The sequence below is a fragment of the Eumetopias jubatus genome, unplaced genomic scaffold, assembly GCF_037043125.1.
Source record: "Eumetopias jubatus isolate StellerSeaLion01/CBP00866 unplaced genomic scaffold, mEumJub1_p1.0 scaffold_10, whole genome shotgun sequence".
Lineage (NCBI taxonomy): Eukaryota > Metazoa > Chordata > Mammalia > Carnivora > Otariidae > Eumetopias > Eumetopias jubatus.
This window is the reverse complement of record NW_028274816.1, coordinates 126,447,372-126,691,164: the sequence shown is the minus strand read 5'-3', so window position 1 is coordinate 126,691,164 and position 243,793 is coordinate 126,447,372. Positions and strand designations below refer to the sequence as shown.

The window sequence follows — 243,793 nt, the reverse complement described above, 5'->3', positions numbered from 1 at the left end:
GGCACCTGGGATGAGATACGGTCAGACGCCCCTCCCGTCCAGCACCTACTATCTGGCATCCTTGAAATGACAAGTCTTTCCCTCAGAGTGTTCTGACTTCTTCCTATAACCCACCCCGTGCATCAAATTCATCTTTAACTGTCCCCTGTTCTCCCGGACCCACTGAGATGCTCCCCCGTAGCCTTGTGGCCAGCACAGACAACCTGGGGTGGGGAAACAAACTGTAACGTCAGACTGCTGGACTCCAGGGCCAGAGAGAGTCCCTAGACTACCGGCAGAGGTTCAGCCCAGGGAAATGGACATGGGAAACCACTTCCTACTTTCAGAATATGCTTGAAGAGGTTCAAGTTTTCCATCAGGTAAAACCCATTCCACCTATGGAAGGAGATGGGTAGGTGGAGAGAGATACCAGAGCAGTGTCTGTAACTGTTCTTTATCTGTGATCCAGGCCAAGGATCCAAGGATGTTCCATAAAAGGCTCCTTCCTTCATGTACCTGGGCCACGTGGAATTTCTTCACGTGCTGACCTGGATCTCACCTGAACTCTAAAGCAGAACCTTCATTTGGGGATTGATGATTGCTCTCTAAGTAGGGTTAATTACTTAGACCATTCCTTGCTTTCCAAGGCCACCTTACCTGGGACTTGTCTGGGAGGAGGGTGCGTCCCAATTTCTCTCAGATACAACTGGGGTTCTTAAGACCTCGGCATAAATCAGAGCCCTGGGTCCCTCATTCGTCCGGAAGGAAAGGGTGGTTGGGAGGGCATGTTGAGTTAGAGGTGCTTATGGGAAATGTCTGGTTCTTGTGTTTATGAGAAAGGCCTAAGCTGGAGATAAAGATTTCAGATCACTACTGCATTAGAGGTGGAGTAGAAGCCACGAGGATGAGCTGCTCAGGTAGAACGAGCTGCGTGAGAAGACAGTAAAAGATGAAGCCCTGAGAGGACCAACAAGAGAAGGCCAGGCAGAGGTGCCTGCAAAGGAGACGGGGCACCTGGAGAGGCTGTAGCAAAAGTAGGAGAGAGACGCTCCACCAAAACTATGAAGAAACTTCAGGCAAGGAGGAAGGAGTCAACAGTGTCAAATGCAGTGGAGAAGTCTAGTAAAACGAGGTCTGAATTAGATTCAGCAACTGGGAAGCCTCGGGGGGACCTTCGGACCAGCTCAGTGTCAGTGGCTTGGTGCAAACCGAAGCAGGGTGAAGCATCCGCCATGCTCGCGGGCACAGAGAACTCTGGGTACCAGTGAAGTATCTCTGCCTACGTTGACTGGCTAGCTCACCACCTGTTTCCATTTATGTTTCTTTTAGCTAAAACACCCAAATACATTGCTAGTCTGGAGCAAGGCATTAGCTTGGGATCTATTTTAGTACCGGAAAAACTGCAAAAGTTTGGGTTCATACGCAGTACTCTACTATCTTACAATGTACTTGTAGGTTCTGAGTCTGCAAGCCGGTGAACACTTTAATTTCACATACTACAAACGTGACTTTCCAGGGCAATGCTAGTCCCCCATCACCAATTCCACTGACAGCAACAACTGGCTGGAGTAGCAGGCCCAGCCTTGCGCTCTCCATCTGGCCAGTCGTCTCCACCTCCTACCACCGTCCCTGATTTTTCTTACACTTGGCTAGCTTCGCTCATTTGTTCACTCATTTGTTGGGTCCCTTCTCTCTCCGCAAAGGTTTAACTGTCAAACAGAACATATACTGCATACATTTATACCACGCTTTCACGTTTATTTACAAAGCACCTTCCACCATTGACCTCCATAAGAAATGCTTAGGCTGGAAGGGCAGTGGCGAGGCGCGTGCGCCCCCTGCCGTGGCCCCGGAGCGCTGCAGCCTCGCGGGCGCGCTGCCGCTCCCCCTCCACCGGCTGTCGGGAGCTCCGGAGGAAGCGGCGGAGGCGAGTGCCCGCGCAAAGCCTCCTGGGAAATGCCTGGCCTACAAATCCCTGTACGCACCGCGCTGCAGCCCCGAGGAAGAGGGCGCTTCCTGGTGACTCTAAATCTTGATGCTGCACGAGCCTGATTCAGTATTCGCAAGAGGCTTTTGGGAGACCCTCTCTCTTTCGCTGGATGCACGAACGGACTTTGCTGTCCCAGTTTACTGGACTTGTTCGTTGTGGCGAATCTGCCGTTGCCGTGACGGTGGCTAGGCGCGCAGGGCCCTGACGTGAAGCTTGCGGAATCTGCTGCGGGAAGAAGAACGCCAGGGTTCCTCGGGCAACTACAGTCATGGCGGCGACTGCCCCCAGTGCGGGGGCCTCCGCGCCCGAGGCGGCGGGTTCCGCCGAAGCCCCGCTGCAGTACAGCCTTCTCCTGCAATACCTGGTGGGCGACAAGCGTCAGCCCCGGCTCCTGGAGCCCGGCAGCCTGGGCGGGATCCCGAGCCCGACCAAGAGTGAGGAACAGAAGATGATCGAGAAGGCGATGGAAAGCTGTGCCTTCAAGGCAGCGCTGGCCTGCGTGGGAGGTGAGGCGCGACTAGGGGGGCCGTTGGGAGGCTGAGGGCTTGGACGGCAGCGGGGTCCTCTGCCAAGAAGACCACGCGCCTGGGAGGCGAGGAGCCTGTGGACCTCGATCTTGACCTCACCCCTGCCTCGATCCGTGAACCCGAGTAACCCTTCTCTAGGCCCTGAGGTTAGTTTTCGCCTCTGGAAATTGGATCAGAGAATCGGCACTATATGGGTCGGGGCCTGGAGGTTGGTTATAAAATGGTTGACTTCATTCATTCGTTGATTCGCTTTTAAATAAGCATTCTTTCAACAAATTGTTACAAGTAGCTATCACGTGCTCGGCAGTGGAGGGGCGGGGTAAGAGACCAGAGCCTGGTTCTCGTGAAACTAACATAGAAGCGACAGTGTTGGGAAGGAGCCTGGCAGGAAAGTGGAACATAGGGGAACGGCAAGTGCGAAGGTCTGCCAGGAACCGGCTTCAGGTTTGGAAAAACAAAGGCCCGTGTGGCCAGTGTGACCAGATGGCAGTGAACAAGGGGGAAAGAAGTCTGGAGCCCCCTCCCCCACCTTTTTAAAACATTTTGAAGGTTTAAATGTATGAATGTATGGTGTCCCTCCTGTAAAGAGATTGGCCGAATTTGCAGATGAGTTGAAATCTCAATGAGAATGAAAGACAGTCAAGAAACAAATATAGTGAGTGCAGATGTGAAGTAGAGTAGGAAGGAAAGAGAGGTATTTTTTTTTTTTTTTGGTTTGGGGAAGGCTACAAGAGGTAAGGCTGCGGCTGTATCTTGAAGGATTGAGAGAACGGGGGTAGACAAAGGAAGGGAAATGCCCTTTCAAGTTGGGGGTGGAGTTGCGGATTTGGGCCTTTTGCCGTTAGGCATTAGGGCGGTGATTGGTGCACGTGATGAACCCGCATGGAGTGTGGTGAAGGAAAGAAAAGTCTGGATAGGGAGACCGTATAGGGATTTTGCTAAACCGAACCTCGGTGAGGCCTGGCCTGGGTCTTTGTTCATCATTGTGCCTGAGCCTAATAAATCACTCACATATTTGATGAAATGATGAATAAGTCTTGTAATGCTTCAGAGTGGAAGTGATAAAGGTCCTAGACTAGGACAATTGTGAACATAGGGTTGGGGGCGGGGGGAGCAAAGCCGCAGTGAAATGCCCTTGAGGTTTGGAGCTGGAGTGACTGGAAAGCAGGAGCCATAAGTAAGACAGTCTGGAGGGGAGATGTCCACGATTTCATTAAACATATATTGACCTTGAGGTGATGAGAGGACATCTATATGGAAATGTCCAGCAGGCTCAGGAAGTTGGGGACAGCAGTGTGTGGTTTGCCATTTGGTAGCTTTGTGACCTTAGGGAAGTTACTTAACCTCCCTGAGCTTCAGCTGCTTCAGCTACAGAATGGAGACGATAATAGTATCAACCTCACAGGACTATTATGAAGAATAAAAGAAGCTGTGCCTATAAAGCGTCAGAGTAATTGGCACATGGTACTCACTAAATGACAATTAATGAACGTCACCATCGTCAAGGGAGTGATTTGCAAAATTGATAGCTGAATATATGAGTATAGACAGAGAGCAGAAGGTTAAAGATTGAATCCTGAGGAATGTTAGAAAATAAAAGGAGGCGAGGCACCTGGGTGGCACCCAGTTGGTGAAGTGTCTGCCTTCTGCTGAGGTCATGACCCCAGGGTCCTGGGATGGAGCCCGCATCGGGCTCCCTGCTCAGTGGGGAGCCTGCGTCTCCCTCTTTTCCCCTGCTCACACTCTCTATCGCTATCTTTGTCTCTCTCTTAAATAAATACATAAAATCTTAAAAAAAGAAAAAAAAAGAAAAAATGAAATCCAAAGGAAGACAGAGAGACTGTCAACAAGGTCTGGCTTGTGGGATGTGGAAACCAGGTAACTGGAGGGTCTGAGTGGCAAGGTGGAGTGGCGGGGGTAGGTAGGGAGTGTCCTCTTTGCTGGTGGCCATCCAAAATGTGTATTCGAGTATGATGACCTCATTAGAAAACATGCCAAAGAAATCTTTATTTCTGTGTTTGTTTTTAGGATTTGTCTTGGGAGGTGCATTTGGGGTGTTCACTGCCGGCATTGATACCAATGTGGGCTTTGACCCTAAGGATCCTTACCGTACGCCGACAGCAAAGGAAGTTCTTAAAGACATGGGACAGAGAGGAATGTCCTACGCCAAAAATTTTGCCATTGTGGGCGCCATGTTTTCTTGCACTGAGTGTTTGGTAGAATCTGTAAGTGTCTCTGCCTTCTGAAAAAGCCTTGCCTGTACCATCTTATGACTTCCTTTTTTTGTGAAGATTTTATTTATTTATTTGACATAGAGAAAGAGAACAAGCAGGGGAATGGCAGAGGGAGAGGAAGAAGAAGAAGGCTCCCTGCTGAGCAGAGAGCCTGACCTGGGGCTTGATGCGAGGATCCCGGTATCAGGACCTGAGCCCAAGGCAGTCGCTTCACTGACTGAGCTACCCAGCCCCCTCCCCCTACATCTTATGACTTCTAAAGAGAAATGTTGATTAGAAAGCAAATCAGAAATGTCTGATACTTGGTAGATTGAATTTTCATTAAGTAGTCCCTAATGTAGGGGCGCCTGGGTGGCTCAGTCATTAAACATCTGCCTTCTGCTCAGGTCATGATCCCGGGGTCCTGGGATCGAGCCCCACATCGGGCTCCCTGCTCGGCGGGAAGCCTGCTTCTCCCTCTCCCACTCCCCCTGCTTGTGTTCCCTCTCTGTCTCTCTCGCTGTCAAATAAATAAATAAAATCTTAAAAAATAAAAATAGTTCCTAATGTAAACTTTTTGGGCATTTATTGCATTTATTTAGGCTTGCATTAATTTTTAGTTCTCCTTGTAGGCTAGAAGTTGGTTAATGATTTTATTTTTTAAATTTTTAAAAAACCTAGTTAGCATACTGTGTTATATTAGTTTCAGGTGTACAATATAGTGATTCCACACTTCCCTACGACACTTGGTTCTCATCACAGGTGCACTCCTTAATCCCCAGCACCTATTTCCCCCATCCCCCTACCCACCTCGCCTCTGGTCACCATCAGTGTGTTCTCTAGAGTTAAGGGTCTGTTTCTTGGTTTTCCCTTCTCTCTCTCTCTCTTTTTTCCCTTTGCCTGTTTGTTTTGTTTCTTAAATTCCACATGAATGAAATAATATGGTATTTGTTTTTCTGTGACTGACTTAACTTTGCTTAGCATAATACTCCCTAGCTCCATCCATGATGTTTCAAGTGGCAATATTTCATTCCTTTTTGTGGCTGAGTAACATTCCATTGTGTGTATATATCTTTATCACATCTTCATCTGTTCGTCAATAGATGGACACGGGCTGTTTTCATAATTTGGCTATTGTAGATAATGCTGCTATAAACATCAGGATGCATGTATCCCTTTGAATTGGTATTTTTGTATTCTTTGGGTAGATACCTAGCAGTGTGATTGCTGAATTGTATGGTAGAGTTCTTTTTTTTTTTTTTTTTAAGATTTTATTTTTAAGTAATCTCTACACCAAACGTGGGGCTTGAACTCATAACCCTGAGCTCAAGAGAGACACACGCTCCAATGACTGAGCCAGCTAGGCACCCCAAGAGTTCTATTTTTAACTTGCTGAGGAACCTCCATACTGTTTTCCAGGGTGATTGCACTAGTTCACATTCCCACCAGCAGTGCAAGGGGGTTCCCCTTTCTCCATGTCCTTGCCAAACACCTGTTGTTTATTGTGTTTTTAGCCATTCTGACGGGTGTGAGGTGATATCTCATTTAGTTTTGATTTGCATTTCCCTGGTGATGAGAGATGTTGAGCCTGTTTTCATGTGTCTGTTAGAAGTTGGTTAATGATTTTAACCGTGAGACTTCTTGGGGAACGAGAGAAGGGATTTTGATTACTCCTCAAATGGCGCACTTGGTTTCAGCGCTCCGGTACCACCTGCAGGAAGCATCCATGAACACATTCAAATTTTAGGAACTATATTTTGGAAAGCGAAAAGGATTAGGTTTCCTTTGGGGAGGGACTAAATTAGCCAGCTAGAAACCCTGTGTTTTTTTCCCTTAAACATCTTGTCTGGCTTGTTTCTTTGGCTCTAAACTGCTTTTCTCCACCCACAGCACCGGGGGAGATCAGATGGCAGGAACAGTGTCATTAGTGGCTGCATCACGGGGGGAGCCATTGGTTTCAGAGGTTAGTAAACAACCCCTGCTTGGTTTGTTTTGTGGCCTTGGACAACGTGCTGTAGTTGACATTCCCAAACATGCGTGTTCCAGGGACAGCCCAAGGCATATGTGGACACTTGATACTCTTCTCTTATGACAAGTAAATCACGTTTACTTTTGCATTAACTTACTTTTGGAAACTTCTAGTATCTAGACCAGGGTTTTTCATCTTTGGCACCGTTGGCATTTTGAACCACATAAATCTTTGCTGGATGGAGAGTGGGGCTGTCCCGTGCATTGTAGGATGTTTAGCAGTATCCCTGGCCTCTCCCCACTAGAAGCTAGTAGCAGCCCTTAGTTGTGACAACTGAAAGTGTCTCTAGACATTGCCAAATTCCCCCAGGGGACGAAATCACCCATGGCATAGAACCACAAAAAGATCTAGATTTTATTTATTTTTTATTTTTTTAAAAGATTTTATTTATTTGACAGAGAGAGACACAGTGAGAGAGGGAACACAAGCAGGGGGAGTGGGAGAGGGAGAAGCAGGCTTCCCGCTGAGCAGGGAGCCCGACGCGGGGCTCGATCCCAGGACCCTGGGATCATGACCCGAGCCGAAGGCAGACCCTCAACTGACTGAGGCACCCAGGTGTTCCCCTTCTTTCCTTTATTAAAAGATTTATCTGTTTTTTTTAAGTTTTTATTTATTTATTGGAGAGGGAGGGAGAGAGAGTGAGAGCGCAAGAATAGGGGAAGGGAGAAGCAGGCTTCCTGCTGAGCAGGGAGCCCGATGCGGGGCTCGATCCCAGGACCCCGGGATCATGACCTGAGCCGAAGGCAGACGCTTAACGATTGAGCCACCCAGGCGCCCCAGATCTAGATTTTAGAAAAAAGAACTGCCCTCACATTGAAAAGATGGGAAGAACTTCGTCCCAGTAAGGAATTCCTGAAGTGTATTGATCCGTAGGGTAGGACAGAAGCACGACTAGGGCTCGTTCAGCCCTGGAGAGCCCATTGATCTAAAGGGCAGGCACTGCTGAACTTTCAGGTCCGTGCATTTCAAGTAGTTCAGACATTTTTCTTAATACCATACAAATTGGCAGTTTTAATATTGTGTGTAAGTTATATGGTAATGTCTTTCTGCATTTGAGGATTCTTAGACTTCTACCCATTGAAAGCCACACAGGGGTATTCTGGAAATGTGGGTTATCAGCAAGAAACCACAAAGAAAACAGTTCTCTGCACTTCTCCTGTCAGTGTGCCCATCAGGAGTGCGGTTTGGGGGGGTCAGTCACCCGACTCCTCCGGGGGGCCATTGCTGGGCCACTCGCCCTCTTCCGTGCCTGATTTACCCAAAACAAAAAGCCTGTTTTCTCCTTCTCGGAGAGGCAGGATGATTTGCTATCATTAAAAGCTGCTTCTGCTCCTCAGACAGCCATTTGTAATTTATAGAGTAACTTTTCCTTTGGTCTTCCCATCGCTCAGCTCTGTCAGGGACGTTGAGAAGCTCAGCTCCCTCCAGGATTGCTTTGATCACCTTCCCAGGAATTTAGTTCATAAACAAATCAGGGTAACAGGCCATATGCTTTCACTTGCTTCCAAGGGCTGGTTCTCTTAACCAGTTTCCTGCCTGTGAGGGGCTATTTCATGAAACTGGAAATCATAATTTTTTGGAATGAGAAAAGTTGAACGTACAGCTAGATAAAGCACACTGGAAGTCGACTGTGGACGCAGCTTCCTGGAAGTCTTACAGATCCGATGGGTCGGTTGAACGACAGAATGTTGACACCGGTTTCTTCGCCGTCATGGCTAGGCAAGACTTCTGAATGCGGCCTGACTCGGTGTCTGTCACCACAGGTAATGTCATTTCTCCTTGCTTTACAGCTGGCTTAAAGGCCGGGGTCATTGGGTGTGGAGGTTTTGCTGCTTTCTCTGCTGCCATTGATTATTACCTACGGTGAGAGTTCCTGCCTCCAGGGAAGGACACTGCCAGCCCAGGATCAGAGCTGCTCTGTGGAGGCCAGTTCTGTCCCACTGCAGGGCCCTTGCTTCAGAGACCGCAGACCTTTGTTTTCCCTCCTACCGGTGGTGTCATGAGGGAGCCACCTGGCTGCCGCCTGCCTCCACCTCTGAGGAGCGACATCGTCCGCTCCCGGGTTCCCGCCACGCTGTGTGGGGGATGTGCCATGCCTGCCTCTCTCGGGCAGATCAGGAGTGTGTTGACTGGTAGGAGTGAAGTTCCCTAAAGGTTCCGTCCCAACCACAGCTGGCCCTCCGGTGCTTCCGTGCGGTGGGACCAGAGGTGACTGGACACGTACCCGGAAGCTCGTGTACTTCGGAACCCCACGGAGTCGTCCGTCCCACATGGCAGGGCAGCGTAAACGTAGACTGGCCAACCCATCGTGTCATTTTGTTTAGTGTTCTGCCATCTTTGTTAAAAAAGTTAGGTTACAGTTTAAAAGGTTGGTTTTTCGGGGGGAGGGAACAGCGACAGCGTGGTCCCATCCGCTCCTCCTCCACTTCCCATTACGGACAATAAAGGCTTTTCATACCGTAAAATAAATGAATAAATAAAAGTTTGGTTTATTTTTATCTTCAAATTCCATGAGTCCCAAAAATGGTGCCAGGTGGCCCAGAGATTGGACATCCAGAGGGGGAGTGAGAAGGTTCCTGAGAAGTGTGGGAATGTTCTATTCTCAGGGTTTGCAGAAGAGCGTTCCTCTGAGATTGTTACTTTAGCCAGGGCCTGCCCTCCAAGACGCCCAGCCCAGCCATATCCTAGGATACGCTGAAGTTCCATGCATTAGCCCTAGCCTCTTCTAAAAACCCTCCTGTGGGCTGGCTGATGGGAATGCCTGCGGTCCGGGCCACATTGGTTTTAGGCTCTGACCGCTGGACCAGGCCCAGCTCAAGGACACGCTGTGTGGAGTCCCGCTGTGGTCCTCCTGATGAGTCCGTGAGCAGTGGCTAGTGAAGATCAGACGGTGTTGAGGGGCCATTCTCCACTACCCTTGTTCTCTGGTACCAGGTTTTTTTTTTTTTTAAGATTTTATTTATTTATTTGACAGAGAGAGACACAGCGAGAGAGGGAACATAAGCAGGGGGAGTGGGAGAGGGAGAAGCAGGCTTCCTGCTGAGCAGGGAGCCCGATGCGGGGCTCGATCCCAGGACCCTGAGATCATGACCTGAGCCGAAGGCAGACGCTTAACAACTGAGACACCCAGGCGTCCCTGTTTGTTTGTTTTGACACATTAGTGTTTTTTATTTGACCTAATGGTCTTTTTCTGACTTTAAAAGAAACTCAGCCTAATTGTGTATCCCGGAGCAAAAAATAGGCTTTTATGGTTGGGATCTGCTGTGAGTGCTTCTTCACTCCGGTCCTTTGGTGAGGACACGAAGGGAATGAGCTCAGGCTTTCCCACGTGGGGACCGGAGGGTAGGCTTGGTGGGGCCGTGTAATTCCAGCCACCTTCAGCCAGCGGTAATGTCTCCTGTTCTGTACACTGACTCCTTCACCTTGTTTTGCTTTCTCCCCTTTTTTATGCTGTCTTCTAGCTTATGCTCCACCCCCCCCAACCAGAATTCAGGCTTGGCTGGGACATCCAGATGTCCAGGTTTATGTGTGTGAGTGAGAATGTCAAACAGCCGGTAACCCCTTCCTCTGGCCGCGCCTGCCGCTTCCTGGGCAATGAATGTGAGCTGACGCACAGGGCTTATGTCCTTCTGTGGTGGAGTCTAAGTAATATCCAGCCCAGTCTCACAGGTATGAGGCTTCACTGCTCCTCAGCTAGCTGGAGTATCCTCAGAGGCCTGGGGACAAAGTCAGGAGTGTTTCCTATACTGTCCCTAAGTAAGTCACCTCTAAGCACTTGGAGGGCAGGAACAGACGCTCCTGGCTGGCAGCTGTCAAAGTGCCTGGATGCCTGGCGTCTTCCACCAGCCGGCCTAGCAGGGAGGGTCCAGTGTGCTGAACGAGGCCCAGAAATGCTGCCTTTCGGACTGCCTTGGAGCAGATGAGCCCTCGGGCTGTCAGTAGCCATCATTTCAATAAGCCAAGCGTCGTCCACATGGACTATTCAATCAAGAAAGGAGATGAATAGTTTCCTGTTTTAGATGGCTAAGGAGTCAGTATGAGCTCATAAACCAAACACCAATTTTCAGAGACATCTGTTCCTGATCTCCAGAATAAACATAGTGTCCAATGGCTTAGGCTGAGAACCTATATTAACCCCACTGGCTCTCCTAAAGGGAGGCCGGGCCCCCTAGGGGATCCAGCCTCTCCAACAATCAGACTAGGCCAAAAGGCTGCCCCAAAGACGCCCACTTCCAAGGAAAATGTAGAGAAAAGTTTGCATAAAATAAGAAGCCTCCACTTGGATCGACAACTTTCTGCCATGTCTTGGGGGGATACTGATGGCCAGGTCTTCGGTGGGGTGTTTGTCCTTCATGAAAGGAATCTCGCTGGTGACTGACTTGGAGGCCTCTGTGAAGCACAAGGAGGGGGCTCAGGCTCACCTCCCCCATCCCCCAAACTGCCACAGTCCCCACAGGCCAAAGGGAAGCTCAGGGGAAGTTAACTAGGTGCATAGATTCCTGGAAACTCACATCTGGAGACAGCTGGAAGAGTTACTTAGATTGGTGGTCTTCCTTGGACTACTGAGTATACAAATGTCCACACCAGAGGGCTGAGTTGTGTGCAAATGTTGGGGCTTTGCATTTTTTTTTTTATTAACATTTTCCTCTCATGTGGTTTACATCAATTTATAATAATCTCTACATAAGTTGAAACAGAACATAGACCAAAAAAAAAAAATATATCCTTACCAACTTATTAAAGTCAGATATTAATGAAGGTTCCCACCCTACCTGTATCAGCAAAAACTGGCAGCCCACAGCCGTTGCCAGCAGGGACAGGTGTCCCTGTGCCCCCATGGCCTGTCTGCTGGGCTCCCATCGGCATAGCCTGCCCTGCTGGGCACAGTGGTCGGGGGTTCTGGGCTGCATGGTCCCTGACTCTCGGGACAACCCATGGGCTCCTTCCTTGGTGCAGCTTAGTCCATGTCTGGTACCTGCCCCTCCCCACCCTGGGGGTGGAATTCATAAATATTCTGAGCCTTTTGCATTCCCTCAGCCCCTTCAGCCTTCCTCCCTAAGTCAGCTTGGGGGCTGTGGTAGCTACCTGATGCCGAGAAGCAAACCTCGTTTCGGGGAGGTGGGAGACACCCATTTGGGGCTGTAATTAGCTCTAGCTGGGCCTCCAGTTCACTACCATCAATGGCTTTGGAAGCGAGAACCTTCCATGCCACACACCAACTCCTGAGTGCTGAGCAGAGACTTCAGGGATGATCACAGGCTGGGATCTTTAGACTCAAGTGGTGGTCTTTCTCCACCTCCTGTCCCAGGCCGCAGGGCTCCTTGCTAAGCTGCTAGCAGACAGCTACGTGGGCAGAATCGTTTCCCTCTTCTTAGGCATTTCTTTCCTCTGGTGTGCACACAACGTGCACCGTTCTGCCCAAGACTGGGCCATGGGTGTAAACACCCTGGGAAAGCGCCCCGCCTCTCACCGAGCCGGTGCTATGGCTTTAGGGCCAGCAAACTTTTCTTTAGAACTTAGCCCTGAGCACAAGCTGAAGGAGGTGTTCTCTCCAACCCGGAGGGCCTAGAATCTGCTCTCTGCCACCGAGGAGAGCCAGAAAGCTGTGTGTTCAAGCCCCCGCCACCCGGAAGCGTTTGCCCTCCCAGGCCAGCGGCTCAGATGGGAGAAAACTGCGCTTGGAGGATATGCCTCATTCCTTTCTGGCATGGAGAGGTGGGCCTCAGAGTTGGGACTAGAACCTGCTGATCCTCTTCTCTGGAGCAGGGTATCGTCAAGGAATGTCCCCAGCAAAACCCAGTCCCAAGAAAGGCAGGTGCTCGTGACTCCCCAATACCTGGGGTTTCCTAGAGTTCACCCTACAGGCCACATCTGGAAGCTGTGGGCAGGGAGGCAGCACCATGGTGGCTGGTTACTGGGGCCCGCGCCAGTCTTGGCCAGGCCCCGGAGCACACGTGGCCGTGGGGGTCGCCCCGTGGCAGTTGCATGGCTGTGGAGGATTGTACAGTCTAAGGCAAAGGCACCGCAGGGTACGCGTGGTGCCTCAAAGGGCTGCCTCCTGGGCGGAGCCTGCCTGTTTCCGGACACCTGCTTCAGCCATATTCGTTGCCCTCCTACAGACCTGGCTCCCCTAGAAAAGCCACTAGAATGCCTTGCTGCCGAGAGCTGCTTTCCCACAACTTCGGGCCCCCAGTGCTCTGCGGCACCCCTCTGAATGTTCCACCTGTCTTGTTCGCTCGGTGGCCCGACTCCCCCGCCTTCCCCCATTCGTGACCCTCTGGCTCTCTTGATATCAGGTCACTTGTGAGTCTTGACACTCAAAGGAAATAGAACACCAGGGGAAAAGGAACTGAAAAGCAGAAGAAACAGTCAAAGATGCCTCACTAGGAGGCAGGAGATAGAACAGATAAACCCCAGAAATGGAGATTGTCAGGTGGAAATTCCAGAGATCGGCTCTGTAGCTCTGTGCTAAGCTGAGGATTAGTGTGAGGCTGTCTCCCTGTCCAACATTTGCACAGGCAGCAAGGCCAAGCAGGTGTGCTTCCGCAGGTGGCGGATGGGGTGAGGGGGACCGGGGGGGGCCGGGGGGGGCAGCAGGCACAGCCTCAGATGGGCCACTGCTGCTGCCGCCCAGGGCCTCCTCGGCTCCCAGAGTGATGGAGCGAAAACCAAGGCTGCACATGCATGTGGCAGGCTGGGAGGAAGGGGAGGGTGGAGGCAAACCGAGGGGACGCTGCCCGGAGACTGCAATCTGGAAGCAGGGCCAAGAGAGGATAAGCTGGCCGCAGTGACAGAGCGCAAAATAAAAGCCCTTGGACTGGACCGGGGGCAGGGGGCGGGGAGGCAAGTGTCGGAGGAACTGAAAGAACAAAGCAGGCTGTCCGTATGCCCATACTGGGCCGGTCACTACCATTTCTGCAGGACAAACAGGCAGGAAACCGTTCCCCAACGGCACGGGGCATGAGACACAACTAGAGGGAGAGAGTGCAGGGCCCAGGGCGCGGCGCTGAGGCTGGGGGCGGCTGCTTTGTACAGGGCGGCATGGAAGATGCACGGATTCCAGTTCGGGGAAATCGGTATCCCTTGGAGGCTGGAGCACTGGGTTTGGGAGTTTTCGATGGGAGTCTTTCAAGTCCGTGTTGGGCCCCCTGGCTGGAGAGGCCGGCCCGGGTCGCCCCCCCCCCCCCGCCCCCAGCGGCTCCCGCCTTGGGCTACACGTCGGTGGAGAAGTACAGTGTGTTCCGCTTCAGTTCTGCGAAGGAAATGGGGGGGTGCTGCAGGTAGTAGAGGAGGACCTGGACCTGTTGGGGGGGGACAGGGGAGACTCAGGCTGGGCTCCTTGGCCTCCTGGCCCTCCTCCCATCTGCCAAGAAGTGGTCGCCCGGGGTCCCCTCTGTGCCACCCCATCCCTGCCCCCAGGCCATCTCAGGCCACTGGCCCCCCCACCCCCCAGCAGTCCGGGGGGGTGTGCCCATTGGCAGCGGTAGAGGGCACCTCGGGGCAGAGGGCTGGGAAGCCTGCGGCCACCTCCCCAACCTCAGTCGGAAGCTTCCGACCTGCTCCAGAGGTTGGCTTTGGCTGGGCAGCCCTGCCTCCAGCCCGGACTCTGACCTGAAATCTTGTAGGGACTCCAAAGACGCTTCCTCATCCTGGAAGCAATCCTAGAGCTTCCACACGGGAGGACAAGGCCCCCAGAGGTCTCCTCGGCCCTGAGCTTGCCGTCCGAGACTGCGGCACTCCCACCCAGGACTGCAGTCAGCACCGGGGGTCCCCCGGTCCGGGCTCACGCTTCTTTTTGTTTTGTTTTGGTCTTGGAGGCGGGACTGTCCAGAGCCTTGCCTCCCCGGTGACATCCTACAGACCATCCACCCAGCAGCTCAGCAGGGACGGGCCGTGGGACTCGGAGCTGCTCTCTCTCTGCCCCCGCGGGGAAGCCCGCTGTGCAGCCCGAGCAGCCCAGGCCGTGCCGGTGGTACCTGGGCCATGACGTCATGGGACCAGATGTCTGCAGCCGACGTGAGGTGTGCTTTGCTCTCCACTTCCGACGGTCTCAGTAACGTGGGGCCAAACACAGTAGCCAGGTTGTGAAGGGACATTTTGTTGATGGGTTCCTTCTCAGCAACCCTGAAAGGGGTGGCGGGGGGAGGGAGAGAAAAAAAAAGACATTTCTCAGCAGCCACTCGGAGCTCCAGACGCTTGGCCTGAGCTACAAGAACTGCTGGGACAAATCCCAGAAGGTGGGTACTAAGCCAGTGGACCCCGTCTCCAGCTCTGTCCCAGGAGCTGCATTCCTAGCTCCTGGGGCCACCCCTTGATGGTGAACTGCCAAAGCCAGAAGGACCTGCTCCACCTCCTTCCCCTCGAAGAGGATGACGTGCCTGACTCAAGAACCTTCCTTGTCCCCGCTCATCACAGCCCCGTACAGACCAAGACCTTGAAGTACAGAGGTGGGACGTGACTTGCCCGAGGTCACACGGCTCACCAGTGGCAGAGCTGGGGTCTGACCCCACGCCATCTGCCTCCAGAGCCCGTGCTCTCCCCAGGGTCAACCGAGCTGCCGCGAGTGGCCTCGGGGGGTGGGGGTTCAGCTGTGGGGCGCGGGGGGGGTGCGTGGCAGGGGCCAGAGGAGGGGGCCGCGGCTCTAGCAGCAGTTGCGAACTAGACCCCGGGCTCTGCTGAGGCTGTGCTGAGGCAAGACAGCCCTGATCCCAGATGGAGCCCGGGGGCTGTTCTCCTGTGCCTTTCCAGAAGGGTCTTCCCCACGGGACCCCAGAGTTCCCTCCCTTTGTATCTTTCTCTGCTTCTCTTGTTCAGTAGATATTTCCCCTGAGTGACAGCAGGGGCTGCCATCTATGGCTGGCGTCCAGGCACACCCAGTACCACCCAACACATCACAGAGGCCCTGGGCCTTCGTGAGGCCCAGGAAATGTTTCTGGGGCTGAGACCACTCCCCCCGAGCAGCACCCCCCCCACTCCCAACTATACTGGCGCGCATGCTTACTGCTTTGGAAACGGACACTTACATGCCAGGAGGTAGCTGTGCAGCTGGCCAGCCCCTCTCCACACACACGCACGCACACCAGCGCACGCACACACCCCCATGCGTGTGCATGCACACCAGCACACACCCACACGTGTGCACGCACACACCCACACCAGCACACACCCACACGCGTGCACACCAGCACACGCATGCCAACACACACACACACACACACACACACACACACACACACACTCACACCAGCCTGGGGCCCAGATGTGGGAACAGACTGTGCCCGGTTCCCAGGGTGAAAAACCTAATGAACTTGCCCTTCCCACTCCTCCTCTGCCTGTCCTCCCCACAGTGCTCGCCAAACTACGGGAACTGGTTGGGGCTCAGTTCCAGCCAAACCAGAGGGAAAATGTCTCATGATGGGTAAAATAGGACCGCGGCCGCAGGCATTTCCAGGTCTCCACTGGCCTTCACGAGCTGGCCTGGCTGAGCCACAGCCCGCAGCATGGGCCTGAGGCCTGGAACTGAGCTCAGGGAGGACCGAACCCACTGTGTGGTCCCAGCTCAGGGGGCTCCCTGGTCCCACGTGGCAAGTGGATTGAAGGGACACCAGGAAGCTTTCCCTCCCCACTTACACCCGGACCAGTGCTGGGCTCAAAAGTGAGTGGCGAGGACACCGTGGGGGCCGGCTTCAGTTCTGGGCTTTGCTGCAGGTAGCAGCTTGAGCAGCTCTCAGTCGGACCCCACAACAGAAGGGGTGGGGGAGAAGGTGGGAGGGGACTTAGCTTAGAACTTGGGACATGTGCCTTCCAAGGACAGAGACGTTGCCAACCCCAAGCAAAGCCCTGCTGGGCTGGGGCTCAGTTTCCCTGTCTGTTAGATGAGGTGCAGGTCAAGACCAGCGGGTTGCAAACTTTGGACTGTGACCCACAGCAAACACACTTTACGTTATAACCCAGGACACGCAAGTGTGTGTAACCGAACCGAACGACACGCACGCTACGGCTTGCAGCGTCCCCTAGGCTGTCCGTTCCCTTCCGTTTAAAACTGTGAAGTGGACCGAAGGACCACGAACTGCAAGATCCATCCACAGTCCGTGGCTCTGGCACTGCCTTCTAAGCAGCATATGACCGATGTGTGAGGCTGCTATTAGGACCCAGATGTTTCTCAAAACAGAAGAATTTGAAGGCAAGAGTTTGAAAAGCAAACTCTTACCCTGTGATGGATGACCCAGCAGAGGCCAGCACCCATGAGGAAGAGCCGAGGGGCTGGGACACCAGGCAGATGTGTCCTCCCCCGCAGGGGCCTGAGCTGGGCTCCCTGGCCCCTCCCCCCGGCCAGGCCCCAGCTCATTACCTTTTCAAGTGTTCCAGCAGGAAGAGGAAGGTGATGAGGTTGGGGTCGGGCAGGGTGCGGAGCAGGTGCATCATGCAGTTTTCCTTGGCAGCAGGGTCTGACAGGGCTGTGGGGAGAGCGGGGCTAGGGTGGGGCTCGGCTCCCAGGCGGGGAGGCCCGAGCCAGCGCCCCCATGGTCAGGAGGCTGTGGGTCACTGAGGGAGAGCCCAGGCTGCAGGGGTGAAGGGAGCAGACCCTGCAGGGAAGGAAGGGCCTGGTATCTTCCCAAGGGTGGGCTATGAACAGCTGGTTCCTGTAGAAGCCCCCACCCGTGGCCTGCAGCTCAGTCAGGAGGCAGGATGGCGGAGAGTGGGCACCCTCCCGCCCCTCCCGCCCCTCCCGCAGCTCTTGCCATGCCCCGCCCTGCCGGGGTCTAGGAGGCAAAGTTTAGGGCAATGAGGACACCGCTTTGAACGTTTCCTCTCTTTCAACTGCCTCTGATGCTAGAGTAGGCAGTGAACAGCCTTCCAAGGGGTTCCTCACTCCCTGTGGTGGCTGAAGCCCTGATCTGCCCCGGGAGGAGGGGGGGGGAGGAGGCAGGGGGGAGGAGGCAGGGGGGCGTGTGAGGAAGCAGAGGGGAGGCAGGAGGGAGGCGGCCAGGCCAGGGGGGTGGCGGCTGGAACCCCGCCTCTCCAGCGGAGGCCCTCAGCTTCGGGCCCCCCCCCTCCCCAGGGCATCCATGAGAGTGGGAGGGTGCTCCTCTGGAAGGCTGGGCGCTGGCCACCTCCAGTGCACTCCGGCCGGGCTCGTCTGGCTCTGGGATGCTGGCCCTGACCACCCACCTCAGGGCACATTTCCCTGGATGCTCAGCTTTCCAAGCAAGGAGGTCAGTATTCGAGGAAGAAGCACAGAGAGGGGCCATAGGGCCAAGGGGGGAGCGAGGCAGGTGACAGAGGGTCCAGCCTCTGGCTCAGGCCCCAGCGGGTCACACCCCACCATCTGGGCCACTCAGCCACACCGCCCCAGAGCACTGGGCAGCTCCACAAGCAAGGGAAGCCGCGGGTCTCCTGCTCTTTGCTGTCAGGGAGGCCCGGCTCGGCCCAGCCCTCAGTCCCCCCAAAGCCTCACCGATGCCCTCCATGAAGGCTGGGTAGAGTCGGTCTGTGAGGAGGGGCTCGGGCAGCTCCCGGAAGTAGAGCTTCAGGGTGCCGGCAATGGCGTTGATGTCCATGTCACTCAGCATCAGCAGGATGTCCTTGTTATCTGCAGGGGCGGTGCACGATCAGGACTGGGCCCGCCTGAGCCCCGCCCCCTTCCATGCAGTCCTCAGCCAGGCGGGTGGGCCCTGCTCCATCCCACACAACACAGCCGGGGAAGCCCCCTCCCACTCCCTCTCCGCTCAGGATGGAGGCAGCGGCTCAGGTGGTCTGTGACTCAGCCCCGTGGGGGAGGGGAGCCCTGTGCGCCAGTCCAGAGTTCTGCAGCCACACTCACACTACACGTCAGACACCCTCTCTGGAATCTCCCCGCCGCTAAGCCTCTCTCTGGAAGGCCCTGCACATTTTTTTCCACGTAAAATCCTGTTCTGACCAAGCCTGGGCTTCCAGGTTGCACAGAGGCGCCGTCCCCAGCCCCTCACCCCAGGCTCCCGGACGCGGGCCCCGCCTCGGCTCCCATGGCATCAGCCCTGCCCGGCCAGTTCAGGCTTCCTGGCTACCGCAGCCTGACCCAGCCAGATGGGGGAGAGAAGCACCAGAAAGGGCAGGCCCCACCACGGAGGGGTCTACAGAGCTAGACAGCAATGCCCCTCCCAAAGGGCGCTCAGGGCTCTGGAGGCAGCAGAGGGGAGCCCGAGCCAGCCCAGGTTCGAAGCCCTTCAGTGTCCTCACCGCCCCCCCAGGCACCAGGGAGCTAGCGAGAAAGCCAGGAACACTGGAGTAAGAAAGATCTGAGTTGAAAGAAGGCGCAAAACCTACAAGCTGGGCAATCCTGAGCAAGTGACGTGGCCTCTCTGGGCTTCAGTTCCTTATCTGGACCAGTGCGTAAGGGACTGGAGGGGCGGGGGTTCCACGAGAGAACAAGGCAGATTCCTTGCATCAGAGACTCAGAGATGGCCCAGCGCATGCCACACTGGACCGCCATTCACAGAACAAGGCCCCTCTGCCATCGGCGACTTGGGGCCTCTCCGGAGAAGGCGTCTGGTGCTCCCGGGCTCCCAGGAGGGGGGCGCCCTCTCCCCACCGCTGCCCCAGTGGGGCCTCCTGCACTCACTGGCATCGAAGACAGCCTTCAGCGCCTGGATGTCCGTGGCTACCCCCGATATCCGGTAGATGCCGACCTCCTCAATGCCTCTCTTCTCCACCTCCTCCACACACTGCCGCACGATATAGGGCACCTTGGAGCGCTCCCGCCTGGGGGGGAGGGGCTGTGAGGGGGGGCGGAGGGCCTCCCCTCCCCGCCATGGCTGGCCACCGGCGGCAGGACAAAGGGGACAAAGGCAGGAGAAGGTTTGGGAGACAAGCCCAAAGACTCTGAGACAAGAATGTTCCTGAGAACACAGAGCTCAGCTTCAAATGCTTATGTGGGACCTACACGTGGTCCCCTGAGGCAGGTGGCCGAGGTCCTGGAGAAAAGGGCAGTGGAGGGGGCGGTGGGGAGCGGAAGGGGGCAGCCCCCCCCGGATTCCCACCTGCTGTGGCCGAGCCTCGACGTGGGCCTACGTCCTCAGAGCTTTGCATTGACTACAAGAAGCTGCCGCTGGTCCGATGCTCATGGGCCATCTCCCGGTGTTTAAGTGCTGGCTTGTTTACTTCTAAAGCATGTGTGAGCCAGAACCCTACCTCTGCGGGCCACTTCTGGCCTCTGACTGGGCCACCCCTGACTACCGAGCTGGGGGGGGTGACTGCCGAGGGGCCCGGCGGGCAGGGAGGGCTGGGTGGCAGGGGGCTGGCCACCACTCCGGCACCGGGGGGGGGGGGGCACCTACTTGGTCACCACGCTGATCTTCACACCAAAGACGCCAGTCTGCTTTTTGGACGGGGTCCTCTTCAGGCTCATATCCCGGCTGGTGAACTTCATGGAGAACTCCACTTTGATCTGGTTGGGAGTGAGGCAGGCACAGGTCCCCCAGGGTCTGAGTGCCTGAGGAGAGCCTCCAAAACACGGGTCCCCTCCCCAGGACGGCCGCCGAGGGCTGCCTCTACCACCCAGGGCTCCCTGAAACACCTATGTGGGGAGGCAGGGGGGAGTGGGAAGGGCATGGGCACAGGGGAGGGGAGAGGAACTGGGCTGAGCGGACAGGGGGCAAGACAGTCGCCCGAGGACAGCAGCCCGGGGCCCACCCACTGTGCGGACGTTTCCTGTCTCTCCCGGCTCACCCCGTTCATCTCAATCACATCCGTGTGCCAGTTCTTGGTTTCTACGGTCTGTGGATCCAACTGCGCAGAAAGGAAGAAAAAGGATGTGAGCACGAGGGATGGAGATGGCAGCTCGGGGTGGGGGCGCCTAGAGCCGACGGCTGCTCATAGCGGGCTCAGTGGTCAGGAGGGCAGAACTGGGGCCCGAGGCTTCTCTGGAAATCAGCCCTTCAGGGTGGCGCCAGCCCCCAACCCCTCCCGTCCTGGCTGGTAAAGGACGCCCCAACTCCGTGAAGGAGCTGAGGCACACCGGTAGGCACTCTGGCCCATCCCCCTCTGAGATGGGTATTGTCGCCCACTTCACAGATGCATACACTGAGGCTCACAAATAGGAGGCCGCCGGCTCAACCGCCAGGATTAGAGTCGCCGGGGGCGCTGTGGCCAGTGCATTTGGAGGTGCTGAATGGGGGCCAGCAGAGGTCAAGGGGCCCATCTCAGGAGTCAGGCTGCCTGGGTCCAAATCCCAGCACTGCCGCTGCCAGGTGTGACCTTGGGAAGTTGTGACCCTGGCTCAGCCTCCTCTGTGTCTTCTGCTCCCTGCAGCCAGTAGCAGAAGCCACCCGGCCGGAAGCCTCCCCGAGATAACTGGGGGTGAGCAGCTGGCCTCCAAGGACGAAAACACTCTGGGGGGGAAAGCCCCTGGATTGGGCGGGAGCCCCAGGAAGTGGGGAGAGCAGGGGAGGCTCAGAGGCATCCCTCACAGGGGACCGGACGGGACTCGGCTCCTCTGACTCAGGGGCCTTCAGACTGTTTTTCCTTGTGCACCCACATAATGATTTTGAAAAATTATGCACTCCCCAGCACATTTGCAACTCGACATCTGAGTATTTCCAAAGCAAGTTTAAAGAGTTGCAAGGAATATAACTTCCAGGATAATGTAAATATTTACATCTTAAAATAAAACTGTGACATCATTCTTTTCAATGTATTCTGTGGGATCCAATTACCACAGCGATCTGCTACCCGCCATCGTTCATGAGGAAAATACAAGCTCTCCTTTCCCTTGTAGACACCCTGCATTGTTTCTTTTTTCTCCCAAAGAATTTTGTCCTAGTTTGTACTTTTGTCTTAAAGTCTTTTATTCATCACCGTATTATATTTTGCTTCAACAAAAATATCTGTAAGGGGCGTCTGGGTGGCTCGGCCGTTAAGCGTCTGCCATCTGCCTTCGGCTCAGGTCACGATCTCAGGGTCCTGGGATCGAGCCCCGCATCGGACTCCCTGCTCGGCGGGAAGCCTGCTTCTCCCTCTCCCACTCCCCCTGCTTGTGTTCCCTCTCTCGCTGTGTCTCTCAACCAAATAAATAAAATCTCTAAAAAAAATAAAATCTTAAAAAAAAAGAAGAATCTGCCTATCCTCCCAAGGAGATTGAAAAAAACGCCTTAAAAAAATACCTGTACAAATGGCAATAAAGTACTTCCTGAGACCACAAGACTCCAAATATCCAAGACATGTTCAAGATTAGTTACTAGAATGATTGGCAGCACACAAAAACACTAACCAGCATGTTACAAATAAGTATTAATAAATATTCAGTAGCAAGGTACCATCTTGGTGGACTTGTGTCTCTTCACAAGGTGGGTAGAACACTTTTTCTGTTTTAATTCTCGTATTTTTTTTTTTTGCTAGGGTGGAACTGGGTGCAGCCTCAATATGCTTGAGTGTTGTTGTTTTTTAAGTTGGTTATTTTTTTAGTAATATCCACACCTGATGTGGGGCTTGAACTCACAACCCCGAGTTGCAGGCTCCACTGACTTGAGCCAGCTGGGCGCCCTTGGTTTTGCTTTTAAACACGTATAAGGTGAAACATCTTGTTCACCTAAGTAACTAGGTGGAGCTGAAAATAGTTTTATTATAGCAATGTTATATGATTCTTTAAACTCCTCGTTTGCCTTAAGCTGCATACATACCTATTAGCAAAACTTATATTATTTTTATTATTTTTAAAAAAGATTTTATTTATTTATTTGACAGAGAGCACAAGCAGGGGGAGTGGCAGGCGGAGGGAGAGGGAGAAGCAGGCCCCCTGCTGAGCAAGGAGCCTGATGCGGGGCTTGATCCCAGGACCCCGGGACCATGACCTGAGCAGAAGGCAGACGCTGAACCGATTGAGCCACCCAGGCGCGCCTATTAAAATTTATTTTAAATGATCTCTCAGCTGACAATGTCCATCAGTTCTGTGGCGAGCAAAGAACTGGAAAGCACCTGACTCGTGAACGGATTTGGAACTCGGCCATTGGTGTCTTCAACTTTCTGCACACCTACACCCGCCTTTCATGAGGCCCCGCTGTTGGCCACCTGGGAAGCCTAGGCGCCCTGGGCCTTGCGCCGCAGCGAGCCCTGGGCTCCCCAGCAGGGGAACGGGGCTGAAGGCGGAAAGCCCTTCTCAGGCACATGGCTTTTTGTCAGCGGCACCTATGGGGCTGAGAGTCCGCAGAGACTGATTCGCTGAAAACTCTCCCTGCCCACGTACCCCCTGGAAAGCCTCTGTGCCCCCTGCCCCCAAGAGCGTGTGCACCCCAGTGTGAAGAGCACTGTTCCAGCAGGCCCACAGTGTGAAGGAAAATGGTCGGGTCAGCCCAGGGTGGCTGGGCCCTGGGGCTTCCTACAGCTTGGGCTAAGTCCTTCTGCACCATCATCCGCACACCAGCTGGGCGCGGGTGGCAGGGGCCCTGGGGTTTGCATGTGGCCCAGCCTCCCGCAGTCGGTTCCCTGCCCAGATGAGGGGAGGAATTGAGAAGGGGACCGAGGGAGGGCAGTGTGGACAGACCCCAGCACCTCCTCCAACACCCAAGGGAAGCACGTGGGACTCACCAGCCTGGCTGTGGCCCAGGCTCAATACTCCAGAAGCCTTGGGGCCAGGCGTCCCACTGGGTCCCAAAGGAAGCCCCTGAAATGTCCCTCTCCTGAAATTTTTCTGTCCCAAGCCCTCACCAGGTCTGTGGCACAGGCTGCCCCTTAGGTGCCCCTGCACCTAACGCCCGTCCCGGGACCTGGCACCTCCTGGCAGCCACCACAGACTGAGCCAGGGGGTCCCTCCCTGGGTCCTGGAGTGGTGTCTGGGCACAGCCAAGTGGGGAAGAGCAAGGACCGACAGTCAGGCCTGTCTAGGTCCAAATGTCCGCTCTTCCACTCAACTGTGTGAATTCGGGCAAGTCACTTAAACTTCCCTCAACCTCAACTTCCTCACCGGGGCATCCATACCACCTCAGAGGATGGTTCTGGAAAATCATCACAGAACTAACATATTCTGAGCATTTCCCAGGAGTCTAGCATGAAGACAAACCTTCACATACAGAATCTCAATTGGCGTAACAAGGTTGTGGGGGGGGGGGCTGTTAGCTTTTTATGCTCCCATTTTATGGACGAGAATACTGAGGCTTAACGAGACTAGGGAACTTGCTCAATGCCACACATCTAGGAAGTGAGAGCTGGAGTCCAAGACCGAGTGTCCCTGACTCGCCCACTCTGCTAACCCAGCAAGAGAAGGTGTAATGCACCTTGCCTGGTGTCTGCGCCTCTCGGTGACAAGGCATCTGCTCTTTCCGGTATTTATTTAGAAAGGAGGCATCAGGGCCTCTTCCAGTATAATTCTGCCACTCTTTCCCTCCCCACTGCTTCCGTCCTAGCTGCCGAGCAGCAACCTTACATTTTCCTGGGGGCACGTGAGATACAGGAAAGGCAAATGCTGCTGCTAAGGCCCGGTTCTTGGCCTGCTTCTCTTCCAGGAAGCCTTCCTTGGAGAACTCCAGGCCTCAGGCCTTCGGTTCTCCTCGGCCTTCCCGCCGCAAGGACGCTGTCCCTCTGCAGCTGGCTGGCATCCTCCCACCTGTCTGGGGCCAGGGCTGAGTCAGGTGGCACTTCTGTGTTTTACTGTGAGTCCCCACCACTGCCATCTCCCGGATCTCCTCGGCAGGTGCGGCCCTGGTGCACTCGAGGGAGGCCGGCCTAGCCCCTCAGTGCCCCGACCATGAAGTTCTGTCTCCCAGCAGACCAGCAGCCTCCAGAAACCAAGGCTATTTTCAGGATGTCACTTAAATACAGAGAAGGGAGGGTGAGGAGTGGAGAGGGACATGGCACATTTTCCAGAGAAATGATGCTGCCTGAGCTGCTGTGGCTATTTATAACCCCTGGGAAATGTGGACTCTGCTATTTCCTGATTAGATTAGTGCCGGCGGCGGAAGAGCCAGCCCCCAGGATGTCCGTGGACAGAACACCTGACCGCTGACCCTCCAGTCCCAGCAGATAGGTGCCACCCCCCGGCCTTGGGCAGCGGGTATCGGGGCGATGCCAGATCGCCCGAGGGAGGGAGGGAGACGGGGCTGCGAAGGGCCAGGCTGGGGGAGACCCCCAGGGGGCCCCTCCTTCACCCCACAGGTAAGACACACACGGTTGGGGCTCCCCCAAGGTGGGGCACAGGCAAGAGACAGAAAGGAGCCATAGGACATCCTAGAGAAAGTTCCGGGTGGGCCACACACCGCCGCGGGGAGCGGCTCAGTTATGTTCTGTTTGCTTGTGTCTTTAGACTCGGTCAGGTCATGGCTGCCAAGGAGACACGGCTGACCTTGGGGACTGATGTCCGCAAGAGAACTGCCAGGTCATTTGCAACAAAATCCTGAGCCCACGTAAGGAGACGGAGACACATGTTCTCAGAGAGAATCTGGCAGGTGGTTGGGGAGCTGCTTCCCCAGCCTTGAACCTAGGACAGGAAAGCCCAGCGGCCTCGAGGGGGCCACTGGGAGGATCTGAGGACAGGAGGGCAGGGGAGGATGCTCTGTGCTCCCCCCGGGCATCCTCTGGTTGGTGGGTGCACCTCGCTCCTGCAGGAACATCCTTACAGGCCTTTAGGCCTAAGCCCTTCCTCCCAGCCCGTTTGTCGCCAGCACATCTCCTTCCCTCTGGCTCAAGGGCTGTTCGTGACCACCTCCCAGTGCCTGGGGTTTCAGAGGCACCAGCCAGTTTGGGGTCCCTGTTCTCACTCCCCTGAGTAGATGACACGGCCCACGGTCAAACCTGGGTCTTTCTGATGGTGGGGCCACAGCCTTCCCACTATACTGCACTCCTGCACGCACACAGCTTGCCCCAAAGTCTTCTGGTGATTTGTGCCACGGCCCCTTCCCACACGCCCTCACATGGGGCCCGTGGTGGCACCGCACCGTCTGGGCTGCGAGGCACAGAGCAGTCCTCAGAGTGTTACTTCGAGCCCTCTGCTTCCCCTCCCTCCCCAGAAGCCTCTTGGCGCTGGGCCCCTGCCCTCAGAACCGCACTCTGTCATTTCCCCAGCGCAGGCCTGAGGCCCCAAGGAGCCCACTGATCCCTGACCTGTCCCCACGGGCCTGGCTTCCCGCTTTCTGTCGCTCCTCCGAGGCCCTTCCTTTGGCTTTCTAAGTCCGGGGCCTGGCGTCCTGGGCCTGACCGGGGAGGTGGCACGGACTTCTCTCGAAGCCAGAGCTGTTTCTAGGGCTAATAAAAACGAAGTGCTTCTTTAACAATAAGGGCAATAAATCCAGTCTGCTGGAGCCGAGGCCCTCAGAGGTGAGCGGGGCACTGAAGGGAAGGCAGAGATGGCTGGCTGTGTTCCTGGGGGTGCCTGCCAGAGGCTGAGTGCCGGGCAGTGGAGAGCAGGCCCCGAGCCAGGCGTTCTGTGGTTCCCAGGCCAGTGGCCACGGTGGCGGTCCTGGGCCAGCCTTTTCCTGCCCTCCCCCGAGTGTGTCCACATACTCTGGGCTGGGTCCCCTTGGGACACCAAAGCCAGTCTGTCATTGGGACAGACCGCAGGCGTGAGAGGCACGGCAGGGCTGGCAACAGGGGGACTGGGGAGCGGCCGAGGCCTGCCTCTCCTCCTTCTTGGGAAGGGTACGGGAGGATTCCGTCGACGTGGCTGCTCTGAAGCTCCCAGAGAGGCAGGGGTGGGGGGGGGTGCCAGGGCCTGCAGCCTGGCTTCCGGCGGCAGCAGCTGGGCCGGGGGAGCGCACGGTCAGGCTCGGTGAACTCCTGCCAGCCCAGAGGCTGGCTCCCCCACCATTAGGCCAAGCAAGCTGGGCTCCCCCAGCCCTCACCCTGCAGGGCCAGGTACCCTCTCCCAGGGCAGCCACACGACAGGCTTGTGCTGACTCTGCAGGCAAAGCACTGGGATCTTGCCTCCCCTCCCCCTGCCCCCCTGGACTTTGAAGTTCTCAGAGGCCCACATATGGAAAGGGTTTAGCAGCTCTGAATGAGGCTTTTATTGAAGCCAGGTTAGCCTCATAGCACCCACTGTGACCTGCCTTCCCCAGCACTCAGCATTCCAGAGTCCCAGTCTGCCCTGTGCCTGCCCCACTTTTAGTCCCTGGGCTGGGCACGGCTGCAGGGAGCACTCAAACCTGGGCTGCTTCGGGAGAAGCCCCCCCCAGTGCTGGGCACATCTCTCCCCGAGCCCAGGGGCCCTGTCCTCCTCGGGGCCGGCCTACGCCCCCACTGCCTTCCTTGTTCCTCAGAGCCTGGACACTTCACCCCAGAACCAGGCCTCAGACAAACAGCCCGGAAGCTGCCTCGCCTCAGCTCAGGGCCACGCTGGGGGCACCAGGGTAACGAAGGGAGGGTCACTCTGGCTGCAGCCCGGGGCAGCCCCATCTCCCAAGTCGGGAGTGACAGGCTGAGGTCCTGAGCAGGAAGCTTCCTGCTAATTGCCACGGGAAGCCTAAGGGCTGGCCTGCGGGACCACAGTGGGCTCAGCGGCCTCCCTCTGGACTTGGGAGTGCTTCGGTGAGCCTTGTGCAAGTCCTCCTCTGAAGCTGACCTCGCCCTCCCTGCCCAGGCCAGGAACGCGGTCCGGGCACAGAGCCTGTTCCTGAGAATGAGCGGCCCCCGCGAGTCCACCGTCCGTGCCCGCTCTGAGGGGCTTCTCGGTGGGCTCCTGCCCGGCCCCACACTCACTAGATAGCACCAGAAGGAACTGCTCATGTCTCTGAACAGCGTGCTGGGCTGGGTACTCCAGACAGGAAGGCACCCCAGGCAGGGCACCCCGCCCCGCCAGCAGGCTCCATGAGCACCCAGACAACCATGAGCATCCAGCTGAGGAGCCGCCCCGGGCCCTCACAGGGCTCTGGCTCCCCACCCCAGCGGGGCGGCCTGCTGGCTGTCACTCTGGTCACTCTCGGAGCCTCAGTTTCTGCATGTGAAAGGGAGTAGATAATAATAGCCCCTCAGAGCTTATTGCACAGCACGGGCTGAATGACGTCTGGTCCTCAGCCAGGGCTCAAAACGCGACAGCATCGCTCAAACTGGGCTTATGCTCCCCGTGGCTTCCTGCTGCACTTAAATTAAAAGCTGAACTCTTTGCTGGGGCCTGCAACGTCCTATCCCAGCTGGCCACAGTCTGCTCCGTCCAGGGTGCACCCCTGTCCTGAGGCCTCTGCTTCTGAAGATGCCACGGCCACCCCACCAGCCGCAGGGTTTTCACCTTGCCAGTTCCTTTGCCTGGAATGCACTGTCTTGGATCTTTCCAGAATCTTTTTTTTTTTTTAATTATTAATTTATTTGAGAGAAAGAGAGCGTGCAGGGGCGGGGAGAGGGGCAGAGGGGTGGAGAAAGAGAGTCTAAAGCAGACTCTGCACCAAGCACGGAGCCCAACACAGGGCTCGATCTCACCACCCTGAGATCCGGACCCAAGGTGAAACCAAGAATCGGACGCCCAACCAACAGGCGCCCCCAGAATCCTTCTTGTCACTTAAATCTTAGTTCAAAATTACCTCTTCCAGCATGGCCTCTCCCTCCCCATTACTCTCTAGTCCATTACCCAATTTTATGTTCCCCCCAGCACTTGTCCAGCCTGAAACGATCTTATTTATTGCCTGACCCCTTCTGTAGACAAAGTTCCATGAGATTAAGGGTTCTCTGCCTCCCGCCTCTGGAGTGCCCGGTACATGGAAGGTGCCCATCAATATTCAGGGACCAAATGAATGAAACGGGATGTGGGGGATGGAGAGAGCAAAGCCTTCCCACCGAGGCTCCTTTGGGACAGGGGTCAAGAAGCCCCACATTCCTGCTCACCTCTCTTCTCGTGTGTCCAGTGACTGGCTGGCCTTGGCCCAGAGGCAGCCCTGTGACCTCTCCCCCCCAGACTTTCCCAGCGTGTTGGGAGTTTAAGGCTTAGGAACAGCAATCTTGAGACATGGCCAACATCATCATATGAGCTGGATCTAGGAGATCATCCTGTTCAGCAACTTCATGATACTGATGCCAGAGAACTAGAAAGGTGAAGAGATTTGCCCAAGGTCACACAGCCAGTAAAGAGAGCAGACTCGGGGTTAGAAAAATAAGGCCTCTTTACTGCTACTAGCCTGGCGGAGTCTCCAGCACCCTGCGCCGCATGAGCCCGAGGGGCAGGGTGCTCCAAGGAGGAGGCCGGGGCACGGAGAAGGCTTCAGACGCGTGAGGCAAAGGTGGGCTGTGGCTGTCACTGCTCGGGCGGGGCCCATCCGAGGCACCAACCTTGGCAGGGATCACTGTCCAGGACAGAGACGGTTCTAGCTCCTGGCTGAGGGATCAGTTCCACAGACTCTCAGCCAAAGCAGAGCTGAGATCACCGCGGGGTTCCGGTGCCCTCCCAGCCTCTCTGCAGAAGAATCCCAAGGGCAGCTCTCATGGTGGCCTCCCATCTCTCTCGGCTCACCCTGGGGACAAAGGACAATGAGGCCTTGATCTAAGGCTTGCTGGGATTCTGGACTGACTCTGGTTCCTCCCGGGGATCGGGCATGCAGGTTCCAGACGTGGGGGCATGTGTGTTCCTCTAGGGGCTCGGGAGCACACAGAACACACATACCCTTCCCGTCCCCAGCATGCCAGGGAAAAGGAAGCCAAAACAGTACCTGCCGACCAGCTCCTGACAGTCTGGGCAGCTAGCAAGGCCACTCGGCAGAGGGCTGGGCATTTCCAGACTGGTGCTCCCTCATCAATGCCTGGGAACTCCCCCAAACCAGCACCTGCAGAAGTTGCTGGGCTCTTTCCAAAATGTCTGCCCTCCTGGGGCCTCACTGCCTCTGGAAACTACTGCAACGCTGGGCTTCCCCAGCGCTAGCCTTTCAGAAACCACCTTGGTTGGCAGGCTTAGCTCCCCCTGGTCTGGGGCCATCTAAAAGCTGGGGCACCAAGCCCAGCATGGCTGCCTGGCCAAGCCGCCTGTGGGCCACAGAGATGTCAGAGAGGGCCAAGGCCTTTTCTAACCTCCCCAGGAGCAAAGAAATAGCACCCTGCCAAGTGCACTCAGAGTACGGGTTCCTACCTTGGGATCTGTGACCCTATCTAAAACGGCACACCATTTGTGCATATGGGTGGCCCTGCATCTGCATGGGGGCTCTGTGACTTCCATCAGGTTCTCAAAGTTGAGGTTTCCTGCTTTGTGGAATCAAACGGGCCTCTTGGGAGTCAGCTTGGTAGAGAAATAGGGGCACTGGCAGTCAGAAGACCACCCATGTGGCACCAGGAGTAAGGTCCTCTCCCTCTAGGGAGTGAGCTAGTGCTGGGAGAAGCTTCGTGGCTGTGGGAATGCAGGGAGGTCGCTCTGCTCCCCCTCCCAACTCTCCAGCCAGCCTGGTCACAGTCCTGGCTCTCACAGAGGCCCAGGGGGAAATGGGCCGGCTGCAGGGGTCTCTGACCCAAGAGAGAGGTGCTACTGTCCCTTTCCTGGAGCTGAGGGATCACTATAGGGGCACAAGTGGGCATGTGGATGGTTAAGACACAGACAAGGGTCCCTTCCCTCCAGCAGATAAAGCAGACAGGGGCGGGGCAGGGGGAAAGGGGCAGGGCAGAGTGCGGGCAGCCAGGGCAGGACAGATGTCTACTTCAAGATCTTTCCTGATGCCCAGAGCCAGATTATGAAATAAAGTTAATGAGCCCAAGACATATCCATGTCTGGTAGGCCAGCACCTTTGTACCCTCAACGCCTAGAACAGCCAGTGAATGGCTGTGTGAGCCTGGCGGGGGGGCGGAGGGGGTACACATGGTTTGTGTACCTGGTCCTACCTGTTAGGAAGAACGGTCAAGTTCAATGACAGACTCTGGGAGGGGCTAGGAGCCGTCCTGCGGTTGCAATCAAGATGGCAAAGAAAGGGACCCTCCCGAGCCCTAAGGTTCCCCAGACAAGTGGCCCCAAAGGGGCTTCCCACCCTCTTCTTCCTCAGGAAACACCTCTGACTGTCCCCAGAGCCAGAGGAAAGCAAACCCCATCACTGCGGTTCAGCAGCGAACACTTGCATTCACCTTGCTGGCCTCTAGCTCCCGGACAGAAGTTCTTTTGAGGCAGGGAATTCTCAGCCCCACGTGGCAACCCCTCAAGCAGAGACAAGGTCATCAAGAGCTGTCCTCCACTGTCCTCCAGTCCTCCGGGCCCTGCCAGTCCAGCCTGAGTCCCCAGCTCCGGGCACCTCCCACCCCAAATGCTGCTGGCTTGGCCTCTGCCTCACGGCAGTCCCTCTAGCCTCTCCATGGCTCCCCAAGTGACCCCATTACAACCTTGGGATACTTCAGGAAGTGGGGGATGGGACTCCTCCTTGAGCCTCTCAAGTGCAACCTCAGGATCTAGAAGCAGGTGGGAAGGCCGGAAGAGCAGGCACCGAGCCTAGCCTCTGTGAGTGTGATCTGAAGCAAACAGTTAAAACATAAAAACTAAAGGAAAAGGAAAGTAGAAATGTGTAGTGCCAAGAGCACTGGCAGAACCCGCAAACCCCAGTGCCACGTGTCTCCTCTGCTAAATGCTTGCACAACAAACCAACTGCCAAGTCGGAGGCCGAAAGGAGGCTTATGCCCCAGAACTCTCCTTGGGGACAAGAACCACCCCAAGCACAGCTCCCTGAGACCCGAAGGAGAGCCTCTTCAAGCAACTGCAGACCACTGGGGCCAGGGACCTCCCAGGTTAATACGAGGACTCTTCCATCGGAACAGCTTCTCCCGCCCCAGCATCGGGTCCCCAGATGAGTCACACACGCCCCCCCCCGGCAGCCTTCAGTGAATCTTTAGTGAAATGGGAGGAGGGCCACAGGTGTCTTGGCATCCACAGCATCAAATCCTCGGGGCAAAGCTGGGGAGGAGCTCATGGGCAACCCCTCCTGCCAGGCTGGGCGGTACCTGGCACCCTTCCCCCATGCCACCTAAGCTGCTGCCTGGTCCTAGCCCCCTGGCTGGCAGGGAGCCTGCAGCACTGACAAAAAATAGGTTACTGCAGTTGGGGAAAGAAGGGAAGTGGGCAGCGGGCCTGGGCCCGCAAGTCCGCCCGCTCACCCGCTAGCAGGGCGCATGAACGTGCCAGCATGCAAACCCTTGTAATCTGTGACGCGGACATACTGTGTCACACAGCAGGAGGTAGGGGACCCCGCTGCCAGAGCCACCCTGCAGCTGCACTGATGCCAGGCGCCCCACCACCCTTGCCCAGAGGGCACCATCAGACCCGGAGAAGCAAGAGACCAGTGGAGGTACGGCTGGCTCAAGAATTCCTGAAGTGGGGCGCCTGGGTGGCTCAGTCGGTTAAGCGTCTGCCTTCGGCTCAGGTCATGATCCCAGGGTCCTGGGATCAAGCCCCGCATCGGGTTCCCTGCTCCTCGGGGAGCCTGCTTCTCCCTCTCCCTCTGCCTGTAGCTCCCCCAGCTTGTGCTCTCTCTCTCTCTCTGTCAAATAAATAAATAAATAATCTTAAAAAAAAAAAAAAAAAAAGAATTCCTGAAGTGGATTCTTGGATGCGCCAGCCACAAATGCACGGGGAAAGAACACAAAGTCTGGGATGTGGGGGTTTAAAAATTGTCACCTACTTGCCAGGCCCCTCCCCAAAGGGACAGGTAAATTGGAAAGCTCTGCTTGTATGGTACCTGGCCGGAAACCCGTGGGGTCAGTTTCTTGGCAGCCTTGAGGTTTGGGAATGGACAATGAGCCTGGGGCTGGCGTCTGCTGGCCTCAGCAGGGGCTGGCGGGGAGGGGGGTGCGGGGAAGGGCCGGCTCCGTGCCACTGGGCACGGACAGCTGCATCAGCACAGAGCAGTTCCAGTAGCAGCTGAGGCCAGCAGGGTCCTGCGAGCCAGGTCCCTGGAGATGCCGAAGGTGACAGGACTGATGTCACCTCTGGGAGGACAAGTATGCCCCACTGGCAGGGGGTGAAATGAGACAAGCAGCCAACGGGCCCGAGATCGCTTCCTCCTGGCAGGTGCTGGCTGGCACCGAGGACTTGCACAGAGGGATCCCCCCTCCTCTGAGCTGCAGGACAGCTTGCAAATCTCCATCAGCCCCACGGAGTAGCCAAAGCCTCCCTTGAGGGATGGACACGGCCCCCTGCCAGTCAGGACAGGCCCCCTGCGACATCTTGCTCGGGTGGCGAATTCAGGCTGCAGTTATCAAGCGCTTACTGTGTTCTAGGTGCCAGGCCTGGTTCTTCCTCAGACACCCGATGCCAGGGCCCGAAGCCAGCCCCAAGGCAGCCTGCCCAGCTGCAGGACAGTCAGCTTCTATCTCAGATTTTCATCCCCATCAAGGTCTGGGGCTGCAGGCAGGACAGGCAGTCTGCCCTGGCACGGCTTGGGGGCTGAGCTGCCTGCTGGGTCAGGAAACCCCTGGCACACTGGTGCCTCACTGGCACGGGGCCAGCCGTCGCCTGGGTGGTCCCCGATGAGGCAGCCCCCTGGAGGTTGCAGCCCCCAGCCTCAGCAGCACCACCATCTCCACACGATCCCTCCCCTTCCTCCCTGGTGGGGCAGGAGGCCCGCAACCCTGCACAAAGAAGTCTTCCATGGCCAGTGGTGTTGGGGTGCTTCTGCCAGTGTCCCCCCCCCACTTCGTACAGGGGCAGCCAGCAATGTCCACTAGGTTCAGGAAGGGGGCTCGGTCGGGGCTGGGCACCCTGGGTGGGGGTGACTGAGACCCAGGAGACCCTTGCTTAAACTACTCGCATTCCTGCCTGTATAGACTCAGAAAGGAGCCGGGCAGTCCTCTCCCACAGGAGACAGTCCCCTTTTTCCTGAGACGGGGACAGATGCAGAGAAAGCCGCTGGGGTCAGGGGTGGGGGTGGCAACAGCATTAATCATCAAATTAAGGCCCCTTAGAGCAGACCCACACACATACCCCAGCCTCCGTCCTAGGACTCCATGATCAGGCAGGATCTGGAATGGATCTCCAAGGGAGGGTGGGGGAAACAGAGCTGCCGGCAGTCCCCAGCCCTCCCACCCACTCGGGTCCCCCCGCCCCCGCCCCCCCCCCCCACCGCTAGCACCTTTTGGCGGAGCAGCTTGCTGCGCACCCGGCCCCAGAGCCGTGCGCCGGTGTTGGGGGGCCGCCTGCTCCCCGGCTCCTCCAGCGGATCCAGGCAGCAGCGCTCCAGGGACTCGCACACCGCCTTCAGGCTGCAGTCGGGCTGAGGCAGAATGTCGGTCATGCCGGCGGTGGCAGAGCCCGGCCCGGACTACCACCCGGCCTGCGGTGCCGGCTCCGGGGACGCGGGAGAGGGTGCGGGCAGCCTGGCCGCTGGGGGCTGGGCGGGAGCGGCGAAGACCCAGGGAGCGTGCGGAGTGCTCGGCGCCCAGGCCGGCCCGACTCTTACTCGAGCGGGGCAGGGAAGCGCATGGTGGGAGGCTCCGTTTTCTCCTCCCCTCCTTGGAGATGGCCTCCCAGAGGAGCGCACCGGTGGCAGCCGCGGGGGCCCCTCTCCTCCGCCTGCTGGTCCCAGCTAGGCTCGCAGGGACTCCCCAGTGCGTGCGCCACGGACTGCCCGAGACGGCGCGGGGACCCGCCCCCACCGAAGGAAGTGACTCAAAGAAGGCACTGGAGGCTGCCCCTCCAAAAAACCCAACCTCCGGGTTTTAACTCTTGGCAGGCTGGGGCTCCCGCTCACCGACCCTCAGCCCAAGTACTAAATAAAGTTTGACAAGCAGCTAAACACAATCCAGTCCCTTCCCCTCTGGATCCCCGGTTAACCCCTTCACCACCAGGCTGCTCCCTGGTGGCCCGGGATGTCTAAGGGAGGCCTGGGAGGAAGCCAGAAGGGGTCTGCAGGGGCAGGAGCTGCGTTTTGGCCCTGGACAACCGCCCTTGTCCCAGGCAAAGGACCCGCGCCGCCATGGAGTTCCCCTCCCCTACTCTCGACTCCTGCCCCAAGGCCCCTCCCTGCATGCCGGTTCGGTGACCGGGCCAGACACGTGTGGAATGGAACTCACAAACCTCCTCTTGGGAATGTAAAGAATAAAGAAGATCCCCAGTTGGGGCAGGCTCCTGGGCTTCAGTGGACCGGAAGGACCTGGCCGCTATGGGCTGTCTCCAGGGACGTGAGCAGAAAGCCAAGAATGACACTGGTTACAAACGCCCAGCAAGAGGTGCCTCTCACCCAGCCACTTTTAACCGTGGCCCCGTGCACCTCACCAGAAAAGCCCAATATAGGTTGTGCCACCAGGGGCAGAGGACATCCAATGGCAAAGGGGCAACCAGCCACCCTGTCTGGGCTGGGTGTGGCTCAGAAGATAGAGAAGAAAGACCTTGCTCTTGATGCTCAAGTTGGTAAACATTCTAATCAGAGTGAGAAGTGAAGCATCCAGTTAGAGTCTGGTGTCTGGGGAAAAGAGAGAGGCCTGAACCCCAGACGGTTAGGGTACACAAACCCCAGAGGTACCCGGGACGTCACGTTACGCATTGCTAGGCTCAGAATAAGGAAGGATACCAACATTTTCACGGTACCATCCATGAACCAGATCCCACACAGAGAGCTTTCAGATATCCGATTGCATTTAAGACTCACAACTTTTGTGAGACTTGGGTTATGTCTCTGGGCTCAGGGAGGTAAAGTTCTTGCCTGAGGTCAGGCCACTGCAGCCGGGGAGTGACAGGTCTCTTCCACAGCTGCTGGTGCTCACGCCTGCTCAAGTGTGGCTGCTTCTTCAGAGTCGGGAAAAGGCGCTGGGTCGGCACATTTCTTGGTTGACCCCAGGGCCGTGGGTCAGGGCACAGAACCAGCCCTTGGCATCTGGAATTCTCCTGCTGGATCCCCACCAATATGTAGGTCTTGTGGCTTAACATCAGAGACCCTCTGTGTTTTGTTGAGCGAAGGGGAGCTTCACTACAAAGATAGCCGAGACCTGATCATAGTAAGAGCTGCCCTTAATGAGCCCATAATACCTTGGAAATACTCCCTGAGGGGGAGGGAAGGAGACCCACAGAGGCAGGGACACACGTGTGTCCCCTGACCAGCCAAGGCCTGAGCCACCCTTCCTGACCTATTCTCCACCTGCCTCTCTCAGGGCACCAGGTGCTACCTCTGAAGGGCGTCTCCCTCCAGTCCCATGAGGGGCCAGGCAGCCTCCTCACCCTGGCTGTCACAAAACCCCTTTTCTCCAGGAAGGCTTTGCTCGCTCCTGCAGCCTTCACTTCTCCAACTCATTCATTTCATTCAAGAGGCACTGAGGGCCTGGCTCTGTGTCTGACCCTGGCTGGGGGCTGAGGAATCACAGACATGTATCAAAAGCCTGACAGCCCAAGAGGAGAGCAAGACGTGGGCTTAAACACATCTTAACAGGAAACAGAAAAGCATTCATGCACTTGGCACAAAGCAAGTGGGCACCTACCATGTGCATACCCAGATGGACAAAGCATCATCTTTGCTCTCAAGAAACCCAGTCTTAAGCCATAAGAACATACAGATAAAGTGCAATGACAGTTGAGAGAAAGGAGAGAAAATTTCTAGCCAAGGGAACCATGGAAGGCTTCCCGGAGGAGGAGGGGTTGGCATGGGCCTTAAGAGCTGTGGAAAAAGGCCATCCACCCTGGCTTTCTTCTGCATTCCTCTGGCTAACGTGCAATTTCTGGTTGTGTAACTGGCTGGTAAGGGGTCATTATAATTGCTGACCATGTCAGTGCGCTTGGCACCACCAGCTGGTTAACTTCAAACCCGGCCCCTTGCTGGCTTTCTAAGGTTCTCTCCCTTCTATCTGGATCATACACCACAGGGTTTAGGTTGGGGGAATGCATTGCAAGGTGTGCCCCGCCCCCACCGGGTGTGTGGGAGAAGGAGGGCAGTACAGATCCTGTTCCCAAAGCCCCGTGCTTCTCTGTCTTAGGAACCCCAGGCTCAATACTTGTCTGGGTAAAGCAAGCTCCGATTGGGTGAAAGCTGGCCAACTGGTCTCCATGGTGACATAAGCGCCTGAGCAGATGGGTAGCTGAGTTGGGAGGCTCTTCCCTTGAGATGTTCATCTTTCCCTGGCTCCCTGTGGGCTGGGGGCTCTCTCTGGGACAGCACAGATTTGCCTTCTCTTCCCTCAGCCTGACTCACTCCTTCCTGGAATCAATGGTCTAGGAGCAGGCCGCAGCCGGCGCGGGGGGGGGGGGGGGGGGGAGGGGGACGCGGGGTTGTGCAAGACAAATGTTCCCAGTCAGTTCCTCAAAAGCAAAGGTCCGAATTCTGGTCCCTCCAGCCCACCGCGGACCCTTCCACATCTTTGCTGGATGGGCTAGGCTCAGGCTGTCCTGACCACCCAGGAAGGGACTGCATCCCCTCCTCCCTCGGTTCATCCCTTCCATCCAGCCACACCTGGCAGAACCCGCCTCTGAGGACAGGCAAGAGCCCCCTGTCTGGATAAACAGAGCCTGGGCGGAAAGGCCCACATGAACAGATGTCGCTGTCTTTGGAATTAAAAACATTCCTAGTGGACTGCCCTGTCCTCCCTCATTCCCGCTCCCCCCACCCCAACCCTGGCTCTCTGCAGGAGGAATGAGAAGGGCCATCCTCGGGGAAATGCAGGGTCCCGGGTTCTACCTAGGGAGGGGTATATCCCCGGGCTGGTTGGGACTGGGCACCCAGCCACAGCTGGGGCTTAGGCAAAATCAGGTTAAAGTGGTCATCAGCAGCACCGAAGGAACAAGGGTCAACAGGGAATATACGTAGCCTGAGATGTGTGGGTGGGAGACGCAGGGACGGCCACCAGGGCTGCCTTGACAACAGCTGGGGGTGGGGATAGCTTCCAGGCAAATCCTCCAGCCTGTGAACACGAGGAAGAAGGTTCTTTCTCAGAACTTTTGAGATGCTGCTACCACTTTCTGGAGTGACCTCCTTTTTCCCACTGGAATGACTTCTGTCTTCTCCCCCAGCCCAGATGGGAACCCTGATTCCCTTTCCCTGTCCTCTAGCCAAATGACCCTAAGTCAGGAAAGGGGGTTTCTGTGCAGCCAGCTAGATCAAGGCCACAGGCACCGCGGTGCACAGCCTGGGAGCGAGGGGCGGAGGGGAGAGCCCCACGAGGCTACCCAGAGAGTCCGGGCACAGGAGCTGGGAGCGTGAGAGAAGCCTAGGATTGCGCTGAGGATGGAGGCCAGGAGGTCTGCCAAGAATGCTCCTTCTCAGCCCCAGAGCACAGCATGGGACAGGCCCCACAGGAGCAGAGCTGGGGGGCAAGGTGGTGGTGGAGAGCAAGGTGGGGTCTGAGGCTGGAGGGCTGCAGAAAGGAAGCTCACAGCAGACCCAGCCCAAAGATGGGCATGAGAGTCCAGGCTGAGAGGACCAGCAGGGCCAGCAGGGCTGGGGAGCCCAGAGAGATCGGGGCCCTCGTGCAGGCTGTGCCAACCGGTGGGGGGGAGGTGGCACGTTGCAGGGCACCTGTGAGAAAGGAGGATGGAAGACTTCCCTTAAGATTCCTGGCTCCGTAGTCCCTGCATCCCTAATGCGTGTTCTCACCTCTTCTGGTACTTCTCCTAACCCAAACCTGTGCATTGGAGGGGCACAGATCTCCAGAGGATGAGAAAGTGAGACCCATTTATGGGTCTCGCTTTTCTATCTATCTATCCATCCTTTCCAAATATCTGCTATGTCCAAGGCCTGCATTAGGCCCAGGGACAGAACACTTTGCTCAAAGTCACTGAACAGCCAACGGCAGAGCTGAGCCTAGATGCTGTATTTTCCCCCACTGACTCATGCATTCATTTATCATTGAATAGATACCACCCCCCCACACACACACAACGCCAGGCGAGGAGGACCGTGAACGGGTCCCAGTCTAACAGCCACCCCTGCAAGGAGGTAACAGCAATCGGGACTCTTTCAGGCAGTCCAGGCCAGAACTCCCTGGGGCCTGGGCCCAACTCACTGACCAGCTGTGCATGGGGCTGCAGGCTTTCAGTTCTGGAACCCCAGCCTCCAGGCCCGCCCCAGGTGTGGCACGGTCCTCCCGTGTCCTGGGGCCCGCGCCGGTGGACAGCACAGGACAAAACATGCACTGCTCCCCTCACAGCCTCGGTCCACTCTGCCTGGCTACCCGGGGCTGGTGTCTTGAGGGCGCTTGGTGGCTCTAGGTAGGCTGGAGAAGCTGAAATAACCACAGAGCTTGTCCACGGCAGAAGAACTATCCTGATGGCACATCCCTGGCAACCCCTAGTGATTCTCACGGCATATTTGGTCATGAAACGGCTGGAAAATCCACTTGAGTCTTTGGGAACATCTTGCTTATCTAAAACAAAACCCACCGAGGGACAGAGTGGGCAGAGCACACCCACCACATGTCCTTCCATTCCTTCCCCATAAAACTCATGGCCAGACCAACATCCAGCCTCCCTTGGCCTCTTGCCTGCTCCTTCTCACAGAAAGGAGGTGTATGGCTAGGGTCCTCCCAGCACAGTGGAAGGACGGTGGCGGGGGGAAGGGGGGGGCCAAGCAGAGCACCGCAGGGGGCCCCCCAGGCCTCGTGCTGAAGACATTAACAGCCTCAGGCAGGAAGGTTTGAAAGTAGGTCAGGGTCCACTGAGCCCCCATGCCTTTCTTCTCCTTCTCTATTACCCAACTCTTTTTCCACCCAACTCTGAGCTCCGAGTGAATAGGAGAAAGCTCCTGGGAGCCCGGGAACCTGGGTGAGAGTCCTGCCTGCTCACTGGAGACTCAGGAGCCACTTTCTCCCTCTGGGCTCAGTTTCCACACCTGTCAAAACAGGAGCCTGGACCAGACAAAAGGTCATCAATGAGTTTTTTTTTTTTTTTAAGCAGAGGACACTGTCTTTCTTTCCAAATGAAATCTTATGCCAGTCTCCCTGCCCCCTAATCAGATAAAAGCAGAAGAAAGCAGAGGCCCCCAGCTGAAGGTCCCTGCCAGCAATCCCCAAGCTCTGCGGGCAGAACCTGGAGCCCCCAAGCCTCCTTCTAGGGGATGGTTCTCATGAGAACTGCTGTTTCTCTTGACCACAGCCACAGGCCCCCGCTCGCCCTCAGGGTGCAGAGATGTGGAGGCCAGGGAGATTAGGGGCTTTTTAAGGAAACTTCTGGGTCAGAGTCCTAGATCTGAAACTTGTGTCTTATCTCTACTTTTCCCTCTGTTTTGGGAAAACCGTGGGCCTCCGCTTTGCTGGTGTGGGTTCCCTTCGGAGGCCTTAGAATGGGATAACGCTTATCGAGTCATTCAGGCTGGTGTTTTCTGGGTCACCCTGGCCCTGACGCCAGCACGGCTCAGTCCTGCCTGTAAGGGTAGGCGCAGGCCGTGCCCCGGGGTGAGACCCTTACCACGGGCCACCACTGCTCACCCCCTCGATGCCATGGCAGAAGCTGGGCTGCAGTGAGGGGCTGCAGTGAGGTCTGCAGCACCCGTGGTGAGGAAGGCTGGCAGAGCCCATGCGAGGTGCCCCCTCACAGCATTCACATCTGCCTCAGCCCCCCCACTTAGGGATGTCCCTGGCAATTCCTCTACTAAGTCCTTTTCTCAGAGATTTCAAAAAAAATCAAAAGTGAGACCACCGTAGGGACCGGTGTTTTGATTTCTGATTTCTAGGAGGATACAGTTGCAGCCTCCCCCTGCAGGGAGCTTAGCGGTTACTGAGAGTGTGCAATATGCCGGGTACGGTCAGCTCTGTAATCTCATTTAATATTCACATGGGTTCGAGAGGGAGCACTCCAAGAGGTCACCTGGGGCCACCTTGCTATCCAGTGGTAGAGCTGGGGTCAAATCCGGCTCTTCCGCCTGAGTCTAGGAGCCCCCCAGAGCTGGGAAGAGCGCACCCCTCTTTTGGTTGGCTGAGAAGCTGGGTATTCTCAGGCACTGAATGAGTCAGCCCCCAAGGTCCTCTCTGGATCCACTTCTCTGCTCGACACCCACCCCTGAGAGGAGGGCTTAGGGAGTGGGCAGCCAGCCTACCCCTCAAGGAGGCATTCTCAAATGGGCTGGGAGAGCAAGAGGGAGACTTGAGCGTGCAGCTGCTTCTTCTTGAATGCTTCCTGTCTCCAGAATCCACTGGGCAGGGTCGGCATCCCCAGCTCAGGAACACCTGGGCGGCAGGCGGCTGAGCAAGGGAGAGGAGAGAGAGGTTGTACAAGTGTGGGGAAGTCCTCGGGCAGCAGGGTGGCCCTCTCGAGGGGTCCTGCCTCTGGCTTCCCCCCATCATGCTGGCCTGCTCTCCAAGTGTCAGCACAGCATCTGGACCTGTCTTGCAGAGGACGAACAGCGACTCCAGCAGTGGGGGGACAGGACAACGGCTCCAGTCCCAAGGCCCCCGGAAGGAAGTAATGTCAGAGGCAGGGAGAGAAGCCATCCTGGCGCTCACCCTCCCCCGGCCCCATGTGCCCCTTGGCTGGCACAGTGGTGATGGCAGTGCTGAGAACAGAAGGCAGCAGGGATAGGAAGCGCAGACTCCAGAAGCAGACGCTTCCCCTGGTCATGCACGTCAGGCCCGGGCTGGGTGGTGGTGGGGGGCTGGAGAGCCACACCCCGCATGGCCACCGCCACGTCCCAGGGTAGGGGGCTGCCTACGGCTGTGAGGTGCCAGACCAGGGGGGTTGGGGCTGGGGTGGTGGAATGAAAGGGAGAAGCCAGCCACCAGGCTTTCTCACAGCTGCCCCCACCCCCCACCCCACCCCACCCCCTAGTCAAAACCAGGCCATTCCCAGGACCCAACGGCCCAGCTGTGGTAATTGTGGCTGAAGGACATTGGGAGAAGGTGTTAAGGACCCACGTGAATGCCCCTCTGTCATCCCACCCAGGGAGGGACCCGGCACCTCCTCGTACCAGCCATGAAGAACCAGAGTGGGCAAGAAATAAAAGTGTTTTTGGGTTGGCCAGAAAAACAGGCTCCCAGAGCAATAAAGCTGGCATGCTCGACCCCCCAGCAGGGTCAAACAGGGACAACAGACCCCTTGAGGGCCAGAGAGAGGGCTGTGGGTGGGGGAGCCCTTGACTCCTGCCCTAGCAGGCTCCTGACCCACGCTTACTCTGAATTTCCTCCTGCTCTGCAGAGTAATTGAAACCAGAAACGACTCCGAGCCAACAATGGCCCCTTGTTCCTGGCTCCTCACTCACTTTGTGCTCGGGCCTGACCACACCATGCCAAGCTGAGAGCTGCACCAAGGGGGAAGAGCCCAGAGCTGCTCAAGCCAGGGTTAAGGCAGGGAAATATTGGCTGGTAGGTGGTGAGGGCCCTAACCTTTGCCACCAGTCTACTTTGAGGTCAGTTCATCAAAGCTGGATCTGACTTCAGCCTAAGAGAACAGATGTGGCCTCAGCCAGCCTGAGGCCCATACACAGGGGGTCTCTTGCAGGTGACGGCTTTTGGGGTGGGGTGGCTGCTTGACAAGCTACACCTGGAGTCCCGCAGGAAGTTGGAGGACAGTATACCTGGACCTGCCAGTTTGAGCAAAGGACTGTCATCGTTAGATGAGTATGGACTCTGTGCCAGCCCTGTGCCAAGGGCTTCATGGACTTCCACATTCCAAGTCTCATGAGGACCCATTCTATGGGTGAGGAAACTGAGGCTCAGAAAGTAAAGGAACTTACTCTGTTCTCTCAACTAATGAATGGAGAAAGGTGGACTGACCCCCAGATCTGTTTGGCCCCAAAGGCCCACTGGCACTGATGAATCAAAATTCTCTTCTGTCCTCTTTACTACATGGTGAGGACCTGTTCATTCTTTGTATCCGCAGCACAGTGCCCAACACTTAAGACGGTGCTCAGCAAGTAGGAATGCATGAATGAGCCGGTGACAGGATGAATGTGCACATCATAGTTCTGACTGGGACATTCTGTTTTTTGAGCCTCACAACAAGCTGGTGATGAAGGTGGAGTGGGGATAATTATCCCCATTTCACAGATAAAGAAACTGAGGCTCCCAGAGATCAAAGGACTCAGATGGTGATCTTCTGACCCCCTTCTGACCTTCTGACTCCCTCCACACTCGATATATATAAACCATAACCAAGGGGAAAGCAGAAGAGATCTGAGGAAATATGGTCAAGGAGACAGGGATGCCTAACTTGGGGAAGAGAAAGCCAGGAGGCAACTGTTTTAACCCAAAGAAGCTAATAGTGACCAGTTGTGTCCTCTGCTCATGAAGCCCTGCTCTGTGGTGATAGCTGGAGACTGATGAGCAACTGGGTGGGGGTGGGGAACCTTGGGTTTGGAGAGAAGGAGGCTATGAAATCTCCATCCTCAAAGACCAGACTTTTTCTCACTTAAAAGGAAGAAAGTCTAGAAAACAACCGAAATGTCCATTGGTTCATGAGTGGATCAACAAAACGCTGATGAGTAACATACAGTGTTACTCAGCCTTAAGCAAGGAAATTCTGACACGTGCTACAGCGTGGATAAACCTCTAAGACATTATGCTAAGTGAAGTTACAGAAGGACAAATATTGTAGGAGTCCACTTCCATGATGTCCCTGGAATGGAATAGTCAAAATTATACACAGAAAGTCTATGGTGGTTGCCTGGGGAATCCGTTTTTTTTTTTTTTTTTTTTTTTTTTAAGTAAACTCTATGCCCAGCGTGGGGTTTGAACTCAATACCCCGAAATCAAGAGTCGTGTGCTCTACCGACTGAGCCAGCCAGAGGCCCCTGGGGAGTTACTGTTTAATGGGTATGGTCAGTTAGGATGATGAGAAAGTTCTGGGGGGGAAAGAAACAAGAAAGGAAAGAAAGAAAGTTCTGGAGATGGATGGTGGCGATGGTTGCACAACAATGTGAATGTACTTAATGCCTCTGGATGGTACACCTATATTAAAGTGATACATTTTATGGTATGTATTTCTTACCACAGTTGAACAAAAAAGTAAGGATCTAGGGACGCCTGGATGGCTCAGTCGGTTAAGTGGCTGCCTTCAGCTCAGGTCATAACACCAGGGAACTGGGATCCAGCCCTGCATTGGGCTCCCTGCTCTGCAGGGAGTCTGCTTCTCTCTCTGCCCCTCCTCCCACTCATTCTTTCTCTCTCTCTCTCTCAAATAAATAAAATCTTTAAAACAGGGGACTGGCCTTCATGACCTCCTCCTGACTGTCATTTATAATAGTTCTGAACCCTAAACAAGCTTCCAAGAGGCCAGGTCAAGACTGTTACAGAAATCCCCCCTTTCCCCTTCAGACATGGGCTCTGAGCTTCAAAAGAGGACGGAGGTGAGGCATCCCATTAGGCCTGAACTTTGCAATTGGGGGTGCAGGGCACCGGGATGGCTGGAGCTTCCTTCCTGGCCTGGGACCCTGCCCCTTCTCACGCCAGAGTCTTGAGCACTCCCAAAGTGAAGCTGCCTCCTACTCTGGGGTATGTGGGGGGGACAGAGCTGAGGGTGGGGGTTGTCCCCAGGCTTGTGGCTGAACTGGGGAATGGCAGGGAGCAGGGGCATGGAGGGGCTCCTCTGGCTTAGGTGGCTTCTAGGTCTCAGACTCCTCTTCAGTCTGGTGTCAGTGGCAGGAACTGAGCTGTGGGGTCCTCAGGGAGAGCTCTCCCCTCTGGCCCAGCCAGTCAACAGGGCTGAGCCCTGGGAATATGCTAATCAGCCAGCGGGTAGGTCCCAGCTGGGGATAGCACATCTGGAGCCGGGAGCAGCATGGTTGGAAATAGACTGGGATAAATATATGGGAGTCCCCTGGGGCCAGGGAGCCAATGCAGACAAAGGGGGGTCTCCTGGCTGAGAGGTTCCCGGGCTGGGCGGGGGGCGGGGCGGCAAGAAGGAGGTGGGCAGTGGGGGTGGCCTGGATGGAGAATGTGGAGATACTGGCCCCTTGGGGGAGGAGGGAGGATGACAAAGGGAGGACTCCTGAGCCCAGAAGAGGAGAAACACATCCAGCTGGGGTGGGGGGAGGGGAAGGAGGGCTCCACTGAATTTGTAATGACAAAAGGCAGACCCCTGAGGGTCACAGACTGACCTTCAAGTCTGCCCCTGCCCCACCTAGGAGCATTTTCTCTCACTCATTTGTCCAACAGCCAACCAAAGATCACCAACCTGGGACTGGGCTCCTGAATTTAGAACCCTTGCTCAACCACTGTGGCAAGTCACTTACCCTTTCTGGTCTCAGTTTCCTTCTTACCCTAAAACAAGACTGGATTAAATGCCCTCTAGGATTTCCTCTGGCCTAATACCCTACTGATTCTCTTCTTTCATTCATTCCATCAACCTAGCTCTTACTTGTGTGACTCACAGTTCCTCCTGCTCAGCGCAGGTGGGCTCCTTAATTTCCTGGGACACTCCCTGCACCTTCCCGCCTCCCTGCATGGCCACGAAGGCCCTTTCCCCCGAATGCCCACCCTGCTCCTTTTTGCTGATCCAGAGCCTGCCCACCTTGCTAGAATAACACAGAGCCTTAAAATGGCAATTAATGTGCTGGTCATTATGTAAAATGATTTTTATGAGGTATAAGAAATACTTTTGATAAAGTAACAAAAAGGGTCATTATAAAGACTACATACAGCCCTAGAAAAAAGGGAGGTTTATGAAACTATTACACGAAAATAGAAAAAATACAAACTACACACTTGTGATTAAAACTATATAAAATTTCTATGCCTGAAGAAGGGAAAAGGCACAAAATTAAATGGCTGTTTCAGAGGAGTGGGAGCAGGGATGGATAGTGATTATGTTTCAAGTCGCCTTACTATAATTGCCATTTTCCTTCTAATGTAAACATTGCATTTGGAATTTAAAAAACCCAGGGCTCTCAAATCCCTCTCCCTCCAACTCCTCCCGGGAGCCTCCCTAACTCCAGCCCATGATGATCTTGCCTTCTTTAATTCCTCCTGCACACTCTTCCATCTTATTCTGTAGAGAACCATGGCCAATGGGAGAGCACCTCAGAGGACAAGGCCTGGGTCTGCTTCCAGTCCTGCTTCCCGCCCTGCTTCCAGCCCTACTTCTGGTCCTGGTTCTGGTCCTAGTTCTAGTCCTGCTTCCAGTCCCGCTTCCGGTCCTGGTTCCGGTCCTAGGTCCAGTCCTGCTTCCAGCCCTGGTTCTGGTCCTGATTCTAGTCTTGCTTCCGGTCCTGGTTCCGGTCTTACTTCCGGTCCTGGTTCCAGCCCTACTTCCGGTCCCGGCTCCCTCCCCGCAGGCTGCCTGGCCTTGGACGGGTTACTCACCCCTTCGGTGCCTCAGCTTTCTCATTTAATTGTGATTGCTTTCCTCCCGGGAGGACGGGAGGACGCCTGAGATAACGGCTGTGAGCATCAGCCCAGTGCTGGGCTCCCAGGAAGCTCTCGGGCATTGTCATCATCGTTACTGGCATCCCTTCTTGTGCTTTCTAGTGGCTTGGCCTGTCTTGATACACTTGTCTCATCCTGAAGCCAGGCCCCTATGGCCCTTGGAGCGGGCCCGTGAGTGCTGGGTACACTGTGGAGGGATGGTAGGTCTCCCTCCCCCGGCGCATTCCCGCGCATGCGCGCTCATTCTGCTGCCCCCCCCCCCAGGTGCACCAGGCCGTAGATATCCCCCCTACCCCAAGGTAAGAGGACCCCAGACTAAAGAAGGCTCAGGCTCACTCACACCCTAAAGTGGGATGCTGGGGTGGAACATCACCCTGCCTCCTTCTCCAGGCCACTAGCCATGCCAGGGCCCTGTACCCAGGCTGAGAGAGTCCCTGACGGAGGCCTGGGGCATAGGGATACAACACAGCAGGGAGGGCCTGGCTTCCCTGCAAACGGTCAGCAGAGGCAGTGGGCCTCAGTGCCCTCATGGGGAGAATGTAATTGTCATGTTCCTTGCAGGGCTGCAGTGAGGATCAGAGATCACGTTTGGGAATGTGCCTCCAAGAGACAAGTGCTACACACACATGTTGCTGATTGATGCTGCCACTTGCCTGCCCCTAAGTGCGCCTCCCACCCCCAGCCTGCGGCTCCAGATTCCCTGCCCCCACTGGGACTGCCACATCAGGCAAACCCAGAGAGAGACTCATTCTGGAGCAAACACCTGCAGCTTAGGAAATGGGGTCCCGTGCTGTTCTCTAAATGGGCTGAGTGACAAGGGGCTTAGATGGGGACAGAGGTGGGCCTTCTTCCCCCTGCCTCTCCTTCAGCCCACCCGAATGTTAGCAAGGATGGCCCCTACTACAAGGCCACCTTTCTCTCCATCCTCGGCGCCTGCTTTAGGGGAGCAGAACCAAGTGCCAGAGGCTCGAGCCAATTCCCTTCTTTGGACACGTGGCAGAAAGGGGTGGGAGCAAGCTGTGGGAACAGACTGTTCCGTGGCTCTGGTGGGCCTGGCCACATGGGAATGGCTCAGTGCAGGCTTCCCACCCAGCCTGGTCATCCTCAGGGGCTCCGAGGCGCGTCGCAGGGCAAGCTGACTTCATGAGCGTTGGCACACCCCTCGCGGGACACCCCCACCCCTCCCTGACCCACAGGAAGGCGGGCAAGACGGCTCCACAGCTGAGGGCCAAGGGTTGCACCGGGGCTGCGCCCTGAGGAGGGGAGGGCTGGGAGACTTCAGAGTCCTCCAGAGAATGTGGGCCCCGAGCTGGCCACTCATGGCCCAGGTCAGCTGGCAGCAGGAAGGTCTGTGTTTCTTTTAATATCAACTCCCAGGCATTTAACATTCCTCGAAGCTTAAACACAGAAACATTTTCCTTACCAGACTGTGCTTTCTGCTCTGCCAAACATAACCTGGCTTCCTCCCCTTCCCCCAAAGCCTCCATCTGCTCCTGTCTCCGAGATGTAATGATTTATGGTGTGTTTCCCCTGGGGCTTGTGCGGCTGACAGAAACAGGGAGGAGGAAAGCAACGGGGCTGGAAGTCCAGGTGGGGGATGGTGCCACGGGGCCCTGGAATCTGCATTCTGGAGGGGTCAGGGCCCATGGTGCTCCCTGAGCGGGCTGCTAACTCATCCATTCCATGGCCACCAGTGGCCCAGGGAGCATGGCAGTCACACATGTTTCTTGGCCGGATATCTCCTGGGGCTGGGCGGGCAGCACCCCTTCCCTGCCTGTCCCACCAGCCACCCAGGCATGTGGAGACAGGGCTCCCAGCCCTCATCCCTGCAGTAAGTAGGGTCCCAGGACTGACTTTACAGACCTCTCTCTCATCTAAATGACAAAGGGCTGGCTTAGGTTGCCTGGCAGCACCATATCCCTGGCGACAGTGCTCAAAAGAGCTGGTCCCACAGCATTAGGAAGGGACGTGCACATGAACAAGGGTGACACGAGGCAGATGGCTGGGCCCCCACCAAACGATGCCATTCTCCTGTTCAAACACTCAGGTGAAACAGGTGGGGAGAGGAGAAGGCCCACATGGGTCCCCGAAGGGCACTACCACCAAGAACACTGAGCCAAAAGCCAGATACCAAACTCCGCATCCTCCACAGGGCATCAGAGAACAAACACTTCCTTCAAAAAAGTGCCATTCAGCTCCCCCGACTCCCCCCACCGGCCCCCGCCAGATCACATCTGGACAATTGTTAAGAAGCTCAGAACACTGAAGGCTCATGGGCTCAGATCCCAGTGCCAGTTTCCCTTGATTTCAGGGTCACAGAATTCACCCCCAATGAGGCCACTTGTGTCCCAAGGACGAGGCCACACCTGGTGCCAGATGGAATGTGGATGGCTCCATGCTGAATGCCAGCCCCCGCAGACCTATGTCCTCTTGACAGGTAAATGAAGAGTAATCATCTTCAAAACTGGCAGAATGTTCCAGAGACACAGGCTACAAACAAGGGCTTCCAAGAAACACAGCCGAGGCATGTATACTCTTAACCTGACTCAGGACCTGGCTCTACCAATACCTTAAGTCACTGAACTCCTGGCATGAGTAAGGCCCAGCAGCCCTAGCAACAAGTCAGAGACCAGCCCCCAGCAAGCCGGCTGGATCCTAAGGCCTTCCAGTCCAGTGGCAAATGCTCAAGGTCTCACTCCTCCAACGCCAGACATTGCTAACCAAACACAGCATTCATGGATATAGCCTCAGAATCCTTCTTAACACAATGTTCCTGGGAAAAGCCCCCAGTAGACCAGAGTTGGGATGTGAAAACAAAGGGAGTTGTCATCCCTTCCATCCATCGTGCAGGAGTGTGCATGATGCACCTGAACCAGCCATGGAAGACCGAGGAAGGAGCGCACATGGGCTTCTGGAGCTAGAATAAGACACCATCTCTGGCAGGAAAGAACCACCACCTTGGGGAACTTTTCTCAAACCAGTTTTGAACCCAAGTCACAAAAGGCCAAGCACCTTAACCAAGAAGGCAGGTGAGAAGGACTCCTTCCCAGTAGCACCACCTCCTGGCAGCTCCCAGAGGCCTGCCTTGGTGCCCCAGCTGCGTCTGGACCCTTACCTGGATCTGCCCTTTGCCCATGATCTTGTCCACAATCTCGTTGTTGTCCTTGTTGACCTTGGTCTTGTCATAGCACTTCTCGTAGCACAGGATCCTCAGGGACTGGGAGCCCTCCAGCTCAATCTCAAACTCCTGGGGAAAGATGGCACAACGATCCTGAACCTCCAAAGCTGAGACACACAGCTTCCTGGCGAGTGCGGGCCCCAAGTTTGCAAGGGTTAGAAGCGGGTGACAAAGGCCCAAGAGAAGCACGTCATAAGGCATGGAGGAACTTCCTCCCTTGCTGGAGCCCCAGAGGCCTCCGAATTGCTGGCGTAGTGGAGTCTAGGCCTGAGCTGAAAACCCCACATCTAGCCGTGAACACAGTACCAGACGCTAAATGAGCAGGGAGTGGAGGGCAGAGGGGTTAGGGAGACAGAATTCACCCAGCCAGCAGGCTCGGCCATCCCCGGTCAACAGCAAGTGAGCACAGGGAATGGGGGGGGTACACCTGGTGATAAGCTCAGAGGTCCCTGCGGGGACGCCAGCCACCTCCACTCACCTCATCCCACTTGGGCTCTGTCGTGTCCCGGAACACCCTGGTTTTGGCTTTGCTGACAAAATAGCCAAAGGAATCCACCTCCAGCGTACAGTACAGGTCTGCAGCGGGGACAGGCAGAGACACACTGAGTGAGGCCCGAGGCTCGGGACCTCGGGAGGGAAAGGGGGATAATGCCTCTGTCCCCCCAACATCCCTGCAGGACACCCTCCGTGTTCTCCTTCCCACAGCCCTGCGTGCTCTGGCTCCTTCCCACTTCTCTGCCCTCTTCTTAGCCGGCTCTGCCCCCTCCGCCTCATTCACTGCCCTCCAGCTGCACTGGCCTCCTCTCTCTGACCTGCCCCGCTGCTCCCACCTGAGGGCCCTGTAAGGCTTTGCAGTCCCTCCATCCCTGGTCCCTGTCTGGCTGCCTCCTCACCACTGAAGCCTCAGGCCAAGTCTTCACTGGCCACGCTGGCTAAAGAAGTTTTGCTCTCCCCCACCCCTTCTCCCACTAATCCCAGGTTCCTCAGCAGGGCGTCTGGCATCTGAGGTGGAAGTCTCTGGAAGGCATCTGGCCTCTGAGTGCTGAAAATCTGGAGTAACCGCCACTCACTGTGACAACCAAAAATGCCCCCCACATTCCAAAAGCTTGGTTTGTTGTTTTCTTCATAGCACTTGACTTTAACTCAAGTTCTCTTTTCTGCCTGGTTTCCCCTCACCACATCAACACCACACAGGCAGAAGCCTTGTGTTCTTAGCTCCTGGTGAGCCCCAGCTGACGCGGCCACAGCACTGGGTGGCCACCCCAGGTGCTCTGCAAATCCATACCCTCCCTCTGGGGCTCAGACCCTGACACGTGTCCCCCTCCACGGGAGTGGCCATGGTTGTATCCCAGTAAAATGGTGCACGGGAGGTGCCTTGAGGGTATCAGAGCCAATCCTCTGTAGTGTGAATCAAGGGGCAGAGGTCAGAGGGTGGACATCCATGCCCCTCCGAGGCCCCATTAGAGGGCTCTCCTCAGTGAGAAGGGAGAGTGGATGGAGCAGCCCCCGAGTTGTCTCGGGCTGGGTAGGACGTAGACCAGACAGAGCTGGGTATCAGGGCACGCTGGGAGGTGGGCACAGATTAACAGGCAAACAACACCAGAGGCCTTAAGCACCCAGGCCTCTGCCAGATCAGAGAGCAGGTCTGGGTGGTGGAGAGATGGAGGGCATGCATGCCATCCCCATTTATTGATTTTCGTGTGAGTGCGCACTGTCGGGTTAGGGGAAATTTCATGAGATAGAAGGAGGGCTTTGATTCTGACTGTCTGGGTTCAAATCCCAGCTCTGCACAAATCACTCAATCTTTCTGCCTTAGTGCTTTCATCTGTAAAGCAGGACTAACAATGGTGCCTACACCCCAGGCCTGACTGTGCAGATGTAATGAACGTATTAGGACAAAGAACCATGGTTGAAGATTCATGGGGCCCTAAGCCCGCTGAGTCAGAGTGAACATGTGAACGGCGCTGGAGGCCGGTGGAGGGAGGAGGTGAGGACGATCTGGAGGTCAGGAGAGATTTTTGTAGTAGCAGTTCACCTCATAGACATGAGGTGACCCCCCTGACCCAGTTTGGGAGGCAGAACATCTGCTCTGGGAGAGGGGGCCACACCACCCCACGGCCCTGCTCCCTGAGGCCCATCCCGGCCAACAGGGAGCAGGGAGAGAGGGTAAGTCATCTGGGCATGGTGGGCCACAGACTCAGGTATGTGGAATAGCCTTCTAGAACTTACCAACCAGGAATATTCCTGGGCAGTGCCCCCTAGAAAGGGGTTCTGTGTCTGGGGAGGGTCCAGGAGGCTGCCCCGTGTGTATGAGCAGCATGGCCTCAGTGGTAAGCGCAGAGCTCCTGGCCATACTGAGAGAAACGCTGCTCTAAAGCGAAAGGGATGGGCTTTGGTAAATGGGAGTGATAACAGGGACCTGTTATGCCAGGAGGGATGCCAGGGGGATCAGAGCAGAAGATGCACTTGAAAAGGCTCTGAAACAGGCCAAGGCATCATCCACACACTGGCCACGTTTGAGTTTTCTGCAGCACCTAGAAGGTACCCAGGCACCCAGCAGTAAGGTACCCCATGAACTTCACAGTCAATGTTTGTCGAATGGCTGTTGGCGAGTTAATGCCACGTTCTATGCATGGTGCAGCGCAGGTAGAGGGGCCCAGGGCAGACCTTGTCCCCCAGAGACAAAGAGGAGGGAGTGGGAAGGGGCAGGCGGAGAGCAGAGGAGTCAGGAACCCTGGGTTTCTGATGCTCTGTGAGGTTCAGTCCTTTTATCTGTGACTCAGTTTTTTTCCTATGGAAGATAAATTCCTATGGGGGAAAATTAGATAAAAAAAGTGTAGTTGTATCTTGTCAGATGCTAAGAACTGCACGGATTTGGGAGACGGTGATGAAGGCAGGAGGGAAATGTGCGGCCGTGTGCTGGCAGAGCACATAACTCAGTCATCTCCAAGCCTGCTCTTAGGTCAGTATTAACAAGTGCGTTCGCTTTTTATGGAGAAAGAATCTGAGGCTCGGAGAGGTTAAGGGATTTGCCCGAGGTCACATAGCTTGTCCCTGGCAGATGTGGGGTTAGAGTCCAGGATTTCAGACACCCAGGAGTTGGGGAGGGCTTGGGGAAGACCTAACCTCAGAGACACAAGGTAGGAATGATCCTCCTGCCAAGAGGAGCTGGTTCCTGACCGTTGGGGGAATGCCCACCCACATGTCAGGGCACCCGGCAGGGCCGCAGCCTGGGCAGACCACAGCAGACTTGGTGGACCGTGGGAGGCCCCATGCAATGGGTTCATGGGGTCTTCCTGTGAAAGGATGAACCATGGCTCCCGCTCTTCCTAGGGTTGGGGGTCCGGGGCACTTACTGGCTGACTGCTTGAACCCCTTGGCAGAGTGGACGATGACATGGAGGAAGCCATAGAGTCCTGGAGACTCGTCGTCTGTAAGAGAGGAAAGCCCCCCGGGGTAGGGGTTGGCGAGAGGCCGGCTTCAGCCCCTTCTCACCCCAGGCTCGCAGGAAGGCCTATAGGGTCGGAGGACACAGTCTGAGCCTTGGTCTCGCAGCACCACCTGGTGGCTGGAGGAAGAAGTTCCCAGAGCCCTCTGCTTCCGGGAATGTGAGCTGGTGCCCCTTCTCCCTCCGCTCAGCCTGGAAGGCCAGTCCACACCTTCCCTACTGGGCCGGGGATCTCATACCATATGGGGAGGAGAGCCTGCCTTCAAAACCCCTTCCCAACACCCATGAGCAACCAGCCCTGATCACAGTTCTCCGCTGCTCACAAACCTCCCATAGGCTCCTTGGCTTGAACAAACTCCTTTGCTTGGCATTCCCAGATCTCGTCCCTGGAAACTTCTGGCCTTACTTCTCATACGCTTCCAGCTACCCTTTCCCCCTCCACCACCACCATGCCCCATGCTTCGGTCTTTCGCTTCCATTATCTGACTACCTCATGAACATATTAACAACATGATTCCAGGGCACGAAGGTGCCAGATTCTTCTCTCAAGCCAGAGGGGGCCGGGGAGGAGTTGGGACTATCTGGGAACTCAGTAGAGAACAACCCCTATTCAAGCTCTCTATGTACCTGGCAATGGAGTTGTTACAGCCATGTGTCTGGCTAGGTCCTTATGGAAGGTTCCAGCAACGCCCTGGGGGCTTGGGCCTGCTGATTAGACAACCTTGGGTTCCAGATCTTACCGTCTTTATTGCTGGTGACGGGAATGTTGTGTACAGTCCTAAGTTTGAAACAGGATCCCGTGAGTACCTGGAGCTCCACACTGCTCAGGACAAAGGCCTGGAGATCTGTAGGAGGAGCCGAGAGAGGAAAATGTCATCACAGATCCACTAAGACCTGCTGCTCTTCTCTGGGGGCTACTGCAGGAAACAAAGCTTAGCTCTAGGGGCAGAGTTGGTCACGGGAAGGGAGGGGAAGATTTGTAGGGACATGGGGACAGTCACAGGTGGCTTCCAACTGTGTGCAACACGGAGAGCAAGAGGGAGACAGACAAGCCTGGGCTCTGGGCCCAGGCCTATCGCTAATTTATTCTGTGCCATAAGCAAATTACTTAAATTCTTTGGGCCTCCAGTTAAAGTAACATCAGTTAAATGCCACCCGCCCTGGCACCTTACAGAGTGACCATAAGGGCCGAAGAGGAGACCGTGGACATCGAAGTGCATGGAAACGCAAAAGGCCACTCTTGCCATGGACACCCTCAGAGCAGTGTGGAGCGGGGTGGGACTTTACCCTTCTTCTGTAGCTTCTGAATGGCTTCTCTCCACTCTGACCTCTCATAGTCCGAGGACAGTAGGAACAGGTAGCTCTGAAGAGAGGAAAAGAGAATTAATTGGGGTGACCACGTGGCCAAGCACATCCCTGGCTCCTTCTTACTGAGGCGCCAGGAGGCTTGGCCAAGGTGGGAGCTGGGGAGAGTCTCCTTTCCGGGAAGCCCAGGCACTGGAGTGGCAGTGTTGGTGATGGCCAGCAGGGGGCACTGGCTCCACACCAGCAGGGAGAGGGAGTCCAGGGTAGGAGCTGGGGCAGCATCCTCAGGAACTGGGCCTGAGTCCCTGATTCCCACAGATCATGGACAGGAGCCCTAGAGAACGAGCAGCCCTGGACTGAGGAAGGGGGCCACCTCTGTCCCATCACCACCCCTTTCTGACCTTTCCATTCCGATTGTGGATCCGAAATGGGATCGTGGGGGAGTTGAGCAGCAGCAAGAACTCATTCTCAAACATCTTCTTTTTCAGGCGCTCGATGGCCCGGCTCTGTCCTTTGTTGGCTTTCTGTGGGGGCCGGAGGGCACAGGTGGTTTCCCTCACACACTCCACTCCTCACTCGGCAGCTCTAAGCACAGCACTTCTTGTGCATTCATCGTGTCTTTTTCTTTTTTTATATTTTATGATGCTTTGACATCTAGGGGGTACCTAGCTGGCCAGGGAGAAAGCTACCCCTTCCCAGGGCAAGCTGACCCCTAAGCTGGTACATACCTTCCTGTGCACATACCTTTCATATACAAACCAACCAGCCCTGAGTTCATACCCCCATTCACTAAGCCAATATTCCTCTGCCCTAAATAACCCAGGGCCAGGTAGCAGACAGCTAGGGACCACCCGATAGCCCAGAGCCTGCTGACATTTTTCAAACTCCCAGTCCTAAGCAGTTGCCTCTGCTCTGCTTTCCTTTCCTGCAGGAAACACAATACAGGCTCTGAGCCATGCTTTCCCCCTGTGCCTTCAGCATCCTGACCAAACCTGGTGCTTCCCCTGTGGCCCTGTGTAGGATGATGCACCCCTTCCTCTTGGAAATGGCATTAGCCTAAGCGTGTCATCACTCAGTCACTTCTATAAATCAGATCCTGGGTATCATCAAAATACCTGCTTAAAAACCTCAGACACCTTTCAGCAAAAAGGCCTAACTGCTTGCCTGGCACACGGGGCCTCCCAAGGGTGGGGCTGGCCTCCGTGCCCAGCCAAGTATCCTACCATGCCCCACCCTGCACCCTCCACCTCAGCTGCACCGTATTACTCCTTGTTCTGAAAAAAACCCTTAGGTCTCAACCTGTGTCCCCCTTCTCCAATTTTTCAAGTTTATATTTTGTGAAGGATCCCCTCCCTTTTAGTAACTGCTATTATGCTTCAAGTTTCAGTTCCAGCGCCAACTTCAAGCTCCTCAATTAGAATTCATCTCTACTGCATTTTTTTTTTACCCACTAGACTAGCAAAATGGTAACAAGTGCTCACAGCCAGTGTTGTGACAGTGTGGGGGAACAGTGACTCTCTCACGCTGCTGGGGTGACAGTGTGGGGGAACAGTGACTCTCTCACGCTGCTGCGGTGACAGTGTGGGGGAACAGTGACTCTCTCACTGCTGGTGGGGGGGGATATAATCGGACACGACCTGTCCAGAAGTAAATCTGGCAATTAGAGCAAGCCCTCTGCCCCAGCCATCCCACTTGTAGGGAAGCTACCAAAGAGAAACAGGAGCACAGTCAGGTTTACTGCAGTCTTGCCTGTTAAGAGTAAAGAACCAGAAACAATCTAATATCTCGTACATCATTGTGCAATGAAGTGACAGGATTGAATAGGACGCAGCTGTTAAAAAGAATCTGATAGATCCAAAGAGCTCTAAAATGCACCATTAAGTGAAAAGCTTAAGTTGCAAAATGGCACATATAGTCTAGTCTCATTAAAACAAAACAAAAAAATACACACCGGTAGAAGCATAGAAGAGTCTAGAAGTATATACCTCAAACTGTTAACAATGGGGGGTGGGTGATAATCTGTTACACTCTGTAGGCTTCAGTATTATATTTCTTGTGATAACAAGCCAGTGTTAGGTTGGTGATGAGAACAAAAATAAGCTTTAAAAAAGTATTATTAAAAAAAATCAATCACTGCTTTTTCTGTGACTCAGTGAACAACAACGTGCCTCCCCGGTGACTCTCCTCACATCGTGTCACATGCTGAGGTCAGTCATGGGCAAGACAAGGGACTCCTTGAGGTGTCTGGCACACCCCTGCAACGAGCAGCCAATGGAGCCCAGGAACTGTGGATTGGACTGAGCAGAAGGCCATGTGTGCACACCTGGGGCAGGAGGGAGGGGACGAAGTCCACCAGCAAGCAGGACCAGGAGAAACAGTCAGGCAGGATGCCCTGGGGTGGGGCTGGTGGAGCTGGGGAGACAGGCTCCACTAAAAGCAGGGTGGGGTGAGGCCAGTCAGGAGGAGGACACCTGTGCCCCTCTGGGCAGATGTGCCCCTAGGGAGACCCTCAGTCCTCGGTCATCCCCCTGCCCCAGACACCCTTGGGGTCATTCCTATGGTCTTCCTCTCCTTCAAAGAGGGATGGCTAAGCTGAAAGGATTCTTAGAAGCCATCTGGTCGTGGATTCCTCAACAACTGCTTACAAAACACCTACTATGTGCCAAGTGCTAGGGACACAGAACTGAGGAAAACAGCACGGTCACTAGAGTTCCAATTCAAGTGGGGAAAAGAGAAAGTGGACTGTGCAATTACAATTCAGAACCAGTAACGCAAAAGAAAGAGCGGACCCCAGGACCGGAAAGCAGGGCGCCCAACCCAGACGCAGTGGGTACACAGCAGGGAAGGCTCCCAGGGAGGTGGAGGCCTAAGCTGAGCCCTGTGTGACATGCGTGGGGAAGCCACCTCCTGGGGGGGCTTTCCTCTAGCCACTGTTTTCAAATACATGAATTTAAGGCTATACATTTTCCTCTAAAGAGTGCTTTGGCCACACCTATGGGTTTTGATATGAGTGCTCTCATTTTCATGCAGTTCTAAATAGTCTGCAGTTTCCATTAGGATTTCCTCTTTACCTTGCCAAGTTTTAATTTTCTAGGCATATACTTAACCATATTCTAGTTGTTGATTTCTGATTTCGTTGCACTGTGGTCTGTGAACATAACCAGTATGCTATCAAATTTTTTTTTAGGGGTGGCTACTCAGTTAGTAGAGCATGTGACTCTTGATCTCAGGGTCATGAGTTCAAACTCCACGTTCGGTAGAGCTTACTTTAAAAAGAAAAATTACCAAAGAAGTGTTTTTTTTAAATTTCCGATTTCCTTTGCAGCTTAATACATGACAAATGTGTGTAAATGTTGCATATGGGCACAAGCTTCTGTGCATTTTTAGATCAAGCAGGAACATGTTAACTGTGGTATTCAAAGCCTCTCTCCCCTTACTTATTTGCCTACTTCATTTGTCAGTTTCTGAGAGGCCCCTCAAGCTCCTTCTCTTGCACTCATCCTGCTTTTCCTTCTTCTCTTGCTTTCCTTTTCTGTGGTGCTTGACATACACTAGGCAGCTCCCCATGACTAACCCTACTAAATTCTGAACACTGAGTTCCTGGCCCTCCTTCCATCTGCTCAGTGCTAATGTGCCACGGCCAGAGTCTTTCCCCGAGCATGTCCTTGAGGCCTCCTACTCCTGCATCCTGTCTCCCTTATCAGACTCTCAAGTCTTACAACTTCCCCTCCTTCTGCCATCCTGCCACACCTGGTTTAAAGGGCCCCAAGGGAAAGGGCCACCCCACCCCCCATCTCAGCTCAGATACCAGGCTCTGCTCACCTCCTTCTGGATTTCACTCTTGAGGGCCGAGATCTTCATTTTCATGTCCTCCAGCTCGTGGTCTGGGAAGGGATGCACCTGGGGGCTGGCCTCAGACTCCTCGGGGGATGGAAACACTAGGTCGGCCAGGGGGATGTACCATTTGCAGTCATATTGCTGGTGCTTCCTGCAAACAAGCCGGAGAAAGACATGAGCGAGAGAGAACTTGGCTCTTCAAGCCTGAACTGCCAGAATCAGAAGAACACCTGAGAGGGATTTGTTAAGAACTTGTCACAGGCAAAAATGATCCGTGTCCTTGAGGAGTCTGATCGGGAAACCCTCATGTGGAGAAATGACAGTCAGGGTCTAGGGTCAGGCAGCAGGGAGGGCTCTGGACCTTGGCCTTGCCAATCTTCAGGCCCAGTAGGACTGATGTTTTTAAACACTCCAAACCTCTAACACTTTCCTATTCCCCATCCCACGCTCTCCCCTCCCCCTAGCCGATCTATACTTAGCTCATAGTCATTGTCCTTTGGGCTGGAGATGGAATACACATGTTATTCTTAACCCTGATCAATAGAGGTCACGTGGGGGTACTGGGTGGAAGATTATAAAGCCACATCCAAGCCCAGTGGGTACTAGTGCCGTGGTTCGTTAGTAATGTCTGTCACGGGCAGAGGACTAAAGGCACAGATGTGTTTGCTCATTATGACTGCCATCTGTGCTCTAGAACGATCTCATTTGTGATCCAGTCCCAGGGAGTCCCCTGCTTTACTGAAACGCATACTAACCTCTCCTTCCCTCACCTTCCCCAGGACGTGGGTTCACCCCTCTGACGCTGGCCTCTTAGTGCTGAGAGGAGCATGAGGCTTGTCCCCCCGCCCCCGGTCAGTGTACTTGGCACACGTAGATAAGGAAATGGAGGTGGAACAATGTGGGAATGAGTACCGCATGACCTCTTTTGCTCGTGGCACGGGGCGGACCCCACTCGCCGGGGGGCAGGGACGGAGGTGGAAGGCAGCGCTCAGGTCTGACTACAGCTCAGATCGCATCTTTTCTACCTCTAGTCGTGCGACCTTGGGCAACTGATCTAACTTTTCTAAGTCTCTCCTCTCCTCTGTGAGAGTTTTGGGGAAGACTGGAAATCATAGAGTCAAAGCATTTGTCATGGCACCTGGAATGGCATAAGCACTCAGTAATGACGGCAGATTTAATGAATATTCACAGAATCGCAGTTAGCAAAAATTTAGAGATGTCTAATAAAAGGAGAGTGCTTAAGTAAATTATGGCATATCCACTTGTAACATCACGCAGGAAAGTAAAAGGATGATTACAAAGATTAGGCAGAGCCTGGGAAAATGCTTATGACGTGAAATGGAAAAAGCAGAGACCAAAATTGGGCATTCACTCTGATTACAAGTACATGGAAAAAACATAAGAACGTTTAAAAAAACTGGAAGGAAATATAGCAGCAGGAGACCGATGCTTATGTTCGGGTGGGTGATGGGTTTTTCCCCCCTGTAATTTGGTTATATTATCTTTATAATTAAAAACATGATTTATTTTTAGAAAAAGGATATGTAGTAAAGTGAAATTAATTAATCGATTTTTTAAAAGGAAAAACTAAATGCCAATTGCCTCCGGTGCTAGGGGGCTCCTCAGGGGGCAGAGTCTAGCTCCCTCCCACCCCGCCCCCTGGACTCACCCTGCAGATGTCTTCTTGAGCTTGGCACACAGTAGGACATCTGTAAAGAGGAAGACGTGCCGCAGCTTCCGGGAGCTCTCCGACACTTCCACCAAGAAGCCGTCCTTCACCAGCTGTCGCGTCTGAGGGAGATGGCACACCCACCCCCACCTGCTCAGGGGGAGTCAGCCCAGAGCCCAGCCCACACCGGGGGCACCATCCAGCTGGGAGGGGCTGCAGGGAGGGGCGTGGCACCTGGTGCTTAAGGTCACACAGACATGGGCTTTCTGGTTGTAATCTGGGGCAAGTTCCCTGACTTCCCTGAGTCTCAGCCTTACCATCTGTAAAATGGGGATAATGATGGCTGCCCTGTAATGCCGGATTCATCAAGATGGTATATGTAAAAGAGCCCAATGCCTGGCACATAATATGTGATGAATAAATGGTAGATTTATGGGCGCCTGGGTGGCTCAGTCGGTTAAGCGTCTGCCTTCGGCTCAGGTCATGGTCCTGGGATCGAGTCCCGCATCGGGCTCCCTGTTCAGCGGGGGAGTCTGCGTCTCCCTCTCCCTCTGCCCCCACTCCTGTACTCTCTCTTCCTCATTCTGTTTCTCAAATAAATAAAATCTAAAATAATAATAATAAAAAAAATTTTTAAAAATGGTAGCTTTCTATTTTCCTGCAGCGGTCAACAGCTCTCACCTGGATAGACCCTAGTCCAGAATGACTTGGTTCCTCCACGCTGGGCCATGAACACTGCCCCTGCCCCTGGGGAATTCCCCCAACCCTGCCTAAGAAGTTGATCTTGTTTCAGTTCAGCCTTGACCCACGGGCCCTCTCGGTCTGTTTCAGTGGCCTCTGAGTGGATTCTACAGCCGCCCTCAGGTGGATGGGAGACACGGGCTACCTTTGGTGGAGCTGTAGCAGCTCCCGGAGGACCCTGCAGCCATCTCTAACCTGGGTCCTGGATGGGTAAGAGCATTCTGCTCCATGCAGAACCTCCAGTTTCTGCCCTGACACTCTCACAGCCAGCAGGCTTCTCAGGGGCTGTCGCGATCCATGTCAGCCTTCCCTGTATTATATGCCTTGTGACCTACCTATGCTGCAATATGTAGGTGAGCATGGGAGAAGTATCCAGTTAACACGATCTGAAACTGACAGTGCTCTAAACCCTTTGGAGATCTTTCAGATATCCTTGAGCCAAACAAACCAATGACATTCCAGGGCTTGCCAACCAGGGCTGGGAGTTGCATATGGGGGCAGCTCTCTGTGCCCCGTTTGTCATGCTCCAGACCCCGTCCCTCATTACTTCCCTCCCCAGGAGACACTGGAGGCTCAAAAATGTAATAAAGGAGCATAAACCCAGCTAGTCTTCACTCCTAAATGCCACTTAATTACCTCTCCTGGACAGGAAGCACTGTATAAGGGCCAGGCTGTTGACCCATGTGAGTAACTGTCCCTCCAATTCTTCAAATCGCTTCCCCTCTCTGGGGTGCCCCCACCCGTCCACCAAGAAGGGCCCCCAAGGAACTGGAGCTGCTGTACCACATCTGCACCTGGGACATTCCAGCAACCTGGCGGCCTTAGCCACCTCCCGCTCCAGCCTTTCTTAACTGTTGGGCTCACTCCCTAGCTCTTACCCCACCTGTTCATGCAGGCTCAGAGCTCCCGCTCTCAGATTCCCTGAGCTCCCTCAGGCTGAGCCATTACCTTCCAGGGGACCCTGAGGCATCATACTGCCCACAGTGGGGGTTTGCATTCAATAATGCCATAGCCACAGCCCCTGGTTTCCCTGGTCTGGGGGACAGTGCACAAGGCTTGCAGACAGATAACCCCAGCTAAGAATCCAGTTCCAACACATATGGCCAAGAGACCTTGTGTCAGATCTGCAGAGACTCTCTAGGCCTCAGTGGACTTATGAAGATTAACAGGACACTGAACGTAAAGCTCCCAGGGCCTGAAGACCTTCTCTTGGCTGGGCACGGGAGATGAGGGTTAGAGAGGCACCGAGGATGGGACAGTGGTGCCCATCTGAGCAGGAGAGCAGGGATGGGTGATGTGGCCTGCTGCGCCCTTCTCAGTCTGGGTGAGAGGCGGGTCTGGGTCCTGAGCTCACCTCCCCTTTGGGAGTTGTGACCGCGGTCCGTCGGGGGTCAATGTCCTCATTGATGCTGGACAGGAAGTTCTGGGAGATGCGGAGGGCATCCTGGAGCAGCGGGTAGTCTGGGTGGTCCACAGGTGTGTGCTTCAGCAGGTCCTGGGAAAGGGTGGGGTGGTGAGTCGGGGGCAGCAGTTCTGGGGCTCAATGAGAAGACAGTGGGGACTCAATCTTCACCAGAGGAATTCCAAGGCGGGGCACTAAGGGACCCATGCTCTAATCTGGTCATCCCTGTGAAATCTGAACTCAAAATGAGGGTCCAAGAAGCAGGGGTGAGGGTAGTGGTGCCCCTTTATTACTACTAAGTCATTACTCTTCCCCCTGGCAGAGGGAGTCAGGTGGGGTCTCATCTCCCCAAGCAGCTGGGAGAGACACACCTCCATCCACCCCCACAGCTACTCCAAGGACCCTGGAGACCAGGAGGCAAGGGGTGGGGAGGTAGGAAGTGCCTGCCTCCATGGCAGCATCTGGTCAAATGTCGAGCTTCAAAGCCAAGCTATATTGGGGCCCTGGCTCCGCCGGCATGGTTACTGAGGCCAGGCAGGTGCAGTCAGGGCCCAGGGCCACTCTGCCAAGCTCCCCAAGTGGGTGGTTCTCAGTGACTCCAGCGCCTGCCTCCGGGCTCAGTCTCTCACTGAACTCCTAGCCCTGCTCTGGCCATTCAGGGGCTGACACTTACATGGAGGACCAGGGTGCTCCTGGTGACGCGGTCAATGGGCTTGTAGAGCAGAGCTGTTGGCAAAGGCAGGGACGACACAGGACAGATGAAATATAGGGAGCAGCTTGACACCTCAGAGATGAGCCTCATCTCTCCACCCGCCTCAGTGCCCCCCCCCCCTCCCCACCGGGATGCCCAGGTGCAGGCAGCCACAGATCCGTTCTTCCCCAGGGCGGGCCGGACGGCACCCACACAGAGATATGCAGCACTGGCAGCCCAGGTCCCCTCCTGCCTGCCTCATCTCATCTCTTGCCAGACGTAACTTCTCGAAGGGCCATCCCACAGGCCTCTCCTTGTCTGACCAGGCTCAGAGCGCATGAAGATGCTCCTCCATACCCTTAACCCAGCATCATACAGCTATACCTCGCCTCACCCCACAGAGTTCTGGCACACTTTGGTCACGTCCGGCACCCCAGAATGCGGGAAGGAGACATGATGCTTTTCCGGGGAAGGTGGCTCCTGCACATCCAGTCATTCTTATACTCCTCTGGCCCAAGGCCTGGCATCGCCAGCTGGGAACCACAGGCTTTGTTCTGACTCACACGGGCGGCCTCATCTCCATGAGAAGACCCCCCTCCATGCCATCAAACTCCCCGACAAAACAGGACAAGCTGAGGGCTAAGGAGGCAGGCCAGCTCTTCACACAAAGCCTCTGCTCTCAAGCAAGTGGCAGCTGAGGGAGCAAAGATTTCCCGAAGGAATTCAGGTGGGGCCTCTGGGAGTGCTGAAGAGGCTGGGGGAAAAAATGCAGACTCAGTGGGGGACCCCCATTCCCCACACCCCTTGGCCGACCAGGACAGCAAAGGAGGACTGCTGGGGTTCAGTGGGGACAGGTGGCGGCAGCAATTGGCTGACCACACTTCTAAACAAAGCTTCCTGCAAGCAGCTGTGCCTTGCCCCTCCCAAACATACGTGCTTCAGCCTCAGCCCTACACCTGGATGCCTCTGTCCGTGGGGTCGTGACCTCCATCCTCCTGCCACAGGGGCAAGAAGAGGCAGGATGCTGGTTGTGACAGTCGCAGAGCTGACACTCATGCCCTAGCTAGTCCCCAAACCAAAGAGTCCCCTGAAGCCCTAAATATAAATACCCCATGCATTGCTAAGCAGACACTTCGGGGAACGATCTGCTGGCTCCGGAGAAGATAGAGTCTCAGTGGTATGCCATGAGCCTTATCTGCAGTCTTTGCTTGGCTGCCCTTTAGAATCACTGGGGGAGCTCTTAAAAGAAACAGCTGCCTGTTCCCCTCTCCCCACCTCATCAACTAAATCCCAATCTCTGCTGGGTGGAACCTGGGTATCAGCATTTTTAAAAAGCTTCTTTGCAGATTCTGATATGTAGCCATTGTTGAAAACCACTGCCTTATGCCAACACACTTCCCATGACTTATCTGTAGCCCCTTCTTAACGTGGCAATTGTGAGAGACCCTCCCCATGGTCTATGTGAGCTCAAAGGAACACGACCAGGCTTGGGTTATCCTGGGGCAGTGAGGGTAGAGCTCAGTTATCAGCCCCCCCGGGGGGGGGGTGAGGGGGCCCGTACTGACATTATTTAGAGCACCCACCTGTGGCTTAGCTCATGTTCAGGGGGAAATCACACCTGAGAACAGCAAAGACCCAGGAGAAAGTGCAAGTTCAGCAGGCCCCTGCTGGGTTGGGCCCTGGAGTTCCAGCTCAGGGCAAAGCCGATACTGCAGCGTCAGCTCCCTCTGTCCCTCTCTCAAGTCCCAGGAGGAAGAGGTTTCTGACTAAGCTCAGCGGTCTGCACAAATGGTGGGCAGGGTTTCAGAGGGGTTACTGATACGCCTGCGGTCACCTCAAGTCTACCTGACCGGGGATGTGGAATGAGTGCCCACGTTGGGGGAGAACAGCTAGGAGGAAAGGTGGGGGGGGAGGGGGACTCAGGGAGAAGGCCCTGGGGCCACAGTCAGATAGGGAGGGAAAAAGGGGAGGAAGAGCCACCCCAATTGTTCTGTCGGGTCCCCTGGACAACGCAGGGTGAGGAGCCCACCCTTCCCCTTTCATCTGTCCCATGGCTCCAGCAGGCTGGGCTGCTTCCTGCCCCCTGCTTCCCCTACCCTCCCTTCTCTTCACCATGCCATTCCTGTTCCGGAGACAGACACCATTCACCAAGTTGCAACGACTGTCTCCCCACCTCCTCCAGGAAGCCTTCCCTGACCAGGACTTCTGCAAACAATACCCACAGTGTCTGAAAGTCAGACCACTGACATGAGCAAGCTGGCCTCTCTGTAGTTTGCTGGGTACCTAGTCTGTGTCCAGTGGCATTTAATATGTGCTATTTCCTCTGATTAAAAAGAGAAGCAATTATCACTAGCCCCATTTTACAGATGAGGAAACCTCTCTAAGGCACAGAGAAGTTATGTAACTTGCTCACAATAACAAAGCTGCAAATGGCGGCTGGGTTTTGAATGTAGGTCTACCCGTGCTCCTAACTTTGAGCTGTCTTCTTCGGTATGGGAGGGCAGCATCTGCAAAAAGCTCAGCGACCCTTGGGAGGATCCTTGGAAAGATTCACCAGGAAGAAGTGGGTAAGCTGGCCTCTTCTGCTACCAAGGTGGGCCCCCTCCTTGGGGGCCTGGATCACACAAGACTTCCTTTTGCATGCCACCCCCAGCATCTGGCTCAGAGACCTGCAGAGTGGGTGCTCAGCAAATAACCATTAAGCCAGAGTGAGCCCCAAGTGCAGAATCCACCACCCTGGGGCCCCCAGAAGCAGCATCCCTTGGAAGGGCTGAGAAGATTCTAAACAGTGTGGTTGTAAAGGGCTTGTTCTCTCCTCCTTCCCCACTTTGAAGCTGACTTCAAAGACAGTATCACAGGGACCAAAGAAACACTAATCTCCAGTCCCAGGTCTGTTTCACTAAGACTAAACTCCCATTTGGGAAGGGAAGAGGAAGCCAAGGGCCAACCGCACTTCTTTTTTAAGGAGGCAGAATTGAGACCTGACCCACTCCTAGGCGAGACCAAAAAGAGCATTTCTCCTCTGATCTTCGAACGGGCCAATTTCAAGTCCATCTCGCCTCTTGAGCCCGGCCTGTCAGAATCCGAGCCGACAGGTGGGGGCACGGGGCAGCTTCTGGCCAGTAACTAGAGTTCCCACAGCTGTCCTGCAGGGGCAGCTGGAGAAGGGCTGCCTCAGGGGTTCCTCCATTAAGAGCGATCCTCGACCCTGGGAGGGCCTGAGCAGGTGAGCAGACAACAGCCCCTCCAGCACAGTGGCCTCTGAGAAAGAGCCCAGGAAACCTCATCATTTCTCCTCCAGCAAACTGCCACCCCCCTCCGTTCAGCCTTCACCAAGGAGCTCCAGGTTACCACGGAGATGTGAAGGCAAAGTGACTGAGAGGGTGCAGACAAAATGCCTGGTGGGAGGGAAGAAGGTCCTAAAACCAGCCGCCTGCCACTCCAACACACCGGGGCCCAGGGCAGCCGGCCCCTGGAGGCAACACTTGAGCCTCCGCCCCCGCCAAAGACAGCTTGGGTCATCCCTAAAGCACTTCTTGCCTCAGAGGGCAGCGTCCACTTCCAGACACCTCCTTGCCTAGGCCTGCTTCGGCCCCTGCTGAGCTAGAGCCCAGCCGACAGCATGTGCCTGTCCCAGGACCCCCGTGCTGAGGGAGCTGCACAGAGGCTGCCCTGGGTCCCTTCCACTGACCGGTGGGTGTGTGACCTTCACAAAGCAGCGGCCTGCCACACCCCCCTCTCCCATCAGCATGCACCAAATGCCAGGACCTTAGCTTGAGGGTCTCCCGTGGCTACAAACAACCCCCTGGGAGCAGCCCAGTTCCCTCCTGCTCCCCCCAAACCGGCTCGGTTCTGAAGAGAGAATGTCTCGAAGGCAGCCTGTGCACTCGGAGCACACAATACCCTGGCGGCTCGAGCTCCTCTCCTCTCTCCGGAAACAAAGAAACTCCCAACTTGTCCCTCCAGCAGGGGCTAGCGCCCCCCTGGGCCGAGACACCGCTGCCCAGACCAGATGCCCCAGTCTGACTGGCCCCTGCTGACCCCCCTCCAGCCCCAGGGCTGCCACGCCTGCAGGCACAGCCTTGTCACTTTCTCTCCTTAACAGCATCTCCAGGAAGTTGCCCACTGCCTCCCAAGCTAAGTCTTGGGGAGGGGGTGCCTGGATGCTTCTAGCCTGGCCCTTCCATTTCCAAGCCACCCTGCCCCTGGCAGCCCCAGACTTCAACTCCAGGCCGGAAGCTGGCCAGAACAGGGGCAAACACAGATCCAGCCACTCGTACCCCCCTCCCTTCCCTGCCGCCACCCCCCCCCACCTTGCCGGCCACATGCCAGCCCACTCCAGGCAGCCCCCAGAGGTGGGAAGCTCTGGGAAGCTACACCACCTCCCAGGAGAGGGGGCCTGGGTTACCATAGGTGCAGTTACAGCAGAAGCGAATGATGAGGAGAATTTCCATGGCAGCCTCCGTCCCAGCGGCTGGAGCTTGTGGCCATCGCTCGGTGGCTCCCATCAGCAGCCCAGCCACTCAGCCACCTTGCCCGCTGCTGCTGCACAGCCTGAACCAAGCAGCCGCCTCAGAGCGCTCCTCTAGCAGGGGGAGGGGCGGGGCGGGGAGGCGCGCGGGGAGAGGAGGGGGGAGCGCGCTGCCTGCTGGCATCCTAAGGAGGGGCACGTTTGTAGCTGGCCGGCTGCCTAGGGACAGAGGCTGGATTCCTCGCATTTGTGCACCACACACACACAAACACACACACACACACACACACACACACACACACACACACTCCCATGCACATGCTCACACAAGCAGGGCACCATAGTCTACAAAGCAGACAAAGGAAGGTGACGATTATCCAGCCCGCTCCCCAGAGTACCTTCCATAGTGACTGATGTGTGGCTGTCCTTGGAGTCCTTGGGACCTTTCACTTTGAGTTCCTGCCGAACAGAGGGGAGGAATCACTATGTGGCCTGCCCCCTGAACCTCCCCATCCCCCATCATAGGCAGAGCAGGAAGAAGCGCTCTGAAACCCAGGGTGCAAACAGGAAGACAAAGACCAAAGCACAGGTCTCCCCCTGACTCAATGACTCCAGACTCCCTGTGCCACACCCATGATCTCCTGGAGCCCCATGCAGTACCGAGGAGGCTGCGTATAGGCGGGAAGGAGGGGTTCTGGGTACCAGAGAGGTCTGGAGCAATGATGCTCCTCGGACACGCCCCTAACGCCCCTCCCCGGTGATTCCGAGGGCCTTCCAGAGAGGTGGCAAGAGCGGGATCCCCCAGCAGCAGCCACTATTTACGGGTCTGTCCACCATCAGCCCAGAGTACATGGGATTTCAGAGGACAAACAGCAGGTGTACCAGCACCTTAGGGTGCGAGCAGCCCTGGAGATAAGGAGCGAGGGGTCCTTTGCACCTGGGGCAGAGACTGAGCTCCACAGGGCAGTCCCACCTAGATCCTACCCCGATTGAGAGGGATTCACCCAGCCCCCAACCCCACCTGCCACCCCCCACCTACAGGTGCCTGTGCTAGCATCAGGGAGGAAACTGCAAGGGAGGAAGAGGCCACACCCCTCCTGGTCCCCAAGCAAAGTGACCCGGAGTGAGCGCCGGAAAGAGACTCTAGGGATTGCTTATCTGATCCTCTTTTCTCTGCCTTTAGAGAGGTTCCAGCTCTAGCCCTTGGCGACAGACCACTAGGGCCCGCAACTGGAGCTGTAACGCAATCCCCATTTGCAGGGCGGAGTGCACGGAGGGGGCCTCCAAGTGGGGCGTCAGCAGGGAGGCCAGGGTGAGGGGAGGCCAAGGTCAGGAACCCAGGGGATGTTGCCTGCTCTGCCCGGAAGGGGGGACATGCCCAGGCAGCAGGAGCTCCACATTTCCTACTCCTGCCTCAAGCTGTTTCTGGACAGAGAAAACCCTAGGGTCTGAGCTTGGGAGTTGGGGTGGGGAGAAGGGTCCCTGGCAGGTGTGTCCCTGGTGGCTGTCTGGATTCCTGGCTTCAGGAAACTTGCCTCCGTGCCCCCCTCCAGTGTAGCCTAGAGGTATGACATCGCTCCGGCTGCAGAGGAGAAGGGCCCTAATTGCAGTAATTAAGTAGAAGTGCCAGTATGAAGCGACAGCGTCAGCGCATGAGTCAGGGTGAGAAGCCACCTGGCAGCAGGCCAGGGGGCCAGCTCTGCCGCTGGGGCCGGCAGGCTGGGAGAGGGACTCGGGAGGAGTGCAGGGGTTTCTGCCAACCAGAGAATGGGCAGTCAGCCTAGGCTAAGAGGAGGCTCACCACTCTCTGGAGCAGACATAACCCTGGGCAGCCTTGGACACATATCAGGCGGATCCAGTTTGTTCCCAAGGAGGGTTGGGAGCCATGAGGGGAAGCACCATTTCTCCGGCCTTGTGACTCCATGTAGAGGGACTTCCCCACCCATCTCCGTCCTCCCAGGCACAGGGTGACTCACCTGATGGCTGCGGCTGGGAGAAGAAACGGAACTTAGCTCCCTGTTTCCATCCCCGGTAGATGTGTTTCATGGTGGAGGGCAAGTGTTAGCAAGCCCAGTGTGCCTATAGATCCAAGTCCACATTTTTCCAACCCGGCTTTTACTAGTAATCGAGCTGACATTTTCATCTCCCTCTGTCCAACTTGTGTGCTGCCTCTCAGCTGATTCCAAACTGGAGCAGAACCCATAACCCCAGGAGTCTCACCAACACTACCCTGCATCCCACCAACTTTTCTAGCATCAGAGCAGAGATGGGAAAGCAAAAGGTCCAGAGAGGCCTGTAAGGCAAAATTTCCAAAGCTGCAGGAGGAGCCCTCCCTGCCCTGGAACCAGAGGTTCTCCTGCCCCAAACTTGGAGCTGGGGCTGTGACTGCCAAGGCCAGCAGCTTGGGGAGCTCACGGGGATCATTTTGGCCCAAGACGGAGGCTGTGCTGTGCTCCTGGAGATTAGAGCTCCTCCCTGCCACTTCCTGAAGAGGCAATGGCAGCCAATGACACAGCTTGCCCTGCAGAGGAGCATGGAAGGAAGGCTTGGCTGCAGCAGCAGGGACAGGCAAGCTTCCAGCCAGAGAGTGTAGGGCTGCTTCTCACAAACGGCCCTGGTCCTCTCTCTGTTGTGCAATTGTAAGGATCTTAAAAGATTACCTAGTCCAGACCTCTTCCAATCTTTCTGATCATAAAAATCACCCGGGAAGCTTGTTAAAAATAGACTCCGGGGTCCCACCCCAAACCCTCTGAATTAAAGCTCCAAGGAAGGTGTCTGGAGATCTGCATTTTAAACAGTGCCCCTGGTGGTTCTTATCAAGCAAGCTGGGGGTGAGCTGAAGAATCCAGACACCTCACTTGACAGAAGAGGAAATAAGGCCAAGAGAAGGGAAGTGACTGGCTCAAGGTCACCAGTGTGAGAATACTGTCTTTTTTCTTTTTTGTCTCCTCTGTTCTAATACAGAATAACCTAAATAGAATAACAAAATCAAACACATCGTTATTCTTATATTAAGAGGGAAAATATCAAGTGCGAGAAAGCAAATGTCAGTCTAAGTTGTTATCCTCAGGGGAACCATTTCCCTAACCGGCAACAGGCCTGGAGGCTGGAAGGCAGGGGCCGTGCAGGGAGCTGCCCACCTCAGAGATCTTCTGGAACTGGTTGTTGGACTGGCTGCACTTCTCAGCTGTCTCCAGAGCGACTTTGTAGTTATCCACAAATGCTTTGTACACGCCAAGCTGGCTGGCCTGCAGGGGGAAGAGGAGAGAAAAGGGAGGGCAGCGGGATGGGGGAGAGGATTAATGAATGGATGGAAGCGTAAGCAGGGCACCTGGAGCTCCCTTGGCACTTGGAACCTCTAACTTTGCTCCAAAGGGCTACGCTGGAACAGAGGCGAAAGGCAGGATGAACATACTACAGTATCCCTTTGAACTTGACAGTTTCCATGGAAACCAGCTCAGCCAATAAGGTTAACAAGAGGGTACTGGGGGTTGGGGGAGCAGGGGGCAGGGCCTTTGTTGGCATGCTAGAAATTCAACAGCATTTGGCTTTATTTAGCATCATAAAGGTCTCCCAGGGTTTGAAGCCCCTTAAGGCCTCACACGTCTTTCACATCCTGGAATTAGCTGGAGCAGGGAGGGCACGCGTGGCCTGCTCAGTACCCCACTGCCCATGCTGAGTGTAAGGCACAGCATTTAAAGGTGCAGTCCCGGGGGTGCCTGGCTGGCTCAGGCGGTGGAGCATGTGACTCTTGATCTCGGGGTGTGGGTTCGAGCCCCATGCTGGGTGTACAGATTACTTAAAAAAAGAGGTGCAGTCCCCACTTCCCCTGGCCTCTCTCAGTTCCTGTCCCCTCATCCTCAGCCTCTTAAGGAGCCAGAGACCCTACCTGCCTCAGTACACATTTGCATGTGGCTCTGAACCTAACACAAATTTAATTCCTCAAATATTTATGGAAAGTCTTCCTGTGCTTTGCATATGCATTTCCTCTTGAGAGAGTAAAGGGTGGAAATGTGAATTAAAAAGCACAGTGAGATACTATTTCATCCCCATCAATCTGGCCAAAATTTAAAAGTCTAATGATATCAAGGGTTGGCAAGAATGCAGGGGAAATTAGAGCTTTTATAGACCACTCACGGGGATGTGAGGCCTGTTATTTGGACAGTAATTTGTCAATAACTGATAAAGCCGAAAATATGCACAGCTTGGCCTACTCCTTAGCAAAACCACTTCTACATACAAACCCCAGAGCTCTGGGGTCCCGTTCAGGAGTCAGTCACTACTTGTAGTAGGTGAGCACCTGTGTGTTAGAGAGGGAGATGGGGCAGAGGGAGAGGGAAAGGGAAAGAGAGAATCTTAAGCAGGCTCCACGCCCAGCTTGGAGCCAGACACGGGGCTCAACCTCACAACCCCGAGATCGTGACCTGAGCCGAAATCAAAAGTCGGATGCTTAACCAACTAAGCCACCCAGGCGCCCCGAGATGTGCTCTAAGTATAAGTACACATTGGATTTCAAGGGCTTAGTCTGTAAAAGAGAATGTAAATTATCTTATTAAGTTTTAAATATTGATTACACGTTGAAATGACAGTATTTTGGATCTCTTGGGCTAAATACATATTTTTAAAAAATACATTTTTTTTTAAAGATTTTATTTATTTATTTGACAGAGAGAGACACAGCGAGAGCAGGAACACAAGCAGGGGGAGTGGAAGAGGGAGAAGCAGGCCTCCCGCAGAGCAGGGAGCCCGATGTGGGACTCGATCCCAGGACCCTGGGATCATGACCTGAGCCGAAGGCAGACGCTTAACGACTGAGCCACCCAGACGCCCTTTAAAAATACATTCTTAAAATTAATTTCATGTACTTATTTTTACTTTTAAGTATAAGGCTGCTAGAAAATTTAAAATTATATGTGGCTTGCATTATAGTTCTGCTGGAAGCACCGCTCTAGAGAAACCTGCATATGTATGTAGACCCAAGGAGATGTGAGCAAGGGGATTCACTGCTTCACTCTTCCTCCTGTGGAAAGACTGGTAACAGATGCTCACAAATAGGGGAATTCATACTCACACAGTTAAATGAATGAACGAGATCTATGAGTAGTAACACTGACCAGTTCCTAAGCAACTGTTGATCGAATTGCAAAATACATAAAATACGTACATTTTAAAAAGTACACGTAATGCCATAAAAAGATACAGATACATGATAAAAATACAAACTGCAGCCCAAGAAGGCAACACACCAAATTCATTCCAGTAGCTGCTTCCGGGCTGAGCAGAAGGGCACGGGGAAGGGAGAGAGAGACTTCATCTATAATGCTTTGTTTTCTTGATTAAAAAGTCTTTCTATCTTCAGAGCTCAACATCCCTTAATTCCGGGAGAGGAGGGCACAGTTGTTTGTTACATGTATTCTCTAGAATTTCTGGTTTAAATATTGTGCAATGAAGCAGCGAAGGAGGTTCAGCTGCTACTGGGCTTCCTCCGGGGATCCCACCACAGTGCTGGGGAAAGCGGGCTGCCCCGCTTGGACCCACCCTGGACCACTCTGCTTTCTGCAGAATCTTTGTGCTCCTCCAGATCCCAAAGAGGTGGGGCCGGTGGAAGGTGGCAGGCAGGAAGGTGGCAGGTGGGGGGCCAGGAAGGCCGGAGAGGAAAATGAGAACTGGCATGTTTGCAGAAGAGCCAAGGCCAGAGCCGTGCAGATCGCAGCCCCAGATGGGCCAGACTTGGCAAAGATGAAAATCTGGGGGGAAGTGCAGGAAGGGATGAATTCAATGGCTTTTCCAGGGGGAGTACTGGTCCCCCAGTGTCCCAAGCTACAGGGGAGGTGCTAGACAGTTGCTTCCTAAACCAAAGTAAAAATCATTGCTTTTCTTCTTCCGGGGATGTGCTCTCCTTGTCCCCCTTTCCCTTAAGAACATAAGGGCTGGCTGCCCAGGTTGGAACACTATCCTCCCATCCCATGGCCCAAGGGGGGTAGCAGGAGGTGAGTCAGAGCAGGAGCCACCTGGGCAGAAGGCCCGCGCACAGGGTCACTGACCATCCCAGGTGCTGCCATCTCCACGGTGTAGCCTCGTCTGTAGAGCCTAAGGCCGGCCTGCCATGGCCATTAACTGCCAAGTGGAGGTTGCTTGGAAAACAGCAGCCTGGCACTGGGGTGATCTCATAAAACAAATAGCAGAGATGCTAATTCCCTTCCCTCAGTAATGGAGACCAGCTGAAAATAAACTACCTCCAGATGCCTGGACCGCCCGGGCTCCTCCCCAGCCCTCCCAGGCCTGCAGCTCCAAGGGCTGCGGGTAGCAGTTCACGCTGCTGGGGGGAGGGAAGGGAGATAGCAAATCCACGACCCAGGCCTGCGGAGCTGAATGGGGGACGCTGGTGACAGCAGGGTCCGAGTGACAAACATAAACCGGGACAGCCTTTTTCCACTGTGCTCTGGCCTATGCAGCCCCACCTCCCTCACCCCCCAACCCCCCTCACCGCCCCACCCCCACCTGTGGTTTGCTCTCTTATGCCCTCCGGAGGGCTGATCAGCTCAGGCTCCGGGGACCGGGCCGGGAGTGATCACTGGGTATGCACGGTCCCTGAACTGGGGCAGGTACTCCGGGGCTGCTGGACCCAGGAGCGTGGGGTTCCCCTGCAATACCACCTTCCGGGGTGCCTCTCGCTAACCATAGCAACAACAACGATGATGGTGGCAGCAGTGATGGTAATAACAGTAATGCTAACGGCTGACTATTGAGTATTTACTAATTTACTCTGTTCTGGGCCCGATTCCAAGCACTTTTCAGGTATTAACTCACATAGTCCTCACAACAGTTCAATGAGGTAACTACTATTATTATCCTCTTTTTTACAGATGAGGAAGCTGAGTCACAGAGAGGCTGTGCCCAAAGTCACAGGTTTAATCTGTGGCAGAGCCAGGATTCAAAGTCAGCTGTGGCCGGGGCGCCTGGATGGCACAGTCGGTTAAGTGTCTGACTCTTGCTTTTGGTTCAGGTCATGATCTCAGGGTTGTGAGATGGAGCCCCGCTGGTGAGCCCCACACTGGGCTCTGCACTCAGCGCAGAGTCTACTTGGGAGCCTCTCTCCCTCTCCCTCTGTTCCTCCCCACCTCCGTGTGTACGCTCGATCTCTCTCTCTCTCAAATAAATAAATAAATCTTAAAAAAAAAACAAAAACCCCAAAAACCCCAAAGTCAGCTGTGGCTCTAGAAGCTATATTTGTCCCTACAACACTGTTGGCCTCTTGGGACACAGACCTCAGGCCCTGTGATGTCCCCCTCAATGCCTTCCAAGTTCTCCCTAGTCACAGTGGTCAAGGTCATGGTGCATTCGTTCATTCGTTCGTTCATGTATTGAGTACGGGGCTGGTTCTGGGGTCTACTGATGAAGAAAATACAGTCTGTTCTCCCAGAGCTTATGGTTTTAGGGACACGGGAGGTTACCATTTTCACTGAGGGGATAAGCATAGGGGCTGCATTTGAAGGTTGGGGGAAGTCTTCTCCAAGGAAGTCACTTCTAAACTGGAAGCAGTTGAGGAAGGACATTTCAGGCAGCCAGAGCTGCAAGAACAGAGAAGTCAAGAGTGTCTGCTGCATGAACTGAGAATAGAAAGTTCAGGGTCAGGGGGCACAAGGACAGAGGAAGCAGCAGCTAGAGACCAGCCAGAGGCCTGGACAGAGGCCAGCATGCAGAAGGTCTCATAAGCCATTCCTCAGAGCCTGGCATTTATCCAACGGGCAAGGGGGGGCCACTGAAGGGATTTAAGTAGGGAACAAGCGAGGTCTGGTCAGGGGCTCGGCTAACTCTCTTCTGCTGCTAGGTAGAGGTGGGGGGCTGATGGGGAGGCGGGCCTGGAGGTAGGAGCCACTCCTGAGGTAAGGGCCCCAGAGGCGGCAGGGAGAGGTAGGCAGCAGTGAGCATCCTCCGGAAGTGGGGGTGCGGAAGGAGGTGGGGCAGGGGAGGTGCCAAGGACTAGTCCAAGGGAGTCATGGATGGACGGGGGTTGGGATGGTGGCAGCACCCACGCACACAGAGGCAGGAAGAAGAGCAAAGAACTCCGGAGACAGTAAGTTCCGTTCTGAACATGCTGTGAGCCTGAGGCCCTAGGAGTGAGTATCCAAGCAAGAGTTTTCTCCGGTGTAAGGAAAGTACAGGCCTGTCCATTCAACCAGTCCCACCACGGCAGGGGAGCTAAAGGAGAAGCTCTGCTCCCTGCCCACCGCCATCCACACCCAGAGAACAAAGACCACGGACTGGCAGTCTCCTTGCTGTCTCCTGGGCTGGCAGAAGTTATGGGCAGGGAAAGATCAGGGAAGAATGGGGTTGGGGGTGCAGTGAGTCTGACCTAGGGGGTCCTCCAGGGGACACAGCCAGAGACAGTCTCAGAGCTAGGCCCAGGGCCCCACAGAGCAGAGGGCCAGGCTTTCCTCCAGGGCTCAGAAATGACCCAGGCCTTTGAGGAGGCCAAGAAGGCTGGGGATGCCTGGACGTCTCCCAACACCAGCAGCTCCACGGAGGCACTGTATAAGGACCGTCCGTCGACGGAAGACTCACCAGCTTCTGGAAGAGGTGGCCCATGGTGACCTGGCTGTCCCACTGCTGCACCTTGGGGCAGAGGTTGTCATAGAACTCCTTGTGGATCTCATAGATGTCCTGGATCTTGTAGAAGATGGTCTCGATCTGTTGGATGGTGAGCACGGGCTGGGAGGTGGTGGCTGTGGCCTTCAGGGGTTTCATGGGCTGGGAGCCAGGAAGGAGAAAAGAGAAGGTGAGGGGCAAGAAACCAGATGGGCCACCAATTTGCCCTTCCCGCGAATTCGCTGATTCGCCCTTCCCGCAGCTGGAGTGGTGCCCAGACAAGGCCACGGAGGGCAGGGCACCTGAAGTGTGGTTTGCATCAAGTTGCTGCTGTCATAGGTTCCAACGAGCGATGCCCTGCTGCAAGGAGGGGGACCCTGACAGCCAGGGCCTGGTCCGGCAGCCCTCCCAGGCCCACGGGTTAATGCCAGGACACATTTCCCCCACGCCCTTGTCGCCCAAGGGGTCCCTGGCCCCCAGCCTGTACTGGGTTCACTTTTGGTTTAACAGGATCCACGCCTTTCTTCCACGGTGGCCTCATGTGTTGAGTTACCAGCTCCCTTGTCACACGTCCGTGGAAGGGAGGGTTGACTGGGAACTTGAGCCCTGAGCTATTTCCTTCCAAGAAACAGAACGTGATTCTAGGATTTGGCGGTAGAGCCTCAAAGAAACTCAAGACCAATCTCAGCTAGACTGACATTTCAAGTTCCCATCCCTTAGTATAGGGAGAGCGAGCAGGTGGCACAGATGCCACGGTCCTACCTCCTGTACCCATGGCAGACATTACTAGTCGATCACAGCGCTCTTTCTCACTGAGCCTCGTCCTAGTCTCAGACTCTCCATGCTGAGGTTGACATGTGAGATGAACCTTATCTGTCAACTCAGCTTATCTCCACCAAGATGCTCTAGGGGCTACAGGTGGAGTGGATGCAGTGACAAGCAGTAACTCAGGACCACTACCTAACACTGGCGGGGAGCTGCAGCTGTCCCCTTAATGCCCAACAGTAGGACTGTAGGAGACTGTAGGAGAATGGGACCTGGGTGCATTTTCTTCAGTGTGATTTTCTGTATTTTCTAAATCACCTAAAATGAGTAAATATTAATTTTACAATCGGGGGGGAAAGCTATTAAAATTCATAGTTGAAGCAAAAAAAATCCTGATATCAAAAGATGAGGAACTCTTCCTTGCCTGGCTTTCCCTCAGCCCCAAAGCCCCCGAAGATGCCTAGACTGCCCTCCAGAGGACCTCCAGGGGACAGGGTCTGGACAACTGCCACCTAAGAGAAAGTATGGGATGGGCAGGTACATTTACGCAGAAGAGAGAAGCCTGAGTCAGACATGGTTAATGTTCTTCATCTAGCTGAAGGGCTGTGTGGAAAGAGGCCTTTGACTTAGTCTGAGTCACTCTGGAAACCCAGGAACAGCCAGGAGAAGTCATGGCAGGTATGGACTCACTAGAGCTGACCCTCATTACCTCATGGGATTGGTTCCAGCCAGAGAAGCATTCTAGCTGATAACGGGCGACTCAGTGTTGGACTGGATGGAACAGTGACATTAACAGAGGCCAGAGTTATCCCTGGCTCAGTCTGAGAGAGGACCAGCAGCTCAAGCCACCACAGCAGCCAACTTCCAGCCACGCTTCCTGCTCTCCTCCCTGCTGCCTCTGCTGGTGGTGGGGCCTCGTCTGTCCATAAGAGGAAGTCCATCTACCCAAATACCCAGATGATGCTCTGACTTCCAGCTCCCTTGTCCTCCCAGCTCTATAAAGTCCAAAAGGGAGGATAAAGGCAGGGAAAAGCAGAGCCCTCCTTCTGACCCTCCTAGTGCTGGAACCAACTAACCCTAACGTCCAGGCTTTGCTAGGGCAGTAGGATGGGGTTTTCCTTAGTGCAGGCCAAGAGGTGTGGGTTTGAGTCTCAGCTCTGCCACTTAATAGCTGTGGGCACGTCACTTAGCATCTGGGCCTCAGCAGCCTCATTTGTAAAACTGGGATAATATTACCTTCTCAAGAACACTGATGGGAAGGATCAAAAGCCATAATTTATATAAAATATCAAGTATGTGCCTGGTACCCAGAAGGCAGCCAAAAATGTTAGCTGCCACCATTATTATTATTCGCCCCACAAATAACGTACCAAGTGCCTAATGTGAGGCCAGACCAGGTATTCAGTGATTCACCACACACGTCCAATCCCTGCCCTGTGGAGCCTCCCGTCCAGTAGGCGAGACAGACAAAACACAAGGAAACTGTCAAACACATTATTTCCACCTAAATGCAATGAAAATAATAAGAAGGAGACCTCCTGAGCCAGGGTGGGGAAGGACAGCTTCTCCCAGAAGGGAACATTTACCCTGAAATGGAAGCCTGGGGGCTCAGAGCACAGTATTCCTCAACACCGGTCCCAAGGTGGGCATGGGCTTGGTGAGAGAGAGGAGCTGGAGAAAGCCAGGTAGCCCAGGTGCAGTGGGCAAGGGGCAAGGGGGAGGCGCAGGGCCAAGGCAGGGCTGGAGGACTCGGCAGGGGCCAGACCAGGCAGGGGGAAGGAATGTCGCTTTTAAGCCCTTGCAATGACCCAGCTTTCCCTGAGGGGATTTAGGCAGGGGAGTGATGGGGGGGCCAATTCTCTTTTCGGGAGATTATTTTTCTGACTCATGATCCTTGCTCTGGAGAACATGATGATCCATTTGGGTAAACTGGACCAACACACATGAAACAATGTAGTACACAAAGCCAGATAGGGCATTACCCATCTTGGGCTGTAAATACCAACCAAGTGGTCCCCAGGTTGTGCTGGTACAGCTCAGGGGCTTCACAGAGGAGGTGACAGGAACTGGGCCTCGAAGGTTGGGAAGGTCTGAGCAGGTGGAGGGTGGGGTGTGGGTAAGCACGCCAGGCAGGGAAACAGAAGGAACCAGGAGCCAGAGGAAGGGCGCACTGTTCTCCCAACCCTAGGTGGGTGGCCCCACTCAGCTTCAGGGCTCCCAACATTCTGTGAAGGATACGGGAGCTGTTCCTCAAGATCGCTGTCCTTGTTTATCCTTTTTTCCTCCCCCCAGCTCTGGCCCCCGGAGCCAGTGGAGGGACAAGTCAGCACAGGGTCCCAGAACCTCTCCTCCTCACTCCTGCCTGGGTGCCATCCCCACACAGAGGGGAATAAAGTACCTAGGGCGGGAACAGCCCTGGGAAGATGAAGGGTCAGGACTTCTCAGAGGCTGTTGGGTAAGCACTCCTCGGCCACCCAGGCGAAGACAAGACCCAATTACTCTGCTTCCTCCTCAACTTCCCACTCTGCCTACAAAAAAGGAAGAAATGGGTGCTCACCAGCAGCGGGTCACGTGGACGGGGCCTGCACTCGGGCCGTCAGAGGGTTCTCTGGACAAAGTCGGGGACCTTTGGTCTCAGCCCTGATTCTGCTTGGGGGGAAGGGAAAGTGGGGGGCGTGTGTGAGCCCGAGCTGGCCAGAGACCCTTGAAGGCAGTTACTTTTATCTGGTGAAGCCCTGAATCCAGGCCTCAGGGCCAGGCGGCTACAAGGCAAAAGCAACTCAACACTGAGCTCAGACCCAACACTGTTCTTCAGCCCAAGTGCTAGCATACTTCTACCTCCTCCCAGAATCCTGCTGCAGAAAGCAAGGCTAGCCCATTTCATCCGGGGAGAAATGGATGCTTAAAAAAAAAAAAGAGGATCACTGAGTGATCTGGGAGTCAAGCCTGGCTCTCCATTTCCCACAAAGAGCTTCTCAGGAAGAAGGGCCAGGAGGGTTCTGACTCATAGTGGGACTTCACACAGCCGTCTGTCGGCTCTGTCCCCTGGCAACCTGCCTTTCGAAACAGGGGAAAGAAATCAGCCCACTTCCTCCACCTCCTATCCCAGAAGGCCTGGAGGCTGCTAACGTATCACCTCAGTTACTCCTCCTCCCGGAACCCAGGGAGGGAAGCATCATTAAGCTATTTTAGTGATAAGGAACCTGAGAACCCCAAAGCAAACTGCCAGAATGAGAGGCTGAGAAAGGAGGGCCCGTGGGGCCTAGGGATGGAAAGTCCTGTAACAATGGCCAGAGGCAGCCCCTGAGCTCACTTCCCACATTGCCCGCGGTAGGTGAGATGCAGAACAACACGCATTTGGTTTGTCTCCCTTCCTCCACGCCCCACTTTGGCCCACTCCGTTTGTAATCTGAGCCAACCAGGAACCCAGAAGTTTCCATATTACCAAATCTTGCCACAGCCAAAAACCCAGAGGGCAGGAACAGAGGTTCTTGCGTGGGTCCCAGCTGCGCCTGTGTGCACACACAGTCTTGGGTATACACACCACACACACCCATCCATCTGCGTATCAGGAAGTGTTAAGCTGAGAACAGTCTAATACAAACACGGTAGGAGCAGAGCGGTGGGGGGGGCGGTGAGTAAGAGATCTGGGAGTGGGCCACGGAGAGGAGAGATTTTCTTCCCCAGGGCCCCTTGGTCAGATCACCCCGCAAAGAGCAAAGGGCTCTAGCAACCAGGCGGCTGTGAGGGGAGGGCTCCCAGCTCAAGGAGGGGGGTGGGGAGGCTTGATTCCTTATCTCTGAGGTTCATTATCTGAGGCTGTGGCTGTGGAGGGTCCTGCCCCCTCTTCCTGGGGCCCACCAGGGCGAGCATAGACCAGGCCTCCCAGCTGGCCTCTCCCCTCCCTCCTCCTGCCTCTGTTCAAGGAAGAACCAATCGGTGGCGGGCAATGAACAAGCTGGGGGCAGGGGGAGCGGAGGGAGGTGTCCTGGGTGGCCTCAGGACTACGGCCCCAGCCTCACAGGTTTTGCCTTTGAGTCAGGAGCTGTTAGAAAGGCAAGGCAGGGAGGCAGTGTCTTGGGCCCTACTTCTATTGTCCGGACACATGGAAACTCACATTAGGCCCAATGACTGACGAGAAGGCACCTTGGAATCTATGAGGGGCTGGCCTCCTCTGAGGACACGCCTCCCCTTCCTCTGGGGAAAGGCTGTGTTGACAGAAACAGGCTCCAACCTGCGTCTCTCTCAGCACTGGTCAAAATAATAGCAGCAGCTAATGCTTTAGTCTCTGTTCTAAGAGCTTCACATACAAACTCCTTCTGTCCCCACAACAACCCCACGAACAGAGTACTAGTATCAGGATCCGCAGTTTGCAGGTGGAGAAAATGGGCCACAAGGGTTCATGAACGTGCTGAAGGGCTCGAGCTCGAAAGCGGTCAAGCAGGGATTCTGACAGGCGGTTTGGGTCCTCTGTTGGAACTCCTCTCAAATGCGCATCCTTTTAGTAATGACAACAACGCCCCCTCCATTTGCTATGGCAAATTCACCATTTCTGCGGTGTACTTCACATGTGTCTGATGGGTCCCTCTGCTTGTCCTTAGCTAATCTGAGTGCCGGGGTCCCCAAAAGGATCACCTGATCCTCTCAACCCCGTGAAGAAGACAGAGAAGGTCATGGGATTAGTCTCATCTTCAGATGAGGAAGATGAGGCTCAAGGAGGTTATTCATGGCTTGCCCAAAGCCAGTGGTTTTCAAAACGACAGTACCCGCGAGAAAGAACGTGGCCCAGTACATACGTATATATACACATATACAGGCAACAAACCCAAAGTTAGGTGAAATAGTACTTATTCTTACTATGTGTGATGCACACTGGTATTTTTCTTTCTCATTTAATAAAAAAATGCTGGTTCAACCTACGTTGATTTCACAATGCACTAATGGGTTAAGATGCAGGTATGAAAAACAGAGCCATGAGTCTATGATTAATGGCAGAGTCAGGTCTTGCCCTAGTTCTGGCCCCAGATCGCAGTCCTTGTCTATCTGCCACCCTGTCCATCACTTGAAAAACATTGCTGTGCCTACCGATAAACTCCCAGTGACATCTACCACAAACTGAGCCCAGGCTGTCACAAAGTATCTGCACATTTCTTTTCTTTTTCTTTCTTTCTTTCTTTCTTTCTTTCTTTTTCTTTAAGATTTTTATTTACTTATTTGAGAGAGAGAAAGAGAGAGCGTGAGTAGGGGGAGGAGCAGAGGGAAAGGGACAAGCAGATGTGAGGCTCGATCCCACGACCCTGAGATCATGACCTGAGTCGAAATCAAGAGTCGGATGCTTAACCCACTGAGCCACCCAGGTGCTCCAAAGTATCTGCACATTTAGATAGTTATTCCTTGGGTAATAAACTCCAAGGTCTCTGGGACCCTGGGTGACAACATCTCACACCACAGCAAGTACGTAAGTGTGTACTTTACAATTCTTGGAAGGATGAGTTTCTACCCAGCTACATCTACATTTCTTATTCCCCATGTCTCAGGCTGCAAAACACCCAGGGGAAAGAACTTTACATTCCCTACTTACTCTGCATAAGATCTAGCCGCATCTAAGAAGCACTTTCTTCAAAGGCAAAAACGCCTTACATCTGTATAGTACTTTTGCCTAATATTAATAATATTTCCCTCCCAGTCTGAGTCTCCCAATGCCTCCATCTTGGGAGGAAACTGAGGCACCTTCAAGAGGGCAGGGGCTGATCTAATGCCTCAGAGCCATGGTGTTTCTCAAACGACACAGGAACCCTTCCACCTCACATTTCCTGCCACGGGGCCTGGGGATGGCCACAGCTCACTACTCCTGGGAGGAGGAAGGACTGGGACCAGGGAATGACAGAGAGGACTCAGCTTGACTGACTGGTAGAGACTGCCCGGAGCACAGTGTGGAGGCGGAGGCTGGGCCCCCACCCGGACTCCCACCTGGACAGAGTACTGTCAATGATTAGTGATGCCTGTGCATGGTCACGGGCCACGGGAGTGTTCGCCATCTCCAACCCGGCTGTGCCTCTCCCGCCCTTCCCAGGGCAGGTCATGGAGGGCTGGGTCTGAGAGGCACAGGCCCCTTTCTGGCAATGACCCCGGCCCAATGCCAACTGGTCAGCAGAGCAGTGCAGATTCTGCCCACAGGGAAGGACTGGTCCAGGTCCCCTTTCTTCTCCAACTCCAAAGGGAGTTTTCGAGCGTGACACTGACCAGCAAGCCAGAGCATAGATACTCACCAGCAGCAAGGCTTCCAGCTGGTTAATGTAGATCTCTTCGCTGGCCAGGAACCCCGAGAGAACCAGCTTCCTCATCTCCAGGCCTTTCCCTGCTTCCACCTGTAGGAAAGCAAACCAAGAGCCAACAGTTCATGAGAAAGGAGGCTAACATCCTGAGTGACCTGTTTTCTTGCCTTTTTCTTCCTCTTTCACTAACACTTTTGTAGGGAATAGAAGCCAAATATATTTATTATAATTTGGAAAATACAGAATAAAAAAAGGAAAAACACCCACATTTCTGCTGCTAACATATTGCTTTGTCTCCCACATTCTTTTTCCCACATTTCCTTATTTGTCGTCCATCCATCCACCTATTCCATCTTGTAATAGTGGGCAGGATAATAAGGGACCTGGCCTCACGTATAGGGGCAGTTTAACGGGGGAATATAGATAAGGGAAATCAGAGGGACGCCTGGGTGGCTCAGTCATTTAAGCAGTGGATTCTTGATTTTAGCTCAGATCTTGATCTTGGGGTCGTGAGTTCAAGCCCAGAGTTGAGCTCCACGCTGGGTGTGGAGCCTACTAGAAAGAAAGAAAAGAAAGACAAGAAGAAAAGAGGAAAGAGAAAAGAAAGAAAGAAGAAAGAAAGAAAGAAAGGAAGGAAGGAAGGAAGGAAGGAAGGAAGGAAGGAAGAAAGAAAGAAAGAAAGAAAGAAAGAGAAAGAAAGAAAGAAAGAAAGAAAGAAAGAAAGAAAGAAAGAAAGAAAGAAAGAAAAAGAAAGAAAAGGAAGGAAGGAAGGAAGGAAGGAAGGAAGGAAGGAAGGAAAGAAAGAAAGAAAGAAAGAAAGAAAGAAAGAAAGAAAGAAAGAGAGAGAAAGAAAAGAAGGGAAGGAAGGGAAGGAAGGGAAGGAAGGGAAGGAAGGAAAGGAAGGAAAGGAAGAAAGGAAGGAAGGAAGGAAGGAAGAAAGAAAGAAAGACAGACAGACAGACAATCACAGCCATGACTGAGGCAGGGCATGGCCACATGGGAGGACCGAACAGGGGCTGGAAGAGGTTCCTGGAGGAGCATAAACTGGGAAGAGGGATAGAGGATGAGATGAAGCGGCCATGGGAGCCTCATCTTGTGGGGGCTCTGGCTACACCCCTGGCTATATCTTTCTGTCCCCGAGGGCTCAACCCCACAACAGAAGGTGCTAGCTGTGGGGTCCTCAGCCCCACCCCTGTCCCCCCAGCACTTCCTGACTGCCTCACTGTGCAAGGCACATATCCTAACTGGCTTCCTTCCCACTGCAGAATTTCTTCTCCTCTATGGTGATCACGCCCCATTTAGCCTTGAAAAGTCCATCTTGCTAATCTCTTACAAGGACTGTGTTCCACCCCTCCCTTCTGCTGTGGGCCTTGGCTCTGCAGCCCGGATTCTTCTAACTGACCTCCACCTCTCTCTCCTCCCTTCACACCACACACCAGAGCCAGGTTAACCTTCTGAGAACACCACCTTACACCTGATGCTTATCAGGAACTGAATATCAATACTGTAAAACCTTGCCATTTCCAACGACATGCACGGATCTAGAGGGTGTAAAGCAAACTGGAATAAGGCCGTCGGAGAAAGACGAATACCGTACGATTTCACTCGTATGTGGAATTTAAGAAACAAAACAAACAAAGAGAAAGAGACAAACAAAAAACCAGACTCTCAACTATAGAGAACAAACGGATAGTGGCCAGAGGGGAGATGGGGGTGGGGGGCAGTGCAGTGGGTGAAGCGGATTAAGAGCACACTTTTCATGACTGAGTAACGTAGACAATTGTTGAATCACTATATCATACACCTGAAACGAACAGAATTAGTTAACTACACTGGAATTAAAAAAAACAGAAACAAAAATATCAACACTGCAAAAAGTGATTATTTGGGGATTCAATTAGGTCATTCATTCATTTATTCGTTCAACAAATATTTACTAAACGCCCACCAGACTCTGTAGATACACCGGGAAGCAAACATACAATAATCCCTACTCTTATGTGGTTTATAATCTAGAGGAAAGACAGTAAAAACAAAAAACAAGTAAATGTAAATACATAACGATGCACTGTGATATGGGGTCTGGCTTATTCTTGGCTTAAATAACCTTTGCTGGCTCCTAGCACCTCTCCCGACTGTGCCGACCTCCCCCTGCCCACCTCCCCTGCAGCCGGCAGATCTCTGGGTCTCCCCGACCTGCCGGGAGTGTTGGGGCCTCTGCACTTTGGTTCCTGCTACCTAAGATGCCTGCTCCCGCCCTGGCTCTTCTCTGCAGCACAGATCCTCCCGCCTGACGTGTGAGCTCTCTCGTGAACCGGCAGAGATTCGGGGGTGGGAGGGCGCTCTGAAGCAATGACATCACACTCCTCTGCACATCCCTAAAGGCCAGCACCACACAATACCCCCTGCACGTGGGCACCTGACATTCACTAAGCCTTGTAAGCTCTCTTCATGCGCCTTTAGCCCTCCTATACCTCACTGGGGTGGGTACTGTATTTCTCCTGTATGCAAATGGAAGCAAACAGGACTTGGAAGAGGGAAGGGAACCACAGAACCCTCTCTGGGCACCAGATGCACACCCTTACTTATTTAGCACAGGCTGGGAGGGTATATGAAGCTATCAGAAATTTCTGAAGTCCAGAGAAGAGTGGCTTCCCCCCAGCGGCACGACCTGCCCCACAGTGTTCCCAAAGCTTTCCCACCCTTCCCCAGGTGAGGGCCTGAATCCTTGGCCTTCCATCAGCAGCCCAGGTATCAGATCTGTGCCAGCCAAAGGCTGCTGCCCCCTGAGTGCCTGAAATGTTATCTGACCCTGTGATAGAAAAACAGTGTCCTGCCGAAGATGCCCACATCCCAGTGCCCCAAACCTATCAATACGTCACTTTGCATGGAAAAAGGGATTTTGCAGGTATGATTGAGCTAAGGATTTTTTGAGCTGAGAAATTCATGCTGTCCTCCACCTTGGCGTGAGCACAGAGCCCATGACAGTCCCTGGGTTATGTAATCTAATCATAAGGGACTTTATGAGGGGGTGGCAAGAGCGTCAGAGTCAGAAAAACCAATGTGACCAGAGAAGGAGAGCAGGGGGAGGGAAAAAGACTGCAAGGCTGGCTAGCTTTCAGGATCAGGATGGGGCCATGAGCCAAGGAGTACAGGGAGCCTCTAGAAGCTGGAAACGGCCTGGGAATGGATTCTTGGCCCCAGAGCTTCCAGAAGGAATGCAGCCCTGCTGACCCTTTAAGACTTGCGTGTAGGAGAATAAATTTGTGTTTAAACCACGAAATGGGTGGTCACTTGTTTCGGCAGCATTAGGAAACCAGTGTGGACACTAAGCTTTGGGGAAGGACAACAGTCCTGTATCGACGGCTTCACAAGTACCAGGCGCTGTTCTAAGACCTTTCCAGGGATTAGCTCAGGACCACCCCACACTCTGGAAGCTGTTGTCATTAACCCCCGAGCCACAGAGTGGAAACTCCCAGCTGCCTGGAGCTGTTGGCCTTTCAGGCAGGAAGCACACCCTTCAAGGGACAAGGTCGGAGCCTGGAGCAGGGCCGCCCCCCTCGCCCCTCCCCCCCCCCCGGGCCACGCCAGACTTGAGGTGTCCTCCGTGCACGCCACAGCAGCCGGACCAATGGGAACTCGCCTTCCATGCTGGGGGCCAGTGTGCCCCTTTGGCACCCCACCCCCTTCCTGTTCCCTGCCAACAGAAGATTCACCTGAGGGCCTGGCAAACATCTTGTAAAGGAAGTCACTTGAGGGACTCTGTGAGCTTAAGTGGAGGGCTGGCTGGCCTAGGACCTGGATGAAGACCTGGTCACTGCCGCTCCCACCACGCTGTCCCCCACCTTGGTGTGAGCACAGAGCCCATGACAGTCCCTGCGACAGCCCAGTTCAGCAAGACTCTCTCCTCAAGAAACTCCCACCTCAGAGCCCAATCTTTTTTTTTTAAGATTTTCTTTTAATTTATTTATTTTGAGAGAGAGAATGAGATAGAGAGAGAGCATGAGAGGGGAGAGGGTCAGAGGGAGAAGCAGACTCCCCGCCGAGCAGGGAGCCCGATGTGGGACTCGATCCCGGGACTCCAGGATCATGACCCGAGCCGAAGGCAGTCGCCCAACCAACTGAGCCACCCAGGCACCCTCAGAGTCCAATCTTGAAAGAGCTCCCCAAAAGTCAACAATCACCCCCAGGAGTCCCACTCTGGGCTACTCTCCCTCTGAAGTTTTGGCTGGCATGGGGGCGGAGGTGGTAGAGAGCTTAAGCATGTGAAATTAAGTTCTGCTCATGTTATCAACAGGAGGCCTGTTCTTGGTTACCACCAAAAACCTCTTCTTTTTTTTTCTTTTTTTTTGCTTTCCTCATACCCCCATGTTCCTGGCTTAGAATTATCTGGAAATTCACAATTTTTTCTTCAATCCTGTGGGGCTATTCTTGTTTCATAAAACACCACAGCTGGACATTCATTCATTCATTCTTTCAGCACTATGTGCCAGGTGCTGGGAATACAAATACAAAGGCGAAAGAGACGGTCTCTGCCCCCAGAGAACCCTCCAGAGGTGGTGCCCATGTGCGAGAACCCTCGGGGCCAGTTCCCCGAAGAGTTCAGGGCCCCCACAGTGTGTGCCATACTGTCGGTCCCCCAACACAGGGAAGCTACCTTCTGAGTGACACTCAGACTGTCTCCACTTCCTCCCCAAGCGAGGCTCATGAAATGCAGCCCCTGTGGGCTGGTTCACTCCCAGAAGTTCACACAATCTGCTAGGCTGAAAGTCTGTCAGCTCGAGACCCCCAAATTCAAGAGCTCAAGCCCCTCTGATAGGGACAGTACCTACAAGGTCAGGTTAGCTAGCTCTGGCCTGGTCTTCTACAGAGTGCAGAGGCTAAATATAACGCTTCTAAAGGCTTGGGCCTAGGCCAAACCAAGATCCGATCTGTCCAGGAATTGTGACCTCCTCCAAGACAATAGCGAGGACTGAACCGGCAGGGCCACCTGCCGTTCAGAGCCTTAGGCCAAGTGGATCTGCACCCGGCTCATGGGCCACACCACTTTTCGGGGAGCACCCAGCAGAATCTGCACAGAGTAGATGCCACGGGGTCTAGGGGCTGTGCCCATGCCAAGCATCAGCGTCAGGACAGGTGGCCCCTCTCTGAACCAAGACAACGTGGGGACATCCAGCCATTCCTCCTCGTCCTAGAGCTAGGCACTGGGGAGCTCTCCTTCAGCTATTTCCTTAGCAGAATTTGGAGGGGGGGACAAAGCCCACTCTTCCGGAGGCTGGATCCCTGTATTCCAGGCTCCCTGCTGTCTGAGGCTTTAGGAAGGTCCAGCAGTGTTTCCAAAGGTCAGGTGTTCTTTATCCCACCTTTACACTTTTGTCATTCATACCACCTACACTACTGTCTACTTAATATCGTTCTTTACAACTGACTTCTTAAAAAGCCCAGCCTCCCAAGCATTATATTTGAAATCATAAGATGTACAAGTCATATTTTTCCTAATATACATTTAAAATATAAGCCTATTAAAGTGCAAAAGAATATACCTAGGTGCCACCGAAAATCACATCTCAAATCATCCTAAGTGGGGCCCACACTCTGGAAAACACCCGGACACAAGTGGGGGACACAGGCGTGGCCATCACGGCCCCCACGTGCTGGGGGCCGAAGACACCGGGGCCGGTGAAACAAATGTGGGCGTTGCCGACTATCCATTGAAAACTGGCACAGAATAACACCTGATGGGCTAATGTGCATTACAAAAGGACTTTTATTACTGACAAAGGAGTTCCTTTAAATAGCAGCTTTTAGATAGCAAGGCCACAATAAGCCCTTCGTACCTTTAAATAGAATCGTACCTTTAAATAGAATCGTATGAAAGATTTTTGGAAAGCATACAACACTTCAAGGACAGGAGGTGGTGTTGCTATCGGTATTAACGTGATTATTAGTTAATAGAGAATTAACTCCTCAAAAGGAAGTCTGGGTTGAAAGACAGAGCAAACTCCAGCTCCAGCTCTGGAGGAAACCACTCTCCTATCCACCTCTGTCCCCCAGGAAGATGAAGCATCTCAGAAATTACACTGCAAGCAGGATTGATTGATTTATAGGACACATGCTCAGGGACACAGCCACTGTTGAAGGTAAGTACCCCTGAAGTAAAGTAATAGCCAAGAGAGAACTGCCTTGGGTTCCCACCAGCTGCCAAGAAGACGCTATCGTGCAAAACTGCCAAGACCATCCATAGCCCAGGACAGGAACGCACCCTCCAGAAGTGCCCCTTGACCCCGCACATGCATACACACACATGCTCACACGCACGTGCACCCAGTCCAGCTCTGACCCAAACAGAAGTGGTCTCTCCTCCGAAGTTCTTACCCTTTTATCGGAACCCTGAGGACTTTCTCATTCTATTCCTTTTATCTGTGCACTTGTCCCCTTGCCCTGAACTGTGAACTCTTTGTGAGAAAGTACCATGCCACCATGCCATGTTCATCCTGTCTCTTCCTCAGTGCCAGGCAGAGTGCTTTGACTAGAACACAACCTGACAGTGTTTGCTGAATGACTCAACGAGGTTCCTCCCCACCCCTCTGCAGCCACCCTGCTTGCCTGCTCCCTCTACAGCTGACCAAGCTTGGTAGAGAGTGAGGTCATCCTGGAGGTGTTCAGGATGAGACGAGGGGCCTGGAATTCGCCAACACTCAGGAAAGGCCCCTTCCCCCATGCTGCGACAAGTCCAGGAAAACTGAGGCGGCAAAGAGGGGAAGACTCCACCTAGGCGCTCACAGGGACCTGGGAGGGTCAGGGTTTTTGGGTGTGATGTGTGCCTGGGCCCCCTCGGCATCGGTGTGCTCCCTCCTTGGGACACCTCTGAGTAGGAGAACAAGGCCGGGAACATGGTACCCCCTTTGCAGGCTCCATGGAGCCTCGCTCACTCCACAAATTCACTGCACACCAGCCATGTCCCAAGCTCTGTGCAGTGTTTAGCAGTGACTACAACATGGCCCTTGCCCTAGAGGAAAACAGGGCATAATCGAGGAGGCAGACTGTCTAGAGTTCTGAGCAGACTGAAATACGAGCTAAGACCCAGGTATAAGCCAGAGTCTAGAGTAAGGGTGGATCCATAAGGCAGCATATGAACAGGACCCCCTCTGTGCTGGGGAGGGGTTCTCAGAGAAGGCCCATTAGGGACCCCCTACACCTCCCATCCCACACACTACTTAGCTCCCAGCCGGTGCTCTTGGTTCATTACCAGACCTTTCCGCATCCTGTTCCTGGTGGGGAGGTTGCTTAGACCCTAACTACAGGGACCTTTGCAGGCTTAGTGGAGATGTGACTTAACCCCAGTGCTCTGAGCTAGCACCAGATGAGAGAACCAGGGGTGGGATGCTAGCCACTGCCAGCCTGCCAGCCTCCCATTACATCTCCTCTCTCCTCTGCACCCAGGCCCACAGCTAGAGCTCCACCCAGACGCCGCACATCAGCCAGCTCCTGTGGGTCTGTAGTCTGTTTTTCACCTCCATTAGCTCGCCCTCGGAACCACACTGTAGCATGGGTGTGGCAGGGCTGCGATCCCCATCTTACAGGAGGGACCAAGAGGCCCAGAGAGGCTCAGTGGCAGCCTCCTGCCCACAGCAATGCTCCGTGCACCACGCCCTCCGGGGTGCAGCCGGGCCCGGCAGGGAGGAGGGCACAGATGGACACTCTGCTAGGCAGCCTGGCTTGCAGTCTGCAAATTCCCTGCCATACATTCCCACTGGCCTTCCCTTCTGGCCACAGAACAGAGAGGAGGTGAGCAAAAGGCTGAGGTTAGGGCTCTCAGGAGGGGGCCAACGACGTGAAAGCAAGGAAGGAACGGTGCAGGGTGCCATGCCTCAGGCAGCATGGTCCCTGGGGAGGAGGCGAAGAGAAGAAAAGGGGATTGGTGCACATTCCTGCTCTGCCTTCAAGGCAACTCCTATGACAGGACAGGCGCATTGCTGGGGAGAGCGTTCACAGCCCCAGAGTGAGTGGGCTGGGGCCCAGCAGATGCTTCTTGCCTACACCCACCTTGGGAAAAGTGCCTACCCACCTGGCTCCTGCCTGGAAGCCAACTGTTATCATCCCCTTTTCAGCTGATCCAATTCTTTTCCTTCAAGGAAGCTCAGTGACCTCTGGCTGCCAATCTCTCCCCACGTTCTCTCGCCTTAGCCCAGACTGACAAGTCTCCTGGCGAGGAAGCGAGTGGCCCCTTTGGCCCGAACTTCCCAAGTGCACTTATCCTACTGTTGCCATGGAAACACTGAATTATGGCCTCCCGGTTTCAAGTCGGCCAGCTCCTCTGGGGCAGCAGGCTCACACCACTGCCGTGCCCACCAGGTGACTCATGTCACTGCCAGAGAAAGCCCCCGGCACAGCTGGCCCGGGGAAAACCAGCAGCCACTCGCGCCGAGGACAACTGGCCCAGGGGGAGGAGGCAGGCACTGCCCCTCTCCCCCAGGAGCAGCTGCCAGAGGGCTCGGCCCCTCGCACCCCCTCGCAGGCAGGCGCCCGCCCCTCGGGCCGGAGCGCGGTGCTTCCACCCAGCCGTGAGGTTTGTGCACAAACCAGCCATTTCTGCCCGCACACGGCTTGGGCAGTCAGAGCTGCTCGCCCTGCCCCTCCCCCGACAAGCATCCAGGGCGTGTCACATTCCCACCTTCACGGCCACCAAGAAGGGGGACCCTGAGCCGGGGCTGGTCGGGCTTCCCAGCTCGCACTCCTCCAGGAGAAACACATCTTCATCCTCCAGAACCTTGTCCAAAAAGCCTATAGCCTCCTCTTCCTCTTCCATGGCAGCCGGAGGCGCGGAGGGCAAACAGGAAGCGGGGTCCACGCAGCAGCAGCCGCCGTTGCCGCCGCCGCCGCCGCCCCGGAGGGAGGCAGGCGGGCAGGGAGGGGAAGAGCGTGCAGGGCAGGCCTAAACCAGCATGCTGGCCTCCCCGGAGTCAGTCCTGGCACCCGGCCACCGGCTCCCGATGAAAGGCTCCATTATGAACCTTTTCCTGCTGCCGCTTCCCGGCCCTCCCGCGCGCCGGGGCTGCGGGCCGCCTCGCGCGCGTCCCCAGCCAGGGAAAGGGGAAGCGGCGCTCCGGCCGCCCCGCCGCCGCCGCCGCCGCCGCCGCGAGCGCAGGGCTGTGACTGGAGGGACCGCGCGGCGCGCCGGCGGAGCAGGAGGAGGCGCCCCCGCCGGGGCCCTTCCTGCCGTGCGTGCCGGCCCGGGCGCAGGCGGGGCCCCGCGCTCCCCGGCCGCCGCTCCAGAGCTCCGGCCGGCCTCCCCGCCGCCCCGCCGCCGCCGCCGGCCCCACAGATCCCACCCTTTCTGGGCTCGGAGGCTCGCGTTTGCTATTAATACGCAGGAAATGCACGACTTGACTTGCGAGGTGGAGCCGTTCCCTCTCTGCGGTCACCGGCCGGCGGCTGGCGGAGGCTTCTGGAGCGCGGAGGAGGGGCAAGGAGGCCGCAGACGGGCCGGGCGCGGGGGGAGGTCTGCTTCCCAGAGGCAGGCTTTATTTACGGCCCCTCGCCAGAGCCGGAGCAGGCAGGGGGAGGAGCGGAGAGCAGCTGCCCGCACGGCCTCTGGGAGGACCCGGCGAAGGACCGGGCAAACCTCGCTGTCACCTTGGGATGGCCACAAGATGAGCCCCCTTCTCATCTCTGCCTCATGTTCTGACACCTTTGCGGAGGGGAGGCCAGGGCCTGGTGAGAAAACAGTTTCTATCACCACTGCGGCTGGGAGAACAAGGCTTTGTGCAAACGAGGCCTCAGCCGCCTCACCACAACAGAACCAAAAAGTGCCAGCCAGGCTTTGCAGCAGGCCCACCTTGGACGGCCGCGGGTGCCCCATCTCCTACTCACAGATGCTGCTGGGATGAGCACTCCCACCTCCTTGGGGCTCTTTTGCCTCAAGAGGGGCCTTGGCCCAGTGGAGCCCGCCCCACGGCAGAGGGTGCGGGTAACACACGGAGCCCTTCCCGGTCCCAGCCTGCTTCCCTTGGCTTCCTCAACGGCGGCAGAAGTCAAATCCACCCAGACAGAAAAGTCCACACTGTGGCTGTGTAGGCCCCAGCCAGAGAGGGGCATGCTCTTACTCTCCCAGGGGAGGAGGTCAGGGGCAGCCCCTGGGAAAAGCTCCTCCACCACACAACACCTGGGGCAAAGGTTGCAGACTCCAGCAGCCACGAGGGTGCAGGTAGGCACGGGGGGCGGGGGGGAGGGAAAAAGCCACCACTCAGCTCCAGCTGATGGCTGCTGGGGCAGTGCGGGCATCAGGTTGCCCCATCTCAGATTGTCCTGAGACGTTGGCAATGTGGATTCTTAGCTGATCTCTCTCCATTTAAAAACGGTGGCAGATTAATGACATTAAAACAAAACGAAACATGGTGCAGTCTGAATGAAACACACCTGTGAACTGAATTAGGCCCACAGACCAGGTTGCTGCCTTCTTGCAGCTGGTTGTTTCTTTGAGGGAAGTTGGTGGGGGGCGGGGGTGGTGGTTTTCCCTGAATATCCCCTCTGTCCCATTTCCTCACTAGAACTGGCATCTTGGAATCCAATTCAGCATCACACACTACCAACGCACTACTTCCCTTTGTAGACCTGAATAATCAGGGCCACCACCTGGGTAGATCAAGTGGAAATTCAGGATTCTGGGTGGTGAGCCCTGAAGCTTCAGCCCCACTCAAGCCAACCCCCTCAATCTCCGACCAGCCCCTCAACAATGTCTCCAGCTAGGGATTCCCTTGAAATCTTCCTGATTCTTCTAGCTCACAATTCTCCCTCCTAAGTGTCTGCCTTCAGCTCAGGTCATGATCCCAGGATCCTGGGGCCGAGCCCTGCATCGAGCTCCCTGCTCAGCAAGAAGCCTGCTTCTCCCTTTCCCACTCCCCCTGCTTGTGTTCCTTCTCTTGTTTTGTCTCTGTCAGATAAATAAATAAAATCTTAAAAAAAAAAAATAGAAGAAATGAGTTCCAAAGGAAGGTCAACTGTGCACCATCCTGGGTCCACCTAGTGTCATTGCCCCTCCTTTCCACCGGGCACCTCAACTGAGAACAGGGCCCCTGGCTGAGCCTCCAAGCTGGGTGGAGGGTTGAAGAGAGAGGAGGGAAATAGAGAAGAATGGAAATGGTTTATCCCAACCCCCCAAAAAAGTCTGTGCAAGCTTTGAGTTTGAGATGGGGCTCCTGCCATTCTGTTAGAGCAGAGAATCTGTCCTCACCGCTGACTCCCTGTCACCAAAGCTGAAATACAGACTGAGGGTTTTGGGGTAGGCTCTTGGGCCTCAGGGCTGACAGGGTTCCACAGAGGCACACCCCACCTTACACTCCGCCCCCTCCCTCAGTCCCTGGTTTTTCCCTGTCTGCCTGGGCTGGGTTATAAATAACCGGAGCACATCTGAAGGGCCCTTTCAGCCACAATTCCTCATTTGGTTTGGGCGGGTGAGGCTGCTCCCAGGGCTTGGGAACAACCGGGCCTGGCATTCCCCAGGGCACAACTGTGCCAGCCCAGGGCTCTCTGCCACCGTTTCTGTCTCCTACCCTGCAAGCTTCAAGTGCATGGCAAGGACTGCCCCCACTGGTCAGACAAGCGGGTGGAATGGGAGAAGGGCCTAAAAGCCCAAGGGTCCCTCCTATGTCCTTTCCCCAACCCAAGGGAGCATGAAGTACCCTTGGATGTCTCCTGGAGTATCCCCATCTTCATTCCCCACGCCCCTAACCGGCATAGCCAGATCAACACCTACTTCTTCCCCAAACCCTGAAACCTCTCAGAAGCTGCTCCCTAAACATCCAAGGCATCTCTGCTCCACCCCACCCTAGCTGGCTGGAAATTCCAGTGAGTAACTAGAATGCCCTTCCACCGCCATCGGGCACACAGACACCACTCCGAGGCCCTCCATCCTCCCCCTGGGGTGGGGGGGAAGTGACTCACAAGTCCCAGCAATGCTCCCTCCCTTTCCCCCACAAGTGCCCTGAGCCAGCCTTGGACCTGAGCTTCCTCTCTGCATCCTCCATACTCGGCTGCTTCAGCCTGGTTCCTGCTCCTCCTTCCAAAGAAGCAGCCTGCTCCAAAGGTCTTCAAACTGCCTTATTCCAAAGCCTCCCTCTCCTACTCCGCAGCCTCTGCTGTCTGGACTTTCTCAAAGCCCTCAGGTCCCATGAGCATGCCGGTGCTGCTCTCACCGCTCTGGCCCTTCTTTCTCCTGCCTCCTGTAAACTGGAGTCGCCCACTCAAGACCCCGGCCTCAGCCCGCTGCTCTCTACCCTTGACGGACTCCTCCCTTCTGGCTTCCAGGCCAATGGCAGCCCGTCACCATGTGTAGCTCCAACACCTACTCAGCTCCAAGCGTGGCATCTCCACGGTCCGCTGGGTCTCCTCACCTGGAAGTCCTGCCAACAGCCCCTCAACTCCACATATCCAGACCAAATGACCCCTTCCCTTCCCTAAGCCAGCTTCCCCTTCTGGCTTCATCCACTTCTGTTGGCAGGGCCACCATCTTGCGACTCTTCCTTCCCTCACGTCCCACATCCCTTTTACCGAGTCCCTTTGGTTCTTCCTTCTCTTCCTCTTGTAAAGCCACCACCCTAGCCAAAGTTTGCAACATCTCGCCCCCGCACAGTCGCGATCATGTTCCATTTTGAGTCCTGATGTTGCCTACCCATCTATCTGTTCGCTCATTTGCTCCGTCATACCCAGAGGAGGCCTGGCATTACTAACACAAATCCGGGAGACCCAGCCATTAGAGTGCTCTCAACCGATAGGAAGTGAAGGACACAGGAACAAAAAAGACAGTGCCTCAGTGATCAACACAGTGGGAACATAGGACAAAGGCACTATCCCTGCCTCAGAGGAAAAGCTTCACAGGAGAGTGGCTTCTGAGCAGCAGCTGGAAAAGGGGAAGAGTTTGCCAGAAAGGAGAACTTCTGGTAAGCAAACACAGAGGCAGGACAGAATAGAAAAGGGGCAGGAGGTGAACTTGGAGAAGTAGGCTGGAACCACACTATAGAGGGTGAGGGGCACAGACTGAGCTTTTTTCTTTTCTTTTCTTTTCTTTTCTTTTCTTTTCTTTTCTTTTCTTTTTTTCAAGGGAGGGAGGTGGGGAGGAGCAAAGGGAGAGGGAGAGAGAGAGTCTTAAGCAGGCTCCACACCCAGCATGGAGCCAGACGTGGGGCTTGACCTCACAACCCTGAGATCATGACCTGAGCTGAAATCAAAAGTCAGACGCTTAACCGACTGAGATTTCTGACACTCTGAGTCACAGAACGTTCCCTGGAGGAGGCGACATTGAAACTCATGCCTAAAAATGTCCAGGGGTTAGCCCGCCAGTGGGGGCAGCGGGGGAGTGAGTGCACACTCACAAAGCCACCCATAGTTTCCTCTCCGCAAACCCTGTGGCCTCCCCCTCACACTCATTCTCCATTCTCATTCTCTTAGCCACTAAATCAATAAGTATTTATTAACTGCCTACTGTGCACTGGGCATTCATAATGCAGGCACAAATGGGATACTATGTCTACCTTCATGGAGCTGACAGGCTTGGGGACAGACTGACCATTGTGAGCCAAGGCAGTGCCAGGAGTGAGGTACAATCTCAAAACTATGGGGCTGAGGCACAACTCTCCCAGAAAGGATAACATGGAAATAGCTATTGTGATTTTAAAGGTTCACACCCTCTAACCCAGCAACTCCACTTTAAGGGACTTTTTTCTGCAAAAACATTTCTACAAGGGCATTTCTACAAGATCTATGTACAAAGATATTCACTGCAGTGATGTTTATACCAGTGCAAGACTAGAAACAGTCCAAATGTCTAGCAGCAAGGGATGGTTAAGTGACTTATGGCACATTCGTAAAGTGAAATATGCATGCAGTTACAAAGAAATAAGAATGAGGTAGATCTTCACTTACTGATGTGCAAAATGTCCAAGACTTATTAAGTAAAATAAAGAAAGTGAATTGCATAACAGTACCAGTATGATTTAAGGGAAAAAAGCATATATCTAATATGTCACATGTAAAAATAAAGAGAAGTATACAACCAACTCTTCACAGAAGTTCTGTCTATAGGATGAGACTTTAGGAGACTTTCACTTTCTACCTTACATATTTCTGTAAAGTGAGAATTTTCAGTGATGTAATCAGGGAAAATAAAGAAGTTAAAAAAAGAAGGGTGCCAAGTGCTACGACTGGGAACGTAGACTGAGCTCTGGGGGTACCAGACAGGCGCAGCTGAGGCAGCAAAGGGCCAATCACAGAAGGTTCTCTGGAGGAGGCGACATTGAAACTCATGCCTAAAAATGTCCAGGAGTTAGCCCGCCAGTGGGGGCAGCGGGGGAGGACAGACGGGACTGTGTGAGCACAAGGAAATGAGTTCAGTCTGGGTGGCGAATGTGCATTCAATCATTCAACCAACATTGGCTGAGCATCTACTATGCGCCAGGCACAGTTCTAGGCACTAGAGTTTTCCATGAACAAACACTGGTTACAAAACTGACAAAGCTCCATCTTGTAGCTCACATTCTAGTTGAGAGGTTGGTAATGAGGCCGCAGAAGTAGGCAGGGATCAAGTGGTCAGATCAGGCAGGGCCTTGGCAGCATTGCTAAGGGTTGGATTTTACCACTAGGAGAAAGGGAAGGCACTAGAGGGTTTTAAGCAGGGAATGACGTGACCATTGTTTGACAGACATACCTCCCACTGACATCAGATTATTCTTTCTAAAACATTGCTTACTCTGTGCCCACAGGAAGTCACCAAGTCAGCCCAAACAAGGGCAGCGGGGCCCTTGGGGGCGACTCAGCCAATCCAACTGTTGACAACAGTCTCTGCTGCTCACTTTCCCCTTAGTGGGCCAGGTACCCTCTCACCTCCAGGCCTCATCCTGGGCTGGAAGCCTCTTCTCCCTCCTCTCTGACAATCCCTGGGCCTCTCAACTTTCTTGGCAAAAGCTGAAGCTCCACCTCCAGATTTGCTGGAGCTCAGGAGACTCTGGGCCAATAAGAACTCACCCCAAAGGGCAGTGCCAGGAGCAGGCAGAGTCTACTAAAGCCACAGACGGAATCAGATGCATCATCGTCCTGATAACTGTGCTCCTCCCTCCGCCTTTCCTCTTCTGTTATAGAAGTCATTCCAAAAATCATATACAGAGTTTAATTACATAAAGCAAATGTTGGGTATCAGCCAGTACATGACACTATGTATGTCATGTACTTGACACTAGTTATGCAGTAAAACAAACAAAAACAAAAAGAACTCCCCTAGATTCTGGATTCGATTCCTCACTCTGCCTCTTGCCACTTGTGTGACCCTGAGCAAATGATTCAAACTTCCAGGACCTCAGTTTCCCCATCTGTAAAATGGGGTTATAGTACCAACTCCGGGGGTGCAGTGAGGACTAGTACCTGTAGGGCAGTGCCTGGCAAGTGTCAGCCCTTGTTAGGCACTAGCTATTCTCCTTTTCTTTGGCAGGGGTGTTGGGGTGTGGGGAGCACAGAAGTGGGGGGCCCTAGCTCACTCCCTGCTTCACCTCCCACCTCTTCTATTGAACCCAATGCCCAGGAGATCATTATCCTTTTCTCTAGCTTCCAGAGGTTTCCCCACATTCCAGAACTTACACAGCCCTCTTTATCTAGAATGTTCTTTCTGACCAGTCCCCAGGCAGAACACTACCCACTATTTGAGGCTGCCTCCCATGGACTCCCCTCCCTGGTTCCCCTACCTGAGGTCACAATGACTCCTCCCTTGGGATGCTGGGCATCTCTGAAGGCTGTTGCACAGATGGCCTCGAAATAGAGTGTGTGTGTATGTGTTGGGGGGTTGGGGACAACCCCTGTGCATGCTAATTCCCTATAGCAGTTGGAACAATATCTTGTAAAAAGTGGGTACTCCGAAAATACTTAGTGAGTAGACATGGAAGCTTACAGGGCAAGGCAAAGCGTCTCCCAAGAAGATAAATCAAGGGGTTCAGATTGGATGGATGGTTCCTATGGAAAGTGGTCGTATGATGTGAGCTCCTAGGGCTGAAGGAAGCACAGTCCCACCAAAGGCAACCAGGCTGAGGAGGGAGGAAGGGTGAGTACCCACTAATGCCAAACGCAGTGGGACAAGTGTGGCTTTATCTCGATTTCCCAGCACTTCCCTCCTGCCTTAGCTCCCAAACTCCTGGCAGTGGCTTGGTGTCCAGCAAGGTGGGCTTACGGGGAACACCCTCCCAGTGGGGTTCGGGGAGAAGGCAAGGCAGATTGTGGCCAAGTGAGAAATAGCCCAAGGCCAGTGTCACCTCCTTCCCAGCAGCTGGGCTCTCCTCTTTGTGCCTCTCTTCCCCCTAAATCCACCACAGTGGTGCCCCCCCACCACCAGGGGCCTTCACCAGGCAAGAATGCCACTGGGAGCTGAGCCACCGCTGCCAGGACCAGAGCTGGGGCCTTCCGGAGAATGGGGTTCACATCCCAGGAGAGATTCAAATTTCACTGCCACCTCGGGAGTGGGTCCTCTGTGTGGCTGGCATGAGGCGTTTTCAAGGGACTATGTCACTTGGTTCTCACAGCAGTCCTTCCAGATAGGAGGCATTTATCCTCATTTGCAGCTGAGGGTACCAAGACCCTGCAAGTTGCCCAAAGCCACACAGCCAGAAAGAGGCAAAACAGAGGCATGAAGGCTCCTCTGCTCGGGAGAGGTAACAGATAACGGCCGCGATGCGGACCCTACCACCTACCAGCTGTGGGACCCTGGGTAGGTGGTATAACCTCTTCGCGCCTGAGTTTCCATAGCTGTAACACAGGGCAATCGTGGCGGCTTCCTCACAGGGTCATGGTGAGGGAAGTGAGCGAGTGTTTATAAAGTTCTGTAACAGCGCCCACATTTAGTAAGTGCTATGAAAGTGTTTCTACGCGTTCTCTTCAGTTCTCTTTGTTCCTGCCACAGGGGCAGGGCGGGATGGTGAGGCATCTGGCGGCCCTCGAGACAGAAGCAACCAGTCCACAGCCCTGAGGGCGGACGGCTGGCCAGCACATCATCCATGCGAAGGAAAGCGCTAGGAGATGCACTAGTGGAGAAACTAGGCTCAGCGCAGGGATGAGCAGCTGCGGGGGGCGGGGGGGGGGTATGGGAGGGGGAGGAGGGCGAGGAGGGGGTGGGGGAGACGAGAAAGACAAAGGTGGACAAAGGGGATCCTTTCAACACTCCACCACCCTTACTTTGGATTCTCCTGCTAGCTCAAGTCTGAACCCCTCAATTCAGCCTTTTATTCGAAACCTCTGGACTGCCTCTGGGTGCCCCAGGAACTACAGAATGAGTTTGACACTGAGCAGTCCCACCCACACGTGTACAAACTTTAGGCAAAATGCTCTGCCTAAACACTGTCTTATGGAAACCTCACGCCGACTGTGTGAGGTCGGGAAGGAGGAAATTCTCAGTATCTTCCCTTTACAGACTAGTAAACTGGAGCCCAGGCAGGATGAGGGACATCCCTCAGGCCATACAGCTAGAAAGTGCTAGCAGTGAGAGGACACCCAGATCTTTGCCTTGTTTCCACTTTTTAAGGTGTCTCCCAAGAGGGGAGACAGAGGAGTCTGAAGCTTTTCTGTAAGACCATGGTCCTGGCAGAGGAAAGTGTGCCCCTACTTCTTAGCTGAGATCAAGAGTCCCTGCCCTTCCTTCCCAAGGTGAAAGCAGGCACTCTCAGCTGAATGGAGCCAGCAGTGGTATGGGGCCCTGGCCCTATGAAGGAGCTCTGCTCAGCTTGGGCTTGAGGAGCGTGAGGGGTCTGCAGGGCAGAGCCTCAGCTTTCACCCCGATGCCTGGTGGGCTGCACAGCTGGGGCATATCTACGACAAGCGCAGCAGAGCAAGGCCTTAGGGGTGTGTTGGGAAGTGAGGAGTATGTGTCTATCCTGCCAACACGATAGGGACCTGGCTTCATCTGGGCTACCATACCTGGCAGGACTGATCCAACCCCAGAAAGGAGGTTGCAAAAAGCAGATTCAGTTGTTGTCTAGCAAATATCATCAGCCTAGGTCCTTGCAATGGTCTTGGCTTCAAAAGCTGTCAAGAAAAGTCTTGTGGGTCCCAGTCACCAAGGACTGAGCATCAGGATGAGCCAGACCCAGTGCTGTGGGCTTTACCCTGAGCTATCTCAGTCCCTCCTCTCAACAATCCTTCGGGTAGTTGGTCCTATTTAAAGATGAGCAAGGGGCACCTGGGTGGCTCAGTCGGTTAAGCGTCCGACTCTTGATTTTGGCTCAGGTTATGATCTCAGGGTCGTGAGATCGAGTCCCACATTGGGCTCCATGCTCAGCATGGAATCTGCATGAGATTCTCTCTCTCCATCTCCCTCTGCCCCAACCTTCACACTCTCTCAAATAAATAAAATCTTAAAATAAAATAAAAAAATAAAGATGAGGAAAGTGAGGCTCAGAGGGGTTATGACAGTTGTCCAGTGTCTCACAGCTAGAGAGTAGCAGGTGTTCATCTAGTCAAAGCTCATGTTCCTTCCATTCTCTGGGCGCTGATTAAGACTGTTACGATGGTTATACTTATGTGTCAACCTGACTGGGCCATGGGTACCCGGATATTTGGTCAAAATTATTCTGGGTGTGTCAGTGAGCGCATTTCTGAGTGAAATTAACATTTGCATCAGGTGACTGGGTAAAGCCCCTTGCTCTCCCTAATGTGGGTGGTGGGCCTCATCTAATCCACTGGAGACCCAAATAGAACAAAAAGGCTGAACAAGAGGGAACCCGTCCTGCCAGTTGAGCTAAGACATGAGTCTCTTCCAGGCTTTAGATGCAGCCTGAAACACTGACTCTTCTTGGGTTTTGAGCCTGCTGGCTTCGGCTGCAACTTACACCATCAGGCTCTGCTGTTCTCAGGCCTTTAGGCTCAACATAGAACTAACTATACATCATTCCTGCATGTCTAGCTTGCTGACTGCAGGTCTTGGGACTTCCTGGCCTCCATAATGAAGTGCGCCAATTCCTTTTTTTTTTTTTAAAGATTTTATTTATTTGACAGAGAGACAAAACGAGAGAGGGAACACAAGCAGAGGGAGTGGGAGAGGGAGAAGCAGGCCTCCTGCCGAGCAGGGAGCCCGATGTGGGGCTCGGTCCCAGCACCCCGGGATCATGATCCAAGCTGAAAGCAGACGCTTAATGACTGAGCCACCCAGGCGCCCCAAAGTGTGCCAATTCCTTATAAATCTCTCTATAGATCTAAATCTAGATGCAGCTGCAGATGCAGATAGGCATCCTATTGGTTCTGTTTCTCTGGAGAACCCTGACCAAATACAAAGACCAAACCTTAGACTTCCCGGAACAAGTTGGCTGCATATTTGGGTATGAAATGCCCAGCTGCCAGAGGACTGACATCTGAATATCTAGAACAATTGTCTGATTTAGTCCAAAAGTCCCCTTGGTTCCCAAGGCCCCAACAGGAAGCCTGGCAGGGAGGGGCCCTGCCTAGCCAAATGAACAGAGCCAAGTAGCAGAAATCTTGGTTTTCTTTTTTTTTTTAACCAAAACAACCCCCAAGTACTCAGGAAGGGGTGTGTCAACTCTCTCCAGCACCCCAATGTAAACAGCAATAGTTGCAGAGTCCACTAGATGGGGCCAGTGACCCAGCGGAAAGCGGGGGAAATGCAACTGACTCTAGGAGGGGAGGCCCGCGGGGAGGGGAGAGGAAGGGAGGCCTGCAGATAGGGAGGGGGTGCACGGGGGCGGTGAGGCCCGCAGGCAGGGGGGTGCACGGGGCTGGAATCTTCACCAGGATCCCCAAGTTGGGTAAATGCTCCCCACCCCTAGCATGTCTTGTAGCCAATGGTGTAAAAAAATCGATTCTGGGGTTCCCAAGCCCCAAGCCCTTTAGTCAGTTGTCACTGTAGCATCTGTGGATTTCAAAGTCCTCAAACCAAGTGATTCCCTCGTGAGCCACCGAGCAAAACGAGCAGCCACAAAGAGAAAAAAGTCACTGCGCCAAAGCCTCTGCGCTCCAGGCAAGGGGTGGGGTGGGTCTCCCGTTGTGCCTGTTTCACTGGAGAAAGCATCCAACAGGACCTTTCACCAAGGAATCTAAAAACTGATGGACAAGCACTCCAGCAAGGGGGGTCATGTGATGAGGGAAGGAACCGGGACAGGGAGAAAGGAGGAAGGCAGAGAGGGAGGAAGAAAAGGGCAAAGGTGCTTTTCTTTCCACCTGCAGCTCTATTCGGCCGCACGTTCTCAACTCTTGGCCCACATTCCTGGTCCTGGGTTGGGTCCTACAGTGAATCTTCCTGCACCTGCTCCTAGTGGGTAACAGCTAAGTCCTGCAGGGGTCCTCTGAGCTCTGTTTGGTCAGAGACCCAAAGGCAGAGATGAGAAGCAAGAGTTTTCTCGTTTCCCTGGTTGGCCTCAGTTCAGGTCCCAGAATACTCCCTCCTTCATCAGTAGAAAAACCCCTACCCTGTCTGTCCAAGACGGTGGTCTCTCACCTTCCTTAGGGAGGACAGGACAACATCCCAGAATGCCAGCTGGGGGGGAGGTCCCGAACCTCAGCCGCCCCCTCCACCTCCCACCTGCCCCCACCATCCGTTTCCAAACTCGAAATGCCTGGCAGCCGCTAAGCTCTGCCTCGGCCTCTGTTGCCATGGCAACAATGTGGCTTTCCCCAAGTGGGAAGCTGGTTGCCAAGGCCCTTGTTGCCAAAGGCTATAACAACCACCCCATGTGCGAAGAGGGGGTGAGAGCTCTGTAGAGGGGCGGAGGGTGGCCAAGGAGGCTGCGAGGGAAAGAAGCAGGGGGTTCTCCAGAAATGCTAGAGTCCAGGCAGCCCTCCTGCTGGAGTGGGGATTGCCGGGCCCTTCAGGAGGGTAACAAGTATCCCAAGGCACCTCAGTGACTGCTCCTCGGGGATATGAGAGGGAAAAAAGGAGACCCCCAAAACACACCTGGACAAGCCCTCTATTGAGCAGAGCAGGACCAGGCCCTCCAAGCCCCACCCCCACCCCCACACGGAGGAACGGCTTTGATTCTCTCCAACTCCAGAAAAACAGCCCCCAGGAACTCCTCTGTCTCACTTGCTCCTCTGTCTCAGGTGCTCACGTACAAGCTGGGCGCAGAGGGAGCCCAGCCCTCCGGCCAGAAACAGCATTCATTACAAGGCTTGCAAACCTCCCAGCCTGTCTCAAAGCACATACTTAATATTCCTTATAAAATGCTTCTCTTTGGAGCAGAGCTCCCATCAGTCAACAAGAGGAGAGGGGGACACCATTAGGGCTCATTCCCTTCCAGAGTCACCAGAGGAGGGCAGAATGGGGCCCTTGATCTTCGGGGAATGCTGCCGGAGCAGCTCACTCCACCCCGCAGAGAGCACGGAGACCAGCCTTGCTTTGCTGAGCCGGCATCTGGACATCTACAGCCCACGGGTCACGTGTGCAGCCCCTGCCCAGCTCCGGCCCACAGAGAAAAGCCGGTTCCCTCCCCCCCACACCAGGCCCCATCCTGCTCGAGAGGGGCTGGAAGAGAAAGCTGAGAGAGGAAGTGAGGGTGTCCAGGGAAGCAGATGACTGGTAGAGGAGGCAGAGACAGGTGCAGGGGTGGCAGAGAGAGCAGCAGGTAGGGAGGGGGTGGAGAGCCTAGTCTGCGAGGGGCCCAGGACCGGAATGAGATGACGAGGCCACCAAGAACATCCAGGTCCACGTTTCCCCAGCGCTGCTCCCCCAGGAGCATCCTAAGCAGAGCCTGGCCCATGACCCTCATGCTTGCCTGCCCCCCTCTCCGAGAACCCCCACTTCTCCAGCCCAGAAGGAAAAGCAGGTGTACCTACCCCAGGTGCCAGCCCCTCGGGTGGGGTGGGGGAGATGCTGTCCCCGCCGCCCTGGCCACGGGCACTGAGCTGGGGTGACATGGTGGGCGACTCGTCGATGTACGGCATGGTCTCTGAGCCCTCCGGGGGCCCCTTCTGCTCCTCATTCCCCTCTCCGTCGTAGTCGTCTGTCCCGTAGCTGAAGTCTGAGACAAGGAACAAGAAAGGCCACTGAGAGTCCTCCACAAGGGCTGCCAGGGACTGGTAGCGCAGTGGGCGCCGGCGGCGACCCCCGGCGGCCATGCCCCCCGCCGCCGCATGCGCGGCCTGGCCCGGGTGGGGGCTGCGCGGGGGGCCCGGGCCTCGTGAGGGGCTGGGGAGCGCCAGCAGAAACCGCGGCTGCAGCTCAGGGGCTGCTGGGAGTCAGGGGGGAGCGGCTCCACTGTTGTCACCCGCTTAATAGCATGTCAGTCGCGGATTTCGAGCCGCTGTTTCCTTTGCCTCCTGCCTAATTCCAAGTCTAAAAATTCACAGAGAGAGCGGGAGGCAGGACGCTTCCAACTCTCCTCTCTGAGTCACCATTTTGCTTTTTATAGGGAATAAGGAGGTGGGGCGGGCCAAGCGATGTCACTTCCTGAGCCCCTCCTCCTTGGGTACCATTTGTACACTGAGCTGATCCCGGGTGTGGGGGGCAGAGCGGGCTTCAGGGTGCAGGGCTGAGGCCCTGCACCCAGGGAGCCCTCACTCCTCTGAACAAGGCCCCTGCGCACGATGGAGCCCAGGGCTGGCCGAGTGTGGGCGAGAAGGTGGCCCCGAGGCCTGGCAGGGACATGGTTTAATAGCAGACTCAAAAGCTGGTGCTTACTTCTGTAATTTCAGTGGAGGCCCCCTTCAGAGGTGAGGGAAGAAAAGGCTGCAGGGAAGTCGAGCTGCCATGAACCCGACCAGGCTGCAGAGCCCACGCACAGATGTCCCTCCCGGGCACGGGGGGCCGGGCCCATGGGGGCACAGCCCCTCAGAAAGGCCCCCTAGCTCCACCAATGGGGGGGTCTCTCCTGCAGCGGCACGAGCGACCCATTCACGGCCCCTCACCCGCCGTCTGGGCCTCGTCCCATCATCTGCTCAGATGACATTACTTCCAGGCTGTCCTCCCTGGCGTCTTATCTCAGAACGACAGCAATGTGGCCTTCTAGTGCCCCTGTTGAACTTGCCCAGTCGTCCTTGTGGCCCTGGGGCGGGAAGTGGGTGTCTCGGTCATCGCTGTGTGCCCAGAACCCACGTGCAGCAGGATCTCAGGAAACGTGTGTGGAGGGAATGAATGAGCAGAGGAATGCACTGTCCCTCTCAGGTCTCAGGCTTGAGCCAAATTCTCCACGGGGCCCTGGCTCCTCCTGTCACAACATACCAGCCCCTGGGCAGCCAGCAGCCTGAGAACGGTGTCAACAGGTCACCAGGGCGCCTGGCCACAGCTATACTCAGTCCAATCTGGCCCTTTGGCAGCTGAGAGCTTCCCCCAGGCTCGCTGCACCTGCTCCCTCTGACTTTCTCTCCAGTCCCTGTGCTGACGGCCCATTAAGCTGTCACAGGATGTAAGCTATTATTCCCCCCCCCCAGAACAGGCATGAATGTAAAGAACCACAGGATCCAGCCACTGAAATGTGTGTATGCCATGCACACGGAGATAGGGCCCGCTGACGGGAGGACACAGGGCCTATGCATGAGGCTGGCAGGGGGTGAGCCGATTCTGCTCTTTCCAGGGGGCAGAAGGAAGGAAGAGAAGCTGCAGCATCCAGTCGGCCCAAGTCTGGCACTGTAAGGGGGCCCGGCTGTCTGGTGAGAAACATAAGGAGGGAATGAAACATCACGTTAACCTGCCATCTCTCCTCCAGGAGGCTCCAGGCTGGCCTGTTAGGGCCTGGAGTCAAGGCCAGGGGTGTGAGCTATGGTGAACCCGGACCTCGCTGAAAGTTCAGATTCCAGCAGGCCATGCTGACTCTCCTGCACACTGACCTATATTCCCAGAGGTCACAGGACCAGATCTGCATAAGCTCCAATTCATCCTCATCAGAGGGGCAGCCATGGACCTGCATCTCCTACTTCTCTTAACCTAGCTACACCTGTAAGGCTGTTGTTTCCATCCCCAATTTACGGACAAGGTCAGGGAGTCTCAGAAAGATTTGCCCAGAAAGGATCTGATCCCAGGTCTGTCTGTCTGTCTCCGAAAGCCGTCCTTTCCCTTTGAGTTTCTAACTTCCAGAGAAGTCTACTTCCACAGCTCTCCTGGTCAGGGGAGGCTAACCAAAGACAGGAGGGAGGGGTGCCAGCCCAGGAGTGGAGGAAAGTGCACACAGAGCTCTCTGCAAATGTTCTTACATACTTTCTCTTTCATTCCACCCTCTGTAAAACTAACAGCCCAGGCAGTCAGTCAGAGACCCAGGAGAGCCCCTACCAGGAGAAGGGGTACAAAGGCTACAGAAAAGACAGAGAAACCAACCCTCAGAGAAGGAAGGAGCCCTGGGGACTCAGGAGGACGGAAATCTACCAAGTACAGGCTTCAGTTTATGAGAGGCCATGGATACAAAGGCTTGGCCTCCAGGTCTCAAAAGAGAGAAGGCAGAGGAGGCTGTTAACAGCCAATATCCGTTTCCCCTCCTAGTAACAGAAATATCATTGTATTTGGAGTGGCAGTGTGCCCAGTGGCTAACTAAAAGACTACTTTCCCTAGTGGTGGGGACCACGTGATTAAGTTCCAGCCAATGAGATGTTAAGTGGATATGTGTGAAACTTTGAGGAAGGCTGCTAAAAACAATTGGTTTAGTTGGAAGGTACGCCACTCCTCGCCCCGCTCCCATGTTTTCTCCTTCTATTGCCAATTTGGAAAGTAGATGGAATGGCTGGAGCTCCAGCAGCCATATTAAGCCATGAGGTGACACTGAGGATTGAAGCCAGCGCTGAAGCTAGCTGAGCAGAAAGCTAGGAGCCTGGGCTGGTGATGGCATGATGAGCTGCCATACCACTCCAGGACTGTCTACCTCCAGACTTCTTCTTCTTTTTTTTAAGATTGTATTTATTTCACAGATAGAGAGAGCATGAGTGGGGGAGGGGGTGGAGAAGCAGAGGGAGAAGGAGAAGCAGGCAGCCTGACACAGGCCTCGATCCCATGACCCCAGGATTGTGACCTGAGCCAAAGGTGTATGCTTAACAAACTGAGCCAGGTGCCCCCAGACTTCTTTTACATGAGAGAAAAAAAATGTTCATGTGATTTAAGCCACTGTTATTTAGCTTTTATGTTACATGTACTCAAACTTAATTGTAACTGATCCAGATGATTTTCCTTGACATTCTGTCTAGGTGCTTTTCCTACCGCCTTCCCTGTTCCTTCTAAGTCTCCTTGGTCTCTAAGTCTCTGCCCACCCCTTGAAAATGGGTATTCTTTAAATATCCTTACAATGGAATATTGCTCACCAGTAAAAAGGGACAAACTACTGATTCATGCAATAACAGAAATAACTCTTACAGGCATTATGCCAAGTAAAAGAAGTCAGACACCAAGGAGCTTATCCTGTATGGTCCACATACACGACGTTCTAGAACAGACAAAACTACTCTATGGTTAAAAATAAAAAAGAAAACAGTGGTTACCTCTGGGGTTGGAATAGAGACAGTAGCTGATTGTAAGGGGCACAGGGAACTTTCAAGGTGATAGAAATGTTCTATATCTTGGGGGGCTCAGTCGGTTAAGCATCTGACTCTTGATTTCGGCTCAGGTCATGATCTCGGAGTCATGGGATCAAGCCCTGCGTCGGGCTGTGTGCTCATCGGGAAGTCTGCTTGAGAACTCTCTCCCACTGTCTCTCCCCCTCTTGTGTGTGAACTCTCTCTCTCTCTCTCTCTCTCTCTCTAAAATAAATAAATAAATCTTTAAAAAATGTTCTGTATCTTGAAAGGGATTTGGAGTACATAGGTGGATGCATTCATCACCTTCGTAAAATACGCTTAAGATTTGTGCATTTCGCTAAACACTGAACTCTATCTAGTTAATGACATTCATGCTTAAGTGTTGAAGTGAAGTGTACTGCTATCTGAAACACATAAAAAACAAGATGGATTGATGATGCTCAAAGGAATGGAGAGAGGTATGATAAAGCAAGTGTAGAAAACAGAAAACATCCAAAAAGTACAGATAATTATAGACTCTAGATGGTGGGTACATGGGTGTTCACTGAACAATTCTTTTTTTTTTTTTTCAATTTTAAGTAGGTTCCACGCCCAACTCCATGTCATGAACTCATGAACTCATGATCCTGAGATTAAGAGTCAATTGCTCCACTGACTGAGCCAGCCAGGAGCCCCCCACCGTACAATTCTTTACACTTTTATGTATGTTTGAAAATTTTCATAATAAAATGATGGGGAAAAATTGGTGTTCTCCAAGCTTCTGTCATCCCTGCTTTGCTCCCTCTCCCAAATTTTATTTACACGCCAGGGAGAGGTCTGGGCTGTAGACCCATCTCTTTGATTGGTTTCTGGACATCTCCATTCTCAGGAGCCTCAAATCCACCCTTTTCCTGACAGTAATGTGCTAGATTGCTCAAGTTGGAAACCTCGGGATCATTCTAGATCCCCCCCTCTTCCTACTCCTCATCTTCTATATCCTGAACTATCTCCACTCCTCAACCACTTCCCCACCCTCACCAGCTCTTACAAAGACAATTCCAACACTACCGCCCCATGACCCAGACTGAAAATCTGATAGTGTTTCTTCCCTGTTCGAAATTCAACAGTTCTCCATTCACTTCAAGGGTCAATCTCTCAAATGCCCCAGCTCGAGGCCCTTTATGGCCAGCACCTGAATCTACCTTTACAGGCTCATACTCTGCTGCCGAGTAATATCAGACATCTTCCTGGTCCCTGCGGTGAGTTCTATAGTAGCCCTCAAATATATATAAATATTCAAATCTTAACCTCAGTCCCTGTGAATGTGACCTTATTTGGAAAGAGGGTATTTGCAGATGTCATTAAGTTGAAGATATCGAGATGAGATTTTCTTAGATTGACTGAGTGGGTCCTAAGTCTGATGATGTGTCCTTATGGGAGACAGAAGGAGAGAGGACGCAGATGCACAGAAGGCCACGTGAAGACGGAGACAGAGATTGGGAGTTAGGTTGCCAAAAGCCGAGGAATGCCTGGAGTCACCAGAGATGGGAAGAAGCAAGCAAGAATTCACCCCCTACAATCTCAGCAAGGGGCACTGCCCTGCCAACACCTTGATTTTGGATTCTGGTCTCTAGACTGCGAGAAAATACATTTCTGTTGTTTTAAGCCACCAAGTTTGTGGTAACTTTTTTATGGCACCCCTGTGAAATTAATATATTCCCCAGACACACGGCACTGTTTTCCCCTCTGGACCTTCACACATGCTGTTCCTAGACCTAGAACACCTAGACCTCCTCACCCCTTGTCCACCCCATGAATCCATCTCAGCTGCACCCTTCTCCCAGGAACTTCCTCATCTCCTGAATATGAAGCACTTTTGCAAACTTCTGCAAAATGAGAAAAAGGTGAATACTTCGACTTTCTAAATGTTAGAAAAATGAAGAGAAAATTAAGTGGGGAACTACACATTCTCAATGTATATATACATTTAAGATGTCATCAAAGACAATGCAAGCGCCCCCACACACATATATATGTATGTATATATATTTGGAATTTTTCTATCAAATCAGCAAGGTTAAAAAATACTCAAAGTTGTCAGGGAAGAGGCAGCCTCAGAAACTCTTGGAGGGTATGAGGACACCTGGCTGGCTCAGTCAGTAGACCATGCGACTCTTGATCTCAGGGTCGTGAGTTTGAGCCACACGTTGGGTATAGAGATTTCTTAAAGTAAAACCTTTAGGGGCGCCTGGGTGGCTCAGTTGTTAAGCATCTGCCTTCGGCTCAGGTCATGATCCCAGGGTCCTGGGATCGAGCCCGGCATCGGGCTCCCTGCTCAGAGAGAAGCCTGCTTCTCCCTCTCCCACTCCCCCGGCTTGTGTTCTCTCTCCCACTATGTCTCTCTCTGTCAAATAAATAAATAAAATCTTAAAAAAATAAAAAATAAATAAAACCTTTAAAAAAGAAAAAAAGAAACTCTTGGAGGGTATGGCACAACTTGTTTGAAGTCAGTTTGGTAACTTGTTTCAAAAGCTTTGATAGTTGGCACAGCTTTTAACCCAGCATAACCCAAGACTATGTCCTAAGAAATTAATTAGAAGTGTATCCAGAGGTGCCTGGGTGGCTCAGTTGGTTAAGCGTCTGCCTTTGGCTCAGGTCATGATCCCAGGGTCCTAGGATCCAGCCCTCTCAGCGGGAAGTCTGCTTCTCCCTCTCACTCTCCCTCTGTGCTCTCTCTCTCTCAAATAAATAAAATATTTAAAAAAAAGAGAAGTGTATCTAAAAATAAGGTTGCAAGGTTATTAATCGCGGGGCTGTCTATGATTGTGAAATATTAAAAACAAACTGAATGATTATAGGGAACTCGTTAAGTATAGTATTTCTCCAAGATGGACTACTATGTAGCCATTAAAATTATACGGATGGTGTAGATGATTTTATTAACTGAAAAGGGAAATAGTAGTGTGTACAGTATGATAGTATGTTTGAAAAAAATAAAAGTGTCTGTATGTGCATAGAATAAAATGCAAGGCAACAGCACAAAACAATCATAAAGCATTCGGGTTCTAAGAATTTGGGAGAAATTAATACATGATCTCTGCTCTCTAGGACACTGGCACATACTGCTGGTCTCCTACCCAATATCCATCTTCCCTTCATCCCTGCTTACCTTACCCTGGTTTTAAATGAGGTGGCAAAGGACCCAGTCCCAGGCAGGATGCTTGCTTTTTCTGACTCTCTCACAACTAGGAGTGGCCATTTGACATCGTTCTGGTCCATGAGACCCAAGTAAAGTATGATGGGGCCTCCGAGAAGGCCTTTGCTTTGGTGATTAAAAAGGGACTTCTTGCCTTGAACTCAAGTGTGATAACCGGAGCTACAGTGGCCACACTGCCACCTGAGTAAATGATCAAGAAAGAACACAGATGTTCCCTTGATGCTGTTGAGCTACTGAGCCACACCAGAAAGAGCTCACCTCATTTTTTACTGAAAGGAAAAATATAAGCCCCTAAATGTTGGATTTTCTGCCACTTAAAATAGGCACATTCCTAAGTGATACCCCTACAGCCCAGCAGAGGAAGGCTGTCCAATGAGCAAGACGACATCCTTGGTGCCATGACAGAAGGGCTTCACAGGTGAGGCAGAGAGGAGGGAGGAGGCAACAGTGTGGGTGAGGGATGGCTAGAAGAGTTGAGCTGGTACTCAAAGGGAGGTGGTTTGTTACTGTGCCTAAGAGCAAGACCCTGGGGTCCCCCAGCTTAGGTTCCAATCCAGGCTCCATCACTTCCTAATCTTTCTCTGTGCTCAGAAGAGTGCCTGGCACAGGGCAGATACCTCTGAACGGATATTGGTTAACCCAGTGAATGTGAAAGAGGATGATGAAGGGGCCAAGTGCCCAGGGCTGCTTTGAGGATGAACTGGAATAAGGCACACAAAGCACTTAGCACATAGTAAGTACCCTATAAATCTTAGTGCCTATTATTAATATTATTAATTGAATCTTGAAGGATGTGTGGGAGCTTGCCAGGCGGATGGGATGGGAGCAGAGTTCTAGGCAACGAGAAGAGGCTTGGCAAAGGCACAAAATGTAAAACAGCAGGGCCCCTCAAGGGGACTATAAATAGCTCAGCATGGCTAGAACACTGAGTGAGCAGGAGGGTGAGGTGGCAGATAACACTGGAGAAGTGGGCACAGACCCGCACACCGAAGGCCTCGTGAACCAGGCTAAGAGTTAGGCAGTCCCCCAGTGGGGACGGCTGATCTGGACCATTCCCTAATGTGGGGTCTTGCCAGCCACATCATTGCCAAATATCACTAACTTTAGATAATTCTGCCCGATGCCTATGTTCCTCTCTTATGTTACAATGCAGGCAGAATCCTGGGACCCCCAGATCTCCTAGGAGTCATCCAGATTGGAACCACATGTGAACATAGGGTTACCTACTCCAAGCCTGTAATGGAGCCTGGTCAGATGACAGGACGGCAGCCAACCAGTGACAGACCACAGAGACCTCAGACTTGCTCTTTTGGGGCAAGGTGGAAAGCTGGGCCTATCGGGGGTAGGTTCAAACCCAAATGACCAGTCCTCATTTCCACCATCCTAAGCTCTGGTAGGTGCAATGGGGGAAGGAAGGGGTGCCCCAGTGGCTGGAGGCACACAGGCGTCAAGCTGTTTACAACCTTCCCCTGAGGCTGTCCAGCACTCGTGATGTAGGGACACAACCAAACATACGTCCTGGTACACCTAACCTCCAAAACAGAGGCTGAGGGTAGTTTGGGGGATCTTTCCAACCTCTTCTTGGCCACTCTAAGAACCTGTGGGTGCAGGATCAAGTTAAGTTCTAGGTGTGGAACTACCCTTCCCTCCTAGCAGGGGTGCTAGGAAGGCTCATATTAGGTGATAAGCTTATTACCTGCTCTCGAGCTCACAGAGGATGAATGGGGAAGGGCAACCTGGGGACAACAGCGAGGGCAGCCCAGTCCTGACCATCAATCCACCAAAGCAGCATCAAAGGTCTTCAGATACATCAGAAGTCTCCGTGTGCCACATGCTGCATGGGGTGACCACAGAGCCCAGGGGCACAGACTGCGTTCCCACCCTCTGGGATCTCCCCGCAGGGTCCTACACAGGCTCACTGTCATTCGTGACTGTGCTAGGCCCTGGGCTGCGCACCGCCTGATCTTCCAAGCCACCCAGCGATGGAGAAATCTTACAAACATGCCGAACAAAAGAGACTAGACACGAACGAGTGCACACGCAGGATTCCATTCATATGAAGTGTTCCTCTATCATTGGTGATAAAAATTCTCATCCGTGGCTCCCCGGGGGCGGGCTGTGGGAGGCAGTGGGTGTTAATTGGCAAAGGGCAGGAGAGAACTTTCTGGGGTGCTGGAAATATTCTCCATCTTGATCTGTGGGGTGGTTACGCAAGTAGCCACATGTAAAATTTAAAACCAAGCAAGCAGTACCATTATGATTCTCATTTACAATTGAGGAAGGGAGGGCACAGGGAGTGAAGTCACTTGCCCAAGGTTTAACGGCTGGCTCGTGGAAGACGGGGCTGCACACAGCTAGTCTGACCCCAGGGCTGGTGCTTTAACCATCATAACGTGTACGACCTGAACAGTGAGAAAAGATCATCTGGGCAGGTTGCTGTCAGGACCCACAGGTGGAAGAAACAGTGTCAAACTCTCGGGAGGGAAGAGATCCATTTGGAGGAGGGTCTGAGTGTCCCTTGATATAATCAGTAACTACATTACTACATTGGTCCTCTTCCTGCGCAGTGAGTGCCCTCAGGGATCTCCTAGTCCTTGAAAAACAAAAAACAGAACCAGGGCTTTGGAAACAGTCCCCTGGGCTAGGCTCCCATCGGCTGGCCCAACTGTTCCTCCATTAGCCTATGTTCAGGAGGCTCAGCTTCGACCAAGGCATCCAGGCCATCAAAACAGTACAAATCTTCAAATTTAAGACACCAGTTCCAAACTTCACTGTGCACTGGAATCCCCTGGAAAGTCTGGAAACTACTCATATTTGGCTCCCACTCCAGAGATCCATATTGAATTGGGGGGGGGGGCGCTGGGCATCAGGGCTGTTATAATCTCCCCAGGTGATTCTAATGTATTCTAAGGCTGAGAACCACCCGATTAAGACAAGGACCCCGAGTCGAATGAAACCAAACTCTGAAACAGCCCTGGGAAGCCACTGGCCACGTGGAAAGGTTACTCACAAAAGGCGGGGTTTGAATTAAGTCATGAAGGACTGGGAGGGGGAATGGACTGGGAAGAGGCGAAGGAGGCGGACATAAAGGGCTTTACTCAGCTTGTACACCGGAGGCGGGCTGGGTAGCCTCTGTCCCATTCACGCAGGGCCTGCAAGTAGCCACCTGGACCATAGGGTAGCCGCCCCCTCACCCGGAGGCCTTCACGTAGGCCCAGAGCAGGGGCACTGACCCAGGAAAGGGCAGAGATGACGGGGCAGCTGGTTCCTGGAGGTGCCTCAGGAGAGCTGGAGTTGGAGCACTCGGTTCTGGCTCGGCCTCGCTGCTGGGAACGGACTCCCTGTCCCCCGTGGGGGTGCGGCTCGGCCTCTCGGGTTGCCATGGAGATTCGATCAGATCCTCTACCTCCAGGCTCCCTTGGGGAGGGAGGCAGAGATGGGGGCCGCCTGGAGAAGCCAGGGCCCCAAAGCCTGAGACAAAGGAATCCTACACCGTGGGGTTCAGTGGCTGGGGCAGAAGCAGCGGGGCGGGAAGCAGGGGCCTGCCGACAGCCCTGGGCAGAGAAGAGAGGGTGGCTTCAGCAGCGTCCAGGCTCAGAGAGATCAAAGAGAAACACTATTATCTGCACCGTGTTTTATAGCCTACAGAGCAACCCCGCAGCCGAGATCTCACAATACGTGGGTGTTGTCAGGGTGGATATTACTCCCCCATTTTACACAGCGGGAAACTGAGGCTCAAAGAGGTTCTGGGTCTTGTCCAGGGCTACCTGGCTAATAATCAACTGACCCTCAAAATTAAAGTCTACTCTTTGGACCAAGTCTCCCACCCAGGCACAGGGACCTAGAATTTCTAATTGCTCTATAGAAAAAGCAGTTATATGCCCACCAAACATATAGGAATACTGGTGCAGAATGGTTAGATGACCTTGCCATCATGGAGGAAATCTTTCTGTGTAAATGAGCAATGGTCATTCAACAAACATCTCCTGCGTTATTATGTGCCAGACGCAGTGAAATGAACGGACCGAGTAGGACTGGGTGCCCCCCCAACTGCTACTACCAGTCAGTGGTTTACACTGAGTCAAGCCTGGGGCCAGAAGTCAGACAAATCTGGGTTCTGGTTCCAGCTTTTCTGGACTTGGCAGCAAATTGTTCATTCTTTGGAAGCCTCCGCTTTCTCATTGTGAAATGGGATGACACAGCTGTCCTGCCCATTCCATGGGGCTGCTCTGAAGAGCATTATCAGATGCCAAACAAGAAAAGTATTTCACAAATAGTATAGCATTCAATCAATCAGACAAAAAATATTCCTCTACAAAGAAAGTCAAATTCCCATTCCTTTGGCCTTTGGTTTATTCCGGCTTCCCCCACTAGGTGGCAGGAGTCTGGAGAGCACTCACCTAGCAGATGCTGGGTAACCAACCACCAACGGGCTGATCCCATTCGCTGAAACTCCTCTGAATCTCCTCCCATAACAACCAATTCAATTATTTCGGGTCTGGGGCTGGGAGGTCCCTCTGACAAATCCTACAGGAGTTCTAACCCTTGTTAGAGTTAACAGCTTTAACTGGTCTCCAGCTTCCCCTCTGAACTGTCATGATTGATGACTAGTAATGATCCTGGACTGATTTGATTTAAGGCTCGGCTCTTCTTCCCCTCTACCGGCATGCTGGTGGCAAACGCTACTTGGCCCCAAAGAGGCAGAAGGGGTAATGGATAAGAGGCAGTGAAGAGGGAGAATCAAAGGACCATTATGACAATGACTTTCGAATCCAATCCCACTTACCACCGCCTGGGATGGCCTCCTCGGAGACCCCTCTCCCATATACGGTTTCATGAGTCCCTAGAGTATTTATGAAAAATCAAATGACTCTCAATCTAGTGCTGAGAAGTAGGAAGGGACAGTTCAGGAAACAGATAAGTAATGTAAGGTCCAGAGGGGTCAGTAAGACCCCTAGAGCAGCCTTGTACTTTGGTGGCACCCAGGATCAGAATCTAAGAGCCCTGCCCTCCACCCCAGGGGTTCCCTTCAATCCCAGGGCCACGTGGCCCCAGGCTCCTACCCTTCTCTGCAGAAGTCAGCCGAGACGTTCCCAGCTTGCACATGCTTGCACACCCTCACACATACATCCACAGAAACACCACACATCTCTGGCCCATGGCTGCCAGGAGGCCAGACTCGCCAGCATTCAGCTCAAGCTGCTGGCTCTCCACAGAGCTTCCCTGGACCTTAAAAATCATTCTATTATTGGACAGGGCCATATGAGGGTGCCTCAAAATTCATGCCCTTCTCTGCCCCCTCAGCTCCAGAGTGTTAGTGGTTTTGCCTGTTCCAACTTCCTTTTGTCATCCACCGAGAGGACCTCCCCAGGTCAATGGCCTCTTCCTGAACCACCAAATCACCTTTCCTCTGGAGCAGTACAGAGCCAAGTGAGGGCTGAGCTGGGGAAGGGCACTGCGGTTCCCCCAGCCAGCTTGTTTCTGCTCTTTGCCCACACGCACACACACATGCACACACACACACACACATACACGCACACAGATACAGACAAATATCCACATCAAGGCCCTGATGCCTTCCAACTCTCTTGGCTCTGGTAACCCCTCATGCAAAATCCTCTGTTCTCCTTCTCCTGCTGCAGTGACTTGGAGGCCAGTGGGTTTAGAAGGGACAGCCTCCATTTGACTGGATCCCTGAGTGACCATGTGGAGCAGAGGCCCTTGCCTACCTGTGATGCATTGGTGTGAGCAAGCAATAAACCGTGCTGGTGTTAAGTCACGGGGATTCCGGGACTGAGTTGGTCCTGCGGCATAACCAGCGACCCTAAAACATCTCCAACTACTCCATGTAAGGTCGGCTAGCCAGCCCTAGTCTCAAAGAAGCTCCATATGCATGTCCCAGTACCCAACAGTTCCTTTCTCCTAACACCACCGTATGCCAGGCTCATGGTGAACCACGGCCACCCTCCTCCAATTCAGGAGAGAACCAGGAACCCAGTACCTCTTCTGAGGGCAGAGGGGAAGGAAATCTGGAATGTCCTCAGGCAAGTGGGTTGGTGCCAGGAGCATCAACAGCTTAGTGTTTGGTAGAAGCCGGCACTAGAGGGCCAAGCCTTCCCACCAACTTGGTGACCCACCAACTTGGTGACCCACCGACTCTCCCAGGATAAGGTCAGCAAGCCCATCCCTGACCAAGCCCCAAGGACGGCCTATTGCTGATGTGAGAAGTAAGCCCAGAGACAGGGCAACACCCATAGTCACTGTAGCATTATTCATAACAGCCAAAAGGTGGAAGAAACCCAAGTCTCTAAAGACGGATAAATGGATAAACGAAAGGTAGACGTGGTAATATACACACAATGGAATACTAGCCAGCCTTAAAAAGGAAAAGAAATTCTGACACACGCTACAGTGTGAATGAATCTTGAGGACATCATGCTGAGTGAAAGAAGCCAGTCACAAAAAGACAAATACTGTATGATTCCACTTATACGAGGTACTTAGAACAGTCAAATTCACAGAGACAGGAAGTGGAATGATGGTTGCCAGGGCCTCAGTCGGGGTGCAGAGTTTCAGTTTTGCAAGATGACAAGAGTGCTGGTGATGGATGGCGGGCACGATTGCACAACAGCGTGAGTTTACTTCATGCCACCGAGCTGCATACTGAAAAATGATTACGATGGTAAATTTTGTTTTATGTATTTTATCACAATTTAAAAATAGAATAAAACGTAATTTAAACAAAAAAAGCAGACAGGACGGAGCAGAAGGAGTAGAACCAGAGACAGAAACTCTTTCGTGGGGAACAGTAGGGGGGCAAGGGGACTAAACCAGGCCTGGAGTCCACTTAATTTCCAAAGAGGGCTTTGGAGTCACTTTCTGAGTTACACAGGCAGGTTCCACGTCCACAGTTCATCTCTGTTTTGCTGCCAACTTCCTGGCACCCGACAAGCCTGGCTCTGCCCTAGGCAGGGGCTGCCAGACATCTGTCGGCTCCGATCTCAATCCTCCCTCTCCCGTCAGACAGCACCTGGGCACCCATTACAGCGTTCAACCTGCCTTAGCGACGTCCTGGAGAACACACAGAATGACCCAGGGGTCACAGCTGGAAATGCAACTCCCCCCGCAGGTCTCCACTTCCCCTGGCTCTGCCCCCACCCCTCTGCCACCTCCCAAGTCCTTCACTCAGATCCACATGGCTCCATCCTACCCCTGGCCGTGAGAGATGACAGCCTTACCCCCCGCAGGAAGGAAGTCTCCTCCAAGAATCAAGCTCAGGATCAGACATGGCCCAGGGGCTGACACGGATGGGGGAGGGAAAGGAAAAAGAGATGTTTCAACTTGGCTCTCATGACAAGTGTGGCTGTAGACCACAGGCCAGAGAGGACAGGACAAGAGAGACAGGTGCCAGGGCCCGCAGGGCCGGCAGGACCTGCCTGGCCCCAGGTGTTTACACTGGATCGTCTGAGTGCAGGCAGACTGGTGGGATGGGGCTGGAGCAGCAATGGCCAAGGTCAATTACCTCTGCTCCTAGGAGAGCTTCTGGAACTGTCCCTTCCACACCTGGGCATGTGAGCATGAGAGGAGAGAAGGGGCACAATACCCACAAAACCCAGGGCTTGGCTGGCAGAGGCTGCATCTCATACACAGGACATCCAGGCAGGCAAGTGGGTGGGCACATCCCAGTCTCCCAGGAAAATGAGAGCAAGATTCTGAATTGAGGGCAAGAGAAGGGTTATAGGGTCTGGAGGCTTCCTCTGGGAGCCATGAAGTGGCAGAGTAGTGAACAGTGCTTTGACAGTACTGGCCCTGGAGCTAGGCTATCTAAATTCAAACCCCAGTTGTAGCTGTGTGACCTTGGGCAACTTGCTTAACCTCTCTGTTCTTGAGTTTCCTCCTTTATAAAATGACGATAATAATAATACCACTATTTCACAGAGCTCTGTGACAGTTAAATGAGTTAGTTAGCTCAAGGAAAGGACTAAGAACAGTGCCTGGCACGTAGTAAGTAATGTTAGGGGTTGTTATTTTTGATGATATTATTATTATTATTATTATTATTATTATTATTATTACTTATCCCCCAAATCCTGGCCCTTGGAAAGACACTAAGAGGTCACTGCCTGCTCCTCTAGGGCCACAGTCCACTCTCAGTCCTAGATCCAAGCTCCTTCCTGGGAGCTGGGGGCCCTTCAACAGGATTAGGTAAGCAATCCAGATGCACAGTCTGCAGCAATATGTTCCAGAGCGCTACACCAGAGGCAGCAGAGCACACAGCCTCCTGGGAACCACAAAGGCAGGAAAGGAAGAAGGAAGGGGCCCTCGTGCACACAAATACAGGTCTCCCTGAGCTCCCACAAATGCACAGGCCACAGCCATAACACACAGAAACTCAGAAGTGCAGTCCTGAGCCTTCCCTCCCATTGCCGGTATATTAGGGTGTGTGTGTGTGTGTGTGTGTGTTGTGTGTGTGTGTGTGTGTGTGTGTGTGTGTGTGTGTGTGTGTCCACATACATGTACACACACACTCCCCAGGGTGGGCCACACAAGCTAACTCCCTATCATCTGTCCAGAAGGTAAGAGCAGACACTGTAGTCAAGAGCTTATGCTCCGGAGCTAGACTACCTGGGCTTGAATCCCAGCTCTACCTCTTACCAGCTGTGTGACCTCGGGCACATCACTTAACATCTCTGTGCTTCTGTTTCATGTTCAAAATAGAATAATGGCACCCAAACTCCCAGGGCTTCTGTGAGGATGAAATGAGTAACTACATCTAAAGTGCACTTAGAAAAGTGTCAGCACCACCTAAGTACTAACTACTATTACTCATAAACTCGACACGTCGGATCGGATTGCCAGGCTGTGGTTCTCCTGGTTCACCATCTTACCCTGGACCAGGTCACCAGACCCCGATCTGCTGAGAATTCATCTGACAATTAGTCTTCACCCCTACAGGGTCCCAGGCAGAAATCCCAAGCTCTGTCAATAAGCTAAGTCTGGGCTTTGTCAGTGCCCTGCGCTGATACCACCTCGCTGCTTCTTGGGTTTTCCTCTGCCCGCAGGCAACACCCACATCTCTCAGTATTCCCATTCCGAAGTCAGAAACAGCTCCGGTCCACTGTGCCCCACAGAGAACATGTGGTTTTCTCTGCGGAGAGACTGCCATGGTTACCACGAAGACAGTACTGGCCCTGGAGCTAGGCTATCTAAATTCAAATCCCAGTTGTAGCTGTGTGACCTTGGGCAACTTGCTTAACCTCTCTGTTCTTGAGTTTCCTCCTTTATAAAATGACGATAATAATAATAGCACTATTTCACAGAGCTCTGTGACAGTTAAATGAGTTAGTTAGCTCAAGGAAAGGACTATGAACAGAAGATAGACGGCGTGTTTCATTACTAGACATCCTAAGAATTCCTGATTCTAGCGGGATCTGGAATCCAAAAGAACACTGGACATGAAGTCCGGAGATTTAGGTTTAACTCTTTGAGCAAGTCACCTGAAACTCTCTGGGTCCCTGAGCCTGCTCCTCTGCAAAATGGGGACAGCATTACCTACTCCCAGCATAGAGGTAAGGAGATATAAAATGACGAGGCAATATTTTAGTGCAGTACCCGGCACACAGCAGGTGCTTGATGAGGCTGGAATGTGGACTTTCCCCCTCCTTTCCCATGATAGGCAAAACGTGAGAGAAGAGATGTGAACCAAGGTACTGTGCTGGTTTGGCCAAGCCGTCTATTACCGTTAGCAAGATGAGCTCTGTCAGGTGGTTTAGAAAAAAATATCACGACACAGCCTGGGCGGGTTTTATTGGCTGGGATACAGAGCTGCCCTCTGTCCTGGGTGACAGATTACATCCTGGATCCCTTCCTTCCCCCAGAAGCTGATTTACTTCGTCAAATCACCCACGGTTTCCAGAATGAGGCAGGAGGGCTAAGGGAGCCACTTGCGTTTTCCGGTCACACGCACCAGACCTGGTCAATGCCCACACAGCTTTTGGAGCAGCTGTCCCCATCCTGCCCACCTAAGCAGATGACACATCTCCCCATGGAAGAGAAATACAGACCCACAGGCGCATGTGCTTGTCACATGATGGCAACCGCGAGGCGAGAAGACCACACCCTGCGACTAGACTAACTCATCCTTCTCACTGGTTTGAAGCTTCGTGGTCACCATAGCAACAGGCTCCCGCTCCAGCCTGCCGGGGCGGGGCTGATGCAATTCTCAGGCAGTGAGCAGCCCCAATCAGGCTCACACACGGCTCTGTTCCCACTTGGGGGTGGGCAAGTGGGGGGAACAAACGAAGACGGAGGAGGTGGGCACACACCCCACGGAAAACTCTGCTCTTCTCCCAGTTCTGTTCAAGGACTGGAGATAAGGTGGGCCCTGAAGCTGTAGGTTCCCCTCTGGTGCGCCTAACAAATACGGTGTCACCGCAGTGGCTGCCGCTTCTAGAAGATTCATCTCTAAGGCCTTAGGAGATCTGGAGGAGGGGCAGACACACTGCCCCATGGGCCTCTCCACCACCACGTGGCCCCTTCCTTGCCTTCTGAGCCAGCACCCCACCAGTGAAAGCACCCCCGCTTCCCTCAGCCCACAGGGAGCCCAGCAACGCAGAACTCAACAGGTGACGCTTCACGGTTCTCTGCTCCGTTGTGTTCCCTGCCTGTGCTGCACGAAAGTACCCTGGAGTCGGGAACTCCCCTGCAGCTAAAATGTCCCCATGATACCCCTGATCCCCAGCCTCCCAGTTCCCGATCCCACTCCATAGACGTCTTTTTTACTGGCTGGAGTCAGTGTGAGGCAATGTCCTACACAGAGGACGTTCTGGACAAGAGCCACCCAACCTCTTAAAGCATCTTAGTCCCCCAATCTTGTGGAATAAGAACTTGGAAAGGAGGGGGATCAAGTCACACATTCACCCCTACACACGCACGCATGCACGCGCACACACACACACGCTCAAGAAACAGGGAGGGAAGCCATGTTAGGACCAGAGCTTGGCAACACTACTGGCCCTTTCTAGCCTCCCAGTGCCTACCCATGGATGCAGGGTTCTCCCTCCCAAGGCTGTTGTCTCTAGTGCCAGGAATGCTTCCCTCCTGCAGGCCCCACTCCTGTCTCCATCCCAAGAGCCACTTCCCGCCCTACAGTCCCTCCTACCTGGCCCACATCAAGGGCATCCACCCAATCAGAAGCTGGGCTTTGGCACAAACAGGCCCTGCTCTGGGACCTCTCACCCCGAGCTGGGAGGTGTGCAGGCGTGTAGGGAGAGGGAGGGAAAGCATGCTTCCACAGCACCTTCCCCCATGTGCTTTCAGGGGCCGGTCACATTGGGCCCCCCCAGTGGTTGCCCTGGCAGATGCGGGAAGTGCGTAAGTCCCAGGGGCCACTTGGGAGAGGGTGTTCAGCTATGGAATGTCCTGGTAACGCTTCCTGCCGGAGCCTCCAGGATGGCTGAGAGCAGGTGGACAGAGATGGTAAACGCTCAGAGCTACAGGTGGCTTGCCACATATAGAGATCAACAGAGGAGATTTGAGATGCCAGACATAAACACATCTACGTATGATCAACCGGTTTTCCACAAGAGTGCCAAGACCATTTGATAGTTTTTCAACAAACGGTGCTGAGACAACTGGATATTTGCCTACAAAAGAATGAACTTAGACCCTTATTTCATACTTCATTGCATATACGAAAATTAACTCAAAATGGATTGAAGACCTACATGTAAGAGCTAAAACTATAAACTTCTTAGAAGAAAACATAGGGGTAAAGCTCATGACCTCGGATTTGGCGAAGGACACCAAAAGCAAGAAGGGAAAATGTAGATAAACTGAACATCATCAAAATCAAAAGCTTTTGTGCTTCAAAGGATACTATCAAGACAATGAAACAGCAACCCATTAGAATGGGAGAAAATATTTGCAAATCATATATCTGATAAGGGACTAGTGGCTAGAATATATAAAGAAATCTTTCAACTCAACAATAAGAGGACACATAACCCAACTAAAAAATAGGCAAAGGATCCAAATAGACATTTCACAAGGAGAGTAAAGGTGGCTTTCCTCCATTCTATCGGCAGATATCTGATGTGGACCTACCATGCCCCAGGCACTGTGTCCAGCGATGGGGACGCAAGAGGGAGGCAAAGCAGACTCCGCCTCTGTCTTCGTGAGGCTTACATCCAGTGGACAGGTAGTACATACTGACTATGTGTGTGGTGCATGTAGTAACTCCCTTAAATTCTCACAATGAGGTAGACACTCTGAGAGCTCCTGGCATGATATTAAGTATCATCAGGAGTAGTGCTCCTTAGCATAAAGTAGCATAGCCTTCCAGACCTCTGTGGCCCAGCCTGCTGGCTTCCTGAGCCACAGCACTGGTCCCACCCCTCACCTTGCATTTATACCTAATGCTCTAATACCTCTGACTCCCCCCCGAATTTCCCAAACTCGGCATTGATTCTTGCCTCTGTGCCTCTGGAAGTCTCCTTCCTTCCCCATTTGCTTGCCTAAAGAAGAGATTCAAACCAAGTTCACCATCACGTCCCTCAAACAGCTCTGACTCCCAGTAGAATGAATCACTTCTGATAATACTCAATATCACGTACTTGTTCAGGAGAGAACACTGGAGAGAAGATTGCCCTGAGGTTGGAATCTCAGCCCCACCAACTGTGTGCTCTTGTGCCAGTTACCTAACCTCTCTGTGCCTCAGTTTCCTCATGTCAGGAAGGTTAAACAACTTTCTCATGGCTTCATGGCTAGTTAATGGTGGAGCTGGGATCTGAATACAGGCAGCCTGGGTCCAGAACCAGCTCTTCCATCCACCTCCAACTTCTTTTATTTTTTATTTTTTAAAGATTTTATTTATTTATTTGTCAGAGAGGGAGCACGCACACAAGCAGGGGGAGAGGCAGAGGGAGAGGGAGAAACAGGCTCGCCACTGAGCAGGGAGCCCGATGCAGGACTCGATCCCAGGACGCCGGGATCATGACCTGAGCCAAAGGCAGACGCTTAACTGGCTAAGCCACCCAGGCATTCCAGCCTCCAACTTCTTTTAACTGAGTGTTTTGACCTCTCCCCAAAACAGCCATTGTGTCCAGAGATATTAGCAAAGAATTAGATATCAGGCCCTGACACACAATTGGGCTCAGGAACAATAATAAGAGCCTATACTTATGCAAACAATTAACTCACTTTATCCTCGCATCACCCCATGAGGTAGGTACTACTAATATTCCCCATTTTGCAGATGAGGAAACTGAGGCGCAGAGAGGCCACAGGTCTTCCCCAAGGTCACATAGCTGCTGAGTGGCCAAGCTTGGAACCGAGGCAGTCTGGTCCCAGACACTACCCTCTCTCTTGCTACCTGACTAGATCAGTAATGCACACACTTCTAACATGCCCAGGGATCTGGTCTCTCCGGCCACAGCCCAGGAGATGTGCTACAACGGTGAGGCCACAGGTAGATGATGTCCAATAGGAGGCAGGAGATGCCAACAGTCATGACAGATGGCAGAGTGGGAACCAGCAGGCCCGGGATCTCATGCCAGTGGGTGCATGCGCAGACAGCCCTGGTGAGAGAAGCGGAGCCATGCCCTGTGCCCACCTGCTGGGCAGAGAACCCCAGGCCATCAAGCCGGACGTACGAGGGGGCACGTTCAGCCATTGTTAATTGACCCTTTAGTGCATTATGCAATCAGTTTGGCAGGTCAACTTTTGGAATGGATTAAAAAGGAGCATCTCACAGACTAAGAGTAAGTATTGTTTTGTGAAGCTTGTTTCAGATGTATCCATATAGTATATATATGGTTTGTATGTGTGTGCTGTGTTGCAGTGTAAAATGATTTTCCTACTGGGGATTTTTTTTTAAGATTTTATTTATTTTTTGACAGAGAGAGAGACAGCGAGAGAGGGAACACAAGCAGGCGGAGTGGGAGAGGGAGAGGCAGGCTTTCCCGCGGACCCTGGGACCATGACCTGAGCTGAAGGCAGACACCCAATGACTGAGCCACCCAGGCGCCCCCTACTATGGATTTTGTCCAAAAACATAGAAGTATCATTATTACTACTAAATAAGTTGTAGTTTATTCATAGAATGGAATTTTATGCAGCTTTGACAATGAATAATCTAAAGCTATAGACAAGAACAAAGATGAATCTCAAAAACATAATTTTAAGCAGAAAAAGGCAAGCCACAAAAAATACTTCTATTGTGATTCTACTCATATAAATTGCTGGCAAACCTGCACAGTTATATTATTTAGGAATACATACCTATGCAGTAAAACTCTGAAGAAAAGGAGGGAATGATTAACACAAAATTCAGGACAGTGTTACCTTGTCTGCATTGGGGGTGGGAGGGCAGTGAAAATGAGTGTGATGGGTTGAATTGTGTCCCCCAAGAAAGAGATGTTGGAGTCTTAACCCCCAGGACCTCAGAATGTGACTCATTTGGAAATACGGTCTTTACAGAGCTAATTGAGTTAAAATGAGGTCATTAGGGTGGGTCTCAATCCAACACGACTATTTTCTTTATACAAAGGGGAAACCTGGATGCAGAGACACAGGGAGAACGCCATGTGAAGAGGAAAAGCAGAGGTCGATTGGGGTGATGCATCTACAAGCCACGAAACATCAAGGATTGCCAGCCAGCCAGCAGACGCTGGGAGACACAGAACAGACTTTCCCTCAGAAGGAATCAGCGCTGCTGGCACCTTGATGTTGGACTTCTGGTCTCCAGGAGTGTGAGCCAACACAGCTCTATTGTTTAAACACCCCAGTCTGTGGGGCTTTATATTAGCAAACGAACGCAGTGAGGCCCGCTTCTCGGACCTGGCAAAGGTCTTTTTAAGCTTCATGGAGGACAAATGGATACTTGTCTTGTAAGGCCTTATTAAGCCAACCCTAGACATTTTATATACTCTTTTGTATATATGCTATATATTTCATATAGAAAATGGGAAATAAAAATCATGCAGGGATAGTCCAACCATTACATTTTATGCTTGAGGACACTGAGAACCTGCCTGAGGTCACATGGCCAGGGAGCAGCCAGGCTTGAAGAAGAGCCCGGGTCTCCTGCCTCCCAGTTCAGTGAAGGCCATGGTCATAGCCACCGCCCAGAGTTACCCAGAGAAGGCTGAATTTTGTTCAGAATCCAGGGAACCTGGAACTTGCAGGAAATGAGCAGGGACCCTTCACTCTGTGCCACAGACCCATGGCTGTCTAGCAAAGTGCATGGACCCTTTTCTGAAGAATGCTTTGAAATGCATAAAGTACACAGGACTGCCAGGGCAATCAGTTACTCTGAAATGCTATGCTAGCCATGGGGACTCTGGTGAGTCCAAGAGAATGAACCGATCAGTGCCTGTGCACAGTAAGGACTCGGTATAAGTCAGCAATGGTTACTGTCCATATTAGGAGTTGCTTCCATGGCCTTGAGACTGGGTCAATGAGGCTAAGGAGAGAGACTGGGGACCCACACCTTGGAGCCTGGGGACCACCGTAGGGCCTGGATTCAGCGGAAGGAGGAGGGATGCTACCCCTGAACTGCAGGCCCCTGTGAGTGATGGCACCCCCAGGGAGGGGGCTGCTGTCCGGAGAGAATAGGTCCCTTAGGACTGAGAGGAGAGGGACCCACAGCAGGTCTTGCCTGGAAGACAGGAAGGCTGGCTCTATTGCAAAGCCCAAACATGGCTAGGAACAGAGCCCTGAGGGCCTGTGTGCACAGTGCCTGTGGTCTCGTGTATTGCGGAAAGTGACACTCAACAGGTGCACCTATGGGCCCAGCATCTCCATGCATCATGTAACCGAATTTCATCATATGTCAGCACCATATGTAGGAATCATACCGCGAGTTCACAGATGAGGAAACCAAGGGTTAGAGATGTAACTACGTCACAGAACCCACATTCACATCCAAGGCTCTCGGGTTCTAAGGAGAACCGTCAGTGCAGACTAACAATCATGCATTCACGTGTTCATTCACTCATTCACTCAACAAATCCTCAGTTATATGAAAGCCTCCCAGGGTGGGACACTTAGCCAGTGGAGACACTGTCACTTGATGGAGTTGTTGTTCTTGACCCTTTCAGCCTCTAGGGAGTGCTGCTGACAAGTGCTCTGGCCAAGAGAAGTGGGCAGGCGGCAGCCAGCCCTCACTACCTGCTAGAGAACCCTGCAGACCCCCAGCCCATGGACACCACAAAGGCTGAGATCCTCAGCTCCCATCTTGGGCCTTTCAGAAAGCCCTACCCCTCTGGAAGTTAAATCTTTCCTACTGGGTCAAGGTCGCCTGTCTTCTAACCTACCCACCCCCTCAAGGCTGGCTAATAGTAACAACAGCAACCAAGCTCCTCTGAACCCCAAACCGGCCCAAGGAGGTACTTTCACTGCAGAGAGGCTCATTGACAACTTGCCCAATGCCACACGAACATTTTAAACAGGGCTCTGGGATTCAGATCCAGGCTTTTGCAATTTTGCAACTGCTGTCTCCTTTACCCACATATCCTTTGGAGATTAGAGGACCCCCAGCAGAAATGAGAATGTGGAAGCCTCATTTCACAGGGGGTACCCAGTGGGTGCTTATTAATGACAACAATCACCCTTTACTCTGGTATAAAGCAGTATGATGAACACATGTCGTCATCATTCATTGCCTTCGCTGATTTTTCCGTGACCTCACAACATACACGGGGCAGGTTTTATAGCCCTCACTCCGCAGGTGGGGAAAGATTCAGAGAGAATGATTTTACCAGGACACAGGCTAGTGTCTTGGAGTATGCCCCTCCAGGTCCATTCTCCCTGCTTCTCCACTCGGGTTTCTGCCCCAGAGAAATCAGAGGAAGGGAGGGAATGAGGGGGGGATTCCTCTCCCCGGCCCCTCCCTGTGGGCCACCCAGGCTGTGCGCTTCCCCTGAAGGCTGCAGCTCCTGCCAAGCCTCACACGTGGCCTCTGTGCCTCCAGGTGTGGGAACCAGACCCTCCCCTCACCCTGCTCACGTTTTGGTCACAGTCCCATTTAAGCTCTCCCCAAACTCCCCAGCCTGAGTGCATGCACCACCTGTTTCCTGCTGGACCCTGATGGATGCAGCAGTAAGTAACTCGTTGGGGACTCTGGTCTCCAGATGGCTGAGCGGGTCTCTCAGAACCTGCCAGCAAACACTTACTGAACAGTCCCTTGGGGACCTGGGGGGCGGAGACTCGGAGAAAAGGAAGAAGATGGCAGAGAACTGGAAGGAACTAGTAGCAGGGAGAGCAGACAAAGCGCTTGGTCTCAGATTTCTTTGAATTAACTGGAGTTAACCTTTGGAAAATGAGGAAAGACCACAACACTGAGAAACTGGGCCTGGGGGAGGCACGTGGTGGAAAAAGAGGTGGGGGAGACTTGGATCTGGGCTTCTGGCCAAACAGAGCCACTAATGCTCCCTATGCGAGCGTTCTGGAAACTGGTCTCTAGTCACAAGCTGGGACAGGGCCCGGGGCAGACAAGCTGGGATAGCAGCGGGCACCTCCACACTGTGCTCCCAGGATGCGCTGGGGTGAGGACGGGTGGGTGCGTGATGGCCTGGAGAGGGAAGCTGTGGGCCCCTGATCCTCGCCCTGTCGGAAACAGCCAGCTGGAGAAGGGGAGCTGCCACCTGTTGGTTTCCAGATCCTCTTTCCTTGGCACAAGCATCCAGGGTTGGTGCTGGGACATGGGGCTCTGAGGGGTCTCTGTCATGCCCTGGCCTCCAGCCTCACCTCTGCCGGGAGCACACAGTTGGGCTGGGTGCCCAGACCCGAGGCGACAAAGAAGAGCAAAGACGGAAAGCTCTTCTCAGGGGGTAGGGCAGTGGAACATGGATTTTCTCCCTTCTATTTTCAGGCATTTTTCTCATCTTCAATAACTGCATGCAATCCTTTTATAAAGAGAAAAAATTCTATCCTGGAGAATCATGAAGATTTTCAAGGAGAAGGAAGATATCACATTGTGACACAATTATTTGTGAATTAATAAATCTGAAAAGGACCTGGAATTAGGATTTACAGGCATGGAGCTCAGACAGGTCTGGAGCCCAGGCCAGTTAGGGACACTCACTTTCTACAACCTCTCAGCAAATACACAAAGACGCACAGTGTATCTTGTACCTGGTGACAGGCTGGCATGTGGCCAGTGTCTCCCCAACATTCAAGGGGGTGGTGGGCAGGTGGGTATAGACCCTAGTGTGAGCCCCTCACGCCTGCCCGAACCATCTCTCCATCCAGAGATCTCCGGAGAAACCATGAAGTCACACCTCCCTCTGGGAGCAGGCTGTGTTATCACCTGCTCTGTGAAACCATCCCTGGAGGTTTCCATGTCCTTGACCTTAAAGAAACTTTACATCTTTAACTGTGGCAGTTGGTAGGCAAGATGTAGCACTCACATCCTGCTAAAGAGCAAGAACACAGGGGTCCCACTGCATGGATTCATATCCCAGCTCATCACTTACTAGCTATCTGTCTTTGAGCAAGTTACTTGTCTATTTTGTGTATCTGTGTTCTCATTTGTAAAGTGGAGATAAGTGTCTTCTGCATAGGACTGTTGTCGAGAAGAAGAGAATGTATATACATCAAGTGCTTAGAATAATGTAGGACACATAGCAAGTGCTAGGTAAGTGATAGCTTTTATCACTGGCATTTCCCCATGTATCATATCATTATTCTTTTGTGTCAAGTCTATAAAAACAGTCTCAATATTTCTGTGTCAAATCCACAGAAGCTTCTCATCAGCTTAGCCTCTAGGAGTCAGGAGAGGAGGAGGGGCGACCAGGGGGTAGGAGGTCCTGAGGAGGGCTGCAGGCAGCCAGGGCGGCACCCCCAGCCCTTCCGGAAGCTGCCCCTGCCTGGAGCTGGAACCTGGAGGCAAAAAGCCCAGGGGAAAACTCCGGAAGCACCACACCAAAGGAAACCCCTCCCCAAGTCCTGAAATATTTCCACAGCCCAGAGAGAAACTTTTAAAGTGACAGCAACCCTAAGAATACTGACAGGAGGGCCAGGCTGGCCTCTTAGCGTCCAGGGCATGACCACAGCGCCCCGGCAGCCCTGGCCCAGGCCACGAGGCCCCCTCCCCAGAGCTCGCACAGATGGCTCCGGGCCTCCAAAGAGCGCCCCCACGCCTTCCCAGGGAGGGGCTCCATCCCTGCCCTCCTGGACTCCAAGGCAGGTTTCACTTCGGTCATTCTCAACTCTATTTTTACTCAAAGTGGCAACAAACAATGAATGTTCGAAGCAGGACAATTAAGTCACCTGATTCCAAGGCCAGGGACCACAGCTGACCTTTACTGGGATCAGGGACAGGGAAGGGTTCTAGAAACCTCTCGGGGACTTCTCTCCAGGGCTAGAAGCTTAGGTCCAGAGCCCACTCCCCAGGCAATGACTTCCCAAGGAAGTGACATTCAGCCTCATCCTCATCTAGTTAAGAAAGGCCAACGAGTGCTCCTCTAGGCAAAGGAACAGCCTGTGCAGAAAATACCAAACTATGACTGCGCATGGTGTGTCTGAGGAACTGTGAAAATTCAGTTTGCCTGGAGGGTCAGGAGCGTGGTAGGGAGCACCAGGAGGTTAGGCTGCAGGTGGGCTGGAGACAGTGTCTGAAAAGGCTCCCATGCCATGCTAAGGAGTTTAGATTTTATCCTGTAGAAAGGACGGAGGTGGGAAGGCACTAGACTGGCAAGTGACTGAATCACATCGTCCAGAAGGGCTTGGAGGAGTCTAGGTCCTTCCTACCCAGAGCATCACCTGAGGGCTTACTAGAAATGCCAAATGGGGGGCGCCTGGGTGGCTCAGTTGGCTAAGCGTCTGCCTTCAGCTCAGGTCATGATTTCAGGGTCCTGGGATCAAGGCCCACATTGGGCTCCCTTGCTCACTGAGGAGTCTGCTTCTCCCTCTCCCTTGGCTCCTCCCCCTGCTTATGCCCGCTTGTTCTCTCTCAAATAATAATATCTTTTTTAAAAAATGCCAAATGGGAGGCCCTGCCCTAGACTTGCTGGATCAGAATCTCTATTTTCACAAGATGCCCCCACTGATTAATATGCCCTGAGCTGAGTGAAGCCCTGAGTTACGGGTGGGGCCGAGAGAGGGTCACCGGCTTGGTCTCGCCAAGATCCTTCTCTGAGTGCCCTTCTGCCCTCCTCAGGCCCAGCTCTAGTGCCTCCTTGCATCTCCCCTGCACCACGATTCTCTTAGACGGCCCTTGGACGATGGACCTGGACCCCCGCAGAACACTCTCTTCCTACCCTCTCCACCAATCACAAAGCATTTCCAAGCTCCCATATGTGCAAGGGCACAGCTGGGTGTGCAGGAAAGGGAGAAGCACGCAGCGGGTAAGAGCCAGTCCCCAAACTGGCCGGGGCGTGCAGAGGAGTTTCTCAAACACACAGTTCTCGTTCAGAGGGCCCTGACACTTGGACCCTTCTGGTGAACACTGCAGGCTGGGGCATCCACACAGATCTGGGTTTGTTTGTTTGTTTGTTTGTTTGTTTCAGATCTGGGTTTAGAGCTCAGCTCAGCCCTTTATAGGAAAGCTGTTTAATGTCTCTAGAATCTTAAAAAAAAAAAGTTTCCTCATCTATAAAACTGGATAAAAATAGTTGGGACCTCCACAGGAGGTTGAAGATGAAATGGAACATTGTTTGTAAAGTGCTTAAGGAAAGTGTCTGACACTCTATAAACGGCAGCCTTTGTTATTCGTCTTCATGCCGCTAAGGAGTTTAGAGCCTGGCAGAGAAGAAACGACAACAGCCTGGACAAGCTATATGGGTAAACACCACAAAACGATAGGTATGTCAGTGCCGCACGATGGGGCCCGGAGCAGGCAGGGCTCTGAGCTGGGGCCCTCACTGAGGCGAGCACTATCATCAGGCATGGGGGGCTTCCTGGAGTTGGCGGGAGCCCAGCTGAGGCTTGAGGGTGGATGGGAGTTCAGCAGAGCACAGAGGTTGGCTGCGGGATGCTGGGAAACCTGAATGGATAGTGTGAGGATCCCCCAGCATGGGGGAGCTTGAAGGCAGTTTGGATCTCATGTGGAAATAAAATGCCCCACGGAAGGTTTCTGGACAAAGGAGTGGCAGATGGAAGTGGGTTTATCATAGCTACGGCCACGTGGGACGAGGGTGGCATCAGGAGGCATCAGAGAAGGGGCCCGCGGGTGCTCAGGCGGCTGCTGCCAGGGCCTGGCTATGGTGGTGGTGATCAGCCAAGACAGGGCGCCCAGGCCAGAAACGGCCTCTCAGACATCAAATTTGTGTCCCATTCTTCCTTTCCAGGGAGCGGGAGACAGTACCTGCTCCTGCTTCTGGTCTCTAAAGGTTCTACACCCAAAGATGGCACACAGCACCCATGGACACATCGAGGTAGGCACCATCCAGGCCCAAAAGGGGAACGTTTAGTCAGGAGCTGCCATGGGGTCTGCAAAGTGTCTGCCCACCTAAATCAGGGGGAAATGGTGCTTCCACACGGCTGAGTGGCACACCAGCTGGTCCTTCATTAACCCTCTCAATGATGCACCAGAAAATTAACAGCCAAGGCATTCTGCTCCATTAACACTGAAGTTGGCCCTTCAGGGGGAAAGGGGATGGGGAGGACACTGGTTTTGTCTAGACAGAGGCACTCAGAAAGGCAGATGCTTGAGCTTCTGCCACTCAGGGAGGAGGTGAACATCAAGGCCTGGTATGCCCCCTCCCCCCCCATTTGAGAAATCCCCAGCAAAGGCCAACCACAATGGCAGCTCTCTCTTCTCGTCCTTAGCCTGAGGGTAACAACCTTTCACAGGTTTTACTGTGAGGATTAAATGAGATCATGAATGTAAGAAAACTAGCTCAAGTCTGGTACCCATTAGATGTCCAATCAATTGCTTTGTTCTTTTTGTTTTTATTGAGAAGTGGGCTCAAAAGAGATGTAAGTCATGGGTTGCTTTTCATCTGGCTAGAATCCAGTTACAGAAGGGTCTGACTTGGTTCACGGTCTGCAGTCAGTCTCCTAGGGATGGGAATAAAGGACCCTGAGCTCTGCTCCCCAAACTGTGGTCCCTAGACCTCCAGTAGCATTGACATTACCTGGGAGCTTGCTAGAATGCAGAACCCTGGGCCTCAGACCTACTGAATGAGAATCTGCATCTTAACAAGATCCCTAGGTGATTCAAATGCACGACAGAGTTTGAGACTCTGCTCTACTATGTTTGTTCCTAAGAGAAAACCATCTTTTCTCCTCTCCTCTCCCACCACAGGAAATATAGGACCCAGGACTCTGGGTAGATAGAAGTAGAGAATGCCAACAAAAAAGTGCCCTTTGATTAGCATGTGTTTGCTAGCCACACTGCATTAAAGCACACTCAAGCACATGTTGAGAAAATTATTCCCTTCTTGATTCCTTTCAATCTCCCTGTTACTGAAGAAGAAAGACTCTGTTTGATGCTAGTATGTCTTTAACATCTCTCTATTCTTCTGTTCCTTTTGCTTTAAACAAGGACACAGGAGGCTCAGACCTAGATCCTTCCAAGGGCAACAGTGTATAATTAGAATTAATATATTGTTTAGTTTTTAGTGCATTTATTTGTAAGGTAACTTTTGGTTTATTGCAAGTGGTATGGATTTTCCACTAGTTCCCTTTCCTCTAAGTAAGTTATATTTTAAACAATGAATCAAACTGAAGAAAAACATTAAGTCCATAGAAACAGAATTGTGGGAATCTGGCAAAAATCACAACAAAGGTATATAAATCACTACAGTTCGGTAAGTTATTATTCCTTACAGTTCATAAAAGCCCTTTTGAGATCATCTTGCCCACTGTTTTCATACTGTAGGTCATGAAATCAATGTAGTAGGTCATGACCAGCACTTTCTTTGCTTTGAATGCAACAGAATGGCATGGAATAGAAGGGCATAAAAATATAAGTGCATTGCAAACGTTATAGAAAGGGTAAGTACTGTCCAGTGAAAAACTTTTATTTTACTTTGTGTATGTACTGGCTTATAACATAAAATATATGTATTATGTTTAGATTGTAAGAGTTAGCAGGTCACTCATCTAGCCCAGTCTCCCTTTGGTAGGTGTCCCCAGCCACTACTAAGTTAATTCCAGTGGTGAGGAGCTGACTCCTTTGGCCACACCCTGGAGGTCCCCACCTTAGCTCTCTGGCTCCTCTCTCACGACACAGAGCTGACACTAGTAGCTACAGCAGCAGGTGATAAAACGGGCACGCCCCAGCCCTGCTCAGGTGAGGGAGGGCTTGGGCAGCTTGCACTGAGGCAGTGTTTCAACCTGCACAGAAAGAATTGTGGAGAAGCACTAGAGGGAAGCCATGTCCTTTTGGGAGGGGCAGGATCCCCATCACCAGGAAGTGCTCTCCCGGCCCTCTCAATTCTTGGGCTTGGGCAGCCCCATTTCAACAGTCTTCCCTGAGTGGCATCTCTTCCCTTGAAAGGCTAGGGGGAAGGGCAGGAAGAACAAGAAGAACAGGAGAAAGGTGGGGGTGAGGAGACAGGGTGGGGGAAGGGGGTATCCAGAGGTTGGACCTGGTCAAGGCTGAGCCTCTGGTCTGGCTGCATCCTGGAACCACAGGGAGGGCAGTAGCAACTAAAGCCTTAGGGGCAACTGAAATTCTTTATTTGTCCCTCTACAAACAGAGGAGCCCGGGGTTGGGGGGGGGGGAAGGGGAGGGTCATGGGTCCCTATACCCAACCAAACAGGGATTCCTAAAAATACCTGCAGACTCATGAAGGAAGTAAGCTGACAGTGAAATTTGGGGCAGGGAAGGGAAAGGAAGAGAATGGTGTTGTGGAGTACCCCTTCCCTTGTCCCCACTTACAGCTTCAGGTTCTCAGCTCAGGGCAGGCAATCCTTTGTTTTATCACATCCAGAACACTTACCACACACAGTCTGCAACAGCCTTGGAAGAGGGGTCTGCTAGGATGCAAGCTGCAGCAGACTGACCCCTTGGCAGGGGACTCTGGGCTCTGGGGCCCTGGGGGTATGAGGAGAGGGGCTGGCAGGTCTGCACAGAACCACCCCATCATTAGCATGCTGCACATAGGTGAGTTCAAACGCAGAGGCTGGATCTGCAGCCCAACTGGCCCTGGGCTTCGGCAAAGGACCTTGGTGTGCAGTGGCCTGATTTAGGGCTGAGGGCCCTTTATTCTCCTTTGGAAACTGTGGAGATGAATTTTAAAAGGCCGAAGAGTGAGGCCAGCACACCTAGGCTCTGCCAAGTCCCCCCCTGCTCCAGTCCCCATCTTCTTGCCTCTGCCCTTGCTCTGCTCTAGAAACTGGCACTAGCTGTACCTCATCTCTACCCCCAAAGTCTATTTTCTCTCTTTCCCTTAAAGCTCTTTGTTGTTGTTTTTGTTAACCATCAGTGTTCCTTGTCAATGATCCCAGGGAGAAGGTAATGCTGAGATATGGGCTCCAAGCGGCCATGGGGAGATCTCCTTGGGATCATTCCTTCGGAAGAGGTAGTCCAGTTGGTAGGCACTTACAGGCCCCCTGGAGGCTGAGAGCCACCTGAACACCACGGGGGAGCCAAGACAGTTTTTACAGTTGTCATTTTAGCTAGAGAGGCGAACAGATCAAGCAACTTCCATGAACTACCAGCTGCCAAGGGGCCTTCACTGGCACTGCTGTGAAAGGCAAGGAGTGTGGGAGAAAGCAGGGGTTTAGAATCCAGCCAACCTTGTGCTCAAAGCCTGGCTTGTCCTCTAGCTCTAGAACCTTGTCTGAGCCTGTTTCCTCTCTATAAAATAGAGATAATAACTCCTGCCTCATAAAGTAGGGCCCGATGAGGACTGGTGACAACACAGGGTTAATGCCTAAGACCGTGTTGACACATTGTAGGTACTCCACAGTATTGGCTATAATCATGATTGCTGTTGGAAGGCTCCACAGAGAGTCAGGGCAATCTGAAATCTGATCCAGTTCAAACTGGAGACCTTTGACAATAACCTAACCTCTCACGGCCTCTGTTCTCTCGTCTTAGGATAATGTAGGGGAAGTATGTAGCACAGCACATCACCTGGCACATAGTGGGACTGGTTATATGTCATGTCCATTCTTCCCAGACCAAATGGAAAACCTAATTTCTACAAACTCAGCAGGACTGATGAGCTTTCTTTTCTTTTCTTTTTTAAAGATTCTATTTATTTGAAAGAGAGAGCATGAGCAGGGGGTAGAGAGGCAGAGAGAGAAGGAGAAGCAGGCTCCCCTCTGAGCAGGGAGCCCGACGTGGGGCTCAATCCCAGGACCCTGGGCTCATGACCCAAGCCGAAGGCAGATGCTTAACCAACTGAGCCACTGGGTGTCCCAAGCTTTCTTTTCATTGGGCCCGGTGAGAGACGCAAGGGTGAGGTTTCTATGTACCTTTGTGGAACCCAGACACATTTCCCAAAGAGGTCCCCACTGTACAACTCCAAGGTGTGCCATCATATGGAACACACTGCCACTCTGACCCCAAAACTCTCAGAAAAGCGTTTTTTCTCCTAAAATTTCACCTTCAAGGGAGAAACTCAATCACAAAGATGGCCCCTAGGCTCTTTAGGCCCAGAGTAACTTGCAGCCGAACAGGGTGACCACAAGTGAGGAAATCAATTGTTGCTGTGGAACTAGATGTCTCCCAGGTAAGGAAATAACTGGGCTTAATTACACAACATCTTTGGTCTCCATAATCTTGATCCATTAAACCCTTGCTGCTGGGTTTGAGGTAATGCCCAGGAGGAAGGGGTTAGCCCATCACACTAATAGTATCAACCCTTCAATCCCATAAAGGTAATTATGGCCACATCCTTTCCCAACAGCCCTGAGTAAACCCACAGATCCCTTGTCAATATGGGGCTTTTCTAGGCAGCACCAGCTCCGCCAACACACAAGAGAGGCCAACCGCCAGGTCGCCCGGAGTGACAAGGACTCTGAGCTCCATCAGCACTGGTCCACCCAAGGCCTTCTAGCCACCCAACCCTTTCTGGAGACCTTCCTCATCTGAGGCAAAATGCCTGACCACATCTTCCAGGTCTACCTGTGGTCTAGAGGGATATGTAGGCATCAGAAGTGAGGGTGGAGAGAAATGGCACCTGACCAATTAGGTCACTGCAGAGCCCACTCCATCTGCCCCATCTCCTGAAGACCACACTGACCGTAGTTTCTATATGGCTAGTAAACCATATTCATTTTTCATTCTGGTGTGTGGTGGGGAAGGAAGGGCAGAAGAGAAGACAGGAAAAAAGTGTAGGTGAAGAAAACTGAGTGAGAGGCCCAAATAAGGTCTGAATCTGGGGACAGAGAACATTATTCTTCATCCAGTCAGTCATGGTACCAGTTGGCCTCATCTTGAAGGGCTCTTTGCCAAATGCCTTGGGCAGGAGGTTGGATTGGGCATCTATCCCCAATCCCCATATGGGGGCGTTTCCATAGTCTGCCTATTACTCTGATTTGTTTCTTCCCATTTACAGTGTCTGGACAGGTTCTCCCCAAGCTTCAGGAACAAGCAGAACACTCCCACTACTAGTCAGGAGTATCCATGGCTCCAACTGACCCTATCTTGCCCAAAGAAATGCAAACTAAGGCACAGCAAGGCCACAAATCAAAATCAGTCTCTCCTATCCTGCTCTGGAGACAGGTAAGCTGCAAGCCTCTTTCCTACTGGTACTCAGTGGAAAGTGCTAAGACCCTGTAGGTAGAAAGTGATGGGTACTGGAGCCCCATGGACTGCCTCCACCTACCACAGCCAGGGGCCTGGCAGAGGCAAACAAGGATGGACGTGGAGTTGACCGTGAAGCTGCCTAGTTCCCAGCTTGCCCTCAAAGGGCTCAAGCTGAGCCAAATAGCTGCAGTACCAACCCTGGCAGGGAAGTCTTCCAACTGCACAATCACAAGCCCTAGCAACACGTGGGACTCCCTTGGGGGGTCTCCAACTCCAGTACAAACTACTACAATTACCAAATCCACACCGCTGGAAACTTGTGAATGGGCCAATGAATGGGTTTCTGGGATTTCTGGTGGAGTAAGGAGTTAAAGGAGCCAAGAACCCAGGAGTTTTCTTTTCCCTCCCATACTCATGCTACCAAAAATCACTGAAGGCTTATTACGCATGAGGAGCTGGCCTAGGCACCACCTAAGAACTGGGTCCAGCACTCTGCACCTGCCATCCCCTCACCCCCTTTGCAGCCCCTTTCCACTCATCAGCAAGCCTCTCACGGACCCCTGTTCGTGTTGAGGACCATGACGAGCTGAGCAACAGTACCACAGCACTCCTCACCTTCAAAGCACCTTATACACATTAATGAATCCACGTGGCATCTACGAGAGATATCACAGCCTCACATTACAGAGGAGTATGTACAGGGTACCCAGGAGCCAGACCACACCTCAGAGAACAGCCCAAGTCTTCCATCCCACCTGCAAGAGTGAGGCAGAATGGGTTTTCTTGCTATTCCCCTGTCTTCTACCCACTTAGCTAATTCTTCACAAATGTTCCTGTCATTTCTTCTGTTTTCCAAAGAACAGCAACAATCACAGTAACAAAAAATGTTCTCCAAGTAGATGATTTCATTCTGCCAGCCCCACCTCTGAGACTCCAGCAGCCATGACAATAATGGACTAGTGTCAACAAGAAGGAATAAATCCTGGGGCTTTTCAGAGGATAAGAAAGCATCCATCTGCAGGTGTTCACTAGCATATCTGGGGTGGTCTGATGTGGCCTGGGTGAGACAGCTGCTCTGATCAGACCCACAGTCTGTCAGGCCAGTAGCCTGCTCCTTGGTGTGGCTAATACAGGAGTAAGATGGGAAACTGAGGCTGGTTCATGATGATCTGGAAACGGGTTGGTATGCCCACAGCCCCAAATGCTTTCTGGGCTCTTGGATAAGGTACTGAGTCTACAAGTCTACAAAGGAAATATCACAAGTGACTGAAATAGCCCTTGGAAATGTTGCCTGGGGTAAAAGAAGAAAGACTTTCCATTTGAAGAGGTGCCAAATCATTGCCTGCCTGGGGCACATCCATGTCTCAGTTCAGCTCTGGAGGGTGGTATCTACTCAGAGGGGCAGGCTCAGACCACCCCCCATTTTGTTATTCCACAGAACTTAATTTATTTCCTTATTTTTTTAAAAAGATTTTATTTATTTATTTGACAGAGAGAGACACAGTGAGAGAGGGAACACAAGCAGGGGGAGTGGGAGAGGGAGAAGCAGGCTTCCCACTGAGCAAGGAGCCCGATGCGGGGCTCGATCCCAGGACCCCGGGGCCATGACCTGAGCCAAAGGCAGATGCTTAATGACGGAGCCACCCAGGCGCCCCTCCACAGAACTTAATTTAATCCAATCTAATCCCATGGTATAGAAGAAAACCAAGAGAGAGCGGTAAGTGCTCAGTGGAGAAGGTGATGAGAGAAAGACACGGAGAAGATAAAAGGAAGAACGCAGCCCTACAGAAAGAATCACGCCAGCTCTGGGGAGAGAGTCGAGGCAAGGCCCTGAGGGGCAAAGCTGACATTACTACATTAACGTAGGAAAATGAGTGGTACAGAGACAAGAAGAGGGGTGTCTGGAAGCCTCATGTGGCAGCCACTCTGGCTTGTTGGGAGCGAAGGCCCTGCTCCAATCAGCCCCATATCACACTGGTAGCTGGGAGTCAACCCATCTCCTGGAGTCGGACAAATCCTATCACGGCAGCCCTTCAGGACTTCTACCATAAGGGAAAAAGGGGCTCTGCTGTCTACCTCTTATCAAACGACCATCAGCCTACAATGAAAATGTGCACACTCCTCCTGGCATTGATGCTGAAGCCAGGAAGAATGAGCTGACAACTCCAAAGGCAAGAAGTAATTCAGAGGAGGGGTCGGTTGGCAGTCTGGCACCTTAGGAGTAGAGAATCACCAACCTCAGTGAGTTCAGAGCCTCAAATGCCCCCACTGTGGCTCCAGGACCAGCCCCCAGTTCCTGCAAGAGGCACATGGACAGCTTGGGCTCAGAATCATTAGGCCACTTATCCTGCTGGACCATTTCAGGAAGAATCCTGCGAAAACAGAGGACCAAAAAGACAGATGCCCATCCCTTCCCCCACCCATTCCATGACATCCCGAGGCCTTGGGTAAGCTCAGATACATCTAGGTGGTGCTCAGAGTCTCCCTCACCAACGTAGGGTATGATCTGAATTCTAGCTTTGTCACTTACCAGTTATGTGACTTTGGATAATGATTTGAGCTTACCACACCTCTCTTCCTGCAAAATGGAGATCAGACTACGTGTCTTGCACAGTTGTGCAGTCTGGACAGGATGGCCAGAGAGAGACTAGCACAGTGCCTGGCATGTCCACGCTCCTCAGAATATGCTATTATCACTGTTACCTGGAGCAGCACTTAGGAAGGGCCTCTGTCATGGGGTCAGTCACATCTCTAAAACAGACACGGGCTACCCTGTGCCTTGGGGACATCCCCTTTACAATTCCTGTTGGATTTAGCTTTTGTGGGGGCCTTGCCACCCCAGGATTGTGAGCCTTGTAAGCAAACAGCTTTCTGAGAGGCAGAGGAACTTCCTCTGGGAACCACAAAACCGTGCTGCCAGGCAAATGACAGCCCGGGTATTTGTTTTAATTTAGGCTCTTGTCAAGAGGAAACTTCATGGCTAACAGCCCAAACATGACTGCACAGCACCTCCCCAGGAAGCCTCATTCTATGGCTCTCAAATAAGCCATTTTGAGGAGGGCGGCAGGGACTCCTCACACTGCTGCCAAGTCAGTGCCTCCCCCCAACCCCCAGCCAGGCTGCCCCAGGAGCCCAGGGGCTAGGGCAGCAAGCAGCACGGCAAACAGCTCAGATGCCAGCCTACTTCAGTCAGGGCTGGTTAACAGGCACCCCCAGAGAAGGCCTCAAGTCTAATTCCCTCTCCAGGTCCCACCTTCCTCTGGTCAGAAATGTTCAAGGAGACCTCAGACAACTTCCCTGCTCCAAGAGGTGGGGGGAGGGAGAGGTAGGAAAACTTGGAAATAATTAGGTTGAGGAGTCTTCGTCAGGGCAATAGAGAAAAAGCCAGAGACAGATTTCCATAGGATTCTATGCTTTGAGAAATACAGAAATCACTACTGGGTTTTGCAAAGGGCCAGAAATATTTGGGAACATAAGTAGCATGTGAATATGAGGCATTGTTTTTACTGTTATTTGCAGGAGTGCAGCTAAGAGGTCACTAATCCTTCCTTTGGGTCAGGAGCTGATCTGCAGCCGGCCTCTGAACAGATGTGTGCCCCCATTCACGCAGACACGTGTACACACACGCCACACAGTCACAGGCCCTGACCTTCACCCAAAGATGCTGGCCTCCGCCGGGTGGGGGGAAGGAGCAGATGGAGTGGCTGGGCTCAGTGGAAGACTGACACCCAGGGGATCTGGCTTTGCCTCTTTGATGTTGAAAAACCAAAGCAGAATGAACCATCACAAGGAGAGCTCCTGGGGCGGGAGTGGGGGGGGGGGGCGGAGAGGAAGGAAATAAGGATGGAGGGGGAGGAGGAAGGAGAAGGTAGAGGGAATGATAGGGACCCAGGGGCAGAGGCCAGATGCTGAGGAGCCTCCAAGGCAAGGCCTTGGGGTTCAAGGCACCATCCTTGTCCATTCCTCTCTTCCCCCATATAACTGTCACCAAGAAATTTGAAAACAGGTTAACCCTTAAAAATGTCCTTGTCCCATGGCATCCAGTGTCCAGAAACCGAACTTGGCACCATCTGCCTCCCAAACCCCTGCCCCCTGCCTCAGGACTCTGGGCTAGGAGACACAGCAAGAGAGTGGGAGGGTCCCACCGAAGTGCTCAGAGAGGCAAAATCCCCTTCTTCAGGGGCCAGCAGGACCCTCTTTCTACCTCACTGAAAGCTTCCGGGAAGGTGCTTCAAGGGAGAGGTGGAGAGAAGTGCAGAGCTTTAGTCACCTCAGCAAGGCAAGGGTGTAAGGTGGGGGCGCTCACCGCTCCGCAAGAGCCCCCAGAATGTACGAGTGATCAGTTACACATCCCCAGCGGCAGTGCAAGAGCAATCACATGATCGAGGCAGATTTGGGAGCGAGGGGGTGGAGAAGCCGAGGTGTTTTTTTTTTTTCTTTTTTGGGGGGTGGTGAAGGTGGGGGTGGTGATGAGGCTGGCAGGAAAGACTGCTGAGCCGTAGCTTTCCAGCTCCTTCAATGCAGATACCCCCCGCGGAGCTGCACCTACAGTCCCTTCCACCCGACCCCACCTCCACCCCAAAACACACAACGGCCCCAGGATGTCCCTGAGGTGACAAACTCAGGCGCCAAGGACTTTGCCAAAATGGCCTTTCTGCTTCAGCGCGGACAGAAGGAGCAGTCAGCGGGAAGCGGAGGGAGCACCCTACAAGGGCTCTCCTTCCTGAGGGCTGGGGAGTGCTCAGTTACACAACAGGTGGGAAAGGGGTGACACAGCTCTCCTGGTCCTGTTGGGACACTGGCCCCCCACCCGCGCTCAGTCCGCTCTGGGGACCCCATCTGTGGCCGATCTCTCCCCCCACCTCCCGGCCCCCTGACGCCTGGCCGGCAGCCCCCGGCCCCGCGCGGGGCTCCCCATACAAGCCGGGCAGATCCGGGCCCTGGGGGCCGTCGGGGCTCCGAGGCCCGTTCCCGCCCTGCCTCCCCGGCCCGAGAGCACACGTACTGCTGTAGAGGGTGTCGATCCAGGAGAGACGCGGCAGGCCCCGGTGGCTGAGCGGCTCCATGCCCGCGGCTCGGCGCGGCGGCTGTGGCTCCGTCAAATCGGAAACCCGACCCTCATCGCACAACAAAGGAGGGAGGGCGCGGGCGGCGGGCGGGCGGGCCGGCGGGGAGCCGGGATGGGCGGCCAGCCCCGGAGGCCGAAGTTGCCTGGCGCGGGGTGGAGGCGGGGGGAGGCAGGGAAACAGGTAGCAGGGAGGAGCGAGCCGGAGCTGCCCGGAGAGGAGCGGAGGACGGGCGAGGGCAGGCAAGCGCCCCCGGCCACTGCGGCCCCGGCGAGCCCCGCTGCGGAACCCCGAGTGGCTGCCCCGCAGCTCGCCCGCAGACTAGCAACTTCCCCCGGGGCTGCGCGGCGGCCAGGGGCGGGGGGGCGGGGACCGCGACCAATCGGAGCGAGGCTCCCGCGTCCCCTCCCCCGCCACAGCACGCCTCCAGACCCGGTCGGGGGGTGTGGGGAGCAGCCCCAGTCCCCTCGGACGCCGGGGCGAGAGGGGCTCCAGCCCGTGACGGAGAAGTGGTCCCGCGGGGGGTCTCCGGGCTGCGGCGCAGGTCCAGGCTCCTCTTCCTCCCCTCGCTGGGCTCAGCCGAATTCTGGCAACCCGCAGACTAAGTGCCGCGGGGAGACCTATGGGCCCCGCAGGGGTGACATCACCTGCCACCCCAGGATCTCAAAGCGCAGTTTTTGGGGCCGGTACCGCCGTCAAGCCCCTCCCCTAGGCAAGCCTGGGGGGGAGCGGCCCTGACGGGGTTAAGGTCCTGCCGCCGGAGGAAAGCCTTGGCCGCCGGGACAGTCTTTCCTTCTCAACCTTACCAACCTCATCTGTTTAAACACCCTTGCCCTGAAAGCGGGGCAGTTCTGCCCTACACACCAGAGGGTGGCGGCTGGAGAAAGGCACGGGGCTGGGGGGTCGAGGAGGGGCAATGGAGGACAAACTGGAGACAGGAGAGACTCCAGGATCTTCACTGGGTTCCCCAGGAGACTTCTTTGGGGATCCACAGTCCCCGCAGCCCAGAAGGCATACCTTGCATGCGTAATCACATATAAGTTGAGGGAAGTCTGGGGTCAAGATGCCTCTGCGAACAGAACCTTTAGAAATAAAACTCCTGGTAAGACCTCCCAAGAGCAGTGAAGAGGTTGTTGGGAGGGGGCTTTATGCCTGTCTCCTGGGATCCGAGGCAACTTTGCTGCAGATTTGGTCCTGTAGGCCTCCTCTGGCCAAAGGGCTCTGAAGGGCCCTGGAATGAGGGGCCTCCGGCTAGGGGGGGCAAGGGCAGGAGGTGCTGAAGCTCCTCTCCTGAACCCAAGAGAAGAGAAGCAGAAGCCTTCCCGGGACTCAGAAGCCTCTCCTGAGCTCTGCTGGGACCCACCCACATGGGGGCAGGGCTCCTCATCCTTCCAAACAACCACAGATCCAGTTCTTGAGGAAAGGAGCAGACCCTCACCCATAATGCTGAAAGGAAGCCTGCACCCAGCCCCTGCAGCTGCTTGGGTAGAGGCCTCCAACTCACAGTAGGTCAGGTGAGCCCCTGGGAGGTGCAGGGGAAGGATGTGGAAAGCCTCCACAGGTGGCTACCGTGGGTGTTTTTCAACTGTGAGGTAACACTGGCCCCTCCCCGCATCCACTCCCCTCTCCCCCATCCCAACTCTCTGGGCTCAGACTCTGGCTCTGTCTCTTTGGCCCCTCCCTGCTCAGCTGTCACCCTCCCACCATCCCTGACTTGCACACAAGACTGGGAGGACCAAGCAGGCACCTGGAGCTTGGCAGAGAGGGGGGGTGTGCATCTCCAATGAGATGCTCCAGAAATAGAGCCAGAATGGGAGAGGAAGCAAATGGGCTCTCAGAGGAACCAGAGGGAGGATGGTGAGGGTGGAGGAGCAGAGAGGGGCCCAGAGGCTCTCTTCTTCCCACGTGGAACTCTCAGAAGGCACGGAACCCAGAAGAAAGGTGGAAACAGGAGCGCAGCCCAGGAAGGCAGCAGCACTGCCCCCTCCCCAATAACCACCACCTCCATCAGGGCAGCCTGGACCCTCTCTGTATGCTGCAGGGATTTTCCTGATGGCCACATCCGGGCACTGACTGTGAGGAGGCCAGAGATGTATGTTTCTGCGTGAGACACATACATTTGCATACATTTTACATTTTTATCTACAAAGGCTTGAACATGCTATTTTCAGCATTTTCAAGCGAAAATGTTACAGTTGCTCTCCTTAGCATTGCCACTGTTTGCTTTTTTTCCCCTACATTCTGTCCAATCCCATCCTGGACCTCCCACTCCAGAACACAATATAGGGTCCAGGGAGAGAACAGTCTTGGAGGAACACTTGTAGTAATTAACGGAGGACGTCTGTGGTGCACCTGGCTTGGACCCCAGTGCTTTGCTTACAGGATCATTTCCCTGCGAACCTCACTGCCATCTCAGCTCCCTGCGTTTTCTAGATGAGAAAACGGAGGCACCGAGTAGCCCTCCCAGCCCTCCTCCATCTTCACACACCCGTCTCCCGAACACTCGTCCCAGGAAAGGGTAGTTATTTCAAGATGCCCTTGATGCCATTGCTGGTGGCTTCCAGTAGGTAGGTAACACCACACAGCCTGACTCTAATCTGGGCTTGGAGACAAGTGTGTGGGCCTTTGAGAACCAGGGTGATTTGAGACTGGAACAGAAGCCTCCAGATTCCTGGCACTGAGGGTGGGGAGGAGTTTGGGGAGATCCAATACCACATTCGAGGAAGGAAGGAGTTAAGGAATTATCCTCATCTGCATTTTGCCAAAGGTTAAGTGCTCTGCCAGCAACCCCAATCTCTTTGAGCAGGGGAGGGGCTCTCCTGTGGACAGACTGCCCTGATTCAGCTAAGTGCAGATCTGCCTTCGAACCCCAAGGCACTGAATCAGCACCCAACACATTTCATCCTCCAGGCCCACACTAACCATTCTCTGTCCAGGCTTTTGGGTGAACACTCTCTATCTTCACCAGCCATCCCTCTGGCCTGTGCACATAGGCCAGGCTTGATGACCACCTGCTCCTGCCTTACCACCACCCATTTAAGGGGGATTGAAGGGCCGGTTGCCTTGCCCGTAGCACTGGGCGTATGATGAGAGGCTGAGTGGGAAGGAGATATATCCCATTCTGAAGGTCAGTGGCCTTGCCCTTAATTCCCAGGTGTCTTCCTAGGAACAACTGACTCTTGCTTCTACCAGCCACTCAGCCAGATGGAAAAAGGGTAACTGTACTTACAACCAAAACTCAGTATCGCCACCTTTCTTCCCTCCTCACTGTTAGCAACCCAGTTCCACGGTGCACAAGAGGGAGGCTGGGGAGTCCCTGCTTCCTTGATCACCCGGAGGTCACGGAGGTCACAGCTGGTGAAAAGGATGTCCGTTCACCTCTCCCCATGCTGGGGCTGGCAGAGAGCACCACTGTGCAGAAGCTGGAGGTATAGGTGGGGGTGGAGGGCCTCCGCATTCAAATTAAAAAACAAAAAACAAAAAACAAACTATGATAGCCAAAAAACCAAGACTTTGTACCCTTCCTGCCAGATCTGTTCTTTAAAAGCTGGAACTGCATTTTTTTTTCCACCGGGGTATCCATAGCACTCAGCCCAGTGGATGACTGAGGCTCAGGCAGACTAAAGTGGCCATAATCACATTGTGCCCACAGACCAGCCGGACTCTCTGCCCAAAGCCCGATAGACTGGCATTCAACAATACAGGTTGAATTCGTAAAATGAATGACAGCTGACATTTGCCGAGTGCTTGTTAGGTGTGGGACACTGCTCTATGGGCTTCAGGTAGATTATCTCCCTTAATCCTCATAATAAGCTAACGAGATAGGTACTGCTCTTCTCTCCATTCCCCAGAAGCAGTCGGGCTAAGCATCGGCCAGCTACAGCCACTGGTGACACTTGGAAATGAACTGAGATGTGTATAATCTCTGTATTGGGCTGCAATGAGTGAAAAAATGAATGAACAGAATGAAGTTAAACTGAGGGAGAAAGACGCTGGAGCCACAGCAGGAATGCAAGGCAGTGTAATTCCAGAAACCCTGCCTCCCCCCCCCACCCCAATGATTAAGCAAAAGGAGAACTGGTTCTCAAAGCCACATTTACCACAACAGGGCAGATGACTCTGGACACAAGCTGGATGCAATCAATCCAGTGACCATTTCCTGAACTCCAGTCCCCACTGAACCCCACTGCTTCTATGCCTTGGGCCAATCTCTAGGCTTTCCCAGCTCAGTTTTCAAATTTGTAGGTGGGTACCCGCGTAGATCAGGTGGACGAATTCCAGGCTTCCTATCTGCCTTCGTAGACCATAAACTCTGCTTCCTAGCAGATCTTGTGGGGCCTGTTTCTGGTTCCTTGCTTCATTTCCTTTACCTTGGTATGGTGAAGTAGCATTTACTAAGTTCTGATGCTCACCCTCCCCTCTTGGGCCTGGAAAGCAGGAAATTCCCTAGGCCTCTGCTGGGTCACCTCTCAGGGAGCAGGCTTGGCCTGACAGTTCTATCCTTTGTCCTCTCCCTGTCTCTTCCCAGCCTCCTTACTTTTCCAGAGACAGCCAGATCTAGAGACAGCACAGATGAAGTCAAAGCCTTCCCCAATTACTGATTTCTCTACCAAAGTTTTGTGTCAGCTTGAGTCATAAATATCTACAGCCCTGGCAAGACATAAACCAGAGAACTGCATTCACGTCCTTGTTACCTTCCTCAGCACCATGGCCGTGGCCGGGAGAGGCACAGTGCCATCCAAGTCTCTGTAGCTGCGAAGCTCCCCCCACATCCCCATGCAGTTTCCACAGGCTCTAGTGAAGCCCAGTCCCCCCGGCCATTAGTCATAGTGAGTCCAGCTTCCTGGGCAGAGTAGCTGCCTTGGATTATACTAGGTAAGGTGCAATTTCAGGAGGGTCTCGTGCCAAGCCCCTAAAGTGGCTCTTCCCCAACTTGGCTCAGATTGTACCCCCAGGGGTCAATGTGAGAGGTTTCCTAGAGCGTGGATCAGAGGGCTCAACAGTAGGGGGTGGAGCCCCCTTCCTAATTTACTCACCACAGCATCCCTGTCAGCATCTGGAAAGAGGCCAGCAGAAGAGACGGTAGGATTCTCTAAGTCCCCAAAGCCCAGAGACCAAGTTCAGCGGTTCCAAGCTGCTCAGGTCCGAGTGCAGCAGAGGCATGCCCCCTTGGGGTCAGAGCTCACAGGCTGGCCCCCCGCCCTCCTGAGGCCGCCATTCCCCTGAAGCTGGCTGTGCGGCTTGTTCTTCCAGCCAGACTTCTGCAGAGGCACCCCAGCCCTGTGCTGCTCTGCCAGGAGCTGTGACGCCACCAGCCAGAGCTGGCCCCGTCCCTGTCGGGCCCAGGAATGGCCGCAGGGGCTGAGGATAGGCTGTGGAGACTGGCTCCAAGAGCTGGCGGCTCAATATTCAAGAAGGCAAGGACAAAGGAGAATCGGAGCCTAGGCTGTGATGCTTGTCATCAGTGGAGTCTTGTTTTGGGGTGAACCATGCAAGTTTGCGGTGTGTGGCCGTGTCTCTTTAAGGACCAGGCCTCCTTAAAGCAAGTTCCCTCTGCAGTCACTCCTGCCACCAGCAGTCCTGCGGCGGACTGCGTGTGGGGTGGGGGGGGCGGCGGGGTGTGTGTGTGTGTGTGTGTGTGTGTGTGTGAAAGCAAGTTCCCTCTGCAGTCACTCCTGCCACCAGCAGTCCTGCGGCGGACTGTGTGTGGGGTTGGGGGGGCGGCGGGGTGTGTGTGCGTGTGTGTGTGTGTGTGTGTGTGTGTGTGTGTGTGTGTGTGAAAGCAAGTTCCCTCTGCAGTCACTCCTGCCACCAGCAGTCCTGCGGCGGACTGCGTGTGGGGTTGGGGGGGCGGCGGTGTGTGTGTGTGTGTGTGTGTGTGTGTGTGTGTGTGTGTGTCTCCCGAGTGCCATCTGGTGGCCCAACAGAGCAGCTACTCAGCCACCAGAAGGGGTCCTGCCAACTTTGGCCACAGTCCAGCCAAGAGGCCTGGAAATGCTTGTACTAAAATCTCAGCTTTGTCCACCAGATTCTGCACAGAGCTGCAGGTGACCATTGTGAGTAACCAGGCTAGGGAAGGCAGGAGGAACTCCACGTGGGGTCAGGAGACATCAGGAGCCCCCATGAGTAGCTTGGGAAGAATAACCATCCCACTGTACAAAAGCTTCTCTAAGATATTCTCAAACAGGAGGATTTTCCAGTGTCCCAGCTTGCCAGCTTCAGGACCTAAAGCACAGGTGTGCATATCCTGTGCCCGTAAACATGGGAACAGTTGTTCTCAATCAGGGAAGGGGTAGTTGGTACCGCCCCACAGGAAGTGTTTGCAAATGTGTAGGAGCATGTTATTTATGTATTTATTTTTGTAGGAGTATTTTAAAGCCAGAGATGTTAAGCATCCTGCAAAATGCAGAACTGTCCCCAAGTGTCAACAGTGCTGAGAACACTAGTTGGTTAGGCAGAAATGAAGAGGTTCTTTGGCAAGCTCACACCCCCTGTTCTTTTCCCCGGCATTCTGCCTTTGATGTCCTCTCTAAATTTCATCTTTATAATCTTAGAGGTGGAGAGAGGAAGCGGTCTGGCATAGGCCACCTTCACAAGGGTTGCCCCTACCCAGAAGCTGGGTACACACCTGTATGCAGCTTGCGTTGGTGGTCACGACCCTTGGAAGGAGGAAGGCAGCAGCCGAGTGGGTGGCCTAGCGCAGACACTTAGAAATGGCAGCAATGTCTGAGAAGAATCACAGAAGACCAGTCACCCCCTGCCCCCAAGGGACCACCCCACCAATCTTCCCGCATGGATGATTCAACCTAAGTGCTGGCTTTCTCCCCAAACTGTCCCAGGACACCCATCTTTTACATAAGGCACTTTCAGGTTCTAGTCATTAAACCTTGTGGCTCCTAATTTCCCCCTCCCCAGGCTCACTGCACTCAGCCCTGGGCTGGTCAGCTCAGTCTCAGGAACACAGCCCGGGGCCAGCAGCTGACATAGGAAACCAACACATATGACATGTATTCTAATGAAAGGCGAGTGGAAAAGAACGGAACTCTGGCTGTGGTGGCCGAAGAAAGCCGCACAGTGGTCACATCCGACCTGAGTCTGTTGGTTTGAGCAGTCCCAGGCCCACGAGGCTGACGTCATCACGCGATGATCCAGTTAGAGGAAGCACTTTCCCAGCGTCCCACGGCAACTAGAACACTACCCACTGCTGTCGGAATAAAGACCCACATCCTTTTGGTGGCAGACGAGGCCCTGTGGCCTGGCTCCTTACTTCCTTTCAGCCTCATCTGGCACAGTCTCCTGGCTCTCTCTTGCGTTTTCAGAACTTTTACACAGGATGATAGTTCCAGCTAAAATGCCCAGACATCTCTTGGTCTTCGCTCCGATCTTAACTTGAATATCACCTCTGCTAGGAAGCTTTCCTTAACCACCAGACCCAGGAGGCCTGCGTTTCAGAATACTCCGTGCTTTTGCAAACGCCTCAATGCCTGTCTCTCCTGCTAGACTTAGCCCCCCTCTCTTGTTCACCACTGTAACCCCAGCACCTTGAAATAGTGGTTTCAGTGAATGAATGAGTACATGAATGAATGGATGACTGAATATGTTCCTGGTCACAAAGACCCTGGAATGAGGGAGTATAGACACTTCAGCCAGCCCAGGTCCTCCAGCTAGAAAAAAAAAAACAAAACAAAAAACCCTGTCTGGGCTGGTTGGGATGTCGTGACGAGAGGGGTCACGCTCTCTGGACAGACTCAGAAAAAAACAACAGTATCCTAGAAGCAGATTTGGGGCAAGAGGATTGCTGCTCTAATTAATTCCTAACTGTTCACACAAAATCCCAACTAAAAACTCCCCAATGCACAGGGCTCCCTTGCCAAGCAGCCAGCATTTAATGCTGTATTCTTTTTTACCCAATCAGACTCCAACATGGAAATGGAATAGAAACCAGGAAATGGTTCAGCCCACTAAGGGAACTTTGGTCTCAATTCTCAGAGCCCTTCTCCTGGGCCCGTCCGAAATCTGCAATTACATTTGTTTTTAGAGGAGGGAGGCAAATTGTAGTGCTCCTCTGGGAAAAAGCAGTCCCTAGGTGCACACCTGTCTGGTCTCTCCTCCCGTGGTCTGGCAGGGGACAGAAGTTGGGAGTCTGAGAAATGAGATGCTGCTGGCCTGCAGTGATGCTAAACTCCCCAGTCCCAGGGGCTGTCAGCTGAAGCTGTCACTCACTGGGTTCCAGTGATGACTTTGCTGCACCTCCAACCAGAAAGATGGGAAATCTTGCTTTCAGTTCAGGGATGGGAGGAGTACCTGGAAATTGATTCTGGGCACCCTGTCTTCCCCAGGACCTAGCTTGAGAGGGTCTTGGTAGACCCCTGGGCAGGCCAGGTACCTGCAAAAAAGGAAGAAGATTCCTTTTCATTTTTCCTTCCCTGAAAGAAAGAGACAAAACACCCAATTTTTTTTTTAAAACACCCAATTTTTAATCAAGGTTTGATCTGCTGGGCCATGGGTCTATGATGGTCCAGAAAAATCACCCTAGGCCCCTAGGGTCAGTAAACCAGATGGTTAGTCCTCTAAAGCTACCCACCAGCTTCTCCCCTGCTGCCTAGGAAGGATGTTCTGGCATAGTTAATACTCCCAGGGTTCTTCTCTCCCCTGAAATGATGGGACCTGGTGGGAGGAGGTAGTAGTTGTCCTATGATGGGCAGAGGAATCACAACAAAGGTGATAGCAACAAAAATATTGTGATTCCTGGGCTAGGGCTGATCTAAGGACTCTGCATGTGTTAAATCACTGAATTATCAAAGTAACCCCTGACTGCCCCAGAATTTATATCTTTGCCCCTCAATATTCCACTGCCTCCCCAACACAAGGGAAAGAGCACTAAACTGAGCACACCATGAGTCCAGGCCCTGGCTCTGCCACTAACTTGCTGTGTGACCTTGAGGAACCCCCTTTTACTCTCTGGACCTTGGTTTCCTACCTTGACATGCAGGGATGAAAGCTGTCCTGCCTATGATTCCTTGAGAATCTATCAATGACCAGGAAATGGTTTATAAGAGAGGGGAAAAGCTTTCTTCTTTCCCACCCCTCAGTTCCCCAATTTTTCAGGACGTCCCATAGGTTTTAAGGGCTAGAAAAGTTATTCATTAGCCCATCGAATATTCCCTGAGCTCTATATAAGACTGGGTTCCTTTATAAAGAAGATGTGGTATATATACACAACGGAATATTATGCAGCCATAAAAAGGAATGAGATCTTGCCATTTGCAATGACGTGGATGGAACTGGAGGGTGTTATGCTGAGTGAAATAAGTCAATCAGAGAAAGACCTGTATCATATGACCTCACTGATATGAGGAATTCTTAATCTCAGGAAACAAACTGAGTGTTGCTGGAGTGGTGGGGGGTGGGAGGGATGGGGTGGCTTGGTGATAGACAGTGGGTAGGGTATGTACTATGGTGAGTGCTGTGAATTGTGCAAGACTGTTGAATCACAGATCTGTACTTCTGAAACAAATAATGCAACATATGTTAAGAAAAAAAGAAAAAGAAGAAGATAGCAGGAGGGGAAGAATGAAGGGGAGTAAGTCAGAGGGGGAGACGAACCATGAGAGATGATGGACTCTGAAAAACAGAGGGTTCTAGACGGGAGGAGGGTGGAGGGATGGGTTAGCCTGGTGATGGGTATTAAAGAGGGCACATTCTGCGTGGAGCACTGGGTGTTATGCACAAACAATGAATCATGGAACACTACATCAAAAACTAATGATGTAATGTACGGTGATTAACATAACAATAAAAAAGACTGGGTTCCTTTGCTCAGGATACTTGTGATAGTGGATTTGAGACATGTCTAAAAGTCCCCAAGAGGCAAGGCAGTGTCTGGTGGGTCCAGAGAGTGATGTGGAGAGTATGTTATGGAGGAGATGGAGGGGTCACCACTTTGAAAGGGGCTGACTAACTAAATGCTTCTTGGAGGAAGTGTCATTTGAACCAGGGCCTGGAAGGACACCTCATATTTCAATGGCAACAATGGTGGGGTGGGGAGACAGGGCATTCTGGGGGGAAGGAAAAGCATAAGCAATTATGCAGAAATATAATTAGCCAGAAATTGGGGTGAAGGGGGAACTAGAATGAATACCTGGAAGAGAAGGTTCTTTGGGGAACTGGGGGAGAATATAGGCAGTTGCTAATATCATATGGGGCCTCAGCATGAATTCAGGGACACAACAGAATTTGCAGCTTTCTTAGGCCTGTCTTTATAAACAAGGGACACCTCTTGCCTGCAACACCAACAACAAAAGTTTAGGACTCACCTCCTGTCTCTGTGAGTTTGTAGGCAGAGGCACCCAGTTACTGAAAGCCCTCAGTCAATGTGTCTCCAGCTTCACCAATATTCATGCTCGAGGTGCTGTGTTAGGCACATTACTTTCACCCTTTTTTCTTTCCAGGCTTATTAAGGTGTAACTGACAAATAACACTGGGTGAGTTTAAGGTGTACAATGTGATAATTTACTGTATGTATTGTGAAATGAACACAACAAGGTAGAGAAAACAGAGGTGTCAGCTCTAGGTCCAGCCCATCCAATGTTCACGTCTCCACTGCCCTGGCCCTAAGGAAAAGGACGGGTATGCTGGGAATGTTCTCAAAAATCCTCTGTGCTTTGAACAAAGCTAGAGGCCCTGGGGGAAGATAGCACCACAGGGTGAGGTGTGAGAGGCGCACGTTCCTAAGGAAGGATGCTGTATTTCTGAGAAACCTTTCCACAGAACCTCAAAGGGCAAAGGCTCTGAGGAACTTCTAGGCTGGCAGGTTGTCCCTCTGCCTCCTGACCCCTTGGAAGTCTCATGCTCCAGAGACCTCCTTAAATTCTTAGCCATGACTCAGATGAAACCTGGTTCCTCACTCTGCCACCACCCCCCTGTCATGGCCCAAAATCTTCTAAGATAAGTCATTGCCTAATCCCTTACTTGCCCCACTGAGTTATTTTCCAGGTTCCTATTTCTATTTGATTATGCAAGTTTCTTTCCTCCAGGAAGCCACAAGCTCATCACATGGGGGTAGCCACAGGTCACCAGCAAATGGGAGAAGGGTGCTGGAAGGGCCCCTTTCCTGGACCCCAGAGCTGTGGGTGGTGGTTCCCCACTCTTCCCCAGGGGCCTGGGACCACCCGAGGGAAACCAGTGCAGGCCCAGATAAGGCCATGCCTTGGTTGAGCAGTCCCCAGGGGTGGCCCCCGCACCCGGGCTCTATGCCAGGCACCCTAAACAGAAGACAGTAGCCACCACTCCGTATGGGCGAGGAACGACACGGTGCCTCCCCTTAGCACCAGCTGGACCTGGCTCCGGGCCTGCTCTGTCCCTCAGATCCCTGGCTCTTGGGGCAAATGTACCCTACTGACTGTTGGAGCACAGCCATGATAGAGGCTGCTGAGATTGGAGCCTTTGCCGTTCCTGGCTGGCCAGAGCCTCCACACTGGAGGTTCATTTTTGGGAGGCCCTTAGGGAAACTGAGCTGATTTTTTTTTTTTTTTTTCTGGAGTTAAAAGGACAGCTTTTGTAAAAGATATCCCATTTGCCTCCCACCACGACTAACCACAGATGAGGAAGCAGTCACAGAGACGTTCTGGCCCCTGCAGCCCCTGGTTTCCTGCTGTTCTCTCTCTTGGAGACCACACATGGAGCTGTACATGCAAGCAGGCCACATTTCCTTCCAGGCCCACAAGGAACCTTGACTTCCTACAAAGACCACTAACGCCAACATTAGTACACGTGGCAACACTTCTGCCGATTTCAAAAGGAAGACACACTTCTGTCTGGCCGAGGAGAACATGGCCTGAGACACCGACAGAAGCTGACTTCCCAGCTGGCCTGCCTGCTCCTGCAAGCAAAGATGCCTCATTCCAGTGCCGATGCTCTGTCTCCCGTGAAGACCCTCGTTCTTAGGGAGCTGGTGAAGGTGTGGAAGCTTTGCTCAGGTGTGGTCGGGGTCACAGACACTTGGGCAAACAAGTTCCTTCTAGGTGTGCAGGAGGCAGGGAAGAATGGGGAAACATGAACTGTGGCCAGGTCCTGCCTCGAACACCCACGCTGCCGGCTCAGAAGCCACACTGCATTAGCACCTGTCATTTGCTTACTTGTATGCATCCCACATGTCATCAAAAGACTATGTAGCAGGTTTTGTGAAGCATATAGTCTGGTTTTTTTTTTTTTAAGATTTATATATTTGAGAGCGAGAGAGAGCAAGTGGCAGGGGAGGGGCAGAGGGAGAGGAAGAGAGACACTCAAGTGGATGCCTCACTGAGTACGGAGCCCCTCACAGGGCTCGCTCTCACAACCCTGAGGTCAGACCTGAGCTGAAACCAAGAGTCAGACGCTTTCACTGACTGTGCTACCCAGGTGCCCCAGGCTGTTTTTTTTAACTAGTGAGTTTATTCCGCTCCCCCCCACCCCGTTCTAAAAGTAATAAAGCCACAAACACATTTTTTAGACAATAAAAGAGTAAAATGTGCATTAGCATTTTCCAGCTTTTTTGAGTATGCGTATATACAGTGGGGGTCTTTGTGTAGTTATAATCAAAGCAGATCTCCAGACTGTACTCAGGAATTTCTCAGCCACTGATCCGTGGTCAGTCCAGCTTTCATTCTCTCTGTGTCCAGCAAGGCAAGTTTTACCTAGATGAACCTTAGCCTCACTTTGCTCAGGGCCACGTTGGCCCTAGACACGAAAATGATCCCTCCAGGGGGAAACTGGTTCATCATCCACCTTTGGTCCCTGTACAAGTGAGATGTCTCTGATTCCTTGGGGGAGGGAGGACTATCACCCTCTAGTCAGCACTGCCCAGTAATACTGGAAACAAAACCTAATCCGTAGTGTCCTCAGTAGAATCTGCTCCTGGCAGGGCCTGGGGACTCTTCCTTCCCTGGGGCTGGGAAGTCTTGGGATTGGCCAGGGCTATATTAGTGACATCAGGCCTTTAGCAATGGAAACTGAGGAGGAGTGGGGTGGGGGGAGGGAGGTGCAGGGAGAATTGTAGAGAAAAAGTTGGGTTTGAATTTGCCACCCAAACCCCAACCTGTGATAGGAACAAAGGAAGTTGGGTTTGCTCTTGCAATCTCAGGAGAACAGGAGAGAGATGTGCTTATCAACCTTTCTCACATCATGCCACAGGCAGGAAATGCCGGTGTCTGCACAGCATGCTAGGGCAAGCAGCCCAAGAGTCTGAAACATCAGCATTTCCTCACACCTTCAACACATTCTAGGAACACTGGTTGGGACACTCTGGGAGAGGAAATGGGGAGAGAAGGCCCTTCTACTTTTAACAAACCTCCCGAGTGGCCACAGTCTTCCTAAGCATTTCTGACTTTAGAAGCCCCCACACTGCCAAGATAAAATCAATGAAACTCCCTCTAAGGCAGTGACCCTGGTCCTCACAGCCCATGAAAGGAGGCAACGCCTAGGTGATTTCCCCTGGACACTCCATGGGACTGAGGCACTCTTCCCAGGACATCTATCTGCTGGACATGGCTGCTGATAAAATGGAATTGATCGCCTAGAAGAGAACGCCCTGGCTTGGGCCAGACATTAGTTTTGCCAATCTTGTCAAAAGGTTTCTGTTTCCTGGCTCAGGAGTTTACAGGCCTACGGGCCAAGGCAGAAACTGATAATTACTTAAGAAAAGCAGAACGGCCAACACGAGAGTGGCTCTTTTCTGGGCTGGGTTAGCCCATCCTCCCATCCCAGGTGCAGGGGAAGGGGGGAGAGGGACACCTGCTAATTCCCCTGGGCACTGCTGCAGAAAGCTCCAGTCCCCTGCATGCAGCAGCATCCCCCATGGCCTCTCACATCAGCAATAACTTCATGGGGCCAGCTTCTGGGCCGCTGCTGTTCCGGATGCAGAGTTTAATGGTCAGGATGTGGGTTCCAGAGACAGAATAGACCTGGGTTTAAGACCTGGTGTCCTTAATTCAATCTTTCTGGCCCTCAGTTTCTTTCATTGTAAAATGAGGATATTAATGGTAACTGCCTTATCGGAGGTGGCTGAAATGGGAGAACAGATGCTAAGACACCTGGCCGGGTGCTGGCTCCATCTACCCACTCAGCACCGTTAGCTATCACCATTAAGCTGCTTGAGCTTTGCAAGCGCATGCGCACACAAGCACATACACGTGCATGCACACATACAGTACACCTCTCTCCTGAGAGCCAAAACAAGGCTAAAAGTGAAACAGCCCCCCACCCCCGCCAACATTACAGCAAACCTAGTAAAGAGATACTGTGAGATGTACTGAGGTTACCAAAGCCAAACCACACCCTTTGTTTTCCGTAGGTGTCTCATCTTCATTGCAGCGTTAGCTCCATTCGCATTTTGTAAAGAGTCAAAGCAACCTTATTCCCTATTCAGAAGTGTGAACCCCCCATACTTTGCTATTCAACAGATGCTAGAGCAAGAAGAGGAAGATCCATCTAGAAAAATATAATCCCTTTGCTGTAAAGTCAGGGCTGTCAGGCTTGAGAGAGCCAGGGGCTTCTAGATTGGTAAAGGTCCTTGAAAGACCTCCAAAACGATGGAAGCTGAAAAATTCAGTTCAGGATAGACTTCCTTGACAAACAGAATTTTCTCCAGGACACCAAGTAGAGCTTTGGCAAAGGGGAAACAGGTCTGAAGTATCTAAGTGTGTTCAAAGAAAATAAGATATGTGGGTAATTTTATGTTAGAATTGTAAACCTTGGGGGTACCTGGGTGGGTCAGTCAGTTAAGCATCTGCCTTCGGCTCTGGTCATGATCTCAGGGTCCTGGGATCAAGCCCAACACCGGGCTCCCAGCTCAGCAGGGCAGTCTCCTCCCTCTCCCTCTGCCCCTGCTCCTGTGCTCACTCTCTCACTCTCTCAAATAAATAAATAAAATCTTTTTTAAAAAAAATTGTAAACCTTGGATTATCCAGAGTAAACACTATATCAAAATGTTGAACTAAGAAAAAAAATTTCTTAGAAATTAATATATACCAATACACACACACACACAGACACACACAAATGATGAGGCCACATTTAAGGGCATTTCCCTGGTGGACAAAGAGCCCAACTTCCCAACCCTCTTCTGAAGGACCTCCGGCTATGATGTGCCCATCAGAGTGTATAACACCATCTTCATGTTTCACATATTAGCCCTTGGTAAATGTTGCATGAAATTTGATGATCCTGCTAGGAAAAGGAAGATGATTCATAATCATCTATTCCTAATCCACAGACCCTTGATGAAAGCCTGCTAGGTTTCGGGTTTGAAACACTGGGGCTGGAAACAGTTGGTTTGAAGACAAATGGCCCTCTTATTTAAACGAGGAGGTTCCAGACGCCTGCAGAAATGGTAAATTCAGCTCTTCCTTGACCCCTACTAGTTCCTCCATTAGTCTGTGTGTGTAGCGGGTCCTGGTGAGGCCCCCTTGGGTAGGGCTTCTGACCGCAACTGGGGTTCCCAGACAGCTCGGGGGGGGGGGGGGGCGGCTGGGCTGGATAGGGGCGGGGCCGCAGGCTCCTGGTCTCGAGACAGGGCGCTGCAGCATTTAAATGTGAAATGGAGCACCGGAGCTAAACCTCGCAGGCGACCAGAGTTGCCTTCACCAGCACGCATGATTAATCCAGCATCAAATCAGAAGTCCTGTGGCGGCCCGCTGCTCTAGGACCCCGGCAGGGGAGGCGGCCTCGGTTTCTGAGGTTTATGCAGTTATTGAGATGCAAATGTATTCAGGGCCTGGGGCCTCGTTTCTCTAACTCGCGCGGGAAGGCTGATGCCGAAACCCTCCGGGATCTGCCTACATCCTCCGCACCTTGCGGGGTGAAGGGTGGCCCAGACTCTCCCTGCTGCGGCGGGAAGGGACGGGCCAGGGAGTGTGGCATTCGCGTGCGTCCCGCCGCGCCGCAGCCAAACAACTAGCAGCGAGCAGCGGACATTCCGGGAGGGGCTGGCTGTGGTGGGAGGAGCTAGCGCCAACCTTTTATTCAGGTTTTGAAACAAAACAGATAGATCAAAGAGTTTCCGTTTCCTGGCCTCGGTGTCAGATCCACTGGGGAAATCCCTGGAGCAGAGGGAGAATGAGCGAGAAAGCTCAGGCACACCTGTCCTAGGTGCCAGGCCAGCCTACTTCCTCTCGGCGTCTTCCCCAGCTCGTCAAGGCAGCAGCCGCTGTCAGGGTCTCCGGGATTTCCCCCAGGGGCACTTGTGGGAACTGTGAGAGTCCCTAGCACCTGAAACCCTTTCTTGGAAGCGCTTCAACGATGTCTTTTCACAGGGCTTAAAACGTCCTAGCAAAATGGAAGATCTGAAATCCAGATGAGGGTCACCTGAAATTCGAATTATCAGGCAAGGGCTTGCTCCCCCAGGTCTCCAAAAGGACAACTGCTAAAGGAGAATGTAGCTGAGTGGGAGACCCCCGTGTCCCTTAGACTCCTTCAGACCGGTTTGGGTTTGTAAGAAATACACCACTGAGCAAGGCTTATTCATTTATTTTTTTTCAAGACTGGTGCCTCCATCTTCCGAGAAAGAGGCACTGGCTCTTTTCAAAATGAGAAACATGGGTTCAAACTAATTAGCTGTGGACCCCTTGGCACATTACCCAACTTTCTTAGGCGTCGGTTTTGTCATCCATAAAATGGGTTAATAATACTAACCTCTCATGGTTGTGAGAACAAATGAAACAATGAACAAATGAGATACAGTATTTGTATGTGTTCCATGAAAGGACTGGAAAAATATATTACCTACAACAAACTGTTGACTGCAGGTTCCTTCTGGAGAGAGGAGTGAAAGTGGTGGGGATAAGTGCCTGGAACTGAGATGTTTTCTTCCAAAGACTTCAGTACTGTTTTCAACTTTTTTTTTTAATGTTTTATTTATTTATTCATGAGAGTCAGAGAGAGAGAGAGAGAGAGGCAGAGGCAGAGGGAGAAGCAGGCTCCCTGCCTAGCAGGCAGCCCGATGCGGGGCTCGATCCCAGGACCCCCGGATCATGACCTGAGCCGAAGGCAGACGCTTAACCATCTGAGCCACCCAGGCGCCCCTGTTTTCAACTTTTATATTAAAAATGCCTTTATGCATAATACAGGCACTGCCTCATGGTAGATACTCATGTTAATTTTTAAAACTGAGATCTCAATTCTAACTTAATTTTCCTTTGGGGCTTCTGGTTCAAGGTGGAAGACTGAGCACATGGAGGTTTTTTGTATGTTTTACACCATTATAATAAACTTGTCATATGCCTCCCCCTCTTAGCCCAAATCTCTAGACATGATCTAAATCATGTATTAACACAAAACCTATAACAAGGTACCCTGACAAAGGGTACTCTCAAAGACCATGAATTCTAAGTAATCCCTGAAAGAAGGGGATAGGAGTATCGGATGGAAAGAAGAAACCACATGCCCAGGAGGAGACTGCTGCCAAAACAGTGGGTAAGGTGGGGTCCAGGGAAGAAGGAGATCCTGGAGCAGGAAAGCAGCAGGGGAGCTATCTGGGAGACGAGTAGAGACAAAGTAGGAGGAGCACGCAGGCAGTTTAGCACGCCCACGCCCCTCTTGTCCCATCCTCCGTTCCCCAAGACCCAGAGCCCAACAGGCTCTGGCTTCAGCTGCCTTTCTCACACTGGGGCTTTTATCCCATTTCTGGCTCATAGAAATGTATATCTTATTTTTGGGCACAGCTATACCTTTTGAATTAAAAAAAATGTTTTATCTACAGCTTTGTTTAGAGCGGAGGGATAGGCTTAAAGCATGAATTCACAGCAAGAACTTGATCTGAAGTTTGAAATGATTGATTTTCCAGAAAAAAATAAGTCCAAATATTGGTTTGAGAAGAAAACCGGAACAAATTACTAACCTTAAAAAAAAAAAAAGGTTGGGGCGCCTGGGTGGCTCAGGTCACCATCTCAGGGTCCTGGGTTTGAGCCCCGCCTCAGGCTCTGTGCTCAGCGCACAGTCTGCTTGAGATTCTTTCCCCCTCCTTTTCCCTCCACCTCTGCTCCTCCCCCCACTCACGTACTCTTTCTGTCTCTCAAATAAATAAATAAAATCTTTTAAAAAACTGGACAAGTATGCAAAGATCTAGATATGAGACTCCATTGGCTATAAAGGTAGGGGCTTCTAAACCTCTACAAATAGAAAATGCTCATGTTCTATAAATTGTTCTAGGTCATAGAAACAGATGGGAAGCTAGCCAACTAATTTCATGATACTACCATAATTCTGACACTAAAACTTATTCCTTATTCAGGATAGCAAAAGAAGAAAACTATAGGTCAATATTTCTTATGCCACTGATAAAAATGATCTTAACTTGCAAGTAGCATATTGAATCTAGCAATGCTTTTTTTTTTTTAAGAAACAAGTATTTTTTTAAAACAAACAAAACAAAACAAAAAACAAACTTTTTTTTAAAAAAACAGGTCAGGGCACTATGCTCGGTTGTGCAGGATGTACACTGCACAACTTGCTGAGGTGTGAATGAGTTGTTTAGTGCACCACTGAGCAGCCCTCAACCCTGTATATCAGACCAAACAGGGTTTAATCCCAGGAATATACAGGCCTAGTTCAACATTAAAAAATCTATTTGTGTAATTCACTGTATTAATAGATTAAGGAAGAAAAAAGTATAGGATTATCTTAACATATGTGAGAAAAGCATTAGTTAAAACTTAATACCCATTTCTGCTTAAAAAGAACTGAAAAAAATACTCCCAGAAACTAGAAATACAAAGAACAGCAGGGGCTCTGAGAGTCCTAAATTCTTCCTGGGTTGGTGAAGATTCCACATACAAATTCTTTGAGGTTATCCTCATTGATCCATTCCATAAAGCTATCAGAAGAAATCCTGACACCCAGGTCACCAGACCAACCCACCAGCACAGGTTTATGCCAGGGCCGACATCTGCAGGCTGCAAGAGCCATGACCTTAGAAAGGGTCACAAGTTCCACCACAATATGGGTGGTTCTCACCATGCAGCTTGGAGAAGACACAATACTCTCCAGCTTCACCCTTACCACTAATGTAAATAACATTTGTAAAATTCTTACCTAATAAACAATTTAGGACAGCCAAAAAGAAAAAGAAAAAAAGAACAGCACATTTCTTAAGTAAATCTATCATTAGCATGCTGTTCAATGGTAAACCGTTAAATGTATTCTATTAGATCTTTAAAAAATGGGTAAAGAATATCACAAAGAAGAGGAAATAGGATTGTCAAAGAATATAAGAAAAGATACTGTACTTTACTAGTAATTGAGGCCATATGTATATTGAGATGCCATTTCCGTCCATGAGATTGGCCCAAATGAAAAATAGTAACAAATGTTGGGGAGGGAGTTAACAGGTTCCCCCAAAAAGTATAGCAAAGAGTCTAAACTGGAATAGCATTTTTGGAGGACAATTTGACAATATCGATTAATATTTAAAATGCACATGGTTTTCAACTTTGCGAATCCATGTCTAGATCTTCTCTAGAGAAATATTCACAAATATGCACACATGGGTTGTGTATATGGTTTTAATTGTGGTATTGTTTGTAATAGCAGAAATTGGGACACCGTGCCAGGGATTAGATTTATCCCCTTTGCCTTTTCTCTAGAAAAGAGAAGTGCCCTCCCCCCAAAAATGGTCTCAAGAGTCACAGACCTTATAGCCTTAAAATTCCTTGGGCATTCTGTCTTAAATCAACCGCTTTGGAACACTGACACCAGAAGAGCCTCCTTGCTGCAATCTAGGAAAGATGGTGTAAGAAGACCCCCTGAGTTCGGAGGGCTTAAAAAGAGAGGTCTTCCAGTCCCCCAAGATGGGTCCCCTAGGGAAAGGAAATAGTGGCGATGCTAGAACTTGTCCTCCCGGCCTTCCTGGGCAAATGAACACACGGGAAGCCACTCTGTCGACAGCCTAAAGGAACCAGGTATCAGGAGCAGGTGTCCTCCGAGGAGCTTAGCACTGAGGAATTAACTTTTTCCTGTCCCAAGGACGGGCTGTGCTGTGCATTCCCATGCCACCTCTGTGTCCCATACCACCTCTGTGTCCCATACCACCTCTGTGTCCCATACCACCTCTGTTGGCCTGTGCAGTGAGAAGTCTTTCCTGCTAAGAGACTCTAGTTCTCTGCCAATTTGGGTGTAGTAGCACTGACCACTGCCCCCTCTTTGACTCTAAGGGAAAGTCTCAAGAGGGAGTTGCTGGGATGTTTGCTGGTATGCATGTGGGCACTGGAGCTGAAGAAACAGAGAAAAACATCAAAGGATGTGCCCTCAAGACTGTGAAGCAGGTACGACGACTTCTGTAACCATTGGTCAACCTGCGAAGATGTGGTTGTTGCTGTATGGTGTTTGAACACAGAGGTTACTGACAGTTTTATAAACCCCTTCTTTGTGTCTTGGGAGACAGTTAAAGATGGCAAGCCCTTAGCCTGGGTCTCTATTGTATTCACATTCCTGCAGTGAAAACCTGTCGGCTAGCCTGCTCCCACAGTGCAACTGAAGGGTCTTGAAGCAGAGCTCTGAACCCTTTCCCCAGACGCATGTTTGGCACAATTCAGGTGTCAGTGAAGTTGCTTTAATGGTGGTTGCATCCCTTTGTCCTGGAGAGAAGGGGTTTATGGTAGCCCAGGATTGATCTCGCATGGTCATGAAACCAGATATACAATGATTTGTTCTCTGAAACCTGCTTTGAAGTGGATGATGTTTTGTTTTGTTTTTTTTTACAGATTTATTTATTTTTTTTTATTTTTTTAAAGATTTTATTTATTTATTTGAGAGAGAGAGTACATGAGAGGGGGTAAGGTCAGAGGGAGAAGCAGACTCCCCGCTGAGCAGGGAGTCCGATGCGGGACTCGATCCTGGGACTCCAGGATCATGACCTGAGCCGAAGGCAGTCGCTTAACCAACTGAGCCACCCAGGCACCCTTATTTACTTATTTTTAGAGAGAGGTGGGCGAGGGGCAGAGGGGGAGAGAGAGAGAGAGAGAGAGAGAGAATCTCAAGCAGACTCCCAGCTGAGTGCAGAGCCTGATGCGGGGCTTGATCTCACAACCCTGAGATCAATAACCTGAGCCAAAATCAAGAGTCAGGCGCCTAACCAACTGAGCCACCAACGCGCTCCATGGATGATGTTTTATTGTCCAAATCCTTCTCTTTTAACCCTCTAATACTTGGTAATTTAGATACTCCATAAACATTGAGAATTATGGTAAAGGTATGTGTTGACCTTTTTTATTGATCAGTTTGGAGGTTAATAAGCACTCCATGCTATCTGTGACTTTAAAATCTGAGAAAAATTTCCGTTTATTAAAGACCAGTAGGTTTGCTTAACTATTTACAAACTCAGCAGATTTATAAATTGCAGTGAAGTGGTTGCCTTAACTCCACATTAATCTCTGCTCCCAAAGAGAAAGCACACACAGGTATTTCATGCCGCCCACCTCTAAACCAGTGAAGGCTGTTCTCTTTGAGACAGGGAGAAAGTAGAGGCAGAAAGTAATGAAATTCAGAGAGGTAGAAGCTCAGCCTGTGTTGGGACTTTCAGGCTGTCACTTGTAACCTGGGTGGAAAGATGTGACCCCACCCCACTGCCCTCCTCCCCCGAAGCTCAGCAGGGGGAATGAACATGGGTAAGCATTCCAACTTGGAACCCAACACCTTCAAACACCATGATCACTATCTGGGGGCAGCAAGAGGGTGACCTACATGATTCAAACCACAACCAGCCAAGTGCTTTGAAATAGTAGATCACAATGTTCTTCTCTGTATCATCATCCAAGTGTCACTCAGCTTGCTGATGCTGTGTTTGCTCCCGGGGCAAAGGTCACCCTGGGCTGCTTCCTCCCTCTGACGGCTTACTGGCTCCTAACACAAGTGGATTACTTTATCAACTGTCTGGCAACTCCTTATCTACTCACACACAAACTCAAAAGGCTTTTCCCTCCACATTTTACTTAGGAGCACCTAAAGTTCTTAAGTAAATGGGACTTTTTTTATGGCTTCCTTTTAATGTCAACCTTTGGGGCTGTATGGACAGAAAGGGTCATACCAGACATGTTCCAGCAATTCCACTTCTGGGTATTTACCCGAAAGAATGGAAAGCGGAGTCTCAAAAATATATCTGTACTCCAAGTTTGTAGCAGCATTATTCAGGATAGCTAAAATGTGGAAGCAACTCAAGTGTCCATCGATGGATGAATGGATAAGCAAAACGTGGTATAGACATACAGTGAAATATTATTCAGCCTTTAAAAAGAAGGAAATTCTGGGTGCCTGGGTGGCTCAGTCATTGGGCGTCTGCCTTTGGCTCAGGTCATGATCCCAGGGTCCTGGGATTGAGCCCCGCATCGAGATCCCTGCTCGGCGGGAAGCCTGCTTCTCCCTCTCCCACTCCCCCTGCTTGTGTTCCCTCTCTCATTGTATCTTTATCTGTCAAATAAATAAATAAAATCTTAAAAAAAAAAAAGAAGGAAATTCTGGGGCGCCTGGGTAGCTCAGTTGGTTAAGCGTCTGACTTTGGCTCAGGTCATGGTCCCCGGGTCCTGGGATCCAGCCCCACGTCGGGCTCCCTGCTCAGTGGGGAGTCTGCTTGTCCCCCTGCCCCTAGTGTTCTCTCTCTCTCTCTCAAATAAATAAAAAAATCTTCTAAAAAAATTAAAATAAAATAAAAAGAAGGAAATCCTGTCATGCTACAGCATGAATGAAACTTGAGGACATCATGCTAAGTGAAATAAGCCAGTCACAAAAAGACAAACACTGTGTAATTCCAGTTACATGAGGTACTTACAGAGTAATCACATTCACAAAGACAGAAAGAATGGTGGTTGCCAGAGGCAGTGGGGAAGTGGGGGTTGGGGAGCTATTGTTTTATGGGTATAGTTTCAGTTTTGCAAGATGAAAAGAGTTATGGAGATGATGGTGATGATGGTTGTATAGCATTATAAATGTATTTAATACCACGGAACTGTACACTTAAAAAACTTTATGTGTATTACACTGCAATAAAAATTTTTGAAAAAAAAGGGGATGTAGGGGTGCCTGGGTGGCTCAGTCAGTTAAGTGTCTGCCTTCAGCTCAGGTCATGATCCCAGGGTCCTGGGATCGAGCCCTGCATCGGGCTCCCTGCTCGGTGGGAAGCCTGCTTCTCCCTCTCCCACTCCCCCTGCTTGTGTTCCCTCTCTCGCTGTGTCTCTCTCTGTCAAATAAATAAATAAAATCTTTTAAAAAAAGGGGGGGATGTAATGTAATAGCCTCACCCTGTTTCCCATATTTGATGGCAATTATAATAAAATTTCCTTTTTGATAAACTGTAAAAGTGCACATTAGGGGCACCTGGCTGGCTCAGTCAGTGGAGTGATCGACTCTTGATCTCAGGGTTGTGGGTTCAAGCCCCACGCTGGGTGTAGAAATTACTTAAAAATAAAATCTCTTAAAAAAAAAGTAAAAGAAAGTGCACATGAAAAACAGTATAATAGTAACAACAACAACAACAACAAAACCCTAGACATTGACCACTACCTCACATCAAGCACTTAGCAAAGCCTGCTTAACTTCAGGGTGCTGGGCTGGCTGCCACAAATCCCCAGGACTGGCTAAAAATATACATTCCAGGTTGTGCCCAGATCCACTGGGATTCCACTTCAGTGGGCCTGGGCACCAGGAATCTGTCTTTTTACAGTGCTCCTGCAAAAGACTCTGACTTGCAGTCAGTTCCTTACCTAGATTATTCTAGAAGTAGAAGAAGAAGAATTTAGTAACTTCCTCAATCATTCTTTCAGGCTAGTCAGTACACATTTGTCAAACACTTAAGACACATAAGGCTCAATGGCAGATGCTAGGAAAACAGAGGGTAAGTAAGAATATGAGTTATTATTCATTGAGTGCTCACTATGCATCAGGCTGAGTACGTACCATGGATTATTTCATTTAACTCTTTTTTTTTTAAGATTTTCTTTATTTATTTGAGAGAGAGAGTACATGAGCAAGGAGAAGGGCGTGAAAGGGTGAGGGGCAGAGGGAGAGGGACAAGCAGGTTTCCTGCTGAGCTACTGATCCCAGGACCCTGAGATCATGACCTGAGCTGAAGTCACACGCTTAACCCACTGAGCCACCCAGGCGTCCCACTTCATTTAATTCTTAACAACATTCCAGGAGGTATATGCTATTAACACAACCATTTTACAGATGAGAAAATTGAGGCACAGAGAGGTTAAATAACTTTTTAAAGTCCTCACAGCTAGTAGTAAAAAATGTGGCTCCTGGGTCTGCACTCTTGACCACCATAAGCCAGTCCCTACTTCCAGCAAGCCTTGTGAAGTGGGGGGTAACATAGAAATTACCATAATAAGAGGCAGAATGAAACAAATGTGAAATTGAGACACAAAGACAAGTGCGGGGAGAGGAGCCATAGCCGGCATGACAGGTTTGGACTCAAGAGGTTTTTTCTACCCTTTTGCCAATCAGCTAAAGTAGTGTGAAATTCCCCAGCAAATCCTTGAATGGAGCCATAAAGAATCAGTAAGAGTCAACTCATCTGACCACAAGCAGAGATCCAGAGTTTGTTCTAACACACATCCTTCTTTGAGGTATGACACTAAACAAGCTCTATCTAGCCCAGAGACCAAGGAAGAGAGCTGGCTATTTCCACCTCTCAGTTTCTAAAACCCCTTGCTTTTATAATGTGTTCAGGGTGTGAGTCAGGTCAGCCTGGGAAGCGGTCAGACAAAAAACTGCCGATTTTCTTTCCATTCTGTGACTACGACTGATTCACCTCAAGACTGATTGGCAGGGACAGAGAAAGCTGTCAGTCAATCTGGGAGCCAGGGAGCAAACTAATTAAGTCTGAATGAAGGTCACTGAGGTCACTGTTCTAGGTCATAAAAGTTCTGTGCTGGCTTCTCAGAGATTGTCTGCCAATTGCGGCAAAGACGCTGTCTTAACCCCACAGTGATCTCACTTCTTCAAAGATGTGACAGGCCCTGTGGTTCCAAAGAAACAAACTGGTTAAAAGAAGGCAGTGTGTGGCAATTTCTATTTCGAAGCAATGTGAAGTGCTGTATAGGACATCTTTTTGTTTCTTTTTTCCTTAATCCTAAAGATTAGCTTTTAAAGGGTCCCTCCTAAAAATATACTCTGGCTTTCATCAATTTTTAAAATTTATGATATATACATATGATTGTATTATACATACATATACCTCCCTCCACAAGTAACTACTGTAACAAGCTTAAATTACCTACTTTAACCCAACTTAAAAGAAGAAAAGAGATTTAATATTTGAATATCAAAATTCTGATTGTAAATGTCTTTTTTCCTCTAAGTTGGCTGCTCTCTCAATGAATATATAAGCACGATGACTAAGTTGCATGTCTCTCCAAATAAGTAACTCAGATGAAATGTGATTTACTGCCCAAATCTAATTTTGATAACCTAAATCAATGCTCTTATGGTATATAGGAATTTGAAGCATGAAATTAAAAATGAAAAGGTTGGGGGCGCCTGGGTGGCTCAGTCGTTAAGTGTCTGCCTTCGGCTCAGGTCATGATCTCAGGGTCCTGGGATTGAGCCCCGCATCGGGCTCCCTGCTCCGCAGGAAGCCTGCTTCTCTCTCTCCCACTCCCTCTGCTTGTGTTCCCTCTCTCGCCGTGTCTCTCTCTGTCAAATAAGTAAATAAAATCTTAAAATAAATAAATAAATAAAAATAAAAAGGTTGTTTCCCTCCTTGTTCCCGCAGTAAACCAGACAAAAAACAAAAACAAGGCAGTCACCCCCCATGAGCTAAAAGTAGCAACAAGGAAATAAGCCCGGGGAGATGTTGATTTGGGGCATCTTTACTATGACTGTGGTGGTAAAGGCAGCTGAGGGTCCACCAAAGATTCCCGCCCCAGCCCCCTTCCCAGAGCACGGCTGTCGCAGGGAAGCAGCTGCCTGTTAGGTGCCACACTTGCCAGGACCCCTGAGTCTAAGAGGGGACACAGGCCTTGTCTCTGCCAATGCAATGCCAGCGAAAGAAATGGGTATCACTTCTGGGTTAAGAAGAGTTAAGAAGCACGTGTGTCTTCCCTCTCTTGTTTGCCCAGTACCCTCTGGAAGCTGAAAACTACCAGGACCTAGAGGAGGGCCCATACACAAGAGCCCGGGAGACTGTGTTCTAAGTGGACCACAGGAAGCAAACCTGCGCGTCAGGAACGCCTGCATCCACTGTCACGGGAACCAGAAGAAACTTCAGCTGTTAAACCACTGACATGCTGGAGTTGGTTTGTTACACAGGGTAGCACTATTCTCATGGCTTACTCCAAGGTGCTGAGATTAGGGGCTGGAGGAGGGAGGAAAGACTTATTAGTGAGTGAAGACGCACACTAGGAAAGAACATTTTCTTCTTCCATGGAAAACTCTTAACACAGGGACTGTAATCTCAGATGCCGAAAACACTAGGCCAGTAGCTATCAACACCTAAGCAGCGCTTATGATGTGACAGGCAGCTCTAAGCACTTACACTAACTCACTCGGTTCTCACCCATTTATTGGGTAAGCTATTAATATAACCCCCGTTTTGCAGATGAAGAAACCGGGGCCCACAGGAGTTAAGTAATTTGCTTAAGGTTATACAGCTTGTACGTGGCAGAGGCAGGAGGCCAGGCAGGCAGCCCAGCTCCAGAGTCTTGCTTGTTTGCTACACGATACACACACCCCTCACAATGTGAGCAGAAAACAGGACCAGACGAGAGCTGAGGCGATTAGCAAAATCATGCCCGGTCTGAAGGGGTCAGCTGTCCAGCACGACCTGATGATTTCCACAGGTACCCAAGATCTTCCCATCTTTCAAGAAAAGCCGGAAATCCAGATTTTTATGGAAAGTTCTGGATTTCAAATTGTTTCCCTTTTGTTTTAACCTTCTGCAGCCCCAACAAAGTGCCTGGGCAGACCGCATGTGGCCCAGGGCCGGGCCACCTGCTGCCCTGGTTCTCAGGGTGGTTGTCTCCCAGGGCTGTGCCGTCTCCTGCCTGCCCAAAGGCCCTGGGGAGTTCTGAGTCTGGCAGCCAGAAGGGGAGTCAGCTCTGCAAACAGCAGATCCTTCAGGCCCATGGATATGAATAATTAATTTCTGTTTTCTCACTGCCGGCCCACAAAGGTTACCAACGAGCCCAGCATTCAAGGAAGCAGCTCCGTCCCCTTCTGAGACAATGAGGACAGGCATGGAAGATCCTGGGGGTATTCAGGGAGCCCCATAATGAAGTCCGGAGTGGCAGCCGGGGCTCAAAGGGAGCCCGCGGCTAGCGGCCAGGGCCTGTGTGCATGCTCCCTGCCTGGCTGCCTTGGTAGGGCCATCAGAGCGTCCGAGGCTCATTAGAGACAGACACTCTGGCTTTCACTGCTATCAGCGGGAGGGGGCTCTGAATTCCTCAAGATGCTTTATAATGAAACAAAAAGGCGCAATTATGCAGCCAAACTGAAGACAAGGCAGCTGCATACAAAGCAGGGCTTTCTCCATAATAGGACCAACCTCAGCGAGACAGTGCAGAGGCCTCACCTTCCTCCCCCGGGCTGCAGCTGTGAAGCATCCATAATTGGATGCTCCACTGCTCCAGCTCTTGGATTATTCAAACTGCAGGATTTCCCGAAGCCTTGGGTTTCAGTTAAGGATATGCCCAGGCAACAAGAGGAGCCACATACCATTTTTCACCCTTACTATTTCAGCAATACGTATGGCCAAACCAGTAATAACTGTGATGATAATAGTAAAATTAACCAGCACACATTGTATACTGTCAGGTGCTTTTCTAAGGGCTTTATATATTAAGTTATTTAATCTTTACACCAACCTAATTTGATATTGATATCATGTTATTATCACTCTGTCTACAGATATGGAAACTGAGGCACAAAAAAATTAACAGTGAAGTGGCAGAGCTGGGCTTTGAACCCAGGCAATGTGGTCCTAGATAGTATGCTCTTGACCATCATACCAGTGGCTGTTTGCGTTTACGCAGAGCTTACTGGATGCCAGGCGCTGTGCCACATATTTTCTGTACATTATTTCATTTAGTCTTTACAACACCAGGTGAGGTATAATCATCTCCATTGTACAGAATAGAAAATAGGTTTATAGAAGGGTGAAGTGACTTGGTTAAGGGCACAAATAACAAGTGGCCTACATACTAGATCCAAACCCAGATTTCTCTGATTCAAAGCCAGGCTCTTAACTATTACTTGGTCCAGAGTACCAGTTCATCTAACTTACTGGCTCATAACGGTTAGGCCTGGAAAACCTCTAGTCTAATCACCTTTTTTTTACAGGTGAGGAGGTGTAGCCTAGAGAGATTAAGAGTTAGTAGTAGAGGGGCACCTGGCTGGCTTGGTTGGTAGAGCATGAGACTCTTGATCTCGGGGTTGTGAGTTGGGGCCCCATGGGGGGTTATAGCGTTCACTTAAAAAAAAAAGAGGGGCGCTTGAAGTGGCACAGTTGGTTAAGCATCTGCCTTCAACTCAGGTCATGATCCCAGGGTCCTGGGATGGAGCCCCATGTTGGGCTCCCTGCTCAGCGGGGAGTCTGCTTCTCCCTCTGCCTCTCCCCTGCTCATGCTCTCTCTCTCTCTCTCAAATAAATAAATAAAATCCTAAAAAGAAAAAAAAAAGAGTTAGTGGTGGGTTGTACTCGAGTAACTTTGGCCCCAGAAAGAGCTGGGTTCCAATCCTAGCTCTGTCCTTTATTAGCTGTGTGATTGGGCAAGTGACTCAATGTTTCTAGACTTATTAGTAGAGAATGGGAATAATAATACTCAGTTTCATGGGCGATAAGGTATGTGTGCAATATATATTCTAATAAACACTCAGCATGGCAAAACCATTTCATTATAGTCAGGTGGTCCCCAAATTACAGATGGATAATTTCAAACTTCTGCTTACAAATCTGCATTTGAAATAATGTGTAAGTGGTGAGTAGGTGGCCAGTATTGGACCCCAAAGTCTAATTAACAAAGACCTTGAAAAAGTGCACTGCACTTCTGAAACTTTTCTGAGCAGCACCCCCATTGTGCAAAATCCCCAAGGAAATCACATTTATCAGAGATCTCAGCACTCAGATGTTTAGGCCTTCTACCCTCACAAATAAAGTGAATATACTACCAGATCAATGACATTGTGGACAAGACAGGTTTCCATGGTTTTTAATTCTAGTATCCTTTTCATGATGTTAGTGATTTCATGATTTTGCACCTGGAACAGTGGACCATGCTGTGATGGCATGTTTGGTCCTCTGGCACAAACATCAAGATTGGTGATGTACATTTGGTTTCATTTTGGGATTCCTATTTTTGGTTGCCCAGGCTGGTTATTTATCAGGATATGCTCATGTGACCAGCACCCAATAATAGTCTCAAACCCTAAGACTCAAACAGACTCCCTACAGACTCCCTACAAACTCCCTACAAGCTACTCCCCACTCATTGGGAGTAGATATTCCACCTATGTCGTTGAGTTTGCTTTTAGAGAGAGGGCACTCCCACACGGCCTCAGGCAAGGAAAGACATCAAAGTCTATGCTGGATCTCTCTTGGGTCTGTCCATACATATATTTTTCTTTTTTTTTTTTTTAAGATTTTTTATTTATTTATTTGACAGAGAGAGACACAGCGAGAGAGGGAACACAAGCAGCGGGAGTGGGAGAAGGAGAAGCAGGCTTCCCGCCAAGCAGGGAGCCCGATGCGGGGCTCGATCCCAGGACCCCGGGACCATGACCTGAGCCGAAGGCAGACGCCTAACGACTGAGCCACCCAGGTGCCCCATACATATATTTTCTTGCTGCTCTTGTTCTGTATCCTCTGTAAAAAAAATCTTAGCCATGAGTATAATCTTCTATTGAGTCTTATAAATTCTTCTAGCAAATCACTGAATAAAACAATGGTGAAACAATTTAGCCATTTCTAACATTGTTTTTCACATTTTTGAGACCCACCCTCTGATATATACCCACAAACAGCTATGGCTACCCCTTGGTCTTAGTGACCAACTCAGAGGTTTGTTTTGTTTTGTTTTAATACAGGTTCAGGGTGGAGCCTGAGATCCTGCATTTCTTTCTTCTTTTTTTAAATAGGCTCCATGCCCAATGTGGGGCTTGAATTCATGACCCTGACATTAAAAGTCACATGCTCTACTGACTGGGCCAGCCAGGTGCCCCAGGAGCTTAGAGGTTTTGAGGAAAATACTTTGATTTCTGAAGCTCCAAAGAGCCATTCTTCTTTATGAATGTAAGTCAGATATTTGTATCAGTCAGGACAAACTAGGTAATGCTGTAGTAACAAAGAGCACCAAACATTTCAGTGGCTTACAATGACAGTGGTTTATTTTTCACTCAGTACATGTCCACTGAAGATTGACTGGGAGTTCTGCTCTGTACTGCCCTCCCTCTAGGACCCAGGCTGACTGAACAGTCACCATCTGTACATTCCAGTAGCAAAGGGAAAAGAGGTCTCATACCAGCATTAAATGCTCTGGGGCAGAAGCTGCACACATCACTTCCATTCAAACTCACTGGTTAGAACTAAGCAACGGTCTCTACCCAATTTCAAGGGAACCAGGAATGTAATCTTACCTACCATGCTCCTGGAAAGCAAGAGGGAATCAAAATATTTAGTTTACAGTCCTAACGACTAGCACAGGTCTCCATTAGTCAGGTTTGGAGTATTATCTTTCTCTTGTATTGTCCACCTTCAGGAAACAACACCCTCCCATAGCAGATTCTGAACTGGTAGGCAGGCAGACAGGGTAGTAAGCTAGAAATGCACATGTCAAAATCTCCTCTGGCATAACATAATAAAAAAATAAAATAAAATAAAAAATAAAAATAAAATAAAATGTTAAAAAAAAATCTCCTCGGGGGCATATGAAGTTTGAAAATGGCTTCAGGAAGAAAAACCACAGCCCTTGAGAATAATGGTTCTAGAATGTGTCTTATCAGCTGGTCCTACTGGCCCCCCAAAAAAGAGGAGAAGGGGGAAGAAGAGATAAAGATAAAAGCAAAGAAGGGGTGCCTGGGTGGCTCAGTAGGTTAAGAGTCTGACTCTTGATTTTGGTTCAGGTTGTGATATGAGGGTCATGAGATGGAGCCCTGCTTCTTGGGGCTCAGCACTCAGTGGGGAGTCGGCTTGAGATTCTCTCCCTCTCCCTCTGCCCCTCCCCCCAACTTGCACACATTCTCTCTCTCAAAATAAATAAATAAATCTAAAAGCAAACAAGAGGAAGAGGAGGAGAAAAAAGTAAAACGTCTTTAAATGCTGAGAGACCCCAACAGTCTGCCCAGTCTGTCCAAATCCCACAAAATTCTTGAAAAGACACAGTCATTCTTTTATTTGTTTAACAAATACACCAGGGCCCCTGGGTGGCTCTGCCTTCGGTTCAGGTCATGATCCCAACGGGGAGTCTGCTTCTCTCTCTCTGCCCCTCCCCCCACTCGTTCTCTCTTCTCTCTCTCTCAAATAAATAAAATCTTTAAAACAAACAAACAAACAAAAAGCCTCCAAATACAATACACCAGCATTGTGCTAGGGGCAGGGAGACTAGAATTTTAAAAAGTAGTCCTTTTCTAACACACGGAAGCTTTAAGGGTTTAGAATCCCGTGGGGGCAGACAAAGAGGCAAACGTTTTTAAACCGTATTATAATTGCTCAAATGAGCAAATGTACAAAGTGCAAGGAAGAACTGTGTGACCAACATTGGGCTGGTTTTCCAAAAGCCAATCAGTCTCCTCTCCTTAATGATCTTTACACAGAGGCTGAAGAGCCGACATCCCTGGTCCCCCCAGCCCTCCCTTCAGCTAATGATGGCCCTGTGATGTTGGCCAATAGCATGAAAGCAGCAGTTGCTGGGTAGGGCTTGAGGGAAAGCTTTTTAAAGGGACATCCAGTATGATCACTACAGTCCTCTGCACCCTACTCCCTCTCTGAAACATGAGCACACATCTGGTGATGCAGCAGATTTTTTTTAACCCTGAGGCAACAGGCAAGAGGACAAACACCTTTCTGCTACGTAATGGGGAAATCTGGGGTCCTGACTACACTGCTAAGCCAGTCCAGAAAGCCTACCTCTGGAGTTCTTAGGACTGGAGGAAGACAAATCCTTCTCTGGTCAAGTCATTGCATTAGTTTCTATTGCCATTAACAAATTATCACAAGTTTTGCGGCTTAAAAAATACCAATGTATTATCTATAGGGGAGAAGTCTGACAGGGTCCGACACTGGGCTAAAATCAAGGTGCTGGCAGGGCTGGGTTCCTTTCCAGAGGCTCTAGAAGGTAATTAGTTCCCTTTCCTTTTCCAGCTTCTAGAGGCTGCTCATACTGCTTGGCTCAAGGCCCCCTTCCTTCCTCTTCAAAGCTAGCAACAGTGGGTTGAGTCCTTAGCACATTGCATCACTCTGACCTCTTCTACCTCCTTCTTCCATTTTTAAGACCTTCATTACTACATTGGGCCCACCTGGGTAATCCAGAATTATTTCCCCATGTCAAGGTCCTTAATGTTTTTTTTTTTTTCGGAGCCAGACAGAGCGTGCCCGAATGGTGGGAGGGGCAGAGGGAGAGAGAGAATCTCAAGCAGACTCAATGCTAAGTGCGGATGTGGGGCTCAATCATATGACCCTGAGATCATGACCTGAGCTGAAATCAACAGTCAGACACTTAACCAAGTGAGCCACTCCAGGGCCTCTCAAGGTCCTTAATTTGATCACATCTGCAAAGTTTCTTTTGCCCTGTAAGGTAACATACTCATAGGTTCCAGGGATTGGGACCTAAACATATTTGGGGGCCATTATTCTGCATACCACAGTCATTATGGCAGTTTTCTCTTATCTGCAGCCAAGTGCATGCCTAACTGACATCCAGCTCTCAGGTCTACCGAGGAAAGCAGGGGAGGCTTTACGGATGAAGTAGCCTCCTAGCTGAGACCTGAGGGATGCACAGTCATTTGTCCTATGGGCAAATACGGAAAGGGCATTCCAGGGAAAGGGTGTAGCACACAGAGGGGAACAAGTATGCAAGGTATGTTTGGAAACTACAAGCAGTTCAGTATTGCTAGAGCGTCAAGCGTCTGACTGTATGGGGTGGGGGAGGGTGAAGATGAGGGTGGACCGCATCACAAATGGCTGGGTACATTTGCATCTAAGAAGCTCCGATTTTACTTTGTAGGTGGCAGAGAGTCATTGAAGAATGTAAGCAGGGGGTGCATAATTAGATTTAGGGGCAAGAGCAATCCTGTTGGCTTTCATGTGGAAGCCATGGGGAGGGGGGCTGGAGGAGACAGGCTGAGGCCAGAGGCAGAACAAGACGGTATTGCACTGGTTTACATCAGGGGCAATGAAATCAAAGTCTAGATATTCATGAACGTTGTTGGAGCACCTCCTATATGTGCTGTGACATTCTGGGGCTACAAAGGCAAATAAGACACAGGTCAGAGCAAGGGCGCCTCTCACCCTGCCAACCACAACCCCAGGGCAGGAATGACGGGTGCTCGTGGAACTCAAGTTGGGGGTGTTCTGCCCCCCTACCCCAAGTCCAGGAAACAGAGACAGGGTGGGGTGCGGCCCGGGGGCGGGGGGAACTCAAAGGGGCACCAGGACCATCGCAATGACGGGAAAGCAACTGAAGAAGCGATGGCCCTTTCCTGCCCCATCTCACCTAAATGTGCCCTGATGTCCCCCCCAAATCGGGCCTAGTTATTTTAAGTCACTGCACGGGGTGAGTTAGAAGAGGAACTGGTGTGGTTACAGGAGAAGCCTAGGACTCAAACACTGCCCCCCCCGCCCCCCCCCACCCCCGCCACAGACGGAAATGGTCAGCATTAGAGACTAGGGATGGTCGCACAACTTTGTGACTTTACTAAAAACTCATGACTTTAAAGGGGTGAGTTATATATGATGTGAATTATCTCCCAATAAAAATAACTAATTTTTTAAACAGGAGAAAAATAACCCCACCCCTGAGCCCTAAGGGAACCTGGGCTTGTGAGGTCACTGATCAGAACCTCAGTTTCCTCCTCTGCCAAATGAGAACAGTGGTAAAGAACAGTAGACTGTTATATGTGATCATATATTATCATATGTGTGATATATTATCATATATGTGATCATATATTCTCACATATATGTGATCATGCAAGTTAAACTCTTAACATAGCGCCTTGCAGGTAGTAGTTGCTAAACATATTCAGGTTCTTCTCCTCTTAAGTGCCAACGAAATTTTTAAAACAATCATTTTTCTCAGCAGCCACAAGATGTGACATAAGCTCTAGGCAAGCTCCCTTCAGACAGCCTCGTCTCAGGCTGACTAGAGAATGGGAAGACAGCGACAGGAACCAAAGCCCACACTCACTGCAGAAAGACTGAAGGTTGAGTCTGCAGCTGTGCGGTGCAGAGATATTGAGCAAGACTCGCGTGGTGTAAATACAGCTACGCAGAGTGGTGGTAAAGAAAATCAGGTGGGCACAGAGATTTCTGCTTATAATTCTAGTTTGGTATACAAACTCGTCCGGTTTCCAAAACAGCCAAGCCTGCCCCCACACCTGGACAAGTCCATGTGGCTATACAGCACAGCCCTGATGTTTGGAGATGACCCATGCCCCATGCTCCTCAAAACCACAATGAGCCAGAAACAAGCCCTACACAACCAGAATTTTCCAGCCTAGTACCGAGGCAGGTGATTTATTTTTTCACCGAACTTCCCATTTGTGATATTCCAAAATCAACCAGGTACTTATCAAGTGCCTGTCCTGTGCCCAGCCCTGTGAAGGATACTGTGAGGGAGGAAAAAAGAGGCATAAGCTGGGGTCCTGCTCTCAAGCAGCCAAGCTAACCTCTGAGTTGGAAAGCAACACTTCACAGTAAACATATAAAAGGCATTGTGCCTTGCACAGAGCAGTGGATCAGTCATCATTTGTTCGTTGGGTCAATGAATTAATAGAGGGCACAATAATAAGACAATTGTGTGAATGTGGGGCTCACTCTAAGAACCACAAGATGGGCTGGAGTAGTTGGAAAAGGCTTGTGCCAGAGGCTGCTAGCTGCCTACTCAATATCAATTCTTCCATTTTTCCTCGTAACAGAGCCCCTATTTTATTTGAGATGGCCGTATGCCCAGATAAAATATTACATTTCCCAGCTTCCCTTGTAGCTAGAGGGTGCTAATGAGATCTAATTGTTAGGAGAGGCTACCAGGAAAGTGCCTTAAAAGGCAGACCAACAGCTGCCACTCACTCATGTGTCCTTCCTCCCTTTCTTCTAATTCTCATCTGAAACATGAGTGTGATGGCTGGATTTCCAGCAGCTATTTTGGACCATGAGGCAACCTTGAGAGAGAAAAGCATGAATACAAAAAAGCCCAAATTCCTGATGATCATGGAGTCACCATACTCTCCCCGGACTGCTTGCTTCTGGCATTCTTTTACTTGAAAGGCAAATAAACCTCTATTTTGCCTAAACTATTTTTGTGGGTTTTGTCATATGCAGCAAACCCATATCTTAACTAACACAAGTTTCCACAGAAAAGCCAGGCTTTAAAGGAAGAGTTGGTTTTGTGACTGGGTGGGCGGGGATGGAAGGGCATCTCAAATGCCAGAAAGAGCAAAGGGAAAGACACTGGCAGGAGTGAGCACTGGCTGAAATCAAGTGGGTAAAGAGTAGGAAATAAAGAGAAGCCAGATGATGGTTTTGTAGATGTCAGGGAAAACAGGGATTGACTGGGGAAGGACCAGGGACCACAAAGCAATAAGAAAGCTTGGGGTGCCTGAGGAGCTCAGTCGGTTGGGCGTCCAACTCTTGGTTCCAGCTCGGGTCATGATCTCGGGGTTGTGAGATGGAGCCCCATGGCATGGCAGGCTCTGTGCCCACCAGGGAGTCTGCTTCTCTCCCTTTCCTGATCCCTCTGCCCCTCCCCACACACACGCTCTCCCTCTTTCTCTCCAAAATAAATAGATAAATCTTTTAAAAAAGAAAGAAAAAAAGGAAGAAAAAAGCTGTCTCCCTCCAAAGGAGCAAAACACCTGTGGACCTGGAGGGAGAATGAAAGGAGAAAAAGAGGCAGAAGAAGAGGCTGGGGGAACTTCATTACATGAGGAGACAGGAGTATGAGCTGTGGCCTGGACTTAGAACAGTAACAACACCATCACGCTTTATTAAATGCTTATGTGCCTGGCCCTGGGCTATGCACTCCCCACACACTTATCTCATTTACGCTTCACGACACGGCTATGACATAGTCCTATCATCACCTGCATCTGGCAGACAAAGAAACTGGGGCTTAGAGAGAGTCAGTAACTTACCCAATGTAAGCCTCACAACCCTGGAAGCTGGCTCCCAACAACTCCATTTGTCAGATGAGGAATGTGTTTGTCCCATTTTTTCAAAGCCAGGAAAACTGGTCAAGATCCTGATTTTCAAACGTAAAGATCCAGAACCAAGTATAGAGTCGATTGCGTTTGTGAATACTCTCTTAACCAGAAGAAAAACAAATAGATGAGGAAGAGAAAAGTTTTGAGTCTTGGTTGTGCTTACTATGTGTAGAGGAGGAAGGACTTGTTCAACAAACCCACCCATACTCCCTGGCTGGCTGGTCCAGGGCCCCTGAGGTGCAGATAGTGCTAAGATTGAGGGAGTGAGGGGAGGGTGGAAGTAAGCACTGAGAAACCGAGCAAACAGCGACACAATGTCACCTCCAGGGATAAATGAATCACAGCCAACCAGCGGCTCATGTGTCTCAGAGAGTGTTTTAGTATCTTTCCACACCAGGGAATGGAAAAAAAAAAAAAATTATCACAGCTAAGGCCGAAAACTCAATACTTTGAATTAAGTTATTCAGATACAACCACTGAACACAAGGAATTCTTCCTGGAGGTAAAATCTCATCAGTCACTCGAGGGAAGGGGGAAGAAACCCATCCGGTTACAAATGATTTAGGTAACATGAGTACCTAATAGGAAGTGCACTGCCCATGCAGATTAGAAATAAAAAAAATCTCCTTTGGGGACGCCTGGGTGGCTCAGTCAGTTAAGCGACTGCCTTCGGCCCGGGTCATGATCCCAGGGTCCTGGGATCGAGTCCCACATCAGGCTCCTTGCTCAGCGGGGAGCCTGCTTCTCCCTCTCTCTCCTTCTGCTTGTGCTCTCTCTGTCAAATAAATAAAATCTTTAAAAAAAAAAAAAATCTCCTTTGGCAGCCTGGCAGAATCTGATGGCAGGGCCTCCCAAGTTCAGAAATCTAGAATTCTAGAGCTGGCTGAGGACAGCACTACATGTTGGAAGTTAAAGAGTGTGATGTTTGTAAGACTGCCCTGAGTTCAAGCTGATTCCATCACGAGCTGTTTGACTCTGGGTACATTTCTTTACCTCTCCTAGCCTCAGCACCTTACCTGTAAGATAGCACTAGTAATTTCCACCCCCTGAGATGGCTAGGAGGCTAAAGGAGGTGGCCTACTGTTCCTGTCACCATGACATTGACAGAACTTAGGTCTTCAGAGTTCTCTGCTTCAAATTCTAGGAGAGAAAAGGCCACAGGACAATGGAAAGAGCCTCATCCTGGCTCATGAGCCCAGCCTTGAGGGTCATAAGCATGTGACCTTGAGGTTACTTTTAGGTCTCTGGGGCTCTGTCTGGAGAGGGGCAGAAGTAGACGTACTCTAAGATCTCTTCCTCTTCTAGACTCTTGAATGTCACTAAGATCCAGATGAACAGTCCTTAGTCATTCATTTCAGGATGTACCAAGTTACCTGATAGAAAGCTGTTTCTTTATCTATCCCAGGAGCCAAAGAGTTAGGGAGAACCATAAAGGCAGGTCACCGACTTTTGCAGTCTTGGGCCTTAACACAGACCTGGCATGAAGTAAGACCTTGATAAATTCTCGTTGAGTGGAGCAGATGAATGAACAAAGGAAGGATTTCAAGGGCCAGCCAAAACAGAGAACACTTGCCCTCCACTGAGCAAAGTTTAAGGCAAGAAGAAAATGCTGCCAATTTAAAATACTAATGATATTTATTTTGTCATCCGAACTACAACCAGAATATCTGATGAATCATTTGCCAGTCAAGAGGATGCCTGATGCTGAAAAGCCACCTTTGGGCTTTGCTAGAAGAGTGTACTTTGGTGCAAAAGGAGTATAGATGTGGCACAGGGGAGGCCACAGCCTCCCAAAGAGAGGCAGAAGCCCCGAGAAGGAAATGTCGACCAAACTCTATGGCAGGAGGGGTAAGGAAGCATGTCACCACGAGGCCTCCGCATGTGGACATGAAGTTGTGTCTGCCCAAGAGTGCCCCGCTGAAAGAGGGGAGATCTAAAATACAGCAGGTGGTCTGCTCTCCTGTGAGGCCAAGTCCACCCAGGAGCCCCATGGGTGGGCGGCAGCCCTGAGGGTTGACCCCAGCAGCAGATGGACAGGGGTCTGCTGGGGACTTCAGCAATGAAGCAAATCACAATAATGTACACAGGGGCACCTGGGTGGCTCAGTCGATTAAGTGTCTGCCTTCGGCTCAGGTCATGATCCCAGGGTCCTGGGATCGAGCCCCAAGTTGGACTCCCTGCTCAGTGGAGAGCCTGCTTCTCCCTCTCCCTCTGCTGCTCCTGTTGCTTGTGCTCTCTATCTCTCTTGCGCACTCTCTCTGTCAAATAAAGACATAAAATCTTTAAAAAAAAAGATTAAAAAAAAAAAGAACTGGCATTCTAACTTATACTCAGGGTTGGCTACTATGTGTAGAAACAGATCCAAATGTGTCTTTGGATGGGAATCTACCTTTCGTAAGAGAAAACAGACCTTTTCCAAGGAGGGGAGCATCTCTCCCTCTGGGCCTTTTTATGCAGCTCTCACGTGGCTCTCTCTCTCCTTAAGACCTCGAGACTGAATGGCCCAATAAAACCCAACCTTCAGTTGAGGATCTCTGAATACAAATAATGGGCATGATTGCTAGTGAAGGAAAAACATGAGGGCCAAGCCAGAAAGAGAGCATCATGAGCCAAGACTTGGCCCTGGGTCCTGCCCTGCTCCTGGAAGTTTCTAGAAAGAGCCAAGCTAGGAAAAAAACACATGCCTCATAGAAAACCAAACCACCTGTGATTCGGAATGGCCTGGGAATGAGAATCTTTGAAGCATCAACTCAAAGAAGATGACCTGTAGTCATGGTTAGTTAAGTAGGTACCGTGGGTACCTACTATGTGTCAAGACGTGTTCAAAGCCCTTTAGAGACAAAATCCCATTTATTACTCATATCAACAGTATGATATAAGCAGGGCTTATTAGTCTCATTTTACAGATGAGGAAACCGAGACACAGAAAATTCAAATAACTTCTTCCAAGTTCACATGAGCAGTCTAGCTTCAAAGCCCATAGTCTTTATCAGCATTTTCAAACCTTTTTGTCCAATCCACAGCAAGAAATACATTCTATATCAGGACTCAATATACACTCACACATTTATACATAAATGAAACAAAGTTTTAAAACAGAAAATACTCACCATTACAACGGGCAATTCACTCCCATGTTTTCTCTTCTATTCCATCCTATTAAAAAATATATCACTTGGGCGCATGGTAGCACAGCCGGTTAAGCATCTGCCTTTGGCTTAGGTCACAATCTCAGGGGCCTGGGACTGAGCCCTGCATGGGGCTCCATGCTCAGTAGGGAGTCTACTTCTCCCTCTGCCCCCCCCCCATTGTGCTTTTTCTCTCTCTCTCAAAAATAAATAAATAAAATCTTTAAAAAAATATATCACTCAACAAATATTTATGGAATACCTAATATGTGTTAGACACTGTTCTAGGCTTTGGGGCTATGTCGGTGGATGAAAAAGATAAAAATCCTTGCCCTCTTGGACCTTGCATTTTACTGGATAGAGAGTAGATAAGATCAACATGCAAAATTGTAGCATCTGAAGTGGTAATCTGGTGAGTGCTATGGAGAAAAATAAAGCACGATGGCCCAGAGTGGCTGAGGAAAGCCTCTCGATGCTTTCATTCCCCACTACACTGATTTCAGTGGGCTGTCACCCACCGGGTGAAAAGCCCTGCCCTTAGTCCATCCACTCTAGTGACTCTCTCATCCACTCTTAGTCCATCCACTCTAGTGGCTCTTTCTCCAAGGCCGTGTGCACATGCACACATGTACGTGATTGGGTGCACATGCGTATACGTGTATAGGCATGCGTGTACGTGTGCGCATGCGTGAATGCATGTGCATGTCCGCCCCAGTCACTCCCTCATGGAGGAAGGCAGGGAGGCTTTGGAGGTAGGGCCCCGACAACAGCTGTCGGGGGGGGGGGGGGGGGTTCTATCCACAAGCCAGCCCTGCAGCGGGGTTCCGGAGTGAGGCCTAAAATACAGCCCAGGCACCACTAGCCAAAGCCACAGAAGTGCCAGACATGTGACTGGGCCGGAGCCTTTAATCCAGAGGGATGAGAATCTTTTTATCATTGGTCCACCCAGAGCGGGCACCTTTTGTAATTCGTTAGTCCAGAGGGAATGCTAATTCCTAATCTGCATCAAGATGCTCTTTGCGCTAGAATGCCCTTAGGGAGAGAAGAGACAGCCGCACAGAAATAAAAATAACTCCCTGGGGAAAATCCAGTGCATTGGGCATACCTGAAGGGGTGATTGATGTGGGTCTCCAGGAAGATGGGATTGGAGTCAGCTCTGAAGCTGCTCTGGGCCACTTGTGTAGCTGCCATTCAGTATTTGGAACTTGGCACTAGAGTGAAATCTTCAGACTCTTCCCTTAAGTCAAAGGGGTACACAAAAATGTTACTAGCATGGGCAGCAAAAGCATTACCTATGGGAAAAGCAGCCAATCTCTGCTAATGAATAAGTGTAATTGATCACAACAGATGACTTGATGGACCTTCCAAATGTGCTTTTAGCAAAGTGGACAGTTTTTCATTCAAATGCAAACTCACCCAGATAAGATCTAATAATGGAGATTTTGGAACAATCCCAGCATCAGTGATTACTTTTTTTTTTTTTCTCCTTCACGGAGCAGGAAGGCATCTTAAGTTCCTGATCACGATTTGACCCAGCCAGATATCAATTTATGCTTTCCCTATGACTGAGGAGACTCTGACGATCCCAGGGGCAGCAAAGGAGCAGTCACAGGCCCTCCTCACATCCCTATCTGTCCTTTCCTCCTCAGCCCCATTCCCACTCCCTGACCTATGAGGATTGGGTGGCTGGGAGACATTCAGTTCCATGCAGTCATCCATTTATTCAAGAAATATTTAGTGAGCACTTACTATGTGCAAGGCACCATACTGACTGCCACAAGGGGATTCAAAGATGGCTAGGACCAGGTCCTGTCCTAAAAATAGAGGGCAGATGTCAGGGGAAACAACAAATGACAGAAGCCCCGAGTGGGGCTCTCAACTCACTTCAGCAAGCACTTAATCTTTCTGAGCTTCAGCTTTCTCCTTTGTCATACGAAGATATTGTGCAAGACATGATCTCTGGGCACCAAGCCAGCTTGAAAACTATGACTCTATGCCCTCCCATTCCCACTCAGGCTCCTGGAAGCTGACAGCTCAGGAGCAGCCTTCTAGGAAGGGGGCAGCCAGCAAAGGGAGGGGGCAGTGAGGATTATGTACCTTTCCCTGAGTGACAGGATGTTTCAGTTTGGCCAGAACACAAGATAGAGGCTGGGAAAGATGAGAAAGAAGTTCGGAGAATTCCATGCAAGATTTAAACTTTCACATCAAGGAATCTGGGGGAAATGGGGAGCCACTGTCGTTTGTGCAGAGTAAGGTACTATCCTGTGGTGCAAAGGAATCTGACCGACCTGTGGAAGATGAGTTGGAGGGAGGGAGGGCGGTGATGTTACCATAGTCAGAGCATAAGGGCTGAGGCCCGAAGTGAAAGATTCCTCCCGTGGTGTAGCCCAGCACACCATTCCATCACCCCCTGGCATCGCCATATTGCTTATTTTCATAAACTCGCCCAAGGCGAAATCATGTTGCACTTTTTTTTTTTCCAGTTCTACAAGTGGTTTCAAGGTAAACATAAATTTTATCTCCCTTGGGATTCCCAAGCGCCTGAGGTTAAACATGACCAACAAGGTGTGCCAGGAAGGGGGGCAGAAAGGGGCCAGGAGCCCCCGGGATGAGCGAGGGTGCGCCTACCTGCAGAGAAGCCGTCCTCGTGGTCCGAGCTGTTGTGGCTGCAGTCACTGCCCCTCTCGGGAGAGCTGTGGCTGGGCGAGTCCCGCTCCGGCACCCGCAGGAACCTCTTGCGCCGCCACGGGGGGAGGTGCTCGCGAGCCCCGCGCCGGGGGTGCTCCTCCGCCGCCAGGGGCGAGCTCCGCCCGTCCTTGGCCTCAGCCTCCAGCTGCTCCAGGTCGCGGCTCCGGAGCTGGGGCCGCCAGCCCCCGGGGATCAGGTGCATCCAGCGATGGGGGCTGCCCGCCCGCCCCGGCCTTTCGGCCTCATCGCGGGCCCCGAGCCGGCAGGGGGCCACGAGTAAGTGGCCGAGGACGAATTTCTCGTTCAAATCCACCATCTCGAAGTCGTGGTCACTGCTGTTGCCCCCATCATCTGCGACCGAGGCGTCCGGCTCGCCCTCCTCCGAGCCCCGCCCCGCGCGGGTCCCGGAGGACGACTCCTTTCCCTGGGCGCTGGGGACTGTATCATCGTGGCCGGGGGGCGCGTGGTCCTCCTGGGGCCTGAAGAGGAGGCGAGGCTGCTGCAGCTGCTGGTGGATGGCGGCGGTCAAGGTGCGCACCGCGCCCCCGGCCCCGGCCGGCCGGGGCCAGGTGGGAAGGTCCCGGCACGCGGAGGGAGGAGTCTCGGTCTTCGCGGCCACCCCCGGGGCCGAACGCCAGGGGCCTGGGGGGTCTCCGCCGCCGCCCGCGGCGCCCTCCTTCTCGCGCGGTGGCGGCGCCCGCTCCGGCCCGGCCGGCGCCGGCTCCTCTGCCCAAGCTCCCGGGCTGTCGCCGTCTCCGCCCTCCAAGCGCCCGCAGCCGAGGTCCCGCTTCTCCCCGGCCAGGGCCGCCTGCAGATAGGAGACTTTGAACTTCTCCTCAGCCAACACCTGTTGCAGCCGCTTTAGGTTGAGTTTGCAGCGCTCCAGCTCCCGCTCCATGTCCAGCACCGAATCCAGCCGCATGACTGGTGCCTCCTCCCCGGGGAACTCGGCCTGCCAGTGGCGCTCAAAGTCCTGAGGGTCCCACATGGCGGCCGCCCCTTCGGGCCGCCCGGGCCTGGCTCCGCCGCGCGCCCCGGGCTGGGGTCGCGCCGGGCTTTTCCCGGAAGCCCGCGCTGGCGCAGTCGCCTGCTCTTCACTTCAGCTCCAGAAGAAAATAGAAAAAATAAAAGTTTTTCCCCTTCCGCCCTTGTGCCTTTTTTTTTCCCCCTTCTTCTGGGTTTCGCCTCCCTGACGTAAGCGGCCACCCGCGGCGGAGGCGGGCGTCTGGGGGCCCTGGGCCCGCCCTGGGCCGGACGCGCCGAGCCGGCGGTCTGCACCTCCTGCAGCCCCGCCGGGCGCCTCGCGGGCTGGGGGCTGCGGGCGAGCCGCGGCGGGGGCGGAGCCTCGGTGGCGCCCGGCCGGGACCCCGCTGGCGCGCCCCGGAGCGGCGCCCGCGACGCTCGGAGCGGACCGCTGTAGGCCGGGCTCGCACCTTCCCCGCCGCCTCGGCGGCGCCGCTCCCGCAGCCGCGCGCTGTCCGCGCCGGCTCCCTGCATCCGAGCGCGGGGCCGCGCGGCCGGGGGAGGCGGGAGCCCCGGGGAGGGAGCGCGCGGGGGCGCCCCGGGCTCCCAGCCAAACTCCCGCCGCCCGGCTCTCCGCAGCCTCGTCTGTCCAGAGCTAGCGCGGCGCCTTGGACCGGGAAGGAGAAGGTGGGGGGTAAGGCGAGGTGGCGCGGCTGCGAGGGCAGGTGTCAAAGGGGGAGGTATGCCGACCGGCGGGGTTATCCCTACCCAGGATTTGTTTGAGCGCCTTGAACTAACGTGTCCAAGATCACAGGGCTGTTTAATCCAAAACTGGGGAGTGAACTTTGGTTTTTGCGAGTCCCTTTAAAGCACTCTCTCCAATGCTCCCTTAGAGCTTTTCCAGGGGAGAAAAGGGCAAGGGTGACAGCTCCAAGTGGCTCTGCTAGAGGCCCCTGTGACTTCAAAGCTGAGAGTACTCCTGCCTGACTGAATCAAACCATGGCAGCAGGAGCCTTAGACACCTGGGCATCCAAGAGGGCCCTCCATTCTGCCTCCTCTTTGTGGCCTCACACACTTCCCCTAGGGAGGAATAGAAAGGAGGAGCTGGGGACAGGTGCCTGGGCACTGACGGTGGAGTGGTTAGGGGGCTCCCGCTTCTTTTCCCCTCTGCACGTGGCTGCAGAGCACTTTGCCCTTCCTCTTTCCAGGGTTTCGGGTGAGGCCCCAGTGTCTGCAGAGAGGTCCTGAAAAACTGTCTCGTGGTTGATGCAACAGGGGACCTTATTGGTGATTCACGCTTCCTTCATTTTAAGGATGAGGAAATTGATATTTTAAGAAACTAGTGACTTGGCAGCTGGAAATTCTTCCTGCCCTTTGGGGCTAGAGCTAAGCTCAGCAACCCTTTCCCTCTAGCCACCTGCCACTTGCCTCTCACCTGAACTGTCTGAACAAGCTATCCTGCTCTCACTCTTCAATCCCTTTCAGCCCATCCTTCAAGGCTGGCTATTGCGAAGATACCAGGAAGATATCTTTTAGCCATGAATGAGATAGTGCCATGCTTTTGCTCAAAACCCTCCAGTGGCTCCTCATGACCTACAAGCCGGTGCCTAGACTCTGCATACAGGACGTCCTCCCACACATAGCCCCAGCCCACCTCTCTGCCTTCCTCCTATGCTTTAGAATTATCAACTCGGCTCTGTCCTCAAAGACGCCTCCCTCTTTCCAAGTGACTTTTCTTCCTACTCCCATCCCTACACACAGGCATAATTCCCTGCTGCCTAGGGGATTCCAACGCCTTTAAGACTCAGCTAAGGGGGACGCCTGGGTGGCTCAGTCGGTTAAGCGGCTGCCTTCGGCTCAGGTCATGATCCCGGGGTCCTGGGATCGGATCCCACACCGGGCTCCTTGCTCGGCGGGGAGCCTGCTTCTCCCTCTGCCTGCCTCTCCCCCTGCTTGTGTTCTGTCTCTCTCTCTCTGACAAATAAATAAATCTTAAAAAAAGAAAAAGACTCAGCTAAGGGATTGCCACCTCTGAGAAGACATTTCTGGGTTTGTGCCACCACTGCATCTCCTCCACGTCTTTATCTTTACCCTTTCTCCAATTTATTACAACTATTAGTGATATTTTTTGTTTCCTCTACTTTTAGAGCCCTCAAGGGTAGGGTTTGTGTCTTTTCCACTTTTGTATTCTTGCTGCTTCTTGCAGAGAGTGGTAGAGAGATAACTGAACATTGTTGAATGAAAGAAATGAATGAATGAATGAATGAGCAGGCAGGTGAATGAATCTCCACCTTGTGGCTCCTGCTCAGCTTCTCCAGTTGTGAATCACTCCAGACTAGGAGCAGATGTGCTTCCCACAGAGGCTTCTCAACTCTGGAATTTCCTTCCTGACAAAGTCTGTGTTTACTCATTTTCCCAATATCCTTTCTTCTTTCTCTCTCTCTCTTAAAAAAAAAAAATTGGTGTGCCAGTGGCATGACTCATCATGGTGTTTGTCTTGTGCCAAACTGAAGGAATGGATATGTTTTAAAATACATTAATTGAGTATTCCCCAGTTTGTGTGATTTCTCAGTCCTTCACCTAGTTCCTCAAGCTGTTTTCTTTCCCACCTTAGCTTCATAGTCTCTCCCTACCTCCCCAGAGGCTGCCACAATTTCTTTTGTCTACTGAGAAGGACTGAGGGGCTCCCAATGCCTACTGAGAGCCAGGGCAGGGGTATTCCATCAAATGGAGTCCACAAGCATCTTGGCTTCTGTTAAAATTTCAGAATGGGAGAGAAATGCAGCACAGCAAGGATGGATGACCCCAGTCAACAGCATATTGATTGGAAGATGTTTCTATATGTACATTTAAATACACAAAGGAAAAAAAAACCCTGTAAGTTACTACAAACATCAATTTCTGAATTTGTAAATTCCCTAGGAGGATAGTTTCAACTCTGTGCTTTAATTAAAACAGCAGCATGATTCCCTTTTGGTCCAAGGAAGTTGTTACTAATACCACTAATTTTTTCCACGAGGACCAATATAGCTGGAAATGCCGGCATACATCTTCTGTAAACAGATCCCAGGAGCAACCTTCCTTGTCTTTAGCTGGTGGATAGTTCAACTTTATTACTCGACTTTGGGTCATCATGGGGGCAGGGGTAGAGTGGCTGGCATTTATTGAATCCATACTTCTAGTTGCCATACATCTTTGATCTCATCTAATTCCTCACAACAACCGCATAAAAAAGGTATTATTGTTGCTACTTCAGAAAGAGAGAGAGAGAGAAATAGAAGATCAAAGAGGTTAGAAGTCACACAGCTAGTCTACTGGATTCTAAAGCCCAGTAGATTTGCAAGGGCTTGGTCCAGGTGCATCTGTCATTAGCATTCATTCATTCAGTAAATATCTACGGAGCCCCTGAAGGGGTGTCTGGGTGATGCAGTTCGTTAAGCATCCAACTCTTGGTTTCAGCTTAAGTCATGATCTTGGGTCGTGAGATAGAGCCCAGCATGGGGCTCAGCGTTCAGTGGGGAGTCTGCTTAAGACTCTCTCCTCTCCCTCTGCCCCCTCCCCCACCTACCTCCTCACTCTAAAATAAATAAATAAATAAATCTTTTAAGAACTGTATTTATTGAGCACCTGTTAGGTACCAGGGTCTGGCAAATAAAGTTTAAACTTTGTAACCTGGCATATAAGACTCTTCACAATGGATCCTCTGACCCCCAGCCTACTTTTCCAATCCCATTTCTTGAATTTTTTCTTCCACTGGCTGCACCCATTCAGTCTCTTAATCTGAGTCTCTCTATGAGCAGATACCTTTTGGGTCCCATGCCATCTCCCTTTGGTCCATCTTAGATTTCTGCTGCAGCTGCAGCAGACACTTCCAATGGGCTGCTGTGGTCTCACCTCAAGCACCCCCACCCCTACGATTCTCCCACTTTCTGCCCTGTTATTATTATTTTTTTTTTAAGTCGCAAAGCTCTCAAGGGCATCCCAGATGGAAGCTTCTAAGGGGGACGTTAATATCCCCATGGGCATCCCAGGGACAGTGGAAATGAGAGCTGCTTAATAAATGCCCCAGGCTCCTTCTTTGGAGGGCATTTCTGACTCAGTGGTCCAATAGGAATGAGCCCCAGCGGTTCACAGTGGTAACCAATCCATAATGAGCTCTCTATTGACTTCCCTTCTTGTCTGTCTCTCTCACTTCCGCTTTCTGGGACAATCTCCTGACTAAACTATTTGCCCCAGGTTCTTGTGTCCTTCCCTGCTTTCCATCTCTGTTCTCCCCACTAAGACACCCTCCAGCCTCCCCATGGCCTCTGTGACATAGCCACACCAGGTGCTTCACCATTCCCCCAGTTACTCCTTGGTCTCTCGTGTCTTCTTTCGCCAGGCTGCTTCCTCCTCTACCCGGTGAGATCCTTTTTCACCTAGCAAAGCCCAGCTCACCTGTGACTTTCTCTCTAAAGCCTTCCCTACCCTGGGTCCAGTTAGACATGCTGATCTGCAGAGGGATTTCCCTTGGTTCTAGCACTGATCACATCACACTGTAATTAATTCCATGGCTCCTTGAGGAAATCCTGGCTTTACTCTGGTGGCAATTCTTCTCCCTTTAACTGCCACAGTACTTGATGTAGTGCCAAACAGCCAGAACCTAGTACATGTCTGCTGAGGAATGATAAATGATGAATGAATGAATGATTAGTGCTCCACCTGGACCCTTGAACCTCTACCCTATGCCATCTTTTTTTTTTTTAAGATTTTTATTTTTAAGTGATCTCTATACCCGACATAGGACTCGAACTCACAACCCCAAGTCACAAGCTCTACGACTGAGCCAGCCAGGAGCCCCTAAAATGTTCCCTCTTGCTCTTTTGCAGTCAATCCCTTTTCTTGGCTCCCAGTCCCAGATGACCAGTTTTCTGTCATTTCTGTCACTATAGTTTTGCTTTTTCTGGAGTTTTCTATGAATGACCGCAGTTTGTGGTATTCGGCTGAGTGCTGAAACTTAGCATAATGTTTTTGAGTCTCATCTATGTTAAGTGTATTTATATTTCATTCCTCCCTTCCATCTTCCCCCAGGGTTGAGAGTAGGCATTTTAATGTACTTTATCAGTTTCAACCTCTATCATAAATGCTGTGACAGAAGTATTATCATCATCTTGCAGATAAATGGATTATGGTTCGATGAGATTAAGAGAGTTGGTAAAGTTTAGACCATTCTTTCCTTTTTACTGCTGAGTTATGACTTAGTATTCCATACTATGAATACACCCCTATTTGTTCATCCATTTTCCAGTTGATGGACATTTGGCTTGTCTTTGTGTGGACATACATATTAATTTCTCTCAGGGGAAAAAACACACACACACAGGAGTGGAATTGTTGGATTGTATGACAACTGTATGTTTAACTTGATAAGAGGCACCTGGGTGGCTCAGTTGGTTGGGCATCTGCCTTCGGCTCAGGTAATGATCCCAGGGTTCTGGGATCGAGTCCCACGTCCAGCTCCTTGCTTGGCAGGGAGCCTGCTTCTCCCTCTCCCTGTTGCTCTGCCTACTTCTTTCTCTGTCAAATAGATGAATAAAATCTTAAAAAAAAAAAAAAAGAAAAAGAAAAAGAAACATTCTGCTTCCAAGAGTGGTCATACCATTTTCTGCTACCACCAGCAAGGTGTAAGGGTCCCATTGCTCTACATTCTATACAACACTTAGTATTGTCAGTCTTTTCATTTTAGCCATTTTAGTTGATGTTGCTTTGACGACTAGTGATGTGTAGCATATTTTCATGTGCTTGTTAGCCATTAATATATGTTCTTCATGAAGTGTCTGGCCATATCTTTTTGTTCATTTTATATTGGATGCTTGTCTTCTTATAATTGAGTTGTAATAGTTCTTTATATTCTCTATTCCAGCCTTTTGTCAGATGTATTTTGCAAATAATTGTCTCCTAGTCTGTGGCTTGCCTTTTCCTTTTTCTTTAGTGAACATTTTTTTTTTTAAGATTTTATTTATTTATTTGACAGAGAGAGACATAGCGAGAGCAGGAACACAAGCAGTGGGAGTGGGAGAGGGAGAAGCAGACTTCCCGCAGAGCAGGGAGCCCGATGTGGGACTCGATCCCAGGATCCTGGGATCGTGACCTGAGCCGAAGGCAGACGCTTAACGACTGAGCCACCCAGGCGCCCCTAGTGAACATTTTTTTTATCTTGATGAAGTACAGTTTATTAATTTTTTACAGTTTATATTAAATTGTGTAGTTTGTATGTATCTATGTATATAAAATTTACAGTTTATAAATTTTTTTGCACTTTTTGTGTCCTGTTAAAGAAATCTTTGCCTAACCCAACATCACAAAGATTTCTCTGATGTTTTCTTCTAGAAGTTTAATGGTGTTAGGGCTAGTGTTTCAGTCTCTAATCCACTTTTAGTTAATTTAGGGGTGTGATAGAGGGTCAGGGCAGAGGCTATTTCTTTCCATGTGAATATCCAATTGTTGAAGCTCCATTTACTAAGAAGACTCTTTTCCGTACCTAATTACTTTGGCAGCTTTGTAAAAAGTCAATTGACCATGTAAGTGTGGATCTATTTCTAGACTCCATTCTGTTGTGTTGATGTATATGTCTATTTTCACAGCAATATCACTGTTTTGTTACCACAGTTTTATAATAGGTCTTGAATCAGGTACTGAAAGCCCTCCAACAGCCCTTTTAAACGTTTGTCTTGGCTATTTCTAAGTCCTTTGACTTTTGGTATAAATCTTAAAAATCAGCTTGTCGACTTTTCAGAAAAGACTATTTGGATTGTGTTTGGGATTTCACTGAATGTACAGATACATTTGTGGAGAACTGCCATCTTAACAATACTAAGTCTTCCAAACCATGAACTTGGTGTATCTCCCCATACATTAAGGTCTTCTTTAATTGCCCTTAGCAATGTTTCATGTTTTCAGTGTGTAGGTTTGCACATCTTTTGCTCAATTTCTAAGTACTTTATTTTTCTTGATGCTATCATAAATGGGACTGTCTTTTATTTCATTTTCTAAATGTTCGTTGTTGGTATATAACATTATAATTGGTTTTTGTATATTGACTTTGTATCCTGAGACCTTGCTAAACTTATGCATTAGTTCTAGTAATTTTTTATTGTAAATTCATTATGAGCTTTTATTTTTTTGTTTTGATTTTTTATTGAGATACCATTCACGTGCTATAAATCTTGCCATTTTAAAGTGAAGAGTTCAGTGGTTTTTAGATATTTTCTCACTTGTATAACCATCACCATTATTTATTTCCAGAATCCTTTCATCACCCTAAAAACAAGTCCCGTGCCATTACCAATCACTCCCTATGTTCCTCCCAACCCGCTAGCCACTAGCCCTCTTCTGGACTTTTCTGACTTATTTCACTTAACATAATGTTTTCTAGGTTCATCCATGGTATAGCACGTATTAGTAAGAAACGTGTGAGGGCAAATATCTCTTCCGGATGGTAATTTCATTTACTTTGGATATATACCCAGAAGTGGGATTACTGGGGCGCCTGGGTGGCCCAGATGGTTAGGCATCTGCCTTTGGCTCAGGTCATGATCCCAGGGTCCTGGGATCGAGTCCCACGTCGGGCTCCCTGCTCCTTGGGAGCCTGCCTCTCCCTCTGCTTCTCTCTCTCTCTCTCTCTCTCCTCCTCTGTCTCTCATGAATAAATAAATAAAATCTTTAAAAAAAAAAGAAGTGGGATTACTGGATCATATGGTAATTCTATTTTTAATTTTCTGAGGAACATCCATTCTGTTTTCCATAGTGGCTGCCCCAGTTTACATTCGTAACAACAGCGCTTGGGGTTTCTTTTTCTCCACATCCTTACCAACACTTGTTATCTCTTACCTTTTTGATAATCGACATCGTAACAGGTGTGAGCTGATGTCTCCGTTGTGGTTTTGATTTGCATTTCCCTAATGCTTAGTGATGCTGAGCACCTTTTCATATGCCTATTGGTCATTTGAATGTCTTCTTTGGAAAAATGTCATCATTTCTGGCCATGTCTCGTCTTGTGAAGTTAGCAGCCATTGCTGATGATTGCAAATAGTGTTAAACCATCATTCCTTCTTCATTTAGTAGCTTCATTTAGTAGCCCTTATTCCCAACTTTTTAAAGTAATGAGAGGCATCTGGGTGGCTCAGTCAGTTAAACGTCTGCCTTTGTCTCAGGTCATGATCCCAGGGTCCTGGGATCGAGCCCCGCATCGGGCTCCCTGCTCAGCGGGAAGCCTGCTTCTCCCTCTCCCACTCCCCCTGCTTGTGTTCCCTCTCTCTCTGTCAAAATAAATAAATAAAATCTTTAAAAAATAAATAAATAATGATTTGGTTTAGGGGGGCCTGGCTGTCTCAGTGAGTGGACCATGCAACTTTTAATCTCAGAGTTGTGGGTTCGAGCCCTACGTTGGGTGTAGAGACTACTTAAAAATAAAATCTTAAAAAAATAATAAAACGGGTTGGTTTACTAGTGTCCTAGAGGTAACAATGAGGTTTTATTTTGTTTTGAATTGTTTTTAGTATAATAATTCATTTGGGACTTTAAATATGCTCATGTGTTTTGTTCCACTTCCGCTGTTGTCTTTACTGATGTTCCAGTCGTCCCGTCTTTGGCCCCCAGGAGCATCTTCAAGCTGGGGGCTTTCTAGGCTTTTGGACCTCAGTCTAGTGGTCTTGGATAGCTTTGTTGTTTTCTTGTTTGACAAGATGTTCCAGGCTTATCTTGTCTGTTGTATTTCCTGTCCCAGGCATAAAATCAGCCATTTCTCCAAAGAGCCCAGTTTTTCTTTTAGTGGGAAATGGCATTTGGAGACGTCAGTTAAGGTATTCGAGGTGTTTATTTCTATTGCATCAGTCATTATTTATAGGTCTTTTCAGTGGAAAAAACTAGGAAATATTTATATTTAAACTACATCATCAATGTAAAGGCAGCTTTTAGGCTGCTGGTGTGAGCCCTGGAAGCCGAGGGGGGTAGAAGGGCTGTGCAGGGGGCAAGGATCACCCGCGAGTACAGACCTCTCAGGCTCTATCAGCAGTGACCACGGGGCTGAATGCAGACAGATCCGTCCGCCGACCCACCTCAAAACAGCCGCGAGCCCTAGCTGACCAATGGGCCCCTTACAACCGCGCACCGGTACCAAAAATGGAAAATTCCACACATTCCCATACCTCCTCACTCCCCACCTGAACCACAGCCCCCCAGCACTGCCTCCTGGCAGACAGTCTCTCCCTCGCTGTCCTGCCCGGCTGCTTCCTTGTATTCAATAAACTTCTGTGTCCTTCGTGCTGCCTGGGGTGAATTCTTCCACTGCCAGTGCCACCGGCCTCCACCCGCTCGGGTCGCCCCACAATGAATTTATAGTCACTTTTCCAATTAATATTCAGGATGACAGAATTTCTACTTACTCTTCTCCTATTGCCATCTCAAAAAAAGAGCTCCTGTCCTCAAGAACACCAACCTGATCACTCGTGCAACAGCCCCACGGGAGACTTACCATGAATTTGCTTGTCATCTGTACCCAGGGACAATGCCAATCCTCTGTGTCGTTCTAAATCTAATATATGCGCTGCCGAAGTGAGAACACATAATCTTCATAACCTTTACCAGTCTCAAAGGTGAAAAATTGTATCTCATCCTAATTTGAGTTTGCATTTCTTTGGTAATTAATGAGGCTGAGGGTGTGTGTTGTCATTATAGGCAAGTCCCCAGTTTAAGCCTCTGTAAAATTGCTGGTATTCTCCACAACAGCACTTCCGAAACTTCGGTTATCTGCATAGTATGTTTTTCCCGATTAACAAATGCCCCGTGCTACTATTTACTGACTGAATTTTTAGTTACTGAGCCCCCTCTTAAGCAGTCATATACAGGCATGACACACGTGAATAGATTTGGTGCCTCCTTGTATACTTCCCCAGTGCACAGAAGCATAAGCACGTCACTCTTAAAATAAACAAGCGGGGTGCCACCTGAAATCATCTCATGGACCACCCACCCGGGGGTGAGTGCCACCCTCTGGGAATCCCTGCCCTACAAGCATTCTGAAACTGAGACAGAGTGAGAGATGTCAGTCATTGCCCTGTGTCCACATCTCTTCCGTAGGAAAGACCATGTTCTGAGGAAACCCAGACCGATGCCCACCCTCACTTGGTGCCAGGGGCCACTGCACCCTAATGATGATGTGCTTCACCATCTGGGTGGGAAAGATGACCCAGGGCTGGACTTGCAGTGCTGCAGTGAGCCAGCTGGTGTCTTGGGGAGACCACATCACCCCGCTAGCCCTCAGTTTCCTCATCTGGTGGTGGGTGGTCCCCGCCTGTACCAGCAAGCCCTCTCTGTGGTGTCGCTGACAGAGGACTGACACCTAAGGAGCTTACAAGCTCCCATGCACAGGGAGCACCAAAGGGTACTGAAGAGTTAGAGAAGCCCTGCCCAGATCTGGAGGAGCCGAGGTTAGGGCAATGCGGGCTATGTGATCATCACAAGAGGGTGCTATCAGGTCACCCCTGGGCACGGGCAGAGCCCAGCAGGAAAGGGCGTCGTGAAGTCCAGGAGAGACAATGCGCAGAACCCAGAAGCCCAGATCGTGCCCTGCTTCCAGCAGCTGGGTCCAGATCAGTGAAGGATCAGGAGAGTGTGTGCGTGTGGTGTGTGGAGTCTGGAGAAGCAGAAAAGCACAGCGGTTTTGGACCAGAGAGCCTGGGCTTGACTACCATGCTTGCCCCTTCCTAGCTGGTGTGGCCTCAGACAAGTCACTTAATGACCTCTGCCTTAGTTCCCTCGTCTGTAGAATAAGGATCATAGTATTACCAACTTCATAAGATAGTGTCAAGGCTTAAAACGGTTAACACATAAAAAATGGCCTGGTCATAAGCTTTAGTTTCTGTGTCTAAGAGAGAGACAAAAACAGGAAGAGGGTGAAGGAGAAAGGGCAAGGGCAAGTTAGTCAAGGCTACTTCTCCAGTGAGGTGGGGGTGAGGAGGGTAAGGGGATCTCCCGCCCTGAGTTTCGGGAAGAAAATAGGATACACACGGGTGGGCTTCTCTCGTGGAGCTAAGGAGAAAAAACAAACAGAAAAACTGCTTAGAGGTATTTCGTTACTCAGGGCCCAGAACTGAGGACCCTGACCTCACCAAACAAGGTGTGTCTTGCTAAGAAAAACGATACGTTGTTCAGTGGCATGTGTGCCTGATGTTATCTGTTTGAGGAAGACGCTGAGTTGCCAGATTCTTCTATGGAGACCAACATGCAGCTCAGAGGGGTGCAAATTGCACTTAATCTTAGGGACAGTCATAGTGACTGACTGTGAGCTGTACCACCTGGAAGAGCAGCAGATAAACCTGTGGAGTGTGCCGTTTGCTCAGACAGTTACATGTGCAGAGAAAACCATAAATCGCTTTGGGCGGTGGGTCAGGTAACCGGCTTGCAGCATTAAGCTCAGTTCCAAATGCTTAGTACTGGGGCCACCCAAGAGTCCCGAGATCAACTGATACTTATGACCCTGGTGTTGATAATCCTTTCCAGATACCATGCCCACTAAAAATGCCACCCCCAAAGGAAGTAGTTTCTTCTTCACACCAGAGCAGAACCTGAGATCTATTGCAACATTGACCTTTTTTTAATACTTAAAACAAAAACAAAACACTCTGGTAATTTCCCTGAAGCAGTGTGTGTGTATGTGTGTGTGTGCACGTCTGTACATGTGTGTATGTGTATGTGATGTCTAAAGAGACGACCTCCCTTTTGGCCCCTTTCCTAGAATGCCAGAGAAGGTTTGAGAAGGTTTGAGTCCTGTCCAATCTTCCACTATTCCACTGGGACTTTTCCCTGCCCTGGGGCATTCTCCTCAGAGACTGGCCACTGTCCTCAGCATGAAAGCTCACATGGCCCCTGAGTCAGCGGGATAGACCCAGGGGCGTCGAGGCGTTCCTTCATACCTCCTCAATATTTCCCCTATGTGCTGCCTGGTGACTGAAATTCCTTCAACTAGTTCAGGCCTCATGTTCCATATCAAGAGACAGCGAGCTATTCCGTAAAGTTTCAGAAGTAAAGATTTGGGGCTTTTGGCCCTTCCAGTCCCTGTTCCGGCTACTCAACTCTCCTAATATAGCTAGAAAGCAGCCGTAGATAATACACAGTGGAAAAGCATAGCTGTGTTCCAATAAAGCTTTACTTACAAAAGCCAGACTTCCGGGCGCCTGGGTGGCTCAGTCGTTAAGCGTCTGCCTTCGGCTCAGGTCATGATCTCAGGGTCCTGGAATCGAGTCCCACATCGGGCTCCCTCCTCCGCGGGAAGCCTGCTGCTCCCTCTCCCACTCCCCCTGCTTGTGTTCCTGCTCTCGCTATCTCTCTCTGTCAAATAAATAAAATCTTTAAAAAAAATAAAATAAAACCAATGTTTAAAAAAAAACAAAAGCCAGACTTCCTGCACCGCTAGCCGTAAGTTGCCGACCCCTTGTCCCACATTTACAGAGAAGGGCAGTGGGATGGGGTAAGGAGAGCTGACATTTACGGGGTGGATACCACATGCCAGGCCCTGTACTAGCACTTTCATATCTGGGATTTCATTTAGTCCTCACAAAAGTCACTATATAGGAGGTACAATCAGTATCCCCATTTTATTTTCTTAAATCTAATTTATTTTATTTTTAAGTAAGGTCTACCCAACATGGGACTTGAACTCATGACCCCCAGATCAAGGGTCACATGCTCTACTGACTGAGCCAGTAGATCCCCATTTTATAGCAAAGGAAATCGAGGCTCAGAGAGGTTAAGTAACTCAATTGAGGTTGCTCAGCTGATGCCAGCAGAATCTGAACTTGGGTATGTGAAGTTCCAAAACCTGCGTTCTTTGTACAGAAACAAAGACGCACAGATTGCTAGAGCCAGATAGGCCTCAGAGCTCACCAAATCCAACATCCTCATTTTATAGGGAGGAAATAGGGAGAGTAGGGGGAGATAAGACTAGGATAGATTTGTCTACTTTCTCCAATTTGTACAGGAGTAGCCCTAATGCCCTAATAACTGTCACCTGGGCATAGCGTCTCTCCTCATGACTAAGTGGTTGTCAGCAGGGTCTCTCTCCCTCGGGGCAATACCAAACTCCCTCTTTCCATGCTCCTGCCCTATCCTCTGCTGAACATTTAGTAATATGTCACAGAAACAGCTAACAATTTTTTTTTTTCTCACTGGAAGAACTATATTTATGTAGCATTGGTTTTGGAGATTTGAATTAGCTGGACAACTTTATGTTGTGAATGACAGAAACTCAACTCAACTTGGCTTAAAAAATAAAAGTCATTTATTGGCTCACATAACCTCGTTTCAAGATGGGGCTAACTTCAGGTGGGGCTTGATACAGGCTCAAACGATGTGCCAGGACCCAACTTCTCTGTAGGTTTCTCATCATCCTTAGTATTGGTTTTAATCCCAGGCGCGTTCTCCCTCATGGTGGCAAAATGGCTGCCAGGAACTCCCAAGGTTATGTCTTCCCTTATTTGCATGCTTCCCCCAAAGAAGGGGGCTCTTCTTTGCCAGAAACCCCAGCAATCATGTCCTTGCATCTTATTGGCTTGGGCCAACTACATCATTACCTCCAGGGGTTGGGATGCTCTGTCTTAAGCTAATCAGAATCCATCCCTGGAACTGGGGGTGGGATTAATTATACCTAAATCACATGGCTGACAACCAGGGAGAGGTTAATTTCCCATGACAAGTCAGGGTGATGTTGGCAGGAGAAGAGGAGTTGGCCAACAAAAATGTCTGCTCCGGGTTGAACTCAGGGTCCTCAGAAAGGTGTTCCATTACCAAGAATTCACTATTCCATTCCATTTCTTCTTGGAGATAAGGGTGAGCCTCCTCGGGCCCTCTGCCTGGCGCCCAGGCCATGAGAAGATGGCTCACAGGGTGAATATGGGGCAGCTGTGTTCCTCATGGGCATTTCTCAGTGACCAAGCCCATGCCCAAAAGCCCCAGTGCCTGACCCACGGGAGAAGGGGTTTGAAATAGTTTAAGTAGAGAAAGCCGCTTTGAAAATAGGCACTCATCCACTCTCCGGGGCGAGTACAAACTGATGCCAGAGAAGTGAGCAGGGCAGAGTGCTTATTTCACAAATTTAGTGGTGTCTTGGCACAGTTTTAATGCTTTTTGGGGTGTCCCTGCCCAGAAGCCCTCTCAGAGGCCGTCAGGAGGAGGCAATCAGCAAATTACTAAGCTTGCAGCCTTTTTCAGAGTTCTCATTAGCAAGTGATAGATTAGTGTCACCACAGGCCAGCTTTTCTGACTGCCAATAAAACTGTGATAGTAAGAGGCATGGCCCTGGTTCCAATTTACAAGGAGCAGGTAGAAGCTGCTGACCCATCTGTCCTTCCTATGGAGGGGTGCCGGGCATCTCTTGGATTCCTTATGGTCCGAGGATGAAGACCCACACGAGATACCAACACAACTGTGGATCATCTGTGGAAACAGAGGGGAGGTGTTAGAGCCTGTGGCTTCACATTCGGCCATTTGGTGGTGATGCATTTATGTTGGCTGTCTTACACTATTTAACTGTTTGTATTCTAACTCACAGTCGAGGTTCTTTTTTTTCCTCAAGGTTTTATTTATTTATTAGAGAGAGAAAGCAACAGAGAGCACGAGTGGGGAGGAGAGGGAGATGCAGGCTCTCCGCTGAGGAGGGAGCCCGACCCGGGGCTCCATCCCAAGACCCTGGGATCCTGACCTGAGCCAAAGGCAGATGCTTAACCGACTGAGCCATCCAGGCATCCCTCAAGTCAACGTTCTTAACATCCAGTTAATCTTAATCACAGGAGTGTTGCTCTGGCAAGCTCAGTTGGTTAAAAGCCAAAATTAGGGCAATTCCACTCCCAGATGTTTATTCCCAGAAGAACTGAAAGCAGGGATTCGAACAGATACTCGGACACCAACGTTCACAGTAGCATTATTCACAACAGCCAAAAAGTGGAAACTGCCCAAATATCCACCAACAGATGAATGAATAAATAAAATGCGGTCTATCCATGCAATGGAATGTTATTCAGCCATTAAAAAGAAAGAGATTCTGGTACATGCTGCCACCTGGATGAAGCTTGAAAGGTTAGGCTAAATGAAATAAGCCAGACTCAAAAGGACAAATATTGTATGGTTCCACTTATATGAGTTATCTAGAATAGGCAAATTTATAGAGACAGGAAGTAGAAAAGAAGGTCTCTGGGACTGGGGAAAGGGAATGGGGGGAATTATTGTTTAATGGGTACAGAGTTTCTGTTTGGGATCGTTCAAAAGTTCTGGAGATGGATGGTGGTGATGGTTGCACAACATTGTGAATGTACTTAATGCCACTGAATTGTACACTTGAAATGGTTAAAATGACAAATTTTGTATTATGTATGTTTTACTACAATCAAAAAAAAATTTAGGTCAAAGTTAGGGACAAAATCTAAGTAGGGGCCTGTTAGCTCCATTCTGTCTCATAAATCACCTCAGCTCCATCCCAAACCCAACTGGTGTTTAGAAATCAGTGTCTTTGGGGGCACCTGGGTGGATCAGTAGGTTAAGTGTCTGCCTTCAGCTTGGGTCATGATCCCAGAGTCCTTGGGCTCCTTGCTCAGTGGGGAGTCTGCTTCTCCCTCTGCCCCTCCTCTCACTCATGCTTGCTCTCTCTCACTCATTCTCTCTCAAATAAATAAATAAAATCTTAAAAAAAAAAAAAAAAGGAAATCAGTGCCTTTGGCCAGTGGAAAGTTTGACTCAGGGCAATATCTTCCAGTTGATGAGAAATACGATCCATCTGCTGCTTTAAATAGTGGGTTAGGAAAGTTGGCCATGACACTGAAGGTTACACCCAGAGTGTAAATAAATAAGACATCCACATTGTTCAAACATTAAACATAAACGTAAAACATAAAAGACAGTAAAAAGTCTTCCTCTTACACTTTCCCCATCTACTCACTTCCCATGTCTTCAGCAGATGAGTCTGTTTTTAGTTTCTCGTTTATCCTTCTAAAAAATGTTATGCATATACAAGATATTATGGATATATGTTATTTTTCCCTCTTTTTTGTTTGTTTTTCTGTTTATTTGAATTCCAATATAGGGGTCCCTGGGTGGCTCAGTTGGTTAAGCGTCCAACTCTTGATGTTAGCTCCAGTCATGATCTTGGGGTTGTGAGATAGAGCCCTGCGTTGCGCTCTGTGCTGGGTATGGAGCTGCCTCGGGAGTCTCCCTCCTTCTGCCCTTCCCTCTTCCTCTCTCTCTCTCAAAAAAAAAAAAAAAAAAAAAAAAGAATTTCAGTATAGTTGACATACAGTGTTATATTAGTTTCAGGTGTACAATATAGTGATTCCACACTTCCCTACAACACTTGGTTCTCATCACAGGTGCACTCCTTAATCCCCAGCACCTATTTCCCCCATCCCCCTACCCACCTCCCCTCTGGTCACCATCAGTGTGTTCTCTAGAGTTAAGGGTCTGTTTCTTGGTTTGTCTCTCTCTCTCTCTTTTTCCTTTGCTTATTTGTTGTTTCTTAAATTCCACATATGATTGAAATCATATATTTGTCTTTCTCTGACTGACTTATTTTGCTTAGCATTATACTCTCTAGCTCCATCCATGTCATTGCAAATGACAAGATTTTATTCTTTTTCCGGCTGAATAATATTCCATTACATGTATTATATATTATAATGTGTGTATACACGTTATATCTTCTTTATCCACTCATCTATCGATGGGCATGAGGGCTGCTTCCATAGTTTGGCTATTGTAAATAATGCTGCAATACCATAGCGGTGCATGTATCCCTTTGAATTAGTGTTTTTGTATTCTTTGGGCAAATACCCAGTATTGCAATTGCTGGATCATAGGGTAGTTCTATTTTTAACTTTTTGAGGAACCTCCATACTGTTTTCCACAGTGGCTGCATGAACAATGCAAGAGGGTTCCTTTTTATCCACATCCTTGCCAACACCTGTGGTTTCTTGTGTTGATGATTTTAGCCATTCTGACAGGTGTGAAGTGATATCTCATTGTAGTTTTTTTTTTTTTTAAGATTTTATTTATCCTTTTGACAGAGAGAGACACGGCGAGAGAAGGAACACAAGCAGGGGGAGTGGGAGAGGGAGAAGCAGGTTCCCCGCCGAGCAGGGATCCCGATGCGGGGCTCCACCCCAGGACCCTGGGATCATGACCTGAGCCGAAGGCAGACACTTAACGACTGAGCCACCCAGGCGCCCCTCTCATTGTAGTTTTGATTTGTGTTTCCCTGATGATCAGTGATGTTGAGCATCTTTTCATGTGTCTATTGGCCATCTGGATGTCTTCTTTGGAGAAATGTCTGTTTATGTCTTCTGCTCATTTTTTAATTGCATTATTTGGTTGTGGGGTGTTGAGTTGTATGGGTTCTTGATATATTTTGGATACTAAGCCCTTATCAGATCTGTCATTTGCAAATAGCTTCTCCCATTCTGTAGGTTGCCTGTTAGTTTTATTGATTGTTTCCTTTGCTGTGCAGAAACTTTTTACTTTGATGTAGTCCCTGTTTCCCTTGCCTTAGAAGACCTATCTAGAAAGATGTTGCTACAGCTGATGTCAGAGAAATTACTGCCTGTGCTCTCTTCTAGGATTTTTATGGTTTCAGGTCTCTTTAATCCATTTTGAGTTTATTTTTATGTATGCTGTAAGAAAGTGGTCCAGTTTCATTCTTTTGCATGTTGCTGTCCAGTTTTCCCAACACCACTTGTTGAAGAGACCGTCTTTTTCTCATTGTATATTCTTTCCTCCTTCATCAAAGATTAATTGACCATATAATTGTGGGTTTATTTCTGGGTTTTCTATTCTATTCCATTGATCTATGTGTCTATTTTTCTGCCAGTTCCAGACTGTTTTGATTACTACAGTTTTGGAATATAACTTGAAGTCTGGAATTGTGACACTTCCAGCTTTGTTTTTCTTTATTAAGACTGCGCTGGCTCTTCAGGGTCTCTTGTGGTTCCATACAAATTTTAGGATTGTTTGTTCTAGTTCTGTGAAAAATGCTGTTGGTATTTTGATAGGGATTGCATTAAATCTATAGATTGCTCTGGGTAGCATAGACATTTTAACAATATTTGTTTTTCCAATCCATGAGCATGGAATGTCTTTCCATTCCTTTGTCATCTTCAATTTCTTTCATCATTGGTTTGCAGTTTTCAGAGTACAGCCTTCTTTCAGAAGAGCCTTCTTTCATCTCTTCAGTTAAGTTTATTCCTAGGTATTTTATTATTTTTGGTGCAATTGTAAATGGGATTGTTTTCTTAATTTCTCTTTTTGTTGTTTCATTCTTAGCATATAGAAATGTAACAGATTTCCATACACTGATTTTGGATCCTGGGACTTTACTGAATTCATTTATCAGTTCCAGTAGTTTTTTGGTGGAGTTTTTATAGTTTCCCTCTTTTTTCCACAAATGGTAACATGCTGTTCTGAACCTTGCCTTTTTTTGTTAGGATGTATGTTGTTGAACTTTTCATAAAATACATAAGGAGATTCCTTTACAGCTGTATAATATTCCAGTATATGAAGGTACCATCCTTTATTTAACCAATCCTTTGTCATTGAACATTTAGCTGTTTCTGATCTTTTGCCATTACAAGTGTAATGAAAAACCTGATATGAATGTCATTTTGTACTCACGTAAGGATATCTGTAGAAAAGAATTCTGGAAGTGGGTACTGGATCAGAGGGTATATGCATTTGTAATTTTGATAAATACTAACAAATTGTCTTTGATACAGTGTGTCAATTTACCAGCAATGTATGAGAATGTTTGTTTGCTAGTGCACACAGTGTGATACCAAATTTTGGGATTTTTACTAGGATAATGAGTGAAAGATGATATCTCAATGTGGTTTTATTTTTTTAAAGATTTTATTTATTTGAGAGAGAGAGAGAGAGAATAAGCAGGGAAAGACGCAGAGGGAGAGAGAGAAGCAGACTCCCTACTGAGCAGGGAGCCAGAGGTAGGGCTCCACTCCAGGATCCTGGGATCATGACCTGAGCAGAAGGCAGGCCCTTAACCGACTGAGCCACCCAGGCACCCCTTCAATGTGATTTTAATTTGCATTTATCATGACACGGGTTGAGCATCTTTTCATAATAAGAGCCATGTTTCTTTTCTGTGGACCATCTGTTTATATCTTTTGCCCATTCTTCTCTTGAGCTATTAATCATTTTCTCATCAATTTTTGGGAGCTCTTTATTAGGGAAACTAATCCTTTGCCTGTAATATAAGTTGAAAATATTTTTCTGGGGCGCCTGAGTGGCTCGGTATTTAAACGTCTGCCTTTGGTTCAGGTCATGATCCCAGAGTACTGGGATCAAGCCCCGCATCGGGCTCCCTGCTCCACAGGAAGCCTGCTTCTCCCTCTCCCACTCCCCCTGCTTGTGTTCCCTCTCTCGCTGTGTCTCTGTCTGTCAAATAAGTAAATAAAATCTTAAAAAAAAAAGAAAATATTTTCCAAGTTTGTCATTTGTCTTACAACTTTGTTTATGTTATTTGCCTTGCAGATTTTTTTATGTAGCCAAATTTATCAATGTATTTTTAGTAGCTTTTAGATTTTGTGATACAATGAGAAAAGTCTTACTGCCTTCAGAGTTATGAGAATCCTCTCATACTTTCTTCTATTACTTTCATGGTTTCATTTTTTCCCCATTTTAAACTTTGATCCAATTGGAATTTATCCTTATCTGAAGTGTAAAGTATGGATCCACCTTTGTTTTTCCAGTGGCTAACCAGTTGTTCCAATACTGTTTTATTGAGAAGTGAATCTACTCCCCCAGAGGTTTTAGATCCTATCTGAATTAAATACCTTGGGATTAGGGCACCTGGATGGCTCAGTCGGTTAGGCACCTGCCTTCAGTTCAGGTCATGTTGTCAGGGTCCTGGGATCAAGCCTTGTGTCCGGCTCCCTGCTTAGTGAAGTCTGCTTTTCCCTCTCCCTCTGCCCTTCCCCCCTTCATGCTCACGCTCTCTCTCTAGCTCAAATAAATAAATAAAATCTTTTTAAAAATTAAAAAATAAACACTATGTGATGGAGTAGTTTACCAGAGTGCCTACCCTATGCGGATTCTATCTTTTGTCCCCCATCCCTGTTGGACTGCCCAAAGTACATCATAGACTCTCAGCAAATGTTTCTGGAAAAAGTGACCCCAGTGCTTTGCTCACCAATCTGCATTCCCAACTTCTCCCAGATCTCATCCAGTAATTAATCCCTATCTTGTTAACTCTTTGATGCTTTTTAAAAATTTTGTTGTATTTTGTCCAGCTTAGAACTTTTTCTTTGTGGAGAATTGTTCTAAATTCCCAGTCTACCACTACCAGAAGAGGAAGTTCTGGATTTTGGTAGTAGAGTTTGTATGCTGAACCAGTCCTGAATTCCTGGAATAAACCCCATATGGTCATGACATACTAATTTAATATGCTATATTTTATTTACTAATAATTGCATTTGGACTTTTGGCACTAACATTATTGAGAGATATTTATCTATTTTTGTGAAGTCTTTTGCTGGTTTGGTATCAGTCCTGTGATCATATTTTTTTTAAAGATTTTGGAGATTTTTCTTCGTTTTCTATAGTATGTAACAATTTGAACAGCTCTGTGATTGTCTTCTCTTTAAAGGTTTGGTAGAATTCCCCTGTGAAACCATGTAGTGCAGTGGTTTTAATTGTAGTCATTGCGACCCTTGCTGAGGGGCTATGGAGGGGGCAAGTGTAATCTAAATGACAGACAGTATTTGATCCACACCGATGCACACAGCTGGAGCCGGAGCAATTGTATGATTTAAAACATTTTAATTCTTTTTTTTAAAAAAGATTTTATTTATTTATCTGACAGAGAGAGGCACAGCGAGAGGGAACACAAGCAGGGGGAGTGGGAGAGGGAGAAGCAGGCTCCCCGCTGAGCAGGGAGCCCAATGCGGGGCTCGATTCCAGGACCCTGGGATCATGACCCGAGCCGAAGGCAGACGCTTAAGAACTGAGCCACCCAGGCACCCCTAAAACATTTTAATTCTAGTAAATTTTTAATACCATGAAATTATAAAGATTAACTCTTGGTTTTTGTTGTTGCAAGAGTCAAAAAGCTTTAAAGTTTTTTCTTTTACTCATTTCATGCTCTAGTCTTTTTCAGGGATCAAAATGTGTTGGACCACTTCCCAAACGTGTATTCTGCCTTTCTTGGCTCTCAGACCTCTAAAGATGTGTCTGGTTGCTCCAGGCCATAGTGATAATCCTCCCTCCAATCCCCAAAGTTAATCTCCTATAAAATTTGACATTTGCTCATCAAACATAATTCCTATTTCTGGGCTGCTTTTCTGTGCTGTTCTCTCCCAAAGGGAGAGGGTTTCATCTCTTTGATTAATCCTATAAGTGGAGTAAATGTGATCATTAGGAATAAAGATGAAAGCAAGATGGGGAGGCAGAGCATCAAATTTACACTCTAAAGCAAAATTAAAACAAAACAGACAAACAAAATTCCAATAACAGCAACAGCCCAAAACTCTTTTAGGAAACAATGTGCTATTTATTAATAGGCTTTTTTTCTCATTTCCCCTTCTGAGGGAAAAATCACGCTGAGAGACCCTGATGCACAGACAAAGGACCTCAGGTCAAAAGTGACCTTTCTGAGGTGGACTGGTTTCAAAGGAAGTATGGGATGTCGAATGTAATTTGGGGCTTCAAAGTAACAGGAGACTGAGGGCATCTCAATTGGAACCCTGCCCTGCCCTCACAAGCCTGAAAAGAAGGTGGGAGTCAAGTTCACTGCCAAGATCAGAGGTGCTCGAATTTCAGGATATTGTCGTGTCCAGCCAGTATGTATTTCTACTATGGGACTGACGTGATTTTGCTGGCTAATGAAGTTAGTTAGCCACTAATTAGTGGAAGCTACAAATTCTAGTTGCCCACATTCATGTCTATCTCGTGTGCATATTGTAATCTCCTTGAGAATGGGTATTATATTTTTATTTATTTAATTTTTTTAAAGATTTATTTGAGAGAAAGAGAGAGAGGGGGAGAGAGAGAGAGAGAGAGAGCACGAGCAGGGGGAGGGGCAGAGGGCAGAGGGAGAGGGAGAGGGAGAAGCAGGCTCCCTGCTGAGCAGGGAGCCCTAGGGGGCTTAATCCCAGGACCCTGAGATCATGACCTGAGCTGAAGGCAGACGCTTAACTAAGCCACGCAGGAGCCCCGAGGATGGGTATTATATTTTTAATCTTTGATTTCTCAATGCCTGGCACAGAGTACATGCTCAGTACATGAAAGAAAGAATAAAATAATGGTTTACATGAATCCTTTCTTTCTTTCCTTCTTTCTTCCTCCCTTCCTCTCTTCCTCTCTTTCTCTCTTTCTTTCTTTCTTTCATGTGGGTTAGGCCCTATGCTGGGTGCTGGTAATAGATCAGAGGACATCCCTGGTCTCCGCCCTAATGGGGTTTGTGGTCCAACGGCACAAGATGTTCAAACGCCAGAGATGGTCAGAGGAGGGACGGTGGATGTGGGCTCAACCCTCGCCTAGAAAGGCTTCCCACTCGCTGTCGGTGGGACCCGCAGAGCGCAGAACAAAAGAGTCTTGGGAGAGATGACTCAGATTCTGGGGGCCTCTCACTGCCTCTGCCCCTGTGCAGTGAGTAGCGATGCTCTCCTTGAGTAAGAAGAAAGCCAGGGCGCCCACCTCGACCGCCGCTCACAGCCCGAGGCCCTACGCGCAGGGATTGTAATCTGCACCCCGGCTGTTACAGGAGAAGGAAGACCAACAGAGACTGGAAGAAAAACTCCCGGCTGGCACAGATGGTGGGGGTGTGGTTTCCCGAGGCAAGAGCTCCAAATCAGGCGGCGGCGGCGGCGCGCCCCCTGCTGGATCTAAGGCCGTTCTGCAACTAGCGCTGCGTCAACCAAGCCAGGTGGGAGGAAGGCAGCTCAGACTCGAAAGGCGGAACAAGAACTTTCCTTGTTCCTTCTAAAAGTTGAAAACAAATCCCCAAGGGGAGAAAATCTACCAAGATTGATTCAAGGACCCCTATATCCCGTACCTCCTGGGGAAATCAGGAAGGAATCAGGAATGGATAAGTGGTAAACAAAACTCCATGCTGTAGCCTTGGCTACTCACTCTACTGACCCAACTCACTACCCCCTTAGATTCCCATTTTGGGTTCACCCTGAGAAAAGTTACATGAATTGTTATAAAACATCTGTCTCCCTCTTTTTTCTGCAAATAAAAGGACCCTCGGTGTGGGTAATAATACAAATAGCATCACTTGTAAGAGGTATGTCTAGTTTACTGGCATCTCCCTTCTCCCACTCCTACAACAGCATATAATTTGAGGATTTTCTTAAAAGAAAGACTTTAACGCCCCCAACTAATCTTTTCCAAACAGCGATAATGATAAATTCCAAACAAAACTTCGAGGCATGTGAACCTCTCTCAGGCTTTTCATTTCAATAGATCTGCTAATTAAAAGCTATAATTTAACAAATAATGACCTAACCATCTCACTTTGAAACCAAACAAAAACCTACCACTAAAACGTTGGACTAGATAAAGATAATGAATCCAGGCGCAATTCAGACTCCTGCTGGGCCCATGCGGGCGCCCTTCCAGCAACAGGCCTGACGCCTTTGATTAGAAGCAATAGTTTTCCAAACCATTTGGAGCAAACTCACTACAGGGAGGATAAGTGAGCAATTTGTGAGGCTAAGTGTTTTTTTGGACCCACTCCCACTGCTGATGGAGCAGGATGGAATATTTATCCCTTCCTTGCCCTCATTCATTGTCACTTGGTCAATTTCATTTTCTCCCTGACCCTTCTTGGGCCCTCGGGGGAGAAAGTTGTTTCTGACGTAACTAGCAGGAAGGAATCACGAAAAGGAAAACTAGCGATGAAATGGGGTGAGGCTCACTGCATACCTCAGTGGTTAATAAAATAAAATAATAAACGATGAAATCAAGATTACTCCCCACCTACCACGCCCCCTCCCTGAGCTGGGAATTGGGCATCTGTGCCAGCCTAAAAATAGCCTAGTGTTCTGGAACCTCCCCCGCAGCTGAAGCGCACACCAGTCATCAGTGTGTGCCATCCGTCCGCTCTGGGGAGCGCTCGTTCTCCATGGCAGGAGGGCTGCAAACACTGACCCAGTCCTGGAGTCCTGGAAAGGGGAGAAAATTGGGTACATCCAAAAGGCATAGGGAGGGGCAAAGGGCTCCCCGTGGAGCTGAGACAGGAAGAGTGGGTACTGGGTGAGACCCCAGGGGAACACAAAGCTCGGACACTGAATCTATCTGTAGATGTAAGGAGGCAGGACCTGACAGGTGTATGCACGTCATACTCCCAGCTCCAGATCATCCTGTACTATTACCTGCCTAGGAACTGCTCCTGCTTTGAAACCTTAAACCCTAAGGTCCCTCTCTCCCTTGAGCACAACTCCTGTCCATTATCTTCCTCTCTCCGTTCTACCTGTAACCTGTTCCTCAGCCTTAAGTAGACCTGATAACAGTTGTCACCCCCTCCTCCTCCTACTCCGTGCTACCATTGAATGCTTACAATGTGCCCAGCACTTATGCTAAGTACTATACGTGGATTGATTCAATTAATTCTCGCAGCAACCCTAAAGCAATAGTAACAGATTTTTTTTTTTTATCCCTTGTTCCTTCATTTTCTTCCTCTATTCTCTTTCTGTCCAAACCAACTTTACTGCGTGAATCAAACAGTTCCGCATGTCCGCTACCGCCAGAGTCCTTCTCTGAGGAATGTGGTTACTTTCTGGGGCTTTCTTGCTTTGCCCGGGATCATGTGACTGAACGATTGTTCTGGCACTAACAGTTTAGTTCCGGAAATGGGTCCCAAGCCCAAAGTGGCTATGGACGGGTTGGACACAGAACAACCAACCACCCACATACGAGCCTGTGAGAGTCTGTCCAATAGGGATGCTCCATATTGGATAGTGACACCATCAGCCAATCACATTTTCTCTGGACGTTCCAATGCCAGGTGCACGCTGGGACAAGGGAAGAGGTGACAAATAAGAATCACAATAACTGTGTGCCCCCGGATGTATGCTTACCTAGTGTCAGGGGCTCTGCCCAACACTTCTCAAGTTTTACCTGATTCAATCTTCCAGCAGTCTTACAACATAGATACTATTTGCAACCTCAACTTTAAAAATGAGAAAACAGAGGCTTGAGCAGGTTAATCAACTTTTCACGGATCATCTAGCCATGGTAGGGAGGAGATCCAAACCCAGGCAGTGTGACTTAAGATAATGTCTTCCATTTTTAAAAATCATTTAAAATTTTAAATTAGAAAAGATAACAGATGGTTGCTAGGGGTTGGGGGGCAGGGGATGAATAGGCAGAGCACAGAGGATGTTTAGGGCAATGAGACTGCTCTGTGTGATACTGTAATGGTGGATACATGTCATTTTACATTTGTCCAAACCCATGGACTATACAACACGGAGAATGAACACTAATGTAAACTGTGGACTTTGGGTGATTATGCTGTGTCAGCAAGGTGCGTTGGCTGCAACAAATGTATCACTTTAGTGGAGGATGCTGATAATGGGGGAGGCCATGCATATATGGGGGTGGGGGGGTAGGGGGGCGGGGCCATATGGAAAATCTCTGTACCTTCTGTTCAATTTTGCTGTGAATCTAAAACAGCTCTAAGAAATAAAGTCTGTTAAAAAAAAAAAGATAATAGAGTCACATGATCCAAGTGTTTATTTTTATTTTTTAAAAGATTTTTAAAAATTTATTCATTTGAGAGGGAGAGAGAGAGCATAAGCAGGGGGAGGGGCCGAGGGAGACCGAGAAGCAAATTCCATGCTGAGCGAGGAGGCCGACAAGGGGCTTGATCCCAGAACCCAGGGATCATGACCTGAGCCGCCAACCAGTAAGTGCCACCCAGGTTCCCCAATTTCAAATGTTTTTTTAAAAAGCATAAACAAGTATTCAGTAAAAAGTTTGCTTCCTACCATTGTTCTCCATCCTTCTAGCCCTAACTCATCCCTGCCTCTGAAATCACTCATATTAATTTCTCATGTATCTTTAGAGAATTTCTTTATGCAAATGCAAGTATGTACAAATATATGTTCTTATTTTCCACCTTTTACACAAAAGGTACATACTCCATGCCCTGTTCTGTCCTGTGGCTTGCTGTTTTCACTTAACAAAGTGTCTTAGAGAAACTTCCATGTTGGTTCGGTCCTTTTCTTTTTTAAGGCTGCATACTATTCTACTGGCAGATGTGTGCAGGGATATCTGTAGAATAAATTCCATGAAGCAGGATTGCTGGGTTAAAGGGACGATACCTGCATTCTTTTGACAGCTATTACCGAATTGCCCTTCATAAGAGGGATGCCAGTTTCCCTCTCAGTAGCATGTGTGAGAGGGCCTGGCCCCCTGCAGGAGGGCATGTCTTCTTAACCCTCTGCTAGATTGCTTTATCTACTGGAGCTTCTTCCATGGCTAGAATGCCAATGAACCATTGTTCTAGTTCTCCTTGAGTCCCTGGGTCACCATGTGGCTGCCAAGAAGGTGTCCTTGCCGCCTCATTTCCCTGAGGATGGTAATGCCAAAGTTGGTGTTTCCTTCTTTCTTTTTATTTTTTTAAGATTTTATTTATTCATTTATTTGAGAGAGGGATCGAGAGAGGGCAAGAGAGCACAAGCAGGGGGAGCGGCAGAGGGAGGAGAAGCAGACTCCCCACTGGGTGGGGAGTCCCACGTGGGGCTTGATCCCAGGACCTCAGGGATCATGACCTGAGCCAAAGGCAGACGCTTAACCAACTGAGCCACCCAGGCACCCCAAAGTTGGTGTTTCTTACAGTGTGGCCTGGGACGGCTGCATCAGCATCACTGGGAACTTGTTAGAAATGCACATTCTCAAGCCCTGCCCCAGACTTACTGAACCAGAAACTCTGGGAACCAGTCCCAGAACCATGTTTTAAACAAGCCCTCTTTGTGATTCTGATGCATGCTCAGGTTTGAAAACCACTGTCCTAAGGTCAATTGAGAAGTCCCTTCCTTGTATCCTGGAAGAACCTCATAATGCAGCCAGTACCATAATCCAGTCATTAAGATGGTTGATCATCTTACTTGACTTCTTCAGAGTCTTTGGTTCATGACTGTGCCCGCCTTCTTGAAACGTACTCCTCACTGGTTTCTGTGTCTTCTCTCGTGGTTTCTCTCCCACGCCTCTGGCCTCCTCCTTCAGCTTCCTTTGAGGGCTCCTCTTTACCACCCACCTCGACTTTGCTGTTCTTTTTTGTTGTTGTTGTTATGTGAATCACCATACATTACATCATTAGTTTTGGATGTAGTGTTCCATGATTCATTGTTTGTGCGTAACACCCAGTGCTCCACGCAGAACGTGCCCTCTTTATCGACTTCGCTGTTCTTAATGATCTTTCTGAGGCCCACTGCTCTCCTCGCTCTACATGTTGCCTCAGGCAATTTCATCTTCTCTCCTAGCGTTAGCAGCCAGTATCTGCTTCCGGCTCCCCAGTCTCTACCTCCATGCTAACCTAGCCTCAAGCTTCATGCTTCTATAAATTTTGCCACATGGAGCTCCCACAGCCACCCCAGACTCAACTCTTCAAAAACTGAGTTCCTTGTCTTCTCAAGACGTGCTCCTCCTCCAGAGGACTGGAAATTCCAAAACTCTAATCCTATGGTTGGTTCCCCCTGGCAACCAGACCCCATCCTTAGAGAGGGTCCGAAAGTCACCTCATTAATTCAACAAAGGACACATTTATTGCTCTCATCACTTAGGAAGATTCAAGGATTTTTGGAGCTCTGTGCCAGGAACAGGGTTGTTTCAATGAGTGGTACTCTGTGATGCTTATACAGAACAGTTAAAAATACATCTTACATGGGGGTGGTGGGTGGGGGGATGGGCCAATTGGGGGTGGGCATTAAGGAGGGCATTTGCAATGAGCACTGGGTATTATATGCAACCGATGAATCACCGAACTCTACCCCTGAGGGGTGCCTGGGTGGCTCAGTCGGTTAACTGTCTGCCTTTGGCTCAGGTCATGATCCCAGGGTCCTGGAATCGAGTCCCACATCGGGCTCCTTGCTCAGCGGGTGGCCTGCTTCTCCCTCTGCCTTTGTCTGCTGCTCCGCCTGCTTTCTCTGTCAAATAAATAAATAAAATCTTAAAAAAAATAAATTCTACCCCTGAAACTAATAATACACTATATGTTAACTAAATTGAATTTAAATAAATAAAAAAAAACCCACATCTTACGGGGCACCTAGGTGGCTCAGTCGGTTAAGCATGTGATCCTGGTTTAGGCTCAGGTCATGATCTCACAGTCCTGAGATCAAGCCCTGCATCAGGCTCCCCGCTCAGTGGGGAGTCTACTTCAGATTCTTTCTCCCTCTCCCTCTCTCCCCCCCTCTGCCCCTCCCTGCTCCCACATGCTCTCTCTCTCTCTCTCAAATAAATAAATCAAATCTTAAAAAAAAAACCCACATCTTACAAGATTTTTCTTTTTTATTTTTTTTTAAGATTTGATTTATTTATTTGAGAGAGAGAGACACAGCGAGAGCAGGACCACAAGCAGGGGGAGTGGGAGAGGGAGAAGCAGCCTTCCCACCGAGCAGGGAGCCCGATGCGGGGCTCGATCCCAGGACCCTGGGATCAGCAAAGTGTGATTTCAGTGAGTGGAACATACATTCACTTGTTATGCTCATATTGATGTATTTAAGAACACTTTTTACAAGATGTTTTTAAGAAGCGATCTGAAGGATGCATTCAGCACAATGTTGTTTCAGTGAGTGGACGTTCTCTGATGCTTATACAGATATGTTTAAAAAGACTTCCTACAAGGTTTTCTAAGGATTATTTAAAAGATGATTTCAGGGGCGCCTGAATGGCTCAGTCAGTAGAGCACGCGAGTCTTAATCTCAGCGTTGTGAGCTCGAGCCCCACGTTGGGTGTAGAGATTACTTAAAAATAAAATCTTAAAAATAAAAAAAAATGATTGTAGCAGTGTTTTTCAGTAAGTGGGTAATGCTTATACTGAATGTTTAAGAGCACTTCTCAGAAGATGTTTCTGAGATGCTATTTGAAAGGAAACGGGGTGAAGAATTTATGGGAACTCTGTACTATCCTCTCAATTTTTATGTAAATCTAAAGTCATTTAAAAAATAGTCTGTTTTGGGGCACCTGGGTGGCTCAGTTGGTTAAGAGACTGCCTTCAGCTCAGGTCATGATCCTGGAGTCCCGGGATCGAGTCCCACATCGGGCTCCCTGCTCAGCAGGGAGTCTGCTTCTCCCTCTGACCCTCTTCCCTCTTGTGCTCTCTATCTCTCATTCTCTCTCTCTCAAATAAATAAATAAAATCTTTAAAAAAAAGTCTATTTTCAAAAAATAAAAAAAAAGTCTAGGTTTTGTAAGAGATGGAAGGGAAGGGGCTCCTCAGCTCAGCCGCAGGGTTAGCCTCGGTCAGCTGGAGGAAAGGAGAGGTGGGCCCCAGATACTCCTGTGAGCCCTAGCCGGAAGTTGAGGGTTCACACCTGAGGGCCTCAATTTCTCCTCCTTGACAGGCAAGGTGAGGTGGGCCCCCTGCTGACAGAACCTATGGAAAAACTGTGGGTTGCGTGTGGTGAAATTTGGAGAGCCCCTGAGGGCTGAGGGGAGCAGAGGAAGAAGCTGACCGGAGGACAAAAAAGAGCCATTTCCCGTCGCGTCACAGATTTGTGCCAAGAGCAGGGCCCAGAGGCCCAAGCCTAGAAGCCTAGATTGACCGTCTCCTTGGAGTTTCACATCTTGACCAGAGGAGGGCGCTAAGACACCACACAATCCCTTTCCCACACCCCTGCTTTAGATTTCCCAATTTTCTCTTTCCAAAGTTCCAAAGCTTTCAATTCCAGGAGTTAAAAGTTCTTTTCTGAGCTGGCCATGTTTGCAGGATGAGAAACTCTTTGAAACAGCCCAAAGGGAATGCCTATGAAGAGAAAGAATTTGGTTATGCCTCTGGAAGCTTCTTTCTTTTACTTCCCTCAAGAAAGAGCTAGCAGTGTTCACGCCAGCCGTTACCGAATACCCAGTGCGTGTCAGGTGATGTTCTAAGTGCTGTCTCATTTAATCCTCAAACCACCTCTGAGTGGTTATTATCATCCCCGTTTTACAGCCAAATAAACAGAGTTGCAGGGAGGTCGAGGAGGTTACCAGATCATTCCTGTCGCGCTAAGCTGCATTCCTATTTGGTTTTAACCAGTCCACAGTTATTCAACAGACGTGTGTGCTGGGCCGCCTGTCCTGGGAGATGCTCTGTGAGGAAAGGATCGTGTGTCAGTAAATTTGGCAAAGCTGCAAACTATCCCTGTTTCTGTGCATATTGGCACAGTGGAGAGAGAATCCCAGGGGGCAGGCAGCAAAGAAACCTGCTTGGTTTTGTTCAAACCCATCATTTTTCAAATGTCTTTGTCTAGAGAACTTTTGTTGTTAACACCTGTTCACATCTACACAACAAACTTTGTGAAGTGCTGTGGTCGGCTCTGTGGTGGTGGCAGGGAAGGGAGAGACAAGACTCGTTTGGGAAGGGCGTTTGGGTAGCTAGGTGCAGGGTGAGATGAAACATAGATAGACTGAGGCAGGAACTTCAGTGAGAGCAGTCTGGGGACTCTTCTACCATGAAGCAGTGGCCATGAGGGTGAAGAGGAGGAGATAGACCAGAGACAAACCAGGAGGTAAAAGCAACAGGCCCAGTGGACCATCGGATTGTGCAGATCTGGGAGGGTAGCAGACAATTGAGGGCGGGAAGTGTGTAGGATGGCTGCTGGGTTTTCAGCTGGAATCGTCAGGGAGATGATGATCTTGTTCATTCACCAAGACGGGAAGCCAGGTAGAAGAGATGTGTGTTTGGGTTGCGATGTCTGCAGAATAGTATTCCAGAAGCAAGGAACATGGAAATGCATGTTGGGGGAGAGCTTGCAGCTGGAAATAGAGATCTAACGTTTAAGGGGTTGATGGGAGAAGAGGAGCTAATAAAAAAGACAGAAAAAGAGTGGAAAGAGACCCAAAAGAGAGGTGCATACCAGGAAGCAGGGAGCACTATTTCTGGAAGGAGGGAGTTGTCAGCTGCTTTGGAGCTCATTGGCAGAGGAAGCAGGGTGGGAACTGGAGGTGGACATCATGTCAGCCATGTAGGAAGTCATTGATGAAGTTTCAGCAGAGTACAGAGAGGCTAATCCAGATTATTACGGGGTTCATAAATGAAGCGGCAGGGGTGGTGGTGGGTAGTGAGGCAGTGAGAGATTTGTAGGGTGAAGCCGGATCAAGGGAAGGTTTTGTTATATTCAGGATCACTTCTGGTAGATAGTCTCCCAATACTGTTGCAAATAATTCCTCTAATCCATGGGCACACACGTCACTCCATCTATCGAGAGGCAGAATCTATTTTTCCTCCCTCTGGGCTGGACTTGAGACTTGCTGTGTGTGTGACCAAAAGAGTTGGCAGAAGCGGCGTCCTGGCTCTTCCCACCAAGCTCAGTCCTTAAGAGAACCAGCAGCTTCCATTTTTCCCTCTTGGAACCCAGCAGCTGTGCTGGGCTATCTTGCTGGAGAGATGGCCCCCGTGGAGAGGCCCCTGGGGAGGGCAACAGGGGCCTTGTTGGGCACGCCAGCTCCAGAGAAGATCCCAGATGAATGAAGTCATGTCAGTGACCCTAGCTGACTTCACACGAGGCAGAAGAACCACCCAGTCAACCCACAGAATCATGAGAAGTAACCAACTGGTATTTCAAGCCACTTGGGGTGCTTTGTCATGCAGCAATAGATAATTGGAATAGTGCCCTATCTCTAGACTGAGGGGAAGGAGCCGGGGGAAGAGACACTGATTCATGACTGAGGAGGAATAACTGATGGAGTGAGTTTGTCCAGGAGAATGAAGGGATGGCCCTGGGCAGAGGGAGGGCTCCTTCTTCCCCTGACACAAAAGCAAAGGACAGTGTGGACACAGAAGCGTTACAAGGTGGGAAGCTGGGGAGTCCCCTGCCCCGGCCCCCATGTGACTTCTGCTTTCATTGTGGACACAGAGGGTGGGGCCTTGCCAAGAGTGAAGTGCCTGGATGAGGTGGGGGTGTAGGTGAGCCCTGGAGGCTTGGCTCAGTGATAAAACCCACCAACAAAAACACGAACCCATCATGGAACACTACATCAAAAACAAATGATGTAATGTATGGTGATTAACATAACAATAAAAAATTAAAAAAAACCACGAACCCGCACTACACACAGAGCTCCTAGTAGGTCTCAGCTCAGCTGCTCTCTGGGGTGAATGGTGCAGGGGACAGAGGGACACTGGACTCTCAGAGACTTTGACTGAATCAAGTCCTGGGGGGTCCTATGATTTGGGGCTCCCCTTTAGGGTATCAGACTAGATTAGTGATTCTTAACCTTTTTTGGATTATGGGTTCCCCCGACACTCTGATAAAAGCCTGTAGATGTAACTTGTTTTTTCATTTTTTCCCAAGATTTTATTTATTTATTTGAGAGAGAGGGAGAGACAGCGCACTCATGCACAAGAGCAGGGGGAGGGGCAGAAGGAGAGGGAGAAGAAGCAGACTCCCCATCACAGCATGGAGCCGGACACACTCGATCCCAGGACCCTGAGATCATGACCTGGGCGGAAGCCAGACATTTAACCAACTGAGCCACCCAGGCTTCCCTAGTTGTTAACATTTTAAATAAACTACATATTATTTATTTGTCTGTCTCCACCCATGATGACAGGGTTTGTTGTCTGTTTCATTTACTGTTGTCTAGACTAGAACAGTGCCTGACACGTAGTAGATGACCTGTAAGTACTGATGAATGGATTTGGGGGATGCAGAACCACCCCCACCCCCACACCTGAAGTTAGCCAAGGTTCAGGATCCTGAAAGAAGATGATCATCTTTCTGTCTCAACATTCTTAGAGTCAGGGCACCTGAGTGTCTCAGTCAGTTAATCGGCTGCCTTCAGCTCAGGTCATGATCCCAGGGTCCTGGGATCGAGTTCCGTATCAGGCTCCTTGCTCAGCGGGGAGCCTGCTTCTCCCTCTGTCTGCCGCTCCCCCGCTTGTGCTTGCACTCTCTGTCTCTGTCAAATAAATAAAATCTTAAAAAAAAAAAGATTCTTAGAGTCTATGAAATTCCACCCTGAGTGCGTCTGATGTAGTGTGTAGCTCACTCAAACAAAAATAAACTGCTAGCCCTGTACCCTGGGAAGAAATATTTTCTATACAGATCCTAATGTATAGGAGGCCAGAAGTTGTTTGAAATGCATTTTATGTTTTATGTTATTTAACCTTCACATCACCCAATGAGGAGGATTCTATTTTCCTAATTTTTTAAATGAGGAAACAGAGGCTCAGAGAGGTTAAATAACTTACCTAAGGTGCCCAGCAGATCAAAGGTGGAACTAGGATCTGAGCCTGAGTCTGTCTGGCTCAAAATCAACTGAAAGATCTTTCTTCCAGGGTGCTTAGGTGGCTCAGTCGGTTAAGCATCTGCCTTCCGCTCAGGTCATAATCTCAGGGTCTTGGAATCAGGCACATCCAACCCCCATCGAGCTCCGAATCGGGTCCCTGCTCAACGGGGACTCTGTTTCTCCCTCTCCCTCTGTGCTCTCTCTCAAACAAATAAATAAAATCTTAAAAAAAAAGAAGAAAGAAAGATCTTTCTTCCATGTCCTAACGACCCTGAGGTAAAGGTTACACTTCTTCCTTCCAGCGTAAGTACGGTGGGTAGGGTTGAGGGTCTGTAGATAGGACAGGCCTCCTATCTCACCAGAGGAGCGGCTGGTGTGTCAGGAATATTCCCGGGAGAGGGAGACCTGGTTGTCCCGTTCATCTGCTGGAGGCCCTGGAGCCAAAACCCCTTCCCTCACTGCAGCCTCCATGAATCCCTGTGACCACAGCGAATTCAGCTGTGCTCCCATGTGTCCTCACCTAACCCCACACAAAGAAAACAGTCCAGACACCTGACCTCCCATGAACTGCTAATCCTCTGGGAGGCCCTGTTTCCACATCTATGAAAGGGGCGTAAGGACACTCGCGGCAAAGGGCTGTCCTAAAGCTAAGAGAGACAGCTGCAGTGCTTGGGAAGACTCTCCTTTCTCCCCGCCCTACCCCCGCCCTACCCCCGCCCTACCCCCGCCCTACCCCCGCCCTACCCCCCGCCCCCCCGCAGGTGCTAGCGTTAGGAGGAACATCATCTCCATGGGACTCCGTAAAACAGGTAAACAGATACCAGAACACTGCAGGATGTCGTGAGCCAGCCCACAGGATTTACGTGGGTGACCACCAGCCTCCCTCGCCTCTAGCCTCCCCGCTCCCTGCACCTCCCGCCAACCTCCTCTTAGCTCGTAAATCTCCTTCACACAGAGGGCGATAAATCAGGGGGTTGTGGGAGACCCCCCAGCTCCCTGCGCCCTCCCTCCCCCTCCTGGAGAGGACGAGGGCGCAGGAAGCCCCAGGGACAGGGTGGGCGGGGCCGCCGCAGACCCGCCCAGTGCGGCATGTTAATTACAGGCCCCGAGCCTACGGGGCCTGATTTACGGCGGGGCGGGCCGCGTCCTGCGGCGGGCGCTGGGCACGTCTAGGGGAGCCTGGAGAGGCAGGGGCGGGACACCTGACAGCCTCCCAAATTCTGAGGGCCTTGTTGAAATGACAATCTTGATAGCAACAAACTGTAGTATGTTTATATATAAATAAAATATAAACGGAATAGCAATAGCTAACATTGATTGAGAGACTGCGCCAAAGCGGGCTAAACTCTTTATTAATTCATTCATCAAATATTTATTGAATGCCTATTCGGTGCCAGGAATTTTGCATATACCATCTTGTGAACATCCCCAAACAGCCCTGCAAGGTAGGTTTGGTATGGTATGGTTCCCATTTTGCAAGTGGAGAAATCCCAGCAAGAAGTGATTAAGTGACTTCTCCAAGGTCACTAAGCTAGTGAGTAGTGAGTCTAGGACTCATACCCCTGGGCAATTTGTCCTTGGAGCTTAAACTTTTTTGAGTAGCTCATACTGCATCTTTGCTACGGCTTGCCTCGCTGTCTTCCTGACCCACCAGGAGCTGTGTGAGCTTGGGAAAATATTTTTGCCTTGTTGATTCTCATTTGTCTTCATTGGCAAAAGAGGAACTCTTCCCTACCTACCTCACAAGGAGTTAGGAGGATCAAACTAAACCGGAGTTTATGGAAATGCTTTTTAAAGTTGTCTGCAGAATAAAGCAAAAGTGAAGAGAACAGACAAGGAGACAGTGAGAAAGTCTATTTTGTGTGTGATTGAAGAACCATAAGAGAAAAACAAAAAGCAACAGAGGCAGTATTTGAGAAGATAAAGGTGAGAAATTTTACCAGTCTGAGAAGAGATAATAAACGACAAAAAGCACACACATTTAAATGTGTCCTAGTGAACCATCAAAACAATCAAAACCACCAAAAACAATGCAAAGCTTTCAAAACCAATCTGGGAAAAAAATTACCTTCCAAGGAGCAACGGTTACTCTGAAGCTGGCATCTCTCATCAATAGCAATGGAAGTAAAAAGACAACATCATATCTTCAAAGTGATTCTTTTTCTTTTTTAAGATTTTATTTATTTATTTGACAGAGAGAGAGGGAACACAAGCCGGGGGAGTGGGAGAGGGAGAAGCAGGCTTCCCGCTGAGCAAGGAGCCCGATGCGGGGCTCGATCCCAGGACCTGGGATCATGACCTGAGCCGAAGGCAGACACTTAATGACTGAGCCACCCAGGTACCCCTCAAAGTGATTTTCTAAAAATGTAATCGTCAACCAAGACTTGTATAGGAGAACCAAAGTTGAGAGAGCCATCACCAGCAGGCTTTCAGTAGAGAAAACTCTAAAGACTGTCATTGAGGCAGAAATAAATGGCCCCAGATGGAATGTCTGAGATACAGGAAGTAAGGCAGAGCAAAGAAATTCGTGAATATATGAGCAAGTTTAAATGGAACATTGATTGTATTTTTTAAAAAATCTGTAAAACACTGTATGAAAAGTACATTGGTTGGGGCGCCTGGGTGGCTCAGATGGTTAAGTGTCTGCCTTCAGCTCAGGTCATGATCCTAGGGTCCTGGGATCGAGCCCCACATTGGGCTTCTGTCTCAGCGGGGAGCTTGCTTCTCCCTCTCCCTTTGCTTCTCCCCCTGCTCATGCACTCTCCCTCTCTCTCTGTATCTCTGTGTCTCCAATGAATAAATAAAATCTTAAAACAAAAAAAAGAAAAGTATATTTGTTAAGGTGATGTTCGATGCAGCTCTGCTCCAGACATGAAGAAAGGCCCAGGCTTGTTTTCCTTTTTGACTCCTCATCTTTAGCTTTTGGCTCCCATGGCTGCCCTCCATCTTCAAGCCAAGAGGAAGGGGAGGGAGTATGGAGGCTGGATATGGGAAGTTATTATGAACAGGACTGGGAGTGACCTACATCACTTCCGCTCACATTCACAGGAGAATCCAGCCAACTGCAGGAAAGGCTGGGAAGTGGTGTAGCCGCTGTATTCATGATCTGTTGCTGCATAACAAACTACCTCAAGACTTATTGGCTGAAAACAACAATGAACATTAATTATTTCACAGTTTCTATGGGTCAGGATTTGAGGAGCTGGTGGTGGATTTCTTCTCTTTTTTTTTTTTTTACACGATGGAGTATGCATGTGACTCCTAGAACTCCTGCAGCTATTTTGCCACCATGAGGGAAGCCACCTTGAGAAAGAAACATACAAAGAAAAGATATAAAAGAATCACAGAAGAACAATCAGAGGGATGATTAAACTAGACAAAAGGATTCTAAAATTCCCATGGAAGTGTAAAGAGCCAAGAACATCCAAACCAATTCTGAAAACAAACGAGGCCAAGGGATTGCCAGATCACAGAAGGATTAAACAGAAATGGCTGGGAGTGGCATTATAAAGATGGGGCATTATGAATCACTGGAGACAGAATAAGTATTTACCAAATGGAGTTGGAAAATTTGGCACCCGGGTTCTAATAGTAATAAGAATAGAAATCCAATAATAATGAAAGCAATAACAATAACAATAATGACTACCATTTATTGATACCTACAAAGTTGTAGAAATATACATTCCATTTATCTCCTATCCTCACACCAACCCCACAAGAAAGGGGTTATCATGTAGTGTTCCCACTTGACAGATGAGAACACTGAATTTCAGGAGGGCAGAGTTGGCTCCTTGAGACCACACCTGGCTCTCAGCCTCCTGGGTGCTGGGGGTGGGGGAAACCGTATTTCTCTGCCCCAATAGCAGTGACTTGTCCTAAGAATTGCAGGTCAGGGCAGTGGCTGCCTCCCCGGGAGACAGGGAGACGGAGTCCTCAGTCTACACCAAGCTTGGCTCCGGGACCCAGAATGCCTACCTCACCCCTGACTGACCCTGGGGCAGATCTATGGCTGATTAGAACCAGGCTAAAATCACAGAGGCCCTTTGTCATTGCTTTAATGAGAAGCCAATCACCGGGTCATTAGTGGGTGGAGGTGATAAGGAGTTTGGTACTGGGGTGGAAAGGGGGAGGATGCTCTTAGTTCCTGGATGATTTACAGCTCTAGTGGCCAGACTGGCTGGGGAAGGCAGCAGGGTGGTGGCAGGAGGAGAAAGTTAACATTCGTAGAACACCTTAGAGGAGCCAGGCCCTGTGCTGAAAGCATAACATGCTGTTTCATCGAATCTTCACGACAAATCTGATGAAGCAGTACTATTACATGTCCCCACTTTACAGATACAGAAACTGAGGCACAGAGCGGTAAATTAAGCATCTTGCCCAAGGCTATACAGCTAATAAATGATGGTCTTATCCCAGAGCCCAAACAACAACTCTGCTGTTAAGTGTTATAGGCACATCAGAGGTGAGGGTAGGTCAAGAAGTATCTAGCTTTAGAGCAAGAAGGAACAAGCTATTGGGATGTGCTTGATGGAGGGAAGTTATTCTGTGGGCTGGGCGTTTTGGGGTAGGGTAGAGGGCCCTATGCCTGCATGAGCTTAGAAGAAAGAACTTCTGGGTGGTCCGTCGGCCAGAAAGAGGATAACTATCATAATAACAAAATTGTATCAAGTATCTATGTGCCAGGCACAGCACCAAGGGTTTTCTGTGCGTGGTGTCATTTACTTACCATAATCTGGGTAGGAGGTAGTTAGCAAACCATTTTAGAGAATGAGGAAACTGAGGCTAAGAGAGGTTAAGTCACCTGGCCCAGGCCTCAAAGCTGGTACATGGTAGATACCGGGATTGGCTTGGGAGTCTGTGCTGTCAGGATTCTGGGTTGTAAACAACAAAACCTGATCTGGCTCACTTAAGCAGAAGAGGAACTTATTGGGTAGCTCTGAGGAAACTCGCAGGATCAATGAAAAGAAAGGCTGGGGATCATGTCTGGGAAACTCATGGGAATTAAGGAAACTGGGTGGCTGGACCCAGGCCTAGAAAGTAACCTCCTGTGGATGCCCCTGCAGGACACTGGAGGCTCCTGGCCCAGGGACTGGCAGAGAAATTTCTCCTGTCTTGCCTGTTTCTATGGGACACCTGCTCCACATTCAAGTCAAGACTCTAGTCTGTCCCAGCTGGGAGGAATGCCTCCCACCCGGAGCCCCACCAGGGAGGTCCCTCCCCCCAGGTAAGAAGACTATTGGATGCCACTTAGCAAACAACAACAATGACAACAAAAAACAGGTTTGGAATGCCCCAGTGCCCCAGGTCTACCCCCCCCCCCCCGCAGGAAGCCCCCCCGCCGTCCCAGGTGACCATAATGCCATCAGCTCTCTGCCCTACTGGAGCCTTCTTGTCCACAGTTGGACCCTAGTTCAGAGAACCCATCACTAGGAGCTGCTCAGAAATCCCCGGCTTCCGGTTCTTGAAGGAGGATGGGGAGATGATAGCACTTTCCTTTTCATCATCTGCCACATCCAGTTGGTTGTTGCCCCCATGTACCAAAGCTATTTTCCAAACAGGTGTTGACTCCAGCACCCTCTCCCACCAACCTGCATAGCTCAGGCCCCTCCCCTGTCACCGGGACCCCTGCAGTAGCCTCTTAACTGGAGTTTGCCTTAGATCCATTCTCCATACCGCTCCAAAGAATTCTAGCTACAATCCATATACGACTGTGTCACTCCTTAAGTTAATATCCTTTTGTGGTACCAAGGGACCTACAGTGACCAAAAGCCAAGTTTTTTGACATGATGCCTAGTAAGCTCCAACCTCATCTCCCACTCCCTGGTCTCTCATATCATGTTGGCAAAGCCAGTTTACTGCATTGTCCTCATCATACTATGATGGCTTAAACTTCTGGGCCCTCCCACATGTTGTTCCCTCGGTCTTCAATGCCTTTCCACCCTTTGTTTGCTTGGCAAACTCCTATTCAACTTTTGAAATTCAGTTCAGGCATCATGTCCCCTGTAAAACCTTTCCTGATCCCTCAAAGAAACTCATACTCCATCCTCTGCATCACTTCTAACCTTCTTTTGTTTCGTGTTATTGAAATGGTTTATGAGGGCAGGAACCCTATCCATTTTGTTCATCACTGTATCTTCAGTACCTAATCCAAGACCTGGCAAATAGGTGCTCAATAAATGTGTAACTCAATTGCCTAGGAAAGGCTTGCTGAGATGGAGGGGCTGGGGCGGGGGTGGGGAGATGAATGAATAAGAAGAGGGGTTCAGGAGACTGGGGATCGAGGGTGGCAAGAGCCAGACTCAGTTTATGAGGGGTGAGAACTGATGCCAGGAGATGAAAGGAAGAAGATAGTCATTGCAGGATGTAGGGAAAGACTAGCTCAGAGAAAGCAGCTTGAGCACATTTGTATTTCCAAGGAAGGAGCCAGTGGAGAAGGAAAGCTATGAAGCCAAGGGAGCAGCAACTGATGAGCCAAGGTCCCCAGAAGAGGTGGGGTGGAGGCTGAGAGAAGAGGACATGCCCCCAGAGCACTGGCAGGGGAGGGAGGACACCAACACAAAGAGATGAGGTAGGGTGGAGGGAGTCTTCATCCAGCAGTCAGAGAAAGAGAAAGCTAATGTTTTGGGTTTTTTTTAATTTTTAAAATTTTTTTAATTTTTTAAAAAATTTAATTTTTAAAAAGATTTTATAGGGGCGCCTGGGTGGCTCAGATGGTTAAGCATCTGCCTTTGGCTCAGATCATGATCCCAGGGTCCTAGGATCGAGTCCCGCATTGGGCTCCCTGCTTGGCAGGGAGCCTGCTTCTCCCTCTCCCTCTGCTGTTCCCCCTGCTTGTGCTCTCTTGCTCTGTCAAATAAATAAAATCTTTAAAAAAAAATTTTTTTTAAAGTAATCTCTACACGCAACATGGGGCTTGAACTCATAGCCTTGATATCAGGTGTCACAAATTCCCCCAACTGAGCCAGCCAGGCACCCCTGTTTTGTTTTTAAAGCTCCATGAAGAGGGATGGGGGTGCGCCGGGGGGGGGGGTGTAGAATCAATGTTTAATGGCTTCCCATCTCTTGCCCAAGTACAATTGGAAGATATTGCAGTAGCCTACATGGCCATGTTGCCAACCCAAGCTCCCTTCTTACTCTGCCCCACCCTCACTGGCCACCTTGCTTGTCCATAGCTCCTGAAACTTGTCCATACTCTCCTGCCTTAGGACCTTTGCACATGCGATGGACACAATGCCTTGTCTCATTCAAGTCTTTACTCAGATGTCACTTTCTCAGGTGAGCTTTCCCTCACCCCACCTCCCCCAAGCTCTGAACCTGCACACACTCTCCACTTTTCTATCTTTTCTGGAGTTTTTTTTGTTTTGTTTTTCTAATGTATTTATAAAATAGTACTGATTTACTCCATAATGACTTCTTTTCCTTATTATTTGCTCTCCGCACTAGAATGTGACTCCCGTGAGGACAGGTTTTTCTTTTATTCATTACACCAGTAACTAGTGGGCAGTCGATACACTTTTGTTGAATGAATGAATGAATGAATGAATGGGCAGCGCCTGAAACTGAGCCCAAATTTGCCAGATTCCAAACTACCTCTGCACTATGTCGGAATTGAACTGTTGAGGGTCTCGGCCTGAAGGCGAAGGAAGTCTGCAGGCCTCCCCCGAGGTGGGCTCCCCCGCGTGATCGAGTTCTCAGGACCCCGCGGGCTCGATTTCTCCGGAAAGCCCGTCCCCCGGCCGGGGCTTCCTCTCTCAGGTGGGCCTTCTGCCCTCCCTCGGGCGAGCGGCGCCGGAACTTCCAGAGGAAGAACAGGAATTCCTGAAATCCAGGCCCAGCCGAGCGGTAATAGGCACCTTCGCGGCCGCGGGCGGAAGCGCCTGGCCCTAAATCACGGCCGCGGCCCCTCCTCCCTCCGCCCGGCGGGGCGCGGCGGGGCGCGGGGAAGCGGCGCTCCCGGGCGGGGGCGGGTTCCAGCCGCGCGGCGGGAGGGCCCGGCCGCCGCCGCAGGTGCCGCGGACATACTTGTCCCGCTGCCCGCCTTTGAAGTCCGGCCGTACCGCCCGCGCTCCCAGCGCCGGAGCCCCCCGCGGAGCCGCACGCCCCGGGGACCTAGCGAGTCCCCGCGGATCCCCGGGATTCGTGGCAGCGGGCCGGGGCGTGGGGGGGGGGGGTGGGGCGGAGGCGCCTCTCTCCGGCGGCCCCGGCCATTTGTCAGGGGAGTGTGGCTCAGAATTATGAATTTGGAGCCGTGGGCCATTCCCTGATCTGTGCGGGGAAGGGCGCGGAGGGGGGCGGGGAGTTGGCTAGGAAATGTGTGAAACGCGGGAAAGAAAAGCCAGAACTATTGGGGGGAGGGAGCGGGGGACAGGGATTGGGAGGGTGGGCCCCTTCCCAGGCCTGGGAACTGGGGCTGCTTGGGCATTTTCTTGGCTTTTCCTAACCTCGGTTTAAGGTCGATTTGAGGGTTCATGTTAGGGGACCACAAGAAAAGTCGGTGGTTCAATCTCTTTTTTTCCCTTGCTGATTTTCTATGGCTGTTTTGTTCCTTTTGAGACCCATAGTTGTCTCTTGTCATAAATTTTCCCTCCATCCAACACATGGGTAGGGATTTCTAAAGTTAATGCACGAGAAGAAAATTGCATGTGATCAGAATTACCCTTGAATAAACCTTACGTTGTGGTGAGCTGGACTCTGGAGGAACAAATATATCCTTCTGAGCATTCTAACCACGTTGCTGTTAAGACAGAATTTTGAATTGCATGGATCTGGAATGAGTTCTCAGATGCTGCTGCCTCTACAACACACTATGAGAACCACAGCCTTTTCTTTCTTTTTTTAGATTTTATTTTATTTTTTTAAATATTATTTATTTGACAGAGAGAGATGCAGTGAGAGAGGGAACACAAGCAGGGGAAGTGGGAGAGGGAGAAGCACGCTTCCCGTGGAGCAGGGAGCCCGATGCGGGGCTCAATCCCAGCACCCTGGGATTATTATTATTTCCTATTTTAATCCTGAGTTTCTATAGACTTAAGTTAATACACATTTGTGGCTGTCAACACACGTGAAAGCCTATAGCACTGAGCCCGGTATTTGTAGATGTTCAATAAATGTTTACTGGATTTGAATATAGAACTTGTTTAATCAGATCAGTATGGAGTTTCCAGAGTTTCATAAATTTCTTAACATTAGGGATTGCACCATTTATTCAACATTCAGAAACTATTTCCTTGCACCTGCTATGTACCAGGCACTGTGCTAGGACTGGGAATACAGAGAGGACCTAGATGTGGACCCAGCATAAACATAAAAGTACAATATGACCTGCTAAATTCTGAGATGGAGTTAAGAAGGGGAGCCCTCCAACCACATCCTTGCAAATGGTAAGATTTCTTTTTAATGGCTGAGTGATATTCCATTGTATATATACACACCACATCTTTTTTATCCATTCATCTGTCGATGGACATCTGGGCTCTTTCCATAGTTTGACTATTGTGGACATTGCTGCTATAAATACTGGGGTGCAGATGCCCCTTCAAATCACTCTGAGAGTATTATGCTAAATGAAATAAGTCAATCAGAGAAAGACAAATATCGTACGGTTTCACTCATATATGGAATTTAAGAAACAGAACATGAATATAGGAGAAGGGAGGGAAAAAGAAAATAAGGTGAAATCAGAGGGGGAGACAAACCATAAAAGACTCTTACCTCTAGGAAACAAACAGGGTTGCTGGAGGGGAGGTGGGTGGGGGGATGGGGTAACTGGGTGATGGGCCTTAAGGAGGGCACTGCACTGAGTGTTATAGGCAACTGATGAATCACTAAACTCTACCTCTGAAACCAGTAATATACTGTATGTTAATTGATTTTTAAACGAAATAAAAATAAAGGGGCGCCTGGTTGGCTCAGTCGGTAAGCATCTGCCTTCGGCTCAGGTCATGATCCCGGGGTCCTGGGATTGAACCCTACATCGGGCTCCCTGCGCAGCGGGGAGCCTGCTTCTCCCTCTGCTCCCAGCCCCCTGCTCTTGCTCTCTCTCTCTCAAATAAATAAAATCTTAAAAAAATAAATAAATAAAAATAAAGAAGGGAGCCCTGTGGGGAAGGGCTCGGGGCTGGCTTCACAGAGGAGAAAAGGTTAGCAAGTGGCTGCAGAAGCTAGTGACCCCTTGCAGTCCACTGACCTCCAACCAGAACTCCATCCAGAACTCTGGCCTTCCCACCCTGTGCGCGTAGAGAGCTCCAGGCTGATCTTGACTCTCCTGGGGCTACTCCTGGCTAACTGGGCCCTTGCTCACCTACAGTAAGGTAAGCAGGGGGCACGGGTTTGTCACTCCTCCTCTCTTGTGCTCTCCCTGGGGTCCCAGCAGTCAACAGATCAGCTGGTGTTGGAAATAGGATTAGCCAAGGGAATCCCAGGCAACAAATCTCAGCCCAGGAGGCAGGCGGTTGGGCTCCTCTGCACTTTTCCTGGCTTCCAGCCTATATTCTCTATTCTTTCCTGCTTGTCTTTCTTCACTGGGGGGGGACCCTCCCTCCCTCCCCCAATCCTTCTCTATATATCAGCCAAGCTCTTTTTATTTTTACACTTGGTTGAAACTATTTGAGTATCTTAATGGCTTTTGTTTCAAAGGTCAGGTGCCAGGCCTCTAATACAGGCAGGTGGTTGGTGGGCGTGGGGGGACTCCCTGAGTTGAGAAGGCAGGTCCAGCCCAGAGGGGTTAAGAGCTTGATCTTTGAGTAGGAGCCACACTGCCTTATTTGAAATCCTGGCTCTGCCACAGCTCAGCCCTCTGACTTGGGGCAAGTTACTTAATCCTCTCTGGGTTGCAGTCTGTAAAATGGGTCTTATAATAAAAAGGCCTTCCATATAGGATTGTTGTGGGGCTACCCTGGGGCTCGGTGGGAAGGGAAGGATTCCTTGGGTAGGTCATGTCTATCCTGTGAAGATGAGGGGGGCTCTGGCCTTGCCCATCTATTTCCTCCTGATGGGGGGGGAGGGTTATGGGCTCCCTGGAGACACCAGGGGGGAGGGGAAACCTGTTAATGATCACACTCAGACTGAGGTTACCCTCAAGATAACCAGGTGCAGCATTTCTTAAGGACCACTCTTTACTGGGGTCCATTTCACTGAGACCTCTGGGGCTGGTATCCTATTTTGCAGGTAGAGGACTGAGGTTCAGAGCCTTTCCCTAGGTCTTTATGAAAGAAGCAACTATCAGATGAGTTTGTGCTCATCACCACTACACTACTGTGTCCTGCACTCAAGACCAGCTTCATGGGCATGGGACCTGTGCACCGCCCCCAGAAGGGCCCCAAGCTCAGTTTAATGCTCTGCTGTCACCATCTTCAAATTCTCGATAATTTTGAATGAGCAACCCCACGTTTTCCTTTTGCACTGGGCCCTGCAAATTATGTAACTGGTCCTGCCTACCTTCTTTTGTAGAAAAGATGTCTTCTTTGCAAAGAAAAGGAAACTGAGGTACAGAGAAGAAGATATGACTGGTACTAAGTCATGTTGCAAGTTGGTAGCAGAACTAGAACCAGGTCTCCTGACTCCCTGTCTAGTGGAATTCTCTGGAAGTACTCAGATGCCCAACTGTGCCCTGGGTGTGGGAAATTTCAGAGAGGGACACTGGCTAAGGGAAGTTTCAGAAGGGGACACTGGCTGGGGGGTAGGGTAGGGGAGGGCTTCCATTCACCAAATCACTTCTCCCACCTGGCCCTTCTGGGACTGAAATGTCCACCTGCTACCCCCTGACCTGCCCACCCTTGGCCCTTGGGGCCAGGCTTTTCTGAAGGGCTGGGCAAATCTATGAGCAAGGCAATGACTCAATTTTCTCTCTAGAGTGGCATGGAGGGGCTAAGGGACATGGATAGGGGTGGGAGCACAGGTCGCCATAGAATGTAACACTCAGAAACCGGATTTTCCGGGTTTTGACCTCTCGCTCTGAGACCCAGTAAGACTGACATCCTGTTATGAGCTGGAAGGATGGACATGGGTGCTCAGCCGTCTGTGGCCTCTGCTCTATGTAGAATTCTGCTGGAGGCATGCATTTCTGTGTGATTGTGTGTGCACGTGTGTGTGTTGTGGGGCGATGGGAAATAGATTGAGTAGAGAGGAGAAAACATCCACTTCTCTCTGCCTTCATTCACTTTTGACTTTCACAGATATTGCAGATTTGGAGAATAGAGCCCTGGAAATACAAATGTCCTTAGGATGCTTACAGTCTAGTGAGCAAGACTGACAATAAAACAAATAATCACACAGATACATACATAATTTGTTTCCTAGTGCCCTGTTCTCTTCCTCTGTGGAGCAATGAATAGTTTGAAATAATGGGTGGTTGGCATGCTCTTTGGTGAGATAGATGTGAACCCTCTACCCATCCCAGCTGATTCCACAGCAAGCCTTTGCATTTTGGAGGCATTTGGATTGTAGCTGGGAATGGGATTGAGCTTCGTGCTCCAAGTAACTCACTTGTGGATGCCTGAACTTCCACTGAGGGTCTTTCTCTAGGATTAAGTATTATTCTTTCTCCAGAGACTCTATTTAAAATTCAAATCTGGGGCACCTGGGTGGCTCAGTCGTGAGGTGTCTGCCTTCAGCTCAGGTTGTGATCCCAGGGTCCTGGGATGGAGCCCCGCATCGGGCTCCCTGCTCAGTGGGAAGCCTGCTTCTCCCTCTCCCACTCCCCCTGCTTGTGTTCCCTCTCTGTCAAATCAATCAATCAATCAATCAATCAATCTTAAAAAAGAAATTCAAATCCCGAGGAATCAGTGAGTGGGGTGGGTTCACTGAGTTCATAACTTGGCAGTGCTGTGTCATGAGACAGAGCAGCCCAAGGGCCCTGAATACCAAGAGATGCCCCTGTTGGGTACCACAAAGGGAGCCGGAGGGCCACAGGACCATCTCCATCACCCTCTGCTACTGACTCAGTCCAGCTCTGCCTTCAGAAGTGGGAGCCAAAGGGAGGTAGAGGGAGAGTAAGGCCCAATCAAAACCCAAACCCAGAATCCCAGTCAGCCTCACTCGCGTAGCTGAAAAAGCAAGAAGCTCTAGGTCCCTGTTATCGGCAGGGCCCTGCTGTATCAGGTGAGTCCCCCCCTTATGGGCCCCACTGGGACATATTGGTCCCACTGGGACAGTCACGCTTTCCTCAAGGACAGCTCTGTGTTGTTCACAGGCCTTGACAAGAACTTTCAAGGTTTGTGAAACACACTCAGCTACCCCTGTGACCCTTCGGTACCCCTATCAGCACTCCTGCCCAGAGGCCACATTTGGCACTGTATTTGGGGTCTGCAGGTAGAATGTTCAATCTGGTCGCCAGAGAGAGGCCCTGGAGTGAGGCAGAGCCAGTTCTCCGTGGCGGCTGGAGCACTGCCCCGGGCGTGGCCGGGCTGCCCGTCTGGTCCCCTCGTACAAGAATCTGCATGCTTCCTCCCTTCCCTGTTTCCTTCCTCTCGGTTCCTCCCTCGCCAGCTTACCTGGAGGCAGGTAATAAAGCAGGAGGAGGGAGATGGATGGATGGGAAGGGTGGAGAGCCACGTGGTGCCATAAAGCCCAGCTAGAGAGGGCCCGTCCGGGGAGTGTCCAGCCTGAGAGAGTCAACGCTCAGAAGGTGGACTGTCAGCCGCGTGAGCCAGAGCCGGGGCGGCAGCAAGGCCCGGGGAAGGCCATGCACCGAGGCGCGCCAGGACCAGGCCTCAGAGGCCTCAAGGGGGCCGAGGGCTCCTCTGAGGACTTGGGGGGCTCTTGCCTGGAGGCCGGGAGGAGCTTTGGGGTGCTGAGGGAGAACGGCGAGGCCGAGGAGGCGGCGGGCAGCCGGAAGCGCGCCCGGCCGGTGCGCTCCAAGGCGCGGCGCATGGCGGCCAACGTGCGGGAGCGCAAGCGCATCCTGGACTACAACGAGGCCTTTAACGCGCTCCGCCGGGCGCTGCGGCACGACCTGGGCGGCAAGAGGCTCTCCAAGATCGCCACGCTGCGCAGGGCCATCCACCGCATCTCGGCGCTCTCCCTGGTCCTGCGCGCCAGCCCCGCGCCCCGCTGGCCCTGCGGGCACCTGGAGTGCCACGGCCAGGCCGCGCGCGCGGGGGGCAGCGGGGATGCGAGCTCCAGCCCGCCGCCGCCCGCCCCGCCGCCCGCCGGCCCCTTCGCGCCGCGCTGTGCCTCGTGCTCCCCGCACACGCCCCCGGGACGGCCCCGGGCGGTGGCCGAGGCTCCGGGCGCGGCCCAGGCGTCCACGGGAAGCTGGCGCAGAGGTCCCGGGGCTCCCTTCGCCTGGCCGCGGGGGCACCTGCGTGCGGGCCCCGGGCTGGGCTTCCAGCACTGCTGACTGGCCGCGGAGCGACCCGGTGCGCCTGGAGGGAGGCCCGGCGGGGGAGCAACCAATGGTAGGGCTACAAAAGGGAAGACTGCTAAAAAACGTCCTGGACCGAGAAAAACTGAATGGCTGAGGCCTGAGACAGAGAGAGGAGGCAGCCTTGCCAGTTGGGAAGGAATTCAAGCCCAGGGCTGCACTCCCCAGCACCCCTCTCTGCCGCCCCGATCCCAACCAGGGGTGGCTGCTCTGGGCAAAGAGCAAGGATCGTGCTGGGGCTCTTTCTTCCATTTGGACTTGATGAACTCTTCTTGGAAAGTAAACTTCGCATTTCTGTGCCTTTGAGCCCTATGTTCTCTTGCTGTTTTTTTAGGAGAAAGGGGGCTTTTGGACAGGGGGACTTGTATGTGGGAGTGTGGGTGACGCCCGGTGTGGTCTGATGACAGTGTGGCATCGGCATCCCCTGCCCGTGCCCGTACCCCAAGTCTGTGATCTGAGAGAGGCAACAGAAGGAGCTAAATAAAAACAGAAAACTCTCATCTCTGTCTGCTATCAGGTGTCCACTGGGCCCAGTGGCTCAGGGTGGCAGGAAGGCCTGAGGTCTGGGAGCTCACTGTGGAATGTCAGGCCCAGGGCCTGACACCCACAGGTAGGTACCTGGGGCATTGATTCATGGCAAGCCTCCAGGGTGTGGTTGAGCATTGTGAGGAGCACTGTGGGAGAGGACATTATTTGAAGAGGGGGAGTGGCACCAAGAGACTCAGAACGCAGTCCATCTCATCTCTGGACGGGACACCCTGCAGTGAGCCACTCTGAGGGCTGCAATGGAAGCAGAGTCTGGGCCAGTCTCAGGAAAGGAAGCCTCAGGCAGACCAGGGCCTGGAAGCCAGTAAGTCCCGCCTGGACCCTGAGCGTGGGTGCATGGAGCTCCCAGGGAAAAGGTGTCCAGTGCGGCCAGGGCCTCTATGATGAGGGGCAGACACGGAATCAGGAAAGATTATGGGGAAGAGGTTAAGGGAATGAGGGCCTCAGGCCAAGTCTGCCAAGAAAGTGGGAGGCACAACCAGCCCTCTCAGAGAGGTCTCGAGAGCTTTTGCATCTAAGCTGAGCACTCCCGAGCTAATCTCTGGCCCCACTCTTGCTGACGGGCTGATGCTGCAGCTGCTGCTGGCTGGGTTGAGAACCCAGATGTGCCAGGGGAGGGCTGAGGGCTCTCTGGTCTCCTTGGAGAGCTGGGCACTTGCCAGCCGTGGGAAGAAAAGTTACCCAGCTCAGAATGGGGGACATCATGGAAGCTGGAGAGATGCCTGTAGACCCAGAGTTGAGTGAGGGGTCCCCCAAACAGTCAAGGTGAGGCTCAGTGCCATAATTAAAGATACCTCTGCTTTCTGCATGCGAGACACTGGCTGGCACATTTGGCATCCTGTCCCTAGCCCACAGGTGTTAGGGTTCCCTATTTCACAGGGCAGGTGTCTGCAGCACAGATCTCAGGAAGGCTCCTGACTCTGGGCAGAGGAGTCACAGGGTCCAGCCAGGAACAAAATGTGGGAATCCGGCCCCAGGCCTGCCCACTGAGCCTTCCATCTGTGGAGAGGCGGTGCCGCTCTTTGATGGCGGAAAGGAAAGAGCCAGACCGGCCTGGGGTCCAACTTCTGCTCGGCCACTCACTCCCTGAGTGACCCATGGCCTATCTTACCCTCTCTAAACCTCTAGTTCCTCACCGCTGACCCAGATGTTTCCATCTCAGGGTGGCTGGGAGGGTTAACATTCGTTCGTAAGGTACGGTTTCTGGCAATGAGAAGGTGTTCCTTCAATTGTTTCTGTTTGTATATTATTATAATCTTATGACCAGTTTGGACAGTGCTTCTGCCTCGCTTCAGCTCCAGGTTTTATGCCCTGGAAACATAATGAAATGACCAGCAAGTCCTGCTTTTTAAGTTCCAGGATAGAAAAAGGTGAGCGCGATCTGGCTCGGTGGCCCGCGCCGCTCAGGCGTGGTGAGGGCGCCCCCTGCAGGTGGAAGCTCGAGTGTGCAGCAGATGTGCGAGGTCGGAGGGAGGGAAGTGAAAGTACTTCTCAGTCTCTTCACTTTCCAGCTGAGTGACCTTGGGCAAATGACCTAAGGGCTTTGAGCCTTGCTGTTCCACCCTGTATAATGAGCTAAAATATGGACTTACGTCAGAGGCTGTTGTGCAGAGAAATGAGAGAATGCATTTCAAGCACTTAGTGTAGTGCCTGCCCCTGTGAGCACTCACTGAGTGGAAGCTATTGAGACATAGTCTGTTCACAAGGTTGTTATAAAGAGAGAATGCCCGGGAAGGTGTTTTATAAACTTAAGTCCACAACACACTAGTCATTGTCTTATCAGGACCAGGTGTTTGAGTGCACACATGTGTATATTTGCATGCTGTTAGGTGTTTGCCTAGTATTCAAAGAGGTGTTTTTTTTTTTTTAAGATTTTATTTATTTATTTGAGAGAATGAGCGAGCGAGCGAGCGAGCACAAGTAGGGGGAGGGGTAAAAGGAGAAGGAGAAGCAGACTCCCCGCTGAGCAAGGAGCTCGATGTGGGGCTCAATCTCAGGACCCTGGGATCATGACATGAGCCGAAGGCAGATGATTAAGAGACTGAGCCACCCAGGCGCCCCTCAAAGAGGTTTTTTTTTTTGTCATAAAGGTTTTCTGACATACACACATCATGTGAGTGCTTATATAGATGTGTGGATGTGTGAATATTTGTGTGTGCATATGTGTATGGATCGACCTAACAGGTACTCCCTGACACATTAGGGTCTCCTGGGCCGGAATACCTTGAATCTGCTGGAGATTCTCTCCCTCCCTCTCCCTCTGCCCCTCCCCCAGCTCATGCTCGCTCTCTCTCTCTCTCTCAAATAAATAAATAAATAAATCTTTTTAAAAAAGATACGAAGGAATGGTATACCTAAAGACAGAAATCCTATATCTCTAAGGTTGATAGGGACCGTCCACTGGAATAGCCTCCAAGGAGAGGGGGCAGAGAAGAATGACAGATGCTTGCAGCAGCTCCTTAGCTCACAAAGGGCTCCAATACACACGGTCTCTTGGCTTCCCTTAGGAAGTTTGCGCCTTCTAACCCCTTCCCTTATCCTCATTGTCTCCGTCAGGGGAGCAGTACCTTGTCTGTCTAGCAATGAAGGAGACATACCAGCAAAAATAGGACTGATGTTGTCAGGAGCGTGGAGAAAAGGGTACATTTACAGATTTGCTAGTTGTCCTGTGTCTCTGTTCCTTTTCTGGTAGGAAAAAATTGGCAAAAATCACATTAAAAAGACTCCAAGGGAGTAATCCAAAAACGAAAAGCAGATTTGCAAAAAGGCAGTCCCAGAGGCACGGCACGGGGAAAGATTTGCAATAATACGAATGCTCAGCCGTAGAGGCGTGGCAAAGCCAGCTCTGGAGTTATAACAGAGTGAACATGGTGAGTTAGCAGAGCAGATCACAAAATGGTCTGTGCCCACTGATTATAACTGGAGACAGACATGTAGGTACATGAACATACCCTAAGAGAATTTGGAGGGATGCAAACAGAGTTAGTATCTTTTAGGTTCTTCATAATTGCTTTCTAAAGCTGAAAGATTTGTCTCCTCAGAGCGCCTTCCAAAGAGGGGTAGGGAAATGTTTTGAGCAAGGACAGCAAGGACAAAATATCCCGAGTGGATTCCTTAGGAGGGATGCCACCTCACCGGATGTGAAACCCGGGTGCTTGCTGATAGGAGCAGGATTACATCAAGTTTTTCTTACAGTGTGTGTGTGTGCACGCGTGCGTGCACACGCGTGCTCACACAGCTTCCAGAAGGCAGCATCTGCCCCTGGTGTGGGGTGAACCGAGCCCAGGGCAGGCAGAGGTAGGAATTAGTGTCCATGTGGACACACTCTGGGCACTTGGTTGGTGTCTTCATCTTCCTCTGGTTCAGGCAGCTAGCCATAACTGGGCCAGACCCTGGGCAAGGGAGCCGGGGGGCCCAGTGGCCCCATCCAGGGCCTCACAGACAAGTCGGGAGGTGAGGGAGAGAAGGCAGTGACTTTCTTCAGCAGTCAGGCCGGACAGCATTGGGACAGAAAGGCCAATCCATCTGTCTAGCCGCAGGGGCTCACAGCTGAACTCCCCCCAAGGCCGGCAGGCCTCATGAAGGCGGAGGAGCTCTATGCCCCCTTCTGAAGGCTGCAGCTTGCCCAGCAGCTCGCTGTTCTGCAGAAAATGGGCCCAGAGTTCCCAGATCTTCATGTTAAAAGTCCGAAGCTCCACGTCTATGTGAAATGGATTTTTTTTAAAGCACATATTGAATTAACACTGTGCAGACCAAACCCTTTTTGCATGATGAGTATTGGCCCATGGGCCTCCGCTGAAGACCCTAGTTGGGAGTGGGGGACGTGGGGAGGCAGCAACCGCAGGCTGAAGCCAGGGCAACTGGCTGGGCTGGGCTTACCATCCCCGAGCCCAAACCTGAGGCTTCTCCCCGCCTCTCTCCTTCCCCCGCCCCCAACCCCACCTCTGGTCATTCCCCTCCTCACTACCAGGCCACTAGGTGGCACCGTGAGCCCAGCCGCGCACATTGGCAGGGCAAGCCTGCCCCCACCGCAGACCCAGAAAGCCAACCCACCCTGCAACCTCACAGTCACCAGCCACCCTGGGGACTTCTTGGCTTTTTCTTTTTCTCTTAGGGTTTTTATTACATCAAAAAGACCCCTTTATGTCGGGTTCATTCTGTTCTAGGTCAGCATTGCCCAATAGAAGTGTAATACAACCCCTGTTTTTAATTTTTAATTTTCTAGTCGGCATATTTTTAAAAAGTGAAGAGAGAGGTGACATGAATTTTAATAATGTTTTATTCAGCTCTATGTATCAACAATACTATCACTTTAGTATGTAATCAATGTACACGGTATTCATGAGACATTTTACGTTCCTTTTTGTACTAAGTATTCGAAATCTAGTGTGTTTTATACTTACAGCACATTTCAATTTAAACCAGCTATATTTCAGGGGCTCCTTTGGCCAGAGGCTATGGAATCTTTGGGCTGGGCAGCTGTAGGCCCTGTGGGGGCACCGAACTTCCCACCCTCTGCAGGAGGTCTCATGTTTAAAAGGGTATTAGCAAATTTTAGAAGTTCCTGGGCAGGGAAACCCAGCTCACTCTCTTGCTCCACCCCTGGCCTGGGGGAGGAAGAGCCTCCTTTTAGAACCGAGATGAATCCCTACTTCCTCTCTTTTTCTCTCTCTCACTGCCTACCCTGGAGACCTGCATTTTGCAAACCACAGTGGGTTTCCTTTATGGAGCGAAAATTCTTTTTTTTAATTTTTATTTATTTTTTAAAGATTTTATTTGTTTATTTGACAGAGAGAGACACAGTGAGAGAGGGAACACAAGCAGGGGGAGTGGGAGAGGGAGAAGCAGGCTTCCCGCTGAGCAGGGAGCCCGACGCGGGTCTCGATCCCAGGACCCTGGGATCACAACCTGAGCTGAAGGCAGACGCTTAACTGCTGAACCACCCAGGCACCCCCTGGAGCGAAAATTCTTAATTTAATAGAGTCAAATTTACCGAACTTGACAATTTGTGCTGAAGCCACACACTATTTTCGAAACTTATTAGCCTCCAGGTGCCTTTTCAGCTCCCCAGACTCCCCCTGAGCCCCTAGCAGGTGGCTCTTCCCTCTGTCTGTGGTCTGTTCTCCCCTCTCGCAGCCGCCTGGTCACAGCCCTTGCCGGAAGCAGTGTTTCTAAAGCCAGGGTGACACACCAACCAAAGCTATTTCTTTCCACTGCAATGGCTCATCTGGCTCCAAACCGGCCCCTGGACCTGGACAAGGGACTGACGTCTGGTTGAGAGGAGTGTCCCTCCATTTCCGGCCTCAGTTTTCCCATCTGGAATATCAGAGGATCTGAACCTCACAACCTCTGAGGCCCCATCCCACCTCTGCCTTCCCACCCCCATCCTGCATTACCCTAGGGGTTTAGATTCTTTCCTCTTCCGCCACCCACCCCAGCACACACCCATGCACACACCCAGTGGTTCCAGGGCACTGTAAGGAGAGAGAGATCAGGGACACAGAGGAGACATGGAGCATAGAGGAGGAGGCTGAAACAGGGAGAAGACAGGAGAGGGAGTGAAGAGAGACAGCAAGAATCAGAGAGGACAGGCGACCAGGACTGAGGTCCCTCGGAGCTGGCGTGTGCCCCCAGGGAGCTCCTGAACAGAAGTATCTTTGCTGTTCTTTAAAAGCACCCCAGGGGCGCCTGGGTGGCTCAGTGGGTTAAGTGTCTGCCTTTGGCTCAAGCCATGATCCCAGGGTCCTGGGACCGAGCCCCGCATCAGGCTCCCTGCTCAGTGGGGAGTCTGCTTCTCCCTCTGCCCCTCCCCCTGCTCATGCTCGTTATCTCTCAAATAAATAAATAAATACAATCTTTAAAAAAATTAATAAAAACACCCCAGTAAAACTCTGATGGGCATGAGATGGAGCCCACACTTCCTCCCTAGCACCCCGTGGTGAGGTGCTCAGAGACCCATTGAGGCAGGATCCTCCGGTGGTGCTTAGTCCCCCTCTCCTCCTGGAGCAAGGCTATGGCCAGAACACCTCTGGGGGCTGGAGGTCAGGGTCAAGGTGGGATGCCCTAGTGTAGGTCCGGGGCTCAGCGTTCCCTGACAGAGAGGAGGAAGGGCAGAGATAGGAGGAAGTGTGACCTGCTCCAGGGGCAGAGAAGCAGAGGGCTCATTGCCCAGGACAGTTGAAGACACACCCCTCTGTGACCCACTATGTCTGGTTCCCCCATCCGGAGCCCCCAGACCAGAGAGGCAACTTCTGTGGCTGCAGTGGAAACGAGAGGCCCACCCAAGTCCCTCTGGGCTGGGCTGGGCTGGGCTGGGCTAGGGCCCAGGCAGTACACTGCTGGGCAGTTCTCAGGGGAGTGGGGAATTGAAAAGAAAAAGCATCTCTGAGGAGGGTGGGGGGAGGGAGGCTGTGTGGTGTACTCTCTCTCTCTCTCTCTCTCTCTCTCTCTGACTTAGCCTAAGCCTCACCCGGGAGAGGAGCGTCTTCACTCTGCTCTTGGAGCTGCTTTCTGTCACTTCCCCGCCCATCTGTGCTGTCAGCAGCACCAGCAAAGTTGGCCTCAAACTTGAACAGAGCTGAAGGCTCCAGCTTCCCGAAGCTCTGCGGGGGCATCGGGCCGGCCTCAGCCTCTGAACTCAGCTGGTCCGGAGAAGCCGACCTCGGCCAGCTCCCGGGTAGCCCTTGCTCCCCTGGGGGACGCTTCTGCCCCTGACCTGTCAGCCCCCAGTCTGGGCAGAGGAATGGTGTGCTGAGCTCTCTCTGGAGCCGATCATCTCAGCCTGAAGCTGGAGCAACCCAAGGCCCAAGCCAGCATGGCCAACCCGTTGCAGCCTCAGTTTCCCTCAGCCCAGGAGCCAGGCACCGCCTTACCCCTGGACCTGCCAGAGATGGAGATGCTTCTCACGAAGGTGGAAGGCAAGGATGACAAGCCACTGAAGCTGTCCAAGTCCCTCTCGAGGGCCCTGGACCTGGAGCAGAATGGCCACGGCCTGCCCTTCAAGGTGGTATCCGAGGGGCACCAGGATGCCACCCTCCCCTGGTCGGCCTCTCGGGCCAGCTCTAGACGGGCGTCCTCCATTGCCACTGCGTCCTCTGCCCAGGACCAAGAAGTCCCCAAAGATTACCTCATCCTTGCCATCGCCTCCTGCTTCTGCCCCGTGTGGCCCCTCAACCTCATCCCCCTCATCTTTTCCATCATGGTAAGTGTTGCTCTCTGTTCCAGGGCTCAGCAGGCGTGTTCCCGGGGCAGACGCCAGACCCTCTGCCCAGGGCGTGAGGAAGAGAGAGCTGGGGGCTGGGGGCTGAGGGCAGACTCCCTTTCTCACCGGGCTTACTGCCCCCCGTTGGAGAGGGGGCCAGGGCCAGGAGACCTTCTGTTTGCTGTCCTCCCTCTTCTCTGCTCTTCAGTGTCACAGCCCGACTTTGCACACATCCCTGCTGGGGAGGGGACCCCAGGGAGCCACCTGGAGCCAAACTCTACACTGCAGCAAGGCAGGCAAGTTGGGGGGCTTGCCTTTTGCAGGGGGTGTCCTGAGGAGTCATTCTGAGCGGGGCTGTGTGTCAGTAGAGGTTGTGGCCAGTGCGGGGTCTCAGGACCCCGAGTTCTCGGGAGGGGACCCAGCCGTCCCCACTCCTCACCCCGGGCCCCCTGGGTATTCCAATGGCCTTTGCCAACTCTGGTTTCCAAGATTCAGCTGTGGCTTCCTTGCCATGCGCCGGGGGCCCTGGGGCCTGGCTCCCCCGAGGCTGCCCCTTTGGGGAGGGCAGGCTGTTTTTGCTGGGGCCCTCTGGACTTGGTGTCACACTGATTTCAGCATCTGTCTTTAGTCTGTTTTTAGGGTAGGGGAGGTCTGGGCCGTGGGTGAAAAATGTGTGTCAGAGGACATGGCTGGCCCTGCCAAGGAGGAGCATGTGGGCTAGTCTTTGCTTCTCACACACTTGTCCCCTAGGCTTCCGAGTAAACGGTCTTAGGTTGTCTCCAAACCAAGCCATTTGGATAGAACTACTTATAGAAGATCCACAGAGGGTGCCTGGGTGGCTCAGATGGTTAAGCGTCTGCCTTCGGCTCAGGTCATGATCCCAGGGTCCTGGGATCGAGTCCCGCATCGGGTTCCCTGCTCCTTGGGAGCCTGCTTCTCCCTCTGCCTCTCTCTCTCTCTGTCTCTGTCTCTCATGAATAAATAAATAAAATCTTTAAAAAAAAAAAAAAAGAAGATCCACAGAAATGTCCGTAGATGTTGGCAAGTGACTTTTGAGGTCCAGGAAGAAGGAGGGGGGTGAGAGAGAGAGACCGGGCAGGCAATGGCTTCCAAAAGGTAAAAAGAAAGCAGGAGTAGTAAACCCCCAGCCCCAGGCTGGTCAGGGCTGGGGGACAGGGTGGGGAGATGCTGTCTGCTTCCCTCTGGAGTGACTCCCCTGCTGAGTCATCTATCACTGAGTCCTCAGGAGCTGTGGTCACTCCTGCTGCCCCCCGGGTTGTCCTCTGAGAAAGCCCTTGTCTCCTCAAACACCTCCTTCCACTTCACAAAGGCCCAGTGTCCAGCCAGGGATGCCTTCCCTGACTCCCCATCAAATCTAGCTCCCCCTGCCAAGACATTAGGGGACCCCGGTGGCATTCCTGAGACTTGGCATGGGCACAAGAGCAAGGACTGAGCAGGGGCTGGGTTTGGGGGGTCTTTGAGGAGTTTCCTGTGCTGCCTGCTGTACTTGGGGGGCAGCTGGGGGCAGAACCTGGTACCAGGGGTGCAGCCGGGAGTTCTGGGCAGGCCCAACCTCTTGGTTACAGTGAGAAGCCCCAGGAGAGGAGACAGGCTTCGGGGAGGGAAGCCACACAGGGCCCAGGAGAGAACAGTTGCTGGAATCCATCTCCTTGTGGGGGCGGCAGGGTGCAGACTGGGTAGACGCTGCCTTTGTCAAAGGCGCCTGCATCCAAGACTGTGAGACCACTGAGCCCACCCCCAGGGCCTTTCTGCAGCCTTCTCAGGTTCCTGAGTCAGTTCCGGAGGCCGCTGGGCCAGGGGCAGGGAATCCGGTGCTAAGCCAGAGCCAGAACCCATCACTGATTCCCAGGAGCCTCCAGTCCGGTGGGGAGAAACTTGTAAACAGATCCCATAACCCATTGCAAGAAGTGCTCATGCTAGACAAAACCTCAGCGTATCGTGGGGCCTCGGGCAAGTCACTGAAATCTCTCTTCTCAGTATTCCCATCTGCAAAATGGGTGTCACATAACACCTACATTAGAGAGCTATGTGAGGGTGAAGTGAGATGAGCTGCATGAAGGGCTGAAGAGCAAATGCTCTTACACCTTAGCAATAACTGAGTGGGACCTGAGTGTCTCCCTCGCCGGGGGTGGGAAGCCATCATGAGTTTTTTTTGGGTTTTCTTAGAGCTTTGACATATAATACACATATCATACAATTCACCTGTTCAAAGTGTACAATTCAAAGATTTTTAGTATCTCCACAGATCCATGCAACCATAACCATAGTCAGTTGTAGAACATTTTCCTCATCTCCAGAAAAACCCATCCTTTTTTTTTTTAAATCACCCCATCTCTCCCTTGATCCCTCTCAGACCTAACAAACCACTAATCTTTCTGTCTTTATGGATTTACCTCTCCTGGACAGTTCATACCAGTGGAATCATACAGTGAGTGTGTGGTC

General features: G+C 51.4%; 4 protein-coding genes and 1 non-coding gene across 8 annotated transcripts in view; 3 read left to right on the top strand and 2 right to left on the bottom strand.

The window, feature by feature from the left end:
• Nucleotides 1-1,967: 1,967 nt before the first annotated feature.
• TIMM22 (translocase of inner mitochondrial membrane 22) lies at nucleotides 1,968-9,244 on the top strand. Its single transcript, XM_028109346.2, has 4 exons — nucleotides 1,968-2,475; nucleotides 4,525-4,721; nucleotides 6,600-6,672; nucleotides 8,529-9,244. The coding sequence occupies exons 1-4, from the start codon at nucleotides 2,238-2,240 to the stop codon at nucleotides 8,603-8,605; spliced, it is 585 nt and encodes a 194-aa protein (XP_027965147.1). The 5' UTR covers nucleotides 1,968-2,237; the 3' UTR covers nucleotides 8,606-9,244.
• Nucleotides 9,245-11,334: 2,090 nt separating this feature from the next.
• On the bottom strand, nucleotides 11,335-185,908 carry ABR (ABR activator of RhoGEF and GTPase). 4 transcript variants are annotated; one of them, XM_028109311.2, is made up of 23 exons: nucleotides 184,731-185,903; nucleotides 104,031-104,215; nucleotides 82,218-82,316; nucleotides 75,160-75,345; nucleotides 69,735-69,842; nucleotides 66,993-67,053; nucleotides 62,106-62,158; nucleotides 61,385-61,525; nucleotides 59,290-59,411; nucleotides 57,606-57,771; nucleotides 54,185-54,307; nucleotides 53,766-53,841; nucleotides 53,219-53,323; nucleotides 52,387-52,461; nucleotides 49,509-49,606; nucleotides 48,968-49,099; nucleotides 20,446-20,505; nucleotides 20,055-20,164; nucleotides 19,340-19,479; nucleotides 18,197-18,331; nucleotides 17,090-17,195; nucleotides 14,715-14,862; nucleotides 11,335-14,039 (listed from the first exon to the last, which is right to left on the bottom strand). In XM_028109311.2, exons 1-23 carry the CDS (start codon nucleotides 185,776-185,778, stop codon nucleotides 13,950-13,952), a joined length of 3,567 nt encoding a protein of 1,188 aa, XP_027965112.1. In that variant the 5' UTR covers nucleotides 185,779-185,903; the 3' UTR covers nucleotides 11,335-13,949. The 4 variants fall into 4 exon arrangements, with proteins under 4 accessions (XP_027965112.1, XP_027965114.1, XP_027965115.1 ...); XM_028109313.2 differs by lacking the exon at nucleotides 184,731-185,903 and adding an exon at nucleotides 142,539-142,624; XM_028109314.2 differs by lacking the exons at nucleotides 104,031-104,215; nucleotides 184,731-185,903 and adding an exon at nucleotides 90,898-91,348.
• Nucleotides 185,909-195,247: 9,339 nt separating this feature from the next.
• On the bottom strand, nucleotides 195,248-195,354 carry LOC148163487 (U6 spliceosomal RNA). Its single transcript, XR_015769390.1, has one exon. It is a non-coding gene; the product is annotated as a U6 spliceosomal RNA (small nuclear RNA).
• A 37,548-nt stretch (nucleotides 195,355-232,902) lies between these two features.
• Nucleotides 232,903-233,559, top strand: BHLHA9 (basic helix-loop-helix family member a9). Its single transcript, XM_028109189.1, has one exon. It carries the CDS (start codon nucleotides 232,903-232,905, stop codon nucleotides 233,557-233,559), a length of 657 nt encoding a protein of 218 aa, XP_027964990.1.
• Nucleotides 233,560-240,943: 7,384 nt separating this feature from the next.
• TRARG1 (trafficking regulator of GLUT4 (SLC2A4) 1) overlaps nucleotides 240,944-243,793 on the top strand; it is a 12,818-nt gene continuing 9,968 nt past the window's right edge. Inside the window, exon 1 of the mRNA XM_028109190.2 lies at nucleotides 240,944-241,330. Coding sequence (XP_027964991.2) covers nucleotides 240,944-241,330 — 387 coding nt within the window. The remainder of the gene's footprint in view (nucleotides 241,331-243,793) is intronic.

Coding starts and splice junctions, on each gene's coding strand:
- TIMM22 (XM_028109346.2), top strand. CDS start 2,238: ATGGCGGCGACTGCCCCCAGTGCGGGGGCCTCCGCGCCCGAGGCGGCG. Junction 4,722..6,599: donor CTGAGTGTTTGGTAGAATCT/GTAAGTGTCTCT, acceptor CTCCACCCACAG/CACCGGGGGAGATCAGATGG. Junction 6,673..8,528: donor GGGAGCCATTGGTTTCAGAG/GTTAGTAAACAA, acceptor CTTGCTTTACAG/CTGGCTTAAAGGCCGGGGTC.
- ABR (XM_028109311.2), bottom strand. CDS start 185,778: ATGTGGGACCCTCAGGACTTTGAGCGCCACTGGCAGGCCGAGTTCCCC. Junction 57,772..59,289: donor CTCAAGAAGACATCTGCAGG/GTGAGTCCAGGG, acceptor GCTTGTTTGCAG/GAAGCACCAGCAATATGACT. Junction 18,332..19,339: donor GAAGGCTGTCTTCGATGCCA/GTGAGTGCAGGA, acceptor CCGCCCCTGCAG/ATAACAAGGACATCCTGCTG.
- BHLHA9 (XM_028109189.1), top strand. CDS start 232,903: ATGCACCGAGGCGCGCCAGGACCAGGCCTCAGAGGCCTCAAGGGGGCC.